The sequence below is a fragment of the Abramis brama genome, assembly GCF_963993115.1.
Source record: "Abramis brama genome assembly, chromosome: 12".
In the NCBI taxonomy this organism is placed as follows: domain Eukaryota; kingdom Metazoa; phylum Chordata; class Actinopteri; order Cypriniformes; family Leuciscidae; genus Abramis; species Abramis brama.
The window spans coordinates 11202242-11490599 of record NC_139974.1 but is presented as its reverse complement, the minus strand read 5'-3'; the positions used below and the strand labels follow the sequence as shown (position 1 = coordinate 11490599).

General features: G+C 38.0%; 14 protein-coding genes across 23 annotated transcripts in view; 7 read left to right on the top strand and 7 right to left on the bottom strand.

The window, feature by feature from the left end:
- Positions 1-304, bottom strand: part of lrrc71 (leucine rich repeat containing 71) — a gene marked incomplete at its 5' end in the record, with an annotated part of 21331 nt that extends 21027 nt beyond the window's left edge. The window contains 2 exons of the mRNA XM_084131213.1: positions 1-92; positions 220-304. The exon at positions 1-92 is cut by the window's left edge and continues 19 nt beyond it. Coding sequence (XP_083987339.1) covers positions 1-92; positions 220-304 — 177 coding nt within the window. The remainder of the gene's footprint in view (positions 93-219) is intronic.
- A 2969-nt stretch (positions 305-3273) lies between these two features.
- On the bottom strand, positions 3274-35139 carry ash1l (ash1 (absent, small, or homeotic)-like). 2 transcript variants are annotated; one of them, XR_014608465.1, is made up of 28 exons: positions 34979-35139; positions 34026-34122; positions 29092-29890; positions 24031-28417; positions 20141-20861; positions 19483-19656; positions 19297-19391; positions 18863-18936; positions 18458-18503; positions 18196-18304; positions 17855-18061; positions 16564-16710; positions 15382-15490; positions 14090-14251; positions 13916-13986; positions 13542-13714; positions 13269-13421; positions 12731-12785; positions 11209-11341; positions 10646-10915; positions 10212-10298; positions 9921-10011; positions 9278-9416; positions 8332-8504; positions 8029-8195; positions 5146-5635; positions 3570-4254; positions 3274-3449 (listed from the first exon to the last, which is right to left on the bottom strand). XR_014608465.1 is itself a non-coding variant. In XM_084131204.1 (27 exons), exons 3-27 carry the CDS (start codon positions 29677-29679, stop codon positions 4163-4165), a joined length of 8913 nt encoding a protein of 2970 aa, XP_083987330.1. In that variant the 5' UTR covers positions 29680-29890; positions 34026-34122; positions 34979-35139; the 3' UTR covers positions 3274-4162. The 2 variants fall into 2 exon arrangements, 1 of the variants encoding a protein (XP_083987330.1); XM_084131204.1 differs by having other exon boundaries at positions 3274-4254.
- A 2521-nt stretch (positions 35140-37660) lies between these two features.
- On the bottom strand, positions 37661-50456 carry rnf115b (ring finger protein 115b). The gene is made up of 9 exons (XM_084130199.1): positions 50347-50456; positions 45485-45543; positions 45241-45307; positions 44861-45093; positions 43554-43622; positions 43207-43279; positions 42915-43008; positions 41518-41633; positions 37661-38820 (listed from the first exon to the last, which is right to left on the bottom strand). The coding sequence occupies exons 1-9, from the start codon at positions 50422-50424 to the stop codon at positions 38689-38691; spliced, it is 921 nt and encodes a 306-aa protein (XP_083986325.1). The 5' UTR covers positions 50425-50456; the 3' UTR covers positions 37661-38688.
- Positions 50457-50685: 229 nt separating this feature from the next.
- Positions 50686-60118, bottom strand: scamp3 (secretory carrier membrane protein 3). 2 transcript variants are annotated; one of them, XM_084130046.1, is made up of 10 exons: positions 59889-60108; positions 59647-59726; positions 58374-58457; positions 58013-58120; positions 56771-56891; positions 55625-55753; positions 52825-52993; positions 52635-52736; positions 52356-52488; positions 50686-51926 (listed from the first exon to the last, which is right to left on the bottom strand). In XM_084130046.1, the coding sequence occupies exons 2-10, from the start codon at positions 59698-59700 to the stop codon at positions 51777-51779; spliced, it is 1050 nt and encodes a 349-aa protein (XP_083986172.1). In that variant the 5' UTR covers positions 59701-59726; positions 59889-60108; the 3' UTR covers positions 50686-51776. The 2 variants fall into 2 exon arrangements, with proteins under 2 accessions (XP_083986172.1, XP_083986171.1); XM_084130045.1 differs by having other exon boundaries at positions 59647-60118.
- Positions 60119-70490: 10372 nt separating this feature from the next.
- crabp2b (cellular retinoic acid binding protein 2, b) lies at positions 70491-73244 on the bottom strand. Its single transcript, XM_084132174.1, has 4 exons — positions 73064-73244; positions 71745-71923; positions 71251-71367; positions 70491-70888 (listed from the first exon to the last, which is right to left on the bottom strand). Exons 1-4 carry the CDS (start codon positions 73155-73157, stop codon positions 70838-70840), a joined length of 441 nt encoding a protein of 146 aa, XP_083988300.1. The 5' UTR covers positions 73158-73244; the 3' UTR covers positions 70491-70837.
- A 2744-nt stretch (positions 73245-75988) lies between these two features.
- On the top strand, positions 75989-77798 carry mrps21 (mitochondrial ribosomal protein S21). Its single transcript, XM_084131957.1, has 2 exons — positions 75989-76125; positions 77484-77798. Exons 1-2 carry the CDS (start codon positions 76043-76045, stop codon positions 77662-77664), a joined length of 264 nt encoding a protein of 87 aa, XP_083988083.1. The 5' UTR covers positions 75989-76042; the 3' UTR covers positions 77665-77798.
- A 4547-nt stretch (positions 77799-82345) lies between these two features.
- Positions 82346-86684, top strand: LOC311094086 (uncharacterized protein). The gene is made up of 7 exons (XM_084131827.1): positions 82346-82610; positions 84187-84204; positions 84318-84368; positions 84697-84817; positions 84917-85067; positions 85164-85256; positions 85667-86684. The coding sequence occupies exons 1-5, from the start codon at positions 82552-82554 to the stop codon at positions 84989-84991; spliced, it is 324 nt and encodes a 107-aa protein (XP_083987953.1). The 5' UTR covers positions 82346-82551; the 3' UTR covers positions 84992-85067; positions 85164-85256; positions 85667-86684.
- A 4932-nt stretch (positions 86685-91616) lies between these two features.
- On the top strand, positions 91617-99261 carry ciarta (circadian associated repressor of transcription a). The gene is made up of 6 exons (XM_084131438.1): positions 91617-91826; positions 93886-94238; positions 96026-96101; positions 96707-96785; positions 96886-97045; positions 97430-99261. Exons 2-6 carry the CDS (start codon positions 93888-93890, stop codon positions 97904-97906), a joined length of 1143 nt encoding a protein of 380 aa, XP_083987564.1. The 5' UTR covers positions 91617-91826; positions 93886-93887; the 3' UTR covers positions 97907-99261.
- Positions 99262-100347: 1086 nt separating this feature from the next.
- celf3a (cugbp, Elav-like family member 3a) lies at positions 100348-164584 on the top strand. Of its 7 annotated transcripts, XR_014608476.1 has the most exons (18): positions 127366-127713; positions 132806-132895; positions 135022-135273; positions 136849-137126; positions 137510-137592; positions 151008-151056; positions 151720-151845; positions 154664-154743; positions 154960-155103; positions 156404-156508; positions 157140-157284; positions 157404-157544; positions 158592-158651; positions 159301-159405; positions 159681-159824; positions 161835-161971; positions 162255-162354; positions 163424-164584. XR_014608476.1 is itself a non-coding variant. In XM_084131334.1 (17 exons), the coding sequence occupies exons 4-16, from the start codon at positions 136982-136984 to the stop codon at positions 161960-161962; spliced, it is 1455 nt and encodes a 484-aa protein (XP_083987460.1). In that variant the 5' UTR covers positions 127366-127713; positions 132806-132895; positions 135022-135273; positions 136849-136981; the 3' UTR covers positions 161963-161971; positions 163424-164584. The 7 variants fall into 7 exon arrangements, 4 of the variants coding, with proteins under 4 accessions (XP_083987458.1, XP_083987459.1, XP_083987460.1 ...); XM_084131334.1 differs by lacking the exon at positions 162255-162354; XM_084131335.1 differs by lacking the exons at positions 156404-156508; positions 162255-162354.
- An 818-nt stretch (positions 164585-165402) lies between these two features.
- On the top strand, positions 165403-209516 carry cers2a (ceramide synthase 2a). 2 transcript variants are annotated; one of them, XM_084131061.1, is made up of 12 exons: positions 165410-165841; positions 174746-174919; positions 178091-178208; positions 178440-178558; positions 179759-179816; positions 180713-180763; positions 181051-181143; positions 185339-185467; positions 187031-187137; positions 187408-187561; positions 188207-188370; positions 208706-209516. In XM_084131061.1, the coding sequence occupies exons 2-11, from the start codon at positions 174747-174749 to the stop codon at positions 188345-188347; spliced, it is 1143 nt and encodes a 380-aa protein (XP_083987187.1). In that variant the 5' UTR covers positions 165410-165841; position 174746; the 3' UTR covers positions 188348-188370; positions 208706-209516. The 2 variants fall into 2 exon arrangements, with proteins under 2 accessions (XP_083987186.1, XP_083987187.1); XM_084131060.1 differs by lacking the exon at positions 208706-209516 and having other exon boundaries at positions 165403-165841; positions 188207-190561.
- A 2188-nt stretch (positions 209517-211704) lies between these two features.
- rps27.1 (ribosomal protein S27 isoform 1) lies at positions 211705-214555 on the top strand. Its single transcript, XM_084131203.1, has 4 exons — positions 211705-211786; positions 212410-212518; positions 212603-212713; positions 214315-214555. Exons 1-4 carry the CDS (start codon positions 211781-211783, stop codon positions 214341-214343), a joined length of 255 nt encoding a protein of 84 aa, XP_083987329.1. The 5' UTR covers positions 211705-211780; the 3' UTR covers positions 214344-214555.
- A 5254-nt stretch (positions 214556-219809) lies between these two features.
- chrna11 (cholinergic receptor, nicotinic, alpha 11) lies at positions 219810-251754 on the top strand. Its single transcript, XM_084131119.1, has 10 exons — positions 219810-219918; positions 222609-222748; positions 223208-223252; positions 224228-224337; positions 225365-225444; positions 232552-232719; positions 235970-236164; positions 238368-238454; positions 239257-239366; positions 242109-251754. Exons 1-10 carry the CDS (start codon positions 219867-219869, stop codon positions 242889-242891), a joined length of 1770 nt encoding a protein of 589 aa, XP_083987245.1. The 5' UTR covers positions 219810-219866; the 3' UTR covers positions 242892-251754.
- A 13370-nt stretch (positions 251755-265124) lies between these two features.
- Positions 265125-283930, bottom strand: snx27a (sorting nexin 27a). The gene is made up of 13 exons (XM_084131331.1): positions 283362-283930; positions 277212-277443; positions 276939-277131; positions 275978-276042; positions 275789-275893; positions 272495-272573; positions 270298-270461; positions 269982-270071; positions 269094-269243; positions 268853-268981; positions 268676-268735; positions 268539-268587; positions 265125-267439 (listed from the first exon to the last, which is right to left on the bottom strand). Exons 1-13 carry the CDS (start codon positions 283679-283681, stop codon positions 267372-267374), a joined length of 1704 nt encoding a protein of 567 aa, XP_083987457.1. The 5' UTR covers positions 283682-283930; the 3' UTR covers positions 265125-267371.
- A 2762-nt stretch (positions 283931-286692) lies between these two features.
- s100a10a (S100 calcium binding protein A10a) lies at positions 286693-287591 on the bottom strand. The gene is made up of 3 exons (XM_084131968.1): positions 287403-287591; positions 287165-287330; positions 286693-287048 (listed from the first exon to the last, which is right to left on the bottom strand). Exons 2-3 carry the CDS (start codon positions 287303-287305, stop codon positions 286881-286883), a joined length of 309 nt encoding a protein of 102 aa, XP_083988094.1. The 5' UTR covers positions 287306-287330; positions 287403-287591; the 3' UTR covers positions 286693-286880.
- Between the last annotated feature and the right edge of the window lie 767 nt (positions 287592-288358).

The following is a 288358-nucleotide window of genomic DNA, read 5'->3' as shown; positions in this document are numbered from 1 at the left end:
CTTCAGCTTGACAGAAGGGATCTTTTTCACACCCATGAGTTTACACTGTTCTGGAAAGTCCAACTCCAGATTTCCTGAACACGGGTGATCATCTAGTGTGAGTGATACCACAAAACAATGACATTCAGTTGATTTTAATTGCCATCTTAGGACGTAGCATATAGTTTGGTTATAATAATAAATATTATCAAAATCCAGTCTGTCTTTACAGTCGGATACCTGCGGTTTTAGATGTTTCCTCCTCAATCCCAGAATCCACCTTGTCCGCTTTCTCTTTGGCGGATTTGTCTACTCGTTTTCTCATCTTTTCAGTGGGAAACTATTTAAATTTTTTAATACCCAAAATGATTAATTATTTAAAATCAATATATAGTAAACTAACTTTACTCATTCAGCACTAGCGTTGTAGCTGGCTCAGGTTGTATTCCGTTGCCATGCCATCCCTTGAAATACAACTGTTACTTTTGAAGCCACCTAGTGGATGGTGGAAGCTCTGTACATAGATATATTCCTCATTAGAGGCTGTCGTCCGCCATATTGGAACGGTCAAAGTTGACTGCGTCTGCAATCGTACTAGACCTAGACGCATGTATGAATCAGTATAAATATTTATATCTGCAACAGACTTCAGCAGATGATTTTGCTAAACTTACACAATACAACAAGAAGGCGTCAGATAACACGACACTAAAATGTACCATAGTTTAAAATCCTGTAATATTGAATTAATACATATAAGAAGTTGAACCCAAACCAACAAATTCTCACCTGTGAAAGGTTATCCCATCTCTTCGGGAATTTAAATCTCGGTGAAATCTTCTTAAAGCAACCAGAAGCTGCGCAATGTTGTGTGGCATCATTGATTCATTGATACTTGATATGTAAGTGACGACATGCTGACCGTTCCAAGATGGCGGACGCGGAGACGTTAATTTCTCTGGCTCTGAAGACCAAAAATAAACTGTTCTGGGGTGCGTTTCCCAAAGCAAGTTCCGTCGTTACCAATAGAGTTCAATGGAAATTGCGATCACAGTTGGCCAACGATGCTTCTGGGAAACGCACCCCTGACAGATAAACCCCAGATATCATAATGTGGCAAATAATTACTATAAATATTAACACTTTTTTTTTTTTTTAAAGAGACTGCGGGATTGTTTACAAACAAACGAAATAATTTAGGCTAATCTATTGAATTAAATAAAAAAAAATATTTTGCGAATTGTATATCACATGTATTAAGGAATATTTTTTCTGGAGGTGTTATAGAAAAAAGATGACCTACAGACTAAATTAGTTAAGAGTTAATAAATGTTTTCATAAATATATGACAGCTATGAAGCTTTTCAAAAAAAGGTATATTTTTCAAATGAATATTATTCATCTGTCAGGACATAGTTGTAATATTTCCTAAATGTAATGTCTGTTGTAATCTTTTTAAATTACGAGTCCAAAGTTTTGATAAAATAAAGAGAAAATCAAATTACAAGGCACACGTGTGTTAAGAACATTATAGTGATGATTTAAAGAATCAAGAATCAGTAACTACATCAATGTCAATATATGTGAAAACATCAGTTATGTCTGGCATTAATTAAATTAGACAGCATTAAAATACAAGCTATTTATTAAGTTAGTGTTTTCTTTGCAAATGTATTTGGCAGTTCAAATGATGGTACACAATGTCAATGTGCTACGCAATAGTTAAAATTCACTTTATTTGAAGATGTATTGACTGTCCATACAATTAAAATACGATTTGTCTGTATACCTGGAGTAATAATGGCTATGACCTAGTAAAGAACTGCATCACAGATTCTCTGCTAAATGTATGAGCAACAGGCAAGTATATTCACAATAATGTAGTGCTTTTTATTAAAAAACAAACAAACAAACAAAACAAATAGAATATAAAACAAAACAAAAAAAGTAAAAACCAACAGCATCTTCATGACTTTATAATTACAAACTTTGAACCAGAGTGGAAGAAGTTTCGACAAACTGTACACAACATCACAAAATGCCTGCCAGTCTGTCCATATACAATGCTTGCATCTTATTTTGTGATTGTCTAAAAATAACTAAACAAATCACACAAAAACACACAAATACAAGAAATACAAGCATTATATTTATGACCGCTATCACAAAAAACAGAACAATCTTTTCTCATTTGAAGAACAAAAAAATTAAAAAGGAGATTAAGAACATGATATCGGGTTGACAGCTTCTTTTTCTGCCAAAATATCATTTTACATTTTTATGTTGGTTTGTTTTTTTAGTGTTCAACACTTTGCAGCAAAAAAACGAGGAACATTATATCTTTTTCTCCTCAAAAAGTAATAATAATAATAATAATAATTATAATAATGTTCATATTAATTATTACAGTGACGGGTGCCAGGTCTGGGGTCACTGCAGTGTCCCCTTCGACAAAGTTCATCAGACAATCCTCCCTCTCGAAATGCGCTAAATTCATGTTTTTGGGTAACAAGGTTTCAGACGGTTTGTCGTTTATGGAAATTTGTAGCGATTATTAATTATAATGTCTGCCACCATCTCCTCCACTTCTCGTAAAGTTACGTGTGACAGTTCTGTCAATACAAATCGTTTAAGAATGGTAATAATAATAACAATACTAATAATAATAATACATATAGGGCTGAATCCTGTACAATACAATACACAAAATCCATTATCAAGATATTGCTTTTGGAGACATTTCTCACATTTCCTGTCTGTATATATACATAGCTTGGCACTATACAACTTTTCTTTTGTTTGTCAGTTTTCATTGTTGTTTTTTTCCGTGTCGGTTCATCTAAGGGGTTTGAAATACTTATCTGTCGTAGCAGAAGCTTTAAGGGCGAACAAAAAATCTCATCATGATTTTGTATATAAACATTCTCCATGGCAACCTGAAAGGCCATTAAAAAAATTAAAAAGAAAATTAAAAGAAAATGACAATACTAAAACCTCGACCCAACCCCGTCCCACCCGCCCTACAAACCACAAAAAATAGGACATCACATGATTTAATAAGTTCTTGTGAATTCATGAATTTAACTGTTTATTAACTGCTGTCAAGCCCTTAGTTGTTTCCTCTTTCGTATTTATATTATCATAATGGGCTCACACACACACACGCACACACACACACACACGCTCACAAACACCGTAAAGAATCTCACACACTACCATAAACAAAAAACGCTCAAGATCATGGCATTCTAAGGCGTTATATATATTTAAAGCCAGCGCGCCTCCACTGCTAGATTTTGTTTTGTTGTTTTTTTTTTTAGCTGGTGAATTAAATACTTTTTTTTTAAAGGGGGCGGGGCTGGCACCCACTCTAACCAATCACAATGCCCACGATAACAGAAGCGAAACATTCCAGCCCAGTCCCGAAGTCCCGAACTCACAAATATGGATACCCCCGTCGTGCTCCATTCCTAATGTAATTGCAGTATAACAAACAAAAAACAAAAAAAGAAGTTAATATACTTATTTGTTTTGCTTTATCATACAGCATTCATCAATACTGTGTGAATGTTAGTGTGTCTTATCCGTACATCTCCGGGGAGCGAATGATGTCCGTGTTGTTAAAAGTGCAGTTAGCCAACGTTCTTTCTCAGCTCTCTCCTTTCTTTCTCTCTCTTCTCAGTCTACGGGCAGTGTGTGTGCGCTACACTGCACCTCCTATGGTCGCTCCTATTTCGGTTTTATTTTTTGCCTCAAGTCATTGCCACTGTAGACCACAAGGTGGCACTGGTCTCCCATTTTTTCTACTTGCAGGGCCAAATTTAGTACCACGCGCTTCCTTAACAACTTAGTCACTGGAGACGTTTGACCAGTAAAGTCGTAGTTCATCCATGACAATTGGGTTTGAATTTCAAGGCGCTTTTCTTCAGTTTCAACTTTCCTATGTGTGACACTTGCACTTTTGAAATGCATCAAGGTTGACGACTCGCAGCAAATTGCGTGTCCTCAGTGCACGAAGCTCGGGCTGGTCTCTCTTGTAGTTCCTTTAGAAAGAAACTGCAAGATATAAATATCCTCCCACCTCCATTTTCCCTCTTTTTTTCAGGTGTAGTCCACCTCTGCTCCTCGGTATCCATTATTCTCTTGCTGCTCTGCAAGCGTGCTCAGCAGAGTGCTGTCAGCATTACTTCCTGCAAATGAATTCGCTCAGTCCAAGCGTCCGTCTGCGGAGGCGGCGACCAGAGCCTTCCTCGAGGAGATACGTCACATCTATCGCTGTAAAGGAGACATAAAGAAATTAGTTTTCATCAAACTTGCATTACATTAGTTGGGGCACATGATGAATACACATGATGTTTAAAAATTGTAAAAAAATTAAATTAAATTTGTTTAAATGTACATAAACAAGTCTCAGTACTTGTGAATTGTTTTTTCAATAAATCAAAACGCAATATAGTTATATTAAATATTAAAACAAAGTATTATTAGTATAGTATTATATACATATATATATATATATATATGTGTGTGTATATATGCGTGTATATATATATGTATATATGTGTGTGTATATATATATATATATATATATATATATATATATATATATATATATATATATATATATATATATATATATATATATATATGTATATATGTATATATATATATATATATATATATATATATGTATATATGTATATATATATATGTATATGAATAAAATGATACATTATTGACCATAACATTTATGGCTGAATCTGAATCAGCCAGGTCACATTTCAACCTAAAAAATAAGAGTATATTTTGTAGTAAATGTAATATAGCTATATAAAATTTGAAACAAAATTTGAATATCATTTCCAATCTAAAACTGTATTTATAAATATAATATTGCCCATAATAACATTCATGAGTTAATCTCACAGAAAAAAAAAATCCTGGTAAAATTTCACCCCTAAAAAAAATGTAAACAAGTCATTTTCAAAAAAATATCTCTTTCCTTTCAAAAGAAATGTAATTTATGGTACTGAATGACACAAAAAAATGCTTTATATTATTTTACAACATAACCAAAAAGAATGAACAGATTTGTGAAAGCAAGAATGGAATTAGGTTGCAAGACACTGATGTGATGTAACTAAAGCCTAATATTCTCAGTCTTACCATTCTTGCTGGGCGCCCGATGCAGCAGATCGAGCAGAATCTTGTTCAATCGCTCTCTCTGCGCTTCCCTCCTTCCCAGGATTGACGGATGAAGAGGTGAAGAGGAGAGCGAGGCTGAGCACGGGGCGTCCAACACGTCCCGCACTCCTCCTCCCCTTTCCCGAGAGCCCTCGTCCATGTCTCTCCTCTCTCCCCTCTCCTCACCCTCCTCTTCTTCCTCCACGTCTTCCTCCTCTCCACCTGTCCTCCTTTCCTGTGATGTGGATTGCTGGGGAACAGGGGTGCTGGAGTCCTCTTGAGAGGTCTCCACGTCTCCCTCCGCTCCTCTTCCTCCGCCCTCGTCCCCATCTCTCGAGTAGCCGGCAGACAGCCGGTCACATGATGCGCTGGGGGAGGGCTCTTCATCGCAATTTGCGGCACCTTTGGGCCGCTCACTCTTCCAGGCAGAACGGCCGCCGTTCCTCTTGTAGTTATCCGGCACATAGTGAGGCTGTAGAAAGAGAGATAAATTCATGAAAATTCCTACTTAAACTAGTTTAGATTCAAACAGTCATGAGTTAAGTGGGGAAAATACAGATACAATGTAATCAAATTAACCGACTCCACAATGCCACTTCTGATCTAAAACAATAAAAATATGAACAAAATATTATATTTACTATAGGGCTATCAACGTTAACGCATGCGCTTAATTTTGGACCAGTTTAACGCGTTAAAATATTTAATGCAATTAACGCAGCATCCGTTAATTTTTGTCCTCCTTTGGCTAGCTTTATATTATATGATCCCGCTCTTATTCATGAAAATGCTTTTAAACCATTCAAGCGCGACAAGACAAAAGAGAAAGCGCTGCCTGTGAATGTCCCGTCTATGTAACACACACACACACGACGCACAGAATGACGCACAACAGTATACTGTTCTCTTTCGTGCTTGAACGAACAATAACACACACAATTATCCCAAAATGTAAATTTTGTCGAGTGTCCTCATAACTTAAGAGCAGTCTTAAAGGAGCTGTATGTAAGAAATGTATTTCAATTAATCATAAAATGGCCCTGATATGTCACTAGACATTAAGAAATCATGTTCATTTCAAATACTTATATCACTGACAACAGTAGTCCGGCCAGGATATTGTCATTTAAAAAGTGAAGTTGCAGCCCTCAACTGATGTTGATGTTGTCATGTTGTGTTTTGGCCTGAAGCGCCACCCTCCACCTATCTACCAATCACGAAGTCAGTAGTGTTTCAGCATCTGGGTTGCCAGCTCTGCTCTAGTTTCCACAGCTACATAGCAGCCTACGTTCCTGCTGGATCCTGCAGCCTATCTGGCAACCTCGAGTCAGGGGGGAGGGGGAGGGGATACACCGCTCTACAGTAATTTGAAAGTGATTGCAGTACCAGTTTTGGCCACAATCTTACATACGGCTCCTTTAAATGAACGTAAAGAATAGTGAGAAAATGAGACGTGTGTGAGATCCGTGTCATGTGCAGCAGCGGCTGGTTTTAAAGGGACAGCAGCCAAGCCAGACTAATAACAGAAAAAATTTGTAATTAATCGAGTACATTTTTTTAATCGATTGACAGCACTAATTTACTATCACTATATTATGCTATAATAACATTTACAGGTTAATCTCAGAAAAAAATGTCAAGCTCAAATTGCAACCTAAAATAAAAAAGTACAATACAATTATATTACATATTAAAGCTCAAAACATTATTATTAATAATATTAATAATGTTTATTAATAATATAATTTCCCATGTAAAACTATAAAATATAAATTAAACTAATTATTGGCCAAAATAACATTTCTGAAAGAATCTCAAAGAATTGTCCAGATCAAATTTCACCACCCTAAAACACAATAATAATATTATTAACATTAATAATGTTACTTCCCCATCTACTGTCAAAAACATAAAATAACAAAAAACATCTGATATATAGTAATTTATAGGTGAATTTCTGAAAGAAATCTCCACACCAAAAAAAAAAAACATTTTGAAATATATTAAAACAAAAAAGTAATAGATGTTATTAATATTACAAATACATATTAATATTCTTTACATAATTTCCCATCTAAAACTGTAAAAATATAAATAAAATAAGTTAGTGACCATAACAACATTTATGGGTAAATCTTTAAATGCCCATATCAAATTTCACCCCACACAAACATATTAATTTAAAAAGATAATACATATATTTTGTAATATAATGTGATATAATTATATTAATAAAATGTCTAATGTTACACATAATAATATTATTAATTTTGTCATGCAAAAGAATTAACGGTGCCCCGGTCTCTCTCTAAACCCTTCCTTGCGAGAGCTTCCTCGGCTCTGATTGGTCAGACGGCCCAGTCTATTGTGATTGGTCTACTGCTTACAGCACGTATCGGAAACGAAACTTCCATTACAATATCTGACCTTCAGCTCCGGAAGCTTCCTCAGCGCTTGATACACACTGATACGAACAGTTACGCTGGCGTCGGTTTTACCGTATCAGTTCCAGTGCTAGTCCTCATCCTTTGGAAGTGGATTCACAGCACAGAAAACAGCGTCTTCTCGACATGTCGACAACAGGACATGTTGCGGGTCAAAGTAACTAAAACCATAGGCTGGCATTATGCAAATTTGTTACAAACCGTGAGACTGGAATTCCTGACTAATTGTTTCGAAGTTCACAATCGATTCTTTCTTTTAGAAGACAATAACTTTATTTGTCATGCACTTTGATCTTTAAAACTTTGCAGACCTTTTACATTAACAAACAGATATTTTACACACTGCATGAAAGGTAATATTTAAAAAAGTATAATGGTCTTTATTTTTTTCTTAAACATTTCTTCCCCCTCCACTACTCACAGAGAAGTCTCTCTTCGGCGCCAATCTTTTGGGGAAGTGGTTGAAAGCGTAGGGCTTGGTGCACACCGGGTATCGGTTGCGGTGGATCTTGTAGAACAGGTGTGCCGATTTATCCAGCCGGTAGTCGCAAATGTAAACGTCCTGTTCCTTTACCCCTTTCGGACGACCTGAATCCATTAGCAAGAGAAGCGGTCATTAGCAAGCAAAGAGTGTGGTGTTTTCAGCATGGAGCATCTGGTTCAGTACATTTCTTGGATCTTACAGTTGATTTATTTCAAACGGTTGTATGTGTGAACGTCTCACCCTTGCAGTAAGTATACAGGTCCAACACACAGCACATCCCCACCACTGCCTCCAGTGGTATGATCTCATAGAGAGGCACTCGGAACAACTCGTTATGATAGAAGCGGCGGGAAGGAGAGTGGTGCGTTTCATGGGGGCGGAAATAGTGATGACCAAAGGCAAACCTTTCGCCTCTACAGAAAGAGAAAGAGAGTCCAGATCACATTTAAAGATATAGTTCCCCAAAAAATGAAAATTCATTCCAAACCCGTAAGACTTTGGTTCGTCTTCGGAACACAAATGAAGATCTTTTTGATGACATCGGAGAGCTTTCTGTCCCTCTATTGACAGCTAAGCAACTACCAATTTGACGCTTCGAAAGTTTATAAAGAGATCGTTAAACTAATCCATATGAATTGAGCGGTTTAGTCCAAATTTTCTGAAGAGACTCAATCTCTTTATATGATGAACATTGAATTTAGGCTTTTATTCACATGTAAACATTTATCAACTCACACATCAGTTGTGGTAAACAGAAGCTCAAGCATGTTCGCTTGACGTGCGAGAACCAATGAGGTTCATTCTCATATTACACAGCACGTTTGAGCTTCCGCAAGAACCAATGAGGTTCATTCTCACGTGTTACGCAGCGCGTTTGAACATGTGTCAAGCAGGATCGGTTGAGCTTGTGTTTTATTTTTATATGTGAATACAAGCCAATCAGTTCATCAGATAAAGCAATCAAGTCTCTTCAGACACTTTGGACTAAACCTCTCAATTCATATGGATTAGTTTTACGTTCTCTTTCTGAACTTTTTGAAGCGTCAGAGTGGTAGTTGCATAGATGGTTAATGGAGAGAGAAATCTCTCAGATTAAATTTTTAAAATAACTTCATTTGTGTTTTAGGTGTCCAAATAAAGAACTGAATCTGAAAGTTTTCAATTGTGGGAGTGTGGGAAATCTCACTTTTCATTTTTCCAGAGTTTCTCGATACGGAAGATGTCCAGTTTGTCTCTGTTGATATGAGACAGGAGACGGTATGATTGACGCACCGGCTGGCCTTCTTGTGTGCGTCTGCTGTCCCGCATGAGGTACACACAGTCACCTACGACAAACAAACACATATATTGTATGCTTACAAATATAAAATCCAAACAGAACATCATTTCAACACATTTGAACAAAAATACAGTTGAAAAAAGTCTCAAAAATCAGTAAAATACAGTAAAAACAGAAATATTTTGAAATATTATTACAATTTAAAAGAACTGTTCTCTATTTGAATATATTTCAAAATGTAATTTATTCCTGAGATGGCAAAGCTGAACTTTCAGCAGCCATGATCCCATGTTCCACGTGGAAACCCTGATACATTAATTCAGGATTCTCTTATGAATAGAAAGTTCAAAATGAACAGCATTTATTTGAAATAAAAATCTTTTGCAACATTATAAATGTCTTTACTGTCACTTTCGATCAATTTAATGTGTCCTTGCTGAATGAAAGTATTAATTTCTTTATTTTAAGAATATTGTTCAAACTTTTGAACGGTAGCATGGATTTCATTTCACAAACACACACACACACACACACACACACACACACATACCCTGATGCAATAGTAAGTCATCACGCAGCAGGCATATATAATAGATGGATCCTGATTGGGCATAGCTGGGTTGGGGCACCATTGGGACTTCCTGTTGCAGCAATGAAAGGAAATGCATTAAATGACTAAATAAAAACTCTTTCAAAAGTTCTGAACTTCCTGAATGACAGAGGAGATCTTAATCTTAAAGTGACCTTTAAAATGTTGTGATAAGAGAGCATATGGCTGTTCTAAACACAGTCAGAGAGGAAGAATGAATTGTAAGGTTACACAGACTGAAAGGTCACATACCCTGTCCACTGGACGAGGGTCACACAGCTCACAGAGATAATGCTCCACTTCTGCCTCCAAACGCATGCAGTCACAGTGCTGCCACACCTGACAGACAGAAACACAGAACATAGATATTACAGACGGTTTAAAATCCATACACAACACATTACATGAACAATATGAATAATGATAGAATAATGAATAGTTAAATAGCTTACAGTTATTGTTAATTAAAACTACTAAAACTATTTTTTGGTAATACAATAAACTAAAAATTAGATTCTGACATGTACTGTACTTATAAGTTTATCTTCACTGTCACTTTTGATCAATTTAATGCATCCTTGATTAGTAAGCCATTTCAATCATGTAGCACAAATGGCGTGGGATGAGTTGCACACTAAATGTGAAAACTTATGTTTAGGGGTTTGTTGAAAAATATGAGCACATACCATGCACTTCTCACACTGGATCATGAGCCCTTCGTCCTTGTACATGCCACAGATGCAGCGGATGACATCATCATCTTTGTCGTGGCTGCCCCCTCCGTCATGGTGATTGTGGGCGTGGTCTCTCTCCAGCGAATCAGAGCTGTCGGCCTCACTGGCCGTCTCGCCCACAATCTCATCAATCTGGACAGCGGCCTCGTGACGCGCGCCATAGTACGCCTTCCGCAGCCGGCACACGTCACGACCCAGGGCAGACTTCCGCCCATAATATTTCTGTTGAGTAGAAGAAGAGATTAAGGAAAGTGGAGAATAAGCCAGAGAGTTTTCTACAACTTTTTTTTAACGTTTTTCTAATGAGGACAAAATTACTGAGTGCATCTTACAACTCTTTTGTCCAAATAACTTATTTATTCATTATACTTGAGTACTTATATTAATTACAATGATTTTTATTCATTATAATTATCTGATTATCATTCATTATAATTATATCATAATGACTTACATTATAGACTTGCAGCAATCATATTTGTGAGTAAGAAAACAGCCTGAGAAGTGTAACTAACCTCAGCATTGCGAAACACTTTGAGCATGTCCGCATCAAATGCCTCGACGGTTTTGTAGTGTCCAGTGAGGATCTGCTTCTCTATGGTACTGAGATCTAGTGGATCGGTGACCTTCTCATAGTACTGTATGTTTCTGTAGACGCACATGAACACAGTACAAAAAGTATTGCCATGAAGGATGATGACATTATAGTTCTCACTGCAGTTATTAATCATCAGACTTTCATAAGAACCATATCTGCAGGTCTCTGACAACTAAGGCAATGTTCAGACTGTCAGTCCAAAATACTTTTTTGTGTATTAAAATACTAAAATAAAAAATATCAGCTTTACAAATCCGAGTTTTGAAATGCGCTACATTCATATGTGGTTTGAAATCCTATTCAAATCTGTAAATCCGTTTCAGTCTGATGCTCTTATCGGATTTCGCATGTTTACGTGAAACGTAAACATGTCAGACGTTGTTATAGGAAACATGCTGAAAGTCGCTGCAGAAAAGAGGTTGTGTTGATGCAAAGTGCCGGTCGAGTAGAAAGTTGCAATATAACAGAGACATGTTTTGAGACCGACGGAGATGATATAAAGCTGCACATACCAGCCTCCTACAATTCTGCAGATGCCTCATAAGACAGTAGCCCAGCACGGCGGCTACATATTGTAAATAAGACAACATTTGTATTGCAAACCCTTCCACGTTGCTGTTGTTGTTTTTGGTGTATCCCGATCAATGCAATATCATTGCCATTGAAACCAATGGAGATATTCAGGAAAAAGAAAGAGCACCATGGGACACACAAATCGGGTCTGAACAGTTAATCATTTAGATCAGATTCCAGTCGGACGCACAAATAATCAGATTTGGACTGAGAGTGTGAACGTAGCCTAAAGGTCCTGATATACTCATGGCGAAGTTCTTTTTGTTCTTGGCTTAGGGGTAAAAAGAAGTTTGAAATGCGCAAGCTGTCGTATACTGTTAGCGAACATCCCGAAGCCACCCACACTGCTGAGAGCGGCGTTTAGATGAATATGTAAAATATGTGCTGCTCGCTTTACTTTCACCAAAAAAATAAACGCGCATAATAGCAGTGAGAAAATGTTTACTATAAAGCAGCTCTCCAGTGTGTTCATGTTTTTACTCGTGACATCTGACCACGACAAACTGAACAGAAGAAATGAACTGGAGAAAAATTCCTCATCAAAGAAGCCAGAGCCTCAGAGAACACCTACCTATTACATCATCGCCACAGACCAATGGGAGTATGAAGGTGTTTACCAGCCGAAGCAAACTTTTCCGGAAAGTTCGCTTTGGCAAGCTGTTTCAAACTCCCAAAACGAACTCCAAACTAACTTTGTTTTGGCCTGATTTTGTTTCGAAAAGATGTCACACCAGTTCGTTCTTCGAGTTCGCTTGAAGTATATCAGGGCCTTAAGCCTCTGCAGACACTTTAACTGGACCAAATTACTTAAAAGTCCATATTTATATTGTAAATACTCTGTACTAAGAACATAATATTGTTCTCACCTCTTCCTTGAAGGCAGGTTAAGCAGCGGAGCAGCAAGAGTCTGACCAGATGAATCTTCAGAGTACAGAAAGCAATTGATATTGTCAGTGTGTAAGTGCAAACAAGTCTCATGACACTGAAGCAATAAAACAAAAATGCACTAAGATTAAATTGAAATTAGATTCAACGTTCTAGATGAAATCAAAAGTAAAGCCTTTTGCAGAATCGCATACCTCAGTAACTGAATTTTGTATAACTAAATCATTTAAAATGATATTTCCATCAGAACAAATAACTAACGAGTGTCAGCGTTTAGTAAAAAGTTCACAACTGATTACAGTCCAGTCAACCAAACTGAGAAACTACAGATGTGAAATGCATGTCAAACTCAGTGCAACTCCATTATGCCACGATTACGACTTTGGTTCTTGCTTTGCATAATGAAAATGTTTATGCAGCAATTAAAGCGACTGCCAACAATAAGATCAATAGAATAAACTGCAGGTTTTTATGGGTTTATGTGTGATGGTGTGTCTGAATGAATTAGTGTCTGTTTACCCTTGTAGCTTGTGATCATGTCACAGATCTCTTTGAAGATGTGTGCCAGGCGTGCAGTGCGTGTCACTTCCGTGTTCTCCTCGGCTGCCGCAAGCCTGCGTGTGCGAACAGAGCGTGACGTCTGCAGCGCTGAGAACTGAGTCAGAAATACATCTGGAAAAAAGAAACAAACAATGCTAATCATGATTTACTAACTGTCTGAATAATCAAAGCAGTAAATGACAAACTTGCATGCATAATATTAGTCAGCTGACATGAATATTATTCACACACCTGACTTGATGTTGCCGTCATCGCGGATGACTCCTCCCCAGCGTGTGTAAAGAGACAGGCTGCTGTTCTCCCTCTCTCGCTCTCTCTCTCCCTCTCGCTTCAGAAGTTCCTGTTTCTCCCGCATCTTCTCCCAGTTCCGCAGCAGGAACACTCGATGTTTCAGCACAAAGTTCCTGAATTAAACAAGAAATCAGTGGAGGATGTCTGGGCCTTTACTATGAGAGATTGGCATTTATAACAGGTCATTTGCAAGTTGAAGTACAAAATTACTGAAATAAAAACAAAGATAAATAGAAATATATTTTAAAAAACACTAAATTACTGTTGTTGGTACAGAAACGTCAATGCATTAGACTTGTGTGATGGGATCCTACCTCTCTCTGTTTGACATGGGCTTCATTAAAAGGTGTTGGTAAAACTTGCTGCTGTCACTGGACTCTTCCTCCTTAGGTCAAACAGAAGAAAAGAGTTTTGCCTTAGGACTATCCTGTACTAGTAGCTATTGTAGCCAACAGAGCTGCATCATTATTGAATTAACTGTCTCATACCCGCTTCTTCAGTGAGTGTTTGGACTTGCGTTTCTCTTTCAGTCTCCCAAGCCTTCGGGCTCCGCCCCCTGATCCGCCCCCTTTCCCAGGCAGCCCATTGATTCGCTGGCTCTTCCCGCCAATGATGCCACGGCAACCCTCTGAGCCACACTTGCAGGCTTGCTGCATAGCAACAAGAGCAAAGAAACATGATCATTTGGCAAGCAAGAAAAAAATGTGGTCACAAATCACAAATACACATATCAAAATAAACATCAAAAATGTGAGATTTAAATAAAGAAAGAAAAGTAAGATTCACTAAAAAGTAAATAAATGTAAACTGTCTGAAGTGACATGTCCATGTCCACAACACTGTTTTTCAACCTTATTAATGTGAAATACATAATAAATGAATACAAATAATAGAAGCTTACAAAAAATTAAATGCAACTACTTAAATACTTTATATATAATACATTATAAAAGTATTTTTCATACATTAATTATGCCTTGTAATGCCAATTGTATGGTCTTGTTGTGAATAATTGTAACTATAGTTAATAATAATATTTTTTTTCGCCTTTAGAAAGTATAATGCATTAAAACTCATGACAAATGACCAATTCAGATGCAACAAGAAATCTTAAAATATTATAATGCACTTTGACTTTGGTTACAATTATATATGAAAAGATATAATGCATTATAACATACAATATGAATACCTTCGCAATGCATTACATTTAAAGGCTTTAAGTAAAGTATTTACAAAATAAAAATATTATATATAATCAGGGCTTGACATTAACACCCGGCCACCTGCCAAATGCGGGAGGATTTCAGTGGTGTGTAACGTAGTCACTCCTACTAGCCACTTTGGCGGGTTGAATTTTATATATAATATATACATTTTTCAATTGTAGTCTTTTAAAAAGGCATCTGAAATAATAAACTAAGTGCAATGTAGTGTAGTCAAAATAGATATTCTATTCCACAGAATAGATTTTTTCCCCAAGGTATCAATGTTAAAATTGTGGCCAGTGAAAATGCTGAGTGGCTAGTAACTCTGGAAAACCTCTAGCTACAGTGACTGATGAGCAAAAAAGCCCTGTATATAATGTATTTTATATAATGTTATTTGGAGTCCCAACCCTTCTAGATTCTGTGGCTGGAAGAATCAGGTGTGACTATGATGCTTGAGAGTACAAGCATCCGCAACAAAACACAGCTGCGTGTTCATGTGTATGTACATGCTTCAGACAGGCATGTTCCTGACATGCAGGACACGGGTCACTGCAACTCTTTTAACATACCTGTTCTTCCATGTTGAAGGAGTGGAAGTTGTAGTCATATGTCAGTTCTATTCCGCTGTTGATGTCTTTCAGAGCAAACAGACCAATACGGTACACTCCATTCACCGACCTGAGAGAAAGAGTCAGATTCATGATTTAAACTCAAGATTCAACCTCAGTCAGGATTCTACAGCAATTGCGAAACAAATTGTTACAGCTCTAATAATCTGATCAGACAAGCAATGTTCAACTTTTTATGAGACTTTCTTCTGAGATTAATAGAAATATTTGTATATACCCTTTACAATTCAAAAATGTGGGGTGAGCAAGTTTTTTAAAAATGTTTTTGAAAAAAGTCTCATATGCTCATCAAGGCAGCATTTATTTGATTATAAATACAGTCAAAACTGTAATATTGTGGAATATTATTTAATATATTGTAGCTACCACTGACTCTGAGTGTCGATCTTTTAAATGAAATGAACTCAAGCCATCAGCATGTCAAGCAACATCAAGCATTGTGGACTTGATATCGAAAAACTAGGCTGAGTTGTACAATATGCAATAAGGTAGAATGAGGCCATTTTGGCACAGATGTGGGTGTGTGTGCACTCTAACAGCTAAACACTGGGCAGCACAGCTGTGTCCCCCACCCTAAAACACAAGCTTCAGATAATCGCTCTTGTGTGAAAAGATGGATGATCTGCCACCATTCAGCCTACAAGCACAGTTTTTAATGTGTGTATGTGTGCGTGAAAGAGAAAAAAACTTAGACAGAGCAAGAGATGGAAGAGATAACATTTTTCTGTAGACTGTGTGTACACAAAAACCCGACGTGTCTGTAATTGAGTTACGGTACCAAGCAGATGTTGGCTACTGACCTGGATCTTGAGTTCACGATCCTGTTGCTGATATATAATCTTTATGTTTCGACTAATTACACTAATTTATTATGAAGCGAGTTTCAACACCTTGAGTAAAAGAGAAAAATGTGACCTTCCTCTTAAATTTTTCAACATGACCATGGCTTAATACAGCAATTTCTAGAGGATAAAGTCATTGCTTACTCAGTACTCGTGGTTGTCCACGTCCCCACTGACTCACCGTTAAAAATGACCTTTCTGTTTATGAATTCATCAGACGCTGATGGGATTTTATTGCCATACTTCAACAGTGACTCATCAACGGTCTCGTTTCACTCACCATTTCTGCATCTCACAGTTGGGCTCGCAGCTGTGGTTGACAAAGCGAGCCTCGTTGCCCATGCGGTAGCTGTCGATGACCATGCCGCTGTCCAGGTTCAGACAGTAGTTGCCGCTGTGGGAGAAGTACTGCTCCATCATGCGACTCCTAAACATAAAAGAAAATAAATAATAATAAATAATATAATTAAAATAATGCACACAAATTTATTTCATAAAGGTTAAGGTATTGTGTTTCTTTTATATTTATATTAATTAATTATAAAAATAATGTATTATTAAAAAAATATAAATGAATGAATGAATGAATGTAACAACCTGTAAAAATTACACTCTGTAAGAGCACAGCAATGGCACAGATGTACATAAAATATCGCAATCCACAAAACATAATGGGAGAAATATCAGAGTTATCAAATTGTTGGTGCATGTCTAGCTGGCTCATCTGTGACCAGGACAGCAAGTCTTTATGGTGTATCGAGAGCTATGGTATTCAGGGTAATGTCGGCATACCACCACGTAGGGCGAACCACATCTAACAGGAGTAACTGTCGATGCAAGAGGAAGCGGTCTGAAAGGGATGTCCAGGTACAAACCCGGATTGTATCCAAAAAACATAAAACCACAGCTGCCCAACACTCTACAGAATAAATCTCCTGTTTCCACCAAAACTGTTCGTCGGGAGCTCCACAGGGTCAATATTCATGGTCGGGCTGCTATAGCCAAACCTTTGGTCACTCGTGCCAATGCCAAATGTTGGTTTCATTGGTGTCAACAGTGTAAATCTTGGGATGTGGACTATGTGAAACATGTATTGTTCTCTAATGAGTCCACCTTCACTGTCTTTCCCACATCCGTGGGAGTTACGGTGTGGAGAAGCCCCAAAGAGGCTTAACATCCGGACTGTTGTGTAAAGCACAGGGGTGGATCAGTGATGGTTTGGGCTGCAATATCACGGCATTCCCTACTGTGTTTGATGGGCACTTTGACAAGGACTACCAAACTATTCGGGAGGACCATGTGCACCTAATGGTTCAAACATTGTACCCTGAAGGGGGTGCCGTGTATCAGCATGATAATGCACCAATGCACATTATAAAATGGCCCAAAATCCCTCTGGCCACTGTGCAGGACTTGAATCTGTCATTCCCAAGACAAATTGATGCTGTATTGGTTACAAAAGGAAATTATTGTGGTCTAAATATAGGTTGGACAATACCAAATTGTAGCATGTTCAAACTAGTTGAGGTCTGTGTCTCATTTTTGTTGTTTACAGCCAAAATGCGGCTAACCTGAACTCATGTTCGCTGACCACCTCTCCCAAGTACTCAATGATGAATTGGCCGGAACGTAGGGGCTGCTTGGTGCGGATCCCCCAGCCCTTCCCCTCAGCTCGGAAACGCTCAAGGCACTGCACCCACTCATGCTTCTGGATATGCTGGTTATCACACTGATCACCACTCGGACATGTACTTGGAGAACACTCAGCAAAGATCATCCTAAAACAGAGAGAGAGAGGAGAAACCAATGGGATTCACATTATGAACTACAACTGTACTAATGAGTGCGCATAAAAGATTATGTAAGCCTCTTAAGACTGGTCCAAAAATGGAGTATTTAATTGCCCTGTTACCTGTTTAGACAGTCGTCCTGACAGCCCTTCTCGCTGAGGTCTTCAGGCGCCCTGCAGTTACAAGTAGTGGCTTCATAGCCAGAAAGAGGCTTCACATCCACATAGACATCTAATTGAAAAAATATTAATGTGTTACTCTTAATCATCCGCAAGCATGCACACAAAACACAATACAAAAATGAGAGCAGTCCTTAAAAACAGAATATTTATGGAAACAGAAGCATGTTCTGGGCAGTGATCAAAACAATAAAGATTTGCTTACTGGATCTGATCTTCTTGTAGAGAGGCACATCGGGTCTTTTGTGGAGCTACAAAGATTCATCTTTTATTAGAAAGATTTTCGCAAGCATTCAGACATTAAACTGCTAAAAATCTTTTTAAATATTAAAACTTGTTTTTAGAAAATATATCCTGAATTAAATTTATTTTTATAACCCTTTTGGAAAATAATTTTTTCATAAACCTCACTAATTATCGTTAGATTTATGCTTATATGATATATTCTCTGAAAACAAATCTTATCTTACAAGTCAATGTATCTTGTTTGAAGGATGTTTATTAGAAAACAAGAAGAAAATACTGATTAATAAAATTATTTTTGCAGCAAAAAACATAAATGACAAATGCAGCTGTCAATTCAGGGAAAGATGTGGTTTTAAGGAGCTACCTGATCATGTTTCCAAAGCCACAGGATGTCATAAGGCAGCTGGAAATCAATGCGTTTCTGTCTCAAGTATTTCCCTGGACAAACACCAAAGACAAATTGCAGTTATTAGTTCAGGCGCTTTGTCCTTTAAATTGAGGCTGCCCCACTCCAATATTGAATCAACAAATCACCTCATAACTCATAAACCATAACTAATCAGCCTGATTGCCCATGAGGCCATACATAATAAACTGGTTAGGAATGACACTGAAAGCTGTATACCAATACAAGTCCACAAGGTTATTTGTTTAAATAATAGTTCTTTAAAAATGTTATGTCAAAATCCTACTGTCGACTAAACAGCAATTAGACATTGTACTAAACTAAGTGATGCATGTCAAAATCTGTAGACTAAAAGGTTACAACTGCAAGTTAAGCATAAAGGAAAAACTCACCAACATGAATGGGAGCAGGTAGAAGGCCATACTCATGTTCACCTGGAGTGTATTCTAACTTCTCCTTCTTTAGCTGTAGCAGCTGACTGCGAGGACTGATGGGGAAATGCAGAAAGGTTACGTTTATTTACCTGGGATATGAATGTTAGATGATAAAACGGGCTTGCTGAACATGTTCACCCTTACTCATCAGTCTTGTACACGTCAGAGTAAAGCCCCGCCTTTTGAAATTTCTTTTTGGGTGGTCTAGCAACTCTCTTCTCCCGTTGAGTGGTCACTGATGGGGTTGGGGCTTGTTCCACGGTAGTAGGGCCTGTGCACTCTGGGGAGGACTGGCTATCAGGTTTTCCCTCCAGTGCACTGCAAATAAAAAAAACAATTATTTATAATGAGATTAAGAAAAAATCATGAAAAATGTCATCTGCATTTTTGGGGAGCTTTTTGACCATGACATGGAGCCCGAAAGTAGATTGGCCAATTTTTTTATATTTCATTTTGATTTTAAACTAAAATTCAGATATGCTGATGGCCGTTTCACTTCCGACCCGTGCTGCAAGTGGTAGACCAACAACAACAGACCGATCAGAGAAGAGAAAGCTCTTGGAAAGGAGGGATTTAGCAAAACTGAAAACTTTATCGAGCCATTTCAGACACTGTGAGAAAATAGGTGATGTGCTTATCAATATTAAAAACAGTTGTTCTACTTAATATTTTTGTGGAAACAGTGATGCATTTTTTTCAAGATTCTTTGATGAATAGAAAGTTCAAAAGAACAGCGTACTGAAAAAAAATCGTACTGACCCCACACATTTGAATGGTGTATTTTGTATTTTGTACAGCATACCTGCGAAAACAATGCATTTCTTCCTGCGTCAACCATTCCCTCCCTCCTTCTGTTCTAACTCTCGGCATCACATCCTCCTCTCTAGCAGCTGACTGTTCTTCTTCTTCTTCTTCTTCCGCCTCTCTTTCCTCCTCCGGTTCCTCTTCTTCCTCATCGCCTCCTTCTGTCTCCCTCTCCCAGCGTTTCCGCTTGCGTCCCTTTCTGCGCTGGCTCTGCACTACAGACTCAATGACATCAACCACGGTGTCTCCCTCCCAGAGCACACTTCCTCTGTGCCTTTCAGGTAACGGGTGGTTCTCCTGTTCAGATGCCTGTGGTGATGGTGATGGGGGAGGCGAGGGCAGCGGATATTTACGGGGACGACCCGGACCCCGTTTTTTCACTACGTTGTTTCCTGTGCGTGCTTGCCTCTGGAGCTTCTTAGCACGGAGGATCTTGTTGACATGGTGCAGGTTGTTTTTGGGAGGGGGCCGATGGGAGTGATGCGAAGGAGGGGAGTCAAGGCCGCATGCAGGCTGGGAGGAGCATGTGGAGGGACTAGCCTGGCGACTGGTGGGCCGGAGAGCTGCGGCACTTCCAGGCTGGTCAAGAGTGCAATGAGAAAGGCAAGAGGAAGAGTGCGAGAGGGATAGAGGAGGGTGGTGGTGCCGATGATGGGGACCCTCAGAGACCTCAGGAACACTGGATTGACCACCTCGGTTCTGCATGCCAGACACATTCCCTATGAGATTAAACCAAAAGGAGAGTTGAGTGGCTGAAATTTTTTCGCCAAACAATTAAACAAGAACTGAACAAGTCACAGAACTCAATCTATCATCCAAGGTCCCACAGCATGTATGTCAAGTAGGGCTGTGCAAAAATATCGATACAGCTAACTATCGTGATAATTTTATTCACGATAGTGTATCGATATTCCAACCTCTACTATCGATACTTTAAAAAAAAAAAAATTAAGTTTTAAACGGGTTTAAAATTATGTTAACATTTCATCAAATCCTTCTGTGTGTCAAACGACCTCCTCAGTTCCTGTAGATCGCTGACTCGCTATCTACAAAGCAGATGAACGTCAGATACATTCATACGGCCAAGCGGGAGCGAGCATGGCGGAAAATATGATCGCCTCCAGCTTGCAGAGCCAACTTGGTGCACTTTGGTGTGCGATATCACGATTTTTGATCATGGATGATTAAAATGTCTCGACGATCTGCTTTTGAATAAATATCGTAGTATCATGTTACAGTGCATTCTATCAGTCGCAGTTCTGGCGCCTCCGTCTCAACAACGCGACGTACATACACATCACACTTTAATGCAGAAATAGATACACTCACTGGACACTGCAATTCACAAAAGTTCATTATTTGCATGTGCTTTAAAGCCTTGCCGGTTAAACATTTCATTCGCATGCTGATGCGCTGTTTTAACATGCGCTTTTCTGAGCGCGTACTCGCGAAGCTCACAGCAGGGAATAAAAGCCTGTCAGACAGCATCTGGATTCTGTTACATTTGAGTCTTATTGGGCTAATACTGTCAAATATGTACTCACAAGGTTTGCATAAACACAGTTGGTTAGCTATGTCTAAAGTGAAAGCAAACATTTGAAAGGGAATTGGGTGCACGTCTTAAAGAGACAGTAGCCTAATAGTAAACATGCTGCCTTTACCGTCCTTAAAGGGTTAGTTCACCAAAAATGAAAATTCTGTTATTTACTCTCTAATGTTGTTCCAAACCTGTATTAATTTATTTTCTTGTGCTAAACAAAAAATAAGTTATTTTGATGAATGTTTATCCAGACAGTTGCTGTTCCACATTGACTTCCATAGTATGAAAATATATTCAATGGAAGTCACAGGGGACTGCAACTCTTTGGATACACATTCATTAAAATAACTTATTTTCAACAGAGGAAATTTCAGTTTTATAAAATTTGTGGGATCTTCATTTTTAGTTAAAAGTGTTCAGTGACACAATATGCACTTCATACATTTCAGTGTGTTCACTGTTCAGTGCAATGCAAATAGCTTTGCTAATAAATTGGAATGGAAGTTTTTATTTTTCTGCTGAGTTATCAATATGATGTGATACACATACCACACAGCAAGTTGTATTTTCAACTCTATTATTTTTTTATTTTATTTTTTAAGTATCGCAATATGTATCGCATCGCAATATATCGTGATATATCGTATCGTGACACATGTATTGCGATATGTATCGTATCGTGAAGCCCTTGCCGATACCCAGCCCTAATGTCAAGTAATCAAGCAGTTAAAATGACTAAATGCAAATCCCCTTTCATGTAATTTGATTTCATAGTCAACAAAGACAATTATAATGAAAACAAAGGATAAAATAAATTACATTTCAATTACATTTAAATAAAAAAGCACACACACACATATATACCAAATTACTGTTACTGACTGGCTAATTTTGTATCCTTTGAACGCTGAGCAACATTCAATACAGAAAACAGCATTCTGCCACTGACTAAGCTAAACTCCGAAATTCGTGATTAGATTATTATTTTTATTTAGAACAAGTTTATTAACAGGCAAATAACAGAATGGGCACTTGATAATCTTTTCTACACCATCTGTAATCCAATTTATCTCCTCATCTCCCAGTGGCCAAATTCTGATGTAGAAGAAAAGAATCATCTCACAGATTCAGCAAAAAAAGCAGCATCATCTATTCATGTGTGCAGGGCCTCATTAACTGCGTTTCCTCTATCCTCCATTATCCCTTTAATTAACTTAATCTCAGTCTAACTCACTTTCAACACAGTCTAGTCTATTATGTTCTATTCATCTTATCGTTCCATCAGTCAATGTTTTTTTTTCCACAATTCCTGTGTGAGACGAGTTACAAGTCAGTTTAATACTTATGGTTAGCTCTTTGCTCAAATCACATATTAATGACTGCCTTAGCAAGCACCACTAACTATATATGGGCACCAATTCATCAACTAACTCTTCCTTCCAATCACATCTTATTCACAGCCTTAGTCTTTTTTTTTAATCAGTCCTATTTTCCTCTAGCCTTTAATCCTCCTCTTTTACTCTTTCTCATCAGTTTCTTGCTCTCACTGCTACCGTGAATTAATGACCTCAGGTCCTGAGCTCTAATCCTGGATTACATACTACACTTTGCTGTCTCACTAGGGATCCTCTATGCATTAACACATATACACAAACACACTGCCCATCCATCCCAGCATGACTGAGAAGCTGCATTGTTATGAAAACTGCTCTGTTTTACCTGGTTCAGTACTGTAACATTTGAGCAGGTGTTTATATGTGAGTGTGAAGAAATTTAGCCCCAGGTCTGTATATGCAAGTAGCCTATTTGGAATCCCACTGCTATTGGAGTGCAGAAATTATGTTGCAACAAGCCATTCTGTGTATATACTCGGTAGTATGTATTGTAGGACCTTTAACTACAAGCTGCAGCTTTTATTATTCTTGTATTAACCGCTTTAAACAGGTCATGCAAAATGCTTTTGATGTGATGACCAGGCCTTGAAATCAATACAGAACACTGACAGGAAGTACTGAAGACTAATCATAAATTTGCAGCATGCACTGAAGCAAGTGACATCCAATAAAATTTTAGCACAGAATTATGAAGGACGCCGAGGTAAAGCTATATTTGGAGAGTGACAACATTTAACTGCATTAATTCTGCAACCTTGACAATGTCAAACTAAATTTGGGTCACATCAGGAGGCTCATATTTGCATTCAGGCATTGAAAAAACATGTAAAAAAAATGCAAGGACATTACTGAACTGAACATGGATGTAATGTAATACTTTTGCGCTATGATTATGGTTTATAAGTTTAATAGGCTTATCAATATCAGCATTAGTTCATAAGATTTTTCACTTACCCATCTCTCTCCTCTCTGCAGATGTGGAACGATCCCTTCTCACTGTCCGGTCCAAACGTGAAAGGCTGGGGCTCTCTGACGTTCCACCTTTTTTGCTCCGACTCCCCTTGAGCGAAGTTCGAGATAGTGCAGATGCAAACAAGTTGGTGTGGTGGCTGGTTTCTGCCTCCTCAATGGGGGAAGCAGCATCTTCCTCGTCACTCTCTGAGCACTCCACTGTATTTTGCGCATGTCCTTCAGAGAATGCACCAGACCCAGAAAGGGACTGGTTTCTACAGAGTTTGGAGTAATCAGTATCAGAACTTCCCATTCTAAACCAGGAGTCAACAGGGTGATGTCCCCGGCTCGTGCTGCCCAAAGACAGTCGTGAAGGCCCAAGACAAGACAAAGAGGCCTCTTTACGCTTGTACCGTTCTGCAGAAGATGAGGAGGAAGAGGAAGGAGAGTTGGCAGAAGCTGTCTGTTTGTTAGCACTGGAGTCAGCAGAGCCATCTCGCCCAAACCGGCAGCGCTGAAGGGACTCTACACTCCCTCGCTCCCCTCTTCCGACTCCCAACCCCTCACCTCCTCCACTTCTGCCACCTATGCTACCTACAACTCCACCACCATCATCACCCTCCTCTTCTCCACAGCGATCACGGTGCTTGTGTCTATGTTTGTGTTTGTGGTGCCAGCCAAATGACAGCTCAGACGACATGGCAGGATAGAGTACTGACGAACGACCACCACCTAGATATTCCTGCCTAAGCAGCTTATGTTTCTTCTTGTGAAATTTGGAGGGGTTAAGAAGCAGGTGGGATGGGTGATGATGATGGACATAAGAAGGGGGCGGAGGTGGAGGAAAAGAGGGGGAATGAACATGGTGGGATGGGCCAGAGTGGGGAGTCTGGTGATGGGGGTGGGGGTACAGGGCACTTGCAGGGGTATAACCCCGATAGTAGCCAAGTCCCAGTGGGGCAGAAGAGTATGGGACACCATAAGAAGGGTGATAGAAACCACCGCTAGACAGGGGAAAGCCTAACCCAGGTACAAACGGTACTTCTGATATAGATTCTCTGAGCTTAGGTGGTCGCCCTCTTTTCTTTTTAAGATCTGGCTTACGGACATAATGAAGTGAATCACATGGGTAGGCTGGGTGGGGCGAATAATATCCACTAAAATTTATCCTGAAGATGGTGGGCAAGAGGTCTCTATGTAGATAGTGATGGGGTGGTGGGTTGGTTCCACCTCCAAGGCTGCTGCTGGCTCTGGCACTTCCCAAGCCAGACCCACGGGCCGGTCCTGCTGCCCCAGCACCCAGACCCAAGCTGCTACCCAAACGAAGTGTAGGCGTGCGATGAGCAATTCGTATATCACTGAGCTGAACACAGATCTCATCCAAATCAGCCAAAAAGTCGGGGTCTTGTCGGCGTGTCCGCAGCTGAAGGTACTTCTTCTTGCGTTTGCGCTTTTGCCTTTTTATTTTGTCATAGCTAGGGCAGCCATGTGCACGACGCTTGCACTTATGCTTGTGCTTCTCTTTATGTCCAACCAAAGCAGATGATGGAGCAGCTGGGTGCGGTCTTCTTGGGTCAGGTGATGCCCTCGCTCCAAGTGGAGAGGGTGTAGGTGATGGACGTTCCAAGAGAACTGAAGATGAGTGCCGCCTCCTTCCTCTTGAAGAAAGTCCCATTCCCGCTCCCATGGCTGGACCTATGACACCAGGCATTAAGAGTCCACTTGCCATACCCTGTGAGACCCCTACACCAGCTAAGCCACTTGCACAACCAGCCTTTTCCCCACGGTCCGAGGTGCTGTTGTTGTCTGTTCCAATGCCACTGTCACTGGGTACCGTCTCTTCGCTGTGCGATTCACTGACTGGGGAAGGTGTGGCCTCCTTCAGCTCACTTAGAGGAGCAGGAGACGTGGGCAATAGCGGCCTTGGAGGAGAAAACTTTCGATAATGGTAGTGTTGCCGGTAGTGGTGGTGGTGATGGTGGTAACCCCGGCAAGAAGACTTCTTTTGAGATGGGTGTGCTGTGGATGATGTGGTGCTCCCTACAGTGCGAGCAGACGGGGCCGAAAAAGTAGGTGGGGGAAAGGAGAATGAGTGGTGGCTCTGATGGGAATGGCTGCAGTGTGGGTGGGATGAGAAATGCACTGAGCCAGGCTCAACAAAGCTAGCATCGCTAATGGGACTTTGACCTCCACTTGACTGTGAGAGTGATGGGGAAGGGAACACCTCAGACGGAGGCAACTGGTGTTGCTGGTTTTGCAAGGTCTGCGACTGGTGATGATGGAGTGGGGAAGAAGTGTTTGGCGACAAGAACGGTTCCGGAGGGGGTGTGGGGGCACCTGGAGAGAGATTAGCTGATGATTTTGGTTTACGACCCCTCCTTTTACCCATATATATTGTCCCCTTTTTGCTAACATTGATCTGTGGCCCTAATTTGCCCCCAAATGTAGCAGCAAGTGACGACAGAGACTGTGGTTTCGTAGCAGCCGGAGCTCCTGGTGGCCCACTGTTTCTGGAGCCTTCCTGCTCAGTCCCTGGTTTCGGCCCAAGCAGTATTTGGCTGAGGAGCCTCTTTCGTTTTACTGTCTTCATTTTATTGATTTTGCCTATGATCGTCTTCATGATGAGCTGCCCATTGCCCTTATTACGAAAAGGTTTTTCACCTACTGAAGCATCCCCTGACTCAGGAGCAAGTGTTGGGGGCTGGGTTTCCTGTGGAAGGGTTGGAGGTAAGCGCTTGGGGCGCCCTCGCTTTCTTGCCATGGGTTTAGGTGGATTAAAGTCCACTTCAGGGTGCAAAACAGGGGGATCCTGCTCTTCTTTAGATTTGAGCAGACTGGAGTAGACTTTTGAGGGTGCCAGTTTGTTTGGGGTGCGGCCACGTGCTGGTGCATCTAACCGAGGCATTTTGTTCTTGGGCCGTCCCCTCTTCTTGGGTGAAGATTCAAAAAGTTCTGAAACAACAGGGGGCATGAGATTAGAATTCGGAGGCCGTCCCACAGGACGCCGAACAGGGGATAGGGATGACAGCCCTAAGGGCATTGGTGTGGTGAGTTTCTGATGGTTAGAAGCAGCCTCAAGTAAAGACTTGTGGGTCCGATTCACCGCCTTCGTCCAGCGAGGTCGCCGTCCCCGCCGCTTCTTAAGAGGCTTTGAATCCTGCTCAGTTGGTGATTCAGGAGATGCAGCCCCAATGTCATCGCATAGTGGTGTTGGGCTCCTGCTGGCACCAGAAGGGTATGAAGGTGAAATAGTGCATTTGGTGGACTCAGCAGGACTTGGTACCCCACTAACGCGACTTTCCTGATTGGGACTACGTTTGACTGGGCTTGAGCTCTCACTGTGTTTACCCCTCTCACTTCGAGGAGCTGACAAAGGACACCTTTCTTTAGCATCTTGCTTCCCTGCCATGGCTGGAGTGGAGCCCTTACTTAAATCTCTGGGACTGTCCGTGTCTTTGTCTCGGTCACGCTCTTTGTCTTTCTCAGTAAACTCCTCTATTCGGGAGGGGCTTGATCTAGGGCATGAGGCTAGGGAGCCTGGCAAACCTATGTGACATCCTGTACTTCCTATTCTCTCTAAGGAGGAGGATGAGGAAGAGGAAAATATTGGTGAAGAAAGAGAAGCCGTGGAGGAAGAATGAGATGGGCAATGCCCAAGACGAGATTTTAATCCATTGGTGGTACTGTTGTCAGTGCTATCATTTGTGGATGTCGTTGTCAAACGACTATTGTTTTGAGACAGAACAGTACTAGTGGTGGTGGTGGTTGTGCTGCTGTTGCTATTGGTGACACCTTTTGAAAGTCCATCTGATTCCTCTTTTCTAGAGGTGCCAGAAAATTTTTCCAGGATACTGTCTTTGTTTTTGGAACCATATGGGCGACCTGGGGGCCGTGAAACAGGTGGTGGTGGGGTAAGGTGCACCGCCCTGGAATAGGTGTTCCTATTTGCCATAGCCCGTTCAGGGCGCTGCAGATTAGAAATTAAGGGGGGTGAGCTACTGTGTGCTGGAGCTGGCGACACCTTCCGGGCTTTCGGCTTTGGGCACTTTGAAGGTGGGCATGTAGCAATGAGCTGAGCAAGCTTCTCGGTCACAGTAGGGGCACCCCAGGCAGAAATTCCTCTTTCTTGTTCCTTTTGCCCCTCAGAAAAATTGTACTGAGAAGATTTTAAGATCCCATCTGTTTTGGGTTCCTGTTGCGATGTGGCAGCTGGGGGCATTGTTGGTGGCGATGGGGCGGGAGAGTTGGTTTGTGGAACATGGTTTTTCTTTCCAGAGGAGTGTGATTTGCTTTCTGTCATGGGGCGATGAAGGTTAAGGGGTCTCTCTGAAGAAGCAACAGATTTTACATCAGCTTTTCCCTCAGACTTACAGGCAAGTTTTGGAGGACCCTATATGTATATAAAGAAAAAATACTGAGTCACAGAAACACTGTTACATACATTTAATTCAATGTAATATGGAAAATCATGGAACACAAAGAAATTATGCATTATTAACTGTGCTGGATTTCTCCAAGCTATTAGAAAAAATACCTCATTTTATGTATTCTTTTATGTTTTATGCCACTAAAATTCCTGTTCATTAACTGAATATTGGACCATTTTTACTTGTTTATTTTCTTCTTTCAAATCAATAATACAGCAGCAGGACAACAAAGAAAGAGACGGGAGAAGGAAGATGTGTGCGAAATAAAGAAATAGAAGCAGGGTTAAAAAGACATTTGGACAGAGTTGAGACAAAGTTGGAGAAACAAAATCTAAGAGTGAACAACAAAGTACTCTGGGTCAAACAGAAAATCATAGTTAACAGAGAAATGAGGAAAAGGGAAAAAAACAAAGTTTAAGTGTTAAGGGTGACTGAAAGAGAAAAGAGTGAGAAGAGTGAGCAAAGCTTATTTATCTGATGAAACCACAGTTTAGTGAAAGTGTAGTGAGAGGGAGTTTGTCTATCCCTTATCCCTGTTGTTTTGTTGTACTGGATGCTTGTTATGTAATTTCAGCTAGTCTCTTCATTGTTTAAAATTTCTTAGACATTGAATGCATGACAAGTTAAACAACCTTACCCTTTTTGCTGGAGCACTTCCATTCACAGGAGTGACTTGGCTGGCTGAAACAGGCGGAGGAGGAAGAGAAGGCGAGGGAGATGTAGCAGCAGGAGCAGTAGATGATAGAGGTGCTCCTCGGTTGACAGAGGGGCTTTTCTCTCCTTCTTTTCCATGACTTGGGCTAGAAGTGTGGCTGCTCCCATCAATGGCTCCAGCCCCACGATTACCACGCCCTCCACCTCTGCCTCCACTATGTCTTACAGTGGCTCGGAAGGCTGGCCGACAGACATAGTTCTCAAGGATCTTAGGTGGCTTCTTCATGCGTTTGGCCTGCAGGCCTATTTTGAGTTTGACATTGCCCTCAGAGTAACTGGTTTCTTTGACTGAGAACTGTGTGGGTTGCTGTTGTTGTTGCTGCTGCTCACTAGTCCCACTTTCAGCACCACAAGTTTCACTCTGTGCTCCATCTCTTGGTTTCTCTCGTTTCTTCTTCTCCTCTTCATCATCTTTCTTCCCTCCTACTCCTTCTTTCTCACGTTCTGTTGGGGGGGCATTGGCAGGGAGCGGAGGTGGCGTAGAGGGCCCCCCCTGTGTCCTCTGATCCATTGGTGATTTGGGGAACAAGGGGGGCTTGAGGGAGACAGGATGTTCTTACTCGCAGGTATAGGTACAGGAGGACTTTCCAGATGTCAGGTAGGAGGAAGGAAGTTGAATGGAGGGGAAGGGGAAAGGGGGTGTAGCAGAGGTTGGAAATAAATCCTTGTTGGGTTGAAGCAATGTCGTCCCTTGCCAAGTGCCCAGCTCTCTCACCTTCAAACTGCGGAGATAAAAACAGAGGGGGTGTTACGACCAAAAGACAAATAAGCCACACTTCTAAGACAGCGTTAACCTTTAATTTAATTATTAACACAGAATGGCTTTGCAAACATGGATCACTACCACCACAAATATGACTATGAATGATCAAACTAAGGACATAGAAAGGCTAGACAGCTGCAGTTCACTAATATCCAAAATCTGACCCAGACTTTTGATTATTGGTGGCTCTGAATGATAACCTATGTTGCCAGACATAAAGCTGACACAAAATTACTTTATAAACTAAACACATTTCAGTAATATTTGTATGAATCATTGAGGCTTTTGAAGAAAACTTTTTTTATAACTGCATTGCTTCATATTCTAATAAATGAGTTTTATCTCAAGCACAATTTTACATGGATAATATAAAACTTTTTTGGAATGCAAAAAAAAAAAAAAGTACTGGGGGCTTGACAAAAGTAACCTTTTGCCCCTAACACACCTCCAAAACAAAAAGCCACTGAGTAATTTAGTACCGCGCCAGCCACAGGTGCTTTCTGAGGGTCAAGTCATTGGGAGGCGAGACCGAGCAGTGACCTCAGCATAAAAGGTCCTCTGGGAGACAGAGGATCCAGTCACCTTTCCAAGCCCTTTTTATGACTTCTAGTCAGCAAAGCACAGAGAGTGAATGAAAGGCCGGGAAAGAAAAGGAAAAAGAGAGGGCAGAGCAACAGAAGTGGACAGTTTCTTTATGCCCCACTGAGAGTGATGGTTTAAATATTACACAAGTCTATTAAGAACGCCTAGGTCAATGGAACGCTACATGTACGGTTACGGCCGTTTAGAGCTCGGCACGAGAAAAAGCTCAGAGAGCCGTTTTACGGAGTGTTGTTTCATTAGTGGTGGTCTTTTATATCGAGAGAGTTGTTTTCTGTGAAATCACCACAACTATAATCTGGCTACAGAACTTGGAGTCATGCCTTCCCTCTCTCTACTCCGACTTCTCTGTTTACTATAATTACTCACCCCATTTCACTTAAACACTCTTCCATTCGCCCCTTCTCGTTTCACACATGGTGCTCCAAAAATCACACCTCGCTTGTTCTGTGTCCGACCTACCCTTTCACCCCATTCTGTCACTCTCTTCGTCCTCTCACTCATTCAGTCTCCCTCTAACACTCACTTGGAAATCTAACAGTACAGCGGTCAAACTAGAGCCGTTGTGCTTCTGCTAATCGAAAACACATTTCCCTAGCACTCCCTCCCTCCGTCTTTTTTTCCCTGGTCCGTCCCTCCCTTAGTGACAATCATTCCCCTATTTCCTCAGCGCTCTGGGTCGTACTCCGCTTCTCGTTACTGTGTTATTCGCTCTCTTGTCCCTCCTCTCTTTACGGAGAAGATGCCAAAAATAAATGCTACCTTGTATTGTAAAATGGCTGCGGGAAAAGTCTTGAGGGAAAGCTGGACAGAATTGCAGCAAGCTATCGTTTGCTAATAATCCAACACTTTTACATTTATGTATCTGATGCTATAGGAATCACATGCTCTTGCCGTTGCAAGCGTCATACTCTACCAGTTGAGCTACCAGAACAAAATAAATAAACCAACTAAAACACTTTATTTTACACTAGTTGTGTTACAAATATTACACATTACTATAGTTAATTACTATACTAATAACAATGTGACCTACGTATAATTGCACTAATAAAAATGGGTTAAACTTTATTTTAAGGCGTCTTTGTTACACTGTAATTATACATTTAAGTAGTAAGTACTGAGTAATATTAAGTAACTAACTACATGTATTTACTATAGGGTTAGGATTAGGGTTTGTTGCATGTAATTATGCATAATTTATGGTTATAGTAGTAATTTGTAGTTATAGTAACTTCATGTAACATATGTAACAATGACACTGTAAAATAAAGTGTTACCCAAGTATGACACACCAAGTATATAGTTAATTACAGCTACTTTTCAGTTATTTATGGAAACATGAACACTAAAATAAAGTGTGACCAGATAAAGCAATTTGTCTCAGTGTAACAAAGCGAATTTATCAGCAGACAAAAATTGAACTCTAAAGTCATCGATTGCTCTGCTTCCTCCATCCATGCTCTTTCAGCACCTGTCATTCACGACTCTTTAATCTGTGCTTGTTTTGGCAGCATAGAGATATAATATACTAACTCAGTGTGTTTAGACAGCCTTTCTTCAACTATGGTGCCCTCATTTATTCTATGAGTACTGAAAACCACAACCTCCAGTCAGCCAAAAAACGCTGCAGGACAAATTGAGAGACAGTGGAGCAGTTGGAAGTTTGAGAGATTTAGAGAGCCTCAGGGTGAATAGATGGCAAGGAGAAAAAACTCTGGCAAATTGCATCTAAAAGCTATTAAAAATATGGTGTAGATGACTTACAGCAAACAATTATCATCTCCTCTCATTTCCCGCTCTTCCCTTTACATGCAGTTATGTCTTTTATTCAAAACTGTCTTTTAAGCTACTATTTGCATAGTGAAGTTGCTATGCAACCGGAGTAGCAACACATTTTTTTCCGTATTGTGACCTACATCTGAGGTAAACATTATCAAAAAAATAAAAAAGGGCGGGGACTGAGTTTTTCATCAGTTATTCATCAGTTACAGATTGGATGGAGCTGATTGGACGCAAGCTTGCACAGGATTGTATAAAAGGGGTGGGGTTTAAGTGAATGACATGATTATAGTCTGGCATACATCACCAGAAAGACATCAGTCATTTCACTGGAAAATTATGACATTGATTAAAAATTACAAGCTCAAAAACTATTTTTTTAAAAATGAAACATGCATGGATGAATCAGTCACAATAAGATCAATAACATGCATTTTAGAAAATAGGGTGAATTTTTTTCATGCCGACCCAAAATGTAATGTATTTAGACATTCAAAGGGATAGTTCGCCTCCAAAAATGAAAATTCTGACATTCTGGTTACCAACATTCTTCAAAATATCATCTTTTGTGTTCAACAGAAGACAGAAACTCATACAGGTTTGGGACAACTTGAGGGTGAGTAAATGATGACAGAACTATCATTTTAGGGTGAACTATCCACACTTGAATGTCATTGCATTAGAAAAAAATATCCAGCCAAGTGGCATCTGCAAACAAATTATGTCTAGACTTTTTCTTAGCACTAAGTTAACTTCACTGATTTAGACATCTTTGCGATTATTTTTAACCAACTGGTCTCAAAAGTATTTTTTTAGTGTAGTTTAGTGTAGTTCAGCACATCAACTATGAATGTTAACGTTTAACAACAAGAACATTTTCATTTTGAACGGCATATTAAAAGCAGACTTGTGCATGTGCTATCTGGGTTTTTTTTAATGCACCTTTTTTTTTTTTTTTTTTTTTTACTTCTCATCTAATAAAATGATATTCATTCATTTTTAAGTGTCGATTATTTTGGAGCAACTGTTAGATTTATTTATCTACTAACTCGCAACTTAGCATCAGATAGGAAAGGACCACAAAACAAAACGAAACTAAACTTCTCTACCACAGGCTAAGCATCGGGATCTGCTATTAATCTGCACTCATATTTCAAACAGAATGCGTCTTAGCGCAATCTTTTCCGATCCCAAACTAAATGCCTGAAATCACGGCTATCCACTCAAACAGCACTCAGTCAGCGGGAAGCTTAGTTCAGGTTTCCTTGACAGCGGAGTCAGAGGTCAAAGGTGGTTCAAAGGCTCCAGACACCACTTTCTACACTTTCCTACGCTACTCAAGACATCTGCTCCAATGGGAAAAATATGACCAAGCAAAGGCGCGCGCAATTTGCATGTGCAATGAACCCTATTGTAAGCGAGGTTAACTGAGGATGATCTACTCGCAGGTGCTACTGGAGGTTCATTTCTATGAAACTGGCATTTTATTATGAACACGTAAAACCAGAACTCCTTCATTCATGAATACCGCAACACTTACTAAACACCATACGTTCTGACAACAACAAACAAAGCTCGCGAGTTACGCATCAAAATACTGCATTTTCCTCACTTGTTTTGACAGCTGATGCCCTAATAAACAAACCACCTGGATTAAACAATTTATTGAGTATTTGCAGTTAAAATACAGAAAAAATGAACAAGCTACTCACCTTGATAGAGGTCCAGAACGGCGTTCACATAATTTGCGATCAAAATCCTCCCTTCGTACGCAACAGCATGGTCGCTTGGGTATTTATCTTGAAATTGCTGATATGGCCAAAAAAAAAAAGCAAAGGGGAAAACGGTCACATTTCTCGGGAGAACATTCTAACCAATGCATGGCATAACAAAATATTCGTCTAGTCTGTAGATCTAGGCACCCCGCAAAAATTACGATATTTATCTACGTGAGGCGCACTGGTCACGGTTTATGATCCTAATATAGCTAGCATAGCTCGTTAGCAAAGAGCATATCTTGAGCTTAACCTTACACTACTGTATATGTCAAAAACTAGACTGTATAAAACATTATTAGCAAGTTATTAGAATGTGACTCTTACTACAACGGGATGTCAAAATACCTTGCTGCCATTGCATTTTTTTAAGACACATGTCAGAGCAATGTAAGTTCATCGCGGCTATAACCCCACGTATACAACGTCAACGGTCATTCAATTCCCGTCTCTGTGTTGTTTACTACCTCTCAAATGAGTGAATTCACACCAGGTAATTGGTACCACTAAACCCACACTCTAATGAAACGGCTGATCTGTCCTGTCAGGCACATTTGCTGGTATGGCTAGCTAAACCCCCGCGATCCGTCCACACGACTAGTAATGTAACGAAGCAGCCGCTGTTGGTGTGTTACAGATTAGTAAAGTGTTCCCTTATCGCCCCGGTCGTCAATAAAAATCCAACAATAGCGTATAAACATCCTCGGGAGGACCAAAAGAAGCAGAATACAAAAATCTAACCCTCTTCGGGATGAGCCTTGCACGGGTTATTAAAAACACGAACTGTCAACAAAATGGCGGCTGCTGCGTTGAATCAACAGAGGACCCGAAATGGATCTCTGCCTCAAATTCTTCACCCTCTCCCCCGTCTTGTGTGCGGCGCTTGTTACCCGTGATAATCTGATGTGTTGCCCGAATCCCTCTCCGGGTCAGCGTTAGTCGAGCTCAGACGCGTCGGAATGGGCCTCTCTCGTTAATCGGGCCTCCATGTCTGCTAAAGCCCGTATCGTTTCTGTCAGTACACCACGGGCATTCTCACAGTCAGAGCGGGGCGGGAGGGGAGGCAAGGAAAGGAGGGGGACGGGTAGAAGGGAGGGGAGTCGAGGGCAGTTGTCGAAGAAGGCTGTTCGACACTTTCTCCCTGCTCAATTGTACGGGGCATATTCAATTACAGACATTTGAACAACGTACGGGCTATATTTGTTTTGCTCGGATGAAAATGTAGAGCAGTTACACGTTTAATGAATCACAAAACGATTGACTCCTGAAAAAGAGGGTCGTGTGTTGTCGTACGCTCGTGGCAGTGTTTACCCACAGTGAAATATCGAGACTCCCGTGCGAATGGTAGCCGTGAGGCGGGTTGTGTAATATGATAAGTGAGCAGAATCCATCATTAGGAGACCAGCAACTAATAGTTGTTTGTTTTGAACGAATCTTTAAAGTGGAACGAATTGTTCTAGTTCACATCAAGAACATAACAAAGTTGTAAGGGGGATTTTGATTTGCTGTCATTGTTAGATTGTTTATCCCCTGAAAGTGATTCAAGTGATGTTTAAAGACTAATTAATTAATAATAAGACTTTAAGTTAAACAACTTTTTTAACAAGTCAGTTCAGTAAATTATTCAATGACTCAACAAAACACTCACTGACTTGGCGCCACCTACTGGCGTAAGGAGGTACTGCAGAAAGGGCTACTGAACAAATCTTTTTAGTTGATAAATTCAAGAGTCTTGGGCTGCGTCCAAAATCGCATACTTTATTGAGTAGGTACTTATTTTGAATAAGTAATAACTTCACAACCTCTGAAAAGTATGCTTCATATAGTATGAATGTTTGTAGTATTAGTGTAATCTGGATGTAGCTACTCCATGTTGTCATTATCATGTGACCTATCAGCATCAGTTATGTCACTTCACTGCCATTCATAAATCCTCTCCCTTGGCCTCATGGGATAGTAAAGTGTCCATTGTATGCACACTTCAGAATATAGCCGGAAGTAGTAGGTCATCTGGGTACTTTTTGCCTACTCTTTTATGAATACTGCGAATTCGGACATTTTTCTTTCATCACATACTGTTTTTCACCTTTATAGGGAAGTATGCAATTTCGGATGCAGCCACTGAGATTTATAAAAAATCCCAACACCTATTGCGAAAAGGGCATCAATTATAGCCATTTCTGGATCCTGTTGTGTCATGTCAGTGTTTAACCACAGAGAAATATTGAGACTTTCGTGGGTATTAGCTGTGGGGTGTTCGGTAACATCATAAGTGGGCATAATTTGCAATAATTAGAGCAACAATATGACCACTGAAACCTGCTTTTTTAATTTGACCTTTTACTCCATCCACACAAACTCCCTTTGAACTTTTGAATCAAGCTTGGAGGAGGCGGATGCTATACAGTTGCGCAAAACATGGTTATTTTTTTACATTGATCTAAGTTACTGGTCAATTCTGCATTTAAACAAGTCCTGAGTGTCTATAATTTTTAAGGGATTATCATTGTAGGGACATTGCTCCATGAATAAATATGAATAGTCACATGTCTCATTTACATCTACCAATCATGCAGAAATGGCCTTGGTAAAACAAATGGAAATCAAAACTCATAGTGAAACTGTTGCTGTTTTGTAACTAATTTGATGTGGGATTTTTCAAGCTGCAAATGAGATAATTAATCTGACTGAGTGCATGGCATGAGGACGTGTCAAATATTAATAACATAAATGAATTAGGAAGCTACGTTCAGAAGCTTTCTCTTCATTCAAAATCGAAATGACAGATCAATTTTGAAAAGCATATCTGCCTCTCAAAGCATGCAAACACACTACCGTTCACGTGTTTTTGAAAGAAGATGCTCACCAAGGCTGCATTTATTTGATAAAAAATACAGTAAAAACAGTAATGTTGTGAAATACTAGTACAATTTAAAATGTTTTCTGTTTCTAAATTGTCATTTCTTTCCTGTGATGGCAAAGCTGAATTTTCAGCATCATTACTCCAGTCTTCAGTGTCACATGATCCTTCAGAAATCATTCTAATATGCTGATTTGCTGCTCAAGAAACATTTCTTATTATTATCAATGTTGAAAACTCTTTATTTTATATTATTGTGGAAACCGTGATTCCTTTTTTTCCAGTATTGATTCACAGAATGATCAAAAGAACAGCATTTATTTGAAATAAAAATCTTTTATAACATTATAAATGTCTTCACTGTCACTTTCAATCAATTTAACGCATCCTTGCTGGAAAAAAGTATTTAAAAAAATCGTACTGACCCCAAACCTTTGAAAGGTGTATGTAAAACTAAACACTATAAACTCTATTATGATTAAATTATGGAATTATGATTTGTTTATTAATCATAATTCTATAATGAGTCTTCAATCTGATAATAGGCTTAAATATTTGAGATTATTAAATAATGTAAAATAAATGTTAACACATTGTTTTTCAGTCATTTGGATGAATTATTTATAATATATCAGCCATAAACCACCCTGAACTCTATCAACAGTTGAAAACCCCATATAGTTCATACACTGTCTAAAACACACAAAACTCGTTGTAATAAATTATTTTATTTATTTGCTTTGAGAGTGCAATATGTAATAGGTTGGCTTATAAAAGTAATGTGCCTTTTTCTAGTTATTTATTGCAACATTATTTTTCTTGTAAACATTTCACGTTCACATTTGAGATTGAATGACATTCAAAATGTGCAAAGGCCATATTGTGAAGTGAACATTCTTATAAATGGGACTGTATCTCAATATCAAAATATGGAGCAGAAAGTCAAGGAACCCTGAGAATGAGGACAAAAGCACCCAGAGGAACATCAAACAGCTTCAAGATATCATCCACTAAGTACTTTTTTTTTTTTTTTTATCTATCTACAAAAACCCCAAAACCTTCACACACACACACACACACAAAAAAACTATATGTAGCAATGTAAATCAACAACAACCACAAAACAGAAGTGTAAACTATGAACCCAAAACATGTAGAGCAGACTAAACGTTTGACAGTGCAAAACTTCAGCATGTATCTAAATCTTTGTGTTTCTATGATACCTTCAAAAGAGCGAAGGCATGCGTGAAGCAGATGTCATCCATTGACAGGTAAGGGAAAGTGAACTGTGCGCTGACTTCTTTGTGAGTTATTGAAACGAGAGCTCTGAAGAAGCTATAGGGTAAAAGTGTGCCATGCCATTAAATATGCATATGCAACTTGAACCGTATCCCCTGAGACATCTGTATCATCTATCTCAGCGGTTGTGAGCTCCAGTCCTGCAGGCCCACCGAAGAGACCGTGTTTATTCCGACCTGGAATTATCAAAACTGAAGTCAAAGTTGAAATGCGTTTGCTCAGGTTGGACTGTAAACATCCTTGGTGGGATTTTAGTTCACAAACATTATACAAACAAAATTATAGATGCTTATCAAACAGATATTGTTTTAAACAGGGTTGTCTGAATTAAAATGTCTCTCAAAATAGAAGGCACTTGGCTCCAAGAAACACTGGTGCACACGGCTATGGTGCTTCCCTTTGTCCTGGATTGATCAAACTAATCAAGGAAGGAAAAGGAGGCTAAATAGTCTCAAAGGTGCTACATTCCTCTACATTCGTTGGTGAGGGGATTGCCCCGGGAGGTCCTGTCTGTGGCTGGAAACCCCAGTCTTCACCATCCAGACTTTTCCGGCAGACAGGGCAGGTGTCGTGCTATTAACACAAAACAGCACAAAATGAGGACAGAAGAGTCATTTCTTTTTCATTTAATTTTTTTCATAAGCTATCGTTCAAAAGATTGGGGTCACTATGAGAAAATTGTACTTTTATTCAGCAAGGACACATTAAATTGATCAAAAATTACTCTAAAGACAATGTTCCTAAAAAATCTCAAAAATTAAATGCAGTTCAATCATGACAACTCTCGGAATATAGTTAAACAGCATTTATTAATAAGAAAGGAATGTGAATAGTAGGGCTGGGACGATACACCTATCTCCCGATTCGATACTATCACGATACTTGGGTGCCGATACGATATGTATTGCGATTTTTTTAAGAATTGCGATTCTACAAGTATTGCGATTCGATATTGCAATATATTGCCATTTTTTTAACACTAGAGTAGACCATCGGGAAAAGTTAAATCATACACTTATACAGACTGTACATGATGTATAAGATGAGTCATATTTACAAAAACAAATCATCACATCTTTCTGACTTTTATTTCAGAAGCATCATACAAATACTACATTCCCTTGAATAAATGATTCAATAACAAACAAAAATTTTAACAGTCACTTGTCGCCACTTAGTGGCGAAACAATGTAATGATAAATGCATTATTTTAAGCACCAAGTTTCAATCAAAAGCTGATTTTGATCATTATCGTAGACATCAGTGTTCATGTTTGAACTTTAAACTTTTATCCAAGTTCTTCTATGATAATTTTAACTATTGCATCACAGAAATAATGATACTATGAGGTTGAAAAGCTGTTTCATGACAACTCTCTCCGGGTCAGCGGCAGCGCCAACACAGCTTTGAATGTTGTGATATGATTTTGTCAAAGTTTAATAGACAGACGAATTGAAAGAACACGTGAGTGTTTGAATCAAGATCACATGAGCGCTGGCGCGAGGGCTTTTCAGTGCTTTGTCTCACGTCTCTTCCATTCGTCCACTTGGGATATTACGTATATAATCCTCTGTTGCACCGAAAGCGGCTAACTTCTGTCAACCTCATACAAAAGCAACTACAAAAATAAAGCAATTGAATTTGAAATCGCGATAGCTAGGTGAATCGATTTTTTCTCCCTGCCCTAGTAAACAGGCTTAGTCTTGGAGGGCTAGATCTGCTACGCTGCTGCTGTTGCGTGAGTAAAGGCTACTGCTGAAACATGCAGATTAATACAGTGAATAGAATGCAAGCTGCTATGAAGGGAAGTAGGGAGAAGCCCTTACAGATCTAGGCAGGTGGTGCTGGGGAAGGTGGAGGGCTAGAAAAAATCCCATGGCACGGTACACTGACTCGGTCAGCTTTAAAGGGTCATGAAATCCCCTGTTTCAGAAGCAGTCAGTTCTCACTACTGTTTTGAAAAATGCTACAAAAGTGGGCGTGGTTGAGTGGTGAGGGGAGACTGACAACACAGCAACGCTCTCATTAAAAGCATCAAAGCTTCCCACAAATGCACGCTGCAATTTACCGTTACACGCAACACAACATATATATGGTTTTGTGAGCTCACCGTAAATTACACAAATACATACATATCCTGTGACAGCTATAATTTAATGCACATGAAGACACAGATAAGTCATCGATCTACTATAGTACAAGAAAGCACCACATCCTGCGACACTAACAAGCAGACGAATTTAAACCCGGAAGTTAAAAATACCGCCAAAAAGTTTCAAATTAACCCGTTTTCTCCTACAAACAAAACTAACGGATGGTAACATTGACTTCTATGATGTTCAACACACATAACTCTGTTAAAATTTGGTTTAGGGTTTTATGACCCTTTATGAGAACCAATCAGCTGCTCAGAAGTTTCATGACTGAACTATGTATTTCTTGTAATGAATCCTGAAAAAAATATTAAGCAGAGCAACTGTTATAAACATAATAATAAGAAATGTTTCTTGGGCAACAAATCAGCATATTAGAATGATTTCTGAAGGATCATGTGACACTGAAGACTGGAGTAATGATGCTGAAAATTCAGATTTGTCATTACAGAAATAAACTACATTTTAATAATACATTAAAATAGAAAACATTTATTTTAATTTGTAATAATATTTCACAATAGTACTGTTTTACAGAATTTTTGATCAAATAAAAGTAGCCGTGGTGAGCATTAGAGACTCAAAAATCAACCCCAAACTTTTAAACGGTAGCATAGGTTATTTTAGCACATAATTCGGTATTCCATGACCAACAGTTTTCAAATATCATTAACGTCTGAGCACATTTCAAACCTGTCACCTCAAAAATTCATGTTTGTGGTATGACTTGGTGCAATGTTGTAAAGAAAAAATGTGAAAGTCTCTTCAAGTAATGTTAACCACAATGTTTATTGTGCTCATAAATTCAAAAGCTGACATTTTAAAAAACCCAGTGGAAATTCCCGAGGGTGAATTAGACTTCGGGTTGGTCTACGTCATGACTGACCACATCTACAGGCTTTGATTATTAGTCCATTAGAGTATGGTTGCTTTTCCTATGTCCACCACTAGAGGTCCTTCCAAACATTTTTGCTTGTTAGTCAAATATAACCAACGATTACACATAGCCACCACTATTTACGACAAGCAGCACTAAAGTAAGCTTATGTTTCGGTTTAGTAAACATGGGTCTGATTACAGAAGATCCAGCACTAAGGTGGTTTTATGAGACTCATACCAGTTGAAGCCAGGGCACAATACAGTTGCTGTGAAAGTAGTGCAGACAGGGCAGCTGTCGGACAGATTCCCCTACAGAGTATTCCTCTCTACACACAGGGCATTCCAGCCGGCATGCTGTGAGAGAGACGGGGAAAAATATGCATGGATGAACACACAAGAAAAACGGAGAAAGCAATTGTCAAGTGCTGCAAAAATATGTACAGTACGTTCCCATTAAAGTGCCCCATTATGGTTTTTCAAATATTACCTTTCATGCAGCGTGAAATATAGCTGTTTGTAAATGTAAAATGTCTGCAAAGTTTCAAAGATCAAAGTGCACGACAAATAAAGTTATTGTCTCCTAAAATAAAGAATAAATTCTGAACTGCCGAAACGAGTCATCAGGCGGTAGACCAATAACGAGAGGCTGGGCCGTCTGACCAATCAGAGCAGAGTAGGCTTGTGGTAAGAAGGGGTTTAGAGAGACTGAATCTTCAAATGAACCGTTTTCAGCACGAACCTTTGAGAAATTAGGTGATGTGCAATGTATATTATGAGAAAATTAAAGTGTTTTTTGACCTTAGATAGAAGTAAACCTATTGTAGATAGGTTTATTTGCACTTGATCTATTGTAAACCTCCAAAACAAAATTAGGAACCTTTAAAATAGCATAATAGGGGCACTTTAAGTTATGAAAATGTTCTTTCTGAATGTTCTCTGAATGTTCAAAATGTTTTAAAAATGTTTTTTCTTGGTTATTCAAACGTAAAGGGAACATTCCATTTTATAATTATGTAAACATTATGAGAACCGTTACTTATGTTCCCATTAAGTTATGAAAATGTTATTTCTGAATGTTCTCTGAACATTTTGAACATGTTAGACAAAGTAAAACATTTCAGAAAAAAAGTTTGATGAACAATGTTTAAATAACGTTTTTGTGCTATAATTTTGAGAACGTTATTAAAGACTAGATAACTTTGAACAAACGTTCTATTAATGTTACTGGAAGAGCATTTGTTTATAATTTTGAGAGAACCTAGCCAGAAAGGTCCAAAGTTCTGAGAACGTTACCGGTTATCTGCGACGCTTTAAAAAAAATTGCGACTGAATGAACAAAGTGATTTGTGGCTCAGCAAATCAATAATTTGAGGAGAAAAATGTGAGTCTCTGGAAACATTTGACATGAATATGGCAAATACACAATGCACTGCTGTCAGAATCATAGAGATTCGTCTTGTTTTAACACTTTCCAGTTCACCCTCTTAAATTTATCATACTCAATAAAACAGACTGCCAGGAAAAGCAAGAAAAACGCTTCTTGGAGGTGACCAGAAGTATGTGAACAGCCCTGTTTTGCTTTACAGCACTTAAAATGAAGTGTGCATGGTGACTCAGAGGATTATGGGAACTTACCAGCCTGTTCGGAGGAGATGCTAACAGTGGGGAGAGATGAGATCATCTCCTTCTCAGCAGGAGGGGGGCCGGTGTTTTCAGACTGACCAAGCAACTGGAAGAGAACAGAAAAAAACCAAAATATTTCTAATGTTTCTTTAATTTTGGTAAAACAAAATAAAACGTCTTCTCGACTTTAGCTTGGGGACAAATTTAAGTGGCAACAGGCAAAATACTGCGAAGACTAATGAGGCTAAGTGCAAAAAGGTTGAGGACATGATGAGTCACATCATTAGATGACGGTGTGACTAACCTGTGTGATGACCACATCTAAACCTCCTTGTCCCCAAGCATAATCTTCAGGGTTAGAGTGTAGCATGCTAGACCTGAGAAACAGGTTATTGATAAAACATTGGATAGATCTGTAGATATTGTCTTCACATATAGTAATGAATGAATTTATAGGACAAAGGGGACCATGAATATCTTTTGTTGGTCCTGGAACAACAGTCCTGTCAAACAAACAAAAGGTGATGGGTTGATAAGAATATTGTTTAAGCCCAGCCACACCTGAAATCTGATGAATTGATTGATTTACAGGAATGTTATTTCAGGAACATATTCCACTTAACAGAATCACGGTAAACCACAAAAACATACCATGAGGAGGGTTCTGAACCTGCACTGTCAGAATTGGAAAACAGACCAGCCAAGAACTGCTGGACAATCCTTAAAGAAACAAGTTTTGTTGCATTTAAAAAGAAAGAGTTCACGTTTGTAATATCAGAATATCAGACTTCATAATAATTTTTTAAAAAAATCCAGTCTTTGTAGAGTTCTAGATAAATTAAGAAAACTTGGAAATATATATACGTTTTAAAAATGATGTTTTCTGGCCTAGAAAAGTCATGGAAATTGTGTCATGGGGAAAAAGTGTCATGGGGAAATCATGGAACTTTCTATACACTAATATTTTTTTATGTTTTTGAAATAAATGTCTTGTGTTCTCTTACGTCTTTCATGGCTGCATTTATTTGATCAAAAATACAGTAAAAATATTGTTAAATATTATTAAAATTTAAATAACTGTTTTCTATTTTAGTATATTCTAAAATGTGATTTATTCCTGTGATGGCCAGGGTGAATTTTCATCTTCAGAAATCATTCTAATATACTGATTTGGTGCTTAACAAATGTTTCTTAACTATTATCAATGTTGTTGTCACAATCTGTGTTTAGTTTTGTTTTCAAGGACTTTTAGTTTGTTTTTCTTCAGTCACATGTTTAATGGACATTCATTACCGATCACACCTGTCTGTATTCTGTTCATCACTAGCCTGTGTATTTAAGTTCCTCTTGAGAGAGAGAGAGAGAGAGAGAGAGAGAGAGAGTGTGTGTGTTTATGAGTGAGAGAGTGAGAGTGTGTTTATGAGTGAGAGAGTGTGTGTGTTTGTGTGCGAGTGTGTTAGTGTGTAAATATGTTACAGTTGTTTCTTTCCTATAATAATTTCCAATTATTAATGTTGAAACCATGATCTATCTGTTGGACCAGGTAAATGACTAATGGTGAATTATAGAAAAAAAAAAACTGAAATATTTTAGATTCATTTTGCATCAAATAGGTGTTAAAAATAGCCAAGGTACTAAAAACTAGATTGATTTAAAATAGTTTTTGTATATGCAGGTTAAAACATGATGAATTTAATTAGTAAAGAAAACTGTAGATTAGTCAAGTCAAATCCCAGAGCCAAGTAAAAGAAACATGGATATACTAAATATATTATGAATGTTGCAACTGTGCAAATCAACAGATCCTCTCTGTGCAAAAGAAAAAAAACTATTATATTTATGTATAAAACACTTGCATGTTCAAACTGAATGCTAAACTTGACCAAATACAGATCATTATATATTCCGTCTTGTAGAACTCCTAGAAGACAGCAGCTGTAACAAGTGTCTCTACACACCCCTCCACAGCCTGTCCCTGATCCAGTGTAGAGTTTCGCTCCTCGCTGTTCTGTTGAGGGTGAAGCGCAGGCTCTGTGCAGTCTGACAAAGACTCCTCTAAAGCTACAGGTCCCGCAGTCCCAGAGGCAGGATCACCAACTGCTGCCTCGACCCCAGAGCGGCTGCGGGGCGCGTCTGTGACCGCGGGGTCGGATAGGAGCGCAGAACGTTCCATGAAGAGCAGCTGCCACAGCTAATCAAAGGAAAAGACAAAAGACTCATAGAGAAACAAAACTATGACTGACCCCCATAAGGAATTATTTCCTGTGCACCAGCAAAGTCATTCTGAGCCAAAGGAGGATATATATATATATATATATAAAATTGTATAGTATTATACCTCCGCAAACTGTGAGGCCATGTCATCACTGCCAGCCCCATCACTGCCATCAAGACTCTGAAGAAGACTAATAAAACATTTTACTCATTGAAAATGACAAACATCATAATTAAAAGACAAATCATTCCTATTAGACATAAACACAGGATATTTTAAGTATAACAAACAGAGATACCATGCAATAACAGTAATGAAAAACAATTCAATCTTTATTATTACATAGTGGCATAAATGCGAAACTCACCTGGAGTTCTCTGACACCTCTTCAATGAAGCCAGATTCACATTTGGGACAAACATATTCCTGTTCAAAGGTAATTTATTATGTACATTAGTTCCAAACAAATTGCTTCTGAATTGAGATGTTGACTTTTAGGTTACTAAACAGGGCAAATTAGCATGAAAGTGCAATCCCATAAAAGCGCAGATGGACGGGGAAAGTTCTGCAGGTGATTTACTGACAATGAGCACATTAAAGAACACAAACACAGCCGGATCATTTCCATAATGCCCAATGCAATCTACCAAGAGCAGTGTAAATTAGTGTCTGGTTTAAGACATGCTTTTTTGGGGTGTTAAATAATAGTGCAAATACCAGTAAACTGACTAGCGCAATCCTTAGTAAATCGTGTTGCGTGATTCACTTAAAGGACAATTCCGATGAAAAATGAACCTAGGGGTAATTAACACATGGTTACCGAGTCGATCGTTCCCTGGGATGCGTTTTCATGAAAATCGAATGTAAAGAGTTTTATCTTTAAAAACAGATTAGCTCATAACGCTAGTATATGGGGCACAGAGTAAAAGTAGCCTAAATCGCTAGTTAATACCACTAACAAGGCTCAAAATAGCCCCACACTAACACGGTAGCATAATGAGGGTCCCTACATGCAAACCGAAGCATTGAGAACTGTGTAAGTGTACAGACAGTTTAATAAGAAGATACTTTATAAAGACAGAACATTACGCGTGTTAGTGTGAGGCTATTTTGAGCCTTGTTAGTGGCATTAACTAGCGATTTACTTTTACTTACTCTGTGCCCCATATACTAGCGTTATGAGCTAATCTGTTTTTAGAGATAAAACTCTTTACATTCGATTTTCATGAAAACGCATCCCGGGGAACGATCGACTCAGTAACCATGTGTTAATTACCCCTAGGTTCATTTTTCACTGGAATTGTCCTTTAAACACTCTCCATAAATTTTGCGTCTGACAAGGAAACTCCTACAAATGCATATGCAATAAGGTCAGCTGCAAAAATAACTGTGTCCACGCCTTTTCAGTGCTAATTTTTCACTGCACGTCTTTGATAAATCCTGACAGTAGTTTTTTAACGCCAAAAGAGTGTTTGCGCTGGCGCAAACTGTTACTAAATCTGGCTCATAGAGGTTTGCATACAAAGTGTGGGTTATCAAATGTTTGAAAGTGTAATAATACATGTAAAAACTAATGCTAGAAACATGCTAAAACAGGCTAGCAACATGTTAAAACATGCTAGAATCATGCTAGCAACATGCTAGAAACGTACTACAAAATGCTAGCAGTGCTAAAACATGTTATTAAAATGCTAAAACAATGCTAGGATCATGCTTCAAAATGCTTGGATCATGTTAGCAACATGCTAAATCATCCTAGCAGTGGGTTAAAACATGCTAAGATCATGCTAGCAAAATGTAAAATTATGTTAGAACATATTAGCAACACGTAAAATCATGTTAGAAAAATGCTAAAACATTCTAGAAACATGTTAGCAAAGTCCTAAACATGCTAGGATCATGCTAGCAATGCGCTAAAACCATAGACTGTAAAAAAATATAGGGACGTAGTGTCTGTGGTATCACCCGTAGGTTTCTGAAGAGCATTTTTGAACCACAAAGTGGGAGGAGCCGGCCGTCACCATGTTGGCGGCGCATCACTCCCGGATAACCAAAAATGGGCAAAGAGGCAGGATTAGCTGAGGTGAAGTGACAGCTAACAGACAGCAGACAGCAGACAAATGGCTAGTAGTGACAGCAGTGGCAATCCACCTGTCACTCAAGTGGCCACGCCCTTAATTATGCAGAACTTAATGTAATTAAGAGGCTTAATATAATTTTAACGGATGAGTTATAAAAAAAATGCACCCCCCTCAGGTGTCATGAAGGGTAAAATTAGCTATATAGACAAAAAACACTTTTTGAACCAGGGTGTAAAAAAAAAAATTCTGCTGTAAAGTTGGGCACATTAACATGGGGGTGGGGTCTATGGGATAGACTCTCTTTTGTAGCCTGTCTCTAGCGGCCAGTCGATGAATTGCAGTTTAAGTCACTTCCGTGTTGGATTCAAGAGAGAGACAGGAAGGTTGCCGCTTGGCTAAAACATGTTAGGAATGGGATCACGCTAGCAAAATGCAAAATCATGCTAGCAACTAAATAAAAAATGTTAACAATGAGCTAAAACATGCTAGACACATGCTAAGACATGCAACATGATAAAACATGCTAGGAAGTTTATAAAACTTTCAGACAAGGCTTTGTCAAGCAAACATAAATGTTTGTCCCAACAAAATTTACTTTCTAGTTTATTTTACAGTAGTTTTTACTACAAAAAGCTATTGAACATTCCCATTGTTGTTGCCCATGAAAAAAAAATACAATTCATTGAACACACATTTACCTTTTGTGACAACATACCCCAATAGTTGACAGTACTTTATTAGACAAGTTGCTTCAATGGAACTTGCATTAAACAGCCTGTTATAGGAGTTACAAGTGTTGCGGTCAGCAAATGCTGTATTGTATTAAAACACTGGACAGCTTGTCCCGATCTAACATTTAGTGTAAAATAAAATGTCAAAATAAAAGTTGTCACACTTTTTACTGTAGTGAATAATTCTCAGAGTGGATTTATTTATTTTACCACGGTCTTGACTTCAAAAAACTATTGAACATTTCCATTATTGCCCATGAAAAAAATACAGTTAATTGAACACACATTAACGTTTTGTGTAACATACCTCAATAGCTGACAATAATGACTATGAGGCAAGTTGTCATAAATTAAAACAGACCAAAAATCTGAAATAAATAAATAAAGACAGTGCTGAAATACCAAACATGTGTTGTGGTGTTGTATCAGCAAATACTGTATTGTTTTAAAGGCACACTATGCAGTTTCTGTTTTTTTGTCAAACAGCGACCCCTCGAGTCGCTGTGGAGTACTTGTATTTAACGTTACTGTCGTAAATAGTTTCTCGTTTTCTTTTCCTTGACTCTTCCGACCGCGCTTACTTCGTTTTCTTTGTCGACTCTGCCATGATTCACATCTGAAATGCGTGCTTGTGTCTTCCATAGAGGCTGCTTCATATGTTGTTGATGTATGTGACGTCGTGCCGTAAAGCAAGTCGTGATTCTCGTGAGATTTGGCGGGGCACCACCTGGTTTTGCCAGCGGCGTCCCCCCCTGCTTTGCTATCGGGATGATTTGCCCTACTACGAGTTCGTTTACCATCGAAATGACTGTTATATTAAAGGTGCTCTAAGTGATGTCACGCGTTTTTTAGGCCAAAACATTTTTTGTCACATACAGCAAACATCTCCTCACTATCCGCTAGCTGCCTGTCCCCTGAACACACTGTAAAAAAAAAACACGGTCCCTGTAGACAGGCTCCACAAATGGCAACAAAAACAAACTGGCCCAGCCTGGACCAAGAAACATAACAAACAGTGTTCCAGCCAATAACCGACAAGAATGATTTGGGGGTGGGGGTTGGGGGGTTAGTGCGCGTGCACATGAAGGGGGGTGTGGGGAGTGGAGGAGAGAGAAGCATGAAGAGGGAACTTAGCTAGAGGAAAGATGTCCTCGACAACGACTAATGTTAGAATTAAATTCTCTTGAATTTTGATATGGCCGACACACGACCCACCGATGACGTTCCGATGAACAAATAGCAAAGAAGAGGGAAAAGGAGAAGGAACGTGCGAAGTCCCGAAATTACATCGGAAAAGACAGTTCATGACTGTTTCAGGAAGCACGGAAGGGAGGGGGAGGGGACAGATGAGGAGGAGGGAGGGTCGAGCTAGCCTCCGTTTTGTTTGACAATACTTCAACAAGAAGTGATGTCAACCAACATCGCTTAGAGCACTAATCTTTTGGGTTGACTTTTCAAATTTTGTTAAAAGCTATCCATCTTTTAACTTCTTTATAAGCCAAAAAATTATGTTTTTTGGTGAGTCTCTGAAACTAGACCCTTATCATGTTAAATTTATTTTCAACTTGCTACTTTTTCTTGCCAAATGTTATATTCACAAGTGCAAATTTTCAAAGAAAACTCCTTTTTTCATTTTTAAGAAAGATTTTGATATATATTTAAATTCTTTGAGGTACTCTAAAAACTCTGCTGCATGTAAGACTCTGCAATGGTGTCAATCATTTAAGCTAGTTTAATATTGTTTATGTTTATGTAATGTAACCCTTTGTATTGTGTATTGTTCATTGTTTATTATTGTCTTGTTTAGTATTTATTGCATAAAAAAAAAAAAAAAGTATAAATACTGCATAGTGTGCCTTTAAAAGACGTGTGACAACTTGCCCCGATCTGATATTTATGTAAAATACTTTTGTCCTGAGAACACAGTTGAACTTTTCAGTATTATTCTACCTTCATTATATAGTTGACCCTTGTATGAATATATGTCAGGGTAATTTTATAGCGTCTCCACTTGTTTACCCAAAAGATATATTACATTCACATCATCATGCCAATAAATGCACTGACTGCATGTGTTTCTGCTTGATTGCAGACGATCGAGGCTGTGCTATATTTGGCATCAGAGTAGGCTAACTCCCAAACTTGGATACCGAATCCCTTGCAACCATGGCACTCATCACAAATTCCTTATAACGTTTAGTCCGCAGTTAACATGAAAGACATTCCCACAGTTCTATACTAATGCGCATGAACTCATAAACACGGCATGTATAAGAAATATATACAGTACTGTATGTTAGAACTTATAAGTTATAAATGAAAGAAGGAAAACTTCGATTGCGTTGAGGCTAATATGGGGTGAGCAAACCACCAAACGCAGATAAACGCTCGTTAATGAAGTGTTGCGGTGTACTCACCGGTAGTCTGGGGTCGATTTCACCTTTACAGAAGTGACAGAAGAACCGGTGTCGTGGGGCAGCAGAAGCCTCCGCCATCTTTACTCAATATAGCTTATAGAACTATGACGTTACGCGCCACATTTGGAAAGGAGCGTCGGTTGTCAAGGAGACGCGTCAGGCCAATCAAGTTTCCGAATAGTAAACCTTAAAGGTATAGTTCACCCAAAACTGAAAACTTTGTCATTACTTACTCACCCTCAAGTTGTTTCAAACCTGTATGAGTTTCTTTCTTCACACAAAATAATATATTTTAAAGAATGTTGGTAACCAGACAGTAAAATCCAAATCCAAATAGTATAAGATGCATATTCATGAACTTTACTAAAACATAACACAGTGACATACAGCAGCAGCAACACAATAACAGTAAAAACCAATACTTTCATTTAGGCATATACAATTGTGTTAGACAAAACGTTAGAGTGAAATTACAAAAAAGAGGAAGTTACAAATCACAAAAGCAACACAACAATTTTGGCCACAGATAACCACACCAATCTCTGCTACCACATTTTGATAAGAACATTTAAGTTTTATGTCAAGGTATCAAGTTCGATTCTGTATTCCAAAGCACAAATCACCTGCCTTAACCCATGACAATAAAGCATTAGTTGTGTATCAATGCAAAGAGGTACATACAGTAGTATAAGCTGCATCAAAACATGCTTTTTTCATAAATAATGGTCAAAGCAAGAAATCCATCCACCAACAGACTAATAAAGTGAATAATAAATCTCTAAAATAAGATGTGAGAATCCTCAGATTCGTTTAAAAAAAAAACTTTTGGCAAGGTAAACTTCACAGGTTTATAAGTAACCTCAATTCTAGAGCAATGAAATGATCCCTTTCCTGGACATGTACATCTATTTACACAGAAAGGAAGAAGTCAAGGAAAAAGCAAAGGCAGAATGTGGCACATCTTTCGTGAATCTGCAAGGCTGCTGTACCTTACACTTTGCAAGCTTTAGAGATGTACTGTAAATATGCAAGAATTGTAAGCCAAAACCTGGGGCCTTAGGTATTTTTGTGGTCTTTACAAATTATTATAGTGACTTTTCTAGCATAATATATGGAAATAAGACAATTGTATTAGTTGATCATACTGTAGATCCTCATAGAGAGCATTTATATCAACCATAATTTCACATCAACACCTAGATCCTTTTTGCATGTCTAAACTAATGGGCTGATGCTCAGCAAGACCGACTAAGAGAAAAGAAATCCAATGTAGCATTACTATCATTATGACATGCATGCAAGAGGGGTCTAGGGTAACTGTGTTGGTTTGCAATTCAGCCATGTCTATGGGTGCTAGAATAAGTCACTTTGTCACAGAGCAGCGTAACCAATCAGGTTCATCGACCTTATCTCTTTCTTCATCCAGGTCTCTACCGAGGTGCAGTGAAGGCGCCCTGTGCGGCAGAAACGGTGGCATTGGTGGCTGCCTGGCGCACTGCCTGATTGGAAAGCACACCGGTAGCAAACTCGGCCTGGGCCTTCTCAAAGCTCGCTTCAGTCTGCCTGTACATAGAATGAACCTGATGGAAGAATATGCAAGAAATCTTCATTAAACAGATCAATAATTTTGCATTGGTCTCTTATGCTCACAAAGGCTGCATTTATTTTAATCAAAATTACAGTAAAAACAGTAATACTGCAAGATATGTTTTTTCTATTTTAATTTCAAAATGTAATTTATTCCTGTGAAGGCAAAAGCTGAATTTTCAGCATCATTACTCCAGTCTTCAGTGTCACATGATCCTTCAGAAATCATTAAACACTATTTTTGTCATTAAACCCTGGAATAACTGTGGAAAAGCTGCCGAAGAGGAATAGACAGCTTCACCATAGGATGAATTTGAATATTTAGTATGGTTTTCAATTTATATTTAGGATTATATCCCTAAATTGACTGCCAATGGATGTGTAAAGGTCCATTTGCTGCAGTTAGTGGAGATGTGATTTACCCTCTTGAGCAAAATGACTCCCATGGCCGCCTGAGCGGTGAAGAGCACAGAACTGATCAGCATGATCGCACCCACTGCCTTGCCATTATTGTTGCTGTTGTCACTAAGAGCGGCTAAACTCACGATCCACCCACTGAAACAAACGGGAGAGAAAGAGAGACGTTTAAAGAGTAACAAGCCATTGGCCAAATTTAAGAATGGAATAACACAATTAACTGAAAAGTCAATAAGCAGGTTAGCAAATTTTGTTTTGAAATGTGGCTGCTTCGTCACGCTCACCTGAAGCCCCAGCCAGGGATACCGATAGCCATGATAACATAAAGCACCAGTTGGGCGAAGAAGACAAAGAAAAAGGCAAAGAAGTTGAAGGAACTGTCACTCCTGTTGAGAAAGAGAACAGAAGTGCACAATGACTGATCCATGATGTTTGGATGAGACATCAATTTAAACGCTGAATCTGTGTCCGTACCTGAAGGCTTTGTACACAGGCCTGTACCAACAGACGAAGGAGCAGGGGGTGAAGAGGAGAAACCAAAGGATGGCAAAACCAAAGCCAACCGGTGCCGAAACATTACTGGGTTGGCCACAGAACATAGCCAAACAGGCGATGAGGTTAAAGAGCAAAGTGCATGCTGTGACTAAAAGAAGAGAAAGATAAGTACAAAGTAAGTAAAGTAACACACTGGAGTAGCGGTTGACCAGTATTCCTATACTAGGGGTGACTAAAGAGCAACTGCTGGCATGTGATACATAACACTATTTAATGAATAGTTAAAAATTGCTGAAACTACAGGCATAGTTCAACCAAAATTGAAAATTGTATCACCCATATGACTTCAGAAATCATAGAGATCTGGAACAGTATGAGGATATGCATGCATGCATTTATTTTTTTGTCTGTTTGCCATATCAGCATTGTACTAATATTAATAATAAACTTTATTTACACATAGCACCTTTAAAAATAGCTTCCAAAAATGTTATCAAGTACAAATCATAAAATAAAATAGGGCATATTATCAAAAACAATGAAATTCAGTCAAATAACAGATTTTTTTTTTTTTTTGCAGTAATGAATATAGCATTAAAAGCTATATTCATGGCAAAAGTAATGATACAATAACACAATATGCAAGTAAAACCTCACATTACAACAACAATTATATAAACAGAAATTGTAAACATTTTCCCAGGGGAAAATTTTCTAGGAATGAAATTCATAAATAAAACTGTAGCCTAGTAACATTACAAACAGTAAAATATGTTTCAAGTAAAATGTTTCTTACAAAATCTCTTTAAATGTTAAAGTCCCCCTGTATTCAATCATTTTATTCCTTAAAACTCATCCTTGATCATCAAAATTACATATTTAAACGTTTTATCCTTGAAAAAAAATCCGTCATGCCTTAAAATAGCTTGAATGTAACTCTACACCCTGGCCTCATTTAGGCTAAGTTTACACGGAAACGATCTGAAGAGAAAACGCAAAAGTGATCACATTTTATTCTGCTTTTAGACGAGCGTCATGGGGTGGAAATCTGCGTGCGTACGGTGACGCAAAAGTGTGTGAAATTCAATGTAGTATGCACTCCAGGCGGCTAGGTGGCAATGTGAAGCACTGATCGGTGCCTTCACTGTCTAGCAGACTTTTGCGTTTTTACCGTTTAGATCAGGGGTGGGCAAACTTTTTGGCTCAAGGGCCACACTGGGTTTTAAAATTTGACAGAGGGCCGGCCCAGTAGCAGATTATGAAACACGATCTCATGAAAGTGTGTATCTATACCACGAATTTCTCGTGCCATTTATACGCCAAAAATGTTTGAGGTTAATTTTTAATTAGTCATATGTTAGATAATTATAGCCTATACTTTTTAAATATTGTTTATCCTTATTATTATTTAATGGTCCTAACAGTAAATTAGAAAGTGCACACTTAGAAGAGTAAAAATGACAGAAGGTTACGTTAATTCAACTATTAAAACTGCATATGGCAATCAATTTGCACTTCCAAAAGTCATACATTTGTGGAAAAAAACGGAATAAATGAATATACAAATTTATTTTAAGAATAATAAAATAAAACATAAAAAGCAAAGTCAGATCAGAACATTTAATGAAAAAAAAAAGGGTTCTGTACATGGCACACAGGGGAGCGTAGCCGAAAGCCGGGCGATAAAGGTCGGTAAACGGAATCAGTCAGTCAGGATACATCCACAAATCCAGAGGAGCAAAGAAACTAAATAGCAGACAAATCAAAGGAAAAACTAAACAGGTGTGCAAGCGGTTACCAAACATTTTTTTTTTCTCTGTGAGTTTCCAAAAAAGGAAAAAACATTAACGTGCAACAAGTCTATGCGCTTAAGTCGCTGTCTGTTTGGTTTCCATGGTGACGCGTCATTGCTTGTTACGTGAGTGACACACCGCAGCCACAACAGCGCTGAATGAATTATGATCTGCTTTTATGTCATATTTTCCTTTTTTACAGCTATGGCATGCAATATCTGATATTCCGATTGTCAAATATATGCAACGCAATATATATATTAGCCTACGCAAAGTATTGCAAGAAAAAGGCTAAATGTATGCGATCTCAAGACAATTTTTTAAATACTCGACGGGCCGGATTAAACAGCCTAACGGGCCGTATGTGGCCCGCGGGCCGTAGTTTGCCCACCCCTGGTTTAGATGGAAACGCGACGGTGGAGCGTTTTTAAGATTTCCACTTTGGAGGGTGGTTTCACTTTTTGGCGTTTTTAAGCCCCGAAAACGCCGTCGCCGTCTAAACGAAAGGCACATCTGATAAAATATTTTTACGTTTTCACCCGCGAGCGTTCTCGTGTAAACAGGGCCTTAGTATACAGGGTTCTATGAATATGCAAATTAGCCCCACCCCCACCCACTCACACCAGTTCAGAGATCCACTCATTTGCGATCAAACGTTAACATGATTGGTTACAAGGTAGTTTGTGACGTCAGAAACACCAGTGATTTCAAACCGCGTTTTTGAGAATGTCTTTGATTCACTGCCGTTATAAGGAGAAAATACTCAGCTAATGTGTACTAAAGAATATTTTAAAACCAGAAAATGGCCAAATACCAGTCGAATTATCAGCCTGCCCAACACTACCTTGGGCACGCACAATTTCAGTTTAACAGAAGAAAAAACAAAGGATAAATTCATAACTGAATTATTTACTAAGGATGATGACCCAAACCAGAACCATCCGCACACTTCGAAAGACAAGACAAACTAAACCGAGCAAACTTACACATCCAGTAGTAGTACAAGGTGGTGACAGTGCGCTGAAACCTTTGGCTGATCTCCAGATTAATGTCCTGATAGAAACACGGTTTCACCGGGCAGAAGGATGGCAATGGGGGCCAATTATTCAGACGAGCTGATGGAGAGGAACACAGAAAGAGATTCATTTCCCCATTCATCAATCACATCCGCTAGCTAGCATCACTCCATTAATGTCCTGTTCATTAATGCCGAGGTCTAAATCTCACTCCTTTGAAAATACCATCCATCCATCACTGTCATCTTTTTAACCGTTTCGTTCCCCACTCATTCAGGTCTCATCCATCTCTGCACCTTCATCATAACCCTCACTAACAATTTCAGAAGTCCATCTAAATAATCACTTCAGTTCTTAAAATACACTGGCTTTATGCCCATCCATATGTCTTGTTATTTTTACATTAAACACTTTTCCTATACTTATTGCTTCAGCTCCCTTTGGGATTCAAGAGAGGTGTAAATGCGGTGACTACCTGTAGTGAAAAAAGCAGTAATGAAATCAGAGTTTTAGTATTATTGAAATGCTTCGCTTTGCCTGTTCTGCTCATCTTGACTGCTCAAGCCTCTCATTCTTTAAAAAAAAAAAAAAGAAGAAAAAAAACCCCACACACTGATTGCTTGTCCCATTTTCGCCATTGATTGTGGGTAAAAATCTGCCAAATTGTGAGAAATTGTTCATTTAAATGTGGATTTCAATATGTTAAAATATGCAAATGGAGCTGACTGTAGTTCACTCTATTTGGTAGCTGAATTACTTTTATTCAAAACTCTTTCATAATGCATCTAGATAAGTACATTTTCTGAAAAGAAACTGGTGGTTGCACATGTAAAACCACTATGCTAGGATGTTGTGGATCGTTGTCAGGTCATTCCTATGTGTTTGCTTAGGTGTTATGATTCCTTTTTTAGCATTAATATTTTATTCAACAGGTTATGAATGGCAAAACTAATCGCAAATTGCCACCAAAACCTTTTATACATGTGATGCCAGCGGCAAAATTGAAGAGTCGATGGAAAGGGAGTAATTTCACTGTTGGTTCAAGATGTTTCATTTAAATTGAATTCCCCTGACAAATGCATGAACTAAGATATTTTCCATTCATCCTTCACTCACAGGCTCCAGATCCAAGTGCATGGGCATCCAGCTCTCTCTCTCTTCTCTCCAGCTCCTTTGCTTTTCTTTCTAGTTCCTCCTGCTTCCTCAACAGATCTGCTGTGGTGGCATTTACTGCAGACTGAGAGAGAGAGAGAGAGAGAGAGAGAGAGAGAGAGAGAGATTAAGTTATGAAATGCATAAGTGTTTTCTGTCACTACCTGTGACAGAAATAAGTTGTTGAATAAAAGTAGTAATTTCTTAAAAATTATTTTAAAAAAATGTATTATCTAGCTATTCCCACAAAATTCCCACTATAACAGTCAGCAGTCTTAAAATCATTCATGCAAATTAATTTAATCATATTATATGTTGTGAAAAAAGTCCAAAAATGGAATTAAATAATTTAAAGATCAAATTACACAACCATTATGCAATATACAGCTTGATTGCTCAATAACCACTTTAGAATTGCATCATAGTAAAAACAGATCTAGCTCTAACATAATGGAACTAAAATATTGCTTCATACGTGAAATAAGAAGCATACACTGGCTTGACGAGCGGGCAACCATGTGTTGAAGGTGATGGAGTAAATGTATTTACTAGTAAATGTGCTGATATGCGATAAGATCTATCACAACGATGATCGTGCACTTTTAAATAATTCCTTATTACAAATTATTTCGATTTAATAATTTTCAATCAACTGGTAAAAACCACAGTGTTAAAAGCTTCAGCAATAGAGTACTGCAGGAATGATGTCAAAACACGAAAGACTAATTCGCCACTGGTTCCGCCAAGATTTTCCTATCAGAGTTCTGCGGCAAACATAACTTGACGATGCTTGAACGTTTTGCTCTACAATGAAAACTGCACACATCCCAGACATTCTTATCTAGTTACTTATAAGAAAGATACGTTTAAAAAAAAAATTTGGATATAGGTGTTTAATTTACGTTGTAGAGCAAAATGTTCAAGTATCGTCATGTTATGTTTACCACAGACCGTAATTTAAAATAAACTAAAAACATTATAAAAACCAATAGGAAAATCTCAAGGGAACAAGTGGCGAATTAGTCTTACGGGTTCTGACATCATCCCTGCACCACTCTATTATCATGATATAAAAATTTTATACCGTCACATTTCAAGCAATCATAGTAAATCCAGTGTATGCACCTTTGTGAACAAATATGGCTAATTTAGTTGAAATTCTGTGTTGAGTAGCGAGTAACAGACTATTTTAAAAGGAATCGGCACCTGTGTTCCATTGGATCCATAATTCCTGGGCTCAGTGGGTGTGGTCCTGCTGGGAGGCGTTTGGGCAGGAGGTGCAGCAGGAGATGTGGCTTCATAGGGAGGTGGAGGCTTCATTACCCAAAACAAAAAATGCAAAACAATTAATATCAGCTTAATAAAAATCTAACTAAAATAAACTATCATGATAATGCAGTCAAAAGGTTCTGACACTTGAGAATTTTCTCTTGCAGGTAACCGAAGTTGAAGTGAAACGCTGTTTTTTAATCATTTGTACTCCCATCATGTGCTGTATTAATAATTAAAGGCTATGTTAGCTATGTAGCACAGCCTGCTCACCACCTGTCAGGACGGACATATTTACCGCAGTTGTGTTGTTGTCAAATGGGTTGTAGAGGTCCAGCGTGGCATAGCCAGTGTTGCTGCTGTGCTGCGTCACTGATGGATCCTGCAAACACAGAAAAAACAAACCTTTCAATTCATTTAGAGAAGGTGGTAGATACTAGATAGTGATTAGATATTTGGGCAGATACCACAAAAATGTACAATTTTTAAAACAAGCTCGAGGTGGCCTAGGAACTGGCACTGCAAGCTCACAATCTTGCACAGATATCACTTCACCTGCTAGGGAACTGACCTTCAAAACACAAAAAGACATGAAATCCTTCTGATAAACTGCAAGTAACCAATCAGCAATAACTGCCAAAGTTTCTCTTGATCTTAAAACCTTTTGACCTAAAGGACATATGCTTAAATTTAGATACAAATATAAACTGTACCCTGAAGAAGGCTGTTTGTGCCGCTACGCGTGGGTTGTTTTTTCCCCAATGTCTTTTAAATTTTCTATCATGAAATAGCCAGTCCAATAAAGGCTTTTTATAATTTTCTAAAGAAGTGCGCCTTGGATTTCCTTCTACTACATAAACTGTACCTATTCATAGACTAAACATGTATTATTTATATTTGTATTTGGGTAATTTCATATTCATAAACGTTTGAAGGTCTTTATGGATGTTTTTCATTTGCATATCGAGTCTCTCCAATGTATTGAAAAAAAAAAATTTAAAGATGAAGTTACTTGGAAATTTAACTTTATATGCTGCCTTCTTTCCATAAATACTACTTATTGGTATATTTTCTCTTCTTCTTTTCTATTTTCTCTTGTATTGTAAATTAAATCTTTTTAGTTGTTATCTTTTTGGATGTCTTCTTATAGCTGTAAATATTTTATGTTATGTCTTTCATGTCAATTTATATATATATATATATATATATATATATATATATATATATATATAAAGTGGCATCGCCAACTACTGGCCTGGCAACATAATACAGCGTTTTAGTCATCATTGTCGTGTAAACGTACCCTTAATTTATCTATACTTAAAGCAACAAGTTCCCCACAACTAGCAGGTCAAAAAGACCAGAATGCAACGATACAAATCGTGGACCAGTGGAAGGATCAACCATACAATAACATTATCATGTAATCTAATATGATTGGTCTGATGACCGTTAAGTCTCACGACAGCATCACAAGACATACAGTACCACAGAAATAAAGGCCCCGAATGAGAACAAAAACACCATCAGTTTTCTAATGTACACTTCCAAAAACCTGAACAATATATTACCTGAAATGGATTATGATCATCGGCTGAATCAGGAAAAGTGGTGTATTTTGACATCCTGGTGCTGATTTGGCAAATTCAATCTGGCCAAGATGTAAAAATAGGCTAAACTTAACCGTGATGACCAATTACAGACCAGAACAGTGTTGTGTAACGGATAGTTACAGGAAGAAGTAAATATAGTTTAGTAAACAACTGATTATTATAACGCAATTTAATCAAAACAAATCACGGTTAACACTGACCAGCTAACCAACAGACATTACAAAGAGACGTCAGGTGTCCGTTTCAAATCAATAACATATCTCGCCCTTCTTTTAAGTGGTTTATGGTCGTCTTCTTTGGTATTTTTATTTATTTACTTATTTTCTTTTGTTGGATTTTACGAGCGAGAGCGACACGATTTGTTTCAATTTCACTCTGGCATCACTGGTGTATTAGCGCTAGTGTACAGGAAATGTGTCTATCACATGACAGGGACGTTGCCAGGTTGCGCAAGAGAAATAAGCCGTTCAATCTGAAAAACAAAGCAAAATAAGCGATCCCTAACTGCTAAATAATGTATTTTTGAAAACCCCTTAAATAAAAAATAAAATAAAAAAAGTTAATTAAAATATTTCACATAACTACTGGAAATAAACCAGTCGTTACGGCCCTTTTTATATATATATATTTATATATATATAAAAAATCAGTATCAGTGGGAAAAGTCGCTTATAATAAGCGGACATGGCAACACGGCAGAAGAGAGGCAGGAAGTAGCTGCGTGACATGACGGCTAAAAGCCAATTGGCTTGTTCAACTTGAACCGGGGCTGCACAGACCGATCGGTTTATGACATCAAAGTACCGCGAGAGCGATTCAAAAGCATACCGTCTGCTCTCTAATCACTCTCGCGGAACTTTGATGTCATACACTGATCGGTCTGTGCAGCGCTGGTTCAAGTTGAACAAGCCTAATAAGAAAAGGTAATTATGTCACATGATGAGGGAGAATCTTTGGGGAAAATGCATGTCTGCGGAGTGTAGCAAAGGGGCGTGATTCGCTTAACAAAGTAAAATTCTATCTATCTATCTATCTATCTATCTATCTATCTATCTATCTATCTATCTATCTATCTATCTATCTATCTATCTATCTATCTATCTATCTATCTCATGTGTTTCTGGTTCCCGTTTCAACCACTGGGCGTCACTGTTGATTCGAAAATTGAGTCAGCAACCTAATTTTCCCTCTGTAAAATGTATGTAGGGGCACCGGGGCAAGTTTGCTGATGGCTTGCTTTTCTCAAGTCATGTGAGTTCACATGAGTGACGGGAGGGCAGATCATATGATACCTCAAACACAAACAACCTCAAACACTGCATGCGCATAGCATACACACACACACACGTTTGGTTCACTATCATATGGGAACTACCCATGGATGTAATGGTTTTTATACTGTACAAACTGTATAGTCGATCCCCTTACACAAACCCTAACCCTAACCCTACCCGCCATCACAGAAAACTTTCTGCATTTTTACATTTTCAAAAAAAAAAATTCTGTATGATTTATAAGCGTGTTTCCGCATGGGGACCTCAAGTGACACGAGTCCCCATGAGTCAGTGTGCATTCAGGTTGAAGTACAGAACAGAAAAACAAGCACACACACACACACACTTTTTTGTGCTCTCTCACACAACTGTTTGTTCACTTACATTTACATATTCACTTTTAAAATGTTGGCCTTACTACATGACTGTTTCTGCTGCCGCTTATAGTATCTAAAGTGTTCCAAAAACAATGCAGCACTTCGACCAGATGAAGATGAAATTCACACATATTGAATGGAAACCAAACACTCCAGCAATTGACTTTGAGACCGCATGGCTCCTGGATCACATTATTTTTATGGTCTGGTCCTAGTGCGCAAGCTTCCAGTGAAGTTCCAATGCAATACATTAATCAATGAGCTTGACAGAGCAATGGTAAACAGGAATGGGACCTTAAATGAACCATTCATGGAGAAACAATATGCTTTTTATCTTTGAGTTCAGAGGAAGGTTATACTAAAGTGACAAAGATTTGTCACTATTAATTCCCCAAATCATCATTCTTTAACAACCTTAATGGGTGTGTCCATGCTTCCTTTTGCTTTCCTTTGAAACCGCAACATTCCTCAGCCAATCAAGCGATGCATGGCCCCATGACATCACCGCCTGTGGAATGAGCTGACATGAAGCCTGTACTGGTGAGTTGCCAAGGCAACCAGCAGGGATGGAAGGAGTTTCAGTGGACCGTGTGGGCTTGTGGGGTTTTGCCACTGATTCCCAGCAGTATGGTGTCAATTAAAGAAGGGTAGAAATCATGATCTGGGACTAATTTAGTGCATACCACCACAATGGGCTTAAACCGCACAAGGCCAGAGTTAAATACACGGCGAAGACTTGACGACCTTGTTCTAGAGTGCTTGTAAAATGAATCTGGTTAACGAGGTGCGCAGTGGACATGCCAGGAGTTGCAGCGGATGTGGATCCGTGTCTGAAAGCATTTTGGCATTCTCTTGAAATTTTAAACTGAGTCAAGAACTCCAGACACATGGAACCAGTTAGCCTGACGTCGTCATACTCAGGTTCTAGTCAGAATATGAGTCTGATTCTGCTCCATTGGGCTGTGATTATGGGGCGTGTTTCAACCGAACCAGGAAAGAAAATGGTATAGGATAAATCAATTGGTTAGACCTACAGCCAATCAGAGCAATGGAGAAACCACAATGACCACATGGTTTTCATTGCGCCCCATCTTCTTAGCGACCATCGGGGCCAGCTAATAAATTAAATCCCATGGAAGGACAGCAAAAACATCTTTCCGATCGACAAATGCCTTGATCGCGGTTCTCTGTTCCTCTTTTAAAATGAATGCGCTGTCGATATCTTCTAACAGACGCGCTGGCAGTATCTTTGTTGTAAACGAATTCAACCCAAGCGCTCTTTGGTGACGTGGATAATTACGTTACTGTTGATCATCTGTCCTTCATCGTATAAAGCCCGCCCTTACAATTTGATTGGTCCGAACAGCTCTGGTTCGAGCATAGTTGCTCCACAACGGATCAAGTCCAGACCGAACTTCCCGACCTCAAATGTTGTGGGCGGGGCTAAGTTCGGCTGGCATCCAGGCTAGGAACCAATAGAAGTTAATGCTGAATTCTGAAGAAAATGTTATCCGTCGCTTGTGCAAAATTTGCTGCCACAATGATAGGGTGCTGTGGGTGGTCGCTAGGGTGTTGATAGGTGGTTGTGAGAGTGTTCTGGGTAGTAGCAAGGGCATTGCTAGGTGGTTACTAGGGAGTTCTGAGTGGCTGCTAAGGGTATTGTTTTGGGGTTTCTGAAAGGTTGCTATAGCATTGCTAGGTGGCTACTGAGAGTTCTGGGTGGTCGCTAGGGAATTGCTAGGTGGTTGTTAGGACGTTCTGGGTGGTTGCTACAGCATTGCTAGCCAGTTGCTAGGTCATTGCTAGATGGTTATTATGAGGTTTTGGGTGGTAGTTAGGGGTTCAATGTGTTTCATTGCTTGCTGGTTGTTAGGGGGTTATGGATGGTTGCTGGGGCCAGAGTCCTGCAACGGGTCGGGTACCCGCATAAAAGTGGCTAAAACGGGTGGATTGTGACATTCCTAAAATTCACGGGCGGGGATGCGGGCGGATAATGAACTCCTTGCGGGCGGGTAACGGATGAAAAATATGTGCAATATTTGTATGTCTAAATTACCATTACACATACGCAAATATGTGTTTTAGTCAGGCCGTCCTTAAAAATATTCTTGTTTGCAGTAACCCGACCGACCCTGTCAATTTAGGACCAACCCAATTATTTTTTTTCCCCCTTTTTAGTCCGACCGACTTGCCGGTAGTGAACTTGTGTTAAGACCTACCGATTTTTTTTTTACTCTTCAAACAACTAATACAAATGCAATAAAATGATATTAATTATATTTTAGTAAGTATTGTGTATATAAATTGCCCATATATAGGCCTACATACAAACATATATACATATGTCTTTCTTTTAAATAAAAACCGGTGGCGTCATCTATGATTATAAGGGCTGTAGGCTATATGCGAAATGAAACCGAAATCGCGACACTCAGGGCCACGAACCTACAATTAAAACTTTCACAGAGATCTCAAACAAACATTAAAAACACCAAATATTAAGAATTGGCATATCAAGCAAAATAATATTGATAAATGATCGAAAATCGTAGCCTATCTCCCCCTCCACAATGCTCACCGGCAATGCTCCGACATTACATTTCTCTGTACTGTATGTGTTGTAGCCCTGTCATTAAAAACGATTTAGTTTCATATTCATGTTTAAATAAAATAATATATTTTTTTAAATTTCATGTTGATTATATGAAAAGTGAAAAGCATGAATAAGATAAGATGATCCCGAATATCGGGAGACAAATGCAGTGGGCAGACATGATTTTGAACATTTCATTAAGTTTATGTAGAAAACCTTTCTTTAAAGTGAATTTCGTTTCGTATTAATTGTATCTTAATTTTAATCAATGTTTCATCAACCAATTTATTGGATTCAATAAATAGGAGGTAAATAGGCTATAGCAGGCAATAATCACGACACGGTGGCGCGGGCGCGTGAACTTGAGGCTCGTCTCTTAAATAAACCAAAACTCAGCGTATAAGCTACTTGCCTCACAGACCTGAGAAATAGAAATCATGAAATGTCTACTTTTAAACAAAACAATAAAAAAAAATAAAAGAAAAAGAAAGCAGACTGCTCTCTGCTTATGCAATCCGTAATGTGATTTTCTCTCTGGCGCGCTCACTACTGCGAAGATCGCGAGTCAGTCAGCATCGTCAACTTCAACTTTGACACAGAAAACACTTGTTTATTAATAAACAATTGAAATGTATCCTTGATATATTTGACATATTAATAATCATTACTTTTCCCAGTTCTTTGTGACAGCTTTTAGGTGCGTTATTGGCAGCGCACCCTATGAACGCGTCCCCACCGCTCAATAGATTTTAGCTTGTGTGTGATTTATCGCGGGCACGGGTCGGGTAACGGGCCGAATATTAACGGGTCTGGGCGGGTGCGGATTTAATTTTGATATTATCACGGGTGACGGGTCGGATCTGGTGCTGAACTTTGCGGGTACGGGCGGGGGCGGGTCTCCAAAAATGGACCCGTGCAGGACTCTGGCTGGGGCATTGCAAGTTGGTTGTTATGGCATTTTGTGCAGTTTCTAGGCATTGCTTGGTGACTGCTAGGGGACTCTTTTGAGGTCTCTGATGGGTTGCTAAAGCACTGCTAGTTGGTTTTTATGGTGTCCTGGGTTGTTGCTAGTGTATTGTTAGGTGGTTGCTGGGTTAGTGTATTGTTAGGTGGTTGCTGGGTTAGTGTATTGTTAGGTGGTTGCTGGGTTAGTGTATTGTTAGGTGGTTGCTGGGCTGTTGCTTGTTGGGTTCGAAGTGGGTGGATTCTGGAATCCACTGCTGCTTCAATGTATATCTAATGAGTGATTATAATCACGGTATTAATCAATATTTTTCCTTCTAAATATCAAATGAGTTGAATGACTTCTCTAGGCTTGTGAGATTTTACTTTGTTATAGAAGTTACCAGTGTGATACTGAAATGTTCTTTTTTTAATGTATTCTCTAATGTCTGTATTTGATATCTGAAAGTAGTAACAGTGCTTCCAGAAATGAAATATGGACTTGTTTTACATACATCTGTTTTTCTAGGGTACCCTGACGACTATTAGTCACAGGGGTCATTGAAGTTTATAGTTTAAGGGACCATTTCTCAATTAAAGCCTTACTTTCCAGTTAGATTAAAGTGTCATCTCCTTGAGAGAGAGAACGTATTATCTTGATGTTTTGAGAGGACTCTCCTGTTTATAGTTGCAAACCTGGCCAAATCCAACCTTGGCAACGCTGTGTGTCGGTGTGTGTGTGTGTTAGTCTTTTTAGTTACAGGTTAAGGAACCACTGCATTATTGAAGATTGACTGATTTCTTGTTCTGGACATGTTGGCGCCCAGCAACCCAAATCTGCGACCTGGAAGGTCACGACGTGCCTAACTACAGGGTCCAAGTGTCAGCTGCATAATCGATGGAGATATGCTTCAGTCTATCTGTATATGTGTGGAAAATTACTATATTTATCTAGTATGTAACTGTAAGCGGGGCGTCCTACGAACTCCATGTGAGTCTTGAATCTGACTTCTGCTGATGAAACTGCACACTAACTTCAGTAAAACTTTTCGTCAATTTATTATAATTCTGACTCTGGGTCTTCATTCATCATATCTGGTTCTGGGTCTTTGACTGTAAATCCCCTTACAGGTGGTTGCTAGGTTGTTGCTAGTGTATTGTTAGGTGGTTGCTGGGTTAGTGTATTGTTAGGTGGTTGCTGGGTTGTTGCTAGTGTATTGTTAGGTGGTTGCTGGGTTAGTGTATTGTTAGGTGGTTGCTGGGTTGTTGCTAGTGTATTGTTAGGTGGTTGCTGGGTTAGTGTATTGTTAGGTGGTTGCTGGGTTAGTGTATTGTTAGGTGGTTGCTGGGTTAGTGTATTGTTAGGTGGTTGCTGGGTTAGTGTATTGTTAGGTGGTTGCTAGGTTGTTGCTAGTGTATTGTTAGGTGGTTGCTGGGTTGTTGCTAGTGTATTGTTAGGTGGTTGCTGGGTTAGTGTATTGTTAGGTGGTTGCTGGGCAATTGCTATATGGTTGTTATGGTTGCTGGGTTGTTGCTAGTGTATCGTTTGGGGTTTGCTGGGTGATTACTATGGTTGTTAAGTGGTTTCTGGGTTGTCACTATTGTTAGGTGGTTGCTGGGTTGTTGCTAGTATATTGTTAGTTGCTGGGCCATTGCTATATGGTTGTTGGGTGGTTGCTGGGTTAGTGTATTGTTAGGTGGTTGCTGGGTTGTTGCTAGTGTATTGTTAGGTGGTTGCTGGGTTAGTGTATTGTTAGGTGGTTGCTGGGTTAGTGTATTGTTAGGTGGTTGCTGGGTTAGTGTATTGTTAGGTGGTTGCTGGGTTAGTGTATTGTTAGGTGGTTGCTAGGTTGTTGCTAGTGTATTGTTAGGTGGTTGCTGGGTTGTTGCTAGTGTATTGTTAGGTGGTTGCTGGGTTAGTGTATTGTTAGGTGGTTGCTGGGCAATTGCTATATGGTTGTTATGGTTGCTGGGTTGTTGCTAGTGTATCGTTTGGGGTTTGCTGGGTGACTACTATGGTTGTTAAGTGGTTTCTGGGTTGTCACTATTGTTAGGTGGTTGCTGGGTTGTTGCTAGTATATTGTTAGTTGCTGGGCCATTGCTATATGGTTGTTAGGTGGTTGCTAGGTTGTTGCTAGTGTATTGTTAGGTGGTTGCTGGGTTGTTGCTAGTGTATTGTTAGGTGGTTGCTAGGTTGTTGCTAGTGTATTGTTAGGTGGTTGCTGGGTTGTTGCTAGTGTATTGTTAGGTGGTTGCTGGGTTAGTGTATTGTTAGGTGGTTGCTGGGCAATTGCTATATGGTTGTTATGGTTGCTGGGTTGTTGCTAGTGTATCGTTTGGGGTTTGCTGGGTGATTACTATGGTTGTTAAGTGGTTTCTGGGTTGTCACTATTGTTAGGTGGTTGCTGGGTTGTTGCTAGTATATTGTTAGTTGCTGGGCCATTGCTATATGGTTGTTAGGTGGTTGCTAGGTTGTTGCTAGTGTATTGTTAGGTGGTTGCTGGGTTGTTGCTAGTGTATTGTTAGGTGGTTAGTGTATTGTTAGGTGGTTGCTGGGCAATTGCTATATGGTTGTTATGGTTGCTGGGTTGTTGCTAGTGTATCGTTTGGGGTTTGCTGGGTGATTACTATGGTTGTTAAGTGGTTTCTGGGTTGTCACTATTGTTAGGTGGTTGCTGGGTTGTTGCTAGTATATTGTTAGTTGCTGGGCCATTGCTATATGGTTGTTGGGTGGTTGCTGGGTTGTTGCTACAAGTGTATTGTTAGGTGGTTGCTGGGTTGTTGCTAGTGTATTGTTAGGTGGTTGCTGGGTTGTTGCTAGTGTATTGTTAGGTGGTTGCTGGGTTAGTGTATTGTTAGGTGGTTGCTGGGCAATTGCTATATGGTTGTTATGGTTGCTGGGTTGTTGCTAGTGTATTGTTTGGGGTTTGCTGGGTGATTACTATATGGTTGTTAAGTGGTTTCTGGGTTGTCACTATTGTTAGGTGGTTGCTGGGTTGTTGCTAGTATATTGTTAGTTGCTGGGCCATTGCTATATGGTTGTTGGGTGGTTGCTGGGTTGTTGCTACAAGTGTATTGTTAGGTGGTTGCTGGGTTGTTGCTAGTGTATTGTTAGGTGGTTGCAGGGTTGTTGCTAGTGTATTGTTAGGTGGTTGCTGGGCCATTATTGTTGTTAGGTGGATGCTGGGTTGTTCCTAGTATATTGTTAGGTGGTTGCTGGGCCATTGCTATAGGGTTGTTAGGGGGTTCTAGGTTGTTGCAAGGCCTAGGTGGTTGTTGGGATTTTCTGAGTGGTTGCTACTGTAGGCCATTTTTAGATGGTTGTTAGGGAGTTCTGGGTGGTTGCTAGATGGTTGTTGGGTGGTTGCTGGAGTTCTAGGTGGTTGCTAGGTTGTTGCTAGTGTATTGTTAGGTGGTTGCTGGGTTGTTGCTAGTGTATTGTTAGGTGGTTGCTGGGTTAGTGTATTGTTAGGTGGTTGCTGGGCAATTGCTATATGGTTGTTATGGTTGCTGGGTTGTTGCTAGTGTATCGTTTGGGGTTTGCTGGGTGATTACTATGGTTGTTAAGTGGTTTCTGGGTTGTCACTATTGTTAGGTGGTTGCTGGGTTGTTGCTAGTATATTGTTAGTTGCTGGGCCATTGCTATATGGTTGTTGGGTGGTTGCTGGGTTGTTGCTACAAGTGTATTGTTAGGTGGTTGCTGGGTTGTTGCTAGTGTATTGTTAGGTGGTTGCTGGGTTGTTGCTAGTGTATTGTTAGGTGGTTGCTGGGTTAGTGTATTGTTAGGTGGTTGCTGGGCAATTGCTATATGATTGTTATGGTTGCTGGGTTGTTGCTAGTGTATTGTTTGGGGTTTGCTGGGTGATTACTATATGGTTGTTAAGTGGTTTCTGGGTTGTCACTATTGTTAGGTGGTTGCTGGGTTGTTGCTAGTATATTGTTAGTTGCTGGGCCATTGCTATATGGTTGTTGGGTGGTTGCTGGGTTGTTGCTACAAGTGTATTGTTAGGTGGTTGCTGGGTTGTTGCTGGGTTGTTGCTAGTGTATTGTGGGTGATTGTTGGGTTGTTGCTAGTCTATTATTAGGTGGTTGCTGGGCCGTTTCTATATGGCTGTTAGGTTGTTGCTAGTGTGTTGTTAAGTGGTTGCAGGGTTGTTGCTAGTGTATTTTTAAGTGATTGCTGGGCCATTTCTATATGGCTGTTAGGTGGTTGCTGGGGTTGTTGCTATATGGCTGTTAGCTTGTTGCTAGTGTATTGTTAGGTGGTTGCAGGGTTGTTGCTAGTGTATTTTTAAGCTGTTGCTGGGCCAGTTCTATATGGCTGTTAGGTGGTTGCTGGGTTGTTGCTAGTGTATTGTTAGGTGGTTGCAGGGTTGTTGCTAGTGTATTGTTAGGTGGTTGCTGGGCCATTATTGTTGTTAGGTGGATGCTGGGTTGTTCCTAGTATATTGTTAGGTGGTTGCTGGGCCATTGCTATAGGGTTGTTAGGGGGTTCTAGGTTGTTGCAAGGCCTAGGTGGTTGTTGGGATTTTCTGAGTGGTTGCTACTGTAGGCCATTTTTAGATGGTTGTTAGGGAGTTCTGGGTGGTTGCTAGATGGTTGTTGGGTGGTTGCTGGAGTTCTAGGTGGTTGCTAGGCCCTTTGCTAGGTAGTTGTTAGGGTGGTTGCTAGAGGGTTCTAGGTGGTTGCTATGTGGTAAGTATAAAAACTAGTAATAGATTCACTATTACTAGTTTTCATTCGTACCACCTAGCAAACTCCACAAAAATATAGTCACTGCATCTGATTTTTTTAAGAAGAGCTTATCAACTTTTTCAGCCTCTTCCAGAAAGTGTGTAAACTTAATGGCAACCTCTGCACACTGCAGCATACATAAACTTAGTGGGTTATATGAGCTTAAAACTCTTAACAGGACCACTGAGAATCGTAGAACACGCATACTCAACACAGCATACTGAAATTATGTGTAATCTTGAATAAGTCCACTGTGAGCTCTGTTGTCTGGGAACCTGGAAAATCCATCATTGGCAGCCGACTGGAAAAACACAGCAGTCTTTGAACTGTTGAATAAATGTGTGTCTGTGGCAGAATGGAATAAAGAGTTTAAAGTACATCAGCAACTTTTTGCATCATTTATTCATACTTTTTTATTTTATTAAACTTCCAGATGCATGTGCCCTAGATTTAGAATAAAGCAACAGTCTGGATCATGGATCTGGCTGCAGAAAGACACAAAAAAAGAGAGGAATGAGAGCCATTCTCACTGACCTCATGCAGTAACTAGCTGCAGATGGGAGAGAGAGCAGAGGGAATATAACCTTCAAAATATGAAATCATTTTTCTTTTCTAACGTTTACTCACTCTTTCCATACCTCTCCCTCATTCCCCCTTTACTCTTTGCCAGGAAATAATTCAACAATTGATGTACACTCGTGAAATACAAATTTATAGTGTTGTTCAAACCAGCGAGTGGTTGGATCAGGAGACAGAAAGCGAGAACAGACACAAAGGACACTTTGAAGAGAAGGAATGAGGCAGAAAATAAGTGGAAAAGTGCAAACAAGGTCAGTGTCAAAGAGATTTATATATCCAGGCAAGATGATAACAGTGAAGTAGTCATGGGGTTTTGGGGGGTTTATTTGTATAAAGGTTTATTGCCAAAAACAGTTTTGATTGATAAGCCACATTGTGGCATATACATGAAACTGCAAAATAAAATGCACAAACAACAACAATAAATACACTTTTCAGATAATGCACCAAAAAGAACAATGCAAACTCACGACTATCTTTATACAAGTACCGCCTCTCACCCTTCAAACATCTCTCCTTCTCTGATACACAAACTTAGCACATGTGAAACATAAAAAGTGGAAGGAACAGGCTATTTGTACAATGATAAACTAGTATTTAGCACACTGTGGACATCGTTGAGATGGAATGAACTGAGGTCTAAGTACCCTTCAGTCTCGTTCATACACACGGGTGCAGACGACATCTCCGGCTCTCATGGTCTGGAAAATAAACATCAGAAACCACCAGCAACTGTTTAAACAATTTAAGATTCATATCCGATGGGCTTAAACATATTAACACATGTTAAATATTCACATGTCGAATCAGATCTTGTTCTCTGAATGAATTCAAAGCATTGAGGGGCCTGTTTACTGTAAGCGGCCTTAATGGGAGCTGTGTGACTTCTAATAATGTGAACATACTCATCATCAATATAATGAGAATGAATGAACAACATCTATCACTGTAAGGTGTTGAGCATTTTAAGATGCTCATTAGAGTAGGTTGGTTGTACTCTATATTATATGCTACTGGCATAATTCAGTTGAATATATTCAAATAGCCTAAGTGGTGTACTTACGAGAATCATCTGGCCATCATTGGTCAGTTCACGTGTCCATGATGTTTCAGGCCCCTCCCCCTTCTGCAGTGTCTGCTCACACGTGATTTTACTGTCTGTTTCCCATTTGGGAAAACTCTTGAGGGGAAATTGAAATAGTTAGAAAACAACAAAGAGCTGGGATATTAATTTATAATGTCTTTATAGTCACATTAAAGGATTGTTTGCTGAAAACATGCATCAAAGTTTTTGTGTGTATAGATCAAATAAAGTTAGCATATATATTAATATTTTGTGTTAGTGTTATTTTGTGAGTTTAGTGTTAGAAAATATAAATAATAATATAGTTTATAATATTTATTGATATTGTTTTCTAATAGTAAACTTTATATATGATAATTATAATACATTTCCGTCTTATGTAACATGCTTGAGCAATTTCCAGAGAGAAAAATATGATGTACGGAATGATGGATTGATAGAGAGATGATGGATGGATGGATGGGTGGTATTACTGTGCATGGGCGTCCATCCACCGTAGCCTCGTTGAAGGACTCGCCCACCGTGAAGGACACATGAGTGGTCCGCACGCTAGTGGAAGTCTGAATGGAGAGGCTTTCCCCTTGCTGTGTAATCTCAACAGCTGGTTTGGAGGCTGCTGCAACTGCAATCTTCCTCAGAAAGACATTTACGCCTGTTGAACACACCCACAAATGTGCTAAGAAATTAAAAGGCCATTTATCAGAAATCAAAGCCGTTTTTCCTACGCCCAATTTCCTGTGTTTAATGAGCATGTCCAATTTCCACGGGAATGTTTTACGATTTAAACAGCGGTTGCATATTTATGCAATTAAAATTTGGTGCCCCAGTCTTAATGTTTACACCAAGGAAATATATTTCTTTTTAAATATTGAGTCACGACAGTGGATTCATTATATTTCCTTTAGGGGCAACAGCATACTTAGTCTGTTTGAACTTCCTCTGGCGTGAATAATTGGGGTCGAGGGACGGTGTGTCTGCAGAGCCGAACGGCTGGCCGAGGGGCCCCGTGTCAGGGTTTGTGAGGCTAATCACAATCCCATGAGGAAGTGAAGCATAACATTGCTCCATGCAGATCTCCATTGATTGTGCTTATGGTCAAACTGAGTCATAGATATATATATATATATATATATATTTTTTTTTTTACACTTTATTTTGATGGTCCACTTTAAACATTCTACACATTCTACTATCTATAAGTAACTTTGCAACTTATCTGATAACACTTTATTTTGATGGTCCCCCAACAGACATTTTACTGACTATAAGTAACTTTGCAAGTAGGCTACATGTCAGCTTATTCTGCTAATCTGAACCCTAACACCTAACAGTCTACTACAGTCTACTAATACTCTAATGAGGGTTAGTTGACATGTAGTTGCAAACTTATAGAATTTCTAAAGTGGACCATCGAAATAGCTTTTTTGGTTCGATTTATAGCAAACAACAAAATTATAACAAAATGGCTAATTTTATATTGTAATTTTTTTTTTTAAAGTAATAATAGTTTTTCTTTAAAGTAGGCTAAGTAATAATAACAAATATATACCTCTTATCCCAGCACTTTTTCTGACTTTTAATGAGGCTTTTTTTTCTCTTTTACAAGGCAGAAACAACAACATAGATTTTACTTTTAAGCCTCACAACGTTTATCAAAAAAAAAAAAAAAAAAAAAACCCGGCACGAATACAAAGATCAAATGTGTTTTAAACTTTAAAACTTTGAATGATTTCTCCTTTTAATAATCTCAGACATATTCTTTTATAATAATGAAAAATCTTTAAAAACTCACCGAGAGCTTTCAATAGCTCCTCGAAGTTTTCTGAACTTTTCATTTTCCAGGATCCAGAAAAGTCAGCAAACGTTCTCTCCACGTTTGATTCCATGTTTCTTCTTATCTTTTCTTTCAAACAGTTGTTTTGGACGGCTCTTCTCCTCTCATCTGCCGGCGTTCAGCAGTCTTTCTCTCTCTCGGATCAGCCTGTAAATGTGCGCTGAGTTCTCGACCAATCCGGAGCGTTTGCGCCTGTAGCGGCGTTTCATTGGGCGGCCGCTGCTCGCGCACAGCGTGCTTCCAGTAAAGATCCAACTAGACCCCTATTTGCCCCACCATTTCACTTGAGCGATCGGGTCATACTGCTAATTCCTTCAATTACATCCTAATACGTGTTATTTGTCATTAGCAGGCGCTTTTATCCAAAGCAACTTGCAGCATGCTTACAAGACCAGACTCTTCCTTTCTATGTCATGGATCATTCACATCTCCTCTAAATTTCGAGTTCTGCAGTAACTTGTTTTAAATAATATTTTATATTTAATTGAACTTTAGTAACATTTAGTTCTCACCTACTGAATTAGAAGGCATTCCATTATGTTTAGGAGTTTTTGTCAAACAAGGAATTGAAATGGTGTAAAATACATGGAAACCCCCATATTCAGATCCCTTTCCCTCATATAAACATGCCAACAAAGACATCTCATGCTGAGCTTTGTTAGTATTCAAACCACAACAGTCAGCCATTGTCAGTCAATCATATCACAGCTTCAAATCTGGGCTCTCTTCTGTTCTGTCTCTTGCTGAGCGCTTCTGTAGACTCCTCTGTGTCTGTGGCCTAACAAGACTCTGGCTTTGAATTTGCATTTAGACTTCCTTTAAAGATTTGAGGGACTTTGTATTCCCAAATAAATTTCAATAACCCACTACTTGTTGAGACTATAACAATATTCATTCAAATAAATTAGTAAATTATAAAGTATCCTTTCTGTTTGATTACATTAAATTTGCCCTATGAGGCGAATTTGTAGCCTATAAGAAAGCATGCGATTCTGTGACAGACATGCACTAAAATTAATGAATGTTATATCACAGACAAGGCTTTAAAGCCTAGTCCCAGACTAAAATGCATGTTTTAACTGTTTTAACTCAAAGCAACCTGAGCTGACATATCTTAAAATACGTCAGTGCCATTATTTTGTCTCAAGATGCACACAGTAATGTTTTTTTCTAAGGCACGTGTATAAAAGCTACTTAAATAGCCTAATTTAACCAGACCTAATCCTAGCTTAATCTAAACCCTGTCTGTGAAACCAGGCCTATATCTAGTAATCTGGAAGTAAAAAGCATCATCTTAAAATGATTTATGCTAACTGAAGACAAAATTGTTTTTTAATCATTCTACAAGGTCATGTTACAGACCCTGATTTCTGATTATTTCAGTCAGAACTTTATTATTATTTTATCAATATCCACATGAATTTTGCCAACGGCTCAGTATGACCTTAATAAATGATGAAGTATCATCATTAGTTTTCTTTAATCAGTTCCATTCACTCTCTCTTTCTCTCGCTTTGCTCTAATCTGCTTCACTTCATTTCGTTTTGTTCCTTTTGTGCGCGTCTCCACATTCCTCATACAAATGCCGTGAAAGAAGCAGCGAGGAGAGACGAGAAGCAAATGGAGTGTTTGAGTGGCCAAAAGGGAGCCAGGGAGGAGAGAGAAAATGAGGCCATGTAAACTGAAACCACCTCCTCTTCTCCAAATGCTCGGAGGTAATTACCAGTCGATTCCTTAGTTTCTCCCCACCCGTCTCTTTTCTCTCCCTTTTACCCCCTGATCCCCCCCCCACCAAGAACATTTCAACAAGTCTGGATAAGAAATGATTTCCCTGGAAATGGAACAGAGGAAAAGCGGAGGGGGGAAACGAGTGAGAGTGAAAGAAAGAAAGAAACTGTATATTTTCAGGCAGAATGGAGACAGTGGCAAAAGTTCAAGCTGTTTTCTTGCTCTCACTTTGAATGCTTCCCCTAAAAGCGCATCAGCAAGTCTTTCTTTGAAGTGGTCGAGTCAATAAAGCTACTTGAATTTGAATGAGAAAACAATCCCGATTCCACACTCACCTACTACTGACCCCATTATTCGGGAGACGGTGAGGAATTCATGTATGAAAGAGAAAGACTGTGAAAGGAGGGGGAATTTTTCTACATAAAAAGTCAATAATTGGGAGACTAAGTGAGCAGTTTGTGATAACACTCACTGATGACCTAAGTAAGTCCATATGCCATGTGAAGAGCCTTTCGTTTCACAAAGCATAATAGGAGCTCAATGGGCCTAATGAATATGGTGGAGGAGGCTTAGTTACAATTCTGCATGGTATGTCTTTAACGGTACTATATAACTTCTAAAATGAAGGAAAAATAACAGCATTTAATTATTATTAATACTCCAGGTGTATCTCAATTTTTCCTCTAATCAACAAAAATGCATCCCTGAGAATATTGTTGTAAAAGGTAGTCATTTAATAGGTTTTTGCTGTGTCCTTAATTTTAAATGTTCATCCTGTTAGTCATCCTCCAGGTGAAATTTTACATAGTGTTATAAAACTTAAAAAAGATGCTTAAAAATATCAAAATTAACATCAAGTTTGTCCCTCATGTAATTGATGTCATCAAGTTTGTCCCCCCACTGAAGAATTGTTAACTTTAGCTCTTTATTTTCATCCTGTTAGGTTCCGTCCTGTTTTGTAAATTAAGCTATAATCAATGAAGTTGTAAAAGTGTATCAAATTAATACATTTACCTGAATTAATTTCTCTTTCGTGTGACTGAGCCGTTGAAACACACAGTAGGCCTACATCTTGTTCATGAATCGCAACTGTTGATTTTTTAAAATCCATTTGGCGCCACCTAGAGTTCGCGCGATCACGTCCAGGAACTTTCTGTTCAAACGATCGCATTTCCACACGAACACAATTGACGGTAACACGGAGGAAACATGGCGAACCACCTTCGCTTCGTCGCTCGGACTGTCATGGTCCAGAACGGCAATGTCGATGCTGCATATGGCGCTCTGAGCAGGTATTTATCTGATGTCAAGTGATTTTGAGATCTATATATTTAATAAATTTCGTTATAAATCTATTAACTGATGTAATGTAACCCTATCATGATAACACGACACATGTCAAGTGATGTAAACCTCCCGCTACTGATCTGATCTCAGTAGGTCATTTAGTTGTTGCAACTATGAATGCACTGCTGAAACTTGCAGAGAGCCCTCACTCAAGACTGTGAACGAACCAATATATAAAAAATAGATTTATTAGATTTTCCTGGTAACGCATAATAACATGATTAGAGAACATTAGTATGTTAAATAATGATTGACATGTCGTTAGTTAGAGTGTTTATCGTGAATTAGTTTATTTAAAATTCTATACGCTGTATTTCTAAACCTTGTTGCCTTTGGTCTTATTTTAGTATTTTCAATATGCTATTAAAGTTTGTATTAATATTTTAATTTAGCTTTTATTTTATATATTTTTTTGTTTATATTTTAATTTCAGTTTAATTTTTAGTAATTTTATGTGTTTTTTATATATTTTTTGAGTATTACTATTACTATTTGTATTTAGGTATTTTTATTTCATTTTTAGTTCGTTCAAATCTATTTTTTTTATTATTTCCAGTTAGTAATATCCACGCTTTAACTTAAACTTATTTCAGTTATGCCAAAGTGAGATTTCTAATATATATATATATATATATATATATATATATATATATATATATATATATATATATATATATATATAATATTTGGTTTATTTTTTCTGCTTTTTAGATTAACAAAATTAACAATTAAAAACAATTAACAAAATTGTTTTTAATAGTTTCAGTTAACAACAAAAACCCTGGTTGCCTGACCTTGTAATTAGCTTTTAAAAAATCATTTGGAATAATGTCTTCAATTATCTCAATTTCAATTTTGGTGTGCTTTATTAGCATGACAAAACTGCATTTGTATTGCCAGAGTGTTTGCAGAGTAGCATGTGCTCTGATGAGAAAGTATGCAATGTCAAATATATAAAATGGTATATAATATAAAATAAAAATATCTGTAATGCACAAATGAGGTGAAACAAAAGGATATAAATTGTCAGTAGATTAAATGAAATAAAGTCAATGAAAAATTGTAAGTTAGATACATCAGAGTTTCTTTAGGGGGTGCAGTTGAGTTGTAGTCATGCAATCTGGGCACGAACATATGATCAAATCACTGATTATATATCAAAATTCTTACCTTGGATCGGTTTTATAATCTTACTTTCGCAACGCTTAAGCTTGGATTTGATTTGAAAGTTTGCCTTGTTTTCAGCCATTTAACCAAATAATTCATTAGGCTATTTAATGTTACGTGCTCTTTTTCTCTGCAGAGTGCTGTCCTCAGACGGAATAATTGAATCTGTGAAACGGAGAAGATACTATGAGAAACCCTGTCGTGAGCGACAGAGAAAGAGCTACGACAACTGTAAGAGAATCTACAACGCTGAGATGGCCCGCAAGATATCTTTCGTAGCAAGGTCACAAAGACAAGATCCATGGCTTGGATGTTAAGAAGAGGACATAAACTGACTGTTCATGTTGACCATTGTGTTCTGCCTCAGAAGCACCTTTGGTGTTTTACAAAGATGAAGATCCACGGGAACATTTTAACACGTAGACCATCAAAAGGTCATTGCAGGACTGTGTTCTCTCATCACCTTATTTCCATAATAAGTAATAATGTTGTGATATTGTAGGCTATAAACCATTGTATGTTTTTGTTAATAGGAACTTGTTATTTTTATTAAACATCATTAACAATAAATGCATTGAGTTGTGTTTTATTGAATGTAAAAAAGTTTATTTTCAATGCTAGCAATTAAAATGTGCACATTGTGCAATGTTTAAAGTAGTAAACCAATTCAAACAAATGGTAAATGAAGTGGGAACAGCGTAGTCACTCATTAATCTTATCTTTTCTCCATGCTAACACTTTGAAAATGCAAAAGGTCTGGTAAAACCTGAGACCTATCAGTGATTCTTTTAAGTCTACCTATACATTTTGTTTATGTAGTCTGTCTACATTTTTAAATGACAGGTTAATTATTGGGGAAGTATTGCTAAACTCTATTGTCTGGTAAAGTGGAATAACCAGGGGCTTTAAAAAAAGAGGCTAAACCAGACTTTGTCAAAAAAAATACTATGTGACACATGAATGACAAGCCCTTGAGCAAACATCCGTTAAATATGGCTCCGGTGAATGCAGACCTGCTTTGACTGGAAGTCATTTCAAATATGAATAGTTAAAACATCACAGTGTTTCCGAACCTGGTGGCTTTAGTTTAGTGCAACCTTTAAAAGATAAATCTTATTTTACTTGGGAAAATGGGTTATATCTGTAAGGGATGATCCACTGCCCATGGCCTGCAACAAATTTTTTAACTTAACACACCTGCCAATAGCCAGCAACTTCTGAAGATTCCTTATTAAAGTTACAAAAGTTATTCAGTCAAGCGCAATGAGTGATTATTCTTTGTCTTTTGTTGTTTGATAAAACATTAAAAAACATCAGCAGGAATATTAGACTGCTGTCAATTCACGGATCCAATATACTGTGACTCATGCGTTTTATTTCTCAATTGTTTACGTTCAGTTAGGACATAATTGCCTATGTTTACAAGGCATTTTGACATGATTTTGTTTGAACATGTCTGTTCAAGCGCAAGAAGATGTAGCCTGGAAATCCAGACCTAATCTAAAAGATTAATGGTCTGGCGTCGACTAATGAAAATCGCCCAGCTCGAGGGGCGGCACCAAGCATGCATTTGAAAATCTCACTGCACGCAATTGGATAACACTACGACCAATCACAAGAAGTTATCACTTAGCTACCAGCAGAGCTAACTGGTAGATTAGACCATAGATATCATATAATAAAGGCTAGGGCTGCGTTCAGCCCCGACAAAACGTTGCACAACGTTTTTTAAACAGAAACGGTGATGCGTTGAACACACTGTTCTGATGACGCAAGAGTTACAACTATGGCAGCTGAGAAGGCCATTCTTTGTGTTCTTTGTGAAGAATTTTCGGAGCCTGATGAAGTCGGTATAAATATGTGTTTAATACTACAAAATATGCCCGATGTTACAGTTACTGCACTTGCCGCCCAGAACAAAAGAGAACATCCCAATCGAGTGAAGGGATTGCTGAAACTGAAATGGAAGCACACATCTTACCTAATTCATACTAAAACGCATCTATTTAGCCTCACATACTGACTTTATTTGTAGTTCATACTGTTTTAATACCCTGTATTTTCTTTCTCCTTTTTAGGAAAAGCACTTAACTACCATTGTTTATTTCTATACCAATACACTTGCAATGAAGCTAAAAATATAAACAACTACATCATTTTGTTGATATCCTATATTTTTTACAATAAAACTTTCGACAAACATGTCTTCTAATATCCTCAGTTGTTGCATATACCGAGCTGCATCGAACACATTTGTAAATTTAATACTTTCCTTGAACCCATTGTGCGAGTTCACTTTAATACCGCGTGCTTTATATACATGTTGCTGCTGATTGGACTGCAGTTCTGACACACCCACCAAACAAGAGAAAACGTATCTCAAACCCCGTTGCACACCTGTGCACGCCGTTTCCAGGAAACATGACGTTCAACCCGGAAACCGTAGCAAAACGTTGCGCACCGTTTTGAACTTGAACATGCCCCATAATAAAGGCTAGATGTCTCGTCCGCGCTGCTGGCCAATGGAGGTCGACGCCCGCACATGGCGGCCATCTTGCCACAGGGAGCTCGCTCACTCGTAACGTTGTGTTTTAATGATGCATGTACTTTTAAATAACCATAACTTGCTCAATTTTATACCGATTTTCAAACGGTTTGGTTTGTTATAAACGTCAGAGATGTAGTTATGACACTGCATACATATGAATAATTATAACAATGGACTTCCATATGAAAGAATTATAGCCACGTTAATAACGTTTGTAAGAAACCAAACCATTTGTTAATCCATCAAGATTTCAGCGAGATAAGAGGATTTGTGTCCGTGCTGATCACTCACCTTAATTCAGATACCACAGAGCTCGCCAGAAAGCTTCCCTGTGACAAGATGGCCGCCGGTGATGTCGTTCGAGACTCCGCCTTAAAACATCTAGCCTTATATGGATATCTATGGATTAGACTCTTACCGTATCCGGTCGGCAAAACAGCAAAAACGCCCCTCTTGCAAAGGAACGATTCGAGCGCCGTCTTCTGTTACTCTTTTAGAGAAAAGTCTAAATCTTTCATTGTAGCGACCAAAGCCATTTCAAACAAATGGTGTTCATCCATAGCCATCTTGCAATGTTTACTAATGACTTTGACGTCGCAGTGCTGTCATCTCGCCTCTGGCCCACCTATATCAGATAACCCGATGTGATTGGTGCAGCTCAGATAGAGGGGCATATTTAATGAGCATCATTACTCGACACCAGAGTAACTCGCTGAACAAATTCAACTTGTGCTCTCTCGAGAACTCTGGATTACCAGGGTAAAGAAGATGTGAAAGAGAGCTCAATTCAGTATCGGCGTGCTGTTTTCCTCAAGTAATGCATTCCCTTTCGCATCTTCTTGATGCAGCACTGTCCCAAGCGTTGTTCACGTTTGAACAACAAATTAATAAAATAATTAATGTTAACTGGTGATTGACATAATTTCATGCACAATGTGGAGACAAAGTACCACCCGATGCGAAGCATTGCTGAGAAATATAATGTAGCGATACACTATCGCAGGGCAGTGTTGATAAGTTTCTGTGCTTCCTGAATGTTTCTGTGTGTGCACAGCGCAATCTCTGATTATCCTGTGTGAGACTGTGTGTGCTTCAATGGCTAGATTCACTCTGTCAGTCCAAATCCGATTATTTGTGTATCTGATTGGCTTTTTTCCACGCTGTCTTCTCCACCGGTTTCAAAACATGTCTCCGTTATATTGGCATTTTCTACTCGTCCGGCACTTTCCTATAAGTCTGATCGGATATGCACACAAATCAGATTTGGACCGACAGTCTGAAAGTAGCCAATGAAAACAGTGCATTAATATGGTGCTTAAACTGACTGGAATTCATTAAATAGTTTAAATGCACACTTTCCAGCCAATCAGAATCGAGTATTCAGACTGACCATGGTATAAGGATAAAGGTACATATTTAAAAAGTCTACTGTTAAATGTAGCAAGAAATAGCATTATTATAAAGTTTCAATTTCACCTTTTTGACAAATGCTTTATAGTGGGTTGTTAAATACCACAGCAAGTTTGTATTTGATAACCTTATCGTTTAAGGTTAAGTTAATGGGTAAACTGCCTATTCTCATGCAATGTTTCATCCATCACTTAAAATACTTTCATTACCAGAAGAAACTAATCGTTAATAAATTATTAAAAAGGAAATAATTAACACAATACAACACTATTTTGTTTATATTAAAGCAACCCTTGATTTGTGTCAAATAATTCTTCAGTCTGAAATTTGGCCATGCTTCAGTGAAAAAGCTGAACTGCACAGCTGAACTGGAAGGAACTTGTAGTAAGTGCTCTTTCACTGAGTTCAAGGTCTCTGTGATATATGGGGGATGGGTCTCGCTCTAGACTCGAGGGTTATTAAGTTCAACGTATAGCTGTGGATGGGGCCTCAGCGCTAGTTGAAGTGTTGTGTTTTCCATGAAGTTTCCATCAGTGGCGGAGCTAGGGGGTGGCCAGGGGTGGCCATGGCCACCCTTGGTCTAAGCTTGGCCACCCCTTTGGCCACCCCTCTCACAACTGCTGTTTCTGTCTCTTTTTTTATTGACAAAAATCGCGTTTTTTAAAACGCTGAACCGTCTCTTTAAGACCACAAAAAACGTGTGACTTTTCAGACGCACACTCCAACTTCACCTCAGCGCCAGGCGCAAGTCAAACGAGTGCGGAAATTTGCAAGTGCTGAATGAGCTTCAGCAGAACATCAGACAGTGATATGCACATAGTAAATATAGAGTCAATCTCAACTGGTGGGTTGCAAGACCGTTTTGAGGAAGTCGAATAGTGTGCAGTCAACAACAAACGTAATTCTCTTTTTTTCTGATGCTACTTTTATTTTAGAAAATGTGTGTGAAAGCTTGTGACACTTCTGTCAGATGCTGAGAAAAGCGCGTTGTCCTTATTCAGTTGGCTACACTCAAAAAAATGATTCAAGGCCTTCTTAGGTATGACACATTTAAATTGTGTTCACTTTATTTAAATATATCTAATTAGGAATAAAACGTATATATATTTAATAAGTCTAACGTAAAATGTATAAATAGTGTCATCTATGAGATTTAATTTAATTTGGTTAACTCAAATTTATTTGGCTTCGGAGAGCGCCATTTGCGCATGTGCAAGACAAGCTCAGAGAAGAACATGCTCAGAGGATGTGGCCGCCATTTTATCGTCTGCCGCCGCAAGGACTGCAACGTCGTATTCGTTATTGGTAAGTATTATCTTGCTTGAGTATTTGTAATAAAGAATTTATCTCACTGTAAGAGGATGTGTAACTTATATCATAATTTTGAGTGAAATATGCAACAGCAGTGAAAGTTATGCGAGGTGAATTGTTTTAAGTGTCCCTTCGATAGCTTAACTTACTCACGCAACGTGCAAATTCTGTGTTAGACCAGTCTAACGATCCCGAATTTGACTGTAACTGTGCAAAATTGGTTCTTAACTTATTGGCTTGCTAGCTGGATTGATATATCCGTCATAAAATGAATTGGAGGCTTGCTATCGCCGCGATTGTTTCGGCGCCGAGTCTATTTTTAGCTGCGTCACTCACTCACGCTGAATTGGCCACAGTGCGTTTTTCTTGATCAAATTTGACCTGCCTAACATGAAAAATAAGACATTTCACCATACAATCATGAAAGTGAGGTGTTCCGTGTTTCACAATCGCCATATGACATTAAGCGCTGTGGGGGAAAAATACACGACAGGCCTTTTTTGTTCAAAGGCCTGTTTAAATAATTAAAACTAGAAGTACATAAGGTAGAACGTATATCTCAATATTAGATTACTTTTATCATGTAAACTACCCATTTACAACATCGTAGCTGAGCTGTCCATGGTAAATCAGAGCAAGTGACAGACGGGTAGCCTAAGTTACATCAGTCAGAACACCTGAAAAATGTGACAGAATGGACGATGGTCGTCTATTTTTGCAGTAAACACGCTATTTGATTAACGCTATAAAACGCATATTTGTTGAAATTATCGATCTATGTATTCTGTAAACTCCCATTCGTTTCTCAAAAAAATAGGCATCTATCTATCCATCTATCTATCTATCTATCTATCTATCTATCTATCTATCTATCTATATATATTACATACGCACTTTGATGGCGTATAATATGATATAAAAAGTAATTTTTGCGTATCAGTTGCACGATGAAACACAATGCACGCTATAGATAGATATAGACAATTGTACCAAGTAAACATTTAAAATTATTTTAAAATCAATTTAATTACTTGAGAGAATTGTAAAGTGTCATATTAAGGGATTAGTTCACCTCAAAATGAAAATGTCCTGATAATTTACTCACCCTAATGTCATCCAAGATGTTCATGTTTTTCTTTTTTCAGTGGAAAAGAAATTAAGTTTTTTGAGGAAAACATTTCAGGATTTTTTTTTTTTAGAAAACGACCGATCGTTTCGCTAGATAAGACCCTATTCCTCAGCTGGGATCATGCAGAGCCCTTTGAAGCACTTCAGAGCCCTTAGAAATTGCATTGATTTGGACTTCAACTATTTGGTTACCGTTGAAGTCCATTGTGTGGAGAAAAATCCTGAGTTTTCCTCAAAAAACTTAATTTCTTTTCCACTGAAGAAAGAAAGACATGAACATCTTGGATGGCATTGGGGTGAGTAAATTATCAGGAAATTTTCATTTTGAGGTGAACTAATCCCTTAAGTGAACGAGTTAGGTAAAACAGAACCATGTAAACAAAAAGCATATTTTCATGTGAGTACTGGTTCCCACTCCTAATCAACATCTTCTCTTTCACAGTTTTATGAACATGACCAGGTGAACAGCAACCTCCTATTTATATTAAGTCATATTCAAATATTCTGATTTAGGCTCCTTGTGACATTTTTTAAATATGGTATCTTATAATACTTTTTTATTCTTCTTTTTAGGATTGTGAATGTGGCAGTGCAAAGAATGTGTCCATCGAAACTAGCTAGCAGGTATTTGTTGCTGCAGCATTTTAGGCAGACTCATCTGTGCTTTAGTGGCAGTTTTCGCTATCCATGTCCATACACAGATTGCCCATGCACGTTTAGTATATGTAGTAAGCTTCTTAATCACATGTACAAAATACATGCTAAACAGGAAACTCCAAAGCCAGAAGAATTAACAACATTCCAGTATCATGTGTGTTCATGCATGGAGCTAGCAACAGAAAGATTATTTTCAACACATAAATGGACATGTCAGGCATAATGAAACAGTTCAGTGTATGTTTGTAGGATGTGCATTTGAAAGTAATATTTACAGGACATTTAACACCCACAGATACCGGAAACACAATCTACATTCCACATTCATTAATAGACTTCAAACCCATTGTCGTCAACCAATGCCCATGATAGAGGTGTTCAAGAATCAATGGCCAGCTCTTTTTCAGCAGAGTGAAGTAAGTAAACATGTTATGTAGTGTTTTATTTTAGTCGTTATTAGGTTCTTTTCGTAGTAAGAAATTGTTTTTTGTTGTTGTTTTTTTTCTATTTTGAAGGTGAACACAGTTCATGCAGATCACTACGAAGCCACTGCAATCAATGTTCTTACAGCTGGACCACTTTTCAGATAAACTGATGCAGATCTTCAAGAGCAAAGGAGGAGTGAAGGGGCAAAAGATCAAAAACGCCCTGGGGATCACAGACTCTGTTAGTATAAATGCATGCAATGTCTTTTGTTTTGTCTAGTTATTGTACAGCTTTCTGCATTTGGCTAATTTCAGTCTTGATTTCCCCCTGCTGTAGTGTGACAACATAAACATCAGGAGAGAGTGCACCCTGAAAGGCCTGATGATCTACCCGACTGAATATCCAGATTCTTTCTTCAAGGAGTATGTGGTAAGTGATTATTATGAATATAACAACAATTCTGTTAATACTTCTATATTTTAAAAGAATATATGATTGATTATTATTAAATGCTCAATTTTCATTTTCATTTCACAATAAAATATGTATTAGTGGAATAATAATATTTTGTTTTATTCATTTTAATAAAATAATATTTTTAATAGTAATAATTTTGCAGGGGTAATAACTTTGTGTATGCCTTTCATTGTTCATCTGAACACAATAGAATTTGTAGAAGTTTTCAGATGTGTATGTCTATGTCCATAAAATGGAAATAAATGGCAGCCAACAATGTAATAGTAAAAGTGAAAAGTAGCAATGCAATTTGCTGATTACTTTTAAAATATAAAGGGTCAAATTCACCTGGGCTTAACCAAAGTGTTTTGTGTTTTGTCCAGGCCACTGAGGATGCAGAAAATGAAATCCCAAACACAGTCATGGGGATTTACAAAATCCAAAGAGGAGATTGTACAGAAGACATAGGAGTTGTGATCGAGGGCATTAAGGTTTTGAGGGACCTAGACTGCGTGATCCTGGCATTCATCATGCTGTTCGGTCTCATTTATGCTCTTGATCTTAATTTTCCTGACAACTTCAAGTACACCTTCAAGTTTATCCAGAAAATCCTAATGAACAATTTTTTTTTAACACACAATTTCTTTTTTTACACACTTTTTTTTTTTAACACTCTTTCATGCTTTTTCTTACACACTTTTTGTGTGTATTTCTACTTAGTCGTTCTTGTCTTTAGGGATAGTTCACCCAAAAATGAAAATTCTGTCATAATTTACTGATCCCGGGGTTGTTCCAAACCTGTATAAATCTATTTGTTCTGTTGAACACAAAGGAAGATGTGTTAAAGAATTTGGGAAACTTAACAGTTCTGGGCCACCATTGACTTTCATAGTTGTTGTTTTTTCTTCCTACTATGGAAGTCAATGGTGGCCCAGAACTGTTCAGTTTCCCATATTCTTTAACATATCTTCATTTGTGTTCAATAAGAACAAAGACATTTGTACATGTTTGGAAAAAGGCTTTAAAATGTGTACTTGCATTTTTCTAAGTACTTTTCACATGAAATAACTATTGCACTATTGAGTTTTAAATAAAAACATCTCGATCAAGATTTGTCTCTTGTCTCTATGGGGTACAAAATAAGGATTTCCTAATTGATTTTTCAATGAAATGTTCTAATTTAAGTTTAAGAAGCTTAAAACTTATTTTTAAATGTATCCATTTCATTTAAACTATTTGATCAAAATTGAGTTGGACCAACTCATTTAAGTTGCTCATAATTGAGTTGGACCAACTCATTTAAGTTGCTCATAATTGAGTTGGACCAACTCATTTAAGTTGGTCAAAATTGAGTTGGACCAACTTAATTACATTTCATTGCATGAATTAGTTTTTTGTAAGTTGGGGCTACACATATTTATTGGATGGAAATCCTGCCATCAATTAAATTGAGTTTGTCCAATGAGTCATTTTTTTGAGTGTATCTTCGGTAAGATGAGATGTTGTCAGGCCAAATGTCAGTAAAACTAACTAACTTTCCTGTCATACGGCTGACAGCCGTTGTACTGTGCTTGCGGTACGCACATCACGTGCAAATGCGGCGTGCTGTAGCCGTAGTTCTGTCGTCAATTAACTCATGAATCAAAAAGGCGATTAAAGCTGTCAAAACTGCATGCATGTATTTGTTATACATGTGTCACATGTGTCTGGATTAAAATATTCTGCTATGTGAGATCACAATATAAGGCACAAATGGATATGTAATGTTTTAATGTCCAAATAAATGTGAGCACTGCATTTGTACTAGAAGATAGGCATTCATTTTGCGTTCATTTGTAAAGGACAAACAAAAATGGATAATTTTTAAATCCATAAAATAACTTAATTTTACATTCTGGCAACATTACATTATGAAAAACATAACATTGTACATTATGTGCTGTTGACTTCCGCCTTGTTCACATTCTTGCACATGGGGATTCAAAAGACAACTTTTGTTTTCCTTTTTAATTTCGGTATGATAGAACTGTTGCAATTATTTATTTTGACAACTAATATAGAAAGTTAAACATTTTTTTTGACAAACTCAGAATTGGTTGAAGAGTTCATTGATTATATAAAACGCATTGAAGGTTGAATAATCTTTGGACTACAGTATTATCTGCATGTTATCTCATCCATGAAGATGCAACAATGTAGAACAAGCTATTGGAGATTTTGAGAACCAGAACCAAGCTAACAGAGCAAGTTGAACTTTAGCTATAGTGTGTGCCCTTTTATTACTATTTAATTAATTTTAATATGAGGTGGTGGGTAATAATAAAAAATATATAAAATTCACTCAGTATTCCATGATTCCTAATGCACTACTATCTCAATTACAATTAAGTACAAATTAACTTTATTCAGTTGTGTAGGCACTAAAACAGTCCAATACATTATAGTCAAATTATTTTTTATGATAAAATAATTAAGATTTCTGTGCCACCCCAGACTGGTTGCTGGCCCTTGCCTGGCCACCCCTGAAAAAATCCTGGCTCCGCCACTGGTTTCCATTTAAGTCTAACTAGCAAAAAAAAAAGTAAGATGTGCCACTCCTGTTGCTTCAGTTTCTTTGGGCCTAAACAATTGTCATTCACAATATCCATTTTTTTTCACTACAGAGTTGTTTATTTACAGTCAACGTTTAAATGATTTCCTGTTTTTGAACATAATTATTGTATCCAAAAGATCTGTTTGTTTGATTGGTGTAATTGTGCATGTTGAACTATGTGCTGAAAAATACCCCAAGCTGTATAGTCATGTGACAGCATTCTGCCCCAGGGTTCACATTATTCTTGTTTGTAAACCAGGGGGACGGGCTGCTGGGTCAGGGAGTTCATAGTTGTGGATGGAGCCTCTCCTTCATGCTAAAACACAGTGAAATCAACAATCGACCAGTAAGTGAACAACAAGGATGAATTTAACGTATCTATGCAGGAAAGAGGATATCATTTTTATTTATTTATTTTCAGTTTATTACTTACTATTATTATTATTATTATTTAATTTTTTTGTTTTCATAATTTTTTTTAAAGAAAACATTCATTATTTATTTAGTTTTTAAGAAAAATAACTGAATTGTAACTGATATGTTATTTGGCTCTTGAACTGAAATAAACTATTAAATAAAAACTTTAACTTATATTTGAGCTCTCATTTTTATTAAGTTGATGCACAAATAACTTATACTAAAGGTGCATTCCATGCACTATTCTATGACGTTTTGTAGTATAAATTGTATAAGTATAATAGTATAAATGCACAACTGTTGTATCTTTAATTACGTAGTGGAGAAGGAGGGCTATCAGACTCAGACTTAATACACTATGGTTGAGTATATAGTGCATAGTTTAGTGTGTCATTTGGGACACGACTTAAAACTAAAATAAAAGTTTATAAAAACTATATAGGCATTATATCTTATTAATATTATAAATTATATCTAAATAATAAAAACTGCATTTCAGTGATCTTAAAATGTCAGCTAAAAACCCACACATGTTTGACTTAATCAAGTGCAAGTATATTGGTCAGCTACAGATGAGTTTATCTCTCCAGCTGTGAACAATAACGGCTTCCAATAGAGTTGTGATTATCATTGTGAGTGAGGGTAAGTTGACTTTGAGAATGTAGAGCATGGTTAACATGTGACCTATATTCTGTTGTGTGCATTGGCTGCTGACCTGGTGGGCAACAACAGTGCTGGAGGAAGCTGGAATCGGTGACCTTCAGTGGTTTAAAGATTGAAAAAGTGTGTTTTGTGAATAAGCTTTCAATGCATTCATGCGTGAATGCTGTCATGTGATGCAGACATAATAAAAATGTAAAATTAAAGGTTCTGTTCACAGTAATTCTGTAATTTCCATAATACTCTGTGAATAATCTAACTATAATCTGATTTTGGATTCAGAATACATTAAAAATATGTATACCAAATCTTTGTCACACAGTAGGTCCTCAGTAGTGACCGCACTATACTTGAATATTGTTTTTGGCTCAAAATGAATTCATCTGCCCCGAAAGACTCATAATTACTCTTGAAAGTGTCCTTTTGATCATAATAACCAAAAAGCCAAAGCCCAGAATACAATAATGTATGTGGATATTATTGCCTGGTAATTTCGCTGACCACAGGGAGCAGACTCATTAGCTCATTTGTTTTGAATGAAACTGAGCCAATAACGCTTGTTGTCCTGAGCTGACCTTCTCTTCTCTCTTTTTTTTTTTTTTTTGTCAGACTAACAATCATAGTTCTGCTATCAACTAGAAAAGGAAAGTTCACCAACACAAACTTTGATAATGATCCACATTTGAAAGTCTAAAATACAAAGAAGTCAAAGGGTAGTGAGTGGATTATGCAATGACTTCTTTAAAAGGGATTTCTTGGATAATTTTTGGGACACAATAGTTAATCTTCCAAAATGCATTTTAATGTGACACCAGTGTTATTTTAGTATTAATGAGATACAATTATAATTGTATCAATTTTAATTTTAATTCATTTAATATATATATATATATACAGTGCAATGCATAAGTGAATACACCCATGCTAAAGTTGACTAAAAAGAGGAATAAAAAAATCATATTTTGGAAATTGAACTTAATGCCTTAATTTAAAAAATTTGGAAAAATCCAACCTTTAAGGACACCAATTTTCTTTGTGAATGAATAATGTATCGTAAATAAATAAATGTTCTTCCTTAAAATACAGGGTGCATAAGTTTGGACACCCCTATGTTAAATTCCCATAGAGGCAGGCAGATTTTTATTTTTAAGTATTTTTTTATATTTTTTTTTAGGATACTATGCATCCTGATAAAGTTCCCTTGGCCTTTGGAATTAAAATAGCCCCACATCATCACATAGCCTTCACCATACCTAGAGATTGGCATGATTTTATTTCAGTTAGCCTAAAAGCTAGTTTGATTTGCATTGAGAGATGATCTTATGGAAAGTACCCCATGCCAATCTCTAGGTATGGTGAATGCTATGTGATGATGTGGGGCTATTTTAATTCCAAAGGCCAAGGGAACTTTATCAGGATGCATAGTATCCTAAACATTTTTTTTTTAAAATACTTAAAAATAAAAATCTGCCTGCCTCTAAGGGAATTTAACATAGGGGTGTACTCACTTATGCACCATGTATTTTAAGGAAGAACATTTATTTATTTACGATACATTATTCATTCACAAAGAAAATTGGTGTCCTTAAAGGTTGGATTTTTCCTAATTTTTTAAATGAAGGCATTAAGTTCAATTTCCAAAATATGATTTTTTATTCCTCTTTTTAGTCAACTTTAGCATGGGTGTATTCACTTATGCATTGCACTGTATATATATATATATATATATATATATATATATATATATATATATATATATACATATATCAGGGCTGTGAAACGATTAATCGTGATTAATCACATCCAAAATAAAAGTTTGTGTTTACATAAAATATGTGTGTATAATTATTTTGTATATACACATTCATGTATATATTTAAGAAAATATGCTATTTATATATAAATCATTTATATAATATAAATTATGTATAAATATATATACAGTATTCACAGAATAATGTATATATATATATATATATATATATATATATATATATATATATATATATTTATATATATATATATAATTATTATTTTTCTTTCAGTTTTACTTATTTTAGTATAGCTACATTAAGTTAAACTAAATGAAAATGAGAAATGTTGCCTTGGAAAAGCTTTTTATATTTTAAGCATTTTTATATTTTATTTCAGTTACCATTTATTTTGGTTGAAGCAACAAATATTTATTCTAGATATCAATTCTCGTGTAGATTTTTCGACAAAACACGCATTTTTTTCATGTTTTTTTTTCTACTTAAATCTGTCAGAAATAGGAAAATAATGTAATTAGAAGTATCATATTGCTGTGGTTACCTCTAAAATAATTTGAGGGTCATCTAAAATAGAGCGTTGTCGGTAAATGTTGTTATGTTCCAAACAAACTGTCACGGGTACAAACTCTTCCTCTAATGTGGAACAACGAGCACCGTCTGTATAACGTGATTCAATCCGTAGTATCTGCCTTTCCACTCGAATGCCACGTGCGAAGAGGGGGGTGTGCAAACATGTGAGGCCGACCAATCCCGACTCAGATACTTAGGGATTGGTTCTACTTTCTGTCCAATCAGCGACTCGTCTTTGATCTCTCAGCCAATGGGAGCGCAGTCTGCCTTGGCTTTTGTCCAGCACGTGTAGCGAATGCGATTCACATGTTGTCCCTCGCTGTAGAGTGACGTGACGTCACGTGAGTGGAGAAAGGAAGAGGATAGAAGTCCAAAAAATCTCTCAGGACAATACTGCGAACGACGAAGACGTCGACACACAATCTTATTGAGCAGTATATTGCATGAAACTACTATACAACAGGTCAGGTCAGGTCGTGTCAGTGGCGCTAGGTTGTTGTGGTACCGACCCAGAATCGACCCAGTATTAAGGTAAGGGAATTAAGAATTTTTACATCTAACATTTTTTAATAAATATCTCCGTTATATTCCAGAAATGCTACACGTGTTTGCCATCTCGCTTGTTGTGTGTTTACACCATGTTGAGCTGCATTATCCCTTTGTTTTGTCTGTTTATGTCTGTCATCATGTCATAATTGCAATTAAAAATAATTTGAAAAGTAGGATATTATATTTTCATTACAACCTGAAACTGGTGAACGTTTACATTTGATCAAGATCTCTTACGGTGATATTTTCTGTTGTTGTTTTCCCACATGTGGTTGATGTTTTATTATTACTTTTATAATGATTTTCATGTTTATGTGAAGATTTCATGTATTCAATATAAAGAATAATTTTTTTTTCAATATTTCTATTTATTGGCTTAAAAGCTAACATTTTTATGGATTGTAATGCGTCACAACATACGTTCCAAGACAGCTTAGTCAACTCAGCATAGATAATAGTGTTCTTTAAATGTTTAATATTTACATGTTACATTTATTCATATTGCAAAAGCTTTTATCCAAAACGATATGTCTTTCTTCTTCTATATCGATCTTTTTTAAACCACCAAGCAGTCCATCTGGTGAAAGTTAATTTGTCTTAATGGCACCGCCTAGCTGTTTATTTTTTTATGAGCCACATGCCCTCGAGAGTGTTTTCTTCAACTCGGTCAATTCTGAAACCCTACACTGTATTTATAGCTGTCCATCTAAACAACATTATAGGGTATATGCATTATAGGCATGCACATATTATATTCTTGTGCTTTTCAAAACTCCTATGTTTTTTTTTCTTAAGATACAAACCATATGTGGTATTGTGGCCTTTGACCTAGTGAAAGGAACATGGCGTGCTGTTCTTCATGGGTAGTGCGATTTTTAAACAGGATAATTGTGGTATCTCTGTGATCTCTCTTTCTGTTTTGGACTATATCCTGTGTTCCTGCATTCGTTTTTTTTATCCACACTGTCTGTTGCCAATTGTTTGTTTGGTGCTAGCACCTCTCTTATTTCTTGACTTACAGATTTATTTATTTTGTCTGTCAGGAAACCTCAACAATAAGGTTTATTTTCTTCAAGTCCAGTCAAGCCAGTAGTTCAGCTTTGTACTTATCCTGCCAACATATACATGTTTTTATGTACTGTACACACATTGTGTTTTCATGTTTTATTCCATAGACATAATGATTTTTATACTGAACAAACTGTATATTCTATCCTCCTACAATAACCCTACCCATAAAACTACCCATCACTGAAAACTTTCTGCATTTTTACATTTTCAAAAAACATCACTTTCCTAATGGGGACCAGATTTCGGATATTGACATCTTTGTGGGGACATTTTGTCTCCATAATGTAGGGTTTACCAGGCCACGCACCTACACACACACACACCTACTCACACACACACCTACACCTACTCACACACACACCTACTCACACCACACATTCTACTCACTCCCTCCCTCTCACACACACCACACATTCCACTCACTCCACCCACTCACTCACTCATAAATGATTTTCTTTTAAATTTTCTATTCATCAAAGAATCTTGAAAAATTGTATCAGGATAAGGAAAAGGATCCTTGTAAAAGGATATAAAATGTTTCCACTACTTCAATCTAGTATCAACTACTATCAACTTTAATAATAATAAGAAATGTTTTTGCAATAAGACAATTTCAAAAATATTAAAATCTTAACTACTACAAACTTTTGAAAAGTAGTTGAATGGTAATTAGTCATTTTTAAACAATTGTAGTCAATCCTCTAAGTCATTCTAGCAGTTTTTACAAGGATTTGCAACCCTAGTGTTCAAAACATACCAGTGACAGTTCCGGCAACCGGCCCCTTCCCCTATTGGGCTTTTTGTTAACATTCTCTCAGCTGTATTTCACATTCCTCATACTTTTCAGCTGCCATGTTCCCTTCAGAGATAGGCTATCACTTGCTGCCATCAGTTCTGTTCATTTCAGCCCATCGCTCTTCAGCTTTAAACAATCTGCCACCTCACACATATCTGTTTTCTCACATTTCAGTGATGCTGTCACCAGGAAGTCCTTCCAAGTGGCAAATGCAAGATTCCCTCTCCTCAACCCCCAGTTCTCTCCTGTACAGTGAGAGTGACCAGACGGAGGACGAATCTGAGGTCTTCACCTCTGAGAGTAAAGCTGCAGGTGTTGTGCCTGATCCAAAGCTTTGCCAGATCCAAAGCTTGGCCAATGGGAGCTCTCAAAATTCCAAATCGACTCTCACCTTCGTGAACCAGAGGAGTGGCAGAGTTGAAATTGGTCAAACTGGATGTTTCTCGGCATCTCCAGCTTACAACAGTCAGAACCCGGCTCCATATGAAAGGATTCCCACAGAGGGAGACCTGAGGTTTGCACGCAAAGTAAGTCTGAAAATCTCTTTACCCTGTGATATTTTCATGCGTTCTGCTTCTCTTATATTTTGCATTAGTGTCAGCCTACGTTTGCATTATGTCAGGCTAACTTTCACCAAATTGCAACCTAGGCTATTTTTGTTAATCTACCCGAGTCAAACATTCGTGTAAAAGCATAATTAGAATGGAAACGCCACTTTTAAGATTGACCGTATTTTCGTTTTCGGTCAAACTGCCTTTTGAATGGGAGTGCTAGGGGCACTACAGTGATAGCATCAAAATCGCAACATGAAAATGTGCTTGAAGTGTCAGCAGAAAGTAGTCGATCTCCGAATGCAACGTAACATGAGGAGGGTAAAGATCTTTCCATCTTTACTCTCCTCATGTTACGTTGCATTCGGAGATCGACTACTTTTGTCTGACAAAATTCCAGCCACCGGAACCACTAACTGATAAAGTGAGTTGTACAAAACCTTTCTTTTTAGTAAACTTTGTGTACACACTAACAATGTTGCCAATGCTTGAGTTCATGTGTAGAGCCCCTGGTGAAACTTCAAGCACAGTTTAATGTTGTGTCGAGCCTCCTTAGTGTTTTAAAAATATCGATTTTGATGCTATCACTGTAGTGCCCCTAGCACTCCCATTCAAAAGGCAGTTTGACCGAAAACGAAAATACGGTCAATCTTAAAAGTGGCGTTTCCATTCTAATTATGCTTTTACACGAATGTTTGACTCGGGTAGATTAACAAAAATAGCCTAGGTTGCAATTTGGCGAGAGTTACCCTTTAATTACTTCTTTTTGAGTATGCCTGAGTATGAGTATGATGTGTACGTTACCCGGAAGAAAACTTAAGGCTACAATTGAGGTGTTTCAGGGAGTTCGGAAACAGTGCTTACTGCTATAGATACAGATACAGATACAGTATATATACTGATGTAGATATAGTCATCACTTCCTTTGGAGTGACTTTGTGCTTTGTAACTTTGCAGACCCTTTACATGCTCAAACGGCAACATTACACACTACAAAATAAACATTACTACAAAATAAGATTAAAACATGCTTAAATAGGTCAGGTACTTTTTTTTATTATTCATTGTTTTTAATAAAAAAATTCTCATGAGATCCACTTATTTCAGTCGAGTAGTTTTTTATGACCATTTCTCTGAGCCTTACATGTAAGCAGTACATTTTAGGCCGCTGTACCTTTAAGCGCCCATTTCAAATGTGAAATGCACACCATTACTAAGCACATTCTCTCACACATCAGCTTGTGAGTGGCTGTCATGTCAAATATAGTTTGGGAACTGGGCCATCCTTCGATATAAGCCTCTTTGCAAAGTCCTTGCATCCCAATGTGACAGATGCACAAACCAATATGTGCTGAAATGTTACGAACAGACAAATCAGATCTTAATGAAATGATCAGGAACCTTGTTAAAAAATAAATTACAGCTGCTCCTTTTACCATGGCTGTATCTGATCACCTGGTGGTATCATTGGCTTACAATTGTGGGTGGTCATTTTGATACATTGATCTGTGTGCAACTTTAATAACACAAAGCTTGGGAAATTCAGAATGAGTCATCTTTAGGGGCGAAGCACTGAAGGTGCGTAGGCACTTACTGGATCCGTTAGTGTTCTTCTTCTTCCTCTCTTGAAGTCTTAAGGCAGCCCATTGCTTTAAAATGGCCTCCAAGACAGTTTTGCAGTTTCTAAATCTATTGTGCGTTTTTAAATGTTTCTATGATGATTTTATTGGTAAATGCATGTCTTAATATAATTTCTTTTACAGTGTTCGGAGCTGCATGGGTACATCAGGCCCCTGTTGGAGCTGTTGAATGGGTTGAAAACAGGTCGATATGAAAAAGGTAATGCGTTAAAAAAATTCTATATACACTACCTTTCAAAAGTGGGGCCAATAAGATTTTTTTAAAAATAAATTAATACTTTTAATCATTAAGATTGCATTGAATTGATACAAAATGACAGTAAAGACATTTATAATGTTACAAAAGATTTCTATTTCAAATAAATGCTGTTCTTTTACATTTTCCATTCATCAAAGAATCCTGAAAAAAATTAGGTTTCCATCAAATTATTAAGCAGCACAACTGTTTTCAACATTGATAATAATAAGAAATGTTTCTTGAGCACCAAATCAGCATATTTGAATGATTTCTGAAAGATCATGTGACCATGAAGACTGGAGTAATGATGCTGAAAATCCAGCTTGATCATCACAGGAATAAATTATTTTAAAATGTAATTACAATATTGAAAATATTATAACTTAAAATATTTGTTTTCTATTACAGTTTTTACTAAAGTTTTGATTTCAAATAAACACAGCCTTGACGAGCATAAGAGAATTCTTTCAAAAAAATCCAACCCCAAGCATGTGAATGGTAGTGTATGTCCACACTTTATGTAATTCTGTATCTATTTTATTTATTAATCTGTTTCTTTTTGGCAGGTTTGAGCACGTTTCAGCAGAGTGTTGCCATGGATAGACTGCGAAGGATTGTGGGTGTTCTACAAAAACCTGACCTTGGGTATTTTATTTTATTCTACTGAACGATGCATTTCTCTGCATTAGATTGAATGCATATAATGCCTTTTATTAAATCATATTTTTCTGCTATACCTCCATAGGGAGAAGTATATGGGCACTATTCTGCAGCTGGAGATGATGTTAAAGGCTTGGTTCCCTCAGGTGAGGCCTCAGCATCGCGATGGCACCCCTTCATTCCAAAATGTTATGGCTAGTCTGCCTCCACGCTGGAATCAGGACCAGTTACATATTCCTGTAAAGGTAAGCGGATAGAAGTGCTTTGAAACAAACAAACCGAATGAGATAAGCAACAAGTTTCTTCTCGGTTCAAAAAGTTTTTCTTCACCCAAAAATGTAAATTTGATCATTATTTACTCACTCCAAACCCGTTCCAAACCCGTAAGACTTCCGTTCATCTTCGGAATGAAGATCTTTTAATGAAATCTGAGAGCTTTCTGTTCCTCCATTTACAGCTACGCAACTGACGCTTAGACGCTTCAAAAAATTCATAACGTTTTTATGTGAATAAAAGCCTAAATAAAATGTTTTCATAAAGCCATTGTGTTATCAGGGTATATCAGGGCCTTTACAATCTACAACAATCTTGAATGGTTCAATTCCTCATCAGAACCCTTTTTCTTTCAGAAACGCAGATTAAGTTGGTCAGACTCTGACTCGCAAGGTTCCTCGAGCAGCAAACGTATTCTACAGGACGATCGAGGACCAAGCCCCAGCGATACTAGCTCATGGCTCAGCAACTCTGAAACCACATTTAGCGAACTTGAAGAAGACAGTGCGATCTGTACAAATCAAAATAAAATGACATCTGAATCCAAACGCATCAAAAACAGGCATCTTCAAGTTCAGCAAAAGACAAATTCCTTAAACGAAACCCCTGTGACTGCGAAAGGAAGACCGCCTCCGCTTGTAATACCACCATCAGCCACAGACGGCAGCATCTTGTTTATGCAGGACTGGTCAGTGTCCTCCACGACTCCTACTTCTGACGCACCAGCAGACTTGATGATAAGTGGGAAAGATGTGTGCGAATCTGTAAAAGGAGAGGGGCCAGAAAAACAGGTTAATAGTAAACATCATTGCACAGAGATGTTAAACACATAATGTTTTGAAGTTTCTCGCATTTAAAGGAATGGCCATTTTTTTCCAGCCTGTTGATATTGGGAAATCATTGTTTTTCACAAAGTGAAAAGTGTTGTTCAGTTAGTCAGACTTTACATTTTGCCACATATATGTACACCACAGAAGTTATCATATGTACAGTATGGCATAAGATTATAGATTCTACATTTCTAAAGTCCTAAGAGGTCAGAGATGTGTCTTAAAATACGTGCTTGAGCCATATGGTCAACCGGTGAAACATGCACAGCTATCAAACACTCGACTGCACTGCCTTTCATGATAACACAGGCTTCCAACAATATTTATGAACATGGCAATGGGAAGCTAGAAGAATAGTCTGATAAAACGTCCAGAAAATCTACCTTAATGTCCTTTGACTTGAATTGAAAACCACTTTTCTGGAATTGATTTGCAGTATGGGAGGATATTTTCGAGGCAGTTTTATTTATTACTTCTTTACTTGAACATTCTGAGATCTTATAAGCAGCCTTAAAATGACCCTTGAGAGTCCGTACATGTGGGCCGTGGGCCATTTTCATAGTTCAGTGTTGTATTTTTATTAAGATACAGAGAGCCAAACAACTGATGGGATGCATCATGAAGTGTTATTCTATAATCTGGAAAGCAAATGGTCATTTATTGAAAATTTTCTTGCCAAACACAGTTTGCACATTTATGTTGTTCTGCTTCCATGTTGTAATAGTTCATTTTGTCACAGAAATCTAGGTTTTTGTTTTAGAAAATTGCACAGTTGTTCCCTTCTACTCACCTAAAAAGTCCTTTTCCATTTAAAGCATTGTAATTATTAACCATTCTCTAAAACATATGTTCAAGTTAATTACGAGTATGTGGAGTGTCCCACACTGTAAAGATCACACTGAGGAAGATACGACTTTTATTTATCTATTTGTAGAGAATAATCTGAAATTAGAGATACAGTATTTAATGAGAAGAACTTTTGTTGACTGAGACGCATGTAGTCACAGCTGTACGAGTATCGTGAAAATACATGAGTGTATTGTTGCCATCATAATGGAGATTGTACTATAAGGGAAAAGTGCATATGAAAATATATTGATTAACATTTTAATGCACTTAACAGCTTCATGTAATTGTGAAGGTAGAATTTTGAGGAAAATATTTTTTAAATAAATAAAAAATCTTCCTCAAAATTAAAAAAGTCAGGCATTGTAGCACTGTTCTTATTTTCTATTGATTGTTTAAACCCATTTTCTGTTTGTTACTATTATTATATCAAAGTTTTTTCAAGTCAAGGTTGCTGAAATGTTTTTCAACGTTCCACTTTTTGATATCATTAAATGTTTCAAAGTTTCTTATATTGTTATTTGCAGTCTCTTTCTTTTTTATTGTCTTTCTTTTTAGATATCAGTTATGGCATAGCCTATATAGAGCAAACAAATTAAATGGAAATATATTTTAAATATACACTATAGCATTCAAAAGTTTGGGGTCAGTACATTTTTTTTTAAATGTTTTTGAAATAAATCTCTTTAAGCTGCATTTTTTTTTATTAAACATTTTATTTACAGTTAAAAAGCAATATTGTGAAATATTACAATTTAAAATGTATATTTTAATATAGTTCAAATTGTAATTTATTCTTGTGATGGCAAAGCTGAATTTTCAGTGTCACATATCAGAAATCATATTAATATGCTGATTTGGTGCTCAAGAATTTTTTTTAATCAATGTTGAAAACAGTTGTGCTGCCTAATATTAATATTTTTGTGGAAACATAATTTTTTCAGGATTCTTTGATTTTGATTCATTGACAGTTCAAGTATTTATTTCACTATGCCACTTTTGATAAATTTAGTAGGTCTTTGCCATTTCTGATATATTTAAAATATATTAAATATTTGTCCAAAATATATTTAGCATATATCTATACATATATTTTGACCAGGAGAAATCGATAGATTGTCTGTATTAACTTAATGAAAGTGCTCTTGATAGCTATTAATATGATTAACTTGTTGCCAGTAGGATAACGAATACACTAGACTAGAAGGTCCACATATTCTCGAGTGTTCTATCTGAACATGACTGACCCCTGCTGGATGTCTGGTTGTTTTATAATATAAAAGTTTATCAATATAAAAGATTCATATTTATGTTTCAAAGTGATTTCACGAGGCTGAAGTTTCTTTTTCTACACCCTGTGATGGATAAAATACATTATCCTTGTTATTGTGATTTGATTCAGACCAAAGACTGTGTGAGCAAGGAGGAAAAGGTTTTATAAGAAAGAAAGAAAGAAAGAAAGAAAGAAAGAAAGAAAGAAAAAAACCAAAAAAAACCCCCCAAACAAACAACAACAAAAAAAAAACTGTGTGCATGTCAAGTATTGTTGTAATATATTGGTGATAATGGAGTTTATGCAGTATCTACACATGAACCTGTAAGCGGCAGCACCGCGAGTCCGCGACTAGAAGACCTTGAAAATGGCGGCTGGAACTGCTGGCGCTAGCGGCCACAAAAGTGGCTCATCGCCGCGCTTTGAGTCCACTTTGGACCGTCGTTTTCAGACTGTATCCAACACCATGGAATCCATTCAGGGACTATCCGCCTGGTGCATCGAAAACAAGAAATATCACAGCGTGATCGTGAGACACTGGATGAAGTGGCTGCGCAAATGTGAGTATTTAGCACGTTAGCCGGCTAATCTGAGCCTAGCTGTAAAACAACACCTGTTTACGGACCCATATTTGCTTAACCTGGGGTTCCAAAGTGGACGTGCGTGGTATTTGTGCGAATAAGTAGCACAGAAGTTATTGTGACTGGCTAGTTTCTCTTCTTCAGCCCACTTGACAACTGTTGTGTCTTATTAGCAAACTGCTAATCTGTCCCCCATCAGGACGGGACAGGTCGTATTTCAAAAGCTGGTGAGGTGCATTCATAGACCTCTTTCTGAGGCAGCAGGTCTTTTAGGCACCATCATCTTTCAGAATAGTGGAGTTATGGGTCAGCTGCATTTTGGGTATCATTGCACGATTCGAGTCAGCAACTTTTTGGGCAATAAAGGGGTGTTTGGGGTCAGCAGCATTTTGGGGCAGAATGGGACATTTGGGGTCAGCTACATTTTGGGTGTCATAGGGGTGTTTTGAATCTGCAACATTTTAGGGCAGTAAAGGGGTGTTAGGTGTCAGGAGCATTTTCTTTTTGGGCAGAATGTGGCGTTTTGGCACAGCTACATTTTGAGTGTTATAGGCATGTTTTGAATGAGGAATGTTTTTAGCTTTAAAGAGGTGTTTTGGAACAGCAGCATTTTGGGGTTAAAAAGTGATTTGTTGTCAGCAGCATTTTTGGGCAAGATGGGGCATTTGGGGACAGCTACATTTTGGGTGTGTTTGTAGATGTGTTTGGAATCTGGAATGGTTTTGGGCAATAAAGAGGTGTTTGGGGTCAGCAGCATTTTGTTTCCAAGTCAGCAGCATCTCATTAACCATTTCAGTCATATCCAACTCTTGGTGATTCTAAGGCCATCTTTAGCCATACGCAAGACTGACTATGAATTTTCTTGGCAATGATTATTCCCCAACCGTCCTCATTATATACAGCGCCCTGCGAAGGTATTCGTACTCCTTAATTCTTTTCACATTTTATGTTGCTGCTACCTAAATTACTTTTTTCTCACATCAATCTACACTCTACACACCATAATGTCAAAGCTAAAAACAGATTTGTGATAACTTTATTAAAATTAAAAAAAAAGGAAATGAATACATTGCAGAAGTATTCATACCCCTAACTCAGTACTTAAAGCACCATTACACTCTCAAGTCTTTTGGGCATGATGTGACAAACTTGAACATCTGCATGTGTATTGAATTCCAAAGCTGCCAAAATAATAAATACAATAAATAATTTATTCATTTATTTGTTTATTTGCACTTTTACTTATTTCCACATTTATTTATGTTTGTATTTGTCTACATTTATTTATTTCTACATTTATTTGTCCGTATGGTAATGAGGGGTATGTGTTTTACCTCAGATATAGCAATCAAGCTCAGAGTGGCAAGGGCAACATTTTGAGACCACAGTGACACCTTGTGGTGTGACCAAACGAAATGCAAGAGCTGTGAGGACTAGTGTTGTCAAAAATATTGATATTTTGATATGTATCAATTCTGAAATGGTTTCAATACTCCTTTTCTGCAGTATATTGGATCCATGCATAAGCTCTTAAAGTGACAGCAGCCTAATAAGCCTAAACCTGCTGCTGTCTGTCAGGGTGATCGGTAGGGCTGTAATCAACCAAAGAAAATCTTGGTCGACTGAAGTCCTGAAATTTTCGACTAAAAATGACATTAGGAAAAAAAAACGTTAAATTAATTAGCTGCGCACTGTGCGCAGTACTTGGGAGCCTTGTTGTCCGCCTGAATGAATTATAAATAAACATAAAAAAACTAGTAGGCTATTTGCAGTATATTAAATCGTTTTTGACCTAATTATTTTGCACTGAAATGAGTCTGACACACGAGTCTGTCGGCTCTGCAGCGTTGCATCACGTGCATCTGCGCGCAATATCATAGCCTATGATTTCCGAAAATAGTACTATGTTGTCAACTAGTGATATCATCACAAGAACTTTTGAGGAATATGCAACATAATTTAGACAATTGTTTTTGTCATATGTATTATAATAACTGACAGACACTATCATTTCATTGCAGCTCGCACAGAGCGAGGCTGAACATAGGAGCTCAGCTTCGCGGCTGAGACACGAATAGACTATTAACTTAAATCTTTTACTCTTAAACACAAAAGGTACGTCCACTATAATAAAAAAAGAATGTTTATTAAACAAACCAGATCAAGTAATAATATTCAGCAAACCTTCTAGTAGCCTACTTTCTTCAATCTGTCTGTCTGTCTTCTCGGGTTGGGCTAATCCAAAAGAAGTGAAAACAAGGGGGGTGTTCTGAAGACAGACTGTTACCTGTGAAACCCCCATTAGCAATTTTGTGCTTTCCACCTGATGAAATGAACGCGGCAAAAAATAGGTAAAAACTGATGAAATGAACGCGGCAAAACTAATGAAATGAACGCGGCAAAAAAATCGACCAATCAGAATTTTGGTCGAGCAAGAACGTATCGACCAAATAATCGACTAATCGACTGGGAGATTACAGTCCTAGTGATCGGAGAACAAAAGACAGAATCACTCGCCACTCTTGACTGAATACAACTTTAATTGTAAGCATTAATCTGTTTTTAAGTTTTACAATTAAGACTATCCAGTGTTATTTTACATTTGATTACTTTCATTTACTGTAGTATGCCTATTTCTTACCTGAATATTACTGTTAGACCAACCTGAAAAACTTAAATCCATGTTTATTTCATGTGTCTCTTTATTGTATTTATTTGAGCTATCATTTGCAATTTGTTCTCATTTTATTACCGACTGCTTGTCTTTTTTTGTGTAAATTTAGTTCAATGATTCAAATAAAGCCTCCCTGTTCTGTGTGTAAGCTATTGCAAAATGATCAAAAAATTATGAGGTAATAACAATTGATCGGTATGGCGGCATATATGGCAGTTTTATCCGTGGTATCGAAAATGGTATTGAATATCCGAAGTTGGAAATTCCAGTATCGTGACAAAATTAGTGCAGATATGCCTTTGCAAGTCACACAGGGAATGAATGACTTAGAGATGGGCAATATATCCAAAATCTTATATCCCGGTTTAAGTCATTTAATATCACCTAAACTGGATAGGACGACCATACATACTCTTTTTATCCTGTATATGGCTGTAAAAAATTGTCTAAAATGTCTTGGTACACATGAACAGAAGCCACGTCTTCAATCTGATAACTGACACGGAAGTACACATGTGAAATTATATAGGATAGGATTAATAATAATAAAATTGCCCCTGGGAAGTCAATATATAAGGGAAATATCTCCTCTTAATAGCATTGTTATTGGACCTTATGCATTAAAAATGCAGTTAGCTTCTGTGTAAGTATCTATAATGTATGGCTATATGGCGTGAGATGTGTGTCTCACTAGCTGTGTTTGCATGGACACCTTTTATTTGATTTAATTCCAAAGAAATCCCGACCGGAAATGTTTTACAGCCATGTCTGGAATGAAGAGTATGGATGGTAACCCTATATACACAGTTAGGGTGATTGTTATAAGTTTTTATAAGATGTCCATCTCATCTTTATAATATGTCCATGTCGAAGTCATTCATTGCCTGTGTGACTTGCAAAGCCATATCTGCACACCTCTTGCCTTTCGTTTGGTCACTGTGGCCTCAAAGCTTCAGCACTGCCACTCTGAGTTTGATTGCTATGTCTGAGGTAAAACACGCCCCTCATTAGCAAACAGAAAAATAAATGTAGAAAATAAATGAAGAAATTAATAAATGTGGAAATGAGTAAAAGTGGAAATAAATAAATGAAAACTTAGTTATACTTAAGAGTATTATAAATACTCATTTCATTTACATTTTTTTTTTCTTTTTTTTTTACATTTCTTTGTAAAATTATGTATCTTTATTCATTTTTTATTTTAGCAGCTTTGGAATTCCATACATTTGGTCATTTTCTTCTGTCAGTTTTACTGAACCAGACTATTTTTTTTTATGAACCCTTAAATTTCCCATATGGGCCATTGGGGCCAATACACAGAGCCGTCTGTTGCGCAATCAGCTCATTTCGTGGTGCTGTTTCGCATCCACCATGGGTGTGTTAAAATGAACATGCAGGCTTTATACCAGTGTAAATGGACTAACGAAATCCAAATTTTGAACCTTTTTTACAATAATAATGTTTATTTTTATGGACCCTTGAACTTTGAACATTACTGCTGAATTCATTTCACAGTCCCATATTTTGCCCAGTTAAAGGATTCTTTAAAGTTTATGCTTCGTACTAGAGGTAATGGTATAACAAAATCCAAATTTTAAACAGCTTTTACTGTACTAGGCGTTTTAAATGACACTTTAAATTGACATATAAATGACTTCTAATTTCAAAAGTTATAAATGCAGTTAAAGGATAAAAAAAAAAAAAATGGTGCTACAATAAAAAAGACAATTTCATTAGACCATTTCCTTATAAAGTTGTTCGCTTTAACACACCCTCTATAGTGGCCGTGTTGTTGTGTTGTGGCTTGTTTCCATTGTGTTGTGGCTTGATTCTGCGGTGTTGTTAACTTGTATTTGCTTTTTAATTTTCATTGTGTTGTGCACAATATTTCTATTTCTAATTGTACTCTATAACTTTTCTAAAACGAAACTGCATGCATTTTGCGGAAGAACATTGTTTTGGTTGTGCTGACTGTTTAGATCAATATGGTTATACTACTCATTAGGGTTGGGTATTGTTTGAATTTGAACAATTCCGATTCTGCATATCGATTCCATTTCTTATCGATTCCTAATTTCGATTCCAATAAGGTAAAAATAACAAAAACAGATATTGTTCACAAATCTGACTTATTGCAAAACATTTCATTGTAGCTGAATACTGTGAACAAAAATCAACAGGCTAAAGAACACTTACACAAGTTTTGAACTTATGGTTTAAAAATACCATCGCAAAAACAACTAGCTTAACTAACTAATATAAACGTATTATTATTAAAGACAATTTAACACTCAGTAATTATAAAAGTCCAAATAAACTAATTAGCAGTCACACAAATCATATCATATTCAATCCATGCATTCGCTCTTTTAGTGACAGCAACCAAATATTCCTGCTGCTGTCTGTCATTAATCTTAATCAAACAACAAAATACAAAGAGAAAATCACTTTCAAAATCATTATAATTAATAATTCTTTCAGTATAGAGCTATTCAAGTCATCTAGTGAAATTATTTTATCTATAGGCCTATATCGCAGAAAAACTAAATATTGCAGTTAGGACCGCCACTAATGATTATTTTGGTAATCGAGTAATCGTTGATTATTTTGACAATGTATATTCCTGCAAAAAGCATCCCGTCTGGTCTAAATAGAAATAAATAGGCTTCGTGAATCTGGGTAAGACAAGAACACATTTTGGAAGAAGGATTTTTGTATTGACTCTTCTTCAAAATGGTTAATTTTGAACAAAAAAAAGTTACATTGTACCATTTAAGATGGTTTGAGATAAGATTGATTAGAATATAAATGTAAATTTAGCTTCATTTGTGGTTATGTGCATGAGGCTGAGGTGTTATTTAAATATGAACTATGACATATTTATTGCACAAGTCTGTTAATTGGACCTGTGCATCTTTGGCTGAAGTAGTCCCGAACTTAACTACTTTTGCAGCAAAGAGAAAAACAAGACTTTATTTTGGCTATTTATTGGACACACCCCAATATAAAATAATACTTATAGTCTAGTCTACTGTTTACTGGTCATAAATTGCGTTGTTTCTAGCTTAAAGGGATAGTTCACCCAAAAATGAAAATTAGCCCATGATTTACTCACCCTCAAGCCATCCTAGGTGTATCTGACATCCTTCTTTCAGACGAATACAATCGGAGTTATATAAAAAAATGTCCTGGCTCTTCCAAGCTTTATAATGGCAGTGAATGGCCGTTTATGTTTTGAAGTCCATAAAAGTGCATCTATCTATGATAAAAGTGCTCCACACTGCTCCAGGGAGTTAATAAAGGCCTTCTGAAGCGAAGCGATACGTTTGTGTAAGAAAAATATCCATATTTAAAACTTTATCAACTAAAATAACTAGCTTCCGGCAGACGGCCGTACGCATTGATTTCTAGTGGGAGTGACCCTTGGCGCACAACGTTATGATGAACGCGGAAGCATAGAGGATAGAGCAAAACAAAACACCAGTCACGAATTAGAAGTCTAAAACGACAATTTTTAAAGAGAAATGTCAGAGGAGCTTGACTTTGTTGCCCAGCTCTGTTTGTTTGAACCGCGAGAGGCGTCTAAACTTATGATACTCCTACATGCTACGTCATACATGCGTAACGAGTTACTCTTGTGGCGCAAGTCGACTTGCGTTGTATGCGTACGGCCGTCTGCTGGAAGCTAGTTATTTTAGACGATAAAGTTTTAAATAAGATATTTTTCTTACACAAACGCATCGCTTCGCTTCAGAAGGCCTTTTTTAACCCCCCGGAGCTGTGTGGAGCACTTTTATGATGGATAGATGCACGTTGATGGACTTGTTTTCAGGACATGTTTTAATATAACTCAGATTATATTCATTTGAAAGAAGAATGTCATATACACCTAAGTGTTTTTGAAAGTCTCTGAAGGCTGCATTTCTTTGATCAAAAATACAGTAAAAAACAGTAGGCCCTAATACTGTGAAATATTCTAAAAGTTTAAAATAACTGTTTTCTATATTAATACAGTTTAAAAAGTACTTTTTTCCTGCGATGCAAAGCTGAATTTTCAGCATCATTACTCCAGTCTTCAGTATCACACGATCCATCAGAAATCAGTCTAAAATGCTGGTTTGATGCTCAAGAATTTTTTCTTAATTGTCATCAATGTTGAAAACAGTTGTGCTGCTTAATATTTTGTGTGGAAACTGTGATACATTCATTTCAGGATTCTTTGATAAATGGAAAGAAGAACAGCATTTTTTTATTTATATATATATGTTCATGATGAATTTACTTTCACTTTTGAGCAATTTAATGCATCTTTGCTGAATAAAAGCATTCATTTCTTAAAGAAAAAATCTTACTGACTCAAACAGTGTATAAAACAGTTATTGGTATCCTAGTTGTTGGTTGAAGCTTTAGCCTATGCTTTTTGTTATTTTGAGCTTTTTATGACATTCATTGATTGCACTGTACAATTATATGAAATTATTGCATGGTGTGGTCAGTGTTTGTGCACAATGCACTGGAAAATGGTCTGTGTTAAATTGGGTGACATTTGGCATGACGTGAAAATATTGTGGGATTTTAAACTGCTTTTTTAGATGACAGAACAAACATTTATCAAATTATGTTCTTGAATATCTTGAATATTCTGCATAAATATAACATGGTGCCACTAGCTGTTAATTAATATCCTATTTATATTTTTATTAACAAGTCTTGTATTTTGCCCTATTTTGTCATTGTTAGTATATATTTAGATGGGAAATACATTGCATGAATCCATCAAACCAGTAAGGAAACTGCAAAAATATGTTGGAAAAATAGTATTGTTATGGTTTAGAAAGCTATGTCAGATTGCTTATTTGAGAAATGGGAGGAGGGGTTAGTGACGACCTCTTCTAAATAAAAATTCTGTAGATGTGTAAGCGTTATTAGTGATGGATGCCAGTAATGTAATTGTAGAGGCATCAAGATAAATGACATTTTTCAATCTCTTTAGATGGCGTTGTTAATGGTGTGTTATTTTTTTGTGGAATTATTGAACCAGATAAAAGCGTCTTTTTTTTTTTTTTCCTGAGAATGTGCTTATAGGATTTTTTTTAGTGCTGCAACAACTAATCAATAATGAAAATAGTTATTATTACAATGCAATTATATACGGTATTTGTGCTTTGCACGGTGCACCTTCATCAGTGATGTTGTGCTACTTAATAGTACTTAAAAACACTTTTATGGGGAAAAACACATTTAAAAAAACTGGCCACAGTATATTATATTAATACTATATTATTATAGTATACATTATATTAAATTCTTCAATAAGGTCATGAGCATATAGTTTCATGTTGCCAGGTTGCTGTCACATGTGAATGTGCTGTTGAGATGCTTTCATCAAACTGTTATATTCTGTAAACAACTTCCATTAAAGGACAATTCCGGTAAAAAATGAACCTAGGGGTAATTAACACATGGTTACCGAGTCGATCGTTCCCTGGGATGCGTTTTCATGAAAATCGAATGTAAAGAGTTTTATCTCTAAAAACAGATTAGCTTATAACGCTAGTATATGGGGCACAGAGTAAGTAAAAGTAAATCGCTAGTTAATACCACTAACAAGGCTCAAAATAGCCTCACACTAACACGGTAGCATAAAGTTCTCAATGCTTCGGTTTGCATGTAGGGACCCTCATTATGCTACCGTGTTAGTGTGAGGCTATTTTGAGCCTTGTTAGTGGTATTAACTAGCGACAGAGGTGGACAGTAACAAAGTACATTTACTTAAGTACTGTACTTAAGTACACTTTTTGAGTATCTGTACTTTACTTGAGTGTTGTTTTTTTCTGGAAACTTTTTACTTTAACTTCACTACATTTGAAAGACAAATACCGTACTTTTTACTCCACTACAAATCTGTCAAGGTCCTTGAGTAGAAAGTAACATCAGTCAGTGGATGATTTTGGTTGCAGGGGTTGCATTTTGGTTGGAAAAATTAAAGTCGGGTTGACATCAGGGTAGGGTTGCACCAGTCGTTCGTAAGTTCATTCTTAAATTGGAACGTAAAGTCCACACTAGAGGCTTAGTAACTACTAGCTAGTTTGTAACTAACTCTGAACTTTATTCCGTTGCACCATTTGTTCGTAAGGCAGAACGTAGCTAGTAGGTCGTAAGCTCTCCGTAAAGTAATGCGTAGTCACATAATATGACGTTTAGCCTCGATGATCCAATAGCAGCCTTCAAATACGTGAGCAGATGTTGTGTTGAAATGCTGTGAATTTCAGTTTATCCTTCATTCTTTTGCCTCACGTTACTAACGGTAAAAATAAGTTTCCATTAAATACGATACTTGATCATGAATAGCATAAGTGTTTTTATATGTAAATAACATTCAGAAACTGTATTTGAAATGAAATGAATAAGGATCAATAAATAAATATTGATACAAAAAGCATAAGAAATTACGTTTATTGATTATGACTGATATTTGACATGCACAACATGGACCGATGCACACAGCGGCATGCTGTTTAGGATGGGTTTGTGTTAAAGATAGCCGCTAACAAAGTAATCTTTTCACATAATGTTCTCTCTCTTAAAATGTAAGCGAGTGTAAATGTCAGCATAATCATATATGTCTAAAGAATTGAAGTCTGTCAGGTAAAAGAAGAGCTTATTGATGCAGTTCAGTCTGTCTGATATTTTATTCCATCCGTTAGGCTACTCCTGATCGGAGGCTGCCGTAAATATTTAGTTTATACGTAGAGTTACGCTTCAACTAAGTTTAATGGTGCAACGCAAAAATATTTAGAAGTGCGTAAGTCGTAACTTAGTGTCCATTTACGTCAAAACTAGGCTAAGTTATAACTTACGCACAGCTGGTGCAACCGGCCCCAGAACGCTGCATCTGACTGACATCAGAACCCGACGTCAGATTGACGTTGGATATTGATTGAAAATAAAAGTCGGGTTGACGTCAGAACCCGACTGATGTTGGGTCAACACGATTTTCATTTTCAACCACAATACAACGTCTGTCCAATGTTGGAGATCAACGTCAATCTGACATTGGATTCTGACATAAACCTGATTTTCATTTTCAATGTTGGGTTTGGTCTTCTAAATGTGAATTTTGTCACTTTTTTGGAGCGCACTAGCTTATAGATAACAGTAAGGCTAACATATTCATACTAAAAGCCAAAAAACTTTAAATAGGGCAGTATTTGAGGGAACATCCATTTGGGTGTCCGAAACCATTGTGGACGTTATTGAGTGCACTTATTCAATCTCACATTCAATCCCACTACTGGAACTGTGTTCTAGAAATAAATTTGATATTGATATGAGGGTAGGCAGGCATAGATTCAGAGGCATAAGGTACTTTAAGTATTACATACAACAATGCAACGATAATAAAACAATGCATTGACATTTACTTTTTACTTTTGATACTTAAGTATTTTTAAAAACGAGTACTTCTGTACTTTTACTTAAGTAAAAATGGTCTAAAAGGTCTTTACAACTTTTACTTGTAACGGAATAATATTTGACCAGTAGTATCTATACTTTCACTCAAGTAAGAAAGTTGTGTACTTCGTCCACCTCTGACTAGCGATTTACTTTTACTTACTCTGTGCCCCATATACTAGCGTTATAAGCTAATCTGTTTTTAGAGATAAAACTCTTTACATTCGATTTTCATGAAAACGCATCCCAGGGATCAATCGACTCGGTAACCATGTGTTAATTACCCCTAGGTTCATTTTTCACTGGAATTGTCCTTTAAAGTTACTGTTTGTATGAATATACAAACCTAAATTTGATTTTTAACAAAGATGGTTGAAATGGTTGCGCTCTGTCTAGTAGTTTTTTGAACTATACCATTGTTATGGTATTTAATCTCTTGCTGTTAGGATGCAAAATGGTAATGTCTGCATTAAGATTTTTTTTCGCAGAAATGCATTTTCTACTACTTGAAAGTGATGTCACAGATGGAGGTTCTCTGTAAATAGCACATGACTTTTCATGATTAATTATTAACAATTTATTGATTACTTGTTGCAGCCCTAAATCGCACAACTTGTTTCTTTGACTTTTGTTAATTCTTAGTAAAAAGTCCTATTCAGATGTTAATGGTTTCTCATGTGGATGTCTGTAAAAATGAATTTTCATGGCACCTCAGTGATAAAACTCGTGCATTCGCAAGGCGGTTTTTGTGATTCTACGAACCCGGGAACATTCTGCTCACGTGGTCAGTCGCAGGATTGTCTGCTTTAAATAAAATGTCCTATGCTTGGAATAATAATAATAATAATAATAATAATAAATTCATATTTAATTTAATAATAGGAAAACAATGTCCTCTTTATTATTTATTTAAATATCTTGTTTAAAAATAGGAAGCTAGACATGCTATAGTTAAAATGGTTTTCTGTCTTGCATTTTATTTCAAAATAATGGATGTCATTTTAAAAATATGGAAATTAGTGGAAATAAGTTAATGCAGCCACTTATTTACATGAGGTAAACATAAAGTTGCTTGGTTTGTATTTTCAATGTATATAATTGCTGCCACAATAACAGCTCATTTTAAATCTTTATGTTAGTGTTTTTCTCCCAACTCCAAGGTCGTGTGTTAATTTAATTGCCATCTGTGTAATATAAATTTAATATGAATAAAATGCACAAGCACAAAACAAGATTTCACAATAAAATTAGGAATACAAATATTTGGTTGTACCACCTGACAAAAAAGTCCAAAATAATTTTTAAACGCTTGTTTAATAATTGAATTTTTTTTAAACGCATTGTTCCTGACACAAAAATATGCATAAATTTGGAATATATTTGTGTATATATATGTATATATATATATATATATATATATATATATATATATATATATATATATATATATATATACATATACACAAATATATTCCACATTTATGCATATTTTTGTGTCAGGAACAATGTGTTTAAAAAAATTAATATAATATATATAATATAATATAGTTTAAAAAAAATTATAAATAAAATATATATATAAAACCTTTTTCAAAGCTTTATTTGTCATTGACCCGAATACACAACTTGGAGGCTCAGATCATTGCACACATTGTGATGGTTGTTGTGATTTATTAAACCGCAGTGATGATGATCAGGCGGAACAGTGGCTCAGTGGGTAGTACTGTCGCCTCACAGCAAGAAGATCCCTGGCTGAGTCAGGAGTCTTTTTTATGTGGAGTTTGCATGTTCTCCTTGTGTCTGTGTGGGTTTCCTCCGGGTGCTCCTGTTTCCCCCACAATCCAAAAACATGCAGTATAGGAGAACTAAAGATGCTAAATTGTCCGTAGGTGTAAATGCGTGTGTGAGTCCCAAAGCCATGTAATGGGGAGGGTCGGGGAAAGACCTGGCAAACAACCCCTGAAAACAATCATTGCCAAGAAAATTCATAGACAGTCTTTCGTGTATGGAGATTGAGATTGCTGTAGAATACGACTGAAATGGTAATGGATAGATGGAATGATGATGATCAAGGCAGTGAGAAGTATTTTTTTTAACCATTTAACAGATGGAATTACTAATATGTATTGCTTTTTTATTACCTTCTGTAGTGGAAATGAATGTGCTTTAAAGATAGCTTTTACTTTTGTATAAATGTAGTTAATTTCACACAGAAAAGAATGTCATAGTTTTAATATGTGCCTGAGACAAGGGTACAACAAAATCTGATCATAAAAGGGATTTAAAAATAAATGTACACATAACTTTCCAAGACAGTTTTACTGTGTAGCGGTGGGGGAAAATGTTACCCTGGAAATCCAGAGTTCTCGCGAGAGCACAAGTTGAATTTGCTCAGCGAGTTTACTCTGGTGTAGAGTCTGATGCTCATTAAATATGCCCTTGTATCCGAGCTGCACCAATCACATCGGGTTATCTGATATAGGCAGTAGGGATGGGCATTCGATTAAATTTTCTTAGTCGATCGTCGGGAGAATTAACGATCGACTATCGATTAATCATTAATATTTTATATTGAAATTCATTATTTCTTTAACTTTTTATAAATTAAAAATGCAATGAAAATACAAAAATACAGTTTGTTTGTCCTCGATGAGATCTTTATTACAAGAAGATCAACTTGTGGCAGTGAAACTGGACGTTCGGTAGACTTGAAGATATGCCCTGCGGTGCTCTAAAACAGCGGAACCTGCAGCTGCGAGCCGGCGTTGTTAAACAGAGACCCATGGCCACTTCATCCATTTTCTGTGATCGGATAGCTATCCGATCGTGAAAAGACCAAATGTAAATGCCCTCCGAAACGCATTCGAGACGGATTTAAATCCGATCGCTCAAACCACTTCAGGAGGAGATCTGTGCCGCATTCCAGACGAAACTGGACAAGAGTAAATGCATCTGGTTGTTGAAACCACATATGTAAATTTGACTTATCCCAAAAATGCTAAGAAATAAACGTGTGAGAGCGTGTTATAGGCTATATGTCATGTTATAGCCAGATATGACGACGCTACTTCAACACGCATCACCACAGATGAGCATCTATTCATCAAGCCAACGTGCAAACTATCGCAAATCAAAGTGAAAGTCATTCATCAACACACAATCATCTTCATTAAAAGTAAAGAACCGAAATGATCTTACCAGGGCTGTTGCCGCAATATCTTGTTGCGGTCTTTGATTTAGAAATTTTCGCTGATGATCAATAAAATGCAGCTCATATCAGTTGCTTTCGGTGACGTGCAACAATTTAAATATGCATATAGCGCGGGAATTCAAGATTGGATTTATATCCGTTTTGCAAAAACACATTTATGTGACCAGGTGTAAATGGAATCGTTTTGATAAATCAGATAGCTATCCGATCTGAGAAAACGCATGAAGTTCCCATAGAACTTCTGCACCAGTCTACTGATTTCTGTTGAGAAAGATAAGCATGTTGACATGATCTGGGATCAGACGCGACCGCAACCTGGTGACAGCCAGTCCAGCCGCCGAAAACACCCGCTCTGAGGGGACTGACTTTGCCGGGATGCACAGGTATACCTCCGCGCTAAAATGAATTCCATTGCTTCAAGACTCACACTACGCAACGCAACCTGCATTAGTTTAATCGATAACAAATAAACGTGATCGACGAAATTCTTAACGATCAATTATCGATCGTCGATTAATCATGCCCATCCCTAATAGGCAGGCTAAACAGATGACGACAGTGCTGTGACGTCGAAGTCATTAGTAAACATTGCAAGATGGCTATGGATGAACACCAGTTGTTTGAAACGGCTTTGGCCGCTACAATGAACGAGTTAGACTTGGCTTTTTACCTAAAAGAGGAACGTAAGACGGCGCTCGAATCCTTCCTTTACAAGAAGGACGTTTTTGCTGTTTTGCCGAGCGGATACGGCAAGAGTCTAATCTACCAGTTAGCTCTGCTGGTAGTAGTGATGGGTCGTTCGCGAATGAGCCGGATCTAAGAGCCGGCTCTTGTAGGTGAACGACGGGAGCCGGCTCGCATATCTGAAGAGCCGACTCTATTTTTAAAAATATAGCCTATAGAAATTAAATCATTATGTAGGCTAATAATGAAATAATGAATGATTTTAATTGCATTTAAAATAATTGACTAATTCAAAAACCAACAAAAACATAATTATATAGGCCTAAAGGCGCACACACATTTGTTTCGACTGTCTGATCAGCCTCACATTCTGTTCCTGTCAATCATACACGCGATGTCAACCAATTAAACTGCATGAGGGAGGGCCGAGCAAACTCACACACACACACACTAGAGATGCGGATAAACCGCGGATCAGGCGGATGACGTGACGAAAAATAATATTTTAATTAAATTCGGGCGGGTGGCGGTTGAACCAAACAAATGAAAAAAGTTTGCTACTAAGCAAACCTGCAAGCTATGCCCAGCTGTCAGTACTATTGGAGGAGGCCTAAACGTCTCTTAGATGAGACCGCCTGGGTTATTTTGTTTCGATATTAATTATATTTTAAAACAGCCAATCGTAGCCTACTACCACTGTGGAATATGCATTTAAAAGAGAGACAGATAATGGTCTGATATGACTCAGAAATGACATCGGGCAATTGCAGCGCAAGATGTTCAGAAGAACGCAAGAGCTAAACTACAAGCTCAATAATATCCACATTAAAAAGTTAAAAAAAAAAAGAAGGTAAGAAAAATAGTCGGTCATAACTTTGCCCATTAATTAGATGTGCAAGGCAAGCAGGCTAGTTTTTGGGTTGTTATGGACAATTAAATATGTGAATAGTCACGTTGCACAGTTGTGTGGTGGACTTTCAGCGAGTTAAAACATATATTTTTTAAAGAGCCGTTTGTGAGTCAAAAAGAGCCGGCTCTTTTCAGTGAGCCGAGTCAAACGAGCCGGCTCACGGAAAAGAGCCGGAATGCCCATCACTAGCTGGTAGCTAAGCGGATGGGGCTCTGGATACGTCAGCCCGTGTGTTGTTGTGATTGGTCGTAATGTTATCCAATTGCGTGCAGTGAGATTTTCAAATGCATGCTTGGTGCCGCCCCTCGAGCTGGGCGATTTTCATTAGTCGATGCCAGACCCTTAATCTTTTAGATTTGGGTCTGGATTTCCAGGCTAGGAAAATGTATCAAAGTTAATTTAATCATAGAATTACTATTGTTTTGCATTAATAAGTGCATTTACTAATAATATTACATGTTTGTTTATTGGAAATGTAACAGTGAAGCACTGAGCTTGAATTGATGTGCAGATAGAATTTTATTAACAGCAGTAATGTGCAAAAACCTCATTTTTATAGGGAACATTTAAATATTCTACTCTTATTAAATGTACCATTGCTCTTCTATAGTATCAGACTGAGCTTCAAACACTAGCTCTGGGCCATAAACTTAGTTGAAGAAACACCCATATCTTGTTGGTCTGAAAGTAGATATATTTCGATAATAGTTGCTTCTAATGGATTTTTAAAGAGAATGCTGAAATTTGTGAATTTCTTACAAATAAATTATTCAATGTTATTTAGCATGGATTTTTACACCTCATTATGGTTTGCCCATCTTCACTAATGTTAGACAAAGGTCTTGCCATTATAAGTGCACCATTAAACTAAGTTGTTTTTTTAATGAAGTTAAACTTTTCCTTGTTCTTTTCCCAGCGGATGCAGCACACAGGCTCAATCTCTTCTATCTGGCGAATGATGTCATTCAGAACTGTAAAAGGAAAAATGCCATAGTCTACCGGACCACCTTCACTGATATGCTACCAGAAGCTATGAACCTCATCAGGTGAGACTGCGACAATATGAGACTAACCAGGGGTGCGTTTCCCAAAATCATCGTTAGCCAACTATGGTCACAAGTTTCGTCGTTACAAACATAGTTAAAATATTTGGTCCAAAAAATCCAGTGAATGTGCAAACAGCATTGCACATTTAGGTGGTTGGAACTACAGCTCTCAAGCTGTGTTTAGAAGCAGTTCTTGTTAAATGACGTGGACTTAAATAGATCATGATCTTGGGCTTATTAATAAGCAAGCTAACAGATTAATCAGTTTAATCAGAAGTTATTACTCCTCTACCTGCACGTGCCATCCTTAACAACAGTCCTATATTGTTAAACAAATGTGGTTCAAACAATGGAGGTGCGACCATGGTACTACGGTTTCAGCAAACAAGTCGTGGCTAGTTGGTTAGTTCCTCAAATGATGCATCGTACTGTGGTAGTTAATCAGCGAGCTACATCGTTATATTATTCTTCTGCACGGCCACACACTTCCTCTGCATTCCTAGTTCTGGAAGTATTTTTCCCTGAGTCACTTTCATTCCACACAGTTACCCAATAATTAACTCATCTAATATTGTAGATGTGGTTGCTTTATTAAATGTGACTCATTGCATGCAAATTATTTTCCAAAATCTATCATTTGCATTGTGAAATTAACCTTATGAATCTTTATAAATGTATGTGATTTCATTTCAGTGCCACAAAGGATTCTAAGGTGAACAAGTCAGTGGTGAGGATACTGTCCATTTGGGAAGAGAGAAATGTCTATTCAGAGGAGTTCATCAGTCAGCTGAGGAACAATTTGGTTCGGAAAGAAGAACCAGTGAAAGGTCTGAATTGCACTTTAAGATTTAAAGGGGTCATATGATGCTTTTTAATGTTTTCTTTTTCCTTTAGTGTGAATACATGCCTTTAATGTATCTGTTTGTGCATGTATACGATCTGCACAGTTACACAGATTACACACAGTTTACAAATGCTTTTAGAAGCCTTGATTATGGTAAGGAGCGTTACATTTCCGACAAACAGTTGAAGTGTTTGGCCAATCACAACGCACAGGGTCAGCTGGCCAATCAGAGCACTCTGAGCTTTTCAGAAGGATGGGCTTTGTAGCATGTTTCAGAGAGACTGGGAATAGAGGAGATACAATAATGTACAGTATGTGAAAAATGTTTTTTTAACCATTAAAGCATGTTAACCAATTCTGTTTCACCCTAAAAATGTAAATAATAAACTTTTAAAATAGCATCATATGACCTCTTTAAGGATGTTAATGTTGCTCTTGAGAATATTTGATGTGCCTGTCAGTGTTTAGCGTTTTAATATATATTATACAGTGTGGTTTAATGTAATAAAAGTTAAAAACTTTTTTTAATAATTTTTATAATGAAGTAATGATTTTTTTCCCCCTTAATTTTAGTTTCAGCTCCAGTCAACACCAGATCAGCCCTGAAATCCAAGATTGTCGCTGAGTTTGTGGTAAATATTCAATATTCCCACAATCCCACTAGACTTGAATGACTCTGTGGGCCCCTTGGTTGGTCAAATTTAAAAATGATTATAGTTTATTTAACTTCTAACCTACTTGTTTTTATTTTAACCTGTCAGCCCTCAGCGTTTATCGAGCATCTGTCCACGTACAGGAATTCAATGGATGAGATTGAGCTCAAAGAGAAACAGTTAGCTGCAATGAGAGTGGATGTGTGCAGCACAGAGGCTCTGAAGAAACTGAAAGGTCGGTAAACGGTATCTTATTAATATTCTGAATTTGTAATAAATGGATCTGCATGAATTATAGATATTTTTCACGTGTTCATGCTTTTTTTTCTGCATCTCACACTTTAGACAAGGCAGGAGGTAAAAGGTTTTCTAAAGACTTTGAAGATGGGAGCACAAAGCTACAGGAGTTTGTTTCCTTTCTGGATGGAGAGGTCAAAAAAGGCCCTCCTTTGATGGAAGCTCTGGAGAGTGCAGACATTTTCTACGAGATGCAATATAAAGAGGTCAAGATTGTGGCTAAAGTGAGTACTGCAGATTAGTTTAAAGTAATAATTTTATCCCTTAAAGGATAATTCCGGTATTTAGCACTTTGAGTCTCTTTTCTGGTTTGTTTTGGATGAACTAGAGTGGTGGACACAGAAATTTTGACGATGGGTCCTGTCTTGACTTTTTGACTCGTTTAGAATCGCCTTTGACCGCTTCAGAGTGGCTGGCTACGGGCATGCACAAACATGTCCTTAAAACAACCCTTAACGTTCGTTTTCAAAACTGTGCAACTCACAGAGTGGTTAGTGATGTTCGTTGATGTTCCAAAACAAGTAGCGCAGCGAAATACAGTTTCTGTCGTGTTTTATTTGGCATTTTGTAAAATCCCATTGATTTCTGTTGGAGGACTCATTGCTCGTTGATATTACTGCGCTTCAGACTCAAATATCGAGCGGAAGTTTATAGGCGGTTGTGAGGTATCTGAAAAAATAGTTCCACTATAGCAAATAACACGGATTGAAATCATACATTGCGCCGATATATTTGTTTTTAATCATCAACGAACACCACTAACCATTCTGTGAGTTGCACAGTTTTGAAAACGAACGTTAAGGGTTAAGGGTTGTTTTAAGGACATGTTCGTGCCGGTAGCCAGCCACTCTGAAGCGGTCAAAGGCGATTCTAAACGAGTCAAAAAGTCAAGACAGGACCCATCGTCAAAATTTCTGTGTCCACCACTCTAGTTCATCCAAAACAAACCAGAAAAGAGACTCAAAGTGCTAAATACCGGAATTATCCTTTAAAACTCATATTTGATCACCAAAATTACATATTTAAATGTTTTTTTTTTTTCCTTGATTAAAAATGTCTTTATGCCTTAAAATAGCTTGAATGTAACTCTACACCCGTGCCTCATTTAGTATACGTGGTTCTATGAATATGCAAAGTAGCCTCCACTCATTCACACCAGTTCAGAGAACCACTCATTGACGATCACACGTTAACGTGATTGGTTGCAAGGTAGTTTGTGACATCAGAAACACCAGCGATTTCACTGCAGTTTTAAGGGGAAAATACTCTGCAAATATGTTGACTTATGAATTTGCTCATGGTTTGTCTTAAAGCATATTAAAAACACCACATAAACAATATTAAAAGCTTGATTTTCACCACAGGGGGACTTTAATGATATTTTTTGGTAGTGGTCGACCGATATTGGTTTTTTGATGGCCGATGCCGATATCTTGGAGAGCAGGGTGGCCGATGGCCGATATAAAGCCAATATTTTTATATATATTTATTTTAATCAATATTTAATAAATTATAAAACAAAATTTTAAAATAAACATGCTTTTATACTTTAGATGGCAACTTCTTAAATTTGCAATCCTATTACAGTATTTTTCACAAAGTAATTGTTTAGAAATATATGAATATGTGAATAAAAAGTATGTAAACACTGTAACAGGGCACTCAGTAATCTGGTAATTTCGTGCTGGTAATCATATTTTTTCAAATAAAGACAAGGTAACGCTAATTTTACATACAGCACAGTGAAAACGATATGAATATGACACAGTTGGCAACTGGTTATATATCAGCATATTTTAAAATGAAGGATTTAAAGTTTTTCGATCGCGTCTCCCGTGAAGCTGATCTTCTGTTCGCATTCACTCACTTCGCACGGACCGACCGTCACTTGCAGACAGTAATGCACACTTCACAAGATATCACAGCTGGATTCGATTAAATCTGCAAGGTTTGTGAATTTAAATGTTTATTAGATATTCGGAGATTTGTTTAAATGACGTAGATGCGCATTTGCTGAATGTTGAGGGCAAATGAGAAAGTATTTTAGCCTGATTGTTTGCCTTTTCTGTTACAAATAATATAAAAGCAAACGCTTTACGTTACTTACTTCGCATAAGTTACCATTTACTTACTTTGTTTACCAGTTCTGTCTAACAAACTATTAGATATGACTGACAGAGATCGTAAATTAATGAAGACGGAGAATGTGAGTGAGCACTGTTTGATCTGAGGAGCTGCCGTTGCCGTTCTCTTCTGGCGCTGGTGTTCTTCTCAGCGCCGCCCGTCAAAATAAAAGTCCGGAGCGCCGTCAAAATAAAAGTCCCGCTTTCAACACATCGGCCAATCAGAAAAACTTATCGGCCAATGCCGATATTTCAAAAATGCCAAATATCGGCCGATATATCGGTCGACCACTATTTTTTTGGGTGCAATTTGAAATGGTATTCTTAGTAAACATACATTAGCTACGCTTAGCTAATTAGCTGTACAAAATAATTTACACTGCAGTTTGCTGTGTTTGTTCTCGAATATTACTAAATGTATGAATTCTCCACACTGGTAGACTGGAATAAATGTAGAGAGCCATCAGGTCATTTTAAAATGAAATGGCTGCGTAGGAAGTAAGTAAAACGTTGTTTTATTTATATTTCCAAAAAGCACTTTATGAAATCGAATTATTTCCGTTTGCTTCAACAAGAGCTCTTAATCTCCTCACTCACAGCAGCCTCAGGTCTTCCAGCAGACTCAATATTTCAGTGCACATATAAAAAACTATCTTTATATTTGAAAGCAGCAAATAGCCCTTTCAGAAGTAATGACCAAATGCTCATTTAATGCTTTTAGTGGTTTCAGCTGCATTGTGCCGCAATTGAATTTGTACAAAAACAAAGACATCCTGACCATTATGTAGCAATGTTGTTTTATTTAGCCTGTCTGTGATGACCACATTTGACCATTTCATAAAAATGTGTATAGTTTTAACCCTTTTACGAATAATTGTTGAAATTTCCACATTTCTGGGATAATGTAATTTGTGCTTATTAGTTTTGCCAGGTTTAATATGTTTTTGATAGTGGTAATAAATGATAATATAATTAGGCCTGGTCGATATATATATATACACACTACTGGTCAAAAGTTTTAGATCGGTAAGATTTTTTATGTTTTTAAAAAAGTCTCTTCTGCTCACCAAGGCTGCATTTATTTGATAAAAACAATTAAAAAAACAGTATTATTGTGAAATATTATGACAATTTAAAATGACTGTTTTCTATTTTAATATATTTTAAACTGTAATTTATTCCTGTGATCAAAGCTGAATTTTCAGCATCATTACTCCAGTCTTCAGCGTCACATGATCCTTCAGAAATCATTCTAATATGATGATTTGATGCTCAAAAAAACATTCATTATTATTTTCAATGTTGAAAACAGTTGTGTACAATTTAAAAAAAAAAATATTTGATGATTAGAAAGTTCAAAATAACAGCATTTATTTAAAATAGAATATTTTCTAACATTATAAATGTATTTACTGTAACTTTTGATCAGTTTAACTCATCCTTGATGAATAAAAGTATTGATTTATTTTATTTCTTTCCCCCAAAAATAAAATTTAAATTCTTACTGACCCCAAACTTTTGAACGGTAGTGTTTAATGTTACAAAAGCTTTCCATTTCAGATAAATGCTGTTCTTTTGAACTTTCTATTCATCATAGCATCATGAAATAAAAATGTAAAAAACTTTTTTCAACATTGATAATAATCAGAAATGTTTCTTGAGCATCAAATCATCATATTAGAATGATTTCTGAAGGATCATGTGACACTGAAGACTGGAGTAATGATGCTGAAAATTCAGCTTTGATCACAGGAATAAATTACACTTTACTGTATATTCACATAGAAAACGGCTGTTTTAAATTGTAATAATATTTCACAGTATGTCTGTTTTTGTTTGTATTTTTAATCAAATAAATGCAGCCTTGGTGAGCAGAAGAGACTTCTTTTAAAAATATTAAAAATCTTACCGATCTAAAACTTTTGACCGGTAGTGTGTATGTATGTGTGTGTATATATATATATATATATATATATATATATATATATATATATATATATATATATATATATATATATATATATATATATATATATATATATAATATATAATGTGCTCTGACATTTTCATTTTTATTATTATTTGTGAGTGGACACAATCTAGGGAACTTCATGGTGAAAATCATGTTAACATCAATGCAATATTCACAATATTGGTTTAAACAAAATAATATAAAATATACACTTATATATAACTTTAAATGTTGTTGAGAGAAGCGTCTTATGCTCAAGGCTGCATTTATTTGATGATAAATACAGTAAAAGCAGTAATATTGTTATATATATTCTTTCAATTTAAAATAACTAGTTTCAATTTAATATATATTTTAAAATGTAATTTATTGCTGTGATGGTAAAGCAAAATTTTCAGCAGCCATTAGTCCAGTCTTATATCAATATTAATATTGATAATATTATAATAGTTTTTTATAATATTAAAAAACTGCTTAATATATATGTGGAAACCGTGATCCGTTTTTTCCCCAGGATTTATTGATAAGACATTTCAATCCAACAGTATTAATTTAAAATGGAAAACTCTTTTGTAAAATATCTTTACTGACACGTTTAATCAATGAAATGTATCCTTGCTGAATGAAATCATTCATTTCTTTAAAAATAAGCTTACTGACCCCAAACTTTTGAACAGTAATGTATGTTCGTATTGCTCATATTGTTGATGTGCAAATATTGTGATATTAATAGTGGAACATCTCTTCAAATCATACATTTCCAGGCCTACGAGACATTTGCGAACCGGGTGTCGCACCTTAAGCGCAAACTCGATGCACTGAAGGCTATGGTGCCTGATCCAGATGACTCCCCCGTCCCCTCTCCCATTGAAGATGCCCCTTCACCAACGGGCTCCGAGTCACCTTTCCACGCTCTGGAAAAGATTGGTACCCCAGACCCAGAGCTGGATGGGCAGGCGATGGAGGAGGACCTTATTGCTTTGGCTGATGCTCCCAGCCCCCTCTCATCTGATGGGGGTTCCCCACCACCAAGTGTCTCTGTGGGAGAAAAAGACAATCGTGACATAGAGGACATGGAGCTCTCGGATGTAGAGGAAACAGAAACTCCTGCCATCATAGGTACTAGAGCACCTTTACTATGTTATATTTGGCATTCAGCATGTTTCTCACATTCAATAAAAGCTGTTAAGCTGTTATGGTGCAGGGTTTTATTAAATTACTTCTTAATTTTGTTTCCTCCTTACAGTAGAGGAACGTGTGGCCCCTGCTGTTGTGTCCAAACAGTCGTCTGTCCCTCCAAATGTCACAGAATCTTTACAAACAAATGAAGGCACACAAACAAAGCAGATCATGACCACAGCAGTGGCAGTTCCTTCAACAGTAACAACAACAACAACAACAACACCAACCACACCAACCACACAGTCACTGCCAGTCAACCTTGCAGGCGTTGATCTAGGCAAGATCAGCTCCATCCTCAGCACAATCACAAACGTTATGAAGAACTCAGGTGAGATGTTGTAGTTTGATACAGCATGTTATACACAGGTTGAAAAAGCCTATCAAAAGTGCATACTGGTCAGATCCATGGCCCAGTAGTAAGCCATGGTGCTCATTTGAGAGATGCAGGTTTGAATGTGGCCTGTGTTGTGTCTCCACTCTGCTATCTGTCAGTAAAAAGTGTAAAAGTAAAATAATTTACATGACAAATGTACATTCTTATGTAACATTGTGCATTCAATCATTGCTTTTTCCTTTGCAGCTGTAGGAGTAAGTCCTGTATCTCGGTCTTCCCCAAGTGTACCTTCCACTCCAAGCTCAACTCAGAAGACTCCCCCTGCTACTGCCCCTCCAGCCAATCCGCTGGCCAGCATCCTTTCTAGGGTGGACATCAGCACCAACACTTTGCTCAGCGCTTTATCCAAAACACAAGCCCATGGGGGTTTTCAGGGTGAGAACTGGAAAAGTAAGATGATATCCAAAGAGTTGGGATAAGAAATTCATTCAATCAAAATTAACTTTAGTTTTCTTCTAATACATGTTTGCAGACTGGCGTAGTGTGACTTCATCAGCGTATGCTATTCAGAAGAAAACATGTTTTACTTTGTAATCTTATAAAAAATGTAATAACTTGCTCCACCTTTGAAACAAATGATGTCACCTAGGCCAGTAATCATGTTAATTAAAAGCCAAAAAGCTAAATGACATTTTAAGCTGTTGTTTTAGGTAATATGTCTTTTTTCGATAATGTTGCTCATAGTTAACATGGTTATTTAATCCAGGTTAACATTACTAAACTCAGCAAAAAAAACAAAACTTCTTGACAGGAATCATGATATGGCTTATTGTGATTGATTGTTAAACTTCAAATGGCTATGGTTTATTTAAATGTGCGCCCTCTGCATATTTCAAAGTAAATAACACGGCGCTGCTGCGCGTTCTACAGGCTCATGGTTTCAGCACAGTTTGCAATCAACGAATACAGATTTATGCCAAGCGATTGAGAAGGGACCTTGAGCATCTTTCTCATGGTGTTTTCAGAGTCAGTTGAAAGGTTTCTTTAATGTGATAAGTTATTGGAACTGTGACCTTAATTGTCTACCGCCTGTAAACTGTTAGTGTCTTAAGGCCTGTTCCACAGGTTTATGTGCAATAATTATTTATGGTTCATTTTAAAAACCCTTCCCAATCAAGATGCAGAATTCTGTAAAAGGGATGTTTCTTTGTTGCTGAGTTTAAAATTAAGGTTATGGCAAATAACAGTGGGTCTGGGGAATAATAAAGCATTGGGATATCCTGTATAGGCAATGGCATTGGGATACATTGCGATGCTTTCAAGGGTGAGCTTGACCTTTAGCCTCTATGTGCCAAAAGTTGGTGTCAAGACAGGCAGTGTTTCAGGAGCAAAGTAGCCCTCCACAGTCGAGTGCAAACTCCCATTTAGTTATGTCTTTATTCTGATACTTTTGCTCACAATTCCTAATGGATGCATTCCCCTTTAGTTGAATATACTGTAAATGTAGAAATGTCACATTACAGAAGTTAAATGTGTTGAGAATGTTGTATCATGTTGATTTAAAACGTTATAGACATTTTGCCTAGTTGTGGTAGAAACAGCAGATGATATTAGAAAATACTCTGTACAGGTTCTTTAGAAAATGTGGTGTGTTTTTAAATGAATCTGCTGACCCTTGCATCCCTTTCCCTAATTTTTCCTCCCAGGTCTGTCGTCTTTGCTAAATAACCCGGCTGCAAAGACCACCACAACTTCAATTTCTGACAAGCAATCTCCTCCTCTAACAGCTGAGACTCATACAATTCCTAAAGTGTTACCTACTCCATCTAGTGTCCCCTTGGCCAGGGATCCTACCTCTCAAGGATGTGTGGAGCCTACTCCTTTGCAGTCCAATATTGCGAATGAAAAAGTAGATCCTTGCTCTTCTCTCAACTCTACCCTGGACTGCAAGATTGATAACTTACTCCAAGGGAACGCAGGACTGAAAGGCTTTAATTTAGGTTTTCCATCTATTCTGCCATGGCCTAAGGTAACTGTTGATAGCCCTTCAGCAAGTGCAGAGAACCTTGGAGGAACCCCTGTAAGGGATGAAGCTGGTGCTACACCAACGCAAGACGAAATTATGGATGATCCCCAAACAGAGCCATTCCCATATCAGCAGGGGCAAACAGCGTCTACGTCCACAGCTTTAGATGCTAAATCAGCATCTTGGCAGGTACAAAATGCACACACTGATCCACAACCTCACCAGAAGTTTGAACCAAAAAAAGACTTCCGAACCTCTGTGCCCTCTCTTGCGGAGGCAGAAGCAAAGCGGCATCAACGCATTGAAGCTATGCGTTCTTCTTCTATGTCCAGCAACCAACAAACTTTGAGAGACAGTGTAGAGGCCACCGAGAGATCCGGTGTGATGCGTCAAGAGCTGAGACAAAACCCTGTAATCCATGAAATGGGACCAAATCCTAAACTGGTGGAAGGCAGCTATGCATATCGAGATAATCAAGAGAAGCAAGTGTTGTCCAGCTCTGACACATACAATGCAGAAACATACCTTGCCAAAGAACCAAGACAGGATCTCGCTGCACCTAATTTCTTTACTACACCTCTCCCACCTATCCCAAATCTTCCTCCTCCACCTCAAGACTTCATGCCTCCAGCATCTTCTTTGAGGGCAAGTGGTCCTTGTGCTACCAGGGATTTGCAGGAACCTTTCGGTGAAGCAGAACGAGGTGGTGGTGATAGCTCATGTGCCCCAGGATTCGATTATGAACGCTTGTCTCATGAGGTTCCAAACAAGGAGCCTTTCTATCCACATGGAGAAGGGGCTTCTCACTCTGCTCATGCACCACACCATGCTCCTAACATCCCTCCGAATGGTCCATTGGACTATAACCATCAACATCCACCAAGAGTACCTCTGCAGAATCCTCCAAGTATACCCCATCACCGCATTGGTTCTCCTCCTCCAGTAAGGGGTTACCATGAAGCCCCAAGTCCTTCTCGACCTTTGCCTGAAGAGCCATACTTTGACCCATACTACGACCATCCACCACATAGCCCATCTCCCCCTCATTATGACATGCACCCAATTTCACCAGCACCAGAGTATTATCCTGAAGAAATACCACCTCACTATCCAGAGCACAGGGTTCCTCCTCACCTGGAGCACAGGCCTCTACCGCCACACCATGTTCGTCCACCTCACCCTGGGCACTATCCACCTCCAAGGCCCCTTCGCCGGCCACCACCGGTCCACCATGAGCTGCCCTTTCCAAGAGGCAAGCGACCCGGCCCACCCTTTGGCGGACCTCCCAGAGTCAGGGGCCCATTTTATCCCCCAAAAAGACCTTACTTGCCTCCGCATTACTGAAGTGTCTATTGTGATTCTTATGCTCAGGTGTTTAGTGCATGTCACAGTGAGCAAGTAAAGTCCAAGTGCTGTTGGGTTATCAGCAAGTCAAAGATTGCTGTGGACAGTGACGCGAAGGGGATGGTGTTGAATTCCTTCACAAGATCACAATAGAGAAGTGCAAATTTATTCAAGTTACCAGGGGGATGCAACTAGATCACTAAAAACTCTTGAGCAAGATCTGTTCTGTTCCATGATCAAGACATGCAAACCATGAGCAGTTGTGCGGCAAGATGTCAAGGAGCACTGGAGCAGAGAAATGGAAAGAATATCTGGCGTGGAATGAGATGGAATCTGAATGCAGACAAAACAAGAGGTGGTTATTCTATTTCATTTCATTAATTCTTTAATTTCTATAGTTTTTCTGTCAGTCAAATTTAAAAGTTAATTCAAAATGTCATTTCCCTTAGTAAAAATGTTAGCGCATGTATCTTGCAAATATCTTTGGGAAAGACCTCGAAGTTTTTTTTGGATCGACATTTAATTAAGATTGATATGTAATATTTTTTTACTTCTGAAGTTAAGTTCTACTGATGATCAAGCTATATTGTTATGCAAAGCTGGTAGTTTTGATTCACCACATCTTATTTTGTACTTGTAATTAAATGTAGCCCTAACAGGTAGTTAAGCTTCATTATCGTCTGTCATGGAGAAACAGCAGTGTAGAGAAAAAGTAATCTTTACAAATTTGAGGTAAGGTGCTGAGGTGTACAGAGACAAGCCGTTTTTGCCAACAGTGGCAGAAGACACAGAAGAAAAGAAGTTGTCGGGCAGAATCGTCATGGCCTCCCTCAGTTCCCAGAGGCTTTTACTGTACTGATTTAAATAAAGATGTGTTTGAAAACAAAACAAAACACTGTGGGGAAGTGCAGTCTCAACCATGATTTCTTTGAGTCTTTTCATCTCAGTTGCTTCAGTGACTGATTTCTTTGCTCTTCACATTTTCGCGAACATTCATCAATAAAATGATCAACACATATGCAGAAAAATATTGTAGCTAAATGGCTGCAACAATGTTGATTAGAAATGACTGAGATTTGTCCTACACCATGTTTAATTCTAGAACCAAAATCAAAGGCATTTAATCCCATTTAAAGTAAATTTCCTAATTACTTGGTGTTTAAATGAGTTAATGAATGCCAATTTTATCATAGCATTTTAGCAAACCATTTCTAATAAGCAATGAAATACGAAAATGCATACAGTTAACTCAAGCTAAATTATTCACTTCACTCAAAGCGTTCTATAATCGATCCGTTTCAGTTCCACTTCGGGTTTCCTGCTTCCAACTTAGTGATCCTGGACAAAACGCTCCTCTCACATACTCTAGTCTGGTTGGCAGAGTATTTACCTCTTAATTTCTTGCATTTTTACCTCACTTTAGGCTTACATTTGCACACTTTTAACTGTTGAAGTTGTCAAATTATATGCAGACACAGTTAAAGATAAAAGTTTTTTTCAAATCAAATAAAGACTTTTTCTAGAGATAACTGGTCACACTTAAGTTTTGTCTTTCTCCGAAATAAATGTAGCATATAAGACAAAGAATTTACACAAGAACTCCTTCCTCTAATATGAGGCCTGTTATAAGCATCATAGTTCCACTTTAATATCACTTATTCTCGAGGATCAGCTGTGGCTGATTGCATGTAGCCTACATGAATGTTTATGGAGTCAGCTCCTTGAATCAAATCAGGGTAACAACTTCCTGAGTTTTTTCCCCCTTGATTAATACAACAGCAAAAACGCGTAAAGTAGGAAGGAGTTTGGCAATGATCAAAGCCGTTTTGTTTGATTCCGACGTTGTTTCAGAAATCTTTAAGGTCTGGATCATAAAAGTAAACCATTCCAGTACATTTTGAAACTGGCTTTTCTCTGTGCTCAAAAATGTTAAATAAGCTAAATAACTAAAGTTATGCAGTTTGAAAAATTAAAGGGTTATTTCACCTAAAAATTAAACTTCTTTCATTAATTACTCATCCTCATGTCGTTCCAAACCTGTAAGACTTTCGTTAATCTTCGGAACACAAATGAAGATCTTTTTATGAAATTGAGAGCTTTCTGTCCCTCCATTGACAGCTACGCAACTACCACTTTGACGCTTCAAAAAGTTTATAAAGAGATCGTAAAACTAACCCATATGAATTGAGCGATTTAGTCTATATTTTCTGAAAAGACACGATCGCTTTATATGATGAGCAGATTGAATTTAGGCTTTTATTCACATATAAACATTGATCAGGCTCAACCGAACCTGCTTGACGCACGAGAACAAACCTCGTACAGAAGCTCAAACGCGCTGCGTAACATGAGAATGAACCTCATTGGTTCTTGCGGAAGCTCAAACGTGCTGCGTAACACGAGAATGAACCTCATTGGTTCTTGCGGAAGCTCAAACGCGCTGCGTAACACGAGAATGAACCTCATTGGTTCTTGCGGAAGCTCAAACGCGCTGCGTAACACGAGAATGAACCTCATTGGTTCTTGCGGAAGCTCAAACGCGCTGCGTAACACGAGAATGAACCTCATTGGTTCTTGCGGAAGCTCAAACGTGCTGCGTAACACGAGAATGAACCTCATTGGTTCTTGCGGAAGCTTAAACGCGCTGCGTAACATGAGAATGAACCTCATTGGTTCTTGCGGAAGCTCAAACGCGCTGCGTAACATGAGAATGAACTTCATTGGTTCTTGCACGTCAAGCGAATATGCTTGAGCTTCCGTTTACTACAACTGATGTGTGAATTGATGAATATTTATATGTGAATAAAAGCCTAAATTCAATCTGTTCATCATATAAAGAGATTGTGTCTCTTCAGAAAATTCGGACTAAACTGCTCAATTTATGTGCAATAGTTTTACGATCTTTTTATGTATTTTTTGGAGCGTAAAAGTGGTAGTTAATGAAGGTACAGAAACCTCTCAGATTTCATCAAAAAGTTCTTAATTTGTGTTCTGAAGATGAACGAAAGACTTACAGGGTTGGAACGAAGGTAGGCAATTAATGACAGAATTAAATTTTTGGGTGAACTAACCCTTAAAGTCATTGCTTTTAGTAGTGAAGTGTTTAATATCATAAAATAAGCATTAAATTGCTTAAGACCCGTTAAAGCTGAACAGTTCACTAATTGCCTTAATCTTTAATGTCTGTCTACATTCCAAAAACAATTTGATGTAGAAATATGATGGTGTAACCACTAGTATATTTGATGCAAGTTGCAAAGCAACAATAATATTTACACATGGTCGTCAGCAGGGGGAGACAACCCTGAATGTTGTCCTGGGCCCTGTGCCGAGGGGAGCCCAATCAGTCCTGGTATATACTCATTGGATTCTCTACCCTACAACAAAATCCTCATCAAAACTAGCACATGCATTTTGCTGTTCATTTAAAAGTTTCATTTTTCTTCAGAAAAGAACACACTCATGACAAGAAAACATCTGGTGTTGAGCAAAATTCTTTATAGTTTCACACCAGGGGTTTTCAAACTCTCTTTTCGCCCTCTGAGGTCCCTGCTTTATACGGCTGATCTCCTCTTTCATGGAAAACAGCAGATGTACATGAAGAGAAGAGTTTTGAGGTCATAAATCGTTTCCAAAAATACAGTCATAACATATTAATGTGTTGTGATTTGGTAGAAAGATCTGATGAAAACGCTGGATACTAGGACTAGGCTTAAAGGGATACTTCACCCTAAAATTCTGACATAATTTACTCACCCTTACGTTGTTTCAAACCTGTATGAGTTTCTTCTGTTGAATACGATTTTTTTGAAGAATGTTGATAACCAGACAGTTGACGGTATCCATTGACTTACTTAGTAGGAAAAAAATAAACTACTAAGAAAGTCAATGGTGGCTATTGCTTGGTACACCATCAACTGTCTGGTTACCAACATTCTTCAAAATATCTTCTTTTTAGTTCAGCAGAAGAAAGAAACTCGTACAGGTTTGGAAAAACATAAGGGTGAGTAAATAATGACAGAATTTTCATTGTTGGGTGTACTTAACCCTCTGTGAAACTTGGCAATTGAGGTTTAAATTAATGTTTAGCCTAAACTAAACATTATCTAATCCGCTTGTATTACTACTTTTTTACAGACTTAATGTAATGTGCACACAAATAAATACACGTGAGAGAACATATAATGTTTATTAAAGTTAGCTACATTATTTCTTAATTTACTGATTTATTTACAGAAATTGAGAAGGGCCAGAGTTCAAGGGTTATAGGTTTATTTGCATTCCATTACCATTTAAAAACAAAGGTTTTCGCCTCTCTCATATGAATATTCAAAGTATTTTTGAATTTCTAACGTAGGCGTATTGAAAAACACAGTAAAGGTTTACCATGAAGCGCTCCAATATATTAGATAGTCAAACCAAGTGTCTCGTCATGTCCTCGGGTTTCAGTAAGATCGAATATGATAGGCTACCTATTCGAATTTCTTTGCGGAAAAAACAAACAAACACGTAGAACACACACACACACACACACACACACACACACACAAAATAATATCAGGATGTTATTTTCGAGTTTCTGAACTGGAAATAAGAGACAAAAACCTTTTAAATATATAATTATCATAGGCTATATTTTAGGCACAATTAGTTATAATACGCAATTATTAGATTTAAAAGACTTGTCATTTTAATACATACGCATAATTATAATTTCAGTTGTCAAATTATTATATTAATATATAATATAATTAGTGAAATCAATATTTTGAATTATAAGTAAACATCATAAAACAAAAAAAAAATCCATTGGCTAATTCTACAACCACTAAATTTTACAGGACCGAAGATGAAGTTTAACAGTGATGTTGAGGTTTTTCATTCATGTTCTGCAGTTCATCAGCTCGCCTCGTCTGTTTATTTAACGTAGCGTAAGCCTACTTAATTCAATTGGTTGTAAGGGACACGCCCACATATGCAAAGCGCACGTGCTCTCCACGTTTCAAGTGAAACATTTGTTAATCGCTTCATGCAAAACTTTCCACAGGGATTCGATCCATGAAATTACCCACCCTCGTCATACACAGTTAACTCGAAATTAACCCTGAATTCAAATAGCCTATTAAAATAAACGCTTTGCTCAAGTAACCAGTGCTTTTGTTCTTATTTGCATGATCATGCATTGATAAATAATGATAATGCGATTTCGATATAATTTCATACTTTCTCTTCACATGTGTTTGAAACTGAACAGAAAATATATAACTATGCAACTGATACTAGATGCATACATGTAAGGTTGTGCTTTCTATTAATGTTTTAATACTTCTTCCCCCTCCCCCTCCCCCTCCCCCTCCCCCTCCCCCTCCCCCTCCTGTCCTTTGTCTTTTAACCCAATCAACCTTTTGTTTAATTTGACTTCCCCTGTCCATCCTCAATGTATGCAGATCTTCTGGTGAAGGATTTTGTCTGCCCAGCAACAGCTGTGCTTGAGGGGACATCCAATGCCCTTGTATCCCATCCGCTTGCAAATCAAGGTAAAGGATATGCTGTTGCACAGAGCACACCAAGTATGTCTCTCTCATCCTTTTATATTTGCCAGAACTCTTAGCCTGAATTGTCTCAGGCTGCAAGTCCACAGCAAAGCATTGCTCTATAAAGTCAGTGGTGCATTTCAAGTGGTAAAATGCACAAGTTTTTCCAGGGCAATGGACAAAATGTAATGTTGTCTTAAAGTTATTTGTTATTGCAATGGATGATGCACACATGTTCAATTGGTAAAGTTGTTTCCCAACTCAGGCCTTCAAATGCAGTAAACAGTGGAAAGTTAGAGCTCTATCTCCCTCTACTGGTACAAAGGGATCTTAACTTTATTGCTAAAGGTAACTATCATATAGCTTGCTCTCTTCTTAGAGGTATTTATTTGGGCTTATTTTTTTTCTGTTCTTGCAATGAAGATGCAGACAATTTTGTGCCTAAATATTTTGTTTAGACATTTTTTGTGAATGGATGCATAGGAGCATATATGCCTATAGTTATAGTCTATATCCAAGAACTGACTGGTTATTGCTTGAAATAATGCACTTGGTAAAGGTCAGGGTATATGTAACCATTATGCAAGTTCACTTGAAGCAAGTGGATATAATATCACGTTTCATACCTCACAAAGATATAAAAAAAGGCCTCAAGTGGCTTGATATGAATTTCTATGAATGGATATAAAGGAAGCTACTCACAAATTATGAAAGCAGTTTGTTTATCATCCAGATTTCTTTGCTCTTGTTTGAAAAAATATATGAATGAATTGAATTGATCTTCCTGCATTTTTGACACAGACTTCGACCATTGACAAGCTCTCAGTGCTGCAATACTGAAATAACCAGCAGATGTCGTCGTTAATTCAACTGTCTGGTATAATCAGTTGAGTCATCTGTGATTGTAAGTGCGTACTCGTGTGTACGCGAATGAGTCGTGCTTTGAGTCATAGTATAGAGGGTTTTTTGTCTTAATGTGAGGTTATCAACAGAAAGATGCGTTTTTAAGTCGTATGGGTTTTTGGGTCAAGGGTAAAAGTGGCATTGGCGGATTTAGGGGCTCGTGGCAGATGGTTGCCAATCCCAGTAAATTAACACAAGTACACTAGTCTTTGATTGAGTTTACCCTAAGAGCCATACAGCCTGATATATAGGCTACTGACCATTGAAAAATTACAGATGCACTTGATGCCTTGGAGGATGTAAATCGAGCACACGATGTGTGTGATGTTGTCTATATCACCTCCTTATTTTATTTAGGCAGTTTTTTTGTTTTTATTAATCGAGAATGAATTAAAAATGAATTCCCCGATAGAACGCGCACTGAGATAGAGAAATTGCTCGACCACATAGTGAGGAAAGCATGTAGTTTATGTGGGCGTTAATTTGCGAGAAAACATGATTTGGCTCAATGTAGTTTCAGCACCGTGGTCAGAGCTCGACAGAACAAAAGGCGGATTAGAGTCCTTGATATCAGGGACCGTCCGAATGTTACATGCAAACGCAAAAAGCGAACACTCAAATAAAGCAGTAGCGAACCATAAAGCTATTTATATCATTGTAAATTTCCATTAAATAAAACGTGTTCATTTGTCTTTTTATTTGTTTCTTATTGGATCATGGTTCTTGATGGATAGAGAACGTGCAGTTTCGTTAATATTAATATAACTATTGTTTTTTTTTTATAAATAGGCCTAAAATAAAGAGTTTGCTATCGCCTATTTATCTTTTCTTTATGTTTGTTGTAATTGTATTGACTTCTTGTATGCATATGGAAAATATGTCCCTTTGTCCATTGTACTCAACTCATTCTCTGAGAAACCAAGAACGCCTGTAATTATAGTACTGTACTACATTTATTCAAAGGTATTTCGCGACAATCTGAATTAATTTTGAAAAAGTATTAAAAAAACGATACATTCGTATGCATACAGTTGCAGTTACAAGATTTTAAATGTGAGGTTTGCATCACGAAAAACAAAACTTATTGTGAAACAGTTGCAATTGTGAGACATAATAGCGCAAATATATATATATAAAAAAAAAATCTCAAGTGAGATATAGCCTACTATAGGCGCGATTTGGAGAAATAAAGTCATGATTACATGATCTTCTTTTTACTTCCATAGTATACCAGAGTGAAATGAAAAGGACAGCTGTTCGTATTTGACAGCACCCAATGGTTCGTGAGAGGAAAATGTAGACGCTCCCTTAATCCGAGTAAGCATCACGGTTTCCACACCCCGAGGGAGGACAGGAGATGGACAGGAGGGGGACACCGGCTTTCGACGTCAAAAGCTACGGGTTATACGGAGTGTCAACACCTTGAATATAGGCTACAGCATTACCGTGCGTCTTCTTCACTGCCTCTGCATTAAAACGTGAGTGAAATACATTTTATTTGCATTTAAACTTCTATTGATTCATGCATGTATTCTAGTCAACAGGAGATATTTGAGAGGGCACAGAGAGACAAAAACCAAGACGATTCAAGGGTGACAGATGCACGGATTTAGTTGAATGTACAGTGGTTTGCGTTCAAGCCCATCCGCTCTCCATCAGCTCTCTTTATCAGTGCACGAAGAATATCAGACCATATTCTACAACCAGACAGAAAGACTGCAAATAAACAAACATCCCCTTGGGATTAACAAAAGAGAGAGAGAGAGAGAGGGAAGGAAACGAGAGCAAATTTCGGCTTTGCACACACACCAGAGAGCTCGTAAGATTTGAATAAACTTCTTTCAGTCTTTATTGATTTGAAGGCGTGAAGTTGCATGGATAGTTGCGTGTTTTTGTTCTCTGTCATGTATGTGCGTATGTGGTGTCGTGACAAAGAGCCACATACGCCTGAGCCTCCAGTGTGGATTAAACAAAGAAGCTACTGGGATATCCGTCAATATTTATAAGCATTTTTATTTTATTGCATTCAGTTTTAATGTGCTCTATTGCCAGAGCTCGTAACATAAGCTTCTTTGTTCTGCTGTAATATTTTGTTCTCTTAAAATTCCTTTATAGAAACCACTCTTATCCTATGTTTTGATAACATGTTATAATAGCTTAAATTATTGATATTTACATTATATATGCATTCATTTAAACATATCATTAGTGTATATTGAAATAGCTATAAATGTTATTATATTTACACCACGAATCTGCTAAGCATTGTATGATGTTTGACATTTATGATGTATTGAAATCCTTATTGTCCTCCATAATATTATGCAAATAATTCAACACAAACCAATCAACGCTCATTAAGACTTTGTTTAGTAGATTATTTCAGCTTTGGTGTGCTATCTGTTTTATTTATAAACGTTATAACTTGTAAGATTTCCCATTGTGTGAGAATTTCACCATTCAAAATCGACCGACATGGAAGATTGTAATTCTGGCATGGCGATTGGTGGCTTTTCTTTTATCATTTGCATATTGAATTGTGAGTGGTCTTTCGTTCTTACATCTAGTTAAAGTAGCTACCTTCATATTGCAAACGCGGCTGAGGCCGGGAGGTCTTAAACGTTGATGTTTTACATTTAATAATGCATATTCAATTATTTTAAAACATCTCCACAAGTTGCAAATTAGTCAGTGAGCATATTTTTCGTATATTCGCTCACGAGCAGGAATGGTTTGAAGAGGTAACCATAGCAACAGTAGACCGCTCCAGTACTTTATCGCACGCGCACGGTACAATGGCAAAACTTAAACACACTTTATTCGTTCTATATTTCACAGATATATAATAAAAGCTTTAGTGTTATGTTTAAAGGCTCTTTCAAATACTTAACGTTTGGCTAACTGTGTTGTAAACACAATAAAATTCCATTCCTGACGGTCTTTAACGCTTTACTTTGGCTACTTTACAAGCATCACAAATATAAATCTTGTTAATGGGAGTTATTATAAAGTGTTAGCGAGTATTTTAGCTTTATGTGTTTTGTTTTACGCAGAGCTGTCACGGTTCAACCCTTTTCCACGGGGACTCGAGTTTAACACCGCGACTCTTCCTCCGCCGCTGAGCCGCTCTCCAGTGCTGAAACCCCGGGCGCAGCTGTCGCTCCGTTCCCTTAGGAAACTGTCCTAATGAAGGAGGCCGACGCCATCAAGCTCTTCATTGGCCAGATCCCGCGGAATCTGGAGGAGAAGGACCTGAAGCCCATCTTTGAGCAGTTTGGGAAGATCTATGAGCTCACGGTGATCAAAGACAAGTACACGGGAATGCACAAAGGTAATTAAACGAGATTGACGCGGCTCTATTGAGCGGACAGTCTCAAGAGGAGATGTAAGACTAATGGTGCTAGATGAGATTCCTTTTCATATCTGAAGAGAAACGTCTCTTGTACTGCATCTAGTGAGGACACATACTGTGTTTTAATGTGTAGAAACTTTAACCTTTAGTTTGACATAGCATTAATTTCCTTCTACTTCATTTTGAGTTTGCTTCCAACGGTCTAGCTTTCTAAAGAAATCTATTCACAGAAAATGCATCTGTGTTGAGAGAGATGCATTCTTTCATCTATTTCTTAGTCACAGTTGCTTAATATTCATGGACTGTTTAGGTTTTGCTATATTTTTACTTGTACATCCCACGTTGTTTTCTTGTTCCTTCAGGATGTGCGTTCTTGACGTACTGTGCGAGGGAGTCAGCCTTGAAGGCCCAGAATGCACTGCACGAGCAGAAGACATTGCCTGGGGTGAGTTGTCGCTGTAGATGACCTGAACGCAGAGACGGGGCTGTATAAAAAATTGATTTGTTTAAATCAGACAAACATTTCCAATTGTCTATATATAGCAGACTGCATATAGAATAAATCTTTTATCATAAAGCACTTCTCGCAGTGGGGGGAACATGAAGTTGTTTCTAAAAGTAGAAACAACACATTAGATGGTTCAGCAAACAGGATCTGTGGAAATCTGTGTTGACTGAACAGACTTTAATTAGGTATGTAGGAGGGCACAATCCTTGAAGGCATCCGCGATCATGTCGCTCTCTGAAGTCGTTGATTAGCTGTTAGGCCATCTGCCGTGCCAGAGCCGTGACGGGCAACCTGTAAATTCAGAAACCTCCAATCTCTTCATCTTTTTTTAATGCGTTTTTATGTTTTCATCCGTAAATCACCTACTTTTTTAGATTTGCCAGATGTACTGGATCATTATGAGCGTTGTTGCGAGTCGAATGTTCTTGACGTCAACGTACAGTATAGAACTCGAGGATGAGATTATATGGTCTGTTTTGAGATTTAATGAGGAATTAATACAACTATACGCTCAGTGCTCGCATGATGTTTTTTTTTCTTTCTGTTGATTAGACTTGAAGCAAGCAAACCCACAGGGAATCTTTTGCTTCCCCTCAGATTCTATTTAAGCGAGTTTAATTTGCACAAGAGGAAGCTGCATGCGAAGGCGCCGTAAAAGCAGAGACACGATGTGGACTGAGCGGCCAAACAGAAGCTTCTGGTGCATCTGAACAGACTCCGAGCCAATTGTGGTCCCACCAGACGCAGGCTAATGAAGGGATATATGGCTTTATTACTCCGTATGTCACATCACGTAACATCGAAGACTGGCTGAGTAGTGTTAGAAGCGACAAAATTAAATTGAAGCGAGACCACGTTGTGCCTTAGTTTCCGAGAACCAGTGTTCGCGAGCATCTGTTTAGATTGTTTTTCCTTATGGTGCGTAACGTTATGCGCATGTGTGCTCAAGAGTAACTCCAGAACAAATCCCATTATTAGCATGACAGTAGTCTGACCTTTGCGACCTCTCCAGGCGTAGATCAGCGGGTTCCCTCGGCTTTAAATCCTCTCTCCTCCTCCTCTGTCCCTCCATCCTTCTATTAGTCTACCCCCCTCACCTAAGCCTGGTAAGACGGTGTTCAAACCTCCCCCCTGAGGTACGAAAGGGAACCATGTTATTAAGAACTACAGCCCCCCCCTTAAAGAGAAATCTCTCTTCCTCTTTCTCTGTCTCTCTCTTTCATTCTTTTTTCACACACACACACGGAAAGCCCAGCTGTGTGGCATTATTACCAGCTCATGGCACCTGCCATTCAGAGCAAGCCCCGCCCCCAGCCTGTCAATCATAGCGAATCGCTCCGGCAACGCTGCATGATGTGTGTTTAGAGTGCGTGTGCGGGTGAGATAGGAATTGTTACCACGACGAGGGGAGAAAGACAGATAAGATAAGACCGAATTTGGCTTGGAACCTTAATTTCTCACTTTTTTTCTTTTTCCCCTCAGGCTTTGTTCACACTAGGCTGAATTCAGATTTATTTTCCAGATTTGATCTTTAAGACTCACTGTTTGCATTGTCAATTTGCAAGTGATGAAACGTATCCGCCTGTTCAAATAGTGTAAGTAAAGGGATAATTCCACCAAAAATGACAATTTTGTCATCATTAACTCACCCTCATGAAACCGTCTTCTGCGAAACACAAAAAGTTTTTTTTGTGGTCCTTTTGGATCCCATTGGCAGGTTAATTTTAGTGTAATTTTTATTGTATTTAATAGTATTTTGAATTAGATACATTTTTTTTATATTTTTAGTTTTCATTTTAGTTTTAGTAATTTAGCATTTAATTTTATTTGTATTTTAATTTGAGTAATTTTTGTATTTCAACTAAAACATTAATTTTTTTCCCCCATCATTTAAGGTTTTTAAGTTTTTCATCTAATATTTATATTTTGTTTTATTTCAGCTTTATTTCAATTAATGTAAACAATCTTTAATCTTTGTTTTTAGTTACTTTGGACAACAACAGTTTAAATATTCTTCGAAACATCTTCTTTTGTGTTCTGCAGGTTGAGTAAATGATGCCAGAATTTTAATGTTTGAGGTGAATTATACCTATTAATATTAAAATTTTCTACATAAGTTGCTATAATAACAACTTAGTTTTCGCTTTCTTCTACTGAGAGTAGCTATCATTGGGGAATAAGAAGTTGAAAATATCCCTCTGCTTATGTGACCTCCCACACATTGAATTTGGGTCACAAGAACGTTGTGTTATTTGTATATACTGTATATTACTTGTTGTTTGCATGTGTGTACTAGTTTTCACAAAAGCGCAAGGTCTAGAGACTGAACTCATTTAAAAAGTGAACTCATTTTAACCTGAGTGCTGCGATTTTAGAATGCTGTGTCATGCGCAAGACACTGCAAAAGACATGACGGTGAAAGACATCTGTCTACTGCATGTTTACATTGAAAAAATAATGGAAAAGAAGTGCAGTGGAATGGAAAAACACGTTCTGTGTAAACGGCCCCTAACTCTTGTCTCTCTCACTCTCATTTAATACTAAAGACAACTCTCATCTGTTGAGTGGACCTCCAGGGGGGATGAGAATTGTCTTTAGTATTAAATGAGAGTGAGAGAGACAAGAGACAAGAGTTAGGTGTCATTCAAGCGGCCCACTGTGTTGTCTTTATTTCAACATAGTATTCAAAGCCACAAAGAAAAGGCAGTATTCTTAACTCTGAATAAATATCTAAATATACAAATACATAAATAAATCCTAACAATATTCATTCAAATGTTTCAGGCTCTTTCACACAGCAGGCTGATCTCAGGTAGGTATCTCAGGCCCTGCTTACACCTGGTATTACGATGCGTTTTGGTCAATCGGATCACAAGTGGACGACACTAAATACAGGTGTAAACGGGGTCTAAAATGTTTTGAGCTTGTCCACTTTCAACCACTTCCAGAGGTAGTCAAAGAAGTATTAGACAGGATTGTTTTCGTAGAGTAAACGCTCATGTGGTCGAATTCGTTCGAACAGCCACAAAAGGCCGCCTACTCTCCGTCTACTGAGCTAATGCTCAAACATAATGGGAATCGTGCTTGCCAGACGCAACTTCGTCAGCTGTATACTCAAGAATGGTTTGAAGACGAAAAATGTACCAAGCATGATGTTTTCTCACCATTCCTGATTTCTAACACGCACTCACCGCATTCGGCGAGTGTCAGAGGAGAAACAAAAGCTACTGCTCTCCGTATGTTTTTTTTTTTCTGTGTTCATATGTAAATTGCGTGAGCTTATTTCGTTCATTAGCTCGAAAGATCTGAAGAAGCCCATACGTTTACCCGTCCATAGACCCTCCCTTTGAAGAAATCAGGACAGAAGTGGTTGAAAGTGGACAAAAGAGACGGATTAAAACACCAGGTGTAAACGAATATGTATCTGCCTTATCTACTTGTGATCCGATCGACCAAAACGCATCTTAATATGTAAACAGGGCCTCAGGTAACCAACTCAGGTAAATGATACCCTAACAGACTTCTCTATGAAATAACTGTGCTAAAATTATTAATAAAATGAGCATTCACTTGAAACACAATAGTTGGACGTTAAAGCATTTGAGTAGCAGTTTTTATTCTCTGAAATTTGATAATATTTCCTAACCTTTAGTATTAAATGAGAGTGAGAGAGACAAGAGTAAGGGGTTATTCAAGTGGTCCTCTGTGTTGTCTGAGGATGCGCCACAGTCGTCATTGTAACTCTCAAACTCTCAGAATTTACAAAATGCAGTTTTTATATATATAATATATATATATATTTAGCTCTTATATATATATACTCATTATAACACCTTAATGTAATATTAATACAAGTAAATACTAGTACACACATGCAAACAACAAATAATATACAGTATATACAAATAACACACCATTCTTGTGACCCAAATTCAATGTGGACACACACTTATGTACATCATGACATCTTACCATGATGCTGAACTCATGAGGTGCATTTTATTCATGAATTTGTCTCTAAAACTTCTGCCTTGTTCACACACTCACTAATCAATACATAGTGAAACCCACAGAGTTCACTATATAAGTAAAGAGTGATTTAGATACTATAGACACCACTGCATATTGCTTATGCCATTACACACACACATTGTGTCCTGAATGACAAACAAAAACCTTAACAATCCTAAAAAATGTTGAAATTGAAATTCTAAACATACAAATGTGTTTTGGGTTTGTAATAATCATATTTCATGCAATTATTTTAGACTGCTGTTTGGGCAAGCGAAAAATGCCTAACAAAAAACATTCTAATATTGTAATTTCGCTACTATTGAAACTCTGAATAAAAGATCAACTGAGAGCATTGTATTGAAGGGAGAGGTTAAGACAGACAAGGGAGGAGGGGTTGAACAGATGGCACGGCTGGAGTGGCACCTGGCCTTATGTTTAATTTCAGGTGAGAGGCTCGCAGTGATTGTAGACAGAGGAGGAGAATGGAGACCTGGAGTCCTCTTTCTGGTTTTCCGATCCCATGATCTCCTCCTCCTCCCCCTCCTCTTATCTTTCCCCATCTCTCCTATCTCTCGCTCTTTGCCTATCGTTGCCATCCCAACGTGTTTGCTTATAGCTCCGTTTATCACACGGCCCCACTTGCACGGGCACAACAAAGCGGCGGGCGATACTTCAGCCGTGCACGCGTTCCTTCAAGCTTTTAAACATACACATTAACACCTTCGTTTGCTCGTTTCCTCTATTTGAGAATTGGCCACATCTCAAATCGTACTCTTTTTGGCCTCCTTTTAGCATTTAAAAAAACTGCAGCTACAAGGCAAAAAACCCCAGATGAATTTGGAAGACAGTTGTTGTGTTGGCGATTTATGGTATAATGTGACTCAGCTGGATTCTATCTGACTTCAGTTAAGATAAATATCAGCTTTCACACTGAGTTTTTTTACGGTTTGTTTGATCTGCTGTTTCAGGAACAGCTTTACTCTTACTCCTGCCTCAGAGAAAAAACTGTGACAAAGCAAGATGATCAGCAGGACAGACCAGATAGATTCTGTTTGCACTATTAATGCTGTTTTTACTATTATAATTATGATTCAAAGCATCAAATTACGCCCGTCCCTATTGAAATAGCGTTTCAATTGGCGTGCACGCATTTTTGGCATTTTCATGTTTGGGACGAGTTGTGCGTCTGAACGCATGTTTAAAAGAGCGTCTGTTGTGCCTTTGTTGTGGGGGAAGGGAGGGCAGGTGTTATTAGAGAGGGGGATGGAGTGTGTGAGAGTGAATGTCTGGATGTTTGTTTGTAGTTTAGTACAATGTGCTCATTCTGATTTACGTCGTAGTATGTTTCGGGCACCCGGAAAGTCAAATAAGATAAGATTGGTTGTTGTATACCCTAAAATATGTGTCATGTTTTGTTCAGCGTATGCTTTTTACAGATACAGTAAGTGCACTACACTTAAACTATGTGTACATGTGAAATGTACTTCTATGAAAATCCAATTGGATTCTGTGTAAGAAAGTGAATGCAAACTCATATTACTGTACTTTTTACACAAATGAAAGCCAAGCGATCATATCAGACTAACGCGATCCGACGACTTAGATGCGGAATTGCATGCGCACACGTTTCCTTTCCAGAAATGCGCGATTAAGTATATTTGACTTAGTGTCAGTGTCTATACTCACATCCAGGCAGGATGAGTCCATTGTTCAGATGAATTGAAGGGTTACAGGGTTCGAGAGCGTGAAAGAGGGAGAGAGGTGAAAGTAGGTCTAATTAAAGAGAAATTGGACGGATATGTGAAAAGGGGGGAAGATTGAGGGGTGAATTGGGGGAAGGGGGGAAATGAAAGAAAATTTGACATAATGAGCCGGGGGTGGTGGGGGTGGTGGGGGTGGTGGGGGTGGAGGCAGCGGACGTCCATGAGCTTAAAGACAGACATCTGCTAGTAAGTGTGTGTGTGTGTGTGTGTGTGTGTGTGGCATTTGATGATTACACACTCTGTAAGAGCAGAACTTAATCTGATGGACATGTATCCACTGTGCACAGTAGATTTTTTCACACCATTGAGACTAAAATTAAACTAGCTAATGGACATTTTCTACTTTTCAAAGCGTAGTTAACTGCAAAAACTGCCATTTTCATCCACTTTTTTTGTTGTTGTGTGTGGTAGGGTTTCAGATGCTCAGACATTTATTATAATAAAGTCCCAAACAACAGATCCCCTTGGGTCCGTCCTACTTCCTCTCTTGATTTGGTTGGTTTTCATTGTCTGCAATAAATCATGTAATCTTAAGAGCATGTTTGCTGGCTGTAATCTGTCTTCTTTCTGAATGTGTCCCAGATCAATATTGTTGCTCAGGAAAAGCCATGAAGACACTAAATGATAAATATGGCATTTGCAGATTTCCTGATGAGTAATAAGGACGTATCGAATTTTCAATTTGAAGTGTCCATGACCATTTTTTAAAACATACTGGCCTGGTTTCACAGACCGGCTTAGACTAAGCCAGGACTAACCCTTAGTTCAATTAGGACATTTAAGTAGCTTTTAGAAACGTTCCTTAAAATAAAAATTTTACTGGTGTGCATCTTGAGACAAAACAATGGCACTGACGTATATTAAAATATTGCAAGGTGCTTTCAGTTAAGACAGCTCAAACATGCATTTTAGTCTGGGACTAGGCTTAAGCCTTGTCTGTGAAACTGGACAAAATATTCTATACCTGTTTTTACCAGGTACAGCTGTTTCAAATGAAGAATATTCACTATGAAAGTGTTAATTACAAACATACTTAAAATAACCACAGACAGTAGTTACAGCGGAAGTCAATGGGGCAACCACACAATGATTTTAATCTACTATAACTTTTTTTATTTGTTCGTTTTTACAAACTGAGAGCCAAGTTGATCTAATCAGTAAAGAGAAAAGAGTAGCAAACAAATATGCATTATTTACTTTAATCCATTTCTTTTCTCTTCAACTTAGCATTTGGTTCCCATAGACAGAAATAAAGTAGAACCCCATCTCAATCAACAGGACAGTTTCTTGCCTTCGTGTTCAGAGTGTTAGACATCAGCGCTATTGCAAGCATCGCTCATATGAGGTCTGTTTGTTTGAATGTGTTACATTCAGAATTTGATATGCATATCGAGTTAGCAAGCCCAACCAATGCACATCTCCACACATGCTTTTCCCCCCTCTATCTCTCTCTCTGTCCATCCTTTTCTATTTAAGCAGGCGTTGACGCTGACAGCTTTTACGTCTGTGTTACTATTGTAATTGCTTACGGTCTAGCGATTGGCACGTTTGAAACAGGCGAATTGATTAGAGCTTATTGATTATTTCAAGAATGAAGATTTTAGGTGCTTTAATCGTCCAGCCAAGGTGGTGTTTCATTGTCTAATGAGAGTAATTGAAGTGACTTTTCAAGCAGCGACAGCAACATGACATGCTATTAAAAGGCCTTTTCCTAATTCTCATAGGATTATCATACATGCAGTTTCGATGACCTCATAATTAATCAATAATAATGGAATATTTGTATTCAGTGTGCTGTTATTTCTTAATAACACTGCAGAGGTGAATACAAATGATGAACTTGTGCATTTTCCCTTATACATTCATATAAATATATGTTGAATTGGTCAAGTATTCTCTAAACTGATGTAGAATTTTGTGTTTGAGTATAAGACACATCAGTATCTTGTTATCTTTGGCATGTTTAATTGGCATTAAATGGCATATTTTTGGATCGTCTTTCTGATGTAACCGTGTTTATTATAAAATGGGAAATGGATGCGGCTGAAAGAATAAGCTAGAAAAGGAGATTGAAAAGAAAGAGAGTGGAATATATTGGGGGTGGGGTGGCGCGCAGGTTGATTACGGTCGCAGGTCCTGTTGCCAGGAGACGGCTGGGACAAGGGATGCTGGGTTGCTAGGGAACCAGCTCAATGCAATGGCCAGCATTGCATGATGGGTACAGAGGCAAGATTGAGAATAGTCTTTGTGTGGATACACACCTAATTTAACATCTGCCACCACACACACACTGACAAGTCGCAAGAGAGATCCTCTTGAGCTAGCTTGAGTGCAAAACACACACACGCACACACAGTCATTCTTTCCATGCACAGAGAAACTTGGGGAGTATGAACAAACAGCATGCCTTGCAGGCATGTAGCGTGTGCGTGAATGTGAATTGTGGTCTGATTTTTGAGCTCTTATGAGTCACTGGCTTTCTGAATTTTGCTCATATTGTGCAGTAGTTTGTGTGAATGGAACAGTCAAATTTGGGTGTGTCTTCTTCACATTTTGTTTCGGATGCATAAGCATATAGCTATTTTACAGGTCAAACACTGATTTGCTTGTATACGTGTTCGAGGCACTACATGGAGGGTGGCGGCAGAGTAAATGTCAGTTGATTCAATAATCTATGGATTTAATATCCCATAATCCCAGTGAAATCCCTGGCCTCAGATCAAGGCGCAGATTAAGTGTGTGTGTGCAGAGTTTTTTTATGCTGGCAGATGAACCAAGCAGGAGTTATGACCTGTGCTTCTAATGGCATGTACAGAGGGATATTACATGAATATATTTTTTTGGTATTTTCTATTTTTGTAAGCAGACAATTGTGTTCTCCTGCTACAACACACATTGAAGGATTGCATTTATTTGTGTATAGATGTTTTGATTGATTTGCATATTTTTTCGTATTGGTCCTTGGTTTCCTGGTGTTTCATTCTGCAGTTTATTCAAATATTTAATGATTACTATAATAAATTGTCACTTAATGGCAGTGGTGTTACCGCAATATTGTATACTTTTGGTTTATGTTGTTTTTTTGGAAGGGGGGGAGGGTTAAAACCTGAAGGGCTATTATGAATGCTTAGTGGCATCACCATTTATTTTTTAAATGACAGTAAATGACGTTTACATTGTTACATTTTATTTCAAATTCATCATAGAAACCTCAAGAAAAATGCATCACTGTTTCCACAAAAATCTTAATTATCACAACAGTTTTCAATATTGATAATAATAAGTTGATTATGTTTCTTGAGCAGCAAATCAGCATATCAGAATGATTTCTGAAGGATCATGTGACAGTGAAGACTGGATTAATGATGTTATAAATTCACCTTTGCATCACAGGAATAAATTACATTTTCATATATATTACAATAGAAAACAGTTATTTGAAATTGTAATATTTCACAATATTACTGTTTTGATTTTTGCATTTAAATATTTAACTGTTTTGAAAAATATTAAAAACTGGCCCTAAACATTTGAATGGTATTGTATATAGCAGAGTACTAGATTTAATGAATGTAAAAGCAACTGTAGAATGTTAATCATCTGTAATTATTAGTGTGGTTATATTAGTTTTCTTTGTCGAGCAGCGTTTGTGGAAGCCAACAGGTTTCTCTCGTCCCGATGATGGAGAGTCTTCACTGCCTCTGTTGCTTTGGCAACCATAGCAGTTACACATGCTACTTTTATCTGTCTATCTCTGTCTCTCTCTATTTTCCTTTCTCATAAATAAATTCGCAAAGACTCACTTTTCATCCATTTTGATCGCCCTATTTTTTTTTCTCTCTCTCTCTTTCTCTGTTCTTTTTTTCCCATCACTACCTTCCCCTCCCCTCGTCGTCCGGGGCAACCTTGTTTACCTGCTGGGTAGCTCGTCTCGCCGTTGTCATGGTGACAGAGGGTTGGTTGCCGTGCCGACCTGAAGTGGCAGTGCCACGACTCTCTCTCTCTGTCTCTCTCTCCCACTATTTCTTGTCTCTTCCCGTCTCTCTCGTCCTTTTGTACCCTTTCTCCTCACCCTTTCCTTTTTGTTCTCTGCCACTCTTTCTGCTTTTCCTTTCAGTAATCCTTGAAGCTCAGTGACTCATCACAGTGCAAGGAAAGATGTGAATAAAGCTCATAAAGGATTTTCTCGTACATCACAGCGCATCTGTAGCCTGTACAGAAATGATGCTTTTCAGTAATGTTTTGGTTTGATGTGCCATCTTCCTGTTGATTCATGCATGTTAAATGAGTGAGCTGTTCCCTTGCCTCAACCTTGATGTGAGTTGGCTCCTTTCCGAAAATGAATCCAAAATGGCACAGTCATTAACCTAATCCATTCTGCTGACCATTTCAAAGTGCTCATGCAGTCAACAGTTGGCCAGCTACCTGACGTGTGTTATACACTCTTGAAAATAAAGGTCAAAAAATGGGTTTACAGCCTAACGTCATACGAGGACTTACGAAAACCTCTCCAAAGAACCCAGGAGGTCTTCACTTTTCCTCTTTTGATTGATCAATACATTGATCTAAACTTTCAAAGATTCAAAGATCTTCAAAGCTCTTACGGATTTATGAATGAACCGCTCGTTTTAAAATCTTCCCGGTCTGCTGACATTTGTTATGACATCCGCTTCAAACATTACAATGCTCATGATAACTTTCATTAACTCTACAATAAGTAAATCCATTTCACCAGTAATTACTTTTTCGACAGCGATGCCATAGACGGAGCTAATGCAAAACCGCAAAATTCTAAAGATGGCTGCATGCTTGTTTCTCTGGCGCATAAGGTCTATATCCACTGCAGTTTTCAAATCTCATTTTCGCTCTTACACGCTACCGTTCAAAAGAATGTTTTTTTTTTTTTTAACTAAGCTTGCAATCAGTGATTGCGAGCTTATGCTTACCAAGGCTGCAATTATTTGATCATAAATACAGTAATATTGTGAAATATTATCATTTAAAATAACCATTTTCTACTTGAATATATTTAAAATGTAATTTATTCCTGTGATGGCAAAGCTGAATTTTCAGCATCATTACTCCAGTCTTCAGTGTCACATGATCCTTCAGAAATCATTCTAATATGCTGATTTTCTGCTCAAGAAACATTTCTTCTTATTATCAATGTAGAAAACGATTTTTTTTCAGGAAAGTTTTAAAGAACACCACTTATTTGAAACGGAAATCTTTTGTAACATTATAAATGCCTTTACTGTCACTTTTGATTAATATGATGTGCTGTTGCTGAATAAAAGTATTAATTTCTTTAAAAAAAATATTTCTGACGTCAAACTTTTGAAAGGTATTGTTCAGATATGGCACACTAACACCATTGTTTCCGTTGATGGATGTTGAATCTTGTGCCACACAACATGGCTCCTCGTGTGAATGTACGTGAACTTATGAATTTAAGTAGATTTAAGTAGGGAGTTCAAGAAAAAAGTTCTTGGCTGAAAGTGATGGAAGAACCATTAAATAACCTTGTTTATGAACTAAATTGGGAGCAGCTGCCCCCAACACAATGATAAAACACCCTCAAAAGTTATTTTTCCCCTGTATGCCAGTGTTTTCTGAAGATAAACAAAGCAATTTGGGCAAATCAGATTTAAGCGCTGCAAAACAAGCTCTTACACTGAGATCAGATTAGTAATCACCAGAGGGAGTTACACTAGGAAAGCAAAAGAACTGATCCAGAACAGACGTATAGTGGGTGTTGGGGATCTTTACAGTGCTTTACATTACTGCAACAATCAATGAGACCTGCTTCATTAGTCATCCTGATAAATGCCCTTCTGTTTGCGCCCTTCTCCGCGAGTCGTGTAATATATTTTTGGCGTGCTGTGAAATAGTGAAAGTCATTATGTATGGTTTATATGGCCCTGTGTGTGTGTGCGTGAGAGAGAGAGAGAGTGATTGCAGGCAAATGCCTGATCAATACGGACCCCAAATGAGCGATCGCGGCTGGTCGGATAAAACCAAGCGATCTGAATTGGGGCGAAATGTCACCTGCTGCATAATTAACGCTTTTATGTTGATTCGGGTAATTTAGCTCAGAGCGTCTCTCCTTGCCTCTCATCCACTCCTTTTACTAATTGTATTTATTTAAATTAGGGCTGAAGTGATTGAACAATTCCATGTATAATTCCGAATGTCATTTGAATTACAATACTAATACTATCTACTGTTCATGCTCATTTATATTTTCCATTCATTTTGCTGTAAAATAGAATTTAGTCCTAACAATCATTTAATGGTTGTTTTTAGAGAATAATATGGACGTAATAGTTTTATAACCCACTAATATGGTGTTGTCACATTTCTTTTACAGTTCAGTATTGTAGCAAATTGTGGTTATACTGTCATTTTATTTAAATGTATACTACTGTTCAAAAGTTTGGAGTCTGAAAGAGTTTTTTTTCTTCATGTTTTTAAAAGTCTCTTATGCTCACCATGATTGCATTTATTGGATCAAAAGTTGTAAAAACAGTAATATTGTGAAAAATTCTTACAATTTGAAATGACTGTTTTCCAATTTATATATATATTAAAATATAGTTAACTCCTGTGATAGCAAAGCTGAATTTTCAGCAGCCGAATAGAAAAGTTCTAAAGATCAGTATTAATTTAAATTAGAAAGCTTTTGTAACATAATGTAAATGTCTTTACATACATATACATATACATATACATAACCCTTGGTATATATAACCACCTAACCTTGGTTAAATTTGGTTATGTATATACAATATTTTTTCCCTTTCCATTTTCATTTCCTCTCTCTCTCTCTCTCTCTCTCTCTCTCTCTCTCTCTCTCTCTCTCTCTCTCTCTCTCTCTCTCTCTCTCTCTCTCTCTCTCTCTCTCTCTCTCTCTCTCTCTCTCTCTCTCTCTCTCTCTCTCTCTCTCTCTCTCTCTCTCTCTCTCTCTCTCTCTCTCTCTCTCTCTCTCTCTCTCTCCCTCCCTCATTCTGTTTTCATGTTTTTTTCCTCTCATATGACCATCCCTCCCTTGTTCCCCTGGTGCCTCTTTCTCTCTTCTGTTTCAGAAGCACAGAATCTCTCACCGTTTTAATCTGCCGTGCGTCTGTAATCCAGATTAGCCAGCGAGCGTGCTTAATCCCATCACTTCCCCAATCCCACGTGGGTGTGTGCTTTTCCTGGTGCCTGAGAAAAATAGAGAGAGAGGGGCAGGATTAGGTGTGATGGAGAGAGAAAGAGCATAAAACGGATTCTTGATGAGAGATAAAAGTGGACTCAAGAGATGGCGATTAGGCCTCAAATGGAGGCAAACAAGTACAAAGGCTACATGGAGAGAGCAGAGATAAAGGGACACAAAAACAACAGAAGCAGGACCAGTGTGGAGATTTTTCTTTAAACTCTGGAATATTGAGGCAGATGGACAGGTCGTGAGATCTACATCACGCACATACATTAAGCCAGCGTTCTGCAATAAATGCACGCACAAACACAAGAGGAAATGAAAGGGCTGGATTATGAAGTACAGTTGATCATGTGATCATGTGCTCTGTGTTTCAGATGAACCGCCCCATTCAAGTGAAGCCAGCGGACAGTGAGGGCCGAGGAGGTAAAACACACACACACACACACACACACACACACGTTGGGTTTTCATGTTTTATGGGGATTTTACATAGACATGATTTTTAGACTGTACAAACTGAATATTTTATCCCTTACCCCCTAAACCTAGTCATCTATCTATCTATCTATCTATCTATCTATCTATCTATCTATCTATCTATCTATCTCACTTATGGGGATAGTTTTGTCTTAAAAGTATATCTAAGTAGACACAACAAAATGTTGGTTTTAATGGTAAATAAGGTTTTAATGGATAAATAAGGTTTTAATGGATAAATAAGGAATTCAACATTTTAAACCCATTAAATGGATGTGGAATGAGTACAGACTGATTTAATAATGTCTTATTGGATGTAAACGTCAACGCAATCCAAAATTACAATGCAAATGGTTCTTTCATTTTAATCCTGCATTAATACACACAGAAAACATGAGCTAGTTCCATTGTGTTGGTCAGCAAGTGACAGTCCTCTAGCGCCCTCTAGTGGCCAATAAAGTTATCACAACATGAAACTCGCTAGCATCGAGTGACAAATATTGCCTGAGATCATTTGATGGTTATTACCACTTTAAAATGATACATGATCTTACACAGCCATTTGTCTAGTATATGTATGCTTATCATGATCTGTCTTTCTGTATGTAGACAGGAAGCTGTTTGTGGGGATGTTGGGGAAACAGCTGTCAGACACCGATGTCAGAAAAATGTTTGAGCCTTTCGGGAGTATAGAGGAGTGCACAGTACTCAGAGGGCCTGACGGAGCCAGCAAAGGTGTGCAAACCACATTCAAATACATGCACTTCATCCTTCTCCTGCAAGGAATGGGGTTAACCAGGTGTATCATTCATAAGGCTTCAATTCTGACAAATATTTATAAACATTTTATTTATTAATTATTAGTCTTCGACTTGAAGGCTCTTTCGGTAAGTTTGCAGACAATAAAGCACGTCTGTACCAGCATTGTAGTAATACAAGTCAATTTAAGTCACCTTTATTTATATAGCGCTTTATACAGTACAGATTGTTTCAAAGCAGCTTTACAGGGATAACTGGAAAATTATGCATTTTGGCTGTTGTTCAGCTGAAGTCAGTTCAGTTTTGATTCAGTTCTGTTGTAAAGATCAGCAATTATTTAATTAAAGCAGTTCTGCCAAAAATAACGTCATCGTCCAGCTCAGTTCAGTTCTCAACAGCATCAGTATAGTCAGTTCAATAATATTGTTGAATATTAAGTGTCCCCAACTAAGCAAGCCAGAGGCGAAAGTGGCAAGGAACCCAAATTCCATCAGGTGACAGAATGGAGAAAAATACAGTGGGAGAATCCAGGCTCAGTCGGGGGGGCAGTTCTCCTCTGGCCAACGAACGAACATGGTGTGATTATGATTCAGGCTGCATCACAACAAGTCAGAATTCAGATCGGGATCAGTAGCATTCAAAAATTCATCCAGTTCCTTTTGCTTGAAGATCAATTCATCACGCTGGTATGGAGCCAAAGCTGGCCATAGGGTCTGTGCGGAGGACCTGTCTGGTTCTTGTGGTCTCTGCTGACGATCTGTGCCGATGGCTGTCATGTCGACCATGCCTTCACAGGGGATTGTCTAGTTGACAGGATCTCTGCTGACGTTCAGGGCTGCGTTGTGGTCGTGTCTAGGTGCAGGTCCACCATCTGATCTGGATATGGACCGGATCCGGCTGACTACGGTAACCTCGGGATAAGGATGAGACAGACAGACTAATATTACCGTAGACGACATTCTTCTTACGATGTAACAAGTACATCGGGTGTTGTAGGAAGTGTTCCCAGTATGCAGCCTAACAATCATTTAACTAATTTGACTTATAGAAATTGATAATGTGTTATGTGTATGCCAGGTTAAAGAGATGTGTTTTTAGTCTATATTTAAACTGACAGAGTGTACACGAACAAGGCTAGGAAGACTATTCCAGAGTTTGGGTGCTAAATAGGAAAAGTATCTACTCCCTGCAGTTGATTTTGATATTCTAGGTATTATCAACTGGCCAGAATTTTGAGATCGCAATAGACGGAAAGAACTATAATGCGTTAATAGCTCGCTCAAGTACTGAGGAGCTAGACCATTTAGTTCTTTAGCAAGATTTTAAAATGTATGCAATGTATGTATAATAGGGAGCCAATGCAATGTTGACAAACCAGGCTAATATGGTCATAGTCCTGGTTCTCCAAGAACTCTAGTTGCTGCATTTTGGACCAGCTGTAGTTTGTTTATTAAGAGTGCAGGGCAACCACCCAGTAGATCATTACAATAATCTAGCCTTGAGGTCATGAAATGCATGAACTAACCGTTCCACACTTGCTCATGTTGTCATTGAGAGCATATGTTGTAATTTCGATATATTTTTAATATAGAAAAATGTGGTTTTACAGTTGCTAGAAATGTGTCTTTCAAATAAAAGATTTGTATCATAGAGCACGCCCAGTTTCCTAACTAATGACGAAGACTTTACAGAGCAGCCATCAAGTGTTAGACAGTTTTCTATGTTATTACGTGCAGAGGTTTTTGTTCCAGTAATTAGAATCTCTGTTCACTGTATCAAATAAATACCTATGGTTGAGTTTGTTCTTTGCTAAGAGAGTCAAAAAGTAAGCAGATCTAGCTGTTTTTAAGGCCTTTCTGTATGCAATAACACTTTCCTTCCATGAAATGCGAAATACCTCTAGTTTTGTTTTCTTCCTGCTGAGTTCCATTTTTCGGGCTGCTTTCTTGAGGACCCAAATGTGCTCGTTATACCATGGAGTTGGACTATTTTCTTTAATCTTCTTTATGTGCAAAGGAGCAACTGTGTCTAAAATGCTGGAAAAAAGTGTGTCAGTAGTTTCTGTTGCAACATCGAGTTCTGGTATACCGAGGAGTAGAAACTGATCGGGAAGATTATTTATAAAGCAGTTGTTTAGTGGTAGAAGTGATAATTCTACCATATTTGTAACAGGCAGTTTGTCCTGCAGCCTAGGCTAAATGGAGCATACAGGAGACTAGATAATGATCTGAGATGTCATAGCTCTGCTGCAGAATTTCAACGCCATCAACATCGATTCCATGTGACAATATTAGATCTAAAGTATGATTATGACAATGAGTGGGTCTCGACACGTGTTGTCTAACTCCAATAGAGTTCAGAATGTCTGTGAATGCCACTCCTAATGCCTATCCCTAATATAACACTAGTAGGTTTGGAGCCGTGAGTGTTCGGTCATCCACGCATATGTTGGCTAATGAATGATAGTCCAATCGACACAGGCTGTGATTTATAAAGTGACGGATGTGTGCGCTCTGGGTAATTACGTGTGAGTGTGAATGGAACAGATGCACCTGCTGTAATAAATCATTAACAGATTCACTTATGCTCTTCCACATGTACAGATGTAGGCTTTGGGAAATAATGTGGGCATTTGTACCAATCTCAACTTATTGTATTTGATTTCATTTGTTTAATTGGATGTTAAAATGCTCCCACTTGATGACTTGTCATGAAAATGTTTTTTTTTGTTTTGTTGAAAATGTCAGCCTAATGTATTTGTCGGCTTTGTCTAATGATGTGTTGTGTGTTGCAGGTTGTGCATTTGTAAAATATCAGAGTAATGCAGAAGCACAGGCGGCCATTAGCGCTCTACACGGCAGCCGCACTCTCCCGGTTAGTGTTTCGTTCACAGTCACATTCAGGGTTCCTCCCACTATCACACCTACAAGCATAACACAACACAGTATGCCATTGTTCATATACTCACTCACTCCCTACAGAGTCTTTGTGTTTTGTTTTAACATCACCCACTGCATAGTTCACCTCAGGACTTCTTAGTTTCTTCTATTTGATGTTGTTTGAGAATGAGAATTTTCTTTATCCCCTCAGGGTGCATCTTCTAGTCTGGTGGTAAAGTTTGCAGACACAGAGAAGGAGAGAGGAATCAGGCGTATGCAGCAAGTGGCCTCCCAGCTGGGTGTCATTAGTCCCATGAGCCTACACCTGGGCGCCTACAACGCATACACACAGGCAGTAAGCACTAACACCATCTCTTGAGCAGCAAATCTGCATATTAGAATGATTTCTGAAGGATCATGTGACACTGAAGCCTGGAGTAATGGATGCTAAAAATTCAGCTTTGCCATCACTGGAATAAATTATATTTTAAAATATATCAAAACTTAACTTCATTTTAGATCAAATAAATGTAGCCTTGGTGAGCATAAGAGACTTGAGAAACATTTTTTTACTTACCCACTTTTGAACAGTAGTGCATATTAAGGTTGGAATACACTACATGACTTTTGCTCAGAATTTTGCCCTGATTTACAGTCTAGATGAGCCGACAATAGTTGCCGAAAGTCTGCGCCAGTCTGCAGATTTTGGGCAGTCGGAGTTGACAGATTTCAGATAAAATTGCATTGTGGGCACAAACTCTGATTTTTTTTTTTAGCTTCAGACTGTGATTCCATCCACCTGGAGGATATTAAAACGCGCTTGATGTTTTGAGGTGATTTTAGAACACATATCGTGGTGTATGGCCACGTTCACACAGCAGCAGAATACAGTTGCCAGTCCTGTATTTGAGTCCTTAACATAGATTCACACACAGTTCAGTTAATTATGGGAGTGAAAACTGAATTATATAACCCAACTCACACCTGTAAATATTCAGGATTCCCGCATTCTCTGAAAACACGCGCTGTGTGTGAACAGTATCAGACTGGACAATTAGTTGTCTGTTACTTCATTCAGTGCGAGAGAGCCACTCTGCGCTGCACAAACGTGTGTTGCGGGATTTCATGTGTGGTTTTGGTAACTTACAGTGACTGAGATTTGAGTGTTTTAGATCCAGTCACTGTCCTCCACCAGAGTTGCTCCCGTCAGTGTTGTGCGCTCCATTTTCCAACGAGATAAACGCTGCTGTCAGTTAATAAAGATTTGACGGATGAACTCGTGGCTATGACATGTCGCTTCTGAAACCGAAGCTGCCCTCTATCTACCAGTGTTGCAATACAATACAACTACAATAACAAAACAAAAGTAAATTAACAGAACAAGCATAACAAATTAAACTCAGTATATTGCGCAGCTTCTGGTTGTGAAACCGCCGCGATTTAAATTGCCGAAGAAAAATCGTTCACAGGTGAGAATGTGTTGGTATGTGTTTATATGCATTAACTCAATATTGCAGGTTTTTATACTATGGTATCTTTTTAATGTTGTGTTAGCTGAAGCTTTGTCTTTTTGTATTGTGTTAGTTTAGCAAAATGATCTGCTGAAGTCTATTGCAAATATAGATGTTCACACATGTGTCTAACTACGGTTGCAGACGCACAGTCAACTTGCTCTCGAATATTCACGGACCGGTGTTTTGACCGTTCCAATATGGCAGACGTCTAACCTATGGCGGCCCATAGAAACAGCCACTAATGAGGCATCTATATTTATATATCTATGCATGTTTCTTTGTGAGTTTGTCGTGTTTGAAACAATTTGAAAGTTTGGTAGTCTTTTAGTGTATGATGCCCAGTTTTTCTCTGTAACCAAGTGTATGATGCCTAGTGTTTTAAAATCTGTTTATATTTTAAAATACGTGTAGTGTATTCCAGCCTTACATAAATAAGATTTATACCAACAGCTTAATGTCCATTGAGGAATTAAATGTTTTTGTCAGTGTATTTATGTGTTTAAAATCTAACAACTTTTTGAACAGTATCTGTGATCTTGATTTGAAATCTTGTTGTCTAATGCAATGACTTTCAAACATAAAACGTGACTTAAGTGCTAAATATTTTTGGGTCACTGTATGTACCAGGGTTTAGTTGACAGAAAACACATTGAGATGGATTCATTTGGGATTAGAGCGATAACTGGAGGTTGTATTAGGTTTGGAACCAAAAATACTTCAATAATTACTTTCTGTTCTACACACAGAAAGTTTTCATTGAAATGGCTTTGACCTAATAACCCCAGTACAACCCCTACAGAGGACTCTGCTAAAAGTTTTATATGTCATAGTCCTGGATTCACTTTTTGTTTTTGTTTTTTGTTGTTGTCCTAACCAGCTCGTCCAACAGCAGGCCTTGGTGGCTCAGTCCGCATATCTGTCTCCTGTGGCGACGGTTGCCGCGGTGCAGATGCAACAGTTGGCTGCTCTCAATCCCAGCAGCATCATAGCCACACCCATCGCTTCAATCACACCCTCCTCAGGTACATGAAAGTCTGCTACAACACCAATATGGTCCTTCACATCTAGCATTTCAAGTTCTTTCCATATGTTCTTGTATTTGTTTGAATTTGTGTATTCATGATCGGTCGTTCTGCTGTAGGTACGAACACTCCTCCAACCATTGCCACACCTGTGCCTGCTCTGCCTCCAATCGTCAACAGTTACCCACAAGTCTCTGCACCACCCAATGGCCAGTCTGCCACTGAAGCCCTCTACACCAATGGTGTCCACCCATATCAGGGTGAGGACCTTCCTCCAGTGTTTATAAATTATAATGCTATATTGTATTATTGTTTAATAATAATACTCAGTATTTTATTAATGTTTTATTGTGATGCTTTACAATATATAATGTTTATATCATATGTATTTTATATAGACCACAATAATTTATTAGTATGGTGTAGGCCAGGGCCTCCTTATGCAGCCAATACAGCATCAGTTTGTCTTGGGAATGGCAGATACAAGTCCTGCACAGTGGCCAGAGGGATTTTGAGCCATTCCTCTTCTAGAAGAGTAGCCAGGTCACTATATAATGCTGGTGGAGGAAAACGTTTTCTGACTTGCTCCTTCAAAATACCCCAAAGTGGCTTAAAAATATTTAGATTTGGTAACTATACAGGCCATGAGAGATGTTCAACTTCACTTTCATGTTCATCAAAACATTCTGTCACAAGTCTTGCTGTGTGTATTGATGCATTATCATGCTGATACACGGCACCCCCAATGTTTGAACCATTAGGTGGTTCTCCAGAATGGTTCGGTAGTCCTTGTCAAGTGCCCATCAAACACAGTAGGGAATGCCGTGATATTACAGCCCAAACCATCACTGATCCACCCCTGTGCTTTACACAACAGTCCGGATGTTAAGCCTCTTTGGGGCTTCACCACACCGTAACTCCCACGGATGTGGGTAAGACAATGAAGGTGGATTCATTAGAGAACAATACATGTTTCACATTGTCCACAGCCCAAGATATACACTGTTGACACCAATGAAACCAACATTTGGCATTGGCACGAGTGACCAAAGTTTGGACCCTCTGGAGCTTCCGACAAACAGTTTTGGTGGAAACATGAGATTTAATTCTGTAGAGTGTTGGGCAGCTGTGGTTTTATGTTTTTTGGATATAGTTAGTACCTGGACATCCTTTTCAGACCGCGTTCTCTTGCATCGGCAGTTACTCCTGTTAAAGCTCATAATAATAAAGCAAATAAATATTTGTATGTTATACCAATTGTCTCATTCTATTCTTCTGTTTGTTTTCAATATTTGTGTATCCTTTAGCTCAGAGCCCTGCATTGGATCCTCTCCAGCAGGCGTATACAGGCATGCAACACTACACGGGTGAGGCTTCTCAACTCCTAACACTCCTTCTGAAATTTGTCAGCAGTGAAGAATGTGAAATATACAGTAGTGCTCCCTTTTTCAGAAAAAAACCCCCAACTTAGACCAGTTAAAAATTCTAAATCAAAAGGAAGAAGTAAAATACAACCTAATGTAGTTAAAATAAACAAACACTGTTTTACTAATTTTTTCACGTTTTCACTAAATTAACACAAGATTTTTTTATTCATATGCATGTTTTTATTTACAGTATATACACCAATCTAACAATAAATATTCATAAACAGCAGTAATTACCTACGTACAAAATTTTCACTAAAACATTTTAAATGATGTAAACTGCTACATGTGGACTTCCGTGAACGATAAAGACGTAAATGAATTGTAGAATGAATTAATTTATTGACGTGGATAGTCGAAAGAACTGATTTACAGAAATGAATCGAGATTTTCAACACTCTCAGTGGTTCTTTTTGCTACTGAGACACAATGAAGGACTGCTAATTTAAGGCTAGGCTATTTTTATAGCAAGCAGTTTGCCTTTCTCAAGGTCTTATCTGCTCAAAATAACAAATACAGACTGCAGAATGGCACTCGAAAAGATGACTTTACCCTGGTCTCTTGTCTGACCTCATTACTCCACCCACAGCTACATATCCTGCTGCTTATGGATTGGTCGGTCAACCATTTCCACATCAGCCCACCTTAGTTGCCCAGCAACCCCAGCAGCCGCAGCAGCTGCAACAACGAGAAGGTAACAATGTAATTTCCTGTTTCACTGGGTACTATGACCACTGACATCCTGTTTTGATTATTCCCAAGTCTATTATCGAACATATTTCTCGATCTTTGTTCTCCTAATCTCATGCTGTGCCGCCAAAAGATTCAAAGCACCATGTTTCTTCCAGATATCAACACGATTACTTCCTTTTAGGATAAAAAAAAAAACATGTAACCGCTGTGTGGTCTCATGTATTGCATTTCCTCTTTCCTTTTGGCTCATTCCTACTCTCTGCTTACTCTCTCCAGGACCAGAAGGCTGCAATATCTTTATTTATCATCTGCCTCAGGAGTTCACCGACTCAGAGATGCTGCAGATGTTTCTGCCCTTCGGTAACGTCATCTCAGCCAAGGTGTTCGTTGACCGCGCCACCAATCAGAGCAAATGCTTTGGTGAGTGATTTCCAAAGAACGATTTAGATGCAATATGTGGAGGGATTTAACACACTAAATTAAATGTAAAAAAAATCAATAAAATGATTAAATGCGTCGTGGAATGTTGCTTTGAAATACTATTCTTTTTTTCATGTAACATTAAAGGTGCAATAAGTGATTTCTGAGAAACGCTGTTGAATGCGGATAGGACCGAGCACCATGACACACTTGTAGCCAATGAGCAGTAGGGGGCGTGTCCACTCATGAGGGGGGAGGAGAGAGAGTGAGCAAGAGAGTGAGATTTGAAGAAAGACTGTAGAAAGAGAGATGGCTGAGAGACATTACAAAAGAGAAAAGCTCAGAGGAATATCACTGGAAAAAGAAGGGTAAGAGCTTTAGGACCCACGTTAATATTAGAAAAGCTTTCCAGCGCTGGAGAGACTGAAGCAAGAAGGCCTGAAAACGGACGTGAGGTTATGTTGTTTCTGCTCCATACGCGAGTAACATTGGTTTTGCTGTTTCACAGAACCAAGATATGCTGTTGTTGTAATGTTAGCTACAGTAACAGGACATTTTTGAGTGTCATTGTTTGTCTAGAGCTGCTGTGCTTCTGGCGATAACAACAAACTCTTGCTTTTATGTACTCTGATGTAGTGCATGTTCATTTTGAATGACATGACATGTTCTTCCTTGTCATTCGTTCGTCATATTCACTTTATTTTTTCCATTAAGAATTATTTTGCCTCACTTCTGCTACGATAGAGACATCTGCTCTTGCATTGCGTGTTCATGCATTTTGGGGGCGGAGCAATGAAGGGAGGTGTGTGTTTGTTTGGGTTGATTTCAAATGTCAAAAGTGTTCAACAATGATTCTCAGAAATCACTTCCTCCACCTTTAAAAAGGACATTAAATGCCACCTGAAATGAAAAACCTCATGGTATATGAAATACATGAAATAAAATGATGCAGACAATGTAATTTATCGCGAAATAATGTAATATATGTGACCCTGGATCACAAAACCAGTCACAACTAGCATGGGTATATTTGTGGCAATAGCTAACAATACATTGTATGGGGCAAAATGTTCCATGAAGATATTTAGTAAATTTCCTACCGTTAATATATAAAACATTTATTTTTGTGAGTGAATGCAGCACAATCGCGAACATAAATGGACAATTTTAAAGGCGATTTTCTCAATGTTTCGATTTTTTTGCACCCTCAAATTCCAGAATTTCAAATAGTTGTATCTCGGCCAAATATTGTCCTATCCTAACAAATCAACACATCAATGGATAGTTTATTTATTCAGCTTTCAAATGATGTATAAATCTCAATTTCAACAAATTGACCCATGTGACTGGTTTAGTGGACCAGGGTCACATATAATTAAATGTTGCAGGCAATAAGCATAATGAAAAGTGAGAACAAATAAATAAATTGGGTTTGAAATGTATTAACTTGTGTAACATTAAAAGTCACCTGAAATACGACGCAAGATACGCCAATTGTGACAATTGTCATAGTCTTGAGGGTGGGGAACAAATTAAATATGTTTCACGCCTTATTTATTTATCTATGCTTACATTTCATTGTACTTTTATTTATTTATTTATTGCAACATGACATATTTAATTATCAATCTATTTATTTAATTGACCCCCGGTTTCACAGACAAGGCTTAAGCCTAGTCCCAGACTAAAATGCACGTTTGAGCTGTTTTAATTGAAAGCAACTTGTACTGATATATCTTAAAATATCTCAAGATGCACACCAGTAATGTTTTTTTTAAAGGCACGTTTATAAAAGCTACTTAAATGCCCTAATTGAACCAAGGCCTAATCCTGTATATGAAACCTGGCCTTTGTCTGTTAAATCTCTCCACAGCTGCAAGCAGAAGTTTGCCGTTGAAACGGTTTGAATGACGAGCAGCTCATCGGTGACTCGTTCACCGACGCGCTTCCTCCGCAGCTTTTTCATCTTCTGTTTCTTTCTTCTTGCCGGTCACGTCCTTCACATCGTAGGTTTCGTAAGCTTCGACAACCCGGCGAGTGCTCAGGCTGCCATCCAGGCCATGAACGGCTTTCAGATCGGCATGAAGAGGCTTAAAGTTCAGCTCAAGAGGCCTAAAGACGCCAACCGCCCATACTGAGATGAACAGGTGAGGAAAACCAGAAAAGATAACAAAGCGCCTCTTCTCTAAATCTCTCAGTGTTATGCTTTATAATGTGTGACCAGTTCTAAACTTACAAGTCTAGCCAGAATATATCCTGTTTTGATTGATTTATTAAAAGAATTGTAACCTAAATAACTCATCAGCATTAGATCTTAAAAAACATAGTCGAAAAGGAAAAAATTAATTTTTACTTTCATTTATTGTTTTTGTGCTGTGTCATTGTTCAAAAAACAATCAAACAAACAAACACAACCTCATCCGCACCAAGGCTGCCCCGTCCAATCATAACTCGTGCGGAGACCACGTCGCTACGGCTACGGTGGCCTAGCAACCAATAAAGCTCCCCCTTCCTCCCACAGCGTTGGTTTGTAAGTTGATTGGCCTGTGTTGGTTGCTGTGGCGATATTCCTGCCTGTGATGGTTGCCATTAGCAGTTTTGTTTTTTGGCCCTTTGTCATGTATCCTCCATGCTGAGAGTGCATGGCGGGTTACCGTGGTGACTATGGACTGTGTTTGGTGCGTTGTGACTCTCTCTTTTTGTTTTATAAATACTGATCAATAACTGACACTACATCTGTGATTTACTCTCAACGTAACTCCTAGCTAACGGAGTTACTCCAACTAAATTGATCCTATTGAACTCTAATCAACCAGCTCAATGTGCTACTTTTGGGTGGATTTTGTTTTTGATCAGTCTCCTCTGTGTTTTGTTTGGTCATGACTCTACTTCTTCTACAAAATACTCCCATATGTAGTCTGGTGGTGTTATAGTTACTGTGAATGTGGGGGGGTGGGGGGTCTCAGTGTGGTTGTATTTGATTCCAAGAGAGTTTGTGCTAGTGGGTATGCTGTTTCGTGCCAACGAGTGAGCTTGTGTACGTGCTTGCGTGAGTGATGCGAACGATTTGTGCGTGAGAGCGAGCGAGAGAGCAAGAGGTAGGGAACTTCATTCATTCTACCTCTCAAACCTCTCACGCTGAGGTTTGAGGTGACACTCTGTGGTTGTTTTGGTGAAAAAAGTGACGCATTGTGCCGACCAAAGAACAGCATTCCTCTGTAGGAATTCTGGGTTATTTTACAGTCAAACTACATTCGGTCATTGGTTTGAGCGCTCAAAAAGACGCAGTTAAGTCACCATGTGAAAAAACGATACAGCCCAGAATTCCTATGGTGCATGTTGGAAATTTGTTTGCCTGCCAGAAATGTTTCCCCACTTTAAACACTAACACAGAAAAACACACACTTGCATTAAAAAAAAAAAAAACACACCATTCACTGACTCACAATATAGGTTGCATGGAAGTATAGAATGGTAAGCATTAGATAACCTTCCCAAATGCTAAACAAGTAGGAGTGGTTTTTTTTGTTGTTGTTTTTTTGCGGATCGATGCGACTTGCTCCTAACTGCCGTTTTCATTTTCTCTCTCTCTCTCACAGGGAAGAAAGGAGAGGACTAACGGAGTCACTTTTCCTCTGCTGCAAATTACGGGACCAACAACTTTCGCAAAACTACAGTATAAGACCTGCCGAGATTATTTAAACAAAAATATACATTTAATAATAATAATAAAGACAGACTTATCACAGGATGTGCAGGTTAAATAGAATGATTTACTACCTTAACAGTATACGATATAGGACCAATCAGCAACGCAACGCCACTCACTCTTCTGCTTCACAAGCTGTTGTGCCGTGTGCTTGTGGGTCGTGACCTTTCTGCCCTCGACCCACACATCTACGCCTTGCGCGCGCACACACACACACATACACATACACAAATGGGACCAACGCTAATATGTCAGCTAATACACGAGTTTCACTTCTGGGTTCAAAGGAACTACGGACTATTAAAGTCTTTCTGCAGCAATCTGAAATATGTATATAGAAATTCCAGGGGACCATGTGTAGACATATCGAAACAGTTGGGAGGGTGGGGCTGGGTCCACGCGATCAGAGCAAAGAATCATGGGTGGTACGGTAGCTAGAGAAGTTTTGGGAGTTTGGAAGGATTTTGCTCTTGGTCTCTAATCTGAGTCCAGTTATACATAGTTCTTCATCTTTAATTCTTACAGAAACAAATGACCTGTGGTATAGGATGCTGGTCCTATATTGCAATCCTCCCTAAAATGACTGAATATAGTTTATCACAGAGAGGCTGTAGTTAGAGTTTTTTTTTGTTTTGTTAGTTTTTTTCTTTCTTTTTATGGAAAAAAAATTGTGGATGATTCGAGAAGATTCACGAACGTGAATAAAAATGTATTTCATTGTATATATCATGCTTTTAAAATGAAGGTCAAGATTTAAACATTTGGGATATTATTATTATTATTATTATTATTTAGGGAAAATGATTTCTATCCTTTTTTGCAATTAATTTATCAATTTCTTGGAGGGCATTTTTTAAATTATTTATGAAGATAGAGGATCATTGGCACATGTTCTGATGAATCCATGTATTTTTAGACATTTTATTTACAGATTTACCATTAATGAACAATCATTATTATTATTATTATTATTATTCTATTTATTTTCTTCAACTGTTGTTTCACAACCTGTCGATTACAAAAAAAAATTTGAATAAAATTTTAAACAATATTTGTTGGCTTGTGTCTGTGTGTCATTACCGGAATAAATGTATGTGTATTTGTGATATTTTGTGATCTTTAAAATATATATTGTTACCAACTTGCAGCAGAACATATTTTCACTCATTATTTATGTATGCTAAAGTCTTCATATCATTGGCTTTAGAAAAGGCTGTGTATCAACATTACTGCATATTTATAGTGGCTGTGTGAACTTTAATTCCTCACAAATTATGCCTATTTTCAACAATTCTAATTTCAACAATAAGATGGACAAAACTAAATTTGCTGTTTTATTAATCAAAGGCATGCACATTGAAAACAATGATTAGACATGAGAAGTGCTAACCTTCTGGATTAAAAAAAATTCACAACAGATTTTTTTTTATATAAGAACTGAAAAATATTAACTTTTTATATTCAACAAGGAAAAAAGCAATTATTTTAATTTTTGAAAAAACAAAACAAATGCATAACTAATATTGATAGCAAACCGTTACTGTTTTTGAGTGGTGTACATAACAAATGCATCATGTTTTAAATGAGATTAGGCTACTCTATAATCCATATCATACAAATCTGAAATTGGACGGACTTTGTGTCATTGTCATGAATTGAAATGCCTTGTTGTGATGCAATTATGGTTCTTCAGGTATTATGTACTTCCAATTCAATGATATTTTTTTCAATTGAGACCCACAAATAATCACCCTATTAATTTACAGCTGTCATTTACAGTCAATAACAGAGCTTCCTCAAAGGTTTCGTCATCCTTAAAACGTCACAACTCACATGCAGTTTAACGTCACCTTAAATAGCTTCTGCCCCGCCCTTCATATTCAGATTCGCACTCCTCGTTTTTTGTTTTTTTTTGGCCCTCCTCTTCTGTCTTTCATTCGCCTGCCTCGATTCGGCTCTCAACACCACCCGGCAAAAGTACGTCTAGACACTTTAAACTCGGACATGTGAAGAGAAAAGTTTATAATTCGAGCTACCAACAGTGAACGAAGCCGGGAAAACGCCAGAAAGTGGAAGAGTCTGAACGTCAGCTTTAACGCCAGGCTTCCTTTGGCGTTTTTTTCTTATTACGCGGATTTAAGAAAACTATGCTGACAGATTGGATTATGGATTATGAAGAACGATCACAATTGTACAGATTGCCTTGAATAACTGCGAGATTACACCCCTTTTCATGCACCTTTCCTAAATCCATCTCATCTCATCTCCTCGCGCTCACATCCGTGTGTGTTTCGCACTTCTGCTGAAAGTAAGTACCGTAATACGCAGTTATGCTCATTCCCGCGCCGCTCTTTGTAGTTGAGCTGTCGTTTTCTTAAATTAATTTTCATACATTCATGTTTGTTGTATTTTAACCTGATGTTTTGTTTTGGCTCGATCGCCTCTTGAAGTCAGTTGTTTGATGCTGTATACGGCCTACACTGGGAACGGCGCAATGGAAGTAACGTTACACACTCACATTTAGTAGCGCGTGATGTTGTGAATACAACAATACTACGAACAAATGTCCGTCGTAACTTGTTCGTGTGGTAATACGTCGAAATGTATCAAGAATTTGGAAAACCTACAATGTTTTCTCTTTCCTGGTTTTAAGTAGCGGGTTCCATGTTTGAAAGCTGCTCGGATAATGCATTGTGAGTCATTGCGAATTTGAGGATTAGTTTTTACCTTGATAGTCTTTTGCAGACCATCAGGAGCGAATCTTGTTAGACACGAATGTTTTCACGCTAAAGGACGTCGGCTTGTTTTTCACAAGCAGGTTTTAATGTAAACCGTTATAATGGAAGGCTAACTGATCTCTCCTGTATGATATCATCAACGTATCAACTTGTGATTGTCGTCTCGTGTTGCACTCGAGCCTCGAGGGCTTTGAAGTGGACTCTCATACCCATGTATGACGTCATGGCATACGTGGAGTAAACGGATAATGGTGCGATAAGTCATGTAGAAAAGATCGTATTCACGAGTTCACGCCTCCACCACAAAGTCGTGAATACGAGTGGGAAGCTCTGGGTTTTCTTTTCGTGTTGGGGCGTGTCAGTGAGAAACCACAGTATTTATAGGTATTTAGCGGTGACATTGTCAGGCTTTTTTTATTTACAACAAAATAAGCTAATTCACTGCACAAAATATAGTAGCATTGTAATATAACAACAACATAATATGTAATGATAAAGTTTACAATAAAGTTACAATGACTTTATGAATTAATTAAAGAGGCTACATGCGATTTTCTGAAATTTAAACTCGCGACTGACACTTGTGGCCAAAAAACGGAACTGCTCTTCCTTTTTGCTCGCTCTCGTACGTGCACACTTCACAAGTCATCCGCTGCAAAGAAGTCAACATTATGTTTACAGAGGTAAGAACAGTCAAATACATATATTGTTTGAGAAACGTAAGTTTGTTTGCTGACTAGCGGTGGTGGCAGAGTGATCTGAAACGTTTAACATGAAACGTTTGACGCTTGACGTCATATCCGCAGACAGCGCGCGAAAAATCCGACCCGACAGAAAATAGGAAAAATAGGATACAGGCTTATAGGTGTACCCACTGTGAGCTGACAAGGTGTCAGTATGCTCATCAGGAGATGTTTGAGTCATAAATGGTCAAATAAAAAGGCTATTGTTACGTTTATTTTGGGGAAAAAGTTGCATGTAGCCTCTTTAATAACATTAAACTGCAAAATACACCTGATGTACATTCTTTGTTCTTAATTTTCTAGAAATAGCAAAAACCTTGCTGTATTTTAAAGCAGGGCTCAGTAATTTCGGGATTTCTTCGCTGTATTCTCGCTTTTTGCTCGCAGGTTTCTTTCTAGAGCTCCCCCTACAGCTTCGGAATAGATATTTGACAACACTGTTGTAAAAACTCGTTGGCGATTCTCAGACACCAGAGGCTAGTAGATCAACGACATCAAAGCAGACGGGACCTTCTTTAAAACGTCTTCATTCGGGTTCGAACAGCGTGAGGGAGCGCAATAATGTTTTGGCCGTAAAGCAATTCGTTACATCGCGAGACCTGATATCACGCGATACTTCCTGACGCGGCGGCCCGCCGGCTCAAAGTTGCAAGTGCGGATTTTCCGCTCACGGGCACCAGGGGGGTGCGAAACAGTGGCGGAGCCAGGATTTTTTCATAGGGGTGGCCAGGCATGGGCCAGCAACCAGTCTGGGGTGGCACAGAAATCTTAATTATTTTATCATAAAAAATAATTTGACTATAATGTATTGGACTGTTTTAGTGCCTACACAACTGAATAAAGTTAATTTGTACTTAATTGTAATTGAGATAGTAGTGAATTAGGAATCATGGAATACTGAGTGAATTTTATATATTTTTTATTATTACCCACCACCTCATATTAAAATTAATTAAATAGTAATAAAAGGGCACACACTATAGCTAAAGTTCAACTTGCTCTGTTAGCTTGGTTCTGGTTCTCAAAATCTCCAATAGCTTGTTCTATATTGTTGCATCTTCATGGATGAGATAACATGCAGATAATACTGTAGTCCAAAGATTATTCAACCTTCAATGCGTTTTATATAATCAATGAACTCTTCAACCAATTCTGAGTTTGTCAAAAAAAAATGTTTAACTTTCTATATTAGTTGTCAAAATAAATAATTGCAACAGTTCTATCATACCTAAATTAAAAAGGAAAACAAAAGTTGTCTTTTGAATCCCCATGTGCAAGAATGTGAACAAGGCGTAAGTCAACAGCACATAATGTAAAATGTTATGTTTTTCATAATGTAATGTTGCCAGAATGTAAAATTAAGTTATTTTATGGATTTAAAAATTATCCATTTTTGTTTGTCCTTTACAAATGAACGCAAAATGAATGCCTATCTTCTAGTACAAATGCAGTGCTCACATTTATTTGGACATTAAAACATTACATATCCATTTGTGCCTTATATTGTGATCTCACATAGCAGAATATTTTAATCCAGACACATGTGACACATGTATAACAAATACATGCATGCAGTTTTGACAGCTTTAATCGCCTTTTTGATTCATGAGTTAATTGACGACAGAACTACGGCTACAGCACGCCGCATTTGCACGTGATGTGCGTACCGCAAGCACAGTACAACGCTGCCCTACAAAGGCAAAAGACCTTAAGTCGCTAGAGTGTGGAACTGAGAAAAATGACTTTAAAGATTTTTAGTTGTCCCGTCAAATTAATTATAGGTAGGACACTGGAAATCTGGCAAATAGATGTTTTAGTAATGGAAATTATATACATAAAAAAATCTTGAGCTCAAACTTGACTTTTGACCACTATTTTAAAGTTACTGTACTCTGCCTTTGTATTGTCAGCAAAAAGTGAGAAGTCATGCCAAGGCAAAAGGCAGTAACTTCCACATTATCAATATTTGGTTGCTGATCACCATTAACAAAATCATTATAGTAACACCTGTATAAAATCTAGTGATCATGGCATTTATTTTGTATGATTTACAATTATTTAGCCATCTACTTATTGCTTATGGGCTTTTGGAAGTTACTGTTAAGACAATTCATTATTTTCTCGAAAAAACAACGGAATTGATTCAAGATACTTATCCACATGATAAAGGAGGTCTTGAATGTGCCAAAAATATAAATAACTCATTTTCGACCAAAAACGAAGTTACGGTCTTTTGCCTTTGCACGGCAGAACGGCTGTCAGCCATATGACAGGAAAGTTAGTTAGTTTTACTGACATTTGGCCTGACAACATCTCATCTTACCGAAGATAGCCAACTGAATAAGGACAACGCGCTTTTCTCAGCATCTGACAGAAGTGTCACAAGCTTTCACACACATTTTCTAAAATAAAAGTAGCATCAGAAAAAAAGAGAATTACGTTTGTTGTTGACTGCACACTATTCGACTTCCTCAAAACGGTCTTGCAACCCACCAGTTGAGATTGACTCTATTTACTATGTGCATATCACTGTCTGATGTTCTGCTGAAGCTCATTCAGCACTTGCAAATTTCCGCACTCGTTTGACTTGCGCCTGGCGCTGAGGTGAAGTTGGAGTGTGCGTCTGAAAAGTCACACGTTTTTTGTGGTCTTAAAGAGACGGTTCAGCGTTTTAAAAAACGCGATTTTTGTCAATAAAAAAAGAGACAGAAACAGCAGTTGTGAGAGGGGTGGCCAAAGGGGTGGCCAAGCTTAGACCAAGGGTGGCCATGGCCACCCCTGGCCACCCCCTAGCTCCGCCACTGGTGCGAAACGACCACCATTCAACCCGAAATAAGTAATATAACCATTCCAGTGACTCCGAAGCTGTTCAGTTAAGGTAAAAAAGTTACTTAGTTCACCTTTAATTAAGAGAAGATACACCATCCATCATCTTGCTTCGACTAAAGTGAGTTGAATGCACCTGATGTCGTAACTTGAGGACTTGAGTTCACAAGATGTTCCAATTTTTTTTTCGTTTTGCTGAAAATATTATGTTTTTATTTTTGTTGTGCCCTGCTCATTTTTAAGTTTGCAAAAGAAAAACTATGTCTTTTGATATGTTTTAAATGAAATTGTTCACTAAAAGATTAGGTCAGGTCATCCCTATTTTGTGTAAATTTGAATAAATGGACATAATACTCATTTGACCTACTACTTTTTGTATAATCTGTATAATATGGAGGTATAGGCATATTTGGACATGAGTCTTTTGTATTCAAATATGCATACTTTTTATGAAATTGAATCATTCACTGAATTCATTCATTAATGGCGAATATACCATCCTAAAATCAGCATGAAATGAAAATTCGAAATGCATGTTATGAATCTCATTGCGAACAACTCATCCATGCATGTTTCATTTTTCTCCAATTTTTTAGTCCGTTTAAGTCCCGCACCTGCAAGCTCACGCCCACTTCTCAGAATCCAATCAACAACTGATACATAGAACCAAGTTCCGGTCTACATTTTTTCGGATATACGTCACAATACGGAATAAAAGATCTCTTGCTACTTCCCCTACATCGCAATTTTAAGCATCAAATGCATTTTTTCACGCAAAACACAGCAAAGCTCATTTATCTTTTTTCTGCCAGGTTGTCAAAAAATATGAGTCACTGATTCATTCACGAACAAAAACACAACTACAGCTCTCCAGCTGCTTTTTATAGTTTGGGTATTTGCTAACCAAACAATTCTTCAAAGCTGAGAGTGAATGCAAACAAAAGCTGACTTTTCCAGACAGTCTTTAGAATCCATGTTCAAAGTCCAATGTCTTATTTCATGCTTGGAAATTTATTAAATCCTCTGAGAGACATTTTGCTACTTCAAGCATCCATTAGTAGCTGTGGTGATTTCTAATAAACAGTGTTTTGGATTGCCGCTCAACAAAAAAAATATATTATTGAAAAGGAAAGATTCTGAATTATGAAGTCATCTATGATTGAATTTTCAGTGCAGGTCTTCTATCAAAGTTTATTGACGCTTTGACATTGCTGATATATTCAAGCCTTGCTCAGATAACATTCTGACAGTCTGTATTCTCACTGTGCGTTTAGCTCTTCGTTCACACAGAATGGCACAGCAAGGGAGAGAATCCGTCTCGTTCTCAAGCCTGGCCGGCTCCAAGCAGTGCTCATTACCACAGGTGACAGTGCAGCTTTTCAGCCGCTGCCAGCCAATGACAGCGGCCATGATGTCATGCTGACCTCTCAGAATGATTCCATTGAAACGGAGCAGGCTTTAGTACAGCTGTCGACCCATCCGCTCAAACCGTGTCACTGACAGCGCGAGGATAAGGAGGGGCTTTCATTGAAATGTCCTCCACATATTTTCTTGGACCCGTGTGAATGGTTCACCAATCTGTACCAGGGATGTGTTCATGTCCCTCTCAGGAGAGCTCATCTTTTATAGAAAGTTTACTTTCTTAGTGGTTAAAATGATAGCTCATCAGCTCACATTTAGTTTCTGAATGAATAATGTGGGTTATCTGTGTTGAGGGTGGATGACATGAGTGTTTGCTAAGGGAATGGCAGAACTGAATCTGTATTAAGTCCTCTTAATGTGTTACTTGTGTTCTATGAAGGTTTATTGGCAGTGTAATGTGTAAATATTGTACTTTAAACACTAGTGAGCTGCCTCCATAGACAGTATTTTAAGGCATTATTAGGTGTGCTCCAGATTCTAAAGCCTGTTGCAAGCCAGCAACGTAAGCCGGGGACACACTGTACGATTTTGGCCAGTATTCTGAAACAAATTTTGTGAATCCTACATGATTCCTCTGATCACTGTAAAAATGAAAGGATCCTGGAGGAACCTTTTGGGGTTCCTCACTTTGCCCATCCCCCAGCAGAACCCGTTCAAAAGTGGGAGTTCTCTGAGGAACCACCCAGGTTTCCTGAGGAACTCTTATATGAAGCATTGTGTGAAACTGCTTTGGGTCTCTCCAGGAACGGAAGTTTTATTTCTTTATTTTATATTTCTTGGTGGTACCATAGTTACCATTAACTTCTAAGGTAATAAACAAACTGAACCACATACAAAATAAGAATAGTTATAACATATTATAGACACGTTTTAATACATACACTTTGAAAAAATCTAGTAATAGGCCAAATAACAATGAATACATGAGCAACATGAATAATCAACCATTAAATACAATAGGCTATACAAGATAAGACATCTCAACAAAATGCATGGAAACAAATATATGTACAAATTACATTAACATCTTGACTACACTAATTAAAAGTTCATCAAATGTTTTTAGTATACTCCACTTTAAAAAAATGTGTCTCTCAATCCTCTTTTGTTAAGTCTGACGTCACTATTTCCAGTCCAAAAGCTCTATCAGCTGCCTAAAGCAAACAACGAACAGTGCTAATGTACACTCATTGTAATACTACTGAAAAATCACGACCCTAACCTTTATCTCTATATGCAAATCTCAGATGATCACAGTTATTCAGCTTTTATGAATCGTTAAATTATTGAAATCTGGGATGCCGTGAGACTGTGAGTGTACACCATTAAAAAGCTTATCTTAAATGTGTGATATGAATCAACAGTGCTCATAAAGTCCAGAAATGAGTAGAAGGCTTGGACCCGGAAACAGAATTCCTTACAACTTAAGCGGATAACATCACAACGTCATAGATTAAATTGCTACACTGTTGACATTGTACAATGGACCTTTTTGCCCACAAAATTTCACTGACATTTTACAGATGTGACTCACACCTTCTACGTTGCAACATAAAATGCAATCAATATAAATAAAATATTCACAAGGGACATTTGACGTGAAGGGCAAGTGTGGTAACCAATACTCGGAATTTGACTTCTGTATTTAACCCATCCGAGCAAGTGCACACACAATAGGAGCAGTGAGTAGTAAAAACAAACACACACACACACGCACTGCAAAGCGTGGACACGCACACCCGGAACAGCATTAATTATCACACCAAAATTTGAGGTAATTAATGAGTCTGAAAGTAAAAATATGCAGCAGCCAGGCTTCTTTTTTCTCTCGCTTTTCTGGTGGATGGTCCTGGCACTTGATTTTCAGCTCTACAATAGGTTTTCATTCCTGTTCAAACTTGTATTTCAGCATACTATGCCAAGATCCCTACAAAGTTTAAAATGTACTGTTAGTAATGTAATTAACGCCATAGTTGTGAAAAGAAAAACCATTTCCTCATCCCTGTGACTTTTCAAACCTGTTTGACTTTCTGTCAGTAAAACCCAAAAGCAGTTCACTTTCACTGCATTTTTTTGGTTTTAAATCATTCATGAATCCATTCTTAAACTCGTCTTGTTCAGTTCAGTCAATCAATTTATGTAAAATGGATACGTATTCTGTTCATATGGGTCCACAACTCATGTGTTATGAATTGTGTTATAAGTCTTCTGAAGCTGTAAAATAGCTTTTTTTTTTTTTTTTTTTTTTTTTTTTTTTTAAATCGTCCTTACCCTCAAATTAGTCACAATGAAAAATGATTAAGGCGTAAGAAAAAAGGTAAATCAAGCATTATTGACACCATACCTGTTATTTAATTTATCTGAATAACGTGAATGAGATGGAAAGATTTTCAGAGAGTAACTGATGCACACACACATAGCTCTTATAAAAACTAGGAATATAGTGTATCGATGGTTTTAATAGAATTTTAAAGTTTAATAGCTTCTATCCCTATTCACTTTTGATGAATGGACAAGGGCAGCTTTAAGTTTCATTTAGATCCTTAACCCTTACTTCTAAGATTTGACCCATTACAGCACCTTGTCTAACATTATCAGTAGCTAAGTTTCCATCCACTTGTCAATCGAATTATCTGAAGTTCGGTAAAAAAAGCTGGTGAAAGTGTGTTTCCATCCAACGGCTTTAAAGCGAATAAAAACCTGTGCGTAATGACGTCACATGCTGTTTTGCGATCAAATTGGTATATCGAATTGATTTGAGACATTTTAAGGTGTTTCCATTCATTTTCGCACTGAATCGCACAACATTCAAGCAAACATTTGCGATCAAAGTTTTGCTAGACAAAATGGATCGCGCCATCTACCAACAAATGATCAATATTGCACAAGTTGTAATAGTGCTTATGTGCCAGCTGATAGCGACATATCAAGCTATAATAAGAAAACAACGACACTATCAACACATTGCTATGATGATGCAGATGCACGTAAATGCCCGACGATATACGGCAAATAACGTTTCCATCAGCGTTTATCGCATAAGCCGTATATCGATCAAGATAAAATCCGATGAGACCGAACGTATTTCATTTGAGTCGATATTCATGAAATTCAATCGAATTTTACTGTTTCCATAAGGCATTTTTCATTCGATATCACTTAATTCGGATAAAAACGTGTGGAATGAAACATAGCTAGTGAATATCTCCTAAACTGTCATTGAAATTAAATTCACAATAGGTAAGTAATGATGATATGGCATAATGTACATTACCACAGAAAATAAAAGACGAAATTACAGTAGTGCACTTACAAGTAAACCAGGTCATGCACTTTTGAAATATGAAGCTTGTTAAATCCCCTACATGAATTATATTTCTGTGAGGTTGTGTAAATTGTAATTTGTGTTGTAAGTGGATGAATAGGCTAATAAATCTTTCAAAATGTCTGAATATGTCATATGTGTGTCTTCCTCTGCATCAGGATGTTGTCCGGGCTGAGAGAGTGGTTCTGGAACGAGAGGCTGTGGTTTCCAGAAGGCCTGGGCTGGGCCAACCTGGAGGATCGCGATGGTGTCATCTACTCCAAAGCATCTGACCTCTGGGTGACCCTGCCCATCGCCCTCGTCTTCCTTATCATACGACAGGTCTTTGAAAGGTCAGCGTTAGATTATGAATGTTTTTATGTGGTAAACAAACACCAATGTTAATATTGTATCTGTAACATTTGGTTTATGCACTGGGCTTTTTTTTAATCAGAAGTGCATATATAGACACATGCTGTTCATCATAATAGAATCCTGAAAAACATTTAACACTGATTCCAAAAAAATATTAATCAGCACAATGATAATCATAAGAAATGTTTCTTTAGCAACATATTAGAATGATTTCTAGGGCTGGACCTGAATATTCGAATATTCGTTCGGTGGGTTGGTATTCGATTTGAAAATTTGACATTCGTTTTTTTTTGGGTTTTTTTGCACACCTGGCATCCCCCTCGAAACGGTTCTCATTCGTGCTTGAATATGTTCAACACTATAAAATCTGACGAAATACAATACTCTTTTTGACAATTATCTTATATAGCCTAGCCATTTTTAATAGGATGGACAGTTGAAGGAACCCAGACCTCGTTATACTTAATACATACATTTGCTTCTTCTTGGCCTACTAAAAGTGTTCCTGCAACGGGAGTATTCTCTGGCTAGAGCGCAGAACAGCAGAGTGTGTGTGGACAGAAGTGCATGCCTGAGCTTGTGTTTTGGGTTAAGCTGCGTTGCTTTGACATTGTGGAAAATAGAATAATAGAAACAAAATGTATTAGCCTTTTTACCCGTTATTATCAATCTAATCTCGTTTTTAATTTAACTTAATTTCGTTTTTCATATTTTAAATTTCGTTTTTCATTATTTAAATTTAGTTTTTCTTTATTTAAATTTCTTTTTTCTTTATTTAAATCTACCCTTTACTGTGTCAGTAATTTGTTAGTCAGAAAAATATTAGACTACCTTAAAAGTACCTTATGCCTCGTTTCCACTGAGCAGTACGGTACTGTACGGGACAGAACGGTACGGTTCGGGTCTGTTAACCATGATCTGGCTAGCGTTTCCACTGCCAACAGTACCCTTACTTGATAGGCGTGGTGTTTCGATCGACGTCATTTTCGCGCGAAGAAGAACATAGTAAACTACAATGGATGACATACAGCAGATCTTGTTCTTGCTCCTCGACATGTTTGTCACAAGAAGACAAGCGCCGACATTAGGCTTTTCTCAATATCAAGTACGCAAAGTTTGTACTTGCCATGCGACTCCTACATGGTACAGCGCGTTCTTAAAAGCGTCACTCAGCTCGCTCTGCTACTCCGGTTATCTCTGTTTGTACATTTTAAGCAGCAATAAAACGAAATATGTTATAAAACACCACTCTGCCTCTTTTCGTTTTCGTTTAAATAAATTAAACATTATAGGGACACAAATGTGGTTCATGCGCAACGCATATTGATTATTCACTGCACGTTATACGTTATTCTATTTATAACAAAACGAAATTTAAAACACAACCCTAACGTTACCTCTTTTCGTTTAAAAAAATAAATAAAATAAACATATTCCAGGCAATATATGCATTTGTACAAATGTTGCAATAAACATCAGTGATAATCTTGTAATAAAAAATGACAAGAAACCATATTTCTTTTTGTAAAATTTCAGTTTTATCAATAATAGCCTATATAAAAGTTTAAGTAAAGTACAAGAAGCTATACAATAAGAAATAAAGCAAACAATTCAGTCAAATATCCAAATGCAGCGCTCTAGTCTAACATTACAAGTAAAGTAACACAAATAACGTTAATATGAAACTAAACTTAGCCCTCAGCCAAAACGATTGACAGGGAACTCATTATATATTCACGAGAGCAAAGATCGCCCGTTAGGTCTACACAAAACGAATTATATCTTATGTTTAACCACTACCGTCGGAGTCAGCGACGAACGCCGAGGACTAGCCGAGGAAAGGCTCATCCAGCCGGGAAACATGAGCGCCGAGCGCCCGCTGAACGCATGGATCTCACAACCGGGGAAAAAAATAATCATCTTTATAAATAAACCACAGATTTGAGCTTTAAACAACTACATTCTCGCCTGAAAAACTCTTAAAATTACATTTAGTGATACAGTACCAGTGACTGTATATTAAAAAATGGCGCTTCTTATGTTGTCGTTCCTCTTGTAGCACGCGCAAGTGACGATTCTCTGTCAACCAATCAACGTCCTGCAGTGAGTCTCGCTCCACCTTTTAGTACCGTTCCACTGTGCTAGGTACCCCAATGGAAGGGTACCTAAAAAGTGGTATGGTACGGTTCGGCAACTTTTGATAGTGGAAACGCAAATAAATGTGTACCGTTCCGTACCGTACCGTACCGTACCGCTCAGTGGAAACGAGCCATTAGACTACCTTGCTCAGTTAACAGACCTGTGTGTGTGTGTGTGTGTGTTTTATAGCACTAGTGCAGTGTCCGTTCTCGGAGCATATAAGCCCTGCCCGCGTGAGGTGCGCCGCTTCCCGCTCGCGCTGTTCTGTAGTTTATTAAAAGTTTTAATTCTGAACGTGTCGCGTCTCGCGTGTCCATCTATATTGCACCAAATGCGACACTGCACTCCCTTGTGAAGTCGATTGGATGAACGGTTCTCGAAATAATCAAAATGCAAACGGACAGACAGACACATAGAGATTCCTGCCTTTATTAGAGAGAAGAATATGTTCAGCTTGGAATATTCAATGTTCATTACTACCGAAGCTTCGAAGCTCAAAAAATGGTATTCGGACCAGCCCTAATGATTTCTGAAGGATCATGTGACACTGAAATAAGGGCTGCTGAAAATTCAGCTTTGCATCACAGAAATAAATAACATAGTGAAATGTGTTAAAATAGAAAACTAATTGTAATAACATTTCACAATATTACTGTTTTTACTGTAGTTGTTCAAGTAAATGCACCTTGGTGAGCATTTGAGACTTCTTTCAAAAATATTTTTTTTATATCTTAGCGACCGTAAACCTTTAAAGGATTGTTAAATATGGAGTATTAAACTTACTGTGTATACTGCAGCTCAGAAGTAGGATATTTGATATTTCATCGTCTGTCTTGTAAATGGAATCATTTAGCAATGGACTCATCATCTGAATTATGTTTCACATGGTGTGAAATTTCAAAAACTTAACCTTTGAATGATCAATGCTTTAAATATGGTTAACATTGATGCAGTGTTTTCAGTTTTTCCAACTCAAGTGTTGAGAGTTTAATACTGTTCATCAACTTTAGGACGGTGGCCATTCGTCTGGCCACAGCTATGGGCGTAAAGGAGAAAACCCGAGTGCGAGTGGCTCACGACCCCATAATGGAGTCGTACTTCAGAATCACAAGTAAAAATCCCAAACAGGTACAATTCAACATTCTACACTGTCCAATTCATCAGTACAGAACAACCCTATTAATATGTTCTTTTTGAACGTTTCCTCATTTGCAAGCTTATGTTAAATAAATAAATGTATGCAGAAATTCAATTTAGCTAAGTCTTGAATGTTTTTTTCAGTCTACTTGTGATTGACATATCTAACTCAACTCATATTTCACCATTAACGGACGCTTCATGTTCTACGTCACTCTACAGGGCGAAATCGAGAGTTTAGGTAAAAAGACCGGGTACTCAGAGAGACACATCCACAGATGGTTCCGGCGACGACGGAATCAAGAGAGACCAAACCAGCTGAAGAAGTTCAGAGAGGCCAGGTACAGAGTGACGTGCACAGGCCGTCCGATCCCGTCCTTTCATAAATGGTCATAAATTGCATCATTCTGCATCAGTCTTGCAAAAAGCAATTGACTGCTCGTAAACATCATAAAATGATTGAGTAATCTGAGAATGGTACGGTATGCAGTTATTACACAATATTCACTGTGCAACAAAGAAAAAAAACATCCATTTTCTATTAGGTGGTAGGAAGTCTATTTCACACTGGAGAAACGGTATGTGGTATTAATAAACGGAATAAAATTTGGCTAATGTACCCATGCATAACCCTTGACATTTCAACATCTATTTGTCTTGTGCTTCAGAAACACATCCAACACGTGTGATTTAAAGTGATTTAAAGGAATGTGCAGGGTTCAATACAAGTTAAGATTTATCCGAAGCATTTGGGATAATGTTGATTACCTTTTTAAATATTTTCAAACCGTCCCTCAAAATGTATACATTTAATTAAAAACAAAATGCAGATAAAATAACCAGGCTGATCAGCAAACATCTCAATCCACACGGTTTTGAGAGTGCAGTTTTCAATATTATACGTTTCAACACAAGACTAGTGTGATATTGTTTAACAACCAAGTCATTGGAGTTGCGTCCACTTACAAAACAAATTACAATTTACACAACCTTACAGTTCAAATATAATTCATGTAGGGGATTTAACAAGCTTCATATTTCAAAAGTGCATGACCCGGTTTACTTGTAAGTGCACTACTGTAATTGCGTCTTTTATTTTCTGTGGTAATGTACATTATGCCACAAAGGCTTGTCAATAGCTTTTAACTTGTATTGAGCTTTTAAAAACATCCTTTAAATTAGGTTGTTATCATGCCGTCTCCTACTGTCACTCACAATAGTAGGTCATAGATGCTTTAAATATAGGCTTAGGTGCTGTTGTTCGTGATGTGGTCTTGTAATAGTACAGTTTGTATCGTAAGTGGACTCTTTCAGTGTTGTTTTGGCTTGTTTTTGTACATTTTGTTGCTGTGTGTCCTGTAGTAACTTCATAATGCAAAAATAAGTGTAGACCCTTGAATTGAATGGCTGGTGATCAAATAATGTTTTGGAACCAATAATCCAAATAATAATGTAATTTATTGATATGAGAGATGCATTGCTTTTTATATTATGTTGCTGATATATGTCGTTTGCTGAAATGGATGTACATTTTCTTACAGTTGGAGATTTACCTTTTACCTTCTTGCTTTCATTGCTGGCCTTGCTGCACTTATTGATGTAAGTTTTTCAAACGCTTCCCTTTTCCTATTTGTTGTTATATCAGTATATACTAGTAGATCGACCAATGTTTAATCATTTTAAGTTTTATCGGCATGAACCAAATCCTACTTTGGCCTATAACATTTATATTAGTGCATCTAACTTAAAAGTTTTTGTTTACATAATATTTGTTTGGTTGTGTGTGTGTATATATATATATATATATATATATATATATATATATATATATATATATATATATATATATATATATATGCGTGTCTGTCTATTACTGTACATATATAAAAATTTATATGTATAAGTGTGTACACACATATAATATATACACACATATATTATGTAAACGAAAACTTTTATGTTTGATGTGATAAATCGCGATTAATTGATTTGACAGCACTAATTTATATATTTCCTAGTATGGCTGTAGTCATTCTGAATCTTGGCTGGTTGGCACTTGTACCATTTTCAAAATGCCGTTAGTTTTGTCTAGGATAGTAAAAAAAATTTGGTTTCAAATATATGAATGAATTTTGAGTAAGTGTTGTTTTTTTGTTTTTTTATTCAATACTTACTCACAATTTATTGAAGTATTTGAAGATTTCCCGTTTTTATCCATAAATGTATCCATTTAATTTCAGCAATATCGTGTACGTCTTGTTTGCTAACATTACATGTATATCCTATCATAATTATATATGTAAACTACAGATCCAAAGTTTGGACAAACTTTTTTTGGTATTGGCTGTTAAAATACCCATACTAGTGATACTCCTCCATCATGTTTTTAAATTGTGTAATTTCATACTTGTGACCTGCATTGCTTTTGTTGAGATGAAATGCGAGACCTTCTTTGTCTTGGCTCATATTCTCTTCATATTGTTTGTCTTTTGCAGAAACCTTGGTTCTACAAAATGGAGGAGATGTGGACGGGGTTTCCAATGCTAGTATGTTCACTTCTTTTATTCTTCTTCCATTGATTGTAGATTTGAAAAGGGTCTTCACAACCTTGACCTTCAGTGAATCTTTCAGTGAATCTTTCATGTTGCTAAGCTTACACTATGTAAATAAGTGTTTAAGGAGGCGCAGAGAACTTTGAATTTGCCATGGGAAATATGCAAACTGATTCCAGATAATCCTACAGCTTTGGATCATGACATCTGTTCTGTTGACTGCCACACTGACATCTTTCAAACATATTTGATTAATGTCTTTGTTTTCTGTCTCTCTCCAGCCGCTGCTGCCCTCTCAGTACTGGTACTACATGATCGAACTAGGGTTTTACATGTCACTCCTCTTCAGCGTAGCATCAGATGTCAAGCGAAAAGTGAGTATGCTGAGAATATCAAAGCCTAAATAAAAAAAAAAGGTCAATCTTTTTAATAGAAATATCCAGTATTTGTGGAATTTTTATCTTACTGTTCTAACTTTTTTTTTTTCTTCTCAGAATTGTGAGATAAACTCGCAATTGGGTGTTATATGGTACAAATTACAAAATATAAACTCGCATTTCTGAGAAAAAAAGTCAGCTCACAAATCTTGCAATTTGAACTTTATAACTTGCAATTGCAAGTTTATCTCACAATTGACTTTTTTTCCTCTCAGAATTGTTTATATGCAATTATAGCTTTTTTTTCTCCCTCAGAATTGTGATATATATACTTACAATTGTGAGTTATATAGTATGAATTGTGAGTAATAAGATTAAAATTACCTTTTTTTACACTATGGCGGAAACAAGCTTCCACAACATTAGTTTTGAAAGGTTGATTATTTGTTTACAAGTATTTCCACAAGATGTTTGTCAGGTGTGATGTTATCTGCCGTGTGTGTGTATGCATGTGAGGTTAGTTAATATTTTACTTGTGTGCCTGTGGAAAATCTCTTGTCTCACAGAGCCTAATAACATAAATTTGGATTTTTATATAGTCTGTCTCCAGCACAAAGAATGCTCCACAAGCCACAACAGGAAAAGAATAACAGGCTTAAATTTATCAGCAGTTCACTACATCATTTGCCTTGTGTTTTAGTGTCACCCCTCTGGAAAAAAAAACATGCCAAAGCTGGTTTTAGAGGGGGTTGGCAAAGTAGGAGACCAGCTAAGATCAGCAAACCAACTTGGGCTCCTTTAAAAAGCAGTGAAATTGGAGTCTCAGAACAGTACGATCACACATCAGGTTATCTTTTTAAGCTCTTCATGAAGTATGTCTAATGTTAGTGCTATCCTTTAAACTTCTAGCCAACTGCGTGAATAAAGCTTCAGAACTAAACTGAATGAAGATGATGCATCAATGTACCTTCTTCCTAAAGTTTGAAGGAACATTTGAGAATCTTATAAGATGATACATCCACACAAAACCTATTTACATTTGGGTTGTACGTTAAATCAAGCTTCATCCAACATGAAAAAGTCACCTGCCTGAGATAATAAAATGCAACAGATTGAATGTCACCTGGTGATATTTTCACAAACTGAGATTAATAGGTCATCTATTTGACGTGATGGTTCGATTAATCAGTTACCTAGTCTATGGTGCTCATCCTGAACTTTGACTCTAAAGCTGGAGCAATATCATACTAATATCACTCAACAGAGTATATGAAATCCAAATTCAGTGCCTTAAATTCATAGAAAAAGAGAAGGAATATGCAAAAGCTATATTACAGATGCAGTTTAGCAAAGAATAAACAATAAACAGATGCATAATCTAATGATGCTGCACTATGTACAAGGTTGTATGTGTTTTGTTTGTTTGTGAAGAAATACAATGATTTGGTGAGAATATTATAATACCATGATATTTTGGAATATGCACTACCATTCAAAAGTTTGGCGCCAGTTACGTTTTTTTTTAAATTAATGCTTTTATTCTGAAGTGACACATTTTTAATGTTACAAAATCTCATTATGAAATAAATGTTTTTCTCTAATACACTTTAGCCAAGATTAATGACATTCAATACTTTTTGCAACCCCATTTTGCCAAGATAACAGCTCTGAGTTTTCTCCTGTAATGCCTGATGAGTTTGGAGAAATCCTGACAAGAGATCAGAGACCATTCCTCCATACAGAATCTCTCCAGATACTTTAAATTCCCCGGTCTATGTTTATACACTCCTCTTCATTTTTCTATTCAGGTCAGAATCTTAATTTTGTGGTGAGTGACACATTTTTGTGTTGTTTTATTATTTTTGTTTTGGACCGTTGTCCTGATGGAAGATTTAACCACGGCCCATTATAAGATTTCTAGTAGAGGCTGTCAAGTTTTAATTTTTTTATTTTTATCTGTTGGTATTTGATAGAATCCATGATACCATTTATCTGAACAAGATGCCCAGGACCTTCTGCAGAAAAATAGGCCCACAACATTAAAGATCCAGACCGTGACTATGTGCACCAGACCCATCTAGTGGGTTTGCTGCCAAAAAGTTCTTTTTTTTTTCTTCTTCTTCTAATCTGATAGCCCCCCGGTTAAAGTTCCAGTAGAGTCTTACAACAGAATATGCTGGAGTTTGTTTTTGGATGAGCGAGGAGGATTTTTCATTGAAACCCTCCTAAACAACATGTGGTGTAGGTGCTGTTCGACACCAAGTCTCAAGTAATCTCTGCAATTCTCCAGCTCTGATCCTTGGAGAGTCTTTGTCCACTCAAACTCTCCTCCTCACCTTGCATTAGGATAATATAGACACACGTCCTCTTCCAGGCAGATTTGTAACATTTCCTGTTGATTGGAACTTCTTAATTATTGCCCTGATGGTGGAATTGGGAATTTTCAATGCTTTAGCTATTTTCTTGCAGCCACTTTCTGTTTTGTGAAGCTCAACAATCTTTTGCTGCACATCAGGGCCAAGTTTCTCAAAAGCATCAAAAGCCCAAGTAGATCATAGAACCATTGCCACCAATGCTCCACAAAGGCTCACAATGCTTTTGAGAAATGCAGCCCAGAACTATGTTCTTTGGTTTTATCCAATGTGATGGATGATTAAGGGAATTTGGCCTTTGTGTTTCCTCATATTTATACTCGTGTGAAACAGGAAGTCATGGCTGGATAGTTTCATGTCTAGTCAACCTGGTGTGTTGGTTTGCTGTTACTGTTTTTTACTGTAATTTATCACATAAATGAGGCCTTAAAGGGTTAGTTCACCCAAAAATGAAAATTAGCCCATGATTTACTCACCCTCAAATCATCCTAGGTGTATCTGACATTCTTCTTTCAGACGAATACAATCAGAGTTATATTAAAACATGTCCTGGCTCTTCCAAGCTTTATAATGGCAGTGAAATGCCTGTTTCTGTTTTGAAGTCCATAAAAGTGCATCTATTCATCATAAAGGTGCTCCAGGGGGGGCACTTTTGTGAACAGAAACAGGCATTTCACTGCCATTATAAAGCTTATATATAACTCTGATTGTATTCGTCTGAAAGAAGAATGTCGTATACACCTAGGATGACTTGAGGGTGAGTAAATCATGGGGTAATTTTCATTTTTGGGTGAACTATCCCTTTAAGAGACTTCTTTAAAAAGAATTACTGACCACAATCTTTTGATTGGTAGTATTCAATATTTATATTATTTATCTGGTACTCCAAATAATGCCATGGCACTATGATGATGTATGTCCAAAGCCATTGTATTATTTTGTTGTTAAGATAATATTGCCTCTCATTCTCTCTTCCTCAGGACTTTAAAATGAAAATTAGCCCATGATTTACTCACCCTCAAATCATCCTAGGTGTATCTGACATTCTTCTTTCAGACGAATACAATCAGAGTTATATTAAAACATGTCCATAAAAGTGCATCTATTCATCTTAAAGGTGCTCCAGGGGGGTTAATAAAGGCCTTCTGAAGCGAAGCGATACGTTTGTGTAAGAAAATATTCATATTTAACACATTACAAAGTAAAATTCTATCTTACAGCCGTACGCAGTCTACTTGCACCTAAAGCGCAACTTAGGACGTCAGAAGTAGCGTCATGGCGTAGCGTAAATATCAGCAGTACGTCGCATAAGTTGCGCTTAGACTTAAGTCAAATCCGTACTGTATGTTCGTTTAGCCGGAAGCTAGTTATTTTACTTCATAAAGTTTTAAACATGGATATTTTTCTTACACAAACGCATCGCTTCGCTTCAGAAGGCCTTTATTAACCCCCCGGAGCCGTGTGGAGCACTTTTGTGAACAGAAACAGGCATTTCACTGCCATTATAAAGCTTGGAAGAGCCAGGACATGTTTTAATATAACTCTGATTGTATTCGTCTGAAAGAAGAATGTCATATACACCTAGGATGACTTGAGGGTGAGTAAATCATGGGCTAATTTTCATTTTTGGGTGAACTAACCCTTTAAGAGACTTCTTTAAAAAGAATTACTGACCACAATCTTTTGATTGGTAGTATTCAATATTTATATTATTTATCTGGCACTCCAAATAATGCCATGGCACTATGATGATGTATGTCCAAAGCCATTGTATTATTTTGTTGTTAAGATAATATTGCCTCTCATTCTCTCTTCCTCAGGACTTTAAAGAACAAATAGTGCACCATGTTGCCACCATCGTGCTGATTAGTTTCTCCTGGTGTGTGAACTACATCAGAGCAGGAACCCTCATTATGCTGGTGCACGACGCCTCCGACTATCTGCTGGAGGTAATGGAACATCTGAAGAACATTAGCGCTGAGACTGTGTCTCTGGAGCTTTGACTTTGTTACACTTCAATTAAAAAAACAAACGTTTTTCAAGCAACATTAGAATAAATGTATTTTAGTGAAAAGCAGTATGTCTATGTTTAACAGAATGCTTGAACTGTGGTGAGTTGATTAATTCTGTTTGGATAGGGCTAGTTGTCTCTGAAGAGGTAAATTTGTATTTCAGACATACTTTGATTTTTATTATCCTCACTATTTCAGTGAATATCATCAAGCAAATTACATATGGTTTTTCTGCTAACTTCCTCTGAGAAGTCTAATCCCATCCATATTCCCGATAGCAGTCTCTTTAATTGTGGCTTCTCCTTGTTTATTTTGATCTTTGCTGAATACCTTAACTAAAACTTAACTATACCTGCGACAGCTTTATTATAAATTAAGACCTTTTTGAAAACTTTCTGGGCAAAATAAATATAATTTTGGTGGTTCAAGTACTGCTGGCATCCCATCCAATGTAAAAAATAAAATCAGTAAGGAGAGTAGTCTGATCATGGACTTATCAAAATTGACATTAAAATAATATTAGTCACCATTAAAATAATTTTATCACATATATAGGTCTTGCCTACTTTATTGAGTTTCGTGACATCCACATCCAGATCCCAGTCCTGTCCAGTCCATGATTTCACAGGTATCCTATATTGATAGTTGTAAGCTTCAGTTTTATATTTAAAAATTTTTGCTATCAAAAAAGCATATGCTATCAAATTTCTGTAAAAGCCAGAAGTAATTTAGTAAGTCTACTTCAGTCTGTCATGGTTGTTAGTTCACCCAAAAGTTCTGTCATTAATTACTCACCCTCATGTCGTTCCAAAATGAAGCCCTCCATTGACAGCTACGCAACTACCACTTTGAAGCTTCAAAAAGTTCATGAAGAGATCGTAAAACTAATCCATATGAATTGAGTGGTTTAGTCCAAATTTTCTGAAGAGACTGATGAACAGATTGAATTTAGGCTTTTATTCACATATAAACATTGATCAGAGAAAATTAACAGTAGCTCAACCGAACCTGCTTGATGCGCGAGAACAAACCTCTTGCGGAAGCTCAAACGTGCTGCGTAACACAAGAATGAACCTCATTGGTTCTCGCACATCATACTTGAGCTTCCGTTTAGCACAACTGATGTGTGAATTGATGAATGTTTATATGTGGATAAAAGCCTAAATTCAATCTGTTCATATAAAGAAATCGTGTCTCTTCAGAAAATTGACTAAACCGCTCAATTCATATGGATTAGTTTTACGATCACTTTAAAAACTTTTTGAAGCATCAAAGTGATAGTTGTGTAGCTGTCAATGGAGGGACAGAAATTGCTCAGATTTCATCAAAAAGATATTCAACAAAAACCTTACGGGTTTGGAATGACATGAGACTGAGTAATTAATGACACAATTTTTATTTTTGGGTGAACTAACCCTTCAATGCAGGTGTGTAACACTGCTCCCTAGTGGTACTTCTGTGCAAGAGTCAAAAACACATGTCCTCTCTGTCCTATAACAGTCTGCCAAGATGTTTAACTATGCCGGCTGGAGAAAAGCGTGCAACTACATATTCATCTTATTTGCTGTCGTCTTCATAATCACCAGACTCGTCATCTTCCCATTTGGGTGAGTTAAATAATTTTCTATTTTGATCCCAAGGTTTATTATTAAACTATAAATCATTAATCTCTCTTGACACTTTCTATATTTGTCAAGAGTTATCAAATGAAAGCTCTATAAATAGTAATTTGTGCTTGTCTCCAAGATTGGTTGAAATGCCAGTCTTTAGTTATTGTTATATACATTTTAAAATGAACTCCATATGCCTTTTCTCTTCACTGCTAGGTAAATGTCAGATGTAAAACACTCACTTTCTCTCTTTTCTGTGTCTCTCAGGATCATGTATTGTACCTGGGTGTATCCAGTGACACTTTATCGTCCGTTCTTTGGGTATTACTTCTTTAACGGGCTGCTGTTTGTGCTGCTGTGTCTGCACATCTTCTGGGCCGTACTCATCCTGCGTATGGCTATAAAATTCTTGCCAGGCAATGTAAGTTAACCAACACAGACTGCACTGATTTGGATATTTCGTTTTGGCATTTCATACACTATAGTTCTGTAACTTGATTTCAAAGCCAGAAGATGAAAATAGCCCCCTTCCCCCATAAATTTTTTTTTTTTTTCTTAAAGTTATAAATGTCAGATTCTAACATCAAGAACCATATTCATCCACTCAGTCATGCAGAGCCAAAGCACAACCAAAACAATGTTCTTCTGCAAAATGCATACAGTTTTGTTTTTTAACCACTAGAGGGCCAAAAGTTGCATAGTGTACGTTTTTAAATGGTTGGTTGACTCAAAATCAGTTGTTTACCATCAAACAGTTTTATAGATATTTAAGATATTTAGCAGACTGTCCATGCTACTCTTCTCCGTACAATGAAAATAAATGGTGATCATCGCCATTCCTTGTTCCCATCCAATTAATTTGACAAAAAGAGCAGCTTGAACAGTCTGCTAAATATGGCCTTGTGTTCCAAATGAGAGAAAAAAATCATGTGAAATGACATGAGTGAGAAAATTATAACAGAACCTTAATTTTGGGGTTTGAGCTGAAATTTTATTTATAGAATTGTAAGATATATGAATCGCAAGGATTTTAAAGCTTCATCAAAGTTAATTTGTCCTGCCGCAGAATATTGTGGAGGACGAGAGGAGTGACCGAGAAGAAACGGAGTCTGAGGATGACGTGGACGACGAGACACCTATGAAAAATGGAACGGTGCAGAACGGCCACTCTCCCCTAAACAACAACCATCACCGCAAGAACGAGTGATGCTTTCAGAGACGAGAGGGGAGGTACAACACTCCTCTTCATGTAAACATGGACGAGAGAGACCAACAAACTAATGTCAGGGGTGTTTGATAGATTGAAAAGGCCCAGAGCAAACACACACACACACACACACACACACAAAATACACACATGTATACATGTTGTAAATGTGATACTAATTTTTGGAAACAGACATATTCAAAAAAGGAACAAAATGACCTCTTACCCCTTGCAAACTATTCAAAACACTATTAACAGGCACTGTATCATTAAATAACCAGTATAGATTGTCTAATGTTAGTGAATCCAACATTCACTTGTTCTACTGGAAATATTCCCTACAGTTTAGTACGCGTTTAGAACCTTATTAGTACAAAGTTGAACTTCTGTTGTACTGCTGTTCATAATTTCTTTTTCTCTTTTTGGGCATCACACACTGTTATCCTCCCTTTAGTTGTCAGTAAGTTTTTTGCATGTTCTTTTTCTGGTCAACTTTCAGATTTCCCAGTATTTGTGTTCTGAAGTTGCCAGAAACTGACTGGAATTAATTTTCTTTTTTCATGTCCCATTTGTTCACTTGACAATAGCAGTCTCACCAAGTGACCTTCACGCGCCTGCTTACCTTTATTAAACACACTTCATCGCAGATGTGTGTATACCGAGGGTCTTCCTCACTGATCTTTCTCCAATGCAATTGCACTAAAACATTATTGACCCAGTTTTGCTTCTTTTAGAGATACAAAGACTCATGATTTGTAATGCCATGATAGCCTGTCCCAAAGTCGCTGAATCAGTATGCTGCTTTTTTTTGTGCATTTAACGTTTGTCTAGTAACTGTTGTGTCTGTAATGAAGCAACAAATGTGTGTGTGTCTCATAACTAATATTTGTGTTTTGCTCAGCGTGTGTCCTGTAACACATTTGTTAAAGACTCATTCTTAGTTATATCAGTTACACATACAAGTTATTTTAAAGATTGTTTTTGTTCTTTTTTGTTGGTTTTTCATTTAAGATTATTTTTATTTAAGGTCCAGATTTTTTAAGCAAGCCTGATAAGATGATAATTTATGCAGTAGGTGGAAAATTGCTTTGTAAAAAAAACAGCAACAACAAAACTGTACTTGGCAGACAAACCTGTAGTTTATGTTTTTGTCTCTTCCATTAATATGATAAATTATTTCAATAATCAGTATTGACTGTTGGATGCACTTTGTAACTCTGTCTTATGTAAAATGCATTATAATGATTGTGTTTTCAGCAAACGTTTTGACATAACTGAACCTCTGGTTTGCATTTATGGTATTTATTGGAAATAAATTCCATAGTTTTCAAAAAAAAAGGTTCAGTTATGGAATTAGTCCAATATGTCCTCCAGTATGTTATGTTTGCCCATTGGCTGCTGCTTTACATGAGGTCACATGAAACTTTAAAGGGAGAGTATACCCCAAAATTAAAATTCATCCTCATGTCATTCCAACTCTGTATGACTTTGTCTTCTGCGCAACACTAAAGATATTTTGAAGAACATTGGGATGCAGACAAAATTTGGACATCATTGATTGTATTGTATGGACAAAAACAAAATCTTTTGTGTTCCACAGAAGAAAGTAAGTCATACATGTTTGGAATGAGTAAATGATGGGAGAACGTTTATTTTTTAGGTGAACTGTCCCTTTAAGTTTCATAGTCAACCGTAAGGTCAGGTTTAACAATTATCTCTTATTATAATAATAATAATTAAGCAACAGTTTTACAAATTGTGGTCCAGTATTTTTTATTTTATTTTTGTTTTTTTTATGATGTGTATGAAAGTCAGTTTCAATACAGGTGCACTTTTGCAAGTGGAACGGGACATCTGGATAGGTTTAAAAGGTTATTTTAAGTTTCCGAATGTTTTCACAAGTGCCTTATTTGCAAATGTTTATTTGTGTTGTTTCCATGTGTGCTTGTTGTCCTTGTGTTCCTCACCTCATCACCTTTAGATTTTAAGCTTGACCATCCTCCTCTCTCTCTCACTCCTCCTCTGTTTACATCCATTCAAATTCATCTCTCCTTGTGGCCCAGTGCCAAGACCAATCCCCCCACCATGTCCTGTCAACTCTGGGTCTACTGCACAAACATAAACTGTTTGATCAGTGTCCAAACTGCCTGTGTTTTGTTGTATTTTGCATTGTCCTTATTCAATGATGAAAGATAAAGATTCTTGTGGATGACAGTTTTCTTTTGTCTGTGTTTTCATATTTATTTATTCATATATATACATGCATACATACATACATGCACACACACACATATATGTACACACACACACAAAATGTATATACATACAGCGATGAGCCAAAACACTCTGACCGCCTGCCTAATATGCTGTTAATTCTACACTGGTCCCTGTCGAGACATGGACTCCACAAGAGCCTTAAAGGAGTCCTGTGGTTTCTGGCACCAATGCTTTAGCAGCAGATCCTTCAAGTCCTGTAGGTTGTGAGGTTGAGTCGCTGTGGATCGAATTTGTTGGTCCAGCACATCCCAGTTTGTGCAGTGTGGCAGGGTGCTTTATCTTGCTGAAAGGCCACCTCCACTAGGGAACATTGTCAAGAAGGTGTGTACCCGGTCTATAGCGTTGATGATCCTAATCAGGTCTGCTGATCGATTGCTCCTGTCTGCCTTGCTGCTGAGTGGTTTGCATCTGTATAGCTTTCTGTTTTGAATCTTTATTTACTATCATTCCTTGTTGTTTATATTGCTAAATATAACTTACTCATCACCTGACATCGCTAGCTTCAGTCTAAATCGTTATCGCTAGCACAACACGCTAGTAATTCACTAGCCTGTTAACGTGCCATCCGTGCCTGCCGTCTTTATTTATTTTTTCTCTCGCGCCTTTTACGGATCCATCAAACAACTGTGGTGAGTAGGATCAGTCAACAAACACGATGAGTCGTCATCTTCTACTCTTATTGTCACTTGCACTTTGTGTCACATGTATAGCATAGCCTTCTCTGTCAGTACTAAGGGTACATAGTACATGTGATAAATGCAGGGAGATAGTCAGGCTGACGGAGAAGATTTCAGAACTAGAGACACGCATCCAAACTTTAATTGAGGATAGTAAGAGTGCAAGGGCTTTAGATACTGCTTTGGATGCAACTAGCTTAGTGAACTCTGTACATTGTTCGGTTCTGGCTGTAGAGCCCGCGCAGCAGGGCAACTGGGTGACTGTGAGACGCTGTAGTCGCGGGACAAAACACTGCTCTTCCATTCCGATTACCATAACAAATAGATTCTCCCCACTCAGTGAAACACCCACTGTGAATCCTGTTGAATGTGCCCTAATTATTGGCGATTATATTACACAGAATGTGAAAATAGAGACACCAGCCAACATAGTCACATGTTTGCCGGGTGGTTAAAAAACGCAACTTGATCCTACAGAATTAGTCAATTACAGGCCGATCTCGAATCTACCTTTTCTGTCAAAGATACTAGAAAAGGCGGTATCCTCACAACTATATGATCCTTTTTAGAAAGAAATGATATCTGCGAGGATTTTCAGTCAGGATTTAGACCGTACCATAGCACTGAGACAGCTCTCATTAGAGTTACAAATGATTTGCTCTTATCATCCAATCGTGGTTGTATCTCTCTATTAGTGTTACTCGATCTTAGTGCTGCATTTGATACTATCGACCACAACATTCTATTAAATAGAATCGAAAATTATGTTGGAATTGCATTAGCATGGTTTAAATCATACTTATCTGACCGTTATCAGTTTGTAGCAGTAAATGAAGAGATGTCTTATCGATCAAAAGTTTAGTATGGCGTACCACAAGGCTCAGTACTAGGACCGTTGCTGTTCACTCTGTACATGTTACCCTTGGGAGATATCATTAGGAAGCATGGCATTAGTTTTCACTGTTATGCAGATGATACTCAGCTCTATATTTCTTCACGCCCTGACGAAACTTAACGATTCACAAAAATAACGGAATGTATAGCTGATAGAAAAAACTGGATGACTAGTATTTTCCTACTACTTAATTCTGAAAAAAACAGAGATTCTAATTATTGGACAAAAAACTTCCTCACATAATAACCTAGAATACTGTCTAACACTTGATGGCTGCTCTGCCAAGTCCTCGTCGTCGGTTAGGAACCTGGGTGTGCTCTTTGATACCAATCTTTCATTTGAAAGTCACATGTCTAGTATCTGTAAAAACACATTCTTCCATCTTAAAAATATATCTAAATTACGTCATATGCTCTCAATGACAAATGCGGAACAATTAGTTCATGCGTTCATGACATCAAGGCTAGATTATTGTAATGCTCTTATGGGTGGTTGCCCTGCACGCTTTATAAACAAACTACAGCTGGTCCAAAATGCAGCAGCTTGAGTTCTTACCAGAACCAGGAAGTATGACCATATTAGCCCGGTTCTGTCAACACTGCATTGGCTCCCTATTAAACATCGTATACATTTTTAAATAATTTACAAAGCACTAAATGGTTTAGCTCCCCAGTACATGAGCGAGCTCTTAACGCATTATAGTCCTTCACGTCTATTATATCAAAATTGCGATCACAGTTGATAATACCTAGAATATCAAAATCAACTGTTGGCGGTAGATCCTTTTCCTATTTAGCACCAAAACTTCCTAACATTGGGAAGCAGACACACTCGGTCAGTTCAAATCTAGACTAAATACACATATCTTTGGCCTAGTATACACATAACACATTATAGACTTCTATAATTCAATGTTAGGCTGCATAGTTTAGGTCAGCCGGAACCGGGAACACTTCCCATAAATCCTGATGTCCCTGTTACATCATAAGAAGGATGGCGTCTACGCTAATATTAGTCTCTCTGTTTATCCCGAGGTTTACCGCAGTCCACCGTATCCAGGCTGTATCCAGATCTGACGAAGGACCTGCGCCAGGACATGACGACAATGCAGTCCTGAAGTGTCAATTAGGCTCTCCCCTGTGAAGGCCTCGCTCCCTTCCCTTTACCTCTGTACAAATAAAACATTGTCATTTTATCTGTACAGTCACCACGAGGCTACGCGGACGCGAAAAATAATTATGTATTATAAATTTTTAAGGCCAGACAAGTAGTTTGTTGAGGGTCGATTTGTAAAGAAACACAACACACCTGCGCACATATATATTCAAACGTGCATACCTATGGACTGAACATGTAATGAGTCAAGTCAAGTCAAGTCAAGTGTATTTATATAGCGCTTTTCACAATACAGATTGCATCAAAGCAGCTTCACAGCATTAAACCAAAATAACACAACAAGGTTGTTTCTAGTGTAAATTTATTGATTGATAAAATTAAATGAATATCCCCAAAATATCCCCAACTGAGCAAGCCAAAGGCAACAGTGGCAAGGAACCGAAACCTCCATCAAGTGACCTAATGGTGTCCTAAAACTCCATCAGGTGACCCAATGGAGAAAAAAAACCTTGGGAGAACCCAGGCTCAGTCGGGGGCCAGTTCTCCTCTGGCATTTATGAACTAGAGGCCAGATTGTAGTTTGAACAGTAAGATTTAAAATGTTATATGAATGCCTGGCTGAAGAGATGCGTCTTTAATCTAGTTTTAAACTGGGAGAGCGAGTCTGAGCAACGAACAGTATCAGGAAGGCTATTCCAGAGTTTCGGAGCTAAATGTGAAAATGCTCTCCCTCTTTTGGTGGATCTGGATATCCTAGGTATGACCAAAAGCCTTGAATTTAGTGATCTTAAAGAGCGCGATGGATTATAGGGCGATAGAAGATCCGTTAAATAGACTGGAGCTAAGCCGTTTAGGGCTTTATAAGTCAGTAGCAATACCTTGTAATTGATACGGAAATTTATAGGTAACCAATGCAGTGATGATAAAATCGGTGTTATATGATCATATTTTCTTGATCTAGTAAGAACTCTAGCGGCTGCATTTTGGACTAACTGTAGCTTGTTTATTGAGGATGCAGGACAACCAGCTAATAAAGCATTACAGTAATCTAGTCTCGAGGTCATGAATGCATGAACTAACTTTTCTGCATCGGAAACTGATAGCATATTACGTAGCTTAGCAATGTTTCCAAGGTGGAAAAAGGCTGTTCTTGTAACATATGAAATATGATTTTCAAAAGACAGGTTGTAATCGAGTATAACACCCAGGTCTTTTACTGTAGAGGATAAAGTAACAGTACATCCTACGATGTTAAAATTGTATTGTGAGAGGTTTTGTGGGCGGTTTTTTGAACCGATAAGTATTACCTCTGTCTTGTCTGGATTTAATAAAAGAAAATTACGCGTCATCCAATCTTTGATATCTTTAACACATTCTGTCAATTTGGATAATTTAGCGTTTTCATCCGGCCGTGATGAAATATATATTTGAGTGTCATCAGCATAACAATGGAAACTAATTCCATGTTTCCTTATAATATTTCCAAGTGGCAGCATATATATTGAGAATAACAGAGGGCCTAACACAGATCCCTGCGGCACTCCATAGTTTACTGGAGTTATGATCGATTTTTCTCCATTTAAAGAGACAAAATGGTAGCGGTCAGATAGGTATGATTTGAACCAGCTTAATGCTTGTCCTTGAACACCAGTATAATTTTGTAGTCGATCTAAGAGTATTGTGTGATCTATAGTATCGAACGCAGCACTTAGATCAAGTAAAACTAGTATTGAGAAACAGCCTTGGTCAGAAGCTAAAAGTAAATCATTTGTGATTTTAACGAGCGCAGTTTCAGTGCTGTGATGCGGTCTGAATCCAGACTGAAACTTTTCATAGATATCATTTTCTTGTAAGAAAGAGCCCAGTTGAGCGGACACCACTTTTTCTAATATTTTAGACATAAATGGAAGATTTGAAATGGGTCTATAATTTGCTAGATTATTAAGATCTAATTGTGGTTTCTTAATGAGAGGTTTTATAACTGCCAGTTTAAATGTTCTAGGAACATGACCTAAAGATAAAGATGAGTTAATAATATTGAGGAGAGGCTCTTCCACTACAGGTAACACTTCTTTCAGTAATTTAGTTGGTATAGGATCTAATAAACATGTTGTTGTTTTAGATGAAGTGATAAGTTTATTTAACTCTTTTTGTTCTATAGTTGTAAAGCATTGTAATTGTTCTTGAGGGGTGATAATTGAGGCTGAATTATAAGGCGCGATTGAAGATTGAACGTTTACAATTGTGGTTCTGATGCTTTCTATTTTCTCAGTGAAGAAGTTCATGAAATCATTACTACTGAACTGTAATGAGCATGTGCACGACGTCTGTGTTTGTGCAGAGGTTTGCGCAGAGGTTGTGTAGGTTTGCGCAGAGATAACTGATAATCGTTTGCACTTTGGAACCTATTTCCGGGAGTGCGTTCTTGAGCCACCAGGCACTGTTTTGTGCAGATGGGCGGCCGGAGCACGTTGAGGGTTTTCTGTTAGAACGGTGTTGTGTTAGCGGCCCCTAAGTTAATAACTAATGATCTTTGCAATGGAAGTGAATCAATCAATCAAAACTTACTTTAGCTGGACAATAACTTTATCCTAGAGCTGCTGTAAAGCCAAAACAATCTCTGTTACTATAATTCCCTATTATCACTGTAAAGCTGCTTTGAAACAATTCATATTGTTAAAAGCGCTATATAAATGAAGGTGCCTTGAACTTGACTTGACTATAACAATATTTAGGTAGGTGGCACGTGTCAAATTTTTGCCACAAGTATGGCCGGACCCAGGGTTTCCCAGAAGAGCATTGCCCAGAGCATCAAACTCCCTCCACCGGCTTGTTGTCACCCTGCAGTGCATCCTTGTGCCATCACTTCCCCAGGTAAACGTTGCACACGTACACTTCCATCCACGTAATGTAAAAGAAAACAGGACTCATTGGACCAGGCAACCTTCTTCCACTGCTTCAAGGTCCGGTTCCGATTTTTGCATTGATGTTTGTAGATTTAAATGGTGGACAGGGATAACTTGAGCCACATTAGACCTTCTGTTGGCTCGGATCAGACAGCCTTCATTGCCCTCTTGCATCGATTAGCCTCGGGCGTCCAACACCCTGTCGCCAGTTTGTAGTTTGTTCCTCCTGGGACCACTGTTGGTAAATTCTTACCACTGCTGACCAGAAGCGACCCGCAAACTTTGCCATTTCAGAGATATTCTGACCTAGTCGCCTTGCCATAACAATTTGGCGCTAGTCAAAGTCGCTCAGATCTTTGCCCATTTCTCCTGCATCCAACACGCCAATTACAAGAACACAGACCTTATGGACTTGTTAGCAGATGATCAACGATATTTGATATTTGAAGAAACTTTTTTAAAGGAACACTATGTATCTTTTCAACCTTCATAATATATTTCCAAGACCCTTGTGATGGTACATCAACTTACAATAGGTTGAATGACGCGTCTGCCATAGCCTGACAGGGTCTGTATCGCTTTTACTGGCACCGCGTAACTTCGGGGTTCGGGTAGTAACCCAAGCACAAAAAGAACTACAAAATTCGACTGCTTTACGGCATACGCCACTTCCCCCACCACTTCCTCAAATTTGGACGTGAGAGGCCAACCAGCGTTTGTTTTCGGCTTTCGTGTATGTTTTTGTCATGGGGGCTGTTTACACCTGGCCACTTCATGCGTTTTCTCAGATCGGATAGCTATCCGATCGTGAAAAGACCAGGTGTAAATGCCCCCCGAAACGCATTCGAGACGGATTTGAATCCGATCATTTAAACCACTTCAGGAGGAGGTCTGTGCCGCATTCCAGACGAAACTGGACAAGTGTAAATGCATCTGGTTGTTGAAACCACATATGTAAATTGTACTCCTCCCAAAAATGCTAAAAAAAAAGAAAGAAAAGAAAACCGTGTGAGAGCGTGTTATAGGCTATATGTTATAGCCAGATATGACGACGCTACTGGAACACGCATCACCGCAGATAAGCAACTGAGCATATTCATCAAGAGAAAGTAAGTCGCAGATGCTTAACACACAATCATCATCATTAAAAGTAAAGAAATGAAGTGATCTTACCAGGGCTGTTACTGCTCTCTCTTATTGCGGTCTTTGATTTTTAAATTTTAGCTGATGATCAATAAAATGCAGTTCATATCTGTTGCTTTCGGTGACGTGCACTCCATTAAATCTGCATACAGCGCGAGAATTGAAGATCGGATTTAAATCCGTTTCGCAAAAACACATTTATGTGACCAGGTGTAAATGGAATCGTTTTGATAAATCAGAAATCCGATCTGAGAAAACGCATGAAGTGGCCAGTAAATAAATCTCTTATTTGTAAACTTGTTTGCATTCTATGTTGTATGTTGTTGCGCTTGCTTGTAGTATGTCATTTTTTTACATGCTGTTCATTCATCCATTGCTGATAATTAGACCAGTCCAATAATTTCCACATATGTCTAGCAGCTTTCGATTATCAGAGCTGTTAACAGACTTGCTAACAAACACTCGTTTCTCTTACATGTTTTTTGCGTTATGTTTTATTGCCTAGCTTGCCAGCTGAACTCAGGTGTTGTGAGGTGTATTTATCACGTAGTCCTGAGGGATATCAGATGACGCTGTTGGGGGGTGGAGGGGTATTTACGACGGTGCAAGTATTCCAAAGTGACTCTAGGGGTCGCTGTTTGACAAAAACACAATTTCTCCACAGTGTGCCTTTAAGAAAGTATATGCCAGTTAACTAATATCCATCCATCCATCCATCCATCTTCATCCGCTTATCCGGGGCCGGGTCGCGGGGGCAGCAGTTTAAGCAGGGATGCCCAGACTTCCCTCTCCCTAGACACTTCCTCCAGCTCTTCCGGGGGGACACCGAGGCGTTCCCAGGCCAGCCGGGAGACATAGTCCCTCCAGCGTGTCCTAGGTCTTCCCCGGGGTCTCCTCCCGGTGGGACATGCCCGGAACACCTTCCCAGGAAGGCGTCCAGGAGGCATCCGGAACAGATGCCCGAGCCACCTCAGCTGACCCCTCTCGATGTGGAGGAGCAGCGGCTCTACTCTGAGCTCCTCCCGAGTGACCGAGCTTCTCACCCTATCTCTAAGGGATCGCCCAGCCACCCTGCGGAGAAAGCTCATTTCGGCCGCCTGTATCCGGGATCTTGTCCTTTCGGTCATGACCCACAGCTCATGACCATAGGTGAGAGTAGGAACGTAGATTGACCGGTAAATCGAGAGCTTCGCCTTGCGGCTCAGCTCCTTCTTCACCACGACAGACCGGTACAGCGACCGCATTACTGCAGAAGCTGCACCGATCCGCCTGTCAATCTCTCGTTCCATCCTTCCCTCACTCGTGAACAAGACCCCAAGATACTTGAACTCCTCCACTTGAGGCAGGAACTCTCCACCAACCTGAAGTGGGCAAGCCACCCTTTTCCGACTGAGAACCATGGCCTCGGATTTGGAGGTGCTGATTCTCATCCCAGCCACTTCACACTCGGCTGCAAACCGTCCCAGTGCATGCTGAAGGTCCTGGTCTGATGGGGCCAGCACGACAACATCATCCGCAAAGAGCAGAGATGAAATCGTGTGGTCCCCAAACCTGACCCCCTCCGGCCCCTGGCTGTGCCTAGAAATTCTGTCCATAAAAATTATGAACAGAACCGGCGACAAAGGGCAGCCCTGCCGGAGTCCAACATGCACCGGGAACAAGTCTGACTTACTGCCGGCAATGCGAACCAAGCTCCTGCTCCGGTCGTACAGGGACCGGATAGCCCTTAGCAAAGGGTCCCGAACCCCATACTCCCAGAGCACCCTCCACAGGATGCCGCGAGGGACACAGTCGAATGCCTTCTCCAAATCCACAAAGCACATGTGGATTGGTTGGGCAAACTCCCATGAACCCTCCAGCACCCTGTAGAGGGTATAGAGCTGGTCCAGTGTTCCACGACCGGGACGAAAACCACACTGTTCCTCCTGAATCCGAGGTTCTACTATCGGCCGGATTCTCCTCTCCAGTGCCCTGGCATAGACTTTCCCGGGGAGGCTGAGAAGTGTGATCCCCCTATAGTTGGAGCACACCCTCCGGTCCCCCTTCTTAAAAAGAGGGACCACCACCCCGGTCTGCCAGTCCAAAGGCACTGTCCCCGACTGCCACGCGATGCTGCAGAGGCGTGTCAGCCAAGACAGCCCCACAACATCCAGAGACTTGAGGTACTCAGGGCGGATCTCATCCACCCCCGGTGCCTTGCCACCGAGGAGTTTCTTGACTACCTCGGTGACTTCAGCTTGGGTGATGGACGAGTCCGCCTCCGAGCCCTCAGCCTCTGCTTCCTCAATGGAAGACGTGACGGCGGGATTGAGGAGATCCTCAAAGTATTCCTTCCATCGTCCGGTGATATCCCCAGTCGAGGTCAACAGCTGCCCACCTCCACTGTAAACAGCGTTGGTAGGGCACTGCTTCCCCCTCCTGAGGCGCCGGACGGTTTGCCAGAATCTCTTCGAGGCCGACCGATAGTCCTTCTCCATGGCCTCACCGAACTCCTCCCAGGCCCGAGTTTTTGCCTCCACAACCACCCGGGCTTCAGTCCGCTTGGCCCGTCGGTACCCGTCAGCTGCCTCAGGAGTCCCACAAGCCAGCCAGGCCGGATAGGACTCCTTCTTCAGCTTGACGGCATCCCTTACTTCCGGTGTCCACCACCGGGTTCGGGGATTGCCGCCTCGACAGGCACCGGAGACCTTACGGCCACAGCTCCGAGTGGCGGCGTTGACAATGGAGGTGGAGAACATGGTCCACTCAGACTCAATATCTCCAGACTCCCTCGGGATCTGGTTGAAGCTCTGTCGGAGGTGGGAGTTGAAGATCTCTCTGACAGGGGATTCGGCCAAACGTTCCCAACAGACCCTCACAGTACGTTTGGGTCTGCCGAGTCTGTCCAGCTTCCTCCCCCGCCATCGGATCCAACTCACCACCAGGTGGTGATCAGTTGACTGCTCCGCCCCTCTCTTCACCCGAGTATCCAAGACATACGGCTGGAGGTCAGATGAAACAACCACAAAGTCGATCATCGACCTCCGGCCTAGGGTGTCCTGGTGCCATGTGCACTGATGGACACCCTTATGCTTGAACATGGTGTTCGTTATGGACAAGCTGTAACTAGCACAGAAGTCCAATAACAGAACACCACTCGGGTTCAGATCAGGGGGGCCGTTCCTCCCAATCACGCCCCTCCAGGTGTCACTGTTGCTGCCCACGTGGGCGTTGAAGTCCCCCAGTAGAACGACGGAGTACCCAGTCGGGGCACTTTCCAGCACCCCTCCCAGAGACTCCAAGAAGGCCGGGTACTCTGCACTGCCATTTGGCCCGTAGGCACAAACGACAGTGAGAGACCTATCCCTGACCCGAAGGCGCAGGGAAGCGACCCTCTCGTTCACCGGGGTGAACTCCAACACATGGCGGCTGAGCTGGGGGGCTATAAGCAAACCCACACCAGCCCGCCGCCTCTCACCATGGGCAACTCCAGAGTGGTGAAGAGTCCATCCTCTCTCGAGGAGTGTGGTTCCAGAGCCCAAGCCGTGTGTGGAGGTGATCCCAACTATCTCTAGTCGGAATCTCTGAACCTCACGCACAATCTCAGGCTCCTTCCCCGCCAGAGAGGTAACCAATTAACTAATATGTGAAATGTAAATGTTTTACACGCTTTACTTTAAAGTGTAAGTTGCAGGTTAACCACCACAGCCAATTAATGTGTAAATTAAAGTGCTCTATATGTATATATTTAATTATTTCTGTCTTAAAATGCGTTAAAATAACATTTATTGGGGTTTCTTCAAAGGTAGCGTGTTTTTTCAGTAACTGGTGATGACGTCATAAGAGGAACTCGCAACCCATACTCTAGATACTGCTAGATTCTTACTGTATTATGGCTATTTGGAGAACGACTGAGGATGTGGGAAACCATCAAATTCTTTATGGACCACAGCCCTACAATTTTTAACCGGTCAGACGTGAGAGAGGGGAGGAAATTGCCAGGACCCATGGCACTCAAAGAGTTATTAATGCTTGGTGTGAGGAGAATGAGTGGAGGGTTGGCCAGGTGTCCTGGTGAGTAGCTACGTTAGAGCTAGTCTAGGCTAGCCTGGTGCAAACTTAACCCGGATAATATTAGGGAACAAGACAGTCTTTTCAAAAGTTTGCCGTCATGTAGAATAGCAAGGAGGGACAACGACTGAAGACATTATTTACTTACATGGTGTCAGTCCAAATCACAGCTGTAGAGATGCACACACTGCACAGGCACCAATCGCTAGTCTCATCGACGCCTCAAACGTCATGTAATACCCTTCCTCAATCCACGCTATTTCTCACGATTTAATTAGCGATGTTTATTGTCAGAAAAGAAAAAGAGAGATCGATGTCCCCATCACTGTGTTTGTGTGGGCTATGCCACCCAATTGAATCAGCAGTGGAGAGTATGTGCTGCCGTGAGGTGAACGCGGAACAGCTCGACCTGCGACCGGCTGATCTGACGTGCCTGAACCCGGTGCCTGAACCCGTTTGTTTTGCGAATAGCTTATTCTCATTTCAGGCAGGATCACAGTCTCCTTGAAGTCAGCACACACGAGTATGTTTACAATTGAGTTATTTTATCCATAATTTTTTTATCAAATAAAACATACAACCAACTTTTCTGTAGTTATGTAAGGCATCTATAGCTATGACTATGCCGGTAACTCTACTAGTGAGTTCCTCTTATGACGTCACGCCCCATCTAGTGGAAGGGAGCGGGAGCGGTTAAAACCACTGTTAAAAGTGCCAACTTTTCATATTATATTCAGCATTTTGGTATAAAAAACAATGGTGGGCGGTTCTTATCTTTATGTTTAATAAACACATTGCATTATCTTCGTGAAAAATTTAACCTGCAATTTACACTTTAAGCCCCACCCTAATTGGCCCAATAACAGTTTCCAATACAATGGGTGAAGGATTACCTGCGTGTTCTGTCTTTTCAGTGTGCCAAAGTAGTTTTATTCCAATGAAACTCATCTGACTTTATTTAGGTTGCTTTATTTAAACTGCTAACTGACTATTGGTCACTGGTATAATAGTTTAACCACATTTGATTATTCTAATTAACTCTTTATTCAATTACACTTGTTCATTCGGATTCTTATCACTTCGAGTCTCACTGACGCCAGATAGACGGATCTCATAATCACAAACTCGTCAGTCTTGATCATTAACAGAGGCAATTGACTAATACCTTTAGATGCCGCACCATGCTTGCTTATTTCTAAGTATGATATTTAGTCCCCATAGATCTGTACACACTTAATTGAGACTATATCTAACCAGAGGTCATGACCATTACCATAGAAATAAGTTGACCAATTTAACTTCATCTAATGGTAATTTTATATAATCATTCCATGGTTTCCCATGGACACTTAGTTAGAATAATATTATGATAATCAGAGGTTGAGGCTTATCCTATTTAGATTGGTCTAACAACACATGTTGTTCTTAATGGGAAATTTCGTTATTAGCCTCTACAGTCTAAGTACATGACTAATGACAATGTGTTCGGCAGAGTCCGTTTCTAACCTGAGCGTAGATTTTTGATGGTATGGACTTAACGTAATCTACTAGTTAATAATTTCAGAGTAAGTCAGAATTAATTCAAATGTAACAATTTATTATTAGTCAGGTAAATGTACCATGCCAATTACATCCAATTCAAAATGCTCAATTTCTGAGACTATTGTAGCCTACCAGTTGCACTGAGACATTTCAAATGATGCCAAACATGAATAGTGACATTACTACATAGATCCAAACATTAAATCATAGATTTTTAGGTGAATTTCAGGATGATCTCAGCAGTGGAGAGAAGATATGCATGGGGAAAGATAGAGTGAAGGGAAAGAAATGCTGATAAGACAACACTGAGGTGAGATTGCGTCTCAGATGGGGATGCTAATTTTGAAAGAGGGAGTTCAAATGTTAGTTTCCAGAAACGTCCTTTGTTTTCTCAGAGATTAGCCCTTCTCCAAATCTAGACAGCACAAGGGAACAAATTAGTAAAACATGCTGACGTATTAGTAAGTCGTGGGAATGAATTGTTAATTTGTGGCCACATTATACAGATTTTGTCCCCTGCATGTCATGTTTGGGGCTCCATACTAAATATTCACATCCTTAATACCATCCGGTGTAACTCTCCACTGTTGTGGCTACCTGACTCTCCCCTGTGTAATGAACCTTGGACAACATTACAGTTAACTGCCACTTTAATATCTTAGATCAGTTACCGGCCACACTATGACGCTTAGCCTTAATGCAGGGTTATGGGCTGAAATCTGATCTCAGATCAGCAATTAGCTTGATCACACACTGACTGTAATTGGTCCTCTATGGTAATGTGGTCGTGTCACTTTTCTACCTCCACACATAAAGGTCACAGCGACTGCACACTTGAGTTCAGTTCTCCATGTCTTTCAGCAGTGATCCAGCTCTGTCCCTCCATATCTCTATGGTACTCTGGCCTATGGGTCATTTTAATCATGTGCTCGGTGTAATCTATCTAACTGCTCTGTACTGCTCTGAGGAGAATGGGATGGGACATGTAAAACAGGTGAGTGCATGATGCCAAATTAATTTATAACAGATATAATGTTATCTATGCCTAATATTTTTTTTTTTTGTGCTAAAGTCTCCATGGAAGTGAAAGGCAATATAGAATTATTTTCTAATATACATACTTAATATTATTTTATTTGTGTCACTTTACCGCAAAAACAAGGCATGCATAAATAGGCTACACTACCAGACAAAAGTTTGGAGTAATTAAAATTGTGTATGTGTTTTTGAAAGAAGTCTCTTATTCTCACCAAGGCTGCATTTATTTTCAGAAGCTATTATTCTTTCAGCAGCTATTATTCTTTCAGTGTCACATGATCCTTCAAAAATCATTCTAATATGCTGATTTGATGCTCAAGAAACATTATCATCATTGCTAAAAAACAGTTATTTTATTCTTATTAATAACGGAGTAATTGAATTCAGAGAGAATTTTCTAAGATTTTATAAATGTTATAAATAAAATCAAGAGCAATGGACAGTATTTCGATTTCTGATTCTTATGATTAAAAACCTCCTGGTATCTTGTCAATTATACATGCGTATGGCAAAAAAATCCTGAAGTTTAGTCTCTGCCAAAATTTCACTATTAAAAAGTTCTATGTTCAGGGTGAATTTAAATATTTTTCTTAACATTTAAAATTAAAGCAGTGTAATAAAAATAAATGTTTAATATTTCTTCTTCTACATAATAAATCATATCAATATTATTAGCAGTTAATGTTAAATAATTCAATGATATACATTAGTCAACATTTGAAGTGGATCAAAACCTTTCATTAAAGTTATACATGAATTTTGAACAATACCCGTACTTGTCTTAGGACAACTTTGATTAACTTTTTTGATCCACTTCAAATGTTGACTGTTGACCACTTAATTGTAATATTTTATTCCTAAACAGCATCGGTGTAGTACCTGAAATGAGATCCACCTCCATGGGGCACCAGATTAGTTGTGCATTGGCTAAGCTTTATTCGGTTACCCTTATAAAATCACTTTGGGATTATTCATTATTTATAAGAGGTTTTGGAAATGGCCCCATCTCATAGTTTACTCAACAGTTTCCTCATCTTTCCTTCTTTCCCCCTCCCTTTCCTCCTCGTTCTCTTGAACGTGAGTGTAGAAACCATAGTTAACTGGAAAGGATATCTCTACTACATCACCTTACTCTTTCTTGTTCCATCCGTTATCTGGCTTGGCGGCCAGTCAAATGAAAGATATCGCCTCCCTGCATTGACTCAATTTCTCTTCACGCTGCCCCTGATGGTGAACTTAATTGCTGTTGAGTATTGTCTTTCTGGTATAGGCCTCTCCCCTCCATCACGTTCTTCTTTGTTCTTCTTTTTTTCCCTTGGTGTGACGTGTCCTTACCTATTTGGTCTGAGGCCTGCTTGAGTTACGGATGCATTTGAACCTGGCGTGTGACTGGACCATGGCCTTCAGTAAAGGCCAAGGCTTGATCCACAGCCAGCCTAAACCCAATTCAACTCCTGTCATTCAACTCCTGTTAAACTATTCATAATGGCTTGGGTGCCAGGAGGAGGCCGCAAATATGCAAATGCTCTGTTTGATGAAGGTCCACCAGGTGTACTTGAAGAACAGAGATGTTTGACTGAAAGATTATCAGAGTTAGAGCAGAACTGGTAATGTAGAAGTGTGTCATGCAGAGGTTAGCATGGAGAACTGAACTGAACACAGCCAGAGGTCTGAGCTCACATGTATCTTTTAGCAGAAAAGCCAGTCCCATATTTCATTGTGATGAGCACAGTGAAAAGATAATTCCCTCCAATAAGTGTCCATTATACATATCCCCAAAATAAATAAAAACAAATAGAAAATTAAAAATCTAATAAAAAGTGACTGTTTTAGCCACTTCATGCTTGCATATTGTTAGCTTAGCAACATGCTAAATTGCTACACATGTACGCTGCGTACGAAATTGAATACTTCCCTACTATATAGTAAGCAAAAAACAATACGCCAACAGAGTAGTATGTCCGAATGCATAGTATTCGAAAAACAGTAGGCGAAAAGTCCCCGGATGATCTACTACTTCCAGTGAGATTCTGAAGTGTGCATTCGATGGACACTTTACTATCCCATGAGGCCACGGGAGAGGATTTACGAATGGCAGTGAAGCGACGTAACTGATGCTGGTTGGTAACGTGATAATGACACCATGACAGATGCAGTACGTCCGAATTTCATTCATACTACACACATTCATAATATATAGAACATACTTTTTTAACAGTTGCGAAGGAAGTTCAAATTCAAATGTAGTATATACTCAAGACAGTATGTGATTTTGGACACAGCGGTAGAGTTTTCCAAATTTTGTCACTTTTGAGGTTCTATTTCAGTTATGCGACCTTATTAAAAGTGCCGTTAGTGAAATTTTGTGGGCAAAACCTCAATTTTCTATTGTCAATAGTGTAGCGATGTAGGAAGCATGTCACTTTCAAACCAAGAAGTTTGTTGTTGGTCAGTGCAGCGAGTGTGTGTGATCAGCTTGACCAACTTGCAAAGTCTGCATGGTGAAATTAAAAATGACTGGATTTCACCTGCTAAAAAATTGTTGCAAGGGCTGCAGTTTTCCTGCACAATTGGGCTATTTTTAAAATGCAGTCATGAGAAAAATGACAGGGTTTCATTTTATAACTTACCGTGGCCACAAAAAAAGTTAATTGTGGATATTAAAAGACAATATGTGTTTTTAAGGTCAAAAACTGCCATACCATTTTAAGGCTGGCGATCTCAGTGTATTACATTGTGAGTGTTATTCTTATTTATATATCACATTTTAAACAACTAATGCAAAGTGCTGAAAATTAAAACCAAAACAGAGTTAAATAAGAATTAAAAGGCTACCACAATAAAAATAAATAAATAGAAATTAAATTAAAGGTCCCATTGCATGAAAATTTCACTTTATGAGGTTTTTTAACCTTAATATGAGTTTCCCTAGCCTGCCTAGGTCCCCCAGTTGCTAGACGTTTTGATGGGTGTAAACCAAGCCCTGGGTATTTTTGAGAAAATGAAAGCTCAGACGGGCTTTGGCCGCCCATGAGAATATACGCGAGCGCGATATTGTTTTTTCCTCGAGAGACATCATGGCTTGCAAACGAGCGGAGCATGGCAGTTGCTCAGTGTTTGGATGTACAAATGAACACAAAAGTATTTTTTTAGTTCCTTCATCTGAGCCTCTGAAGAACCAGTGGGTTATGTAAATTTCTATTGTGTAATTGTTCAAGTTCAGACAGATAATCTTTCTCTCAAAGTCGTTCAATACTGTTTATGCATCAGTAAATGAGCCAGTGACTAAACGATCAACTTCACGTCGTTTCTCTTAGTAGGATGAAAATAGTCTTACTTAAACTGTGATTAATATACAGAAAGCGATCAAAGAACAATCCCTTTCCAATCACCCAAGCTGTCAATTACACGGCGCAAGTTTATCTGGACACTTGCCAAAACTCGGTATGAAATCAATGACGCTGTTACGCTGCACAACGAAGCTCTTACTGTACTTACCTCATGTTTGCATTGGTGAAATCATTAGTGAGAGTGCAGAAACTGTGTTGCAATGATAAGATCTTCATTCACGCGATCAACAGGCTGTCATCTGCTCAATGCTCATCACTGCAACCTTTTATGTGATAGGAATAGATCTAAATACTTCTCACGATTCGTTAATCCCGATAGCTGTAATAGTAAAAGTTTTCGAGAGAGTTCCACATGTAATGCTAGATATTTCATATGCAAGCATGTCAGCCAATCACAGCAGTGGGCGTTTACACTGAAGTCTCACAGCTGACACGCTCCTTCAAGCAGAGCGTTCAAATCAGAGGCTAAAATCAGGCTAGGAAATATGCCTTTTATTTCTAAATGATAACAACTTTTGATCTAAAAAACATACTAACATTATAAGGGCACCCCAGGAAACATTCTAAAATAATAAAATAATCCATGCAATACATTCATTCATCATACATTCATACTACATAAAAACAAGTCTAACTAAAATCATTCAAATAAGATTGAACACAGAATAAACTAAATAAAAACGTCTGTTTTTTTAAGCATTAGGCTAGTTTTCTATTCGTTTTGGGCGGGTTTTGAGTCGGCTTCGGGATGAAAATACTACTGAGACCTGTGAACAACTGTAAATGTAACTGCACCTTTTATTTGCTTTTAGTTCCAATCACATTGGCAATTTTTTGCCAAATCTTTGCAGGTGATGTACAGTAATTTCAATAATCCATGCGATCAGGAATTTCATGTGAGGGTGAATTTTCCCCCCACAGATTTTGCAAAGGGTTCAAATTGGTCGTGCCATGTTGATAAACAGAAAGCTGCTTGGTGTGAAAGTGACTTCTGTGTGAACTGTGCGTCATAAATCGCAACACTATTGACAACAGACAATGAGCCCTTTTGGCTGAATTTTCGTTAATGTGACTGCAACTTAGACACCTAGAGAGTAGACAACTTCTAGATTTTAGAACAGAGCCAATGAAGGGTTATATCTCATCCTTTAGCATCAATATTCCCCCTGTCTTGTTTCTTGATGAAGTAATGGGAACAGAGCCTGTCAAGTTTCTTTAGATTTCAGTTGATTTATAATTCATGTTCAATCATGCCTTAATTCATTTGACATCAAATGTGGGCTGCAAATATTTAGTTACATTGCCTGTATGATGTTACTGCTTCATTTTGATAATGATGTTTTTTTTTTGTTTTTTTTAATCAGGGTGATGTGGCTTTATACACCGTAAGCAAGCACTCGTATTCTGGGATCCAATTCGCAAGGGCGCAGTGAAGATCTCCTGTCAAAAAACAATCACTGAAACAGGGATTGCCATTGTACCGGTATCTGTCCCAGTTCTACCAAAGGAATTTGACTACATTTCAAGGAAACAGTAACATAGGGTGGATAACATCTCAGTTTCCTGTAACGCACATCACCGATGGACCAGCGAGTGCCGCCAATGCTGGAGATCGATGTGGATTTGGGCTTTGCCATCTTTTTTCTCTTTCTTCTCTTTCTCTTCTTGTTTGCTACTGTCGTGCGTTGCGCTCAAACAGTTGTGGATCCATACGGAGCCATCTCCACCTCCACCTATCAGGAGGAGCAGATAAATAATAGCCTGTGATCTCGCCAATCCAACACATTGGATGAAACACAAGGATTTTATGAAAACTACATCTGTGTTCAGAATGGAATGGACTATGCATTATGCAATGATGAACAATTGTCAAATTCTCTTTATCATTATGTCATTTTAATCATGAAATGAGGTATGTTATGCCAGAAATGAATAAAAACAAATTATGTCATCCAGTTATGGCCAAATGTTTGAACAAGCTGGAAATAGAAGGAACTTTATGTAACATTATTTTGTGTCCTGTCTTCTATTTGCATTATATTTATACTGCATTTAGATTCAAATCAGACACTTTCCTACCAAAGGGACTACAAATACAGAGAGCAAATCACGTTGCTACAATACTCTGAACTATGCTATTTTTTGAAGTACAAATAAAGACAAGGAGCCTTTCAGAAGTCTTGCTTGGTTGGAGTTTTTTGCACAACACAGCTACAAGTCTTGACAGGCGCCTTGGGTGCTGTACGTGACTAGATACGCAATGATACAGTCAGGTTCTGTGGTTTTATAGGCTTTAGTAGTAAAACACCGGGCTCGTCCGGGATTTGAACCCGGGACCTCTCGCACCCTAAGCGAGAATCATACCCCTAGACCAACGAGCCAGACGGGGAAATAAGCGTATGCTATATTTACCTCAATTTACAGTAGGCTACGTCTTATATGGCGGAATATTTGGGGAAAAAATGGCAAACGACGCATATGCTAAATTTGATATTATCATGCAGCAGTAACGCTAAACCTGTTAACGAGAGTGTTTGAGTGACGATGTAGCTTAGGAAATAAACAACGTTTGTGTGTTTAACGCTTGTTAGAGGAAGTTTCTAAACGTTAGAAAATATTTGATCTTATTCACTGACCTAATAAAACTAGGATTTAATTTAAAGTTTAATCCAGTTTGTTTTGTATCCTAACCAGAAATCGTCGTTCATACGGTGAATAAGACTAACAAATTAAAGTCCTTTAGAATAAATCCAGTGTATGATTATGTTAATAATTAAATTTGTAATTGTCTTCAAATTATAGGCTAATCAATAATAGTTTTGTTTATACTGGCAATGTGGACCAAACGTTGGAAGGAAAATACATTTACAGGAAAATGTCACATTTAAAATACTCTCATTTCGTGGGAATATCGGATTTCATTAGGCCCAATCAAGTAAACAGAATTTGTCTAAAGCCACTTTGCCTGCAAAAGTGATGCTGCTGGTAACTTCCACTATCTGAATGGGGTTTTCAGCTCTTCAGATAGGCATGCAGGCATTGATCAAGCTCTCACATACTGAGAGGCACTCTACCATTTGAGCCAAATCGTCTACACGTGTAGGCCTACTAGAGATCTTTCAAAGATTACTGCCAAAGCAGGACAGCCTGCATGAATTACCTGACCACAATTCATTTATCTGATGAAATACACCTGGCCAATTTGACCTCAGGTTGTTTTGACGATATGTGTTAGATAACCAGGCCAAAATAATTGGCAATTATTTTGAACCAGCCCAACATTTTCTCCTGAACATCCTCTTTTACATTTTGTAAACCCTGGGCATGTAGCCATTCATGATCCTATCGGCAAACTCTCATTATTCTATTGCAGGCAAACAAACTGCCCTTGATCCCATAATAGATGAACTGTCTGTTTTGGAATGCTGATCAGGAGCTGCTGCAGCAATTGCAGTGACCCATGAATGATGCTTCCCATCTGCCAGTGTGAAGTCTCGGGGTGGCCGCATCTGCAGACACTTGTCCCTCATCATTAGCTGGAAGTGAGCAGTCTTGATTCCTCCTGATGTTGTGTGGAGGAGTTCTGCTCACTAAAGGACAGGTCAAGTACATTATTAGTGCACTTGAGATGGCATTACACTTAGGAAGACACTTCCCATTACCAGCTGCATATTCCACATCAGAACTCCCCCCTCATCAAACAGTTTAACAAATTAATAGTATTCATATCAGACTTATAAATCAATATGCCTGATGAAAAGCTAAAATGTATAAAACAACACAGAAAACAACTCTTAGAAAACACCATGGTATGAAATAGTAGCCTGCCACCGTATTTTGAGGCCTATACAATGTCCATACAGAATAATTGCCATATGCACCAGGATATTTAGCCTTCATGAAGGAACTTAAAAAAAAAAAGACAAAGGTCACCATGATATCTTATCTGAAAAAAACTCATGCAGATACCATACTTTGGTAGCTACAATTTGGTAGGATAAACAATTTATAAGATAAATCTCATTTTAAAACATCAATAAAAATAGGCTAAAGATCATTAAAATAAATAGTCATATTTTACCATACATTGCCAGCATATATTTTATGTAGGAACTATTAAACCCGTTTATACATGTGTCCTTATTATAGCCTGTCTTTTTTAATCATTCAGATAGCCAAACTACAATATAACCTACCTAACACTCAAAAATAGGGAGGAGAAATAAAAATAAAAACAAAAATAGGCTAAAAAAAGAAAGAAACCAATACAATGATATACAAACAAAGTTACGTTCTGTTATTGACCTCATCTGCCTCTACCAACATGTCCGCGCTCTACGTCCGATGACGCATTTCCGTTCACGTCCGCGCTCGTCCGATGATATTCGTCTGCTTCCGCTTGGAACTTCCTTTCTGGCAGCGGCTTAATCTTCGCCAACATGCCAGTGAGTACCAGAGAGCAAAAACATGTCAATATACACCACAGACAAGCCATCAAGACCTAAATATTGAAGCGCGTTCACGAACATATCCATATTACTGACCTTAATGTGCGCGTTGCCGCATGAACGAGAAGATGAACATAAAATAAGTGTTAAGTCCTGAATGGTTCGGAAGCGTGCGTTCGCGCTCTCCATCAAGATGGCGGCGCACATATAACAAAACATGGACGTTTAACCGTAACGTGTCGCACATTTAAGTATAGATGTGTTCATGCAGTCTGACATTACTCATTCATAATCTTAAAACTGCTAAATTGTTTGATTCCCACATCTGAGATGTTACAAATGGCTTAATGACTGTAAACGATTACACAAAGCTCTCTGGAGTTGCCAAAATTAACTGCAAATGTTCAAGACTCAAAGGATTTTGTATGGCTGCCTCAAAATCTAATGTGATGCCTACTTGGACACTATTTTTGGGCATCATATGCCCACGTATGTAATGCCCAAAGATGCTGTCTGGCTAGGCAGCTCACCATATTTCAATACAAGTTTATGTAAAGCAGCTGATCAATTGGTGTTTAAAAGCATTCTCTCATGTAATACTATGCTATTTATGTAAATAGCTCGCAAAAGACTTGCTGCACCCCACCCCTGAGGAGGAGAGGAGGAGGCACAAGAAGAAGCGACTCGTACAGAGTCCCAATTCTTATTTCATGGATGTCAAGTGTCCAGGTGAGTGCCCTTCACATAATCAATATACTGGATGATTGTACCTGTCCGAGTCTGGATGGTCTTAAACGTGTTTTTATGTTTCAGGATGTTATAAGATCACAACGGTGTTCAGCCACGCACAGACGGTCGTGCTTTGTGTCGGTTGCTCAACTGTGCTGTGTCAGCCCACCGGAGGCAAAGCTCGACTCACAGAAGGTTTGTTTGTGTTTTTACTAAGACTTATGCCTACTACAGACTGTGATTTTGGCAATCCTATGACACCGTATGACATGGATCTAATAAACTTGGGTATGACATGTATGTAGACTGTACGATAATGACACTTATTGAATCATGGGCCATGACGCAAGTTTGTATAGAAGAATTAAACCTCAACAGCATGTGCTATTGGTAAACAGAGCAAGATGAATCGCACTTTGGCAATTGTGGTTTTTATGTGTGCTGAAAAAAAGTGGAGTAAGCGAAAGAGGACAATATGGATGTGGTCATCAGACACCGTCAGAAAATGATCGCAGTCTATCTTTGGTCGCAAGACCGTGACAGCAGCCGTCTTTGAATCTGAACCTTTGAGCCACGATTAGTCATCTTTCGTCTGGGACAGCCCAAAATTGTACAATGTGTACCGGGCATTAGACATGTTTAGGAGCAAAAGTGGAGTGGAAAAATCAAAATCATAAAAATCAACTCTCATATCATCAATAACATGTTGCGATAATGTCATTCCCTTAAGAACTGAGGTTTGACATTAACTGTAGTAGATCTGTGTTTTTAAAGGACAAGAATCAGGAATTTGATTTTCTTTGCATGTAAGGAATGATGCATAAGCGAAGTTGTCCATTTGGAATGCAGAGTTTTAGGGTTGAACTCATGGAAATGAGTGATTGTGCTTACAGCGAGTTTTACTTTTGATGCTGGAAGATCTGTGATGTCATTGGTTAAAACTGTCACTATTTTGTAAATGGCTTTGAAGTAAATGAACTGCAGACAATACTTTAAATTAGCAGCCGCCATCTAGTGCAAACATAATTTTGGCTCCGACTTCAAATAATGATAAATTAAAATAGTTTTTCATTGAGTATGACACCATGTGAAGTTTTTATTGTGAGTTTAGATGCTGAAGTTCTAAACTCAAAGTCGTTGTTCGCACAAGCTGATTTTGTCTGATTTGTGGTTATTGCAGTAATACAGGGGTTTTGATGTGCATGATGTTGTTCCTGAATATTCATTATTGTTATAGGCCTGCAGTTCATTATATTCTCTGACATCTTTCGAACCTTAAAACTCTTGCAAATGTTGATCTGATTGAAATAGATACTAAGCTATATTTTGGATGGATGTTTGTATAGGTTGATATGATTTATATGGTTGAATCCTTGATGATTTTTGTGTGGTTTTGTGCTGGCAGAAGCAAAGGGAGAATAAAAATGCAAAAAGATAATAATTGCAATGGTCCATTGAAAGGTGAAGTTTGTCATTTTTGTATGAAAATGTCTTCTATACCAGCTTAATATGCATTGATAACTAAGCCCTTCATTGGTAGATTTTCCTGAAAAGTATGAATTCTGTAGCTCTGTGGTGGGGTTATTTGTTTGTCCATATAATAGAAGATATGGTTGTGCTCAGAATTTTTGTTTTTGTTTTTTGGTGCTGCTAAAGGCACAGAAATTCCACTTCACAAAAGATTACAGGATAAAGACAAACGTTTGAGGGCATTGTGTGGTGTTCTTCATGCTTTCGTTGTTAATGAGCTTAGCGGTTGTTTTTGATAATGACCTCTCTTATTCTCTTTCCTCCAGGGTGTTCCTTTCGAAGGAAGCAGCATTAAGATCTTTTCTGGATGCTTCCTCAGAGAGTGAGACGGAAAGAGAGAGAGAGACGGACCGGCCTCAGTGACAGCAGCCTGATTATTTCGGGCAAGAGATGAGGAGATAAAACCAAACACCCTTAGAGGTCTGAAGAACTGACGGGAACACCCTTTCAACCTAGTGTCTCTTTTTCTCTCTCTGTCTCGGTTTCAATAAAATGTTTGGGCTACAATGATGTTGTAATGCGTTTTTTGTTCAAACTGTCAACTACTAAACCCTGTTACCAAAGTTATTTGGAGGGAAAGGATTAAACAAAAATATATACAGTAAAGTTTTTTATTTTTATTTATTCCTGTGATGCAAAGCCGAATCAGGGTCACATGATCCTTCAGAAATCATACTAGTATTTTGAATTGTTTTTCGAAAAACATTTGTTGAAAATGATGCTGCGTAACATTTTTATGGAAATAGTTTTCTAGGATTCTTTGAACAAAGTTCAAAAGAACATCATTTATTTGCAATAGAAAAAACTTTCTAAATGTACTGTCTTTTGATCAATTTAATGCATTCTTGCTGAAAGTATAGATTTCTTAAAGTCTTAGTGACACCAACCTTTATTTTATTTTATGTGAAACTGCCATTTTGGCCCAGACTCCCTGGAAGAAGAGATTTCATATCTCATTGGGACTATCCTGTTAAAATAAAGGATAAATAAAAAATAAAAATGTATTGCTAGAATATAAAAACATAAATGTAAACCATTAAAAAGGTTTTAAACGATGCAATAGTCCAGATTCTTTGTAACAAACTTATTTAAATAAATTTAAAACAAAACAGCACATATTTAATTTGACCAACATTGAATGGAAACAAGTATTTAAATTTGAATAATCCTAGAACTAGATATACTTAGCGTACATGTTTTCCATGAGAATACCCATCTGAAGTGGGAAAATGCAATGTTATATTACTTTAGCAATAATGCTTAGGTTGTGGAGTGGAGTTTATTAAAACGCAAAGAGTAAAAATGCATAAAGATTTCTGAATAGCTTTTCAAACAGCATTTGTGCGAAAGTGACGTTCATTATCAAGGCCATTGGACTGAAGACGGATGAATAGGATATTATTGAAGCTAGTGACTCACTGTGTGTTGAATAGAAATGTTCAAATGGCATCAGTGGATGACATTTTTATCAATCAATACCTGAGAGAAGGACTGGAAGAGGTGGCACTTTATTTTACAGTATATGTGCACTTACTTGTACTTACAGTGTACTAACCTAAGAAAGTACTGGGTAATATAAGATAATTACATGGGTTAAGGACGGTTACGTTTAGGGGTAGGTTCAGGGTTATTAACCAGTTATTGTAATTAGTACATAGTATACATGGGAAACAGGACTAACCTGCAAGATAAAGTGGTAGACCAAAAGAGGTTCAGTATCTTTTAAGTTGTTTGCTTACGATACTGTATGAGATGAGCTGTAAATAATTCCCTATTAAGTGCAGGAATGTGTCAGTGTGCTAGAATACTCAAACTCATCTACGCAGCGTTTAAAATCCCACAGTGCAGCACATTGACAGAGAGCATCCTTTGTCAGGAAACAGTGGTGTCATGTCATTTAGTTTCCCAGATCATTAGTTGATTGCTTCTCTCTGCCGAACTGCTATCTTCAGTGGTTCCTGAATGATAATATGATGAAATCAATTCAATTGTATTCTCTACCCTCCAGGAACGAGACCGGTGTGCAAAATGTCTGTGTCCCTGCTTAACCAAATCAACTGCAAATTGTGGCTGCCTAATGATGCCTTGTGGGAATGAAACTGCAGACTCATGGGAGGATCTCATGATTACTTTCAAGAGTCAAAACTTTTTGAAAATCACAGTACTTTCTCTTATTTATTTTTCTTCATGAAATCATCAGGATGCATCTTTACCACATGGTGTTTTCCTATGAACCATGTTATGGAACAACGCAGTCACGCTATGGATAATAATTTTCCCATTATGAAGAACATTAGTCTAAGTACCACACACTTTCTCTCTTCATTTCTTATACTCGAGCAAGAGCCCAGATTCTACCGCCCTGCACAAATGCAGTTCCCGAAATGACCACATAGTGTCAGGAAATCTGTAACCCAGAAGTCTGCTTTTGCACATCTTTAGCACATGTGGTTTTCTGTTTGGATAACATCATAAGTGTTTGACATGCTTTGTTGGGGAAAAAGTTGTTAAACTGGATGAGCAAAGGGGGTCTGGGACCCCCAGAGGGACACAAGAGTTTAAGCAAACAGTGTAAAAATACTTAAAAATAAGATTAAAAATAAATAATTAAACACATTAAAGAACATAATTATGTAGCTTCATAGAAAACAAATATTTCCCAAATTAATATTTAAATTTTTGATGATTCTTACAGAATAAACTGGATCTTTTTATCTAAGAAACTATATGGCTTTTAAATTTTAGGATTGGGGTGCCTCATTCGAGGAGATTTGAGGGTCCGTAGCATCTTAAAAGATTGAAAACCCCTAGGCTGTGTGGGCTATTGGTTCTTGGTTCTATTGGGTAAACAATAGCCTCACATTTATTTATTGTGATACAAAAAGATTCTCTCAAGGGTGAACTTGACCTTCAGCCGCCACAGTCCCGAAACTCACTCAGGTCTGGGTCCATTCAGTTACGCAATAACCACTGAATGAACCGATCAATTCCTGCTGGACTTTAAGTTTCCACTCTTCATTTGGGCACCCACAAACAGCTTTTAAGCATTCCTTTTTTGAAGAACAACAGTTTTGTGAAATGCAGTCAAACATCGGCATCGTCATTTTTAATGGCGCTGTCTTTTGCTGATATATTAAACGCTTGTTTTCCATGACATATCTATATGTTATACCGCTGTTAGGCTTTCTCTCAGAGAGCAGTGGGGTGTGAAAGCCTCTCCAGATGCCTGACTGACTGTAAGCTCCGCTCACCTCGGCTCCCTCCCCGCGTGAAGAGGCTACCGAAGGGCATCTGTAGTAATAGGGTAATCTATTATAGGGCTCTCACTCGCTCTCTGGTTTCCCATTCCCAGGCCCCTGTCTCAGCACTTCGTCAGGACGAATGAGAGGAGGAGTTTAACTAAGCACATTACTGTGTGCCACTTGCATATCCCAGCACTTCCTCAATTAAACCCCCTCCAACGTAATCTCCGTTATCCCATTAAGACACACGCGCACACACACACACACACACACAAGCATGCCTGAACATGCTTGACTTACTGGTATCCCTTACAATTTTTTTTTTTTTTTGTATAGGCCTACTTGGAAAATTTGACAATTTCAGACTGTTAAAAAGCAATTAGCCTACATTGTTGTTTTTCTGAGATACTAAGAATTGTTAATTATTTTGAATGTACATACATGTTAGAACTAAGTTACAATATTACTCTGAATTTTGCAGCAACTAGCCTTAAAGAACCATCTGAACAAATAATTTCATATTAAACAATGTTGCGATTTCCCAGCATGCATTGCAGATGTATTATTGAAGTCGGCATTAAATTGAAGTCCCTATAGTATCCTTTTTCTTCCCTATATTCAGAGCAGCGCCATGAAAGCGAGGCTGAGGGATAGACTTACCGTGTTTTCAGTGGCATCCGCTGTAAATAGTTGAATAAAACTCCCTGATTATTAGGCCTACTTATTCGTTTTTTGTCTACTGTAACTTCTTGGAAAGAGATTTCACAGTGTTTCGTCAGTAGAAGAATCCAAAAACACATTAAATAACAGTACACTGAAGAGATACGTATGTCTATCCCTCACAGCCTCGCTTTTATTCCCGACCGTTAAAAATCAAAGATGGCGCTGATATCAAAATACGGTCTATTGTGACTATCCATACAGCTTCTCGAACAAGAAACAATGTAGGGCGGGACTTGATTTTGTCTATCGGGAACTGATTGGATCATTGGAGTTTTGTGAGGACCACATGGCAAACGCGCGATGGATGTCAGCTGGAACATTCTTGCGTTGATTTGGCGGTAATAACAAATCTCATTATTCAAGGGGGCGATATTTATTAGACATTCAAATACCTCTGACATTAAACTGGATGTTTATTATTCAGGTACGTTGCAAAACGTACTGTCTCTGCTTTAACTTTTTAAATTAGGCTATTATATGCAAACTTAAACCTTAGCCTGTGTGGTATACTAAAACACAAGTGCTGAATATTTTTTCTAACAGAATAGATTTAGACTGATTTGTTTGGCAAATGTCTCTTCAAAGTGTGCTCGCCTCACAGACAATTTGTGGCATATTTTGTGTCTTATTAAAACTTTTGAGCATAATTCATTATTTCTTTTTAAAATTAATTTTCAAAATGAATTTAATTAATTTACAAAAAGCGGGCTACAACGTTTCTGGCAACACTATATCAAGATGAATAGGATATAGACAGGATTTATTTATTGGTAATTTAGACCTAATGTATTTTTGCTATTCTGTGCTAAAATACGTTTTTTTTTCTATTTAAACTGTTCTCTACTTTAATATACTTTATAATGTAATTTATTTCTGTGATGATAAAGCTGAATTTTCAGCATCATATTCCAGTCTTCAGTGTTACATCCTTCAGAAATCATTCTAACATGCTGATTTGCTCAAGAAACATTTCTTCTGTGATGCTTAATATTTTTGTTTGAACCGCAATACATTTTTTCTAGTATTCTTCGATAAATAGAATTTTTTGTAAAAATCGAATTGTTTTTACTGTCACTTTTGATCAGTATAATGTGCCATAGCTGAATCCAAGTATTCATTTCTTTAAAAAAGTCTGACCCCAAACTTATGTAATATAAAAATATTTAAAGGCACTGTTTTGCAATATTTCAGTCTATTACATAGGGCTGTACTAAAATGATAATTATAAAAAAAAAAAAAAAAAAACCTTTTGAAAAGAACCTTTCTCCTCCGTATAACAAAAGTTTTTCTAGTGACCACGCTTTTAAATTCCTCTTAAGATCTCACTTTGAGAATATTTATGATTCTATAAGACCAGGAATGATGGAGAAGGAAAGTAGGACAAAGAGAGACGAAACAGTGGAAGATTAAACCAAATGTGATTTTCAGTTTCAGTTCAAGATCAGTTTCCTCTTTTTAAGTCTTTGATCTTTCTCCCTTTGTATTCCCAATCCTTCTTCCCATTCATCTGTCCTTCTTAGGGAATCTCAGAGATTTGGGTGGAGAGAGAGAGCTGACTTGTGAGTCTCAAATCAATCAGGTCTTTTTTTTCCTCTTCTCTCACTCGCTGCAATTTGCCGACATCATTGGGTAAGCTCTCACTCTCACTCTCTCTCTTCTCTCTCTCTCTCTCTCTCTCTCTCTCTCTCTCTCTCTCTCTCTCTCTCTCTTCCACATTTATTCTGTCCACTGCTTGCATCAAGTCAGCTCTTGCTTTCCTCTCCTCTCCTTCACTCCACCAGGATATTTCCTCCTCCTCCATATCCGAAAATATTCCTATTTTTCTGCCCTGCTTTTCCTTCATATCTCCTGGAATGTGGCACTCTTTGGCTTTCACTCTCTGTGGGATCTCCGCTTTGATTCAGGGTAGGTTCCTCACTATGTTCACATGTACATAAATCTGTGTGTGTATGAAACAATAATTCAGGAAAGAGATGTAGACTTGAACGCAGGTGCACGTTTAAGAGAAAGCAGCTCACGATCTTGTTTTGTTTTTGGTTCTAGCTTATGTTCTGTAAACCGGTTTGCCTTTTGGCTACCTCGTGCCCCCAGATGTTTCAAGGTTTTTTATTTATTTATTTATTTATTTATCACTGTTGCAGTCAAGAGAGAGAGAAAGAGGGGGAATCAGATTCAACCAGAAGGATCAAGAAGGAGAATGAGTCAAAATTGCTTTGCCATGAAGAATTAGAAGCTGCAATCATAAATTGCACCTTCTCTCCCCCTCCCGTCTTCTCTCTCTCTCTCTCTCTCTCTCTCTCTCTCTCTCTCTCTCTCTCTCTCTCTCTCTCTCTCTCTCTCTCTCTTCTCTCTCTCTCTCTCTCTCTCTCTCTCTCTCTCTCTCTTTCATTCCTCTAAATCCATGAGTACATGAGACTGCATGGAGGTGACGGAGGCACAGAATGCATTTGTAGATTCAGTTCTCCGGCTGTTTTTATGGACATGTTGCTGCAGTGGAGTAGAAAGACTAAAGAGGGAGTGTGTGTGTGTGTGTGTGTGTTGCCATGGAAAGCCTCTCTCTATTTTAGCTTTCATTCTTTCCCTCTCTATTCACATGTCTGTCATAAAGCAGAACTTTTATTTGGGTTGTCAATCTCACACCAGGTCATTTGGATTCATTTCACGTACATTCTCTTAATATGTAATTCTCTTCATAATTTTTTTAAATGTCACATCACAGAATATTCATGGATCTTCATGTTTTCACAGTTGCTGAAGATGAAGTGTTTTGATAGAAATTATGTTTCTGGGTATCAGATTCTGAGCTGACTTAAAAAAAAAAAAAAATCTAAATTGACTGAAGCTTTAAAACTTCACTTATCAGAAAGGTAACTGGTATTCATTTTAGTAATGTTGCTTCTATTTAAACGCACTGTAGACAAGTAAAAGAAATCAAAATAAACTAAATTGTATGCAAGAGACAGAGTCTTTGCATTTGAAAATTAATTGCATTTTTTCTTCTTTTTGACCATTATAAAAAACGTTTTTCAAGAAGGATTCTTGTAAGTTTTATAATTGTTTCTCTTAGAAAAAGTTATGCAGTATCAACCTGATATTTCAATGCTATTTTATTAAATTATATTAATTTAAATGTCCATTAAGTCCATTTTTTAACAGATATTTATTTTATTCGTTCTGCTTCCTACAAACTACATATCAATGCACGTCATGTGATCAATGTGTGCCTGTGAGTGAGTGATTATCTATAGTTTATATTATATTATATTATTATATTATCTATAGTTCAAAAGATGCAATTTGAAAGATATTTGAAAGCAATAAATACCTCCCCTTAAATGTTCCAGTGTTGATCTTTCTGGTTTTTGATGAAGAAAACCATGTAATATAATTCCCAGAGAAAAGGTTATAGATAGGCTATAGCAGTCATTAACATGGTGAAGGAACATTTTAACTATTAAATTTAATTATCCTTGAATATAAATAATTTCTTGGGTCTAATTACCCTTCTTGATTGAGTGTCAAGATACTAGTGAACACGTGGCCCTTACTGAATTTACACATTGATGTTTTGATTGAAGAGTAAGAGGTTCAAATGTGTATAGGTGTATAGGTAGGTGAAGATGGGAGGCACATTTTTGTTTAATTCTGTCAGTCACTGCAAGGGTATACGGCTGCTTACCTCGCTCCTGTAAACAATGCCCTCCACCTTTATTTCTATTTATTTCTAAACCCTAGTAATTATGCAGCCAAGGGGGTTTTCGGATTGTGTTGAGTCTCGTGCCCTGTAACCTGTCATATGCTGCTTGATTCTTTTGCTGAACAACACAGAATCGCCCTGAAGGATTATTGATGTCAATAATGCTACAAGCACTATATTGTGCGGTCATTGCTGCTAGTGGTCATAGTCAGTTGAGAATGCCACTGGGAATCTGTTAATATTAAATCTGTTGTTATTGCTGGGGGCTGGCACTGCTTTTCAAGTGTGAATGAGAGTAATCAATTCAAGAGCGGGTCCATTCTTGCTTTTAACCTTCAGATAAATGTATTCTCTTCCATTCAGTCATACCTTATCCACACATGCCATGCACATACAGGCTCTTCACACTGCTTTTAACCTCTTTTCTGGGGCTATATTAGGCAGAAATAATTGAGTTTTTAAAATCAATCTATCTATCCGTCTGACTGTCTATTTATCTATCCGTCTGTCTGTCTGTCTGTCTGTCTGTCGGATATATATATAGATAGATAGATAGATAGAAGTGCCATCTGAAATTTTCTTCTAGAATGATCATTTTTATAAAGCTTGTATATTTAAGTTAAGTAATTTCACTTAAATGAAAATTAATAGGTAATTTGCATTGCCATTTAAGTGAAATTATTGAACTTAAATATACGAGCTTGATAAAAATGATCATTCTAGAAGAAAATTTCAGATGGCACTTAGAGGCTTTTGCATCTGAACTCTTCATATATAGATAGATAGATGCATCTGTCGTCATACTAACTGTCTCTCTGCATGTGTGGCTCAGTGAACTGATGTCTTGATTTGAAGTGTCTGTTCTGGGTGGTACAGTACATTCCTGTCTTTCTGTCAGTGTCAGTGCAAGGTCCATACCAGCGGACCCTGTTGAAAAACCTCCTGAAGGATTATAACCCCATGGAGAGGCCTATTGCCAACGACTCTCAACCTCTCACTGTCTTTCTGTCTATGAGCTTGATACAGATCATGGATGTGGTAAGTCATACTTTTTCCTCTCATTTTTTTTTATTGTCTTTCTGGGTGTTATGGAGTATGGCTATCTGGTATGAAAGCCAAGGTGTATTTGATCTAATTTCTCTAGTCTTGTATAAATCCATATGCAATGTACTTCTCAAGTGCTATGCATGCTGCTTTCTGAGCCTGTCTGAAATTACATTTTTAGCTGGTTCTGGATGTTTCATGAAAATCTTTATTCATTTTTCACCTTGTTTTCCTTTTTCTTGTCATCACCAACATATTGATGTTCTTTGTCTAAACTATGTTTTGAATGTGGCTAGAGCTGAAAATAGTGGTCTATTTTCATCTTTGACTGACTGACTTTGCCACCAGTTTGATTTTACTCCCGAAGTTGTGTTTACAGTTGTCATTTTGTGACATTCATCATTAAGCTCACAGTGGATTTTAATCTCACTCTGAACATTTTTGCTCATACAGGATGAGAAAAATCAAGTACTGACCTCCAATATCTGGCTTAACATGGTAAGCCACGTCTTAGTAAACTTTTGTATTTACATAACTAAATGACCTAGTGTTATATCAATATATCAATGACATCAGTTGTTCTAGGGTCAGTACAAGTGCTCAGTTGATTGCATTTGTGGCATGATGTTATTATAAACCAAAAATAAAATTGTCCTGGGTAAGGCACTTACAAAGGAAGTGAATGGGACCAATAAATGCATCACAATTAAATCACTTACTATCCTTTTCTATTACAACTTTGTTGACATGACAACATTAATGTGAAAAAATCGGTGAAAATCAAGCGTAGCGTCAGTTCTGGCAGGTCATATTAGTCAAGCTCGCATCAGCAGACTCTCAGCTGATCGACACCTATCACTGTATACATATATAAGCTCCTTCAGTATTATCAGCAGCTATCGTGTTTCTCAGGAGCTAAATACCCTCCTCCATCCCCAGCTCCTCCTCTCGTCAGTCAGGATTTGGCATTCTGATTCCCCCTGAATCAGACTAAGATTCTCTAATTATTTTGTACATTAAAATGAATGAATGATATCTGCAATACATTCATGTTGGTTCTGTTCTGTTTACCCGGGGGGTTATTGCTGCTCTTATCCATGTTAGGCTGCATGGATGCGCAGGGAGTTCTTGCCCAGAACAGAACCATACCGCCAATCCTAACTGTATGCAAATTGTCAATCGTATTTTACGATAGTGGTCCTGACAGAAATTATTTAAACAGCTTTAAATCTCAAATAACACACACATTTTAACAGATTTTATGAAAGTACTAAACATTTTACATTTCTACTTTAAAATCCTCCAAAAATTGGCCTCATTCACTTCCATTGTAAGTGAGTCACTGTAAGCACTGTAAAAAAATTTTTTTTGTGGAAATCAACATTACGCCACTATTAAATCTGGCCTTTTAAAGCATACTAATTTAGAACATGTACGTGTGTTGAAACGGTTCTTTCTCTATATATTCTTTAGCACTGGTATGATCATTACCTTAAGTGGAACCAATCTGAATACCCAGGTGTCAAAAACCTTCGCTTTACCACAGACCAAGTCTGGACGCCGGACATCCTGCTGTATAATAGGTATATAAGCATTTATATTTATGAAACCAGACTTTTTTTCAGTATTATTGCATTGAATAGTATTATCGCATTGAATAGTATTATTATTCCCCTGTAAGGTTTTGCTTTTCCTCTAGGGATCTTTTACAGGATATACATTATTTTCATCTTTGTCTTGTATCTGAATACTTTTCATTTGTAAGTCGGTTTGGGGAAAAAAGTGTATATACGTCCCTCAACGAGATATTAAGTAATAGATCTGAAACCCAGTATTTACAGTGATCATGCAGGCAGACACTTCAGAATAAGAATTAAATCATTCTGTGAAATGATATACAATCAACTGCAACATCAAAAATGGCAACCCGTGTGTGCATGGGTAAAGAATCCTTGGGAATCAGAATCAGCAGACGTAGGTTTGTGCGCTTGTGATTTAGAATTGCGGTATTGGAACCATAATTCAAACTGTGAGGCTAAACAGAAGAGCAACTACAGATCAATGTACTGAAAATTTGGTCCTTGGGCAATAGCAGATTGTTAGTCGAAGAGCTGGTGTCCAAACAGCTTATTATCATCCTTCGCTGTAGACTTTCTGTTTTTTTTTTTAACTCAGAGCTGATTCACATGGGAGCTTGCTGCTTAGTTGTATATTTAATTTAATCATGGCCTCAAGCTAATTTTTGAAAGGCACATTATTCATTCATACCTAGTTATAACCTTATGAACCGCAGGAATATTTTCTCATATTTGCTTTTCGCTTTGAGTTAATCAAAGCCCTATATCTGATGACTTCCTAAATTTGCATCAAGATTTTGTTCTTACTGTGTCTGAATGTTAATTGTGTCTCTGTCTTTGTCTGTGGTTACTGAATGTGAACATTGATGTTTAGTGCTCATGGTTCAAATCTGGCTTTCCGGATCCCTGCATGCCCTCCTCATCATCTCCAAATAATTTCCTGTCCTTTCCATACTGTTTGTATCAGTGTAACATCAAAATGCAAAATATTAAACCTAAATGTCTAAAATATTCATCTTCTCTTCATTTGCAGTGCAGATGACAAGTTTGACTCCACCTTCAAGTCGAATATTGTAGTGAACTCCAGTGGCTACTGCAACTGGTTGCCTCCAGGTCAGTGTGAACGCTTATGCTTAAGGTTTATGACGCATTTAATGATAAAAGCAATAGTAAGCTGCGGTTCATAACACAAAAACACCAGTGGCATTCAAAGTTAAGCGTTAGGCTATAAAATGATTTTTGCATGGAAATGAACATAGAAAGGAAGTAGGAAAAGGTCATCTTGTTTATGGGAAGTGCAACAGTTAAAGCACACATGAATATTGTCGGTAGAAGTATTAAAGAGTTCTCTGCATACCGAGTATGGAAATCAAAGAAACCTATTTCATGTTCCATTGTAAATTATGTTTTATGGGTCATCAATTTATAGATTTGCACATCAGAAACAGGGACGTTTATGGTGCAAAAGGAAATAGGGAGTTCATGAATTATGTTACAGCTATTTCCTCTGAGGGCAGTAGTGCTTAAGAATATGCATTGCAAATGCATATTACGTTTATTTTTGGAAAACTGAATGAGAACGAAAATCTCCCTTTGATGAAAATATGCATTGTATGTATAAATACAGGCTGAAGCAATGACATGGTTTCTCCAGTCACAAGATTCTTCAGTTCGTGTCTGTGAAGAAAAACATCTCTTTTTCTCTCTCTTGCACACACATGCAGAATCATACACAACAACTCGCTCAGCAATGAAGCTGGAGTCTTTAAATAACCCTCAGAGTCACTGCAGATGCAAACAAACACATTCGCTATCACAAGCAGATTGTGCCCCAATGGCTCGTATTTGCTGCTCACGCTGATTTCATCGCAGTTTAGCTTCTGCTTTTCTCTTCCTTGCATTAAAGCAATCCAGTCCCTCAGTAGCAAACAGAAATCAAATGCCTTTTTGAAGTCAAGTCAGGCAGAGAGATGAGGAGAGGAAATGAGTAGGGAGGAAAAGACAGACATAAATAGAGAGAGAGAAAGTCTCACATCTTGGAATATGTTTATTCACTGTTGGCTTGTTGGTGTGAACAGATTTTGGTAATCCAGTGATCTGGGCCGATGCCAAAGAACACACACGGAGACAAAGTCTGATGCAAAATAAATCTTTGTTTATTTGCTGCAACTGTTCAGGCGACTGTGTCGGTCAGTGATGTTACACACATGGATGCTGATGAGAACACGCTTACAATGAAAGGTGTTACAGCATCTGCAAATCTACCACATATTTATACATTTAAATATAGTGAACTCATTGTCATGTTTTAGAAACCAGTTTGTGATGATTTGAGCTTTGTGACAGCGTGTTATCCTGCTGAAAGTAGCCACCAAAAGATGGATACACTGTGCTCATAAAGGGATGGACACGGTCAGCAATAATACTCAGGCTGGCTGCGCCGTTTAAATGATGCTCAGTTGGTACTAAGGGGCCCAAAGTGTGCCAAGAAAATATCCCCCATACCATTACACCACCACCAGCCTAAAGCGTTGATACAAGGCAGGATGGATCCATGGATCCATTCATGTTGTTTATGCCAAATTCTGACTCTACTGAATGTTGCAGCAGAAATCAAAGCTCATCAGACCAGCAAAGGTTTTTCCAATCTTCTATTAATTCTGGTGAGCCCTTGGGAATTGCCTTGCCTCAGTTTCTTGTTCTTAGCTGACAGGAGTGGCACCTGGTGTGTCTTCTACCGCTGTAGCCCGTCTGATTCAAGGTTTGATGTGTTGTGCAAACCTCAGTTGTAATGACGGTTATTGAGTTACTGTTGTCTTTCTATCAGCTCGAACCAGTCTGGCCATTCTCCTCTGACCTCTGGCACCAACAAGGCATTTCCGCCCAGAGAACTACTGCACACTGGATATTTTCAGTTTTTCGGACCATTCTCCGTAAACCCTAGAGAAAATCCCATTAGATCAGCAGTTTCTGAAATACTCAGACCAGCCCCATCTGGCACCAGCAACCAGTTTGAACTTCAGCAGATCGTCTTGACGATTTCTACATGCCTAAATGCATTGAGTTGCTGCCATGTGATTGGCTGATTAGAAATTTGCATTAACAAGCAGTTGAACAGGTGTACCTAATAAAGTGGCCGGTGAGTGTATGTATGCGTGTATATATATATATATATATATATATATATATACATACACACACACACAGGAATATTTTCTCATATTTAGTTTTCACTGAGTTAATCAAAGCCATAAATAGCAATTTATTTTGTCGAGGTGTGGTTGGTAACACTTTAGAATACTGTTCCATCATTAATGAATAATTACACAGTGACAAATGAGTAATGCAATATTAACACTCTAGTAACTACTAGTAACTAACAAGGAACTCTTGGGCCGTATTCACAAAAAAAGGCTAAAAGTAGCTCCTAACTTGACGATTTAGGAGAAACTCTTAAAAATAATGGGCTTGTCAGGAGTCCTACATTTTTGCTCTAATAGTATTTCACAAAGCATTTTAGCGCTAAAACTAGCTCCTAAATCTGTGAAATGTTAGGAGTAGTCAGGAGGACTCCTAAGTCACTAAGACAAAATCACAAACAATCCTAATGGCTGTTGCTGGCAATTCGCCCAAAGACACTGTACACAATTGAGGCTATAGCGATAGAGCCTTGGGCGCTGAGCCTTTTCTTCATAAATGCAATACTTATTTTGATTTATAGATTTTAATCTATGATAAAACAATAAATAATGTCCGATTACCTGTGGCAGTTGTTTTCACAAGTTCACACTTACAAATGATTGAATAGAGTAAAAAAATATAATAAGCTTATTTGGCGTGATGTCCAAGGGGATCGAGGGCTCAGTTCTCCCCTGTATCCCCAGCCGAGAGTGAGGAAGGGGTGGCGGAGGGATGCAGAAAAGTTGAGGTAACTAGGTGAGTCGGCTCTCGGCTGTGTATATATACATCCTCTCAAGCTGATTAGATAGACCGTTTGAATGTGCTCCTCCCGAACTTTGATTATAAATCATCATTTGTCACTTGAATTCTGCAATCTCTTGAGATGCGAACATGTAAGAGGCTGACAATTAGCTGAACATATACTAGTTTAATTAGTGACACTTAGCTTACATTTTAAACCCTTTATTTTATTATGGCAACATTTTTATTTTAAAATCTTAATTTGAATATGGCAACATGATACCTCATTCTACAATATTTATATCACTGACAGAGACTCCTCCCCCATCAGCCAATCATTGTGGTCATAGTTGGTAAGCGTGTTGACATCATCCATAGCAACGAGGTCAATCCTGCCCTTACTCTTAGTTTAAGACATCTTTATATTCTTTAGTAAAAGTTGGTCTCAGCAGCTTTGGGAATAGGTTTTAAGAGAAAACTCTTAACTAAGAACTTCACATACCTTAGGGTTAGGGATTTAAATAGAAATGCTATATTAAACTTTGGCATATAAATTGAGACTTAATGCAGTTTGTTGAGAAGAGTTGTGCTTTTACTTGTCGAAGCAATGTTTTTTAACCAAGCTGACAACATGCAAAATTTGTTCCTGTGTAGTTATTCCTTAATGATGGAGCAGTATTCTAAAGTGTTACCATGTGGCTTAGTGGCTATTGAATGTGAACATTGATGTTTGGTGCTCGTTATTCAAATTGCAGCAAAAAATATATGTATTTTTGCTTAATTGTCATGCAGATAATGAAAAACAAAATCATGCAATAAATAAATCTTTTTCTTTTTAAATTTGGGCTGAAATGTGAACTGAACATGTTCTTGAAAGGTTTCATGATTTCTCAGTAATCTGATTTTAAATGATATGAACACAGCTGCTGTGTGCAGTGTGCAGTGGATTAGAGACTCATTTAGAATGATCTGCAACGAGTGTTGACAGCAAAGTTATTTCGGAGTAGATCACTCTAGACTAATATTGACTCATGCACATTTTGCTGGAATTCCTGTTGATACTGACAGGATATGCCCTGTAGGGCTGGTGATTCATATATTTCTGACAGATTTAAAGCGAACTACCGTGCCTGCATGTGTGTATTACACAGAGCCGGGGTGTGTTTTTGGTGCATTTTGTTTATTTTTGCCATACAAAGAAGGGTTTGATCATGTTTTGGTTCTGTATTTTTGTTAATCTCAGAGAAATTCAAATGGGTAGTTGGTATTAAAATGAAAGTTTCACACACACACACACGCACACAAGGTAATTATACATAAAAAAGGTAATTATACATAAAAATAATAATTTGTAAGTATATATATAATCATTTGTGATTTTTTTAAAATGTGGCATTACCTCGTGACAGAAAAAAAGGAACTGGTGGAGACCAGTGAAATACGTAAAAATACATGATTACATATCAAATTGTACATATCAGCCCAGCTCATAACAGGTTTTTAGCATGCAACGACTGCTTCACTCAGCTAGAGGTTTCTACTCTTCCCTGCGTCATCTCATTCAATATTTTTCACCGTCTTTACTGCTTGCCCCATGCCTCTCATCTGAAGAATCCATTTAGCGGGAGTGGGTTTGCTAGCTCGCTAGCCGTTGTTATTGATTATCTTTTAGGATTAGTCACCTGGTTCCCTGGAGTAGAAGCCGTCGACATGGAAAACAAAGGCAGCAAAAATCCAGCGGAGATCTAAGGTGCTTAGACTGAGCTGTGTTTAAGTCCTGTATCGATTTAGATTTAGACTGATTTGAAAAAATGACCATTGTGCTCTTGGGTGTAATGTAAACTGCCCTGGATAAGATTTCTCTAAATGTCAAGGTACCAGAGGGTCCAGTTAGCAAATTCAAAAGCGGGTGTCAGTCTAAGTGCTGAGTAATTCTAAGATGAATGATATTTGTGGATGTGAAACCTTTGGAAATGCAATGCAAGTGAGTCGCACACTGGCCACCTCCACTTAGTTTCACTGTCAGCGGGTAGGCATATTTTAGTTTGTGCCTACGACACAGTCTTTTTTTTTTTTTCTTTACAGAAGAAGAAATAATCCTCTTGCAAATGTATTATGACTGACATTGGATCCTAGCCACATGGAAGACCCCAGTTCCATAAGTAGGCCTAAATGTAATTAGTGATGCTTTATAAGGCAAATTGCTCATACTTCGGGTTAGGGATTTAAATAGAAATGCTAGATATTAAACTTTGGCATATAAATCGAGACTTAATGCAGTTTGTTGAGAAGAGTTGTGCTTTTACTTTTCGAAGCAATGTTTTTTAACCAAGCTGACAACATGCAACCCCCCCCCCCCCCCCCCCCCAGCCAGGGATGAGAGTATCATTGCAAATGGGTAGTTGACATGAAATACTGACATTACTTGTCATGTGAAACATACACATATTTTGTTGGCTCATCTTTTTCCCATATCTAGAAGAAGCTATTTGCTCTTGTCCTTTCTTTGGTAGGAAGTGATGAAGTTTGTGGCTTACGATTGTGGTATGATCAGGCCAAGCATTTTCAAAGTAGTTCATTTTTTTGGAAGCCCAAACTGGGAATTGAGTTGCTGGGACCATTTTCAGAAGACTTTCTGGTCTTCATCTGTACCAGAGATTAAAGGGGAACTTGTGTTTCACATCAGAGGCCCAGTACAGAGGTGAATTATTTAGGAACTTTCTGAAGCAGTGTAGATCAGTTTGAAGAGATTTGTGGATGGGGTCAGTACAGCAGAACATAATGTATGACCTGAAAAATGTAACTTTCTTTTGGGAGATCAATATTTCTCTTTTTTTGTATGGAGTCTTCTTTCTTTTTCTCAGCTCTTGAATAACAGTAAACAGTTTTTTTTTTTTTTTTACATTTGAAATGCACTTGTCTTTTGAAATACTTATGCAATCCTAAGGTGTTGGCTAAGGCAAGCAAGCATCACTATTACTGCTCATTTGAACAAAGCCTAAGGGCCCTATTTTAACGATTTAAGCACATGGTCTAAAGCGCAAAAATATTGCGCCATTGAGTTTAGACCAGGTTTCAGTTGGTCAGTGGCGCAGTCTATTTCTGTTGCCTCAAAATAGCAATGTGCCAACAATGCGCCAGAACACACCTCATTTTCAGACCAGCACGCCCATGGGCGCACAAATGGGCGCAAATGCATTTGCTATTTAAACAATGTGGCGCAGGATGTGAAAATGATAACTGCGTCGGACTGAAACTAGCAAAAAATACTTGCATTGCGCTTGGCGCTGCATTGCGCCGGGTGTAAGATAGGGCCCTAAGTATTAAACTTCTGTTTACCCTCAATTCGTGCTACAGGCATGAATGATACCTACTAGTCTAGTACACGAGTGATATATGTGCTATTAGTTTAGTAAATGATTGAAATCAGGATGAGTTCTTTTTAGGAGGGCCATTAATTAACCACCTAGCAATCACTCTAAACACTTTCACAATTGATAAATGTACGTACTGCAGCTTGCAGTTGTTCTTCAATAATCTCATTGAAGCACAAGTCTTGTTCACTTACACATACAGTATGTGGTGATTCTGTCCTTATGTTTTTTAATATGTTTGCTGCCTGAGAATCACTATAAAAGGTTGATGGCCTGCTGTTCTGTGAAAATTTTCAGGATTGTTCAATCAGTGTTCAGAGGCAACATAAGCCTTATTGAGCTTCCCTTTTCCGACTTCTGTTCCATCTCAAGTGTGATTTCTTCAATAAATATCTAAGTGTATGATTAGGAAGCTCTTTGTGGTGGTGGCTTCGACTGCTGTGCGGTATAAAACAAATTACACTCATTATCTCATCCATGTCGGTCATAATTCTCATTTTCAGGGTTCAAAATGGCTTATTTGCAAGCTGTTTGAAACCATAATGAGTTTATCTGCCTATATTGCAGTATTTAAACTTGAGCGAGTCTATTTAGTTAGTGATATGATTCATCTAGCTGGTGTCTTTGTGTGTGTGTGTAATAATAATGTGAGTGTCAGCCTGGGTATTCGTACTGTGCATAAAGGTCTTTATGTAATGGGGTTTCTTACGGCTCCGCCGTTTCTGAATGTGTATCTTTTAACTGTCTGGTTTTACTCCAGTGAAAAGGTCAATTGGATTTAATTTGAAGTTGGCTGCTGCAATACAGCGCTGATGAAGAAACAGTGTGGCATTTTGAAACATTCTTCAGGCAGTTTCAATGCTGACTCTGGATCAGAATGAAAAGCATAAATATGTTTTTCTCCTATTCCTTCACTTCATTACAGGTATCTTCATGAGCACGTGCAACGTGGATGTACGCTGGTTTCCGTTTGACATCCAAAGGTGCGAGCTTAAATTTGGCTCGTGGACGTTTGACGGGTGGCTGCTGGACCTTCAGATGAATGAGGCTGATATCTCTGGCTACATGCCCAACGGAGAATGGGACCTTGTGGGTGAGTGAGTTCAGACAACATCTCCTGTAAACTTCTCACGATCAAGCAAACAAAACACCCACAGGCAGATGTGCGCTTTGTGTTGCTGTAGTAACTGACTAGTAAATGACTCAGGCAGTGAGAGGTCAGTTTGTTTAAACGGTTAAAATGCATTCTGCATATTTTTAAAAGTAAAAATGTTTTAAGTAGATTTCACAGGCCTGAGAATAACTCTTACCTCCTATATAGAACAGAAATCTACTTTAGAATTGAAAATTTCCAGCCCTTCTTGTTAAATTCATGTCCATTCATTTTCATTCATAGTCCATCCAATGAGCCTGTTAGTATTCAAATTAATGTAATTAAATTGTGTGGATAAGAGGAAGCGGACTGGAAAATATCTTGCACTGCACAATTCTGTCTCTCACTGACCCTCTTCTGATTTGCTTCATTGCCTAATTCAATATTTTGCTTCTGTCTTGCTGTTCACGTCTGTAATATTATGCCAGTCACACTCTAATTGTTCCACGTACATACTCAATACTAAAAAGACAGAAACAATTTGCATTGTCTTAACATTACAACCTGTTTTGAATTAAAACCAGCTCATGGTAGTCACGGAGGTCAGAGTTGTTTATATATGATCATTAGCTTGTCCAAACTGGTTTAGGTAGTTAATTTGCTGGATTACAGCCATTATAGCTGAACTCAACCTGTGGCTTGTTGCAAAAACTGCTTAGACTAGTCTCTCTCATCTCTCTCAAGACTCATTATAACTTTAAAAAATGTAGATTGGTTTAGTTTGAATCCAAAAATTAAGGCTGTTTTCCCTTGGTTAACTGCTAGTTGGCCAGACTTCCCAAATTGTCGAAATTTCCTGGCTTTTTTCATGATAACAGAGGTCAACAGGTCAATCCACAGACAAATACACACAGCCTGCATAAAGTAGCTGTGCCTTTTCACGAGCCGTTGTGACTTCCGTATAAATGTGATGTCAGAACTACTCAGTCACCGCCTTCAGTCCCACCCCGAGCACTGCCCACCGTCACGAAACTACATCATTGCACAGGCTTCCGAACAAGATTAATATAAGGGAACAGTGGCTAATGTTTATTTATTCAGAAACGCCACAGCAATTTAGTTCGACCTTAACCGTCTGTTCTGCATATTACGAATGACTGCTTCGTAAATCAGGCACAGTTCAATGCCGGTTTTTCAAAGAAGCTACTCCTCAAAGATGCTGCAGTCCCTACAGTTCATAGTTTTACAAGTTTACCACAGACAGTTTAAGACAGTTTAAATTAGCGTTAACATTAAATCTGCGTGAAGCATTGATGTAATGGTAATTATAATACTCGCCGAAAGTAAGGAGGTGGTTATTTGTCTCCTGTCATCGCCGATTCAGGGTCTGAGTCCGTCTCGAACATAAGGCCGGATAACATTTCCCTCAGCATTGTCCATCATTACAGGTGTTTTATTTACCTTACTAGTGAGCATCACCGAGCCACAACAGGATACAGCATACATGACCCTAGTTACCTGTGGTTGGCCTGGCCGTGCGTCACTCAGAAAACAACAGGCCAATCAGAAGAGAGGCTCATGAATATTAATTAGAAAGGCCAAAATCAACCTGTTCTTAGCAGAGCTCCTGAGAAAGGTATCGGATTTTCTGTATGGTTTTTGGAACTTATACCGCAAATATATATTCTTAAGGACATCAAAACCTAAAATAAAACTTCAGAAAGGTGTACAATATGGGACCTTTAAGTCACAGTCTGAAAATAGTTGTTGTGTTTATGGAACCGGCCCCTGGTTAAAGCAGGCAGGTGGTTCACCTTGGCTAAGCTGTTCGAGTTGGTTAACCATGCTTACTTTAAATGAATAGTTCACCCAAAAATGAAACTTCTGTCATTTACTCACCATCATGTTGTTCACCACCTGAGTTTTTTTTATTTTTCTCTTCTGTGGATCATAAAAGGTGCATTTTTGAAGAAAATTCTTGCTGGTTGTTTTCATGTTATGAAATGGACTACATAAATGACACAAAGCGCCATTGGCAGTGTTGTGCCTGAACGCGTTCATTGAACGATAGTTCATGAACTCGTTCATATTTTGGGTGAACGTGAACTGAACGTACTGTATTACTGCCTGATGAACGTTACTGTGAACTCGTTCATTCTGGTGTCTGTGTCTGTGAATCTGCTCTCTCAGTTTAACTTCGTTTAATAGAGTGCCAGATTTCTATAGAGACTTCCAGACGAAAACCCGGCTAAAACACACCGTAAACCGGCCTTAATATGTAGCGGAAAAAACACTGGCTAAGGGGCTTTAAATGTTATACTATTAACTGGCAAATTCCCAGAACACATCCACCTACGCAATCTTGATCATATTCTGAATTAAGAAATCATTATAATGCAGTCAAAAATCGTTTACAGGGAACATAAATAATTACTTTACCTTCCGAGTCTTTTGTTCATTTGTCACGTGACAGACGCAATGAATGGATCGTTCATGAACGACTCATCACTTACGTTACAAATCAAAACAAAAAGCAGCGAGGAGGCGTCGTATGATCATTTAAACGAGTTTTATGACAAGGTCGGTGAGGATGGGAAAAATCTAACGCATATCTTCAGTGTTAAAACTGATAAAATAATTGTCTGTGGTTCTATATGGGCTGTGGCAATCATTTTGAAAAATAATATCTCGCAGCAACATGGAAAAAATAACTATGAACTAGTTCATTTTTGGAACTGTGAACTTAGTTCAAAATTTTGAAGTATGAACTATGAACTGAACTAGTTCATTTAAAAATTTGTGAACTGAACTTTGAACTAGTTCATGTAGAAAGTGAACTTTCCCAACACTGGCCATTGGTTCTTCCGTCTCTCGCGAACAAACATAATAGATGTCAAATCTGATGCAGCACATCTAATAGCAACACATTTCACACAAAGTTGTTTCCCCCCTTAGTTTTGGTTTCTACTTTCCTTTCACGTTCTTGAGAGGCTATAGAGGACAGTATACAAAAGTTTTGAGGAACTCTCTAATGATGTTCACACAAAAGCATGATGCTCAGTCTCAGAGAAGAACTTGCCTCTGGCTGGCATCTGCTGATTAGGATGTTTTTTTCCCCCCTAGTAGATCAAAGGTGGAAGAGCAGCGTCGGCCGCTCTTCAGGACAACAGCATCTCTTTGAACATGTTTTTTTTATATACCTTTCATCATTATATATTCATTCTTCTCCTCACATGCTGTGTCTAATCAGGTGTGCCTGGCTCAAGAAGCGAGCTGTACTACGACTGCTGTAAGGAACCCTATCCAGATGTGACATTTGTGGTGACCATGCGTAGGCGGACGCTCTACTACGCCTTGAACCTTCTCGTTCCCTGTGTTCTCCTTTCATCCATGACCTTGCTTATCTTCCTACTGCCTGCCGACTCCGGAGAGAAGATCTCACTAGGTATTATGAAAGAAAGAGATTATCTACATATTTTGTAAATAAACATGATTGATTTGGAAGAAGAATGGTTTATAGGTTTGCATATCTGGCATATTTCAATGCAATGGAAAAAATAATTCCACAGCCTTGCCAAGGTCTCGTCACAGAACAGAGAGCTGGGACATGCAACAGAAAATCTGTGGGTGCTCATTTCAAAGATATCTCCTGATTGTGTCATGTCAAATGAACTCTTGGTTTACATCAAGGGCTTTTATCCATGTTTTGTTTCCCACTCTCTGTCAAGAGACATTTACCATCAAAAAGCATACAGTTCAAAGCAGAAATAACTGTCATCAGAGATGGTATGGAAGGAACTTTAGATATGACTATCAGGAAATGTAAAGAGGCGTGAACTGAAGGGTTTTCACAATATATTTAAGTGGAGAAGCAAAAGACAGAAGCTTAGAGCAACCAAAGAGAAAGGAAATGAGGCAGTTTCCTCACTTCAAGAATGCGTATCACTGCAAGCACGATGAAGGGGAGTCCTTTGCTGTACACTCATATGGCCAATTAATCTATTGATGTAATTAAAGCAGGGATGAGTCAGTGTGCGTAAGAGAGAAAGAGAAAGAATGCATTGCACTTTCCAGGAACCAGGCCTGCAATATTGAAACATCTTTGATTGATAAATGATCAGAACATTTAGGATAGACCTAAAACAAAGTTCATACATCATTTTTAATATATGCTTTATGTTTAAGAAGCATATATTAAAAGGGATAGTCCACTCAAACATGAAAATTCTGTCATCATTTACTCACCCTCATGTCCTTCCAAATCTGACTTTCTTCTGTGGAACATTGTTATATGGACAAAATTCAATGGAAGTCAATGGGAACCGAAACCACTTGGTTACCAACATTCTTTAATATATTATCTTTTATGTTCCACAGAAGAAAGAAAGAAAGTCCTTTACCTCAAACTGAACGGGAGTGTTAGTGATACTTCTTTTAAAAAACGCAATGTTAATTTAATGAATTATATTTATTATTTTGCTTTTATACACCAGTTCAATAAACAAGAAGTTAACTTTGAGTAACTTACATTTTGAAACGATATTGGCAGTTGTTTTTTTCTATTCTTGCTCTGCCAATGGAAACATTTCCAAACAATCAATGAATCTTTGAACAAATCGGTTGAGTGAATGATTCAGTGACTCACACATCCTCACCACTAATGCACAAGCTGTTAGTGAGTGATACAAACAGTGAAAGCTCCAATAATTGCAGTTAATTAATCAGCATATCATGAAATTAATCAGCATTTCATGGAATTAATTAATTTTAGATTTAAATGGTAGCCCTGATTTAAAGCCAAGAGTGTTTTTGTTGTTGTTGTTGATGAATTCAGTTAGTCTCATTGGTGACAATTTTACTGAGGTTTCATTATGCCAAGATAGCACTTATAAATCTGAGCAAAAACATATGTAAGAGGAAGGAGGTTGAGTGAGGAAGCAGATAAACAGCAGATAGAGATGAATGGTTTGTGTGTGTGGTGAGAGAGGAGGGAGAGATGGATAGCAGCTGGAGAGGGAGGGAGATGACTTGAACTGAACTAAAGAGCGATTGAGGAAGAGAAATGGCCTGATGTAATTCACTTTATGTATCACTCCATCAAACGCTGCACTGCCGTCTAATCAGATCCAATCAAATTCTGTCAAGATGAGTTACATCCAATAAGAAGCTGTGGTTGGGCATCTTATGAAGTGCCAATGTCGTACATAACTAGAGAGGCTGTATAACTATGCATTTATTTTAGTGGTCAGCTGATATTGATTTTTTTCAGTGGCAGATGCTGATATCTAGACTGCAGGGTTGGAGATTTAATGCCTACTATATATAATGTATATATACAAATGTAAATACTATACTGCCATTAAAAGATTCGGAAACACTATTTTTATGTTTCTGATTATCTAATGTTTTATTGTAAACAAGAGATACAGAAACTAGCTTAAATAAGCATTCATTTCATACAGTTTAATGAACTCAATTAAAGAAAAGACACTATAAATGTTTAAAAACTGCCAAATATTGACCAATTAATCAGCCTGGACCTACATATCAGTAAACAATTAATGTCTTAGCAGTTGTGTAGAATTCATTAAATGCAATGACATGTATGTTTCATAAAGTCCATTTCTTTTTGTTTTATACATTCACAGGTATTACTGTGCTACTCTCATTAACAGTCTTCATGTTGTTGGTGGCAGAGATCATGCCAGCAACCTCAGACTCCATCCCGCTAATAGGTAAAGCATGCATGTCCATTTTTTGCATATTTTAACATATTTTTAATGCACATATTTTTCCTCTGTATTTTATACAGTATATTTTACAATGTTTGCCCCATTTAGTTCATTTGCAAATAAAAACACCGGGCTTTGAATATATTAGTCTTCATGCAAGTCTTTGAACTTAATGAAATGTAAAATTTAGTGCACAACGATGTATAGTTTGTGTGTGCTCAGATCCACACACTGCACCACTGAATAATAAATTGATCACTATTCTGTATCATGGCCAAAAGCCCTGGTCTTGGCAACCGTATGCTTGGCTTCTCATAGTAATTTGCAACATGAATCGTAAAAGATTGTTAACTGGAAATGATAGGCAGGTCAGGAGAGAGAAGCAGGAGAAACATAAAAATGAAACAGACCCAGACATAGAGATGATCCTCCATGAAAAAAAAAAAAAAACCAATTCACCCCACATTCTCTTTTCCCATCCTCTGGTTTATAGGCCCTCAGAAGCCGCAAAGATGTAATCTTCAGAAATGCGTTTGCTGGAAGAGTGTTCACCTACCGCGCTTTGTCTCTCCTGTCTGCTTCCCCCTCTCCTTTATGATTTAGTTTTTATGGTTCACTCATCTGTTCCTCATTCTCCCTTTCTTCCTTGCGCCACTCTTTTATAATCAATGCCCCTTTTTGTTACATTTGCCCTGGTTTTTGCTAGTATGACTGGATGATAAAAAGTTATTCTGCTAAGAGAGTAATAAATGAAAGGTTTATGCATACTATATTCTCTTCCTTTCTCTCTTTGTCTCTCTCTTAGGGCAGTATTTTGCCAGTATAATGATCATTGTTGGAATGTCAGTTATTGCGACTGTGGTCGTGCTCCAATATCACCATCATGACCCCAATGGAGGGAACATGCCAAAATGGGTATGTCTACTCACACACAAACACATATATACACTGTGCCTGAATGTTTTTTTTTCCTTTAAGCAAGCAACAATGTCTCACATGTCAGTTGCACTGAAAGCAGTAATTTACTTATTCAATGATAATAGAGATAAAGCCAACAGAAGGGGACTAAATGAGTAATTGGATGCAGATGGATATAGATCTGCAATCTGTCTGCGCTGATGAATGACCGTATTTGATCGTATTCTGCAAGCCAATTAGCAGCTCAGCTGATGTGCCCCGGGCCCGCTGATCGAACCCCATTCACTTACAAAGCCAAATGCAACAACAAGAGGAAGCTGACAGGTGTATTTACTCAATGAGACTAATATCAATTCTGCATCAAAACTAGATTTTTACATGTTTCTGAAGAAAATCTGAGTGGTCTCAAGTGCATATATGCGCCTACCGTTCAAAAGTTTGGGGTCGGATACCATTATAATATGCAAATTTGATGCTTAAGAAACATTTCTAATGTTGTACTGCTTAATATTTTTGTGGACACCATTATACTTTTTTCATGATTACAGGATGAACAAAAAGTTCAAAAGAACAGCATTTGTTTTAAAAAGAAATATTTTGCAATATCTTTACTGTCACTTTCATGGCTCGTTTCCACCGAGCGGTACGGTACGGTACAGTACAGTATGCAATACCAAAATACCATACCTCTTTTTTTTTGGACCCTTCTGTTGGGTCACCTAGCACAGTAGTCTGGTACCTAAAGGTTGGAGCTAGACTCACTGCAGAACGTTGATTGGTTGACAGAATCCTAACTTGCGCGTGCTACAAGGGGAATGACAACACAAGAGGTGCCATTTTTTTCAGCTGTGTTTTTCCTTGCAGCCTGCAGCCTTTTCTCAAACAAAGCTTGTCTTCTTCTTGTGACAAACAGCCACATGCCGCGAAGCAAGAACAAGATCTGCTGTTTGTCCTCCATTGTTGTTAACTGTGTCGCTTTCTTCTTCGAGCGAGAATGACATTGATCGCTACTTTCCGGCATATACCAAGCCTATAAAGTGAGGGTACTGTTGCCATTGGAAACACAAGCCGGATCAGGGTTTACCGTAACGAAACGTATTGTACTGTACTGTACTGTACTGTACTGTACTGTACTGTACCGCTCGGTGGAAACGAGCCATTAGAAAAAAAATCGTACTGACCCCAAACTCCCCAAAAGTCTTTGGAATTTTTCCAGCAGCAGACAAAAATTGCATGCCTCATTGCTTAGAAAAGTAATAGCACATCCTTAGCCACACGAGTTGAGGATTAACACTGAAGGTTAGAGGTTTTTTAAACCCTAACTCAAGGTATGAGCAATAATAATAGTGGTGTGCTTTCCGTAGCATAACGTCCTAGGATCCTCTCCTGGGATCAGCTTTTAACAACATTCACACCCAATACTCGGCATGTGTAGTTATTAAAAAAATCTATCGGGACTTTCTCTGAACAACCTGGAAAAAGTAATGCTTATAACAGCGATGGTTGTAATCTTACAATATAAAGAACTAAAATAGATGCTAAAAGGAAGGCTAAGGTGGATACTGAACAAAGGGGAAAGATGGACAAAAGCCCTCAAGGGCTTCTAGACTTGTATTTATAGAATGAAATAAAAGAGAAACTCATTTAAGACTGTCTAGACTAGAGTGTGTTAGTAATACCTGTTCTTTCATTACATATATTCTGCAAGGTCTTTAATACTGCACTAGTGGCACTCATTTTGTTTATGTAACCAAACATGCATTGGGTGATCTTTTAATACACCAAAATATGTGTGAAGATGCCAAAGAAGGACCTAGTTGCTTAAACTGCATTTTTTCTGCGAATTATAGCAGTGCCAACCCCACTAGTCATACATTTTGCCATGCTTTATGCATCGCCTTGGCCAGGACTTGGCAGTACAACTGAATAATTCCAGCTTGTCACCTTTATCTCTCTCTGTGTCATAGTCCTTGCTGTCATATGTTGCTGTTTTACAACAACTTTCCGTCCAAAACTTCTCTTCCCTTGACTCAGCAGACGCTAACTAGTGCTCAGATTTTTTTTTTTTGTATGGATTTGCTTTATTTTTTGCGCAGACTGTGCTGTATCCTTTTGTTCAGAGTGTACGTGTAGAGCATATGCAATATATAGTTAAAAATGGCTTGACGCACTGCTGTGAAGTGCATGCTTTCTCATACATGCATAAAATTGCCAGCTTACATTTTGCTGGAGGGGATTTTACTTTTAATATTCAAAGCTAATGTTGTTGACTGAGAAAACAGGAAATGGGGGAAATCTGATTTGGTTTTAAAAGTTGGTACCGTAGGGGAATAAGTAAGATTGGAGATTTATATAAAGATAATATTCTTTTAGCTTGAGGGAAAAAATGTGGTATCTCCCAATCTCATTTTTTTTTAAAATATCTCCAATTACACAGTTTTATTAATTCAGCATTGAATAAATAATACTAACAACAATGAAACTAGTAGCACTAAGAAACCCATATAGTAGATGGCTTTTATTTTATTTATCATCAATTTTAACACGTTAAACTCTATTAATTACATGCGCAAATGCGTTCATTTTGACAGCGCTAATAAATATATAAGAAAATGTGTCGTATGTTTGTATTTATTGTATATTTTATTACTCAATGTACAAATGTGTGTAAAATGTTTATACAACACCATTGCCCATTCTCTTTTACACATTTCTCCCTCTTCATCTTCCTTCTCTTAGGTTCAGGTAGTTTTGCTCCAGTGGGTGGCCTGGTTTTTACGCATGAAGCGTCCAGGTGAGGGCGAAGACCCTGAGCGGCCTCCTTGTGCCCCCCACTTGCGACGTTGCTCTTCAGGTTCCCAGAGCGGCAGCCTGCCAAACGCACCCGGTTCCGCCTCTGCAGATCTCCATCACCACCACACATCCTCAACGCTCCACCCACTTCACCCCCAGAGCCTTCTTCAAGCCGCCGCTGCCGCCGGGCACACCCACCATCTCCACAACCAGACCAACAGCGCCAACAACAACGGCAATCTGCTCTACATCGGATTCTCCAGTCTGGACGAAGCTTCGCCGCCATCCTTGCTCGCCGAGTCCGTGCAGAGAAACAGCATGTCAGGCGTCCCGCGATCTGCGGTGGTGTCGCCCCCAGCAGTAGGCTCCAGTCCGCCACCTCACCTGCCCTCACAGTTCTGCAGCCCTCCACCGCCTCCCACGCCCAATCTGGAGGCCACCGGTTGCCCGAGCACGGTGTCCGGCGGTGGCGGAGGCTGTTCTTGCTCGGGGACCAGCGGCGGAGGAGACCCACAGCTTCAGGCTATTTTAGAAGAGATGCGCTTTGTTGCAGATAGGTTTCGCGGACAGGATGAGAACGACAGCGTGGCCGAACAGTGGAAGTTTGCTGCAGCTGTAATTGACAGACTTTGTCTGGTGGCGTTCAGCGTTTTCAACATCATCTGCACCATCTCCATTCTTATGTCGGCACCTAACTTTGTGGAGGCAGTTTCTAAGGACTTCATCTGATTGCTGTGTCGAAAGAGAACGTGCATTCGGGAAACTTGGGTTTGACCGTAATTGGGAAGTATTCTCCTCCTCAAAACAGTGACTCAGCTTTTTTTTTCCAAGACTGTGATTGGAATAATGCAGGATCCCAAGGTCTGAATTGAGAATGCTTCTGATTGGCTAATGTCCTGGAGATTTAAGGCCCACTCAAGACATCTCAGACTGAACTTTGTTGTTGGAACGCTAACGACCTTCACCGAAAGGTGTTTGTAAATGACAAAGGGGTTGGTTCGCTATATGGTAAAATGTTCGGCTATGGAATGAATGAAAACCTAAACATAAAAAAGTGAAAATACTGCTTAATGACCTTTCAACTGTGTCAAACGCCTCATAACCCGACATGAACCTCTGAGGAATGGCCAGTCGTGTTACTCAAACTTGTGTGACATTGTACATCTAACATCTAGCACAGTACAAAACTTCTCTATGATGTCAAAATATATTTTGGTAACGTTCATCCATGAGTAGGCGAGGAGAGAGGGAGGGAAAGAGCAGACAAGACAGAGAGAAATATTGATACTAATGGCAGGCGTGCAGTGAATGGCTTGTATGAACCCAGGTCAAAAATTCTCTTCTTAAAAAATGAAAAAGGCGCTTGTTTCAAGGACAGATGAGAGATTTGGAGAACTGCTGGAGGGTTTGAGTGGTTCAATGAGTGGAGAGATACAGAAGAAGTGAGAGATGGAATACCCTCCTGACGTGGACAGAGATGTAGACCGATGGAGAGATTAGGGCCTCACAGGAAGACGAGGCACGAGCAGAACAAGGGTAATTAAAGACAAAATGAGACCGAGTGTATTAGAGAAAGAGACACAGTCAGCGCAAAATGAAAGAAGGATGGGCTAAAGAAGTGGATCAGACAAGCGGATAAGAAAATGAAAGAGTGATAGGGGAATTAGAGAGGGATGGACAGAAACAGACAGAGAAGGCAGTCGGTGGTAAGTGAGACTCAGCAACATTTACTGGCAAGAGAAAGTATGGCTTCACTGTTGGAGAGAAATAGCACATCATGCCCCAGAAAGCCAAACAGTGAATGCATCCGTCACAAAACGGATAAGAGAAAAACAATGCAGAAAGGAAGTGGGGGAGAGAGTGTGGGAAGAAAGAGTGATAATCCCCTGAGACATACTGGAGAAATGGCACAAAGACAGTGGAGACATGGGTAGAATCTTATATCTCCCTTCCTCTTTCCCATCATCTCTGTGAAATGACAGACAGTGTGAGGTGTTCTCAAACAGCAGAGATGATCTTCTGCATATCTAAGTGGGTGCAGAGCCACAACCATAGTAACTGTGCCCTGATTCTCTACTGTCAGCGATTTTTGTAAGCGATTTTTGAAAAACGCTGTTGAAAAGTGGATCGGACCAAGCACCAAAACAAACTTTTAGCCAATTAGCAGTAAGGGGCGTGTACACGCATGATGGGGGTGGAGAGAGGGCTCAGTGTATAAGACAACGACTATTGAAAGAGAGAAATGGCAGAGAAAACACAATAGAGGAAAAGGCCAGGGGAATATAACTTTAAAAAGAAAGGTTACATTCAGGCAAGAGGAAGGACCCATGTTAATATCGGAGAAGCTTTCCAGCACCGGAGAGACCTAAGCTAAGCAGGAAGGCCTGAAAACGGAAGCAGAGGTTGCTTTATTTCTTCTTGATACGTGAGTAACGTTGGTTTTGCTGTGTTTCACAGAACTAAGATATGCTGTCTTTTGCTTGAATATACTCGTGTGTCATCTTCGCTGTTTTTTCATTTGCATTAATATTATTATTATACGCCTGGAATGTCTAAACCTCCTCCACCGTCCGTTTCAAGCATTGGCTCCCAAAGAGGAGCTAAATTACAATTAGACATTCAACCTGAATTATCATAGTAATACAAATTGCATTCATTTATTGATGACACCCGGGTGGCAGGCACATCGGCAGATTACGCCATAGTCGTTGCCTGTGTTGCATAGCGTGTATGTGAATGTGGGGGTGGAGGCATCAAGTTAGGGGTGTGATCCTTTTGGGTAGGGGCGTGTTTGTTTTGGTGATTTCAGATATCAACAGCGTTTACCAGAAATTGCTTGCTGCACCTTTAAAATAAGTATGCGAGGTAAATCTATTATTACTTGTTGCTGCTTACACATACAGTGTCCTACAAATGTTTGGAAATGTCTTGGGTAAAATGGGGGTTTGCACAATTTTAACATAAATATTGGTCATTTTGTTATTTTGACCATTAGGTATGTTTACATGCTCTAATTTTCAGAATGATTCTTCATATCTGATGACATACCTGATTTTCAAAGTTTGTCTTCAGTAATAATTGACAATGATACTTATGATAATCTAAAAGTAAATGTCAGCTTTAAATATGTTTGCATATGAATGTCATGTAAAGACCACAATATTAAACTTGTGGATAATTATAATTGGCCTTATTATAACACAATTTAGCTTATCCTCTTTTAGATACTCAATTGAATCTTGAGGAATATCTCGTGAGTTTATGAAAAATCTTAAGATTAAGCTCGAAAACACACTTCACTCATCCCCTTCCCATCATCTGTAGCAATGACGCAAAACGACTTTATCTACACCGGAAATTGTAATGTGTAAGAACGGGAAAATAAATCCTGTGCGTTCACAAAAAGTCCTCTAATTTTTTATTTTTGCAAAGGCCCCTTTAGGGGCTCCTTAGATTTAAGATTCTGAAATTTGTGTTTATGTGATTCCTAAACGTTATGATTCACAAATTCATTTACATGTGCATTATATGTTTTTAAAACTAAACTTCAGTGCATGACAGTGAATTTAGAACCGGAGAAAACCACCGCGATAATGTCACCCCAGACAGCAACATACGGTGGGCCCAGATACGGCCGTGTGGAATCCATGTGTACCAGATGCGGGCCGTATCTGGGCCGACACTATGTTGCTGTCTGGGACTGGAGCTACCGCGAATATAATTGTCATTTTTGCCTTGATGACATTGCTTAAAAGAAAGCTGTTATGTCATGAAAGTTTTTTTTAGCAAATATTTAGTAAATATTCAGTCTCAGCAACTGACCAGTTCATAAGATATGAGATGAGAATGATGAGATGAGTAAATAGACCCACATTCGTATAACGTAAAATGCATGTAAACATATGCATCATGGTACTGATGCCTTTACATGCTTTTCCTGTTGATCAAATTATCAAAATTTCATTCGGGTCAAGCCCAATCGGATAAATTGATGTCAATGTGATTATAAATGGATTCTTTGGGTGCATGTAAACATAGCTATTGTTTGACTGTTGGATTTATACAGGTCAACACAAACTCTAAAAACATATCAGTAAATAATATATTAAAGGGGCTATATGTAATTCAGAAACCCTTGTTATTAGCGACACCAGTGGACGTTAACTGAACTACAGACAGCAACATATTGCTTGTCCTCATTTGTGCACACTTAACGTACAAGACACTGAACGTGATTCAAGGCCCCGATATAGTCACGATTTTTGTTCTTTGATTAGAAGTAAAAAGAAGTTGGAAATACCTTTGCAGCGATATACTGTTAATGATCATACTGAGGCTATCCACGCTGCTGAGAGCGACGCTTAGATGAATATGTAAATATGTGTTACATACTTTCCTCTCAATAAAAAAATAAATACACAACAAATATGACAACGGTTAGAAAACAGCAGTTAAGAAAGCATCTGATGATAGTGAAGTGGATATGTTTGCACAAGCTCTGCAATTCACCGGCATCATGTCAAAACATGTAATATAAATTACACTTATGATAGTTTGATTCTAAAGTATATTTGAGGCTATAGATGCAGCTATGTGAGACTATAGTTGGGATTAATCCATTTTGTTTGCATGACACATTGACATTACAGTACAGAATAGCTCTATGGAAAGTCTCCTGAATTAATTTTTTGTGTTACTGAATTGAAGAAAGGTTCTATGGAGTGCGCGTAACAGTCACATCCTTTCGATTGCCCTCAAGCCCTTCATATAAAAATCAGTCTACATGCTTTCATAGACAAAGTCTGGGAAGGTCTCGTTTTTTAAGTTTCGTTATGAGGTGTTCACACATTGGCAATAAAAAAGGTGATTATTTCATGAAAATTCTTACATAAAGCCCCTTTAATGAATTCAGAACATCCTTGATCTGTTTTTTAACCTGTTTTCTGATTGGTTTGTCAATCAGTAAAAGTTGTGCTGACCTAAAAATCTTCAAAAAAGTAACCTTGGCCAGTTTCATCCAGTAATCAGGCATCACAGTCTGTCTGTATTTATTTCCATTACTATGTAATCAAAAAGAAAATCATTGTTGGTTGCTTTAATGCCAAGAAAAGATTGAAAAATATTTCTACTGATTTTGCCCAAAACCCCACTTTGAACCTTAGGGGTTGTTCAAACCGAATATGTTTTTGCGATCCACTGTGCTGCTTTTCTATTGGTTTTTCTGTTAACGCGCTAGACGGATGTGTTTGACCTTTGCACTTGTGCATTTTTAGAATGTTGTGTCCAGTTAAAATGTCAGCTTTTAAAAAAATATTGCGTCTCTAGAATGTACGTTTTAAAACGCAAAAAATGCTATCTCTGTGAATGGTCCCTTGGGGTGTTTTGAAACTTCTGGAGGGCACTGTATGAGGGCAAGGTGACTCAGTGGGTAGCACTGTTGCCTCACAGCAAGAGGGTCCCAGGATCGAGTCCAGACTGAGCCAAAAGGCCTTTTTGTCTGGAGTTTGCATGTTCTCCCTGTGTTCTCCCTCCGGGTGCTCTGGTTTCTCCCACAATCCAAAAACAAACAGGATAGGTGGATTTAATTGTCTGTAGGTGCGAATGAGAGTACAGATGTTTCTGTGTGTACTCTGTGATGGACTGGCCATCTCTCCAGGGTTTCATCAGTCTGTGACCATAGGTTCCAGCACAGGGGTTAAAAACCAAGTAAGCAGTTTGGAGAATTGATGGATGTATGAACATAAGGCAGAATATTACTATTAGCTATATTAAGCTTTTAGTTGGTTTGTCAATATTTTTTGACTATATTTACAACTTGACTATATTGCCATTACAAAGCTGGGAAGAGCCAGGATATTATTTAATATAACTCTGATTGTGTTTAGCTGAAAGAAGAAAGTCATTTACACCTAAGATGTCTTGAGGGTGAGTAAATTATCACATTTTTGGGTGAACTATTCCTTTAGAGCTGTTGAGTGTAATTTCTGCAGCACCAAACAGAACTAAAAAAATAAAAAATAGACTGTTTCCAAACAGGTTTCTTGAACATCCCCCCCATCTGCCATTGTTTGGGCAAACAAGTAATGGGTCTGGGTAAAACACATACCATTAAGCCAGTCTTGATATTTGAGAGTGCTCAGCAAATGCATTTCAAAGTTAGCCCAAAGTTAGCATACTAAATGGGGAAAGACAAAAATCTCCCAATTTTTTTGTCAAAATAATGTTTAAATAAAAGTCTGATTTAATTAATTGAGCTTCTTTAGCTCAAATCATGCAAAATGTATTTTTCAAATTTACAGGTTGGTATTCAAGAGTAATCAAACAGGAGATGCCTCTAAAAAAGTGATTGGCTGTTTTAACTGCGAGAGTCATTGTGAGTACGTTCACACTGTCAGTCCAATTCCGATTTTTGTGCATTTTCGATAGAAAATCAGATTCGATAGAAAATCAGATCCGATCAGATTTAGCTAGTGTGAACGGCAAAAAATCACATGAAATGCATTACAAATCCGTTTCAAGCTATATCCAAATGTGGTTTGAAATCTTATTCAAATCACATTTCTGGAAATCCGTTTCAGTCTGACCGCCCTGATCGGATTTCACGTGGTTTATGTGACTTCACGCCACATAAAACGTAAATTCCAGACGTTAAAGAAAATATGTTGAAAGTCGCTGCAGAAACAATGCTGTGTTGAAGCAAAGTGCCGGACGAGCAGAAAATGACAGTTTAATAACGGAGAAATATTTTGAAACCGGCGGAGACGACAGCACGAAATAAAGCCACGCATACCAACCCCCTACGGTTCTGTCGCTGGCTCATAAGACGCAGTAGTCCAGCGCTGCAGCTACACATTATCATGTTAAGAGCTGCATGGACACACAAATCGGATCTATAGAGCTGCATGGACACACAAATCGGATCTAAACAGTCGCGATACACATTGTTGACATCAATCATTTTAGATCAGATTTCAATAGGATACACAAATAATCTAAATTGGACTGACAGTGTGAACGTAGCCTTTGATTTCTCCAGGACATTTGAAAGCAGTATAAGATGCAGTACGTGTTTTTTTGCAATTGCGTTTGGTGATGCTGGTGGTGTAGAAATGACATTCCGCACCAAGCTATAAATAAAAATGGACTTTTCATTTGAAGGTTGAGTGACTATAGTTGAGTTTGATAGAAAACATGGCTATTGTGTTGTTGAATTTGAGATGTTATGTGACTTATTCGGCTAGGCAATTTACAGAAAAATAGAAATAGAGTTGCAGATAAACAATTCACAGTGAAGGTGAAGTAATGACTGAAGTATATTGTCGTTTTTGCACTGAATGGACTGTATACTGTTCCAAATCTGCCTCTGGGGCCCGTACATCTTTCAGGTACATTTTGGGAAACTTTTTTTTTCCCGTTTCCTGCTAAACATTTCTGGTGACAGCACATATCTGGTCCTTACAAACAGTTCTGGTTCTCATTGCAAATACTACTTTATTGCTAAAGTCATTATAGCAATTAGTGGTTGTTATGGTATTAATTCAAGTTCATCCAAAAAACAAGCTGCCAAAAGATTGCTGCTGTTCGCTGTGCTCATGAAATGCCAGCCATCTCGTCTTAATGGGGGACCAAGCAAATGACTTTCAAATCTCTCTTTCTCTCTCTCTCAGATGCAGACACAAATCGTTTCTCATGTTTGAATAAAGTATTCTTTAATAATATGCAGTCTGTGCCTCGTCATTTCATGGCTGACTGTTGCTTACATAAGGAATAAGAGTGGGAAACGTGACGGCACTGATGCAGAATGAGAGACGAGTAGGGCTGTGCCTGTACAGTCATTTTAAAGGGGTCCTATTATGTTGTTTTTTTTACATTTCCAACTTTCGGTGTAATGTTACGGTTTGAGGAGCATGAAAAGGTCTACAAAGTTACTAAGCACAAAGTCCTCTCCAAAGGGTGTTATTCTCTATATCAGTCATATATCAGGGAGGGCTCCGAGCTCGGAATTCAGCCCGACCCCAGAGTACTCCCCCCTATGAATGTATAGATCATAAGTATCTATGAGCAGACCCAGCCAAATGTGAGGTGATGGGGTGGTGGCGGGATGCTGAGAAATTTGTCATGAGACAGGAGGTAAGGGAAGGCTTTATTTATACTGGCTTCTTCTTGTGCTGATTGGATGATTACCTGAACATGCTCCTCCCGAACTTTGTTACATAAAACTTCATTTAAATAATTCCTGCCCAAGGCATACGCAAAAAAGGGGGGGCGTTAGTAGTAGGGATGGGTATCGAGAACCGGTTCCATATGTCCAAGAACCCTGTGATTCGATAAGAAACGCGCATTTCGATTCTGCTTATTCTGTGTTCATGTGTGTGCATTTTAATGTAATTTTAAACCATTCAAGTGCAAAAGACTCGCCCGCTGTTGTCTGCTGCACACACATCCAAAGCATGCTCACAGAAAAAGGGATTTTAATATGATTTTAAACCGTTCAAAGCGCAAGAAGACTTGTTTTCTGTGCTGCGCACACATGTGTAAAAGTACATTGGGTCGTGCAGCTCTTAAAGTGACAGCAGCCTAATATTCCTGCTGCCATCTCTATATTAACGTTAATCAAACAACAAAAGACAAAGAGAAAATCCAGGCGCTGTTCTTGACCGAATAACCTTTGTAACTATATTTGTAATGTATATTTTTTTTCATAAAGTGCAGTGTTATTTTACATTTGATTACAGTTTCTGTACCTGAATACCTGAAAATCTTAAAACACTGTTAAATTTCAATTGTATCTTTGTTTAGTTGTATTTATTTGAGCGATTGCTAATTTTTTATTTGTTCTTTTTAATGTTTACTTGTCTTTAATAATGCTTGACATTTATATTTGTTAGGCTAGTTGTTTTTACGATGGTATTTTTAAGTGTAAGTGTTCTTTAGCCTGTTGATTTTTGTTTATGGTGTTCAGCCACAATGAAATGTTTTGCAATAAGACTTAGAATAAATTTGAATGATATCTAAGTTATTATTTTATTTTTTTAAACCTTATTGGAATTGAAATTAGGAATCGATAAGAATCAGAATCGATGAGCGGAATGAAAATTGTTAAAGTTCTAACGATACCCAACCCCAGTATGTTGTTGCCATGTCCAAGAGACACTGTTTTCTCCACCTCTGTACAATTCGTGCTTGCAAAGGTCGTTCGGGTTGATCAGTTTGTTCTTCTTGACTGTCATTAACGGACTCGGGCTCAAACTGATATGGCAAAACTGATGCCATAGTTAGCGTAGTTACGGTAGTGTTTACAGTGCCTCAGGAAGCTGATACTCAACAATTATGGCAAGGGTGTTACATTTCCGACACACTTTAAGCGGAAAACCAATCACAACAGTCTAAGGGCCGGATGACCAATCAGAGCAGACTGAAGGCAGGTTTTTAAAGAAACCGAAACTAAAACTGTGTTCTGACAGAGGGTAAAAACAGGTGCTGCACAAAACGTATTCTAGTAGACCTCATAAACAAAACTATGAACCTGTAAATGAGCATAAAAGGACACTTTGACACTTTTTGTGTTCATATTTCCTACAATTCGATTAATATAGAAGCAGTTTTTCAATCAGCTTTTACGAGAGCACTACGCAGCACTAGACAAAAGTGAAGCGGACCTCATGCAAGAGATTGAATATACTATATCCTGCAACAATTGTAGTATGTAGTATGGTAGTATTCTAGGGACTAAAGCAGACCAATAGGAAATTTAGAACTCTGAACAGACAGAGATGGGGAAATGCTGACATGCGGTCCCGGCTGGACAAAGTTTCAATTGATCACTTGTTCATGAAGGAGGGATGGAGCAAGGGAGGGTGGAAAGTTAATGATGGGGAGAGAGGGCAGCGTCTCAGGCCTTGGGTGGATTTCCGAGGGAAAGCAGTTGCTCATTGCGCACGCCTGAACTGCCAAAATGTTACTAACTACAAATGTTACTGACCTGTAATTGAATATGGGATTATTAGATTTAATGTAATTATGTTAACATTCTACATATAAATAAAGGGCAATCAAGGAATACATTTTGATTGATTGAGTTCAAAGGTACACTATGTAACTTTTGGCCCTCTAGCGGTTAAAAAACTTGCGAATGAATATGGTTCTTATAAAAAATAATAAAAAAAAGAGAGAGAGAGATTATCCTACTGCTCTTAAAACATTCATTACAAGGCTTAAGAGATAACCAATTCAGATGCAGATGGAAATGATCTCAAGGTGACAAGCTGAAGACGTTACTGTGGCTATACCCATTAATAGACCCGGTACTTCCTTCCTTGAAAATAAATTCCAGCACAGAGCTACAACAACTCTGTAAGAGAGCTACATATGGCAATTTATCTGTTCAATATAATACCTTATTCACCTGTTGAGTAATAAAAATGCCATCTCCGCATCACTTTTACAACATTTCAAATCCCTCAGTTCTCGCCATCCTCAGAAAGCCAAGCCAATGTTGATTCTCATTTTATCACGAGCTCTGTTACGTTCTCTTTTTACCAGCAGACTCTCCTCTGTTTGAGATTTAGCGGCTCCATGTTTCTCGCTCGTTGTGAAAATTGATCTATGGCACTCCCACACCATACATGCGTCAAAGTTGCCGGAGCAACTGTCCTCTATTTACGGACATGATGAGATACGCAGGGCGAGTGACGCATGCACAATTTCCCGCAAAAAAAACCCCATCCAAATATAAACACTTATAATAGGCTTACCATAGTGAATCAGTGTTTCAAAATCAAAACAATCAAAACAAAAACATGTTTTGGAAAGATTGATGATATATTGACTATTTAAATGAGTCAATACAAAAATGTTACATATTGTACCTTTAATATTGTATGAAAGCTTTAGAACATCCTTATTTGATAACATGTATTCATACAATAATTACAATTTTAATTTATGAATTGATTATATAAAAGTGTTGAAGAATCTCTTTAATCACTTAATTAACTTAAATATTATCACATTGGAAATTTCACTAAAACTTGCTTTGTGACAGTAAAAGTCAAATTAAGTTGGTAAATTAAGCTCTAGTATGATTTTGCCAGTGAAACTACAGTTTCATCCACAAATTTCTATTTTGTGATAGTACAGCTTCTAACTCCAAAATTCTGATGCTTTGACACCGTTTTCAGGATGTTGGGCCAAAAATGCCTGATTAGATAAGTGAATGTCCACTTTGATTGCTATTTTGACAACATTATGATGATACAAGCCACAATATCCCCACAGAGTTCAGCATTTAAGAAATTCTATATAGCTCAATTTCCTATCGCAACATGCACTATGGCACTCAGTCAATGCATCAATGAATAAAGATTGCGTGTGTCTACCATTACTGCGGCAGCCATGGCTCGTCTGCCAGAGTAATTCACTCGCCTCTCTCTGTGAATGTGCTGTGCTGGCACATTGACTTGTCCAGATTTACCGTGCTCACTCAGATGGAGAAAAAGAGGATATAGGGGAATAAGAGTGGGTGTGTGTGTGTCAAATAAAGGTGATCATGGCACATGTTTTTGCAGAGATATGGCAGAGATGATGATTATATGAGCTGGAGAAGGACGGAGCTAGGATTGTGTGAAGGTGAAACTTGTGTGAATTTGAGCATGAATGAGGGAACTGTGGGTAGAAGATTGATAGATTGGTCTCTCAGTGTGTGAGAAAGATAAAGACAGGGATGTAACGGTAAAGATCGATATGATTTATGAATATATAAGATGTGTAAATGGCAATGAAGGTGCGACAAAGTGTGAAATTACATCTTGAGACTCCTTAATGATGCTTAAATGCATAAAGTCAGATTAATTTGCAAGAGAACAAGCTGATAACAAGGAATCTGGTCCCATGAAAGGATAATATTTGAATGTGCTTGAACATTTAGACTTTATAAGTGTTACTCGTGTTTCTTCTTTTTTTCCAGTTGTCATTCAATGTCCCTTTTAAAGTCACTGACATACAAACACATATCGGCTGATCTCTGAATGGCTCCTCCTGTGACCCCGTCCACGATATTGCTGGCATGTAGCCGGCGATCAATGGCTTTTAATTAACAGGGTAAGATGGGCATGATCGATAATAATGACGAGGGAGAGAGAGAGAGAGAGTGATTGAGGTAAAGGGATGGGCTGTTTTGGGATATAAAGATGCAGGTCTGTAAATGAAATTGGAAGAAATGCATACAGATAGAAATGTAGAAAGACAGAATTTTTGTGTATTTTAATGCCCAAATATGATATATGATTGACACTTTTTAAAGGTGTAAAATATTACTTGAAAAATATTTACTTTAAGTTATGATACAGACACATCCACTCTTGCATTGTGTGTTCATGCATGTTGGGGGCGAAGCAATAAAGGGAGATGACACTATTTTTGATATTGTATCCGTCTAAATAAAATAATAAATAAAGGATAGAATGAATATAGAATAAATATTTTATTCATTTAATAGAATAAAATCCCATGATGATGAGTTTTCATGTTTAGAATGCAGAAAAAAACATTAATGACAAATTTAAATGAATTGTAAAAAATTAAATGTATTTTTGTATTTTATTTTACATTTATTATTAAAAATACTTAAAACCTTTTACATGTTATTTATTATTATTTTATATTACAATATATTATTATTATTATATTATTAATATACAGTTTCATTGTATTAATACTAATATTAATACTTTAAAATGTAAACCTTTTACTTGTTTTATTATTAATGTTTATCATATAATTATTAATAAGCGTAAGCAAACACCATTACTGTAACATGCAAAATCAATAGAATAAAGATGCAGTCAGAATGCTTCCTGGATTAGACTGATGACTGTTTTCTCATGGGAGCATTCGTTAGCACTGATTTGGCTCACTAAGACACCTTCAGCCCACCGGAGTGACCACAAGTGGCCCTTTGACTCTCAAACACAGTTCCCTACTTTGGACTCTAGTCTTTCAAGCATCAGCCACTTACAGGCAAAGACGCACAAGCACTCTTCAGACAGCTGAGATCTAAGGTAAAGTGGACTGACACTTCATCCAGTTTGACCTCTGCAGATCATTGCCGTTTAGAGCTGTATTGATTCCCTCTAACCCCATGGACAGCTTCATCCTTCGAGCCTGCAATGGCAATTTATTACATTCTCGATCCCTCTAAGCTTTACAGTGCTTTTATGATGATGTAATTATGTATGTAAATAGAGGGCGGAGCGTGCTAAAGCTTTTAAGTGCCTATGTTTATGTGGAGACTAGGATCAAGTGTAAAAAGTCATGTAATGCTGAAGATGCAGCTATTTACCCCATACTGTTATCACTGTGACTGACTATATTTATATAATTGTCAATATATACAGTTGTAATTGAAAGTATTCAACCCCCATTGCAAAAGTAATTGAAATAGCTCAACACAACAAATGTTTTGAGTGGTTTCCCCAAATTAAACTGAAAATGCAACTTTTAATGACTTCTGCAGTCTCAAAATTATTCAACCCCTTCATGGCAAGCATCTTTAATATTTAGTAGAACACCCTTTTGCTGTTATGACCTGCTGCAAACGAGATGTAGAACCAGACACCAGATTCTGGCAGCGTTTCTGAGGAATCTTAACCCATTCCTCATGAGCAATGGCCTCCAGTTCAGTAATATTCTTGGGTTTGCGTGCTGCAACCACCTTCTTCAAATCCCACCAGATATTTTCTATGGGGTTTAAGTCAGGTGACTGTGATGGCCACTGTAGAATCTTCCAGGGCTTCTTCTGCAACCAAGCCTTGGTGGAATTTGAGGTATGCTTGGGATCATTGTCCTGTTGGAAGGTCCATCGACGCCCAAGCTTCAGTTTCCTCACTGACGGCATAACGTTTTCTCCTAGGATTTCCTGATACTTCAATCTATCCATCTTGCCTTTCACACGCTGCAGATTTCCAGTGCTAGAGGATGCAAAACAGCCCTTTGTGAAGGGCGATGATATCTTCTCTAAACTTTTTGGGCCATTCTTTTGACTTATTTCTAACATGCAGTCAAACTTGACACTCTAACCTAGCCAGTTCAGATATTTCATGTGTTCTAGCTCAAGCACACCTGGTGCAACTAATGAAGCTCTTGATTAGTTGGATCAGGTGTGCTTGAGACAACACCTGTTTTGCAGATTTGTGCTGTTGTGAAGGATTCTATTCAGGGGGTTGAATAATTTTGAGACTGCGTAAATTGCATTTTCAGTTGAATTTGGGGAAACCACTTGAAACATTTGTTGTGTTGAGCTATTTCAATTTCTTTAGTTTAATTTGTATTATATATAATTTTATATGTAGAAATTTGTTTTCATTTCAATATGGACATCACTGAACACAATGATAACTTGCAGCTCAGTCAGTGAATCAGATGTTGATTCAGTCTCTGTTCTGAAATCCAGTAGGAGTCAGACTGATTAAAACCTGATTTAATCAATTTCAGTGTATTCTATATCAATGATAATAAAATAACCCAGACTCACAGTCATGTGAAAAAGGAAGCACACCCTTTAGGTTTTATGTATCAGAACATAATGAAGATCATCTGGTTGTTAGCAGGTCTTAAAATGAGGTAAATACAATCTCAGATGAACAACAACACATGACATATTACACTGTGTCATCATTTATTTAACAAAAATAAAGCCAAAATGGAAAAGCTGTGGGCGACAAACTAAGTACACCCTATGATTCAACTGCTTGTAGAGCCACTTTTAGCAGCAATAACTTGAAGTAATCATTTTCTGTATGACAGTCTCAGTCTCTTGCTTCGTTCTGGAGGAATTTTGGCCCACTCTTCTTTACAGCGTTGCTTCAGTTCATTGAGGTTTGTGGGCATTTGTTTATGCACAGCTCTCTTAAGGTCCTGTCGCAACATTTCAGTTGGGTTGAGGTCTGGACTTTGACTGGGCCATTGCAACAGCTTGCTTCTTCTTTTTTTTTTTTCAGCCACTCTGGTGTAGATTTGTTGGTGTTCTTAGATTCATTGTCCTGTTGCATGACCCAATTTCGGCCAAGCTTGAGCTGTCGGACAGATGGCTTCACATTTGACTCTAGAATACTTTGGTATACAGAGGAATTAATGGTTGACTCAAGGACTGCAAGGTGCCCAGGTCCTGTGGCTGCAAAACAAGCCAAAAATCATCAACCCTACATCAGCGTGATGGACAGTTGGTATGAACTGTTTGTGCTGATATGCTGTGTTTAGTTTTCGCCTAACTTGGCGCTGTGCATTAAATGGCCAAACATCTCCACTTTGGTCTCATCTGTCCAAAGGACATTTTTCCAGAAGTCTTGTGGTTTGTTCAGATGCAACTTTGCAAGCCTATAAGCTGTGCTGCCATGTTCCTTTTAGAGAGAAGAAGCTTTCTCCTGGCAAACCCTTCCAAACATGCCATACCTGACCTGTCTTTTTCTAATTGTACTGTCATGAACTTTAACATTTAACATGTTAACTGAGTGCTGTGGAGTTTGAGTTGGAGTTCTTGTGTGTTTTGCGATTTTTCTAAGCATTGCACGGTCTGACCTTGGGGTGAATTTGCTGGGACGTCCACTCCTGGGAAGATTCGCAACTGTTTTGAATGTGCTTTTGAATAACCTTCCTTACTGTAGAATAATGGACTTTTAAATTGTTTGGAAATGGCCGTTAAACCTTCTCAGATTGATGGGCGGAAACAATTGCTTCTCTAAGGTCATTGCTGATGTCTTTCCTCTTTGGCATTGTGTTAACACACACCTGAATGCTCCAGACCAGCAAACTGACAAAACTTCTGCTTTTATAGAGGTGATCACACTGATGATCAGTTAATCAAAGACATCTGATTAGCAGTGCCTGACTGCTCTTGATGGAAGCAGTAAGGGTACTTTGTTCGTCACCCATGACTTCTCTATTTTGTCCTAGTTTTTGTTAAATAAATAATGACACAGTGAAATATGTCATGTGTTGTTCTTCATCTGAAGTTGTATTTAAGACCTGCAGAGGACCAGGGGCCTCATGTATCAATCTTGCGTACGCACAAAAACTTTGCGTACGCCAGCTTTCACGCTCACGGTCGTATGTACTAACAGTGAAATTAACGCGAGAATGTGCGTTCCTCCACGCCAATTTCATGTCTGGCGTACGTACATTTCTCATTGTTTTGTCCGTTGGCGACTCTTACAGGCAATGAAGTGAAGTTGCAAACATTACACAACGAATTGTTCTACAAGTCTATCGCACCACCACCTGTGGGAAGCATTGCTATTAATTTGCAATTTATAAAATAATTGACATATATTGTCACACGAGCCTTATGGGAATATTCTATCAATTATGCAATTAACTTAAGTAAGAACACATAAAAGCATATGCAAATTGATACAATCCTTAGTCTATGGCAATGCCAGCTTTGGTTTAATGTCCACCTTTATATCAGACCATTTCTTTTTAAGGTCATTTAGGGTAGACTGTGTACAGTTGAGACATGTGTAGACAGTTGAGACACCTTAAATAACTTGCGTTCGCAGCAAGCACAAGTTGTGATTTTTGCTGTGCACGTGCGTATCAGTGTCCTCTTTGATCGTGGGAAATTTGAACAACGGACGCATCTCCGATCCGAAGATATCGGGAAAAGATTTTTTTTCTAAGATATGACGTTCACTTCACCATGCACTCTACACAATGAATAGCTTATTATCCTTATGTGTCTGTTAAACGTAACTGGTATCACCACAAACGTTATTCTGTGCCCTAAAAACTGGCATATTTCATGGTATTGTGTCATGCAAGGTAATTGCAAAATCTAGAGAAATGTGCGAGGTGTGGCCAGCAGGGGACAGTTGAGACACACGTGTACCAACTGTACCCCCGATAGAGCTCTATTAGGAAACACACATCGTAAACATCGTAATTAGCCAGCATAGGACGCAAATGAAAATAAAATTTGAATTTGTGATATTTAAACTGTGTATTATTAAATATTGTTACATATCTTGTTCCTGCTTTATACATTTTAACCGCTAATTTAAATAAAATGAATGAATATAAATGGATGAATAAACAAAAATGTTGCCCAATTGTTATTTTCTTTATTTGTCTTTATTTTTTATATTTACAATGAATGGTAGTTACCTTCACATCATTAGAAATGGGTGTCTCAACTGTACCATGCACTGTCTCAACTGTACCACATATTGGTACAGTTGAGACAAAGTTGAGACAAAAAGCACCTTATTTTTATGAGCTAATTGTGGAAAATATAAACTACTTGTGGGTATTATTGATTGATAATATCTTAGTCTACAAGCTAATCAAATGTTTTTGTGTGAAAAATCAAAACGCAAAAAGTGTCTCAACTGTACTCAGTCTACTCTACAGTGCGACTTTCAGATCCCACCGCATTGACGGCATCAGCCAAACTCTCGCACTCATATTTGTTCCTTTTGTTATTAATTCCGGAGGACAAAGTTCCAAATATATATATATATATTCGTTTCTACCTCCGATAGTAGCACCTCCAATTCACTTTCTGTAAAGTTTCGTTTCTTGCCGCCATTTTCTTACTGCATTCTTTTGCCAAAGTGGACTCATTACCATATTTAAATTAATTTAATTAAGGGAGGAGACTGGGTGGGGCGTTGTGCTCGTGCATGTGCGCTCAATTTTACGTTAACTGGGATGTACAAAGAGAATATGCGTGGGATCCTTCGTACGCAGAGATTCATACATCTGGGGTTTTTTGTGCGTACGCACATTTACAGCTTTGTCCGTACGCAATGTTTTAGTATGAATTCAACGCAAGTCTTTGTACATGAGGCCCCAGATGATTTTTTTTATCTCCTGATACATAAAACCATAGAATTCAATAGGGTGTAATTTCTTTTTCACATGACTGTACTAGTATAGTTTAGTGATATTTTGGATAATTTTAGATCTTAAAGTTGTTGATTTTGTGGCTTGTTTCATGACTGAAATTTAATTTATTCATTGTTTCATGACTGAAATTTCATTTAAACTCAAAACAATGTTCTATGTCCATTTATTTATTTACTTGTTAGCCATATGTGACAGGAACATTTACAATCCTTTTGCATTGGGTCCAAGTTTGGGTTAATCCTCAGGCTTAAATATCTAGTTAATTTCACGAATCATAGCTTCTTCATCTGCGTTTTATCAGCTCAAATCTGAAACCTATGACTGAAACCAAATCTGCCTGCTGAAGCCTCTGTTCATATTGTCATTCAGCAGACGTGTGCTTTATATGTGGCTAATTCTCTGGTTGAAATCCCTGGAGTCCTTGTGATAGTAAATAAATGAAATTCATTTAAGTATTTAGCTGGTTTGAGGCAAATTATTTCCCAAGTGGTTGCGCATGAGAGACAAGGGTACAAGTTGGTACTATTTAATTCCAGAGGCAATTCTACAGCAGGATCACAGGAACGAGATTTATTCTTATTATGAATACCGGATCATTTCTTTATGGAATTCTGCTTTCTTTTATTGTTTCATCATATTTATTTTAAATAATCAACTAAGGTGAACAGGTTGTCTTGAAACATTCTAATATGCTCAGACCATTTGACTTCAACAAACATCTTTGACAGGGTACAGTATGAAGCGTATCAGCCAAAAATGAAAATTCTGTTATTTATTACTCATCTTCAGGTTGTTCCAAACCCATAAGACTTTCGTTTATTTTCGGAACACAAATGAAGATATTTTTAATGAAATCTGAGAGCTTTCTGTCCCTCCATTGACAGCTGCGCAACTACCACGAGATCATAAAACTAATCCATATGATGGTCAGATGAAACAAAAAAATTAGCTTTTTTGGCAGCAAAGGGATAAAACACACAGGGATAAAAAGTAGCCCATGTGTAAAATGAAATACTCTGCTGGATCTTTAATGCTGTGGGCCTAAATTTCTGCCAGAGGTCCTGGACATCTTGTTCAGATACAGTACAAATATATATATACATATACATACATACATACATATACACGTATATATTATATATAGGCAAATTATAACACGTTTACACACACAAGTACTTTTCCCCTTTACTTAACATAAATTGTAAGAATATGACTAATAGTAAAGACTAGTAGCCTACTAATAAATAAATATTATGCTAAAGCTATTACATAGCAGTCCCAAACTAGTTTTTGTTAATACAATGTTGGTATGAGCCACTACAGTCATTTAAAAATATAAAAAATAACACAAAGAAAAATAGTGGCATTTTGGGGTTAATATGGAAACGACAGTTACCATGGTGAATAAACAATATTAACAATAACTGTTAATGAAACATGGAAACTGCTCCTGGTGAATAGAATGAAAATTGAAAAACGTAACGGCGTTGCATGCTCGTAGTTTCTTTTGCACTTTATACAGGAACGCCGCGCTATGTTATATTTCACAAACGTAATTCCTATCGACCAGCTCACTTAGCACGTTCGTGAGTGACTCGATTAGTCGAGACTGTTTTCCAAGATGACGCCTGCCTGTAAACGCGTAATGTTCTGTCTTTATAAAGTATCTTCTTATTAAACTGTCTGTACACTTACAAAGTTCTCAATGCTTCGGTTTGCATGTAGGGACCCTCATTATGCTACCGTGTTAGTGTGAGGCTATTTTGAGCCTTGTTAGTGGCATTAACTAGCGATTTACTTTTACTTACTCTGTGCCCCATATTCTAGCGTTATAAGCTAATCTGTTTTTAGAGATAAAACTCTTTACATTCGATTTTCATGAAAACGCATCCTAGGGAACGATCGACTCGGTAACCATGTGTTAATTACCTCTAGGTTCATTTTTCACCGGAATTGTCCTTTAAGTGATAGGTGTTTGGTGTTTTAAGCCCCCCCCAACAGCACCTTCCAGGCAGCGAGGGGATGGGTAGGTTTAAGGTTGAGGGTAGGGTTAGCTGCCTCTAACCAGTTTAGATGGAAATAATCTCAAGATGACTAGCCGAATACCTTACTGATACACATATTAATAACACATCCTTGAAAATAAATTCCAGCACAGCGTTCAATAAAATTACTTACTGACCTGTTGAACGCCATCTCCGTGTCGCTTTTACAACATTTCAAATCCATCAGCCCTTTGCCATCTCTGAAAAGCCAAGCCAATGTTGATTTTTTTTACGAGCACTGTCGCATTCTCCTTTTGCCAGCAGACCCCCTCTGTTTGCCGTTTTTTTTAGAACAGGTGATTCCCCGGAGTGACCACGAACCAATGCCATTCCCACACCATTTGTCAAAGTTGCCAGAGCAACTGTTCTCTATTTACAGACATGACGAAACGCGCGAGCTGCACTTCCCGCGAAAAACATCCCCACAGGTCTAAAACATACAGACGGGCACGCGCAACTAGGGGGCAGAAAGCAGCACCTTTATGGCATATCTAGCAGAAACAGAGATGACATGGAGCTGTTGTGCTGTAAACTGCACTAACCGCCAAAAAGATGGATTTAAAATGTAAGAAATCAATACTTTTATTCATCAAGGTCGGATGAATTAAATTGATCGAAAGGCATTTATAATGTTACAAAAGATTCTATTTCAAATAAATCCTGTTCTTTTGAACTTTCTATTCATCAAAGAATCCTGAAAAAAACAACTGTTTTCAACATTGATAACAATAATGAATATTTTATCAAATTACCATATTAATGATTTCTGAAGGATCGTGTGACAAGACTGGAGTAATGATGCTGAAAATTCAGCTTTGATCACAGGAATAAATTACATTTTAAAATAGATTAAAATAGAAAACAGTCTCACCATTAGCCTACAGAGAGTTAATTTCTTTAAATAATCGGCGGAGTCCGCGCTACCTAGGCTTCCAAAGTAATTGATGCTAGCCATTTTCTCATTGTCACACGTTTCATGTCTTGTACAGTATGTTTACACTAGTATCAAATTTCTTTCAAATGTGGCGGGTTGTGATGTAGCCTTGTCGTAAACATTTAGGATAGAAAGGCTCAACAACCAACAAAACCAGGTAAGTTCATAAATTCATAGGATATGTCAGGTTTTTATGATTAGCAAAATTAGTTGGACAATTTCATTCAGAGACCTGATGACTAATGTTATAACTTAGCCTACTAGTCAACTGTTGTTAGCTAACATTTTACATAATGTTATATTAATATGCAAATGAAACACAAACAAACAGATCCAACTCTGAAATGGCAGTTTATTATGAGTCAACAAGAATTTACAAACAATGCGAAATCTAAGTTAATTGCCAAGTTCTGCGAGAATTGCATGCACCCCCAAGTATTGTTTAAAGGTGCTCTAAGCGATGTCACACGTTTTTTAGGCCGAAACATTTTTTGTCACATACAGCAAACATCTCCTCACTATCCGCTAGCTGTCTGTCCCCTGAACACACTGTAAAAAAACGCGGTCTCTGTAGACAGGCTCCACAAATGGCAAAAAAAAAAAACTGGCCCAACCTGGACCACGAAACATAACAAACAGTGTTCCAGCCAATAACCGACAAGAATGATTTGGGGGTGGGGGTTGGGGGGTTAGTGCACGTGCACATGAAGGGGGGTGTGGGGAGTGGAGGAGAGAGAAACATGAAGAGGGAAGTTAGCTAGAGGAGAGATGTCCTTGACAATGACAATGACTAACGTTAGAATTATATTCTATTGAATTTTGATATGGCTGACACACGACCAAAGAGACGATGTTCCGATGAACAAATAGCATAGAAGAGGGAAAAGGAACGCGCAAAGTCCTGAATTTACAGCGGAAAAGCCTTCGACTCGTTAATGACTGTTTCAGGAAGCACGGAAGGGAGAGGGGGAGGGGACAGGATGAGGAGGAGGGAGGGTCGAGCTAGCTTCTGTTTTGTTTGACAATACTTCGAACGTCAAAAAGAAGTGACGTCACCCAACATCGCTTAGAGCACCTTTAAAAATGGTGGGGTTCATTAATGGTGATAAATAATTTGACAGAACAAATGTTGTAGGCTACCTGCAGATATTTGCATCCACCTCTTTTCTCTTTACCTCCCGTGAGGTGCATGCAGAACTCGCCATTACACCTGTTAGCGGTTTTGCTCCCTGAATGCGCGCGCATCCAGTATTGTTTGTATTCAAGAAACCCGTCAATAACAGGCTTACCATTGTGAATTCAGTGTAAGACAAAAACACGTTTGGAAGGATTGATGATGTATTGACTAATTTTGAAATGATTAAAAAAATAAAAAATGTTAGCCTATATAGTGTACCTTTAATGCAGTAATGCAATTGGTTACTTAGGATGCATTAGGAATGTCACGAGACATTCACGTTTGCCTATCAGTTATGATATCAGTGATATCAGTTATGTTGCAAAAAAGGCCAGCACAATTAAGAGAAATCAAACAATAAATAATGTTTTTTTTTTTTCAATAGGTCATTTTATTTAAAATAGTATGTTACAATGTTTCAACCTACATGATGTTACTCAAAGTTTATTTTATTTTTTTATAACTCTGGTTAGTTTAACCTTCACACATTTCAGATATAAAACTATTGTATCCCGTTATTGTTAATTTATGCCATTATCTAGGCTACATGAAATAATGCACGCCTGTTCATCTCCTTCTTTCACGTATGCATTATATCTTTTGTCATACAAAGCCCCTTCCTAAACCCACCACAGCACAGGCCTTGTTTCAATCCCCTCGATTTAGCAGAAAAATAAATTAACGTTTTCAGTCAGAAAAGCTACAAAGACTCTGTCAGTACTACACATAAGCAGTAAGATTTACAGATGAAGCACAGAAAACACAAAACAAATAGCCGTTAAACTTGACAGTATTCATCCCAACATACCAATTTTGGGGAAAACACTCAAAACATTAATAATACTTTCAAGATGGGCCAAAAGTTAAGAAAACACTCAATGGAAGGATAAGAGTAGGTTAGTGTCTTAAGTTTTAAACTGAAGAGTTATGATGATCTTTAATGGTTGAAGTTCAAGTTAATGACAAAAAACAAACAAATAATCATCCATGTTATAAATACATTCTGGTACATTCATATTCTTCCCTCCCGGCACATTGACACGAAATAAGAAATACTGACCAAACGATTAATATTATAGCGCTGGTGAACATTACGAGGTGGAACACTTTTGACATTTTCTAGACAATACAAAAAGTGTCGCACCTGCACTCCTGACGAAAGGACAAATTACACGACTGTAAAACACACAAGCCAAACTTTTTTTTTTTTTTTCATTCACATTGATTAACTATCTGAACTAATCAAATATGGAAATAATCAGGACTGAAGACAAATCAAGTTTTTGTAAATACGCTTAGACCACAGATGCTACTGTGCTGCTGTAATAGGAGCCTTTACTCTAACCAGAGAGCAATCTGATGTAGCACACACACACACACACACACTATACAAACTCACTTATTGATCAAGGTATTGTAGCCAAGGTGGCTTAAGCATTTGGATGAGGATAAGCTCATTTATCACAGTATTGTGCTGGAATGGAATGGTGAAAGCTTCTGACTTGCATTAAACATGCATGTCTGTTAAGAAAATGTTAAGCTGTGCCTTGTCCTGTGATGAGGGGGGCAACCAAGGTTTTCGCTATACCATTTTTAAGCTCTAGTTCTCTACTATGCATTAAAAGAAGAGAGTTACAACAAGAGAAAAATAGCTGATGTAGACCACTACAAAAAAAAACAAAAAACCTGGCTGTTATTCTAGCACACTGTGGGGAATTTGCACATGAGTTTGAGACTAGTTGCCTTTTGCTTTCGAAGTTCTTATTCTAGAAAACATATGAGAGGACTGAGATTACTCAGTCTGTCTCTTGTTTTCCCCGTTCCGATCTTGTCAGCAGGTTCGACGTGGCGCTGTTGTCTCTCTGTGAGGGAAGCCTCTGCAGTCTCAAACAATAAATTACACAAAAACAAACTCAGACCAGGACTCGCTCGATGATGTTCCCTCAGAGGCCAACACATAAACTGAACAGAAATAAACTGTCTCCTGAGCGCAGTTGCTTCTGTTTGATGCTGAGGCCCCCTACAGGTCGCTTGTGCGAACTACACTTAACCTTAAAGAGATAGTTCACATTCTGTCATCACTTACTCACCCTCAAGTTGTTCCCAACCTGTATGAATTTCTTTCTTCTGCTGAACACACACACACACACACAAAGATGTTTTGAAGAATGTCAGTAACCAAATAGTTGAAGGCCCCCATTGACTTCCATTGCACTATGGAAGTCAATGGGGTCCATCAACTGTTAGGTTCCCCATATTCTTCGAAATATCTTTTGTGTGTGTGTGTTCAGCAGAAGAAAGAAATTCATATAGGTTTGGAACAACTTGAGGGTGAGTAAATGGTGACAGAATTCTCATTTCTGGTTGAACTATCCCTATAACGTCAGTTCATAATCACTCCTATCCCTAATTACACAATCACACACACACACACGCTTCCCATGTCACTGCTCCTACAGCCTTGTTTACTTCTCATTTAATTGAAATAAAATTAATAAGAGCTCATTTTAGTCAGCAATACTGGGAAAATCAAGCAATAATGCCATTACAATATTATTTTAGAGAGATCCCACACTAATTGTTTGTATGGTGACCTTGCTACACAAATTAATTATTATTTTTTTGTTAAGGCATGACGTCCCCCTCCCATATATATAGTTTAGTCAAACAATTGTGATAGCGGCTGCCATTCCAAATCACAAAGTGGTCATTTGTTAATACGCTGCCCTGATAACAGTGCCGATTCAGCTCTACCTTAGCTAATGCTCTCCAAAATCCAGCCAGTAGACTTAAAGAATAGCTTGTCTCCTAAACCAATGACGTGGGAGATCTTTCGATCTCGTCCTATGTGGTATTTTACATGTACTTAAGCAAGTTCAAAGTATCTATTGATGAAATGACAGTAGAACCCATTGGTGCTCTTGATCTGGGGTGAAACATCCCTGCAGCCTCTGCTTCGCCATGATAATGGCATTTTGCGTTGCCATATGGAAAGCTCTGCATCTGAAAGGCACACTTTTGTCTCCGTGGAAACATGGTTGTTATGGTGTCGCTGGGGGTGTTGCCGTGGTAACATGGTCATTATGGTGGTCTGCTCGAGTGTGATGATCCAGCGCAATTTCTGCTGTTCCACAGGGGTCTAGAGAGGGGTTTTAGGAAGTGGCAATCTCGCCCCCTAGGTGGCGCCATCCCTTCTGTTGCTCCAGCGGCGAGATGTAATCTGCAATACAGAAGTATTTCATTAGCTTTACTAAACATGTAAAAGGGTTTGTAAAGCTTTTTTAAAATCTTAAATCCCCTATGCCTATGGATTCATAAATTCTGCCTTCTGTTTTACAGGTTCACTAAATTTAAAATCACATTTAGTGTTCGGGGAATTACATTCCCATTAGAGTACACACCAGTCATTTTCAATGGCCTAGAATGGGTCAACTTGGGCTCACAACAATGAATACTACTCATGTGTGTGTGTATATATATATACACACACACACACGCAAACTTTTATGTTAGATGCGATTAATCGCAATTAATTGATAAAAACACACACACACACACACATACACATATATATATACCGTATATATATACCGTGTATATATATATATATATATATATATATACCATACATAAGTAACATAAATAATACATTATCATTTATCAACTTATTATTTAAATTAATTATAGCCTAAATTTAAAAATTATACAATTTATTATTTTTAAAATGTATAAATTAAAATTAAATATATAAGTTATATATTGTTATATATATATTATATAATTTTTTTTTATCAATGAATATTAAATAATAGATGAATAAATTATTTATTAAATTAATTTCAGTTCATACCACTACAGTTCAGATTAAATGAATTCAGTACAGAAAAATACAACAAATTTGTTTTTATTGTATTATTTTAAATATTTACTTTGCAGGAGCACAACTGAAATGTGCGAATATATTATTTGCTCAATGAATAAAACAGTGTTCAATAACAAAAAGCACATTTGCTGGAGTATTTCCAATCAATGCCTACAGTGCATTGGAATCAATGTTTCATGCATTTTGTTTTACATAATGAAGGAATACATTTCCATTACTTGATCATCCGAGAAGGTGCAGGGTTCATTTTATGCACTGATGGCTGAAATGAGCATCACACGCATAACATGTGACTTTGTACTCATACTAAAATGTAAGTGTGGTAAGTATGAACCTGTATTTCAGGTTTCTGTGTGAGTATGATGATCACATGAGTACGCTTGGAAAAATCCCATTAACTTGTGTGTGATTAAATGAGGGCAAAAGGTTCTCTTACCATTATTACTACAGTTCTTATTGCCTTTGTCTGAGGCCTCCTCTTCAACCTTTAACATATCAGAGAGAAACTCATTAACAAATGACAAAAAAAAAGGCAAAGAAGTTGAAACAGAAATGTGTGCAAATTATTAATACCTCTTTTCTCCATTTGAGCTCACAGAAAATCCTCTCAAAGCACTCGTGCATGTAGTTAAACTGGAGAAGGGAACACAAACACACTCAACCAGGGCTTATTTCTGTTCAAAATGTTCTGAGAATCATAATTCAGCAAGTAAATAATGAAGCAATCATTTTCATTTTGAGGTGACTTACATAAGGAGTGAATATTTTGACCCAACGAGGTTTCTTTTCTCCCCGCACATACTCAAAGCAGAAGGCCATTCCCTCCTCATCGGTGTCCCATCTTTGCATCTCTGACCATTCGAACACAATCACCTGATTCTGTGAGTCAAAGATAGAGAGTTACTATGGGCGAACAAATCAAACATGTTCTCATACAGCCAATTCTACGCCTCTAGGTTATGTCTGTACATTCTGAGCATCTTTCGCCCACCTCAAGAGTGCCGTCCTCTGTGCAGGCGTGTAGTTTGAAATGCTTCATGCTGATGGCCGTGATCACGTGACCTTTCCTCCGCGAGTCACATGCACAGTGAGGGAAAGTCAACTCGTTATATCCCTCACATGAGCGCAAAAGACTCAGATACTGCGAGAGAAAGATCACCAAAAAGAAGGAAAACAAATGTTTATTTTGTGTTCAAACAAAATGCCTTTACATATTATCAATAGATTTTGCTTTGCGACAAAAAGTGTCCAGGTTACATTTCACCCCAAAATAAGAAAGAAAAAAACCCCATACAATTAAGACTATCTTAGGACAATTAACATTTTTGTTTGGTATCCAATGTTATTAAAAAAAATGTTTTCAGTAATTGTAACAAAGCTGAAATAAAATATAAATATTACATGGAAAACTAAATGAAAATGAAAAATGTTGCCTTGGAAAAAAAACTGAAATAAAAGTTGAAATGCTAAAATTACTAAATCACTATTAGCAAATATTTAAAAACCAAAATTAATTACTAATTACAAAAAATTTAACTGAAGGATAAAAAAATATAGACAACTGTAATAGTATATAAATAATACTATAACACTTTGAGCCATATATTAATTTTTGCATTACTCTAATGATTTTGCCTTACAGTTATAAGAATTTGTAATGTAATGTATTGAAAACTAAATGTTACAGTGCAATACAATTTTTTTAAATGCCCCCCAAAATATGCTTGATTTTATTATTATTAAAATAATTTCTTTTAATTAGATTTTTAAGGTGAAATGTGACCTGGACATGTTATTGACAGGGTTTCAATGAAGAGATGAATAGCATTTAAATTAAGCATTCTATTTGGCATTCTATGACGGATAAAGTATGAGAGACCGTTGTCATCTTTCTCTGTTCTGCTAGTTTCTGGAGCTGGTACGCTTTATCCTCTGCTTTAATGAATCCCTTCTTCACATCATCCTGTGCCTGAAGAAAAGAGACCAAAAATTTAAAGTAAAACAAAGCAAGCATGTGTGGTATTAGATGATGCATTAACCTGACACCTTGCTAGCTGTTCAAAGTCCATTTGCGTGGTTTATGGTCTGCATTTACCATAATGTGCGACGTGTTTATATTTATAATGACATAATGACTGGAGACACTATAAATGACTTAATCTGCGATAAGAGAATTGACAATAACCCGGACTGACCTGATGGAAGCAGTAGTGCAGGGCCAGTGGGTTGTCCCGCAGCAGTTCCTCTTCCTGTGTGCTGAAGAGCCACTTGCGCACAGTGAGACACGTCCCAGGGACAGCTGACGTGTAGTTCTGAACATACAGCTTGTGCGGAAACTCATTAGGAGCCAATTTGCGCACTTTAGGAAGAAAAGTGCAAGTGACAAAACAGAAAAAGAGGACAAGAGAGAGATTTTCAGTAAATACTGCAAACAGTTTAGTGTTTTATGGTAAATGTAATATCTTTATAGTGTAATATACACTGCAAATCTGCCATGGGTACACTACTGTTCAAAGTTTAGGGTCAAGTAACATTTTTTTATTTAGCAAGGACACAATAAACTGGCAGTGAAGAAATTGATAATGTTGCAAAAAAAAATTATATTTCCAAAAAATGCTTTTGTTTTTATTCAAAGAATCCTGATAATTTTTTTTTTTTTTAATTCACCACCAGGCTGATTGAGTTCTATTTCCAAAAAGTTCTGTTATCAACCCCACAGTGGAAAATAAAACCAAATCCATACCCATGTTAAGCATTGAGAACGGTTTGGCCCGACGGTGGTAAAGCGGCCATGCTTTCCACAAAAATATTAGGCAGCACAATTGTTTTCAACAAACAATAAGAAGAAATGTTTCTTGAGCATCAAATCAGCATATTAGAATGATTTCTGAAGGATCATGTGACACTGAAGAATATGATGAAAATTCAACTTGGCCAACACATAAGTATAACACATTTTAAACTATATATTAAAATAGAAAACACTTATTTTAAATTGGAACAATATTTCAATACATTTCTGTTTTAGTGTATTTTTGATTAAAGCTACACAGTGTAGGATTTTCTCCCATCTAGCGGTGAAATTGTTTATGACTACCAACTGAATATTACTTTCTAGCTCCTCCCATTCCGAGGGCGTTTTAACTCCTACGGTGTCCGTATTATTTCAAATCTGCCGGCAGTCGCGAGTAATCTCCCCCTCGCATTCGTCATGGTGCCACTGAGTGAAAAAATGCAAAAGGCGAAGCTTGAATTTCCAGGTATGTCCCTCTTTGGCTAATGTATTTTCAAGATGGAGGCGCAACATGGCTGCCGCCATTCGAGCGACTCGCTCGTATGTATTCTAAATGGCAGATTCTACGCTTACGAGAATACATGATTAGTTGGTAGAAGTAATTACACATTAATGAGCACATATCATTTTGAAAGAACAAAGTGTTTTTTGCTAAGAATCAACTTAAAAAATTACACAGTGTAGCTTTAAATAAATACAGCCTTGGTGAGCATAAGGAACATTGAAGAAATCTTACTGACCCCAAACATTTGATTTATCTGATGATTCTGGTTATCAACTCAATGGAGGGGAAGACTTTCACCGACAACTTAAATTTTGATCTGTTTGACACAAAGCTATCGTATGACTTGGAATATAAAGAACAATTCACAAGGACCACTTGGATGACACTTTTCTGGTACGTTTTCTTCCTTTTTGAAGCCTGAAAGCCCCATAGAAGTTACATGTTTCAACTCAATATTTGATATTTAAAACTGTGTATTACAGACAAAAACATTCGGTAAGACTTTAGTTTGGGGACCAATTCTCACTATTAACTCATTGCTTATTAACTTGCATATTGGCTGTTTATTAGTACTTATAAAGCACACATTAATGCCTTATTCTGCATGACCATATTCTATATCCCTTAATCGCACTCCATACCTAAATTAACCACTACAACAACTACCATACTAACAATTGATTAACAGTAAATTAGGAGTTTATTGAGGCAAAAGTCATAGTTAATAGTGTATATGTGTTCCCCAAACTAAAGTGTGACCAAACATTCTTCTATAAACGTATGCAAGAAGGGTTTTGTGAAGGATTTACACAGAAATCTGTTCATGTTTCATTAACAAGGCCCAATGTCCTTATGAGCTCAGTAGCACCTTATCAGAGCTTGCCAGCTGGGGCAAAACATTGTTTGTTTGATTAAGAAAAGATCACGAAGCGGCAGTTTAATCACTGTTTAAAAGAATCATAAGCGCAATTACTTTTGACTTCATAACAAGGTCAACTGCTTTCCTCAGTGAATATCTAAATGCTTTCTTCCCTTCCTGTTAGAGGCCAACTCAGAACACAGACACGTGAAGGAAAATAGAGCCATTACTCACCAAATGAGTGGTTAATAACTTCGAAGAGAGCAAAGTAACTGGCCATCATGCTGTCCATCCCAACCTTCATGACAAGAGCCTGAAAAAGGGAAAATGATACTTGTTTATGACTAGGATGAGCTGTTGTTGAGGTCATTGAGTTGATATTTAAAGGGGTCATGACATGGAATTTTATTATTTTAAAATTGTTCCTTGAGAGGTTAACTTTTTTGCACAAAATAAATAAATAAATAAATAAATAAATGCAGGAAAAAATATTTTTTCTGACCCTTTGTCTGAAATGATCTGTTTTTAAGGGGCGGCCAGTGTTATGATTGGCTTACGTCACTGCATTGGAAATAGTAGGTGTGTTCGACTTCATGCAGCGCTGCACAGACTGAGTGGCGTCTGAATTGAAGCATTGAGGTAGCGCAGATGCCACGTCACTGTGAAGTATGGCATCAAAATACCGCAACATAGCCGTTTCACGATTGGCTTTTCATGTAACTATTAGGAGTGTAACGATACCCTCATGTCACGATTCAATACATATCACGATACTGAACTCACGATACGATATTATTGCAATACTCCCAAGACATTAACAAAATTTACTGTCGATTAAAATGTTAAATTTGATATTACATTGGGTGTGGAAATGAATAGGCTTGGACTTGGTGCTGGTAACCCAATGCACAGGACAATAGTGACACCAGAATAAAAATATTCATAATTCTGAAGCTGAAAATACAGAATTATTTTAGACGAATATGCTTGCACTCAGTCACTGACTAGACATATTTTAAATAATGTAGGCCACTTTTTACTGGTAACATAAGACATTTGGCATTATCAGGACCCTTAAATATTCTCCCATTGCATTATTATACATTATATTAAACATTATATATAGTAGTTTAATGTAGTACTGACACTGAAACTCTGTAAACTTGAATTTTTTCTCACACAGAAATTTTCATTTTGGGTGAACTATACACAATACATATTGTCACTATCCACGATACATATTGATGCATTTTTGTATTGCGATATATTGTGACACGATATATTGTTACACCCCTAGTAACTATAATGTTATATTGTCATGTTTATCAAAATAAAACTGATAAAAAAAAATATTGGCCCTCATTTAATGGTATTTAAATAGTATAGGCTTATGTTGAACTTTATTCTTGTACAGATGGCGCTGTATTAAGCAGTACATGAAAAGTGTTTCTGTTGCTTCAGGAAAACATCTGAAACGTCTGTGTATTAATCCACTTTGACTGTGATAAAGTTCGAAAACACTGCACAAGCGTCACAACAGGAAGCCAAAAGTGTCCAACTTGAGGGCTCGGTTTTCAATTCCATTATGAAACTGCATTATGAAATTGCTAACTTATGGTTTGCGGTGCAGTTGCTGTCAGACCCATCCAATACAGCTGGCTAAAAGTTTCAAGAGAAGTTTCTTTGCGAACTCTCCATTACACTGCCTCGTTTACAAAACAATCTGCAGTCAAATGCTCTGAACAAACATATAATCCTCTGCAAGATTTGGGACGCCATTAAAAATAAACCATTCACTTGTTTGTGATGCTGGGATCCTTCTGAAGTCTGTACAGAGACGCAACAAGCCGCGTCAAAGTGAACGTTCTTTCACTCTTCCATTTGTCCTGTTGTCGACGGACTCAAAAACTGAACGTGTATGTATACTGTAACCAGTGTAGACGACGTCAGTGATTATAATCTATTCACTTTTGGTGTGGCGCTCGCATCCGGTGTTGACAGGTGTCGGCCATTAAGCAACTGAACAATAGTGGGCGGGGCCTATGGTGCAATGATGTATAATTATTTGTCGATGTCTTGCTCTGGAGGCAGTCATATGCAAATGTATTAGCCCATGTGACATCACAGATCCCACAACATCCAAACAAGCTGTTTTTGGAGTTTTAATAAATAAATGCTTTGTTTATAATGAAGATGACGTCTTAAAGGGACACCAGGTAACTTTTTAACCTTAACTGAACAGCTTCGGAGTCAGTGGAATGGTTATATTACTTATTTCGGGTTGAATGGTGGTGGTTTCGCACCCCCCTGGTGCCCGAGAGCGGAAAAAACTCACTTGTAACTTTGGGCCGGCGGGTCGGCGGCCTTGCCGTCAGGAAGTATCGCGTGATATCAGGTCTCGTGATGTAACGAATTGCTTGACGGCACTGCACACGTACACGCCCCCATTCAAGCACCGGCTAGCTATAAGCAGAGAATGTCTACTATAAGCAAAGGGCAACGATAGACTGAGTTATGGCTGAGCCTGTAAAAAAGAAGCAGAAAGCTAGGAAATCTTTTTCGGAGGACCAACGAAAGAGGAAACGGGAGGTTTGACCGAGCAAGAAGTCAGACTCGAGTAAATATTGGACCGGCTTTTTCAGTATGGCGAGAACTGAGAGAAACAGAAGCCAGCAAAACGGATGCTGACCTGGCTGCTGTTGCACTTGTAAGTATCTTTGGAATAAACTGTTTAATATTTAAATTTCAAGTAATTGTGACCTCAGGATGTTATCTATTGTCTGTAAAGGTTTTTATTATGATCGCTGTCTGTTACGGGCTTACTAGTACGCTAGATACTATAACTTTGATGTTAGCATTGTCATTAGCAAACACGTTTGTTTTCTGTAGTTGTTTGGCCGTTCCTCTGTCGGTTTTATTTGTTTAACTTACACTTTTATTTTGTCACTAAGTCAACGCATCTGATAATAGGCAATAAACATGTTGCACATATCATGATCGAGCTAGAAAAAACGTTCTGATGTTTTCTTAGACAAGCAAAGGTAAACGGTACTACTTTTTTATGCTCATGTCCACTCTCCCAAAAACAAACAAACACGAAAGCAGTAGTTCGCCTCGTTCATATCGTTCGTTCCCGGTAAAAATACTAGTATGCATGACAACACAATAAAAAACTAAATAAAAAAAATCGCCATCAGTTGGAAAGAAAATATTGCTTTACTTGCCTCAGTAGACATAACTGGTTTTGAAATAGCCGGTTCCTCTGCTCAGCTGGGTTGCTCGTGGCGAGGGGGGAGGGACAACAGTTTGTTTTTACGACAGAGTGTTTGAAAGCATTTACTACCAGACACTAGGGGGAGCTTCGTAGAGAAAAAACACTCAGACTTGCCTGGTGTCCCTTCAAGCTATGAAACTTGCAGGATGCTTTAATGGTACAAAACCTCTAATGAATCAAAATATCACGTAAAATTTGATTTAATGACCCCTTTAAATAGTCAGACTGTGTAGCATGAACATATGACATTTTACCTGGTAAACCTGGTCAGTGGTGCTATTCTTTCGGACTCTCACTGAAGCTGTAGTTTTATCAGGCAGCGCTATCCGTAACTCGACATCTGTTACACTGTTGTGGTTCTATAACACGAAAGCGCATGTTAAACAGTCGTTGAGCAAAACCACTTCCACACACATCTACAGTTTTTGCACACACACACTTACCTCATTTGATTCAGACAGGAATTCTTGCATAATGTCACTCTCACCTATGATCCGCACTGAGCAGACTAAACAGAGAAAGAAGTCGAGAGACAGGATATATATTTATATAGAGCTCAGCAGAAGTGCGTTTCATATCTCATGCATCTATGAGCAAGTGTACAAAACCACATCCAATGGTGGCTTACTGCAAAGATGACAATACAAAAACATCCCTGAACAAATATAAATCATCTGTAATAAAAGTAAAAAAAATCAATAAAATCAGGACTTTAAAATCAGGGGCCAGATTCACAAAAATCTTCTTGAGAAAGAAGTTAAGATAATTTCTAAGATAATTTCTAAGAAGTTCATAAGAGTGTTCATAAGTGCAATTCTTGAAAAATTCTTAAGAAGAATATTTTTTTTTTAAGAACACATTTTTTTGACAGGCTTTGGTGTTATTGAAAGGCTCACTGAAAGAAAAACACCTCAAAGCTTGTATTTTTGCACTGCCTGCAGATTGCTGTAGTTCTCATTATAAAAGTGCAGACTATTTTGGTCACGACTGGCTTGACAGGAGTTAATCAGTCAGCGCCATGTTTTTAAATGCACCGTGTCAAGTTAAAATAGATATTTTAAAAGAGCCTGTCTCAAGAAGATGCAGAACGTCGTTTTGCACTTTCTATAGAGTGAATGTGTCCTGTATCTGTGAACGCATCATGTACAGCCTACGCGTTCACTCGAGAAGTGATCACTATTTTAATGATCGATCCGTGCCACTCATACCAGTATTATGTATTATATGTAGCTAGTGTTATGTTATAATGCTTAATCTTTGAAACAACCAAATAAATTCATTAAACATCTTACCTTTGAGGATTTAAGACAGGTTGGTGGTTATCCTAACTGAACTAAGGCCTAATCCTGGCTTAATCTAAACCCTGTCTGTAAAACCGGGCCTTAATGTCCTCCTCTCTCTTACCTCTCTCCATGTATTCCTCCAATCCTCTCCTGCGAGCGTCCAGCTGTTGTTCAGACAGAGAGAAGGGCCACTTCCCTGGCAGTTTCGGGAAAGTGTAGCTGGAAAACTCTCTCTTCAGGTTCTGATGAAGTATTGCGAACTCCCGGTAACGCTTCGAGCACATCTGTCTGCCCGACATGTACACGTTATACACCTAAGACAGGAGGAAACAAAGATTATTAGCACTAAACAGCCAGAAGGGAAAAAAGCTTTTATGCTTTCTGCGCAACTCACCACAAACTTCTCGGAGTGCTGTTCCACATGTTTGTATGTGGGGACTGAAATGGGGACGGCCTGCTTGTCGCTGTAGTCGTAACTGGGCTGCACTGCACTTTCTTCTCCGGCATCAAGTCCGTCCCCTTCCTGTGCCGGGACAGAGAGCACGGTCAACACCAGCTCCCTCTCTCCGGCCCGGATCAGATCCACTACCTGCTTGTGCGTCGCCCCCTCCACGCTCACCCTGTTACTGCAGGAGAAACGGAAAAAAGTGGGTCATGTTACAGGGGTGAAATATTAAGACGGTTTGGGGCCGGTTCATCTTTTTTTACTGCTTTTGAAAGAAGTCTCTCATACTCAACAAGGCTGCATATTTGACCAAAAATACAGTAAAACACTGAAATACAAGTACAATTTAAAATAACTGTTTTAATATATTTAAAATTGTAATTTATTTCTGATATGGCAAGCTGAATATTCATCAGCAATTTTCTCCAGTGTTCAGGGTCACATGATCCTTCAGAAATCGTTCCAATATGCTGATTTGATGTTCAACATTTCTTATTATTATCACAGTTGAAAACAATTGTGCTGCTTAATTTTTTTTTTTTTTAAGGATTCACTGATGGATAGAAAGTTCAAAAGCACAGCATTTATTTGTGTTCATGTTTATTTTTTGTAACATTATTACTGTCACTTCTGATTAATTGAATGCATCTTTTCCTGAATAAAAATATTAATTCAAAATAAACCCCACACTTTTTGAATGGCACTGTATGTCTATAGATATTCAAAATCTCATTGGTGTTGAGGGAACTCATTTGACCACACAAGGCAAAAAATGGTTTTATTTTAAACATTTAATTGTGATTTGCAAGCAAATCAGCCCTTTAGCATAGCCGTTTTAATTGGATATCTGCATTAAGCATTGAGATCTTCAATAATAAAACAATCCAAACATTGTTTTCCTTCACCATTAAAGCAAAGGTTACTCTCTTTAAACTGGTGTAATAAGCCATTTTACAATTAATGGAAATGAAACCCAGAGTAGTCTATTAACCAAAGATTTACATTTCAAGAAGGGAACTGCTGATGTCTTTTTCAAAAAGTCTGTTTTTTTGCAGCTGGTTTACAGGGTTTTTCAGCTAATAAAAGGGTCACCGGGATCTCGCCCTTTAGTTATGAATTATTGTTTGCATATGAACATGATCCCACCAACAATGACCCATATAGCACATGCCACCTGCCCATCACTTATTATTATTATTATTACCACCATCACTTATTCATAAACCAGGTGACAGATGGAGGAAGACAGTAATGGGGAGGTATATTTCATGACGCCATGCAAAAATGAGGGTAGACAAAGCTGACAGACCAGCTTTCTACACTACCACAGAACAAAATCCATTACTGATCTGATTATATTAAAAGTGGAGGGAAATAAATGCAAGGCTCTTCTGGTATAATTCATTTACATTCTCAATAGGAAAAAAACATAAAAATAAATTCATCCACGGCATAAACAAAGACAGTGTCTCTAGTAATGGAAATAAATACTTTCACTTTATAACAAAATATATAAAGCAGAAAAATATGGTGCTTGTATTCTCTGTCATAACTTTAAATCACCAGAAATATTGACAGGGATTATTATGGGGTCTCTTAACTTATCCTAAATCCCAACTGTCCATACCCCAAATCTATGCCAATGTCTCATACTTTAATCCAATTCAATATAAAATCACATGCTTGAAGACTTGAACATGCTGAACAATGAGTTTGGAACAGGAACAAACTGTTGTGTAACATGACATTCACATGACCAGCTAATGACTGCAATGATTCCCTGATACTTCCTCATTTCAGATTGGAAGTACTGTTATAATTCTAAAGAAGATACCATATTGATTTTCTTTTCCTTGTTAAACATATTCATGTTTATATCATTGAACTGAAGACAGAGACGACGCTCACCAAAGACTGTAAATGGGAAAACAGCTCACAAACAAACTCAGCCTTGGTTTGTGAACCCACTCCTTCTTCCTTAAAGGAGTTCCTCAGGAAACCAGCCTTGGGCTAATGAAACCTTTATGTACTAGGATTATTTCAAAAAAAAAAAAAAAGGTAATGTCAAAGCATTACAAAAAACAATCTTGAAAGTTCCAGTTCCCATTTATTCATCACAAATGGCCAGTTGGTTCTTTAAAAGGGTCCAGATGCAACACTTAGCTTGTGAGATATAATATATAACATTAACATTGAATAACACAATAACAACTAGGGTTGGCACAGTACCAAAATTTCAGCCGATACAAATACCAGTAAAATTTTGCATTCTTGGTACCAGTTTTGTAGAGCAAAAACTGCTGATTTAAGTACTAACTTCAAAATATTTTGTACCGTTTTGTCTCGTCCGTTATCATGGTTAATCATCGCAGTTTAGATTCAATTGCCCATTTAAATACAGTTGTCAATCCAGAAACTACACAATGAATCTCTTATTTACATCGTGTTTTCACTTTGTTGGATATAATGAAAGGATTCATTATTGAACAAAACAAATCCTAAGCGATGTCACGCATTTTTTAGGCCGAAATTTTTTTGTCACATACAGCAAACATCTCCTCACTATCCGCTAGCTGCCTGTCCCCTGAACACACTGCAAAAAACGCGGTCTCAGTAGAGAGCCCAGGCTCCACAAACGGCAAGAAAAACAAACTGGCCCAACCTGGACCACGAAACATAACAAACAGTTTTCCAGCCAATAACCGACAAGAATGATTTTGGGGGTGGGGGTTGGGGGGTTAGTGCGCGTGAACATGAAGGGGGGTGTGGGGAGTGGAGGAGAGAGAAGCATGAAGAGGGAAGTTAGCTAGAGGAGAGATGTCCTCGACAACGACAACGACTAACATTAGAATTATATTCTCTTGAATTTTGATATGGCTGACTGACACACGACCTAAGAGACGATGTTCCAATGAACAAATAGCAAAGAAGAGGGAAAAAGGAGAAGGAACGCGCAAAGTCCCGAATTTACATCGGAAAAGCACAGAAGGGAAGGGGAGGGGAAGGGATAAGGAGGAGGGAGGGTCGAGCTAGCCTCCGTTTCGTTTGACAATACTTCGAACGTCAACAAGAAGTGACATCACCCAACATCGCTTAGAGCACCTTTAAGTGGATTGTGAATAACTTACTGACTAGCACCTCTGATAGGCCACCTTGTTCACATGCTTAACAGATATGATTGTGATTAGCTACAATGCTCAACGCTTGTAAAAACAAAAAACGCTGTAAATAAAAACCTGATGTGATTTTGCCAAGACATGTTCCTGGATCAACATCTATTGAACAACATTCCTGTCCAAACCAACACTATCTCACGACCAATTCGTACGAATTCGTACGAATGATAAAAAGATGGCTAATTCGTACGAATTCGTACGACCTCACTCGTACGAATTTGTACGATTTGTCTAAACCCACGTGATGGGTAGGTTTAGGGGCGGGGTCAGGGGTAGGTAATTCGTATGAATTCATACGAATTGGGCAATTCGTAAAATATGTACGATTTTGCAAAAAAGGTCGTATGAATTCGTACGAATTAGCCACCTCGTAGAATTTGTACGTTTTCCTGTGAGATCGGGTTGGTCCAAACACATATTCCTAACACTATCCCTACACCTAACCCCACCCATAATTTATCCCTAAAATCAGAGGGAAATAAGCCGCTAACCCTTGTTGTAAGACTGAACTTGATATTAACTAAAAAACTATCCCTCAAATCGGATTGGTTTATTGAAATGTTGTTCTTCCAGGATCAACAGTTCTACTTGGTAAAATCACATTAACCGATGCTCAGACAGCGGTCAAACAAACACATCTATTCAAATATACCGGGTACTCGTACTATTGGTACTGCAGAAATGCTGGTGCCATCAACTTTTGCTTTAGTACCGACTGGTACCGGTAGTACAAGTACATTTGACAACCCTAATAACCAAAACCATCTCAAAAAATCTGTTTTCAAAGCTGATTTGTTTAAAAAAGACTATTTAGCAGCATTGCTCAACAACTGTTCTTAAAAAAAAACATACTAACCAAAATATTTATCATGTTCCTAAAGACGTTCCTCAAGAATTCCCAGTGAATTACTAGAGGTAAAGAAATGTGCTTTAAATGAACTTGTTAAAGTAAACTTGACCGAGGCTAAGTAACAACCTTCATGACCCTAATAACCTTTTGCATTTCCTTCCTTTCAGGGAGGGGTAGGCTAAATGTTTTCATGACATTTTCAGTGGGATAAAATTAGCAAAATCGAACACATTACTGAATCAGATCTTCATTTTGAGTAAATGTGAAGTTTTAAAGAGAACAATGAGTGATCAAAATAACTATAGAGGAGTTTAGCATCATTTTTATTTAAAAATAGTCTCCTGACATTAGTGTGCAGTAGCCTACATGAATTATTTCTTTGTTTACACACACACATTGCCTGGAGTTTATCTAATACACACAATTTAGATGGCCAAACATTGAGTTCAGACAGAGATACTGTCTGAGAAAAGTGGTTTGAGTGAAACCGACAACAGCACACCACCAGCACACCACCAGCACGTGATTTTATTGACTGAAACTGACATTGTGAAGAACTCCACTACATTCTTTGGTCCTTGTGAATCCTTATACAACTTCTGATTTTCTCATAAGATAAAACAGTGACCCCAATACGTCTCAGTTTTACAATGCTGATCATGTTACCCGTCACACCTCCAAACTATGACCAGTGGCGTGGCTCTATACATAGGCTACATAATCTAGCTTATGAATTAACATGCAAAGCAGATCTGTAAAATATTCACTGAAGAAGGAAGATACATTCTAAAACCTGTTCTCAATGTTAACACGTTTGCTCATTGCAGTAAACTATACAAATAAATTATACCAGTAGTTACAAATATTATTATATAGTAAAATGCCAATTAATCTGCCAATATTTTGAAATAAATATTATTATTGGCTTATTAATAAGATCATCTTTCTTCATAATGTCAAACTTACTGACAGCCTTGTTAATGGTGCACATTTTCAAATATTCTCTGGTGAAATTTGAGTAAATATTATTGGTGGTTGACATGTTTTTAGTGCCCAATTAGAGAACACAGCAGCCAATATAATACTGGTATATGTAATATAGGCCAATACATCTTAATTAAGGCATATGACATGTAATAGGCTGGCATTTTTGCTCAAATAAATGCAGCTTTGGTGGGCATAAGTGACTTATTTTCTTACCGACTGAAACGTTTGAACAGTAGTGTATATGATGATATTAAACCATTTTAATACAACGTTCACTAAAAGTATAAGAAAACACCCACACACACACATATATGTTTTCTTATACTTTTAGTGAAAAAAAAAAAATATATATATATATATATATATATATAGAGAGAGAGAGAGAGAGAGAGAGAGAGAGAGAGAGAGAGAGAGAGATACATAGATATAAATAATGTAAAATATGTGCTTCTTTAAATTTGTTAGTTTTATGTAATCTTATTTGCTACTTATGTACATTATATCGACCACATAGAATATAGAATAATATAGTTGTTAGCCATTTTAAAAACACATATCTGTTGACCACTGCACTTTTTAAAATGGTCAATCATATGCACTTCCCAGGCCAGGATAGTAACGCTCATATCAAGCACAATTTAGGATGCTAACTTGTCAAGAACTACATTTATCAGCTGCTTCGATGGTAAGAGATCAATATGACAGCATGTGATCATGCAACTGTCATGCATCAACAAGTCATAGTGAGAGACTCTTCTGGATTTATGACACACAAGCATAAGCTGGCTATATAGCACGCACCAATTATTGAATAAACGCCGATGATGACCCTGTTGCACAACAACCGTTCTGCGTTTGAAAACTTCCAGTACGTGTTATCTGCTCAAGCCTTACATAATAATGATCTGTTTATTGCATTAGCAGGGATGTGTTGGCATGCACGGCCACGAAGGCTTAAACAAGTCCAATGCTAATGTGTAAAAATAACGCAAAGCCACCAGTGACTATGTGTCAAACAGACTGACAGTAGGGCAAAGCTTATTCCCAGGCTAAAATGAGAAGTAAAGTGGAAAATAAAAGACTTACACCTCTAGTATTCTGTCTCCTTTCACGATACCGGCCCGGTCCGCCGCACCCCCGGGTAGCACGGCGCTTACATGCTGGAGAGGAGCGTACAGCTCCCCGTTAATGCTCCGCAGTTGGCCGCCTTCACTCACTTGACCGCGGACGTTGAATCCGTATCCAGATTCTGACTTTATTATCCGAACCACGCGCGGACCCGAAGTCACCAAGGTCGGGGTCTGGCTACCAGAACCGAGCATCCCCGATCCGTTAACGCGGGGCGCTGTAGGCAGCAGTGACGGAGGAGCGGGCCGAGCAGTCTCATCTCCTTCGCTTTCCGCCATCTTTAACTCGCTTTTCACCCCCTCTCCTCCCGGAGGCCTTCAAAACAACAAGCCAGAAATACGCGTGACCCGCCCAACCATCACAAGACTTCTTTCACTTTCACAGACTGTGTCCAGTGTGTTTAGAGGAGGACGGAGAGCCTCTTGTGGAGATTGTCCGCTTGTTTAGGTGAATTATGTAAGAGGATATCCTGTAACAGACTAACAGTACGAGGCACAGCTGAAGCCAATGGTTGCATGAAAGAAGCTGCAATCACTAGTGTTTTTACCATGATAGCAAATAAAAAGTGACATGATGATGTAGCCTACCAAAATATTACCAGGGCAAGTTGCCAAAATACATTTTCTATAACCTTTTTTTTTTTTTTTTGCTACAGCTGTTGTGTAAACAGTTGAACTCAATACAACTACACTGACATACATTCTGATAAGAGTCAAACATTCAGTTTCAGATCTTTATTTTCAGATTTTAGAATATTTTTCATATATTGGGGCAAGTTGTCATATTTTTGGCCAGAACATTAATATTTTGTATATTGTGTTTTATTATTGTTATAATACATTTGTCAAAATGTAACTCTTTATTTATGTTAACAACACTATTGGGGTAGCAGGTCAAATTAGAAATTTTCACTGGACTAAAGTGAAACAACTAGCCCTAGTCTTCCCTGTACTTTATGCCCAGTCATACATTAGTAAGAATAAATGGTGTATTTTGACAATTTAGATGGCAATGTAGCCTATGTGTGATCTGACATGATAATGCAACAAATACATTACATCCATTTTGACAAAACATACATTTGGATAAAACAACAATGTCCAAATTATGACAATCATCCACTGAGTTGTTTGTTAGAGCATCATCTTTGATTTGTTACCACAGTTCGAATAGTATAACACTTTATTATATTATTTTATTTTTCTATGCATGTCTGAAAAGTGAATGCCAATGGATGTAGTTTGGTGCTTGTACAGGTCTTTTCTGCCCTCTTGTGGCATAAAAGAAAACATACGAACCATAACCATTTGGAGGAGGAAATGTGTTTGCCCACGGGGTGGTTTGCTTTGTGTTTTTAGCAGTGCAAACAAGGTGGCTAACTGTCAGAATTTCAGCAACATTTGCAAAGCCCAGTGTACGTAAACAAGACTATAATATTATGGCAATGAGAACAACCAGGATGCATAATAAGATCTTATACATATTTGTCTTGGGCCTGTCGAGAATGCTTAATTTTTAACCCCATTTATTTATCTTTATTATTATTATTATTATTAAGAGCACAAAGATGAAGGGAAGATCCAGAAGCTCGCAAGACAGAGGTGACTGGGGATCAGCAGCACGGGGCAGAGCCTGTTGGAGTGAGGACAATGGTAGATGGAAGGAGGAACCCGGCTTAGCCAGCGGGGTGGAGGGTCGAGGCGTAGCTGGAGACGCAGACATCCGAGGCCAAGCCATAGCGACGATGGACCAAAGTGAAGCCAGTGGGATGAGGGAGCCTGGCTGAGCCCAAGGGACGATGACCCATGGTGGAGCTGAGGGAGCGTGGAGCCAAGGTGGAGCCGATGGGTTGGAGCCGAGGGCCAAGGTGGAGTCTGAGGCTCGGGGGCTCAGAGGGCCGAGGTGGAGCTAGGGGGTCGACACACCAGGGCGGAGCTGGATACCTGGAAGCCCAAGGCGAATCCGAGTAGCTGGGTGGAGCCACTGATGTAGGAGCCGAGGGGCTGAAGAGAGCCAGTGGGGCAGATGAACTGAATGGCATTGTCAGAGGAGGATGGAGTGGGAGACTGGTCAGGACCAGCGGCAACAAAGGACACTTGAGACTGGAACCAGCAGAATACTTAAACCCCCCTCTTGAACCATCATCCGTCGGGGGAGTTAGATGTTTGATTTGAGAATTTAGATCGGCCCAGGAAAAATAAATAAGTGCACTGTTGGGGTAATGTGTTTGATATGCAAGGTCCAGAAACTCACTAGTATGGTCCTCGAGGGTAGGATAATCTTGGGTGAGGAGAATGAGACGAACAGCTGTGCAGATCCATATTCTTTTCTTTTTTTTTTACTCGTTTTGAGGGCCGGTTCTTCTGTCACCAGTGTGGTTGCAAACAAGCACGAAGATGAAGATGAAGGGATTATCCCAGAATCTATATAGTCTTTATTTACAAAATCAAAATACAGGATATCACAGGAGAAAAGCTAACACATAAACACAAACGAGAACCGACCAAGAATAATTCAAACACGAGTATCTACAATCCAAATAAAGGAAACTAAATAATCAACTACTAACAACTAAAAAAGGGAACAGGAACTAAACACAAGAAGGAAACACAGGAACTAAAAAAACACAAACATAACACAACAGTTACAATTACAGTGGTGGTAGTAGTATAATTTTAACAATATATTATTTAATATTATATATTATGTATACTAAAATGCTAAATTGACCACAAGCAAGCCACAAAATTACAGGTTTCTTTAAAAATAAGCAAGAAATAGTTTTTGGAGCTTTGCTTGCTTTGACTAATGACAACATGTGCTGAAGAAAAAAAGTCTAAATCATTTTTAACCTTATGTGAAATTATGACACCAAAATGTCTGTAACTTTCAGAAATATGGATTGGATATACAAAAATTATGATATAAAATATGATATAAAAAACAATTACTTTACCTTCCTTTACCATTGCAAACGATTAGATTACACATAATAGTAATTCACATCTATGCTTAACGGTTATATTAACTCAGTTATATAATCATTATGTGATATTCTTTTTTAATTTTTATAAAAAGGTTTTCTGTGTTAGAATGTTACATTCTAATTGAGTTCTAACTTCCATAACTTTCTTTCCAACTAAGCAGCCTTGTGTTCGCATTAACCATTAACAGTGGTTCGATACAACGCTGGACACACCTTAAGAGTATTGTGACAATGAGGTTAAGAGAGAGAGAGAGAGAGAGAGAGAGAGAGAGAGAGAGTAAGTAATAAAGTTCTGCACATGAAGACTTTAGAAAGCTTTATTTTAAACAAAAACATTTAGTTTTTAGCACAGACATGTTTAAAGCTCAAAGAATACCGTCTGTAGGCCAAAGAACGTTAAGTCCCGTCATACACACCCACTGTACTTTAACCTTGCAGCAAAGTTTTTATGGTTTTTCATTGGATACTGACGTACACGCATCAACACAAACTCATAGGTTCCAGCTTTGTGTTTTGGTTAACTGCGCCCTGTAGCAGGCCTCACAGGCGATGGACAAACCCACGACCAAAGACACAAACTCCTCAAAGTTCACCTCTCCATCCCCATTGGCATCCAAGTCCTTCATGATTCGGTCTACGGTGCCCGGATCCTTCTGAGACTGTAGGAAAAGAAGAGAGAGTGAAATGTGTTAAAGAAACGAGAGAAAACTTCTATCTGGTCTGCATTTCCTAGAGAAAATGAAGTTTGTGAAAGCGAATGACAGAAGATCTTCACCTTGATAAACCCAGAGAGCTCGTTCTCCATCAGGAGTCTGAGTTCACGGCGGGTTAGGGTGCCGCTCCTGCCCTCTTTTCCAGCGTACCGGTGGAATACCATGATGAGGGATTCCATGGCAGTCTCTAGTTGGGAAGGCATGGCTGCTAACTGCTCGGGTCCAGCAGGCAGAAATGTATCTAATATTAACACAACCGATCTTGACAATGCAGTTAAACACAGATAATGAAGAGCTTACCGTTTGGGCGTCTGAGTGAAGAATTTGAGAAGTGCTAGATATGTCTCTCAAGAATTTATAGGCTCCAGCCGAGCCCATGGGCAGGAGAAGCTCTTATCAGGGAAGTTGAGCAATTCATTACAGCACAGCATACCAATGTGTGTGAGTTAAGCGGACTTTGTGTGTTCAATATTAATTAACTCAAGGTGCACAGCAATGGTATTGAAACACCAGAAATCTCACACTACATATATATATTTTATGAGCTGACATTGACTGTATATTCATATCAGCCAAGCTTTATAAATTAGTCATGCCTACCACATTGCTAATAGTATCCATATAGGCATGCTGAAAAATATCTTAGCAACTGCAACACCCTCACCCACAACATTCCAACATCGTGAATTGGACCAATGATTTGATTTTTCTCACATTTCCATGTTTGGAACTCTGAAGTAAACTACAGCAGAACACATTTCTATATAGAGCTAGACAATACAATTAAAATGCTTAATACTATTTGGAAAATATATCACATAGCCTACATAAAGTAAAATAAATATCGGTTTCCACTGACTGATTTTTTATGATTCTTTAATTTCTATAAATTTTCTATAATTGATTTTTTTTAAATCTTAAACATATAATCTGTATATAATATATTAATATATCATCTATATATACAGTATATATAATAAAAATATTGATTTATTAGCATATATAGGCTATACAAAAAAAGTTGCTGCCTTAAAATTGTAAGTACAATAAACTTGCAGTGGATGTTTAAGTTCAACTTAAATTACATTAAACTGATTTAATAAAAATAGTTGAATTTTGTGTAACTTGTAATTTTTTTTTAAATTGCTTAACTTATTTTGGTGAGTAAAAGCAATGTTAAAAACATATGTTGTCATAACTTATTGATCATATCATTTTTACAGTGTATATTATAGACCTATATATATTAGATTTAG

Coding starts and splice junctions, on each gene's coding strand:
- ash1l (XM_084131204.1), bottom strand. CDS start 29,679: ATGGATCAGAGGACACAGGGGGGGCCCTCTACGCCACCTCCGCTCCCT. Junction 15,491..16,563: donor AACTGTGAGATGCAGAAATG/GTGAGTGAAACG, acceptor TCTTTCTCTCAG/GTCGGTGAATGGAGTGTACC. Junction 10,299..10,645: donor TCCAGTGTGAGAAGTGCATG/GTATGTGCTCAT, acceptor TCTGTCTGTCAG/GTGTGGCAGCACTGTGACTG.
- rnf115b (XM_084130199.1), bottom strand. CDS start 50,424: ATGGCGGAGGCTTCTGCTGCCCCACGACACCGGTTCTTCTGTCACTTC. Junction 45,308..45,484: donor GAGGTGTCAGAGAACTCCAG/GTGAGTTTCGCA, acceptor ATGTTTTATTAG/TCTTCTTCAGAGTCTTGATG. Junction 45,094..45,240: donor TGGCCTCACAGTTTGCGGAG/GTATAATACTAT, acceptor TCCTTTGATTAG/CTGTGGCAGCTGCTCTTCAT.
- scamp3 (XM_084130045.1), bottom strand. CDS start 59,700: ATGTCAAAATACACCACTTTTCCTGATTCAGCCGATGATCATAATCCA. Junction 52,994..55,624: donor CTTGTACTACTACTGGATGT/GTAAGTTTGCTC, acceptor CTCTTCTTTTAG/TCACAGCATGCACTTTGCTC. Junction 51,927..52,355: donor GAGTCATTTTGCTCAAGAGG/GTAAATCACATC, acceptor TTCTTCCATCAG/GTTCATTCTATGTACAGGCA.
- crabp2b (XM_084132174.1), bottom strand. CDS start 73,157: ATGGAATCAAACGTGGAGAGAACGTTTGCTGACTTTTCTGGATCCTGG. Junction 71,368..71,744: donor TGGATGGACGCCCATGCACA/GTAATACCACCC, acceptor TTTCCCCTCAAG/AGTTTTCCCAAATGGGAAAC. Junction 70,889..71,250: donor ATGATGGCCAGATGATTCTC/GTAAGTACACCA, acceptor TTTATTTTCCAG/ACCATGAGAGCCGGAGATGT.
- mrps21 (XM_084131957.1), top strand. CDS start 76,043: ATGGCGAACCACCTTCGCTTCGTCGCTCGGACTGTCATGGTCCAGAAC. Junction 76,126..77,483: donor GCATATGGCGCTCTGAGCAG/GTATTTATCTGA, acceptor TTTTCTCTGCAG/AGTGCTGTCCTCAGACGGAA.
- LOC311094086 (XM_084131827.1), top strand. CDS start 82,552: ATGTGGCCGCCATTTTATCGTCTGCCGCCGCAAGGACTGCAACGTCGT. Junction 84,369..84,696: donor CCATCGAAACTAGCTAGCAG/GTATTTGTTGCT, acceptor TAACACCCACAG/ATACCGGAAACACAATCTAC. Junction 84,818..84,916: donor CTCTTTTTCAGCAGAGTGAA/GTAAGTAAACAT, acceptor TCTATTTTGAAG/GTGAACACAGTTCATGCAGA.
- ciarta (XM_084131438.1), top strand. CDS start 93,888: ATGCTGTCACCAGGAAGTCCTTCCAAGTGGCAAATGCAAGATTCCCTC. Junction 94,239..96,025: donor ACCTGAGGTTTGCACGCAAA/GTAAGTCTGAAA, acceptor TTTCTTTTACAG/TGTTCGGAGCTGCATGGGTA. Junction 96,786..96,885: donor CTACAAAAACCTGACCTTGG/GTATTTTATTTT, acceptor ATACCTCCATAG/GGAGAAGTATATGGGCACTA.
- celf3a (XM_084131332.1), top strand. CDS start 100,390: ATGGCGGCTGGAACTGCTGGCGCTAGCGGCCACAAAAGTGGCTCATCG. Junction 118,060..118,188: donor AGATTGTCGCTGAGTTTGTG/GTAAATATTCAA, acceptor TTAACCTGTCAG/CCCTCAGCGTTTATCGAGCA. Junction 123,592..123,718: donor AGAAACTCCTGCCATCATAG/GTACTAGAGCAC, acceptor TCCTCCTTACAG/TAGAGGAACGTGTGGCCCCT.
- cers2a (XM_084131061.1), top strand. CDS start 174,747: ATGTTGTCCGGGCTGAGAGAGTGGTTCTGGAACGAGAGGCTGTGGTTT. Junction 174,920..178,090: donor ATACGACAGGTCTTTGAAAG/GTCAGCGTTAGA, acceptor CATCAACTTTAG/GACGGTGGCCATTCGTCTGG. Junction 187,138..187,407: donor CTCGTCATCTTCCCATTTGG/GTGAGTTAAATA, acceptor TGTGTCTCTCAG/GATCATGTATTGTACCTGGG.
- rps27.1 (XM_084131203.1), top strand. Junction 212,519..212,602: donor CATGGATGTCAAGTGTCCAG/GTGAGTGCCCTT, acceptor TTTATGTTTCAG/GATGTTATAAGATCACAACG. Junction 212,714..214,314: donor CAAAGCTCGACTCACAGAAG/GTTTGTTTGTGT, acceptor TCTTTCCTCCAG/GGTGTTCCTTTCGAAGGAAG.
- chrna11 (XM_084131119.1), top strand. CDS start 219,867: ATGTGGCACTCTTTGGCTTTCACTCTCTGTGGGATCTCCGCTTTGATT. Junction 224,338..225,364: donor GACATCCTGCTGTATAATAG/GTATATAAGCAT, acceptor CTTCATTTGCAG/TGCAGATGACAAGTTTGACT. Junction 232,720..235,969: donor CGGAGAATGGGACCTTGTGG/GTGAGTGAGTTC, acceptor GTGTCTAATCAG/GTGTGCCTGGCTCAAGAAGC.
- snx27a (XM_084131331.1), bottom strand. CDS start 283,681: ATGGCGGAAAGCGAAGGAGATGAGACTGCTCGGCCCGCTCCTCCGTCA. Junction 277,132..277,211: donor AGCACTCCGAGAAGTTTGTG/GTGAGTTGCGCA, acceptor CTCCTGTCTTAG/GTGTATAACGTGTACATGTC. Junction 268,982..269,093: donor CAGAGGACGGCACTCTTGAG/GTGGGCGAAAGA, acceptor TTTGACTCACAG/AATCAGGTGATTGTGTTCGA.
- s100a10a (XM_084131968.1), bottom strand. CDS start 287,305: ATGCCTTCCCAACTAGAGACTGCCATGGAATCCCTCATCATGGTATTC. Junction 287,049..287,164: donor AGCTCTCTGGGTTTATCAAG/GTGAAGATCTTC, acceptor CTTTTCCTACAG/TCTCAGAAGGATCCGGGCAC.